Source organism: Strigops habroptila, chromosome 9 (assembly GCF_004027225.2).
Source record: "Strigops habroptila isolate Jane chromosome 9, bStrHab1.2.pri, whole genome shotgun sequence".
Classification (NCBI taxonomy): Eukaryota; Metazoa; Chordata; class Aves; order Psittaciformes; family Psittacidae; genus Strigops; species Strigops habroptila.
In genome coordinates, this window is record NC_044285.2 from 12,943,677 (window position 1) to 13,232,034 (window position 288,358).

The following is a 288,358-nucleotide window of genomic DNA, read 5'->3' on the forward strand; positions in this document are numbered from 1 at the left end:
TTTGTTCCCTGCAAGGGGAGTTCCTTGAAAACGTCCTCTTCTTATTACAGTGATTGTCCTTGATCTACGCAGAGTAACTTTGCTCAAGTTGACTCCCATTGTCTCCCTTTAGCCAGAAAATAGACAATCCAATGGCTATTGTTCAACCTGGAGATGTGCCAGAATTGGAAAGGGAAATAGGAAAATGCGTGTTTGCAGCTGTTGTTTAGACTCTGGGCACATCCTGGACATGGTGTGAGTCTTGGAGGAAGTAAAAGTCCTTTCCCATACTGGGCTTACTTAGCAGCAGTGTCACCGTTTGACCAGGATGCACAGGCAGAGCTGTTGAGCTCTTCACTGTCACTGTGGAGGCTGAATCCAGGCCTCCAAGGTCTCTCTTAGTCAATGGATTTGCAAGCAGGAGCAGGGAAATTTGTTGGAAAGTCAAATGCAGTGGATGTATTTCCAAGTCTTCTCATTGTCCACACAAACTGGTGTGACCTAATCCTGAACCAGACTGATGGCCACATAGGCAACCCTGAACTTGAAATTCTGAATCCTGAACTGAATTGATCCAGCTACATTCAGTATCACAAAAGCAAAAGTAGGCAGTACAGAGTTCACATACTGCTGGATATGGGAATGTCATTTGAAGCCCCTGAGAGTAAACAGCACATTGGAAATGCCTTCCAGCATGCTGACAGTGCCAAGGGAATAGAAATTCACTATTTTTAAAGTGATACCAAAAGAACAAAAAAAGCATCCTTTAGCAGGAAAGTGACAGGAAACTTCTAGTGTGCTATCTTCATGTCTCAAAAATTAAACCTACTTATATAAAACTCAATAATGCATCTGTGTGCTGGGGAGTAGCAGGGGAAGATTTTCAATAAGAAATTAAATTTTTGAAGGACTTCAATCTATGACAAATGCCCTATTTCTGACACCTGATAAGTGTGAAGGGGCCCAGAAGTTAAATCCAACAACAAAATAAATCCCATAGGAAATGTCTTTGTCTTGATAGGAACACATCAGCTCTGAGGAATTTGACTTAGGTAACACCTGTATGTCAGATAGTTGGCACAGTTCTAGCAGTGAAAAATGAAGATTTTCTTGCCTTACTGATGTGAACAGTCTCACTGCCTCGGGAATGCGATTAAAAAGTCTACAAAGAACAGCATGGAAGGTGAAAGTCTTTGGGAACCATACATGTTCAGACTGATACATGATATAACAGGGATAAGCTGAGCCATGAAGTGAAAGAGAAGCCTCTACTGAACAGAGCGAGCTATAGAAGTGTGTGATGTGTAATGTGTATTTCGTTGGTTTGAATTCAAAAAATGGTGTTTAACTCATCTGACTAAGCTGCTCATCTACCCATGTAGTTGTTACCTAACCATGCAAAAACCACGGTTTAGAGTCAGGCCATTTGGAAGCTTTAAATAAAATGAACCAGGGTTGGATTAATTTTGAGAATAACATAGTAGTAGGTCAACTAAAAAAGAAAAAATGGTGCCATTTAATAAACAATCAAGGTTTTTGTTTTTCCCTTTTCATAAAATCTAACCATACTGAAGGCAATACTTCTTCAATATATTAGCAATTACTTAAAAAAATTAGAAGTAGTAAATAATTTGTTAAAACAGTATTAGAATTCACTATGCTAAAGGCACATTTAATCTGAAATGGCAGTTCAGTCAGCAGCAGTGGTTAAAGTCTAGGTTCTCTTAGTCTGGTCTCTGCTTTCACATGAGTTTCAAAATGCATCAGCACAGGACAAAAGGCTGTGAAAACGTCCTGCACAGAAGGTGTGGTATGTGGAATATATGGAAAAGCAGTAACAAGTAACTGAACTCCCCTTTGTGATGTTATGATCCAGTAATTATGCATTAACAACTGGCATATAAAAATATTTGTTGCTGTGGCTTCATACTGCCCACCAGCATTCGCTAGAAAGCTGGCCACTTCCAAACCGGCTGCTGTGTCCTCAGCAGCAGTGAGCTTCCAAGTTGCCCAAAACAAGGACAACTTTTTTCTCTGGCTCTTCCCAATGGAGCAAAGGCAAACTGACTCTTGGCTTCATGTATTTTGAGGTAACCACTCTGAAAGTAGTCAGCTTTCTATAGGGCATTACTCTGTGGAGCTGCTACAGAAACATTAATCATCAAGAACTGTGGCAAACCCAGTCAGTACTGCAGTCATAAACCTACCTTCCACACATGGCAAATACACCAGATTGTAGTGATGGGGATGCATGGAAGAAAGTTGGTACTCTTCCATTAGTAAAGACATTGGGGAAAATAGAGGATGTAACAGTGTGTCACAAATTGTCACCTATCTCAAAAGTTAGGTCTTTAAAATAAGTTTTCACTCTTACTAATTCACCAGTTGATCTCTTTTTAAATTGTAGGCTAATTTACTAACACTTCTGTGAGGAGATTAAACCAGCAAACACTGATTGAGTTTCTATGGATTAGCACCAATCTCCAAAGCAAGCAAAAACTAAAGGAAAATGATCATTTAGTCTAAAAGGCAAAGAATTTAAGTAGGATGATCTCAACACCGGGAATCAGCAATTTCTAATTCTGTTACCCCTCAAGATAAGTTGGTTTTGGAGAAATTACAAAGATTGGCAGATGAAAATGCATCTGTGCATCTGCTGGACTGAAATTAGGAGTTGCACGTGCAAATCAGGACGTTGCAAAAAGAAAATATACACCACATTATGCACATGCATCCACAAACATGCACACAAGTGTGGCAAGGATATATTGTGCATTTCGATATAAGCCAAAGCATACCCAGAGGTCTGAAAAAATCCATTAAAAAAAGGATACAATTCCCCTACCCATGTGTATTTCACTGCTAGTGCAGAGAGCTCTCTGTGTTGTGAATATTTGTTTGTAAATCTTTTACAAAATAAATATGAAGCAGCAAGCTAAAGCCAGATCTACCAGAAAGCCCAAAATCCTACTGCAAGTGCTAATAGAAAGCCTAGCAGGCTGTTAGGTACTGACACAATTCTTCCTGAAGTCTCAACCTGCTTCCACCTAGCAGCTGTTCTGGTTGGAAAGAGTTTAACTTCCATTATGCGAATAATAAGGAGAAAGTTGCAGGAACTGTAAATAACAAACATCCAGTTTCCTGCAATTCTAGCATACATTTATCATGTCATGCAAAAATTTACTGGACAAATAGCTATTTCTAGGCTGTTGGCCAAGAAGGACCTGAACAAAGCAGCAATTTCAAAGTCAGGAGAAGCATGTAAACCAGGAAGGGACTGTCTTTTGTTTTGTGGTCATTGCATTTAAATTTCCTCCTAAACAATGTAACACATGAGAATGTGCTTCATCAGCCAGGGAACTGTACACACACACCACCTACAGCCATCAAATCAGTGCTCTCATCTGCCTGCAAAGCGGTGTTTGGTAAACACCGCTAGTTAAACCTTTTAGCATTCACGCAGAGATCATTTAATCTGACACTCAAATAAAACAAACTATTGGACCCTACTCAATAGTGGTAGAGACCACTTCTGGGGAGGAAACAGGAAAGGATGTCTTCTCCAACTGATAATGCACAATGGTTCAGAAAGATAAAATAAAACTATTCCAAGTTGGAGTATAATCAGGACAACAAAATTCTTAAGTTTACAAAGGAGGTTTGGAGACCAGCTCTTCAGTAGCCACATGGATTCATGACCTTAGTTTTGTATTTCATCTAAAAAACCCCACTGTGATCTCTCTAGAACAGTGCTCCCTACCAGGAGAGTAGGATATCACCTCACCAGTAATTGCTGGTGATTAAAAAGTCTCCAACATCATCCCTTCTTCATGCAGGTATTCTGGTGGGACCTACTGGTCAGATTAACAGGTTTGCTAATCTCCCCATTACCACCTTCTTCTGGCGATGCACACATATGGTGACAGAAGACGCTCCACTGCTGTGCACCCTTTTCCTACCTTATCTTCATTGTAGCCACTTCCAGCTCTCACCCAAGTATTGCACATGGCAGAGGAGACAACATGGTCTCCGTATTAAACATGGGCCATGAAGGAGTTCTGACAGCACTTCACTTGTGTCTAGGTTTTATTGAGACAGACTAGATGAACTTCATATCTGCTAATCATTAGTGAATGAAGTTCATTGCAGTGGTTTCATCTTTTTTGTTTGTTAAGTTCTGCTAAAGGTCATGGGAAACACCCAAGATCGTAGGCCAAGCAGACCTGCACACATATACCTCAGAGCAGAGTTTAGACAGGCAGGTAACATTTGCACAGCTGAGGAATGTGGTACCCTAGGGGGAAAAGCTCATGGGCATTTTACAATCAAGAATCATAAAAAGTGTCCTTGAACCCCAGGACCACCTCTATTGCAGGCTCATAGAAACACACGTCTGCAGAGCTTTTTTTCCTTGGCAGTCTGCAGGCATAGCAATGCTTATTTGCTGTCCAGAAAAATCCAACATAACAGACCATAAATACATCCAACCCCCATTTTTGTAGTCTTTCCACATTCTCGCTGATAAAATCAATAACGTACCATTTCCACACATAGCGAGCAGTAGCTGAGTTGTTCTGATTTGATGTAAACAGGCCTAAGGGGCTTCTCTTTGGAGCACTTGTCACATGGGCCAAATACATCTGCTAAAAAGGTCTGGTCCATCTTTGCGGTTTGAAAGAGCTGAAAGAGATAGAGAAGAAGGAAGGAGTGCATTCCAGTCCAGCACAAAGCTTCCCATGACTGCTCTGCTAGCTAATGCAGCCTAGACTGAATATAGACATCTGTAGGCTGGATAATCTCTCTGTGACTAATCTCTGAAGCTTGAACTGTCAGTATATGCAAGACACTAACACGCTCTGCAGATTATATTTCTATGAAGAAAAATACAAAGCAAAATATATATATTGTGTTATAATGTGTACTGATTATACATGGTTATAATGTGCACATGGATTCACTACATGCAGGAAATGACTCTTAGTTTTTAACTACTGTCAGCAGACAGTAGCCAGAAACATCTAACAGCAGCTGGATTTGTGAGAAATCTGCACTGATCAATACTGATTTTCCACTGTGTTATTAAACAGTCAATATTATTCATTATTTTTAAAGCTGAAAAAACAACCTAGGAGTCAGTCAGCAGCTACAAAAATATGAACAATGTGCTGCTTGAACAGAAATTGGTGCTTCAAGCACACTGAAAGCTGGGTCATTATGAACCCACTTTTGTTCTCAAGCCAGGCAGCTCTAGGATCAAAGCACTACCATCAACAGAGATTCAAAAACAACTTCAGAGTCAAAACCAAACAAGAATAATACTGTACTGTCATTTTTCTCTGTACATTTTTCACAGGGAAAATGGGACCTTTCACCACTTCTAAATGAAAGCTTTTAACATTATTTAGACATGTACATAAATAATGAGTTTATGTGTAACAACTAGAAGAAGCTATCGCAAGAGAGATTTAAAGGGAGCAAAAGAAATTCAATGAGCTATGCAGAATTTAAAATTTGTTTGGCTGAACATTATACAACCCAAAATGTATTCCATGCACCTCCTGCATTCTCCTGCTTATTCTTATATATATTTCAGTGGACTATTTGAACAGTGAGATGATAAACTCAGAACTCTTGCCCACACTCAAGTCGGTAAGTTTTGCTGTTGTTTCCAGGAGATGCATAACTTCATCCCAAAATGTGTGGGAAGCAGTCTACCCTGAAAGGAACTACAGCACATTAACCTGAAATTTGCTTTCAGTCAGCTACACGCAGTTGAGGAGGTTTATATTCCATTTGATGAAAAACAGCAAATATGTCCTGAAGTTTTTAATGCATTTTTTTGCAAACAATGAGCCTGAGACCACAAGCTGCCATCCTTTCAGGGAGTTTTACTATGCTAGTATTGCTCATAGCTTTAAAGTGACTCCAACACCAGGGCTCAGTTCCGTTAGATTATTTAAACTGGACATTTACAAACGAATAACCTGAATAACAGGTTATTCAGTTCGAATAAGGTCTTAGAATTAGTCATTCCCACCAAGGCCAACTCAGGTGATAAAATCACAGATTTATACACTTGGTGTGAAGCCTCAAGACACAATGCCAACTAGACTGTGGGAGGAAAACCTTCATTTCAGAAGTGTAAAATGAAGATATTACAGGGAATCTTACATGCCATCCTATTTGAATAAAATATCATTACTGCTTCTAAGGACTTTAGACAAGGACTTGTTAGGCTTGGAATTAGATGGGCAGAATTAATCTTTGATAAAGTGTGAGAATTTGCTGGAGTAACATATAGGGTGAATCTGTGAATACTGCTCAGTATTTTACCTCAGATGAGATTATGACATTACAAGATTTTGCTACAAGAGATGCCATCAAAACTTCCAAATAATTAAAAAGCAGTTTTATACCTGAGATTGATTGCAATAATGATGGATTTGTACACTATTTTATAAAGACATAAACTATTTAAACCAAAAAAAGTCTGAAAAGATTACAATTTCTTGCATTGCAGCCGGAAATTTTAAACTTACTGGTTTTTAAAGTTACAGTAGAAATGTAAAACTGATGTCACGGTGAAACATTAAGAAATATGCTACTTAGAAATTCTGTGCAATGAATCTTGTTGATAAATATCCAAAATTACCCACCTTTTCAAGCAGCAAGAACCTGGAGATTCTCAAGATGACTAAATGAGCCGTGTGCAACTGCTAACACAGAAAGGCAACCTTCCCATTAAGTCTACTTAAAGGGTATTTAAAGCTCAGCCTCTACAGTTGTAACACCTCAGGTCAGTCACATACTGATGATTATAGTTTAAAGGCTTTATTTTAACTGCCCTCTTTCAGAATAAAGAATGAAGAACATAAACTATTAGGCACACTAGATCTTACCTTACTGTTCCATACAGCAGCAATTTTTGGATGGTTTCCAAATGTTAAAGTTTAAACGTACTGGGGAGGTGATGACGACTGATTTTTCAAACTATAAAGTTGATGTTCAGACAAATAGCACTGTCAATGTTAAGTTTATCTTGTATTCTTAATGAAATTTAAAAGTCAAACAAACTGATCAGTGTCTGTGCTGGTTCTTCCTTGGATATACTTTTACTATTCACCTGTTTTAAGACAATAGATTTAAAATCAATAAGATAAAAAATTGCTGCTTTTTTGCATGCTTTGAAAATTTTCTGGGAAATTTATGCAAATATGCCAAAGATCACATCCAGTCTTGAGACTCTACTGAAGTCACTGTCATTGTGCCATTATATGTTTGCATTTGATAGGCAAGAGGATTAGAGACAAAATGAGAAAAAAGGGGAAGGAAAAAAAAAAGTCTCCAGCAAAGACTTTGGTAGAAGTAACCTGTCCTAATCTTTTTTTATTAGAATATTATGGGAACACAGGACTGAAAGGGACCCGTGTATGCCACTGAGTCCTGTGCCCAGAAACTGCAGGAGTTGCATGTCTAAACACATCCAGCGATGCCAACAGCACCTTACGCATCTTGCCATAAGGCATTTCAGTGCTTTCCCATTCAATAGGGATCATCATTCGACATCTTCCCAGTTGAATGAAATAGCCTTCTCCTTTACTATCATTCTAGGAATGTTAATCTTAGTCTAAAACTGCTCCTTATATTTAGAAGAATTACAGATAAACAGAATTTTGTACCTACACTCTGGTTGAAGGTGTCAGCAAAAGTAAGTTTCTGAGCACGTACAGTAGACACTGATCATCTTGAACTTTCTTTTAAAAATACATTTTCTTGTTTGCTTACACTGTGTTAATAGCAATCTTCACACAAACCTCCCAAAGTAACCTTGCATCAAATTGTTAGAACATTTTTCCTTGATTGACAATTTTTGTCATAATGACATACATGCCTTCTGATGCTTCTGTGTGATGTAGACGTAAGAGTGGGCTGTGGTTTTACTCATACTGTCCCCGGTAACAGACATACAGGTCCAATAACTGTAAAAAAAGGCTATATATAAATTAAAGCAACAAAACTTGCTTGCAGGAAAATATTTACAGAAATTCATGAGAAGCCAGGACAGCATAGCATTCTGACAGGAAGATACACCATTGCAAAGAAATAGATGTTTATGGTGCAATACAAAACTGACAGTATTCACTGATATTCACACAGTTACAAGTTTCAAATGATCCAATACTGAAAACATAACTATTGCATCACTCAAAACACTACAAACTGGTTTAAAAGCTACTTTATTTAACAGATAAAATTACTAGTCTACCTACGTCTGCAATATTTTTGTACAGTTTTTATTGTTATTCAACAAAACACAGATTTTTTTTCCATCATATATTTTGAATATATCTCTGTGAATATCACCATGAATATTTCACTGTACATAGTAAACACCAAGAATACTAAATAACAAGAATCATTCCTTTATATTTACAGATTGTTCTGTGAAATTAAACAAGCAGTACTAATACTGTGTAATAAAATCAATTGTTCCTTTCTGTAATATTCAAATCAACTAAATTAATTAGAATACTTCAATATTCCAAACCTTTAGTGCTCAATTTTAAAAACTATGTCTAATAGAGTAGCCAGAAATCTAGCATTATTTACTGAGGAATTCCTAAAGAGAGTCATCACTGTGTTGAGGTGAATGCTGTTTCTCCATTTGCTCTGACAGGGTCCAGTACTAAATAAAGTTACTGTTTGCTGCCTTCTGACTACAGGGAGAAGCTGGACAAAGCAAAAAGGGGACCACACTTCTGCTTCTGAGGATCCCACAATTGAAATGAAATAAAGATGAAATGGAAGGAATTAATCTTGGTTTATCAGTAACACCAGACCACAGTACCTGCATTCACTCCTACTCAGTGTCTGGACTGGAGGAGGAAAACCAGCAAAAAAGAAAAGGGAGAAAGATGATGTGCACATGTGTGCATACTGTGTATATTCTGAAATACACTGCCCTAGAGAAGGAACCAAACCAGGAGATGACTCCTGGTTTTTTAGAGAACAAGTTTGTAATTCAAACCTGGATCATAACATGAATTCCTTATCTGACTTTTCTATTATAATGACTGAAAAAATGAAAATCCAGACTTGTCACTGCCAAGAACAAAATTGAAACCTGTCTTCAAAAAGAGCACCTGAGTCCTTCCCCTGGCTGAAAAGCTGCAGTGCAAGCATTCAGTAAGCCAAGCCAGCATGCCTACAAAGAGACAATGTGCGTTTGTAATTCTCTTAGATTGGTCCGAGTTCCCCAGTTTCAATGTAGCTATTTATATTGATTTTTTTATACAATTGTGGAAGGACCTTCCCTTCCCTCCTACTACAGTCTTCTGGAAGAACTGTTAGAAAAGACTTCTTTTATGAAAGGAATAAAGGCACAAGTAGTATAGAAGGGTAAAAACTACTGTAAACCAGATCCAGTGTATCAAGGCAATGAATAGAATTACCGTGGGGAAAAAAAATCTCTTGTTACAGGAAACAAAGGCAAGGAAAATGGTAAGGTAATAACATTTATCACGTCTTCCCCTCTGACTGGTGCTGCGAGAACACCAATGGAAACTTGTCAGATAAACGCTTTTCTTGTCAGGTTTGGGCTAAGAAACTGTATGGTTAGCTTTGTGTCCAGTTGATGATATAAAGTAATCACTGTAGGACTGTAGTGCAGGGAGACAAGTAAAAAGAGAGAGAAGGAATTCACAAGCTCAAATTATTCCTGCTTTGAAGTTTTGACTCAGGAACAAGTTTTTAACAGTTTAATTCACTGCAAGCTACAATGCTATCCACCAGGCGGAACCATGGAAGTCTGCCTGTCTTCATATAGTCTCTGAGGAAATACCAATGCATTGGTTTTACTAAACCCTTGTAAGAAAGCCAAGTTTGAAGCTGCTGGGGACTTGTATCAGTTCCAAGGCATGTGGAGAGGGGGTGAAAGGAAACATCACTTGAAAGAGATATTTGGTATCGAGCATCAACTGTGGAGCATCCTCACGATTGTTTAGCATAGCCTGAAATTATAAAGAAAGGGTAAGGAAATATTGTATTTAAGAATCGAAGCATTGTTTGCTTCCCTTTGCTAATTTTGCTTTCACACAATGTTAAGGAGAGTTGTTTTAATCAGTTCCGAATGTGTAGAAGCTGAGCAGCTTAGTAATAATATGATATAAAGGTCAAGTGTAATTACATAGCATCAAAAACTGTGTATGACATATCCTGTAACTTCAATATGAGAAATAACAGTGGTAGCTCTTACCTGGACTTTACGAACAAATGATGGAGTCACTCTTTTCTCAAAATCATCTATTGGAGTGTATGAGTTGAGGATCTTAACTATCTGTTCAAAGTAAAAAACCTATTTTAGTATGTCACAAAAAATGCAAAGACAAAAAGAAGAAAGCATTAACATCTTTATTAATATTTAATTAAAGTTTCAATAAAGAGTTTTACAGTAGAAAATTTTGCCTAGTCACCAAATGAGCTGTTACATGTATGATGATTGCTATGCCTCATTTCCAGAGGCGTCAGCAGGATCAAGAAGAGGTAGAAAAAGCTGAATCGATTAAGGGAAACAACAACAAAAAAAGCCTGTGACAAAGTAAAGAAAATACATTGTGGAATAAAAACACAGGATAGAACAAAGCAGGCAAGTATTCACCAATGCTAACAATCAGGAATAAGGAGTTAAAAATTCAGTCTAACAAGTGGTGATGTGGAATGCTGAGGAATGCTGTTTATCAAATGAAAGGCCAATAACTCTTTGCAGCAAATTATTTTAGATAGCTAAGATTCTGCAACTTGTGCTGCCAGAAGAAAACAGATGGTTCATTACCTGCACAGTAGAAAGAGATGTGCAGTGTTCACATATTTCCTTGGCATCATCATCTGTGATCTTTTTGACCTGAAGGAGCCAGGCTGCCTGAGATAGAGGCTCCAAAGTTTCTTTGGCATTGCTGCTTTGAAGATTCTTGTCCTTAAGCCATTCTTCCAAGTAGCTGATATTACATCTGGTTTAAACCACAAGCAGACAACAGAAATGTCAAGTTCCCCGTAACAAGCAAGTTACATTAAAGATTTCTAAGGAAGGAATGCTCCTTTAAGGCAGTGTTCAAATTCATATATTTTAAGTTACAAACCATGTGAGTAGATCATAAAAATAATACAATAAATAGCTTGCTGATCTAAAAGTTTAATCCCTTGTATATTTCAATTATTTTTAGATTTTTATTTCTCAATAATAATAGAAAGCAAGTTACTAGTTTAGATGTTGTTTACAGAAAACCACTAGTATCTCTTGGCACTGCCTATTACACTGTAGCACTATAGCACTTTAAAATATGCATTTACAACTGAGCTTGTACAGGAAATGAGAGCAATCTTTGCACATTGCAAAGCAGGGCTGGGCTTATAATTGATGACCTAAAGGTTCAAGCAGCTTTATTCTAGTAATATTCCCAGATGGGTCAAGATTTTACCGATTTTCTTTCACCTTAGTCTTCAGACTGTCTAATGGAGAACAAATGAACTGTATCTCCTGAAAAAAAGTTAGGAGCATGTTCTCTTGATGCTCGTAACAAGACAAATGATGTCCAATCTACACCCTCAAAGGCTCTGTCTCAGCACCTTTCTTGTCATAGAGCATAAAAAAAAGGCAAGTCAGCTTTTGTCTGTCTGCCAGCCAAGGGACACTGTACTTGTTTACTATAGTAAGAATTAAAAATACTATTTATCACATCATGAGTGACCTGGCATGAAAAGAATCCTAAACATGTCTGATCGTAAACTGTAATTTTCTCTGTCTTTTCCTCCATTAGTGTTTCCATGGAAAGAACAATTTGTAATATGTTATGTTCAGAAAGATGCCAAGATCTACTTTTTCAAAACAGTAAAACCCGATCAGCTACTTCCAGCCGAATGGTTACAGTGACTTAAAGATAAAGGACGTTACATCAAAATGTTAAGAATTCATTCTCAAGCTTGTTGAAACTTTACTGGCTTTACCTTATCTGCATTCCTTTTCTACACGAGCACATGTCCTTGCGGAGGAAGAGGCTATTGAGGGTGATAGCTCCAATCAGAAAGAAAAGCTGCTTCACTGCCTGCTTTAGAAGCTCAGAGTCCAAGCCATTCTGGCACATAGTACTATAAAAATAGCTGAGCTGTTGCAGGATAGAGGTCATCGTGTAGGTATCCGTGTTGTCTATACTAGAAGAACGTTTACGGAACCCTGTAGGTTTCAAACCAGAAATTCCCTGAAGACTTTCATATTCCAGCATGCCTGGTACTGAAATATAATAGAAAATAACTGGTGAGACCAAAACTCCTAAGGTTCCTTTCAGTTACATTAACTTAATTCTTGAACAAAAGCTTTCAGGATATTTTAAAAGTTAAATGATGCAAGAAAGGAAAAGAAGATACAAAGGTTCCTGGAGCACACAAATTTTAAACAGCCTTTTATTTTTGTAGGATGTTGATCAGTGTCAAAGCATTATCCCACATCAGGAGAAAGAAGCCTGTCCCACTCTTTCCCTCCATGTATAAGCTTTATTCTTGTACTTCACAAGCTACATTGAAGCCTGTTTGAATTGCTGCTGTCTTACCAATCATGGGCTGAATGCTGTTCTCCATTACAACAATGAATTGATAATAGATACGAATGGCCAAATCACTAAGAATCTGTCTGTATTCCGAGAGATCAAAATGCTTCAAACAGTTCTCATTCTGACGTGGAGTGTTACACTTCATGAATTCCTACAAGTTGTAAATATAATTATTAGAAATCACATAACATTATAAATTGTTACTACAATGTAATGTATGTATTAGAGTAACTCATTCTATCTCTCGCTGAACAGAGTCTCAGAATGAGTCAAAGCTACAGCTGACATCAATGTATGCTTCCAGTTCTGGGCTTCCTGTACTTAATTTTCTAGTTTATGTTGGTGTTTACTCTGTTTCTTAAGCCTGCTAAAGCCAAAGGAAAGATGTGCATAGATTTCAGTGAACTTTGGCACAATTACCACGTCACTTAAACAGAAAGCAAATCCCCCTTACACCCTCCAAAAAAAAAGGCAAAATGCAGTTATTTAAACTATGTTGACAAACAAAAAAATTACGAATTACATTTTATTGCTACAAATGGATCTAATTTTTGAACTTTTCATCAGGAAAGTTCTGACTTCAAAAGTCTAGGCTGAATCTTAATTTGTTTGAAGTCTTGAATGTTCATTAGAAATATAGATTAAAAATCTACATTCTGGACTCAGACCCTTCCCTACTGTTACAATTAAATTTATAAAAGATTGTTATTAAGTTTAAATGCTTTCAGTTCTCCACTTTTCTCGATATGACCACAAGAGGGAGTGTTGTGTTTAGACAGCTATTGTGATTCCAAGGCTTTATGGTACCTCTTTGCTTTAATCCTGAAGGCTATATTCTTATGTGTTAAGACTTTATTGTTATGTGCAATTCCAGTTCAGTCTACCTAAGTTTATAAAACCTAGCAAAAAAACCCAAACATGTTAAGAGTTTTCAACTGAAAATAATTAAAAGAATTTTGAATCTTGGAATAAAACAGCTTAAAAATGTGAGTGAAACAAGGACAAAAGCAGGTGTTTTATTGTTTTGCTCCTTTCCTGAGGTTTTCTTCTGTAACCTTATTTTGGCGGCAGTAGGTGTTTGAATGGTCACAATTATAAAATAGTAAAACTGCTTTTAATATATATAAGTAGCTGGATATCTGAAGTTCAGCTCATATTAAACACATGTGGAAGAGTTCAAATTAAGTAGCAGTTTCCATGTCATGTCTTTAACCTACTGCAACACTGTAATGTTTCTTTGATTTCACTTGATCCATTAGTTTTATACTGTCTTATTACTTGTTTAAGACATACAATACCACTGCAGAGCAATGTGAATGTGTAAATACCTGGAAGGAACAGTGGTGTGCTGGTGAATCCATTATGACTATTTTTACTTCCAAATTAAAGTCTGTCAAAGGCAAAGTAATGAAATTATTTGATTAAATCAATCCTACCTCTTCCCCACTGTACTGCTTCAAACAGTTAAGAAAATAATATGTATTGGAAAGCCAGAAGGACATCATCTCAAAGTCTTCTGAATGTTCCTGAAAACAGTAAGTAAAGCAATCTTACAATGGTATTGTCTCACTAAGATAATTTAATAACTAAAGACCATTACAGAATTGATATAATAGCAGAAGGAGCATATAGTATCTATAACATGCTAGCTGGACAAAACACACTGTGATTTCAGGCTAAAATACACGTAGCAAAGATCTCTCTTTTATTTGGTAAACACTGTTTAAGTCTTCTTATATGACAGACTGGCTAAATGAATTGGCCTGAACCAAACAGTTTTACACATTTCTATGCATAGTGTGGAGGCCTTCCTGCAAAAAAAGTGTGACCACCTGTATACACAAATGAAACTGAACTACATATAAACACACTTGTGTAAGTATGTTTTATTTTTGTTAGTTAAGTAAACACAAGCTTTTCTAGTGGATAAACCCTGGTATAAATTTATTTATGAACAAACTATAGGCATTCTCTATATCACAAATTCAACTGCATAAACAACAGTCCATTCCTGCCTGTGCTACAAAGCGTGCCTGGTGTTTCATGGCATTATAAATCCATAATGAAATATTCACATTTGTTATGCAGATGAAACAGGCTAGCAATTCTTATTTATAACTTGATTTTGTCAACTGGCTGGCAACATAACTTTAATCACTTGGGTACTAATGATGCAGTACCAAATGACATGTCAACCCCCACCATTACACTAGTAGAGTAGAACAGCAGTGTAAAAGCCTCCTAAAATTCTGATACCTGCCTGCTACCAGACATACCAACCTTCATTTCTGTCCATCTGACTTCTACCAGTGCTGAAAGCACAGGTGCATTTCACCTAATTGTAAAACATAAAATACTTCAAAATGCTCCTGTCAACAAGCTCTTCAGATCAAAATAATTTATGTTAATGCATTCTGTGCATTCTATGTTCAGCACAGTAGAACCTTACCTGGAGGCTTTACACGGATACTACTACAACTTCAAAAAGAGTGCCACTTACGATTATTATTCTATTACAGGAACACTAGCAAATGAAAGTGTCAGCTTTCCCCAGGTACTGTGTATGCATCTTGTAAAGCTCACATCAAAAAATCACAAAGTACAGTACAGCCAAACATGATTCCTACCTTAACAACTTGCTTGATGCCATCAATGGTTACATTCATGAAGGATTTCAGCATGTCAGCATCATTCAGATAATCTGCATATCTCACACACATGAACAGGATGTGAGCTGGAATGCCAGGTATCATATTAACTACAACTCCACGTGGCTTTAAATCTGCATAAAGGAGAGTCATCAGGTTTTTACACAAAAATTCAATGACTCAATGTATGATTCTGAAAAAGACAAGCACTATGGGGTATCTTTCTTCAGTGACCAGTCACTTATAACCGATAAACTGATGAATTGCTCATTTCTGAAAACATCTGTTTTGTATTGTTCCTATAAGAGTATTAATTAAGTTTTCTAGAGAAGGAGAAAATTGTAGCAAATTCTAAGGTCCAGCATGGACTGTGCCAGACAGGACAACTTTAAAAAGCAATTTGCATTTAACTATGCACTGGAGGCCCCACCTAATTCTAGCATTGCTTACTGACACACCTCTGTTCACAGAGATATAAACATTCACAAAGCTGAAGTAGGTGAGAAGAAAAGGAAGATAGATGTAGTTTCCACACAGTGTTTAATAATGGCACTAATGTACATGGAAAATTTGTCAAGTCTACTATTAATTGTAAGCTAATGCAAAAAGCTGGTTTGGCAGTAAGACTGATAATGTAAAGTAACTCAGATGAAGGACAAAATTCATTTACAAAAGAAACAGTAAAGGACAGTTCCTTTCAGTGAAGGGAATGATATGGAAAGAACAGATAGGGGGGTAATCCATCACACATGGATATAAACCCAGTGACTTACAGACTTCGTAGATGACCAGGAAGAAAGTAAATTCAAGTCCCTGGTGTGCTCTTGAGATTTATAGCTTTATAGGTGAATAAATAATAAGAAAGATAATAGAGTCAGCATTATGTAGAGGCAGACACACTATTTTTACACAGATAGATAAAGCACTTCAGTACATGGAATATCTGGCAGTGGAACAAGAACAATATAGAGCCTCCAAGTTGTACTGGTAGCAAAAGAGGAAAAAGCAACTTCGAACATAAGTGAAATATGTTGTCTTGTAATTTTTGTTGTAGTGTTCTACACTGACTGTTGTTGACTACTGATAAAATTTGAAGGATTACTAAAATACCGAGGATGAGATTTTGAATGATCCTTTCTTCATCTTCTTTTTTGTACTCTATCATTCCAATGTACTCTTTGGACGAATTTGGCACATGAGCTTCAGCTGTCAAACACAAAAGCATTGTTACTTGCAGGTAAATGGCTAAGCTAATGTTCATATTAGAACAAACTATTGGAGAAAAGCAGCTTTCTTTGTAATAATGTATGGGAATGGGCCCTGTTCACAAAAATGTTCTTAACTTATGGCTCCAGGCATGAATAATATAAATGTGAATAGTTTAACTGGATTCAGTGGAATTACTTGCATTTATATGACAAATAAACAGCAACAAAACATCTCTACATTAGTCACCTCTGCAATGTTTTTCAGAGCTTTCTATAGAATTTCGTGCTACGTAAGAGCTTTGTACAAAGTAATTTCATATCAGGAACCATCTGCCATTTGAGGCTAATGGGAGGAGTTACTCATCCAACGCAAAACTAACATTCTGTTGGCTCAGAGACAGTTTGTGTGGGGGTATGTATTAACTTCTGTTGAAAGAATATTATGCTTCTGGCTTAATCTTTATGATATAGTCTAGGTCCCATATGTGCCCATTATTTAGTTGGGGAAAAAAAAAATACAGGAAAGGACTTTTATGTAATTTCTATTGATGGTTCCACTTGCACTTTTTTCTGTGGACTTAAATTTCTAATCCTGCCCCAAACCCTACCTTTCACAGCCATTGTTACAAAACAGTCAAAGCCATTGTTACAAAAAAAAAAAAAAAAATCACATAACATTATCTTACCTTTTTCAATAGTCTTGGTAAGAGTTTTGATCTGATCCTCCAATTTTTTTATTATTCTATCTTTCATATCTAGTTTTTCCTCAAGATCCTGTAATAATAAAATTCAGTGAGTTCAGAGCAACCAGAATTAAAAAATATCTTCTATTGCTACATGCTGTTGCCACAATGAAAGAACACTATGATGTGCTTTTACTTATATTTGATAGAATAAACATGAAACCTTCATAGTTTTCTTCTCCCCCAATGATTTGAGAAAACATGCTGTCCATACCATGAAATCACATTATCTCCTTTATCCTGCATTTCAGGTACAGTTTCTTAATTGTGATTTCATTTCCTCACCATGTTTTCAACAGTAAGTCGTGTTGTCTCTTGCTTTATCTTGCTTTGTACTTCATCCTGGGTTTCATCTTGCACCAAACCATTGCTCAGACCCTCAATTTCTTGGGTGTTGACTTTCAGTCTCTCTTTTTCTTTTATGCTTACTTCATTCTGGGCCTCATTACTTCTAAAAATAGATAAGAAGCTTTGGCTTTTATTCTTACTTTGCTAAAAGCATAGTCATACCATACTTGTTCATTACTTATTAACTGTACACAAGGCTGTAAGGCAAATCTTACACTGAATGTGGTACTTTAAAGAGTTTAAATGATTGTTATCAGAGCTTATAGCAATGACATTTTTTACATAAAAAAAAAATTAAAAAAAATTTACCTTCTTTGTGTTCTCTCCCCTTCTTGCTCGTAATGCAGCCGATGAGACATCTCTTTCATTTTTTCAGTAATAATTAACAACAAAACCCAAAACAAAAAAGAAAGAACAAGATCATATTTGTTTATGCAGTTAATCTCTTCTTACACTCATAATTTTGTTTCATCTAATGCAATTGAATGCCATGCCAGATAATGTATCAGAGAAACACCCAACTACTCCCCACCACACAGAAGGCTATATGGGATGAGCAATTTTGACACTACTAACTTATTGCAGTGGGCAGTAAAACTGCTTGCAAATTTTAAATCAGTTCCCCAGGAGGCTACTGCAGTTAGAGACACTCAGAATACTCAGCAAAATGTGCTTTCCTAAATTGAGAACAACTTTCAAACAAGCAAATTTATCAAGAACTTTTCCTTGTCTTCTGCTCTGAACTTTTCAGCACCCTCTGAAGTCCACCTCATAGAGTATGCCTTAAGGTCCAAACATCTTTCCTTTTCATTAGTGTTTCCAAAGGGCATAGCCCATTACACATATTCTTAGCAGAGTCCTATTGAACACACTTGTAGATCACAGAACTGAATGACCTCAAAAAGGTAAAAAAGAGAAAAAAGCAGACATACTTATATGTATTTTATTCTTTAATAACAGAGATATAAACTATACAACACATTTCTTCATTGTGTTTCTTACATTTTACAAGCAAGCAAGTAAGTAATAAGGCAATGAAGTTATCATGAAATATTGCTTCAGCTTTTAAAAATTCAAACAAATTCAAATCCATCATATTAATCTTAAACAACCAAAAGAGAAGGAACCATGCTGGTACTTTACCTTTCAACTTCACAGTCTGTTCTTGAAGACGGTTTTCAAGATCTAGTTTTTGATTTTCAAGTTCAGAAACTTGCTGTTTAAGATCTGGGATCACCTTTTAGAGAAAAGGGGAGATTTGCACATTTCAGCACCTTCTTTTCAAGTGTCTGCAATAGTTCCTATGATACCTGAAGACCTTCAACTGCAAATAGTCAAAAATGGGACAGACTGCATGGGAGTAGTGCTACCGACTTGCCTGATTTGTTTAGCTCTTCTGGAGGCATCTGCTGCTGGCCACTCTTAAAAATGAAACAGTGAGCTAATGAAATGTTTGCACTGGCCCCAGTATTACTATTCTTCTGTTTTGGTTTAAAGGAAATTACACTGTGGCTTTAATTTCCCTGGGTCAATTAAAAATAACATTATATAAAACTTTTCCTTATATTTTCAATTTTAGTAACTTTGTTTTGAAAATATTTCTTTAGTTATTTTTCACTCAGCAGAAAAATAATATGGTATATATTATGGTATATATTACCTTCTGGAATAATAGCACTTCCTCGTGTTATGTATGTCTCACACAGTACCGATAAGTAGACTCTTTAAGCCTTGACTGCAATTTGCTAGTAACTTAATATGCTTAGCTGCCCTCTGGTGGGGAGAGCCTCAGAACTGCACCGTAAACCCCACAGGATCTGTTTTTCACTATCAAATCATCAAACTTGTCAACCTGAGAGAGAGAAATAGCTTTAAAGAGGCTTCTGAGAAAAAGATGCTCATTTCTGTCCTCTGATTACAGGGAAAGAATGGAGTAACTGAATTCTGAACCTGAATGCCTCACTACAATGAAAATTGAAGGTGGTTGCTGTGGGTTGACCCTGTCTGACCAGCAGCTGAGCACCCAAGAATGCTCACTCCCCCCATACACCCACATCCCAGAACAACAGGGAAGAGACTCGGAAGAGCAGAAGCAGGGGAACATCTGGGTCAAGACAAAGTCAAGATAAAGCCGAACACCCCCTTTCTTCTTCCTCTACCTCAGTTTTTATAGCTGAGCATGACATGATATGGTGGGGGACATCCCTGCAGGTAGCCCAGGCCAGCTGTCGGGGCTGTGTGCCCTCCCAATTTCTTACTCACCCCCAGCTCAACTGGCTGAGATGGGGCAGACAGGAAAAAGAGAAGGCCTTGACACTGTGCCAGCTCTGTTCGGCAACAGCCAAAACACTGTCCTGTTATGAACACTGTTGTAGCCACAAAGGCAAAATGCAGCATCATAGAGAGCTACAAGGTTAACTCCATCCCAGACAGACCTAGAACACTGTTATAACACTGACCCACAGAAGGTTACGGTATCACAAAACAGCTTTTCATTAAGGCCGAGTACTGGAAGTGTTCCATCAGAAAAAGACAGGGTCTGACCAAGAATAGCTATTTTTTTAATTATCAAATGAGAAGTTTAAATAAGGTAGGTATTAAAAAGGCATTGTGAGCTAACTTTCTGGTCACTGCTAAACCTCTGATTAATCTTCTAGTTAAAATTCTGTGCAAACAAAAACACTAAATTAATACTTGTTTCTTCATGACTTCCAGTGTAAAGCTGCATATCTGTAGAAATCATTAGACCCCTCAAAAGTTCCTTGCATTGTAGAGAAACTGCAAAAAGCACAACCAAAATATTGTATGAGCTCAGCACTGGACAATATTTTGAAGTCCAAAACTTCTTTTATAAAATCTGACTATTCAGCCACATAAGCGTACAACAGTTCAAATGCTTTCTAAAGATTCTCAGTGTCTCCTAGCTATCAAGAACAGAAAACAAAGCCTGTGTGTGCACTACACACCAAGTTGGTTTGTAAAACGGTTGCCATTCTGTGATTAGAATAAAATCTCAATTCAGGTTTATGCAAAAGGGAAAAGCCTCTGTGAGGTTGCCCCAACAAGCTATACACCCAAGACTAAATTTGGTTGCCTCCTAACCCACTACCACAGCATGCAGGGAAAGAGCCTGTATGGGTGTGCAGTCTTCAAGAGCCATATCAGTTTGAGCCTTGAGATCTCAAGGATGTGACCGTGAGATTTTGAGGTCTTCATGCCACAAACTCATTTGGACTGTATTAGTAAGAAAAACATACTTTGCTTTACTACACCTTGATCTTACCAGGTTTTCTGAAGTAAGTCTGCTAACTTCAAGTCGAATACCATCATTTATGTCATTTTCCTCTCGAAATAACTTTTGTAGATGATTAATATCTTGGCTGAGATGTTCAACTTTAAAGTTCAAACCTTCAATCTCCTTCTCATATATTTCTTTCTGAGACTGGAAATGACTTTCCATTACTCTGTTGAAAGAGAGGGAGAAAGAACATGGCAGATGTAGTACAACCTCAATTCAATAGGTCAAATTTACCAAGTGAAAACAAAGTAAAGTACTGTTGTTAACATGCCGACATTCCATTGCATCACCTGTGCATTAAGGGAGTTGAAAGTTATGCATGATATCTCAGAGGAAACACACTTCCCCAACTGACACACAAACACATCTCACTGACTTAGTAAAAGTTTGTTAAACTGATCTTAAACTGGTCAGCCAGTCATATAATGTAGTATTTGTTCACTTCTTAACCAGATGTTCAGTATTGCACTGTCAGATTAGTTACTCATTGATCTTTCCATTTATTTTCTAGATCACAGTGTGGAGTTATGAAAACATTGGAGAACTGAACTAACCTTGTAGCTTTTTTCAAGCCCTCGTAAGCAAACCACAGTTCTCCATCCTCATTTAGGTGTTCCAAATCCTCTGTAGAGAGTCTAGAATACAAGGTGGCATCATTAGCGTGCGGGTGAAAAATATGCATTTCCTAAGCTTTTTCTAACAGACCCCAGAACAAAATTACCTGCTTCTCACATCTTCAAAATCGTAACTTTCAAGAAGCTGTTGTGTAACTTCTGACATCTTTTCTGGAAAAAAAAGTTACAGGAATAATTTTCTGTGCACATTTCAAATTAAGTTTGATTATAAAAATCAAACCAACCTATTCCTAAATCTACGAGGTTTCTTCCTGCTACTCAGTATATATATATGACTTACTACAACAATATGACGAGGGACATTGTTCTACTTGTGGAAATGTAAGGTGCACCAGATAGTTATACCACCAGTATTGTTTTTTTTCCTAAACAAACACATCAAACTTTCAATGCAAAGTTACATCTTTCTGTTCTGAATCTGGACAACTGCTAGAGTTTTATAGATGATCTGCCATCTAGTGCTGGGTTACTACATTAAACGCTGCAGATACAGGTCCGTTATATGACATTGTCAGCATTGAACAAAGTGCACAACAGTAGTGCTTAATCTTAAGTCTTTTCCCAAAGACAACCCAGTTCAGCAAGTTATTTAAGTGTATTTGACATTTGTTGGACCTAACGTGAAAGATAGGATGAACGAAAACTAGGTAACATATTGTTTCTGTGTTCTTGGATGTCTACAAACTACTTGCTAAATTCTAAGTCAGGTTTAAATTACTAGCATTGATTTTTAAACAAAAAAGAGACATGTCTGAAATCAGAGTTTCTTCAAAGGTGTACCCCAGATCACAGTATTCAGTGATCACTTTGTAAAACTCACCTGCTGGGGCTTTTTTTTTCTTTTTCTGAGTAAAGGTATGAATAGAATGAAATCACTACGGGATGGGAAAGAAAACTGGGGTTTTGTCAAAGCTAAGATGGAAGAAATCCATTTAAACTGTAGTTGGTAAGTTCTCTGAATTATCTAGTATGTAGCTTACCCCTCAATTCTCGCTTCTGTGACTGGGCCTGCTTTTCAACATCCAATTTTTGTGTCTGCAGCAGCTCAATTTCCTTTTGTAACTCAGGTATTTTCTGAATCAAGACAAAAATTATGAACTGAGACAAGGATTGAATGACAAGGGCTGAGTATCAGTTAAATCATAAAGACTTATAATTAAGAACAAGTTCATGTGGTAGAAGGCTTAAAATGTGTTGTGTTTAAAGCATCTGGTTCTCAGGCATCAGAGAGGACATTAATGTGATGTAGTGAAAACATGTGTGTTTGTGTCATGGAACTGACTCAGAAAAAAATGTGACTTTACACAAAAGTACTATTCTCAGGTTCAACTTCTAAACTACATTTATAAAAAATCCCTTGGGAAACAAATACTTTCCTGGGAAAAGGAAGAAAAAAAGACCTACACATTTAAACATACAAATATTCGGGCACAACTACTCTTCAAACCAAGCACTTCTTCCTGCAAGCAGCGTATTACTCATATTGTGAACTATATGAAACCATACAGCTTCATACAGTGGTGCATCAAATGCACCTTGTCAACTACAACTCCTTCTAAAAATGCACTGGAGATAAAAAGATTAGTGAAGATAATCTATAAATAAAACACCCATATTCTCTATTTGCTTTATCTAGCAAAGACTCCAAAATTAAGTCTTTCACCTGTGCTTGTTTTGTAAGTTGTCCTACTTCCATTTTCAAGCCATCCTGAATGACAATTTCTTGCTGAATTTGTTGCTGTAGCTGATTTTTTTCTTCTTTCAGAATCTTAATTTCTCCCTTGAGCAACTCAATCTCCTTTTCATAGTCCTGCTTCTGATTCTGGAAATTTTTCTCGAGTATCCTAAATAAGACATTGAAAAGGTGGTTTTAATTTCCTACATTCATAAGTGAAAGAGTGGGCTTTGTTTTCGTTTTGATTTGAAGAACATGTTTAATTGAACCATAATTACATGAAAATGCTATCCTACATCCTCAGAATCAATCTACAAAATGGACGACAATGGGATGAGAATGTCCCGAGACTTCCCTACATGTAATTCAGATATTGGAACTGAATTCAAGGCAAATCTAATTTATTTCCACTTAAAGGCTAATTCTCTAACTCTTCAAGAGTTAGCCTATCTGAGCAGCTTTCTGCTACATTTATGGCCACAGAACAGAAAGCCCTTTTGTTCTTCAAGAGGGACATTTTCTACTAGTCCCTGCTGGAATGGAGTGGCTTCAAACATAATATAGCTAACAGGCAAAGCAGAAAAACTAGTAAAGAAGTCCTCTTAGCATAGTCTGAAGTTATTTGCAGCTGAAATCAGACTAAGCTGAAACACCATACAGCTTCTAACCCTCAGGAAAAGTGACTGATTGCACTCTTCACACTTGAGAGAACAGCATTTATTTGGTACCTAAGGTTCTCTGTCCAGTACTGGAAAAGAGTTAACAGGAAATAAACACTGGATCTGAGAAAAGCACGCTGCAAAGCAACAACCATTTATTGCTAAATAATAGGATTTTTAGTACTGCAAATGAAATACCAAGCGGATAAAAAAAATGAAGTTTTCCCCCCATATTTTTAACCTCTACAAGTGGTTAAAATGTCCTTTACAAACACTGCTTTTCCTTCAAGCTGAATTTTTTGATTCTGTCTTTTAATATTCACTTCACAGGAATTCTGACTGGTTTGGCCATCATCTGCTCTTCCAGTCCTGACTGAATTCTGAGCATATCTCCAAAGAAACCATTATGATTGAGGTTGCTTTTCAATTCTCAGGAAGACACATGAAAAGACAGGAAACTGCAAGAGCAAGAAAAGTCTCAAGTCCACAGTGTAATTTCCTGTGTGTGACTGACCCTCAAACAAGCATGTGCTTTTCCTCAACTGTACATGAAGTACTTCAGTACCAGCATTCATGTCCAAGAACACTGACAGATTCATAATGGTGTGAGCATAATACATTTACAGCAGGAGAAAGGAAGGCAGGGAGAGAGAAAAAATGAAGGCTGTTTCAAAACAGTAAGATTCAGATTCCATACATTCGCTGATTTTCTTCTTTTTGTACATCATTGAAGAGTTGCTTCGTGAGGTCATCCATTTTCTCTGTCAAAAAATATTTCAATATTTAAAAGACCTTCATGCAATTATGGGCATTATTAAAACATGTATTAAAGTATGACCACATATTAAAGTATGACCACAATGAGAAGTTTTGCTTTAATAAGTAATCCTTAACATATTTTAAGGCTGAAATTACTCTCACAAGTGCCAAAAATTATCAATTTTACAAGTAATGCTATAGAATAAAAAGGTTCTGAAACACACTGGTGTTTCATCTATCTATAGTTTCACCTAAACTATACTTGATCTCCTGTGCTGCCTGTGTCCTTTGAAATTAGATTCTTAGAAGTTGTATATTAAAGGAAGCAAGGACAAAGTGAAACTTTGAAGGAATGCATGTGCATGAGATGGGAAACATAACAGGAGGAGAGCTTTTGCTACTAAAAGAATGAATTGAATTTAATTATTACAATAAAACTGATTACATTACACTTGCACTACATATTCTAAGCAAGAGAAGCTTAGATTTACTGTAAATTCAGCTTTTATATTGTTTTTATTAGAAAAAAACTCATTTACCGTTGCTGAAAACTTGACTTTACAACTTCTACAACCCACTATAACTCCTTTTAAACTCCCTTTAGTTACTGTACCTTTCATTTCCTCAGTTTTTTCATGGAGCTTTATTTCTAAGGTCTTTTTCTGTTCTTGTAATTCTTTATTCCAATTCTCAAGTTTTAAGATTTTCTGTACACATAAGAAGTAAGCATAATATACAAATTACAAAGGAAGATGAAATAGGTCACAGAAGGTCTTACATTTTAACAAACATATATGGACTCCCTTCCATTCCTGCTGCCCTCCCCAAATGTGAAGTTACTTAGTAACCCTTGAATCATGCATTTGATAAATCCAGTAACTGCAAAAAAATATTTCAACTAAAATAAAAGCATGCAGATGGCAATTAAAATTCACCTGTTCACTGTCCTCTTTATCTTTTTTCCCTTTCTCTTCACATGTTCTCTTCTGAGCAGTTAACTTTTGAAGATCCAATTCAAGTTTCTGAATTGTATCCATGTCATTCATATGGGTAGAAGCCAGACTGGTCAATCGCTCCAGCAAACCATGATTTTCTCTACTCTACAATGAGGTTAAAAGAAAACAGAAAAATGCATACCTGAAACTGTTTACAGAATTTTGAAGGAAGCACCTGACCTATTTCTGCTCACCATCCTATGTCATGATTATTTCAACCAAAGATTGTTTCCATCAACTAGATTAAGGCTACCATCCTAAAGATGGTTTGGCTGCTATGGCTCTCAAAAATAAGCTGCAAAATAGATATAATATGGAATTCCCCAAAGTTACAAAATACATTGCACAAGAGCAGTATCTCACACTGCTCTTGTGTGAGAGCATCCTGCTACACGGAATCCCAGAAATTGGAGTGACTATTTAAAAAATGAGACTCTTCTCATTGGCACAACTAACCCAAAAACGTAAGGAAACCCTAGATGATTCTTGCTACCTGGATGTAGGAAGAATACTATTGACATTATAAAGAACCATCTCTCTTACATATTCTCCTGTCTTGTCAAGTAAAGTATGGATATTGTAATTCACGTAAACCTCTAGTCAACATGAGAGCTCTGAATAAAACAGATATGATAAAAAATCAGTACAAATCATAAGCTGACTGATGGCCCTCACCTGCTCTTCTATCTTCTTCTGCAGTTGCTGAACTCTGTATGAAAGCTGGATATTCAATACAAACCGACGAATATTCTGAAATCTGCGCCTGGCAAGCCATGCACGGGCATACTTCTGAAGGATCACAGCCTTGTGCTCTTCAAGCATCTTTAAAATAAAATATTAACATCTGTCTGTAATTATGTATGGCTCAATCATCATCAATTATAACACTTTTGACTCTTCAGACACTGTAATATAATGACGATTCTCATGGAAGTATCAAAACAGTGAAATACCCAGACTGCAGACACATTTAAACTACTGTAATAATCACACTAAATGATCCGCAGCAGGTATAAACCAGACAGAGTTCTTGGTGGCTCAGAGATTAAATGTAAGACACTGTTTATCAGTATTATTATAGTATTTTTAACAATATAAAAACAGAGCAGAAGATATGAGAACCAGGCATGCACAAGGTAAAGTATTAGGGATCGTTGCCCTTGTCTCCATCTTTCTTATAGAGCAATAGCTTTTTCCAGTTACTGAAATAAATCTTTTGACAGGTTGTACCTTCTGATACTTTTTTCTTGCTAGAAATCCTCTTGTATAAGCTTGAATTGTTACAGCAGCCACATGGATGAGCTGGCAAAGTCTACGGACCAGGTAACCCCGACAGTATTTCTGAATAATTATAGCTGCCCATGTTTCCTTCAGAGTTCTTGCAGTTATAGCTTGCCTTGATTCAAAAGACAATAAAGTTTACTTAGGTCATATTAGATTTCTCATACTCATTCCCTTGGCCAGTCAAATCCCTCACACACACAAAAAAGAAGGTATTGAAACCAGGCATCCACTATCAAAAATACAGTTTTTTCTTCAATTAAAGTGAAAGAGAAGGAATTATCCACAATGTTTGAAATCTGTTCCATAAGCAATTGTTCTGATGGTCTCTTTCTGGTGCAGTTTCTCTGCTGCATAATTCCTTTTAGTAATTTATACACACTAATTTGTAAACCCTTGTAAATTGCTTTTCCTTTCTGCTACCTGATTTCTTCTCTGGCTCTGAGGGTCAGCAGTAAGCCCAAGCTGATAACTGGGTCACGCATCATTAGCTAAAGACTGAGCTTAAAGGTGGACAGGCCTCTCAGTAATCCAGCAGACATCTGAAACCTGCTAGAGTACTTTCTTCATATCACCTGAATAACTTGAACTTTTTCAAGTCCATCATTACAGTCAGGAGGAAGTGGAAATACAATCTGAACTGCTCATTCATAAAGATTACACTTCCAAATTAGTGCTGGGCATTAGTTAGACCTTTCCTATCCCTTCAGGCACACCCTAACAGCAAATCCATTATCATCTGAAAGTACCGTACAGTCCGCTGCCCCCGGAAATACTGCTGTATTGTAAGAGCTGCTTGTTTTATACGAAGGAATTTCTTCCGCTGCAGCCAGCCTCGAACACTCTTCTGGACCATGATGCATGCATGTCTCAGTTTGTCTGATCGCAGCTTTTCTAAGTAAGCAACCTGTCCTGCTCTGAAGAAAATTTTTGTTCTCCCAAACTGATATTGGTTATGATCCTGAAAAAGAAAACAATAGGTGTATTAAGTTTTTAGTCTATGATTGTAGACCAGACACTCTCTTCCTTTTATAAATTGTCACTTCAGGCAAGCTCTTCTGAAATGACATGATCTCGTTAAATAAGAATATCCTCTTTGCCTTCTTTGCAGATGGGAGTATATGGGGGGAAAAATCCACTTAGCTGGAAAGAACCATAGAATCACATCCAAAAAAATTGCACCCTAGTGATCTCAAACTAAAGGGAGGATCTCGACTTATCATTAGGGCCTTGAAAGGAACCTCTTCACCCCCTCCTACAAGTCTGGTTCCTCAGCCTCAACACCACCTCTTGATGTACATGTCTGGCCTTGAATGAGCAAGCTGTGTGAGCAAAAACTCAGGAGAGAAGTTGCTTTTAAGCTCAGGCTCTCAACCCTTGGCCTGCGCCAGAGCTGTGTTGCAAATATGCCTGTGTTTGGTCTTATATACCGCTGATTCTGAACTCAGTCCTGACATGCTGACTCGAATCACTGGACGAGCGGCATCACTACAGGCTTATCTAAAACCAGGAGCAATATACAGAATAGCACATTTTTAGAACAGTTCTCCAATATGCTGCATTCCACCATCAACAGCCCTCTTGTGTGTAAACTAATACTTGACAAATGTGTATCATTTACTGTTCACTGGCTTATAAATGCAGGTAGAATATCTTCCATGTTGCACATGAAGATATTAAGCATAGAGAGGTTAAATCTCACCCTGACTGCATCACAACACAAGGTTATTAACTCACAAGCCTATGTGCAACACACTCTATCAGGAAAATATAGTAATGTAAACATCTTTCCTATTTGAGGAGTGAGATATTCCTCTTGGCAAAAAAGACTGTTTATTAATAATAGACACTATAATACATGAAGTGTCAGTGCATACAAACTAACCTGGATTAGCCGCTGCAAAACAATCTTGCAAATCTGCTTCTTATCATTTATGGAAAGTTCCTGCTGTGTCATAAGGATGCTATAACGGCTGAAAAACTCAATGTAAGTCCACCTGGAAAATTAACAGAAAATTTTCCACCTGGAAAATTAACAGAAAATGCAACTCATTTCAGAGGCACCCAAGTATTTTTTGACACATGGAGGCCCACCGCTATCCCTACCTGGACGGGTAGCTCTGTGCACTAATTCGAATAGTTTCCAAAACACCACATGCTCGCAGTTGCTGAGCAACTCGTTTTGAATCAAACCTAAAAGAAAACAGAGTTATATTTTACATTTTTGCTGGGTTGCTATGATAATTAGAAGCATTCTACTAGCTGGATTTCCACCCCCTTTAGGATGCAGGGGTCCCTACTTTTTACATATAGTCATGGGGTTTTGTTTGTTAGTTTTTTAAAACATGGGATAGGGACTATCTGGGTTTCTTTTTCTTTCTCAAAACAAAAGGAAGACTGTATCTATTTCTCTCTCAGAAAATCCTCCTTCCTTTCTGTATTAATGGTGACATTTCATGTTAGCAAGCAGCAAAGAATCATGCCACTCTCAGCACATAACATACACAGAAGTAAATTCCCTCAAGTCTGTTGGGAAGAAACTCTTGGTACTCTTTAGCACACTGATTATGAATAAACCCGGATTTACTCATTAATATCTGGGTTCAAGATTATCAACACAAGGCATGGAAGGACCCTTTCCAGTTCTGGACCAGAGCACTACACTACAGTGTGAATCCAGTACTAGCTAAGAGATCCCTGTGGCTGACAGACTGTTCATTGTTCTTTCAGATGGTATACAGCTCTTTCACAAACTTAGGGTACACTCTTCTAGTCTGATTCAGACATGGTTTTATCTTATCCAAGCTATTTCCCCCCTCATGGCCATTGAACAGAATAGGTCTCACTGCAGTGATAGTGGAACAGTGCCATTTGTCACATGCTTTGCATGGACAGATTTTGTCTGGCTTCAGGAAAATGAGCTAACACACTTAAATTTAATTTAGAATCCAAGTTCGCCTCTTTCCTTCTACTCAGATATGGTAAGAGCTTTTATTTCACTTGCCATTACACTACCTTCCAGCTGAAAGCTGTGGAATTGAAACTAGAGTGCTTCCACACATGCTCACTAAACAGACCAATAGCTGCATCAAAGTTAATTCCTACTTACAAGCTAGTGCTTATCAAGGGAGTCATAGACATTTTGCAAATTATCTTACATATACGATTATTTTATAAAATTAAAATTCTACAAAATTGTTGGAAAAACCAATGCTATGTTCAACACTGCTCACACCTTTTCTGACTTCTAACGCTCTTCTAAATATTTCTGTGGACAAAAGGGAAGTTCACAAAGAAAGTGGCAGTGGCTTTTACTCCCTAAATAGAAACCAGTGCTAATCCATACTGTACAAGAGCAAACACACCTATACAAAATATCCATCAACTTAAACTAAAGGTGGACAACCTCTCCCCTGAAAATGTTATGACAATACACAAACACTAATACCCAACTTAAAAATTCTTCATTATCCTAAAATTCTTCAAGGTATCAATAACTATTATTCTAGTTTTTGTAAGACGATTTTTTTTCTCACTTCAGCAATCTTGAAAGTTAAAATACGTTCTGTATGGGAAGCTGTTCAACAATAAGAATTTAGCTTGCTGACATGTAGTTACTGTGAAATAGAGAAATACTCTATTAACTTTGAAGGTAATATAACAACTCAACACCACAAACATACTTACTCAAAAGGCAACTTCTCATCATTTGGCTTTATGCATCGTACATAATGAGGGGTGGTTGCATTGAGTGTCACCATAAGTAAAGACAAAGAATTCCGGAACTAGAAAATATCAGAACAGTTTTGCTAATGAAATATTTACAGCTAAGTAAGAAGTAGAATCTTGGGATTTTTTTAATTATTTGATAGATTTTGGCTGGACACTGGGAGATTTTCTTAGGGTTTAGATCTTAAATAAAAGAAATGTAACAAACCTGCTGTACCTAACAGTCTCCTATATATAAATTAAACTCACCTACTTATACCCAGACCTGGAGCACTATACTGTGGCTGGCTCTTGCCTCTACTGAAAACTGGACAGTCCCCCATGAACAGTAGTGGAATACAGTATCACAGTCTCAGACTGCCCAGAACACTTCCCTGAAAGCAGGAGCATCATAGGGCAGCATGTTTATGTAGTACCTTACTGCCAACTGTCATCCGGAGTTGTTTGTTAGGGGACTTGAGAACAGGTCTTGCAGATTTGATGTTTATAGTTGAACTGAAAGGTGAAATGGACACTGGACTGTCTTGAAAAAAATTTGCACACAGATGAAACTAAAAGTGTGGTGAAAGAATCACAGTTAGATGCTGTGGAACTGTAATATTTAAATAAAAATTACATTTTCTATAACATAAAATGCAAAACCCACCCACCTTAATGCTTAGGTCAGGTATTGCAGGACTTGGAACCAGATCTTTAAGCCACAAACAAACAACAATTTAAAAACAGTTCAACACTTCTGAGTCTATTGTGAAGCACTTACACATTTCACAGACAAAACTCAACTGTTAAATTGGCCTGTAAAAGCCATTTCAGTATGAGCAAACATGGACATTAATACAGAACAAATTTAAAAATAAGACCACTTTAGGTTATATTTTCACAGTATTTAACTTAGATTTAGAATATGTCTTTTGGTCAGAATAAGTTTGCTTCTTAATAGTAATCCTGAAGTCCCAAGTCTGTAGACTCAAAAGGGATTTCAAGCAGATGGGAAGTGGCAGGCACATATAAGACATCTGATGTTTTCCCTGCCCTGGCATTCTCTTAATCTCTCTTGAAGAATAAACAAAGGCAGCTGTTAATGATTCACAACCCACCAAAGCTGCATGTAATGACTATGGGAAAAAAAAATTAAGTGAATTGGTCACTTACAAGGCTTCCAAAATGCTCTTCAAGGGAGCTATTAAAAAACCCAAACAAACCAACCAATCAACCAACCAAAAACAACCAAAAAACCAAACCACCAAACAAAACTCCCCTAACATACCTAGCAAAGTAAATGCACATACATGAAAAAGGTGAATACTGTGTGCTTTCATCTTGTATGTTATTTTGATGTTAAAAATACATACTTTAGAGTATAAATAAAAATTAAGACTAAACTAATGGATTCAACTTCTTAAAAAAATCTTGTTATCAGAACAAACATTTTAAAATTAGATGTGAATGAATTCCAGTAAAATCAGGTATTTAGAAAAATCAATCATTACTGACTGTTCACAAACCTTGCTGTCTTTCAAGATTTCAATCAATACTTCGTGTACTGTATCTCTGTTTTTTTCCAGAAATCCTTCACATTTGTATTCTACCTGTGCAAACAGGTGAAATTATTAACTTTTCAGTTACACATATACAAATATATCAACAGTTAGCAAACCAGTAATTTTTACTAAGCTGTGGTGGCCAACAGATCTTTTATTATTCTTAAACATGATGGCTGAAACACTGCTCTACCCAGATTCATTATGGCAAGAATACATACATGCGTAGTGCAAATTTAGAAGCAGGACAAACTATCAGAAGCCACTATTGACTGCTATTTCCTTCTGCCTTCATTAGGAACTTCTTTCCTCTTCTCTTCACTACTCTATGATTTCAAATCTAAATACTAAACAAGGAATACTACATTTGAAATGTAAATCACTGAGACTAAGATGTGTACGGACTACAATCTGAACTATTTTATTTATACGTTACACTCTTATTCTGCCTCTATGTTGATTATTTATTTTCATATTCTCAAATTCATTACGTTAAGCACTTCTTATGTTTAAATGCCATGATACAGACAGTATTACCAATAAATAAGTAGTACTATGCATTGAAGATTGATTTTACAGAAATTCCAAGTGTGGCTGGTATTTCCTCTATTTCCTAAGTTTGTTTCTTTTCTGAACGAGCTACTTCTAGAAACAGGGTGAAATGAGACTGTATTGTTTACACTCTACCTTATCAGCAAAGTGTTGAATGATGAAAGATGTGTTTGACATCCTTGGCTTTTCAAAGAGTGCATTTTTATTGACAAAATTATTATATAGTTTTTGAAGCCAGTTTTCATCTGTTCCATGAGGCAACTGTAAAAATGACAAAGGCAACCTCTTTAACAAAACTGTGATGGACTGTTAAAACCAGAAAAACTGCTTATTATCAATAAAGAATGTTACCTGCAATCAGGGACAATCTGATCCCTAAGAATGCTAATGACCAGAACAATAGATAAAATAATGAGTTAGGGAATGTTCCCTAATTTCTCCCACATTACTACATGGTTTGGGTTCTGAGAAGTATGACTTGGCAATATCACTAAAGCATCTTTCAGAGACCAGAAAGTATCAAAGGATGGGAAACTCACTGTGCCTTTGCTTAACCTGTTCTAGTACTGCACTACTCAGTGCAGAAATCTGGGTTAGCTTCTAGGTAAGAATCTAGCTTTTGGTTCTTAATTTTGTAAGAGAAAAATAGGCTACAATTAAAATTACCAAATAGAGGGCAAACATTAATGTTTCTTTCATGAGGAAAATGCTCTACTTCCCATTTAAAAGGACAAAATATGATTACAAGCCCAACCTGTAAAACTCTATATAGTTTTTTTTATGTGCTCTAAATACAAGAATTTTTAAATTACCAAGCACTCTTCATCCAGAAGTTCCAAAATTCCCATTTTAGCTTCAATAAGGTCAATGACACGCTGGTTGTCATAGAAGTCAATTAAAGTCCATGGGATATCTTCCTTCATATATTCTTCTTGTTCAAGTTTAAAGACATGCTAGATATGTAAAAATTATGAAAATTCAAGGTTACAATTAAGGAAGAAAATAAATACAATGTGTGCATGTGTGTGACTCTATACGTAAGACAGAAACCAAATATTTATGTATTTTATAGTATACTGGATGTCTGTCTTGTAAGAAAATAAACTCAGAAATTTTCATAAATATGTGTGTATTTATGTATTCACTATTTTTATCTATTACTGGATAGCCATTATCCAGAAATACCCATTACTCAAATACAAATAGCCTTTGCAAATATCCAGTATTAATAATCTCAAAACTGAAGCAAAATAAGACAAAGAACTGTAACAAATAAAAGAACATACCAGGTTAAATTGCTGCTGCAGTTTCTCATTAGCATAATTGATGCAAAATTGTTCAAAACTATTCACATCAAATGTTTCAAAGCTAAAAAACATGTCAAATAAGAAAAAAATAATACTTTGACATTTAAATACAAACGGTAGTATTCTTGTAAGACTTTTGAGCTATCCCAGTATTTCCAAAAAATTAAATAGCCATAAGACTAATGAAGATGCTAAGGCATTTCAAAACTCCCTGGAAGTTAATGTTACCAGACATCACAGAGCTACAACAATCCAGAGTTAAATCTAGAAGTATCATGTCAAAAGTGAAATTTAAACCTCATTCACCAAAAATACTAATATTTATAGTTGCTGAACCTTTCCATTACTCTGGATGCTCAAAGAATTTACATGACTATGACCTTTTAGTAAAAGAAACCCCTCCAAATTCATTAGCGGTACAAACTGAAAAGTGTCTCTTATCAACTCCAAAGGAAAGGTATAACTTAAATTTGTTTCCAGAGACATTCTTACCCATAAATGTCCAAAACACCAATAAAAGTATGTTGTTTGCCAGGGAACTGCAAAGCTTGGTTAATTCTTTCCACAATAAAGTCAAATAGGTGGGAATAGATCTTCTTTGCCAGAGCATCCCTTGCGTTAACAGCCTGAGCTCTTGTCATTGGCTTTATTACAGTCTCTGAGGTAGTGATAATCTTTCGGTGGCACAACCATTGTGCCATTTTGTCCCAGTTTAAATCCAGCAGTTCACAGAATATATCAAGATGTTTATCCTTCAGCTTTAAAGAAGATAAATAAATAGTATTAGATTACATTTAATATGTTAGCTGTTGCCTAGACAGTGAAATCCTGGCGCCACTGATGTCAACCTATGATTTTTGGGTTTAGATAGACAAGGGTCTGTGTCCACTTCTTCTCCTGGTAAAATATCAGGAAAAGCTAAAGTAAATAATACTGGATAGAGCTCCTGACACAGGAGAAAAAAAAGACTGGATGAGCTGCTTTGGATTAAGACACTGAAAGAAAAAGTTACTTTAGTCTATGTTTAGGTGTCCTTGCTTTTTAGGCTTGCATAGTGTGCTGGGACACATTGTGAGCAGCTTTGCAAATGCTCTGTTTCCTGTATCCTGCAGATAGTTCCAAATGGCTTTTCCAGCAGATGTGGATCAATTGGATACAGGGTTCTCTTAGCCACATTTTGCCTTTTGATCACACTCTCTGAACTTGGGCAGGAAACAGGATTGACATAAACACTTGCTGTGATTCTATATAGGTGAGGATGGAGAAATCTCTCAAGTTTAGTATACCAGATTTAATGCTGCTCTGAGCCCCAGATACAAGAAAAACTATTGCTAAAGGACTTTTGGCATAGAATATAAAAGAAAATGTTAGTATCTGAATGAGCTAATTCCTTACACTGATGGCTGATCTTTCATCTCCAACAGCTGTTATTTCCACGTTGCCCAAGTGTAGGATTGCTGCCAGCATTTTAAAAACATCCATCTGAAAATCCCCCTTCAGACCTAAAAAACCCAATTCTTGATTATTTTAAATACTCAGAAACAGTACAATTAATTAAAATAAGCACAGTGATGGATTACTTGCTTTGTTGCATAGCCAAGAATTAGAATTGGATAGCATCTCTGCAGCCTACTATGCAAAGCCTTGGTTCTGCCTACTTTCTGCCTGTCTGATCCAAGGAGAGATCAGGCATAGATTCCTGTACCTCCCTAAATGCCAGCTCAAGTCTGACTTGGCTTTCACATAAGCCGTACAGGGGCAAAGAAGCTTCCAATTCCACTTCTGTCACAGCATGTTAGCTTAAGGGTCAAGAAGGCTCCAGCCCTTAGTGATTTTGACTATTAACAATGAACACCATTTGCTCTTGCAAAAAACAGACCAACAGCGTGATGTGCAAGCTATGAAAGAAATAATTTTGGTAATTACTACTAATGTTTTGGACATTTCAGAAACAATCCACCTTTGCCCAGTTGAGGAAAACAACCAAACCAACCAACCCAACAAAACCAAACCATCTTTTAAATCTATTGAAAATGTATCCCCAAAAATTTACCCAGTAAGGCAAATGTCTTCTGAGTCTCCACCATATTTGCTCTGTCATCAACTCCTTCTATTACTGTGCTGCCACCCATTCTTGTGTAGTTAAATTCTTCTGCGCTTCCTATAGATAAGAAGCAAAACTTGTAATGCTGGAAAAGTCAGGACTGGGGATAGCCACTTGGTAAAGACTCTGGTAACACCGGAAAAGTAAAGATGCTGTCAGATGACAGCTCTTCAGCGATGAGCTGGAGGTTCTCTTTTTCTGAGAGAAATCCACGCGCCTAGCTCAGTTAAGCTGACACAAACAGGTATTCATAATTCCTGGCAATCTTAATACTTGATCTAATAAACAAATAGGAATGAAGACTGAGTAAACATATACCCAAGGTCTGCTTCTCACAGGTGGCATTAAAGCTTCTCTGTAGATAAATAAATCAAGCCCCTAAACAGTCATTATGGCATCTGTCATAGAATCACAGAATCGTAGAGATTCTATGATCACCAGAGAAAGTAGTAGAATAAGATTTTCAAAGATTTTCAAAGGTAGGTACCTAATCATGCACTATTCAAGTTACTAGGGATTTACTACCAAGTTCAATGCAAGCAGGATTAATAGCTAAGTAACTTAAAAATGCAAGTCCCATTGCAAGTCTGTGAGATTTATGCTACAAAGCACTTAACATTCTAGCACTTGAAAATCCAATCTTCAAAATACTGCACTTGAAAAACAGAGAGCAAGTTATTTTCTTGAGACCTACCCAATTTGAGATGCTTATATTCAGGTTGCGTAGCAGATGCACACAACTGATAAAATATGTGGTAGTTTCTCTCATTCTCCGACTGTAAATTAAAGCAAAGAACACCATTAGAGAAAGACAGAAAAGAATAAAAAAAACCAAAACTACAAACAGAAAAACATCTGTATTCAACAGTACTGCAAAGTGATAATGATACTTGAAAGATAAATTCTGCTGTAACATAGTTTGGCAAAGAAATTGCCCAATATTAAAACGGCACATCTTAGACTTCAACAAGAGCTTTGAAAGAGATAAATTCAAGTATACTTTCTTTTCATTACTGACGTGCTAAGTTCTTTCCCCAAGGCTCTTACACTACTAAATTTCTTCAGCTTGAACAACCATCTACTAATAAGAACTGACAGATACTGCAATAAACAACTGTGTAGGAGTGCCAGCTGAAACACTGCCCTGTGGTCACTCAGAAAACTCTCAAACTATTTCCAAACCATCCTTCAGGCAGCAGATGTATAGAAGTACTTTTCATAGTACCTAAAAAGTTACAATACAAGAAGGAAACCCTGTAAAAACAGTTTTATAAAGTAAGTAAGTGCTTTCTTTAGTAGATTATCACAATTATGCTCTGACACTGTGGTGAGTCACATGCAATAAACCCTGGCCTTATAAATTTTTAACCATTTTTTAACTGAGACTCTCTCTGCCCTACATACACTGTTGATTTCCAGATACAATTGGCACGTGTTACTGTTAGGACTGAAAGCCACGGACTTCTCAAATACTTCTTACACTTATCTCAGGGAATTGTCCCTAAGATACATCCTCCACTTTTACCCACCTGAAAGACAACTCTGGATTTCTCAAGCAGGTATGTTCTCATGTTAGCGCCAATGATCTGGTAACTCTGATCAAAACTGATTTCAGTGTATTTTCCAAATCGACTGCTATTATCATTCCGTGTGGTTTTCGCATTGCCAATAGCCTACAAAAATTATAAACTTTTAGAATTTGCATTTTTCATACGAATAACTTTGTCAAAACATGACTCAACAACGAGTTCCTAAAATAAAAGGTGCTCAAGGATCAATCTCAGCATTGAGCTGTGAGACTTAAATTTTGAGGCCTGAATTTGAAGATAAGCCTCAAGCCAAAAATAGCATAACACTACATAAACTGAGAATTAGAGAAAGTTTTCCCACCATAAGGAAACTTAACCAGTTTCTATTCCAATTAATAAAGCCAAACAACTTGTTCAATATTGTTTTCTCATCATCTGATTAACAGGATGTGGTCAGATAAAACTCTGGAGGCAAACTGGAGCCTCTGAAGGGCCACTGGTAAATTAGGTAGGACCTGGGTGTTCCTGAAGCTGACTACCTCTTTCCACCAGTAACATTCAGAGGCTAAACTTCTAAATTAGGTATCTAACTCAGGCAGATAAAATGTCTCTAAAGATTTCAAATAAAGATTCCCAGCAGCTCCCAGATTTCCTTCCTTGACAAGTACAGACTTGACAGATACTCTGAAACTTACCTCAGTTATTGGATTGGATGCCAATACTTTATCCTCCACATGTGCATTGCTGCTTGACCTACTCACAGTGGCAAAGTATCTCATAGTGTATCTTGCAGACACAGTCTTTCCAGCTCCTGATTCTCCACTGACTATAATAGACTGATTTTTGTTATTTCTAAAACAAAATAATCACACAGTTTAAATTAGACTAAAATTAAATTAGTCTAAAATGTGTGCATAAATGTAAGAATTATATATATGAAACAAATGTATGAAACACAGCTGTGGTCAACCCTTCTATCAGTTTCATCTTTTATCTGTTCTTCTTTTAGTCCTCTTTGGTTGTAACCTCTAGGCTGATGTCATTGCTATTCACTCAGCTAAGACAGCATTTTGCCCCTTATCAAGAATGAAAACAGTTATAAGCTCTAGAAATTCCTCAGCTTGTTAAGGAATTATTCCTCTTCTAGTTAAGCTGTCCATTCAAAGATATTCTTAATAGCCAGTGGCAAATACACAATTAAATTAAATGACAATTAATACTGACTGCACTAGGCTTGTCATGTTATTTCTGGACATTAAACAGCATACTGAACCTTGCCATTTGCTTGTATGCTTCTTCTGCCACAGCAAATATATGTGGATCCATGTCGCCCACGTTTTGCCCACTATATGCATGGATAATAGCATCTCCATATATTGGCAACTCTTTATAGGGGTTTATTGCAACCAAAATTATTCCTACAACCAAGCGCACAAAACAAAAATAAAACACAGGTTAGTTCAATTAAATGCCAGGTTTTGGCAACAACAGTTAAACTGATGCAAAGTAGCAATATTTTCTAAACTAATTAGGAGATACTGATCAACAAACAAGTCTATACTCATACTAAAATGAGTTAAAATACACTTATCATATTGCAAACTAACCCAGGATTTCTTTTTTTAAGCCTTGTATTTTACTTTGCTTACCACTATAGGTGTAGATTAGCCTAGACTCCATAAAACGAACTTTAAGATTGTGTAGAACAGCAGGTTCATGGAGATAACTAAGTGCAGTGAGATCATTTTCACCAACAAGTATGTCAGGGTTTCGGAGGGGTGGCAAAGCAGCTGGATCAACAGGGTAGTTCAGTTCCTGTCAACAAAAATGACTTGAAACATCATAAAATGCATTAGTTTTGCCTAAACATAAATTGATCTTCTACCTTTACACGAAGTTACAAGGTTGATGGAGCCCTGTCTGATCCTGTATTTCATCAATTCCATACATCCCACTGAACTTAGGGGACTTGCAGATCACAAAAGTAAGACGGAGCTCTTTCCTATTTACCAAAGCAAAAGCTACATTCTCTTTATTCACAGGATCTTGTATTGAAATCTGCAAAAACGGGAAATGCTATAGCTCTCTAAACACATGTGTATTTCAAGTACTGATGAAAACAGCAGACCAGCTGCAACTGAATGAAAGTAAACACCTGGTCAGAACTGAAGTCAGCTCTAAAACTACCCTTACTTGCAACCCTTCATTTTTCTTTATACATTGTTTAAAACTCACTTCCATTTCTTTCAACAAATCCATTTAGTCATACGTTTAATACTTGTCTTTACAGAACAGCAATGCAGAAATACTGTTTTAGAAATATTAAATCTGGAAAGAACTCAGACACTAAAATTAACAAATCTTACATAAAGCATGAACTTTAGGGGAAAAAACCCACAACAGCTGGCTCTGTGAGAGAGCCTGCCCTGCACTTTTGATTTACTTCAACTTAAGATGAGTTTCAGGGCTTGTTTCAAAAGTGAAGTGATCTTAGAGGTATGTGTTCTATACTAATGTTATACAGAGAGTAAAATTGCGCTTTTCATAATTTTAGATAACAGCTGTTTTCTGTATAAATTTCAATGGGATAAAATTCCATGAAAGAAAATACGGACAAGTCATTTAGATCTCGTGAGTCCTATGTTTCTACATAAATATATCTCAGCAAACCCCACAATAATTAAGGTTTTCTCCTTACAGTTCCATCTTCTAACTGCACATGGAGAAAACGGTCTCCAGCTTTGTAGTTTTTTGTGATTTCTGCAGACTGCCAAACTTCTTCATTATCAGGGATCCAAACCCTATTGTACTACAACAAAAAAACAAGGTAATGATTAGCTTAGTTATTAGCATAATACCAGACTGGCACGAAAAAAATAGTTTTCAAATGTCAATGCAGCCTAAAAGCAGAACTGGATGCCAGGACTTTATGGATTATTATTAGCTCTGTACAGCAGGCTGTATTTCTGTGTTTTAGCAATTCTTCATGAAAGGAAAACAAACAAGAGAGCAGGCTCAATCTCAGACATGTTTGTTCTGTTCCTGCTTAGCGTAAGGTCTGCAGCACAGCAGTGTACAGGAGGGTGAACAAGGGCCAGACTGTTGCCAAGGTCTTCCAATCCTCTAGCGCTGGGCAAAGAGAATAAAAAACACTTGAGACAGTGCCCTAATTTCTAGGATATTTTAAATGAGCAAGTACCAGAGAAGGCATCTCATTTACCAGAATTGAGGCTTCCCTCGGTTCAAGTATAGGACACTGAATTTTGAATGCATTTTGCCATGGGCACAGATGTATACACAAGAAAGGCTCTGCACAGGTACCCTTCTTTCAATGGGACTGAAGTACAACCTCCAAACAACATCTTCCCCTCTTCTAGGGTGAACGTCAAAGGCTATTGGCAGGTTTCTTTCTTCACAATCAATCAGCTGGCTTAGCTGAGCTCAGTCCCAGTGTGGTACTTTAGTTCTGCCTCAGGAAGAAAAGGCTCTTCCTAAGAGCGCTTATTTCCAACGGAAGCAGGTGAATTGTAATTCTCTTTTAGGTATTTGAAGAATCGACACAACAGAAGTACCTCTAGCCTTCTGAAGCATGTTTGAATGCAAATAACGCTGTTGGAGACATTTAGTTCTCTTATGCTGAAGTTACAATGTTGAAGCATTAACAACATCTTTAGATGTGCTGACCTAGAAGCTACATGCTAGTACACGCCAGTACCAAGTTTCTTGTGAACCATCTCTCCTCCAACTTGTGAGCGAGTAACACCAGAGAGCACAGGACCATTCAGTCTCTACTTGCACAAGCAACCATGCCATATAATCTTCCAGCATCTTTCTGTTTTGATAGCCAGAACCCTTCATTTAATTTCCATACGTAGGGAATGTAGGTAGCTATATTCCTGGTCGGTTGAAACCAACTGTGTTTAAATAAACCCATGAGAGCTGCTGCAGATGCTTACTTGAAAAATTAGCATTAGTCAAGGATTTCACGGAATGTTGGCATACCCATGGATACCTTGAAGGCTCATATACCTTCTCGTTTTGGTGTTGCAACTGTTGGTTTTGGCACAAATGACTTTTATTCCTCTCCCACTTGGAGGAAGCCCTGGAAGCTCCAGCAGATCCTCAGAACATATGGGTCTCTGCTCCAGGAACCTCACTGAACATATCACCAGTGGTGGGTGCCTACAGAAGTCCCCACAAACTGCACTTACTTCAGCAGTGGTTTTCTCAACTCTAACCCCTGAGGATCAACCCCAAATGATTCAGGGTAAGTGGGATCTTCACAGGGACATCCTGCAGGTTGGCTTGGGTTGCTCAGTTACCCCTCCAGTTGAGTTTTCAGTATCTCTAAGGACAGAAACTGACCTTGCTAGTCAACCATACACCAACCCAGCATGAATGTGAGATGATGAACACTAATCAAAACCTCAGTCACCTTCATGATACCTCTTTGCTGCTGCCTTCAGCATAATGGCTCTTTTTCACACAACTTCCAAAATCACAAAGACCTTTCCTAAGCAACCCCAAACCATGATGATGACAATGTTTTCATCCATCCAATCAAAAGGACAAAACCCCAGCTTCACAAATGGCTATTTAGTGGGCGCACGAAAGACACGCTAAATTAAACCATTTTCACTTTCACTTTTTCCAGTTGTATCTAAGTTTAAATTGACCTTTTTTATCATTCCTACACTATGCTGATTTGCTAGCTTATATAAGAATACTGATTCACAGCTGTTAAACTGAATTCTAATTTTGCTGTTACTCTATGTGAGTCAAGAATATCACCACACAGGACGTTCCCATGCAGGAAAGTGAACCACGCTACGTCAGGGACAAGAGAGGGAGGAAAAAGCATGTGATTGAAGGGCTGGTTCTTCAGCTCCAGGAGCCTCCACTGGCAAACGCACCCGGCCTACCAAACTTCCCTTCTCCAGACCTGCCTCACAGGTAAACACAGCAGAGTTTGATCATTTTCGTATCAAGTTACACCTGTTCTGCTTCCTTCCTCTGCGTGCCTATTCCTGATCAAGGAATCAACCAACCATTTCTGCTTCCAGCTGCACCCAGGGTGGTACCGACACATGGAATGAATAAATACCACTGCAGCACAAGGCTAATAGGTGTTAATCACAGCAGCTGCTTTTGCGATAGAAGAAGTACAGGCATAAGTTAGTAACTTAGGTTATTTTAAGCTAAGCAAACAAATTATACGTCACAACACTCTGGTGACTACAGGAAAAGTGGGAAAAGTTATGCAAAAAATACAGCAGCCGCGTTAAAGAAGAAGAATCTTTGGTTTAGCGCTGACTTCTGCCAAACACCCAATATCTGCATAACGAGAAAAGCCAGTACCCCGAGATTAAGTGGTCAGGGAAGTGCTGTTAAACTTTAAAAGTGCCTAAGTGCTAGCTAGCACAGCAGAGCCCTACACACAAAGGCCAAAAGTCTCAGGAAATAGGTATTTATCTGAAAAAAACGGCCGTATTTTCCTGTGCTGCCCGGGGGCTTCACGGCCGCTCCGATGTGCTGTACCCGAGCTGCCCGGGGCTTGCGAGGGCAGGTTCCCACGTCCGACCCAGCGCGCTCCGCCAGCAACACAAGCGGCTCAGCGCTTTAACGCACCGCGGCGGGGCAGCCCGGAACGCACAAGCGCGCTGCGCCGAGCGCGGCCCCGCTCCTTCCCTTCCCCTTCCCGCTCACCTGCGTGTAGAGCTCGGCCAGCGCCATGGGGCAGAGCGGCCGCTCGGGCCGGCGGGGAACGCTGCCGCGGCCCGCCCCGAGGCGCGGGGAAGCGGATCCCGGGCAGCCCCGCCCGCAGGGCGGCTCCCGCAGGCACGGCCGGGCCGCTCTGCTCGCCCGGTGGAGCGTTCCGAGCCGTGCGGGGCGCTCTGTGCCGCAGCCTGCAGGCTAGCTCCCGGTTCTGACAGGTATACAGTGGAGATGCGGAGTAGTTCCACTTACCACGCTGGCAAAACTGGCATGCTGCATGCATCCTTAGGGATTAGGAATAATGGGTACTCTAGGTGGCAGAGATCACGAGGGGAGACCGAGCAGGGAAGTACAACAGGCACATTAATCACCTACCAGACACCATGATGGACTTTTTCTAGCAAACTTAGAACAAGATAAAAACAAACGTCTCAGAATGCAGTTAGTAAGTAAGGGCACTCACACGTATTATATTTAAATATCCTTTATGAGGAAGAAGATTTGAATAAACCTAGTACCAGGTTTTGGCAAGTGGATATATGCCAGAAGCCCAGGATCCGCCACTGAAGATGTACAAAGGCAATGTTTTAGCAAAGTACAAATCTTCATTCTTATTTCAGGAACAGTTACTATTTGGTGACAAAATATCCTAACAGAAGTGGGCTATGTGGAACAGAGTCTTTCCAAATAAGCACAGCAGTTTATGGCACACTGTTCCTGTCTGGGTGTGTATTTACACAACCCTCAGATTTTAACCAACTCCAGTGGCAGTCAACACGAACTCTGCCACAAAGGTGCAGGGAACCTATGTGCCCATCTGGGGATTGTGCCAGCACACAGCCTAAGAACAACCACACAAGCTAACACAAAAATCCAAAGCAAATCTTAGTGTTGTATTTTTATTTGGACATTTTCCAGTGATAGCTATTAGGCTACAGTTTTTATGGTGCATACATTTACTAAGTACAACATCAGACACTACAACGGATCAGAGCTCAGGTCATTCTGACAATGTTTTGGTTTTCATCTATGTACTGTGGTGGCATTGAGTGAAAACCTATGTTTAAAGGCTTTATTTATCACATAAAGTATCAGCATCTTAAAAAAACAAGTCTTTACTCATAGTTTTTGTACGGTATTTGAAATGTGTTCAGTTTAAATCACAAATTACACAGACCTTCAAATTGCAAATGCTGGTGTTTCCAAGTTGGGAACAAATGTTACTGGTTATCAATCCACTTTTCAACATTGAAGTTGGTATTTTTTTCCCCCTGTGATAGAATAGATTAATTGCATTTAATGGACTTATGCACTTTCATGTTCCATCCCAGACTGAAGTCTGAGAAGCAATTTGGATAGAAGACTGTGTCCTAAACATCAGAATAAAATGATCACTGGAATAAAAATACACCAAACTGAATGAGGTAATTATTGTGCAAATTCTCTATAATAACTGTATATAATTCTAAGGGGTCATTGACAAGTATTTTTCCAGCATCCGATAAAATCTATCATAGCAATAGATAATAAATTAAAATATAAAAGATATGTCCACATTAAAAGAGCATGACAATGATTCAAAGGGGAAAAAAAAGTTGTTAAAATAAATCTGCATTATATTCCATGGTTAAAGAGATATTAGTCCTAAGGTGAAAGATATATTATACACTGACACTAAAATTTTACTTCTGAAAAGTGCATGTAAAATACTGCCATGTAAAATGTTAGGTGAGTTACCAACTACACATCTCTTCCAACTTAAAAATATTTTCCTTTAAAACATGTCAAGCAGCATATACTTTTAATGTGATATAAAAGTAATACCAGTCAAACCACTGAGTTTAAGGATAATACCTATAAATTACTAAACACTACTTTTTTTTTTTTAAGGAAACAAGATACAATAAGGCTTTTTACAGGTAAACAAACTTAAAAATCAAACAAAAATACATTTAGGCATACATTTTAAACACTAATGCTTAAGTAGTGGATACATTTCCCGATCTATAGTATGAACATACTGCAATGCCAATTGTTTGGTTTTCAATAGGAGAAAAAATTTATAGGTCAGCATGTTCTCAGGTATTTTCTTTCCTAACCTCATTACTGGATGTGAAGGCTTTCCCATTACATTCTCACAAGTACAGTACCCCTAACAGTCTGAAAATTACATTATACCTTATCTGGAGCCACTTAACAGTAGTAGCTGTAGTTTCGGGAATCAAGTAACATTGGAAAAAAGAGTGTTTGGTATACCATGCACAGGAAAACAATCCAACTCATTTAGCAAAGATCATTCAAAACAGTTATGCAATACAGTATTAGATTCTTGGAAGTACTGGCATGATCCATCAAACATAATATGGGGCATACACATTTGAAAGTAAGATGACACGAGCATCTTAAAATGATAGTGACAAAGTTTGGGTTGTCTGTACTACCGATTTTAGCAACCTTACAAACAGCATGTTTACTTCTCAATAAAACATAACTGAAATGTTTCAGTCTGCTTAACAGCAAGGTTTTTTTCTGAGTTTGCAGGCAAACAGATTAGTACCAAATAGTCTAATAGTGTACCTCTAGATTATTTCTCAATATTTTAAAAGAAACCAATGTTAGTGCTAAGATACTAATTATTATAATACATAAAAGATATTGCACAATGCAATTAAACAAGGTGTGTGGCTTTTTTTTACGTGTATATTTGAGCCATACACCACAAACTACCTGTTTTAAAGTTCAGAACTGAAACCTTAGCAGGGCTGTTGCACATCGTGAAATGTGAATTTTATTGTGAAGACATGTGAGACAGAAGAACCTTTCCAGTAAGATGTGCAATATCCAAAATAACTCAGTTTCTCATTATTGAATGGCACTCTGGATCTCCAACCATTAAATCAGCATGAATCATAGTCAAATGACAGCATCATAGTCAAAACCTACTTAACATTATTGTCAACCTTTCAAAGAATGAGAGCCTTGGGCTACTGCAAAAATTTTCTATTAAAGTTTTTCCTCTCAAATTCCAGTATGAAGGAATACTTTTTTTTTTCCCTTTTTTTTCTTTTCTTTCTTTTTTCTTTTTTTTTTTTTTTTTTTTGAAGTGGCACCAAACCAAAAGGGATTACACTCAAAATACAAGCTGTCATCTCTGGGGTCTACAAACAGAGAACATTAGACAGACTACAAAATCTAAATAAATACTAAAATCATTATTGACTTCTGATCATTTGCTTCAAGATTGTGTATTTTTAGCTAACTACTTTTAAAAATAACTAAACATGTAATTTCCAGTGTGCTACTTGTGCTTAGTTACCATTTTCCTCTATAGGTGTTATTTGATACCATTTGCAAAAATCCAGTTAAAATAACAGACTGCATCAGACTGTAAATAAGGCTGACAATAAAAAATGAAATATCTTATTTTTAGTGCTTAGTATGATACTGTTGTACATTTAAAAGAACACAATATGCAGCAGCGATTTAGTATGCTTGGTAAACCACAGTGCTAAAAAATGAACACCTAAGTTATAGCATATAGTGAGCTATAAGACTTATCACTAGAATTCATGTCAAACTGACATAAATAAGTGGTTCAAGAAAGCATTTTCTATATTGCCAGTTTGTGTTTCTCTACTCCAGTTTTCACAAATTAAATGTAACAGGCTCCCAAGTGACTCTGTATTCTACTACAAAATGCCTTACTTTCAAGTCTTCCATGTTCAGGGCTGTCCCTGTTGATCCCTGCCTATGAGAAGATTACATATGGAGTTTAATTTACACTATTTAAATATGTTACTTAAGATCTAAAAATGTCTCTAGACAGCTGAAGACACAATTTTAGTCCAAGCCCGATTTCCATGTTCAGGAAATGCATGAATCGGTGATGTCCTCATAAATGCAATGACTGAACACAAATGCACATCTTTCTATTAGCCTCCAATCTGTTGTGCTGTTATGTAGTTTTCCGGTTACTTGTACTACAGATCTGGGCATACATATAGAATGTTCAGAAAATGTGTTTTCAGTGGCTCACTATGTTTTAATGGGTACAGATATGAGGCAACTGATTCTCCATCTAACACTGACAGTACATCCTTGAGATCAGACACGTGATATGAAGCCCAGGCCCAAGCTGGCTGGGATCTGAATGGTTTCTAATGCCAGAGAGGATGGATTAAATGGAAAAGTAACAGGGAAGATGTGTTTAGCATCCATGAGCAACTGAGGAGAGTCCTTCCTGTCTCGCAGACGCATCTGCAAAGAAAAGAAAGTGATTGTGTCAGCATTTGGCCACTTCACTGATAGTGATCATCTTGCAAAGAGGTAGTATTTCATCTGTGCTTACAGATACCCACGTGTGTACAGACACACACTCTATACTAACTTGACCCAACACATTTGCAACAATCATGCCTTTAACTGTAGTTACTTTTGCCATTTTCAGTTCTGCGTATCTTCCCCTTACAATGCAATCAGAAAATATTAAGATTCCCCAAAAAAGGAAGAATTTGCCCTCTATCTGGGCATCTTTTCAATAAGTGGAAACTTACTGAAACAAACTCCCTTATACTGCTAGTTAATTCGATTTCGAACAGACCAGAAAGATCATCTTTGTTTCTTTTACTTTGCTCTACTGGCTGCTTTTCTTTGGCGTTTTCAACACATTTCATTTTCTTCAATATATATAAACTAGAAGGGCTAAATGAAGAACTCTGGAATGAAGATAGGCCTCAGTTTTCAAAGCAATTGGAACTTCTCATGCAGACACAGGTCTGACAAAAGTAAATTTGCATATATAAATGTTACCACTTGAAAAGTTGGCATACAAGTGTGTTTACATGCACAAAGATGTATACACACAAAACCCTCTCATCTTCCAAAAATCTCATAGATACTGACAGGGAAACTAACATTTTCATGCAAGCCTGGAGGCAGTAAATTGTGATTGCTTATAATTTTAAGGCTGACATCACCAAGCCTAGTTACTTCAGATTCCTGAATGCATTTCAGGATGCAAGCTCTTTTGGCTCAGCAGAGGGTTTATTAGGAATAGTCAGATGATTATAGATGAAAAGATATAGCCATACCTGTATTGTACGTATAAACGATACCAAGACTCTCTCTTCAAACTCGTTAACTGGAGTATACAAATTCAGAACTTTTACAATCTGTAAAGAAGAACAACCATTCTTAGGTTCATTTGACTGATGAATCAACAGATGCATCCATGGTTACTAATAAGACACATGTTAAATTACCTATTTTAAAAAGAAAATTCTTTACAAGTATTTGTTATTTTTTGCTTCACTGATACATAGGGAATTCCATCACCTGCTTAATACTATGTTTTATGACTGCCTCCTCCAGAATATGTGTTCTTTGGAGGTAGAAACTCTGAATTTCTACATGTGTATGGAAAATACTAAACTATGGAAAAATCAGATGATAAGTAACTCTGTTCCTACACTCCCTGGAAACATGCTGTATTTCTCACCCTAATTTTGACCTTATAATTATGACCTTCTGTAGCTTCCATTCAGGAGTCTTATGACTGTTTTTCAAGAGAGTGAGCTATTTCTCTAAAAATGGGGTTAAAACCACCAAAGGAAGGAGCTGCATCACAACGGCTTTAAATAATAATACGGGTTAAACGTGTAAAACTTACTAAAAATTCTCTTTGTTTTTTTACACAATTCTCTTCTAAAAAAACACAACACTTTTTAACACAGTTAAAACACTTGAAACGTGGAATATTAGGTTATTATTTCAGTATAAAACTAACAGATTTTTCCAGCAGTGTGAATTACTAAATCAAAACAACTATCAATGCAACTGCTAGTGCCAACACCATTGTGGAAGAAATGGAGAAATTTCTTCCTTTTCCTGATGGGGATGTTGAGTAATCACCAAAGATGCTTGGATTCATTTATTCCTGTTAAAGAAAAGTGCAACTTTATCTGTACAAAAACTAAGCTTTCATAAAGAGAAGTCTTCAGCTGTTCACTGAGATAGATGTGTTTGGTTCAGCCTTCTGAGGCTAATGGGTCCAGTAACTTAACACTTTTGTTTGCAGATCCAGAGACAACAGCTCTATGTGAATCATCCATTAACTTAACTGGATACTAACTCTGATGGCAGAAAGATAATTTCCTAGTATCCTAGGCAGAGCTGTCTGGAGTACAGAGACATCTTTGAGGGAAGAGTTTTCTTAAAGGATTTTCACAAACTGAGATACTATGCATAGTTCTACACACTGCACAATCTATTGAGATTCCTCTCATTTGCTCCAAAACTTATCTTGAACATCAGACCTCAGAAAGGTCTGGTCCTTTTTTTTAGCTCTCCAACTTAATCTGTTTCAGTTCTACTAATGCAAAACAAAGTAAGAAATCATTGATCCATGTGCAACAGCAGTGCAGGCTGGCATAGCAAACACCAGCAGAGCAGAGAACTGCTCAAAAGTGACAGCAGAAAAGACAATGAGAGCTTGCTTACCTGGGCAGTAGTAAGTGCATTGCACATTGAACAAATGGCTTCAGCATCCTCATCCGTTTTCTTTTTTACTTGCAACAACTGTGCAGCCTGGATGAGGGGTTCCAGGGTTTCTTTAGCCCCACTATTCATCAGATTTTTATCTCGTAGCCATTCTTCTAGTTGACTCACATTGTATCTGTACAAAGAGGCAGGAGTATCAAGATATTAATGCTTGATGATGGCTAAATTGAAAGCATGTGCAATTTTTACTTCCCAGTGTTTCTTCTATGTCCTTATATGTTTTTCCTTGTAATTTCTTGTAATTTTGTCTTCATACTCTTTCCTTCTGATTAAGGCAGGAAATTTTGATTTTCCAAACAGTTAGAAACTATGGCCCAAGACTTTTACTAACTAGCTTTTCCCATCTGTTTCTGTTCCTATTAACTGCAGGAATGTTATAAGAAGAAAGACAAATAAGCTTTTGTCCATGTAAAAGTACAGTGAGGCTTTTCAATGTCACTTTAGGGGCTGGAATGCGTTGGCTAAATTTCCTGGCATATGCCAGTAGAATGTATTGGACAACTAATGTCAAATGTAGGAACAGAGTGAGATGGCATGGGACTTGCCACAAGATGCAGCAAACTACAGTGTGGATGAACACAAAAGGTACCCAATGCATCACCAGCATACAAAAAAGACAGCACATGCTTGCTACTCTAAAAGCTGAGAAACAACTACCAACATTTCACCTACAGTTTTGATTCCTACTTGATGATGAAATACTTTTGATTTGCTTCTAACACACTTCCATGAAAGCCAGGCGGGATTTGGCCTAAGTTAACCAAGCTCTTTTTAACTGAACCTCACAAAAATCAATTTAACAGCATCTGCAGCTGTTTGTGTGCAGAAAAAATAAATATTCAAAATGTATCTGCTGATATTGAACAGTGCCAAGAGTTCACTGAGGTTTTCAGCAGCATATTCAAGAAAAGTATAACATGAGCTCTCCCACCTTATCTGCATTCCTTTGCTCCACGAGCACATGTCTTTGCGCAGGAGAAGATTATTAAGCGTTATGGCCCCAATGATGTAGAACATCTGCTTGACAACCTGCTTGATCAGCTCTGGATCCATTCCATGCTGACACATCACTGAATGGAAGGAGTTCAGCTGCCGAATAATGGAGTCCAAAGTGTAGGTTCCTTCATCAGCAATGCTGGATGTTCTCTTCCGCAACCCTGTTGGTTTCACCCCTGAGACACCTTGGATCGTCTCATGCTCCAACATTCCTGAAACTGCATTCGATTGGCAACATTATTATAATGACCGAAAACTGCCAATACGCAAGCAATTGTGGAAGACAGCAAAACAGTGTTTACACAGGAAGAGCAGGCTGGGCTTTCTGCCTGCCACACTTGACCATGATTTCCAGCAATTCTGTGTCCCACTATGACCTGCAGAATCTAAACTCACAGATTCCAGCATGTGTGTTTGAAAGGGAAGTCTAACTCTAACTTAGCAAAGTATTTCTTTCCTCCCATGGTCATATGAGCAGCAGAGTCAGCAAAACAAGAGCTGTTTCGTTCTTCTAAATGTTGTGATTGGAAAGCATAATGAAAATGTGTGTGACTACTGTCTGACAAGAAAAACAAAAAGTATTTTTAATGAAAAAAAAACTCTTTGAATGTGAGCTTCATCCCTGCTATTTCATTCTAATTCCTGTCCATAATAACAACCAACCATTACTCTCCATTTTAATTATGAGTCCTCATATAATTGAAGTCTAATTTTTCCATGGGATATTTCCCAACAGACAGGGCAACAAATATCAGACTGTCCTAACAGTTTATTCCTGTAAATGCGTGATTTATGACAAGCATGAATCAGGTATATACATTTTTCTGGCACTGCTAGAAGAACCAGCCACAGTTTAGTTTTCCCTCTAATCCAACCCGTCCAGTGCAGTCCTTGTCATCTCTAAACAAAATACCACAAGAACTGGTAATGACACTGCTGGTTAGGAAGAAATACAAGATACAGTATATTACCTCCATCACAACTTTCCATTTGGTACTACAGTGTGAAGTTTAAGGAATTCAACTTTGCCTTACCAATCATGGGTTGCAGAATGTTTTCCAACACTCGGACGAGTTGTTGGTAGATCTGAATAGCCAAGTCACTCAGTACTTGTCTGTATTCAGCTAGATCGAAATTAGTGAGGCAGTGTTCATTCTGACGAGGTGTATTATGCTTCATAAATCCCTGAATTCATAAAACAACAGAAATGAATGCTCTAATGGAATACAAAAATATTACACAAACCCAGTATTTGTGTTTTTTCCATGCAACTGACAAATAATACTTTCAAAATAATAGCCACAGCCCCTCAAAACTTTAATTTGGAACTACTTCTGATTGAGGCTAACGCTAGGATTTGCTTTTCAACTGTGATTTGTACAACATCTGCTTCCTTGATTTGACACTTCAAGAGTCTGACAGAGGAACAAACTCTGCCAACTCTCTGTCACTCAAGCATAGGCATTTTCACCTGGTCATTTAAGGCCCAAAGCCCAATTAAGTTTGAAAAAGGAATTAGGCATAACAGAGCCTCCAAACCTAAACTGGTCTGCCACAGTATGGTTAGAGGGCTTAATTTGGCCTTTTTCGTAGGAAGTGCAGCGAATCATTACTAAACAATATAATGGTAGCAGCCAGATTCTTCTACTTAATCTGAGTTGGTACTTTTTGGGAGCACAATGTCATCCAGTCTCTGGGTCCCCAGCCTGCAACAAATGGAAGCTGGTTCAAATCTTATCTCCTTGTGCTTCCTACCGATGTCATCACCATCATTCCAAAAAGCATAGCCACTTTATGAGACTTTGAGATATTATAGCAATTTGTTAAAGAGTGGTGCCCACACTAGTATTGCAGAGCAAAAGAAACCAGAGCAGGAGCGCTGCTTACCTCCTCTCCGCTGTATTGCTTCAAACAGTGCAAAAATCGGCAGGTGTTAGATAGCCAGAAGGACACTGTTTCAAAGTCATCACCTCTTTTCTGAAGATAAAAACAAACACATTTTAACAAAGACTGGTAGGAGGAATAAAACAATAAAACGTTAGCTAAACAATTAAACACTTAAAATCCACTGTCTTGTAGCTGTGATAGCTTGCAAAACTTTGTGTGTTTCAGTAACATATTAAAAAAGCAAGTTTTTCGGCAAAATACCACTGAACACCTTCCCTGTTTCATGTAGTGTTTTTCGAAGGACTTTCAGAATATGATTTCCTTCACAGATATGAACTTTCTGTGTTTTACAGACCTGCCCTAACTGCTCTGTGCAGAAATCACACGGCAGTGTGAATGTATTCCCAAAATGCCCATTCTGTGGCACAGTGACTCTAGTGAAGAGCCCAACAGGGAGGATGGGAATGATGCAGAGCCAGCAGGAGGAGCAGAGAACAATTCAGTTTTGATGAATGTTGCTTACATCATAACCATTTGGCAGCCTGATAAGGAGAACAAAACAAACCAACCAACCCTCCTCACCAAAGAACACAGGAACTGGTATATGCTGATTAATTAAAATTTCTAGAGATCTACAGCATGCACTCCAGTCATTTAGAAATGTCCAGAAATTTTCTATGAATACCTAAGCTCCTGCAGGATTGTTTACTAGGCAATTTTTCACAACATGTAGTTTGATTAAATGCTTGGCTTTTGAGCACATCTGTCTCATTTAAAGACTAAAAAACTCCATAAAGCATAAGGCATATTTATGTCTTAATAATGCCTTCAAGATACCCCTGGCCTAAACTTTCCCAGCCAATTCACGGCAAAGATTTTAGGCAGTAACATATTATTGTCTGTAGGTGAAGCAAATGAGATCTGTGAACCAAAACTGCAAATGAAACAACTTAATTAAGTGTTCTGGAGAAGATTAACAAAGACTCACTCACTACACAAACTCTTGACTACGTCCAAAAGTTTATAAGCATAGCTTCAGAGGAGGAAGACTATTCGATATAAAAAGAAGGTAGTTCTTTTTCCACTAATTCAAAGCATCTACAGTATTATATGGATAAAATGCTGTTGATGTAATTTGTTGCTTCTTAAGATCACTTTTTTGTGACTTCAGTGGGCAGAGTTTACCGATCAGAAATCCAGAGCCAATTCATTGAAAGCCTTGTCCTCACTCCTCTATCATAAAATTAAAAGCAAATTTTAAATTAACATTTTTCTAAACCAAGCAGACTAACTAACCTTCAACACTTTTTTGATGCCATTGATGGTAGAAGTCAACAACGACCGCACTTTTTGGTCATCATTAAGGTAATCTGCATGGCGCACACACATGAACAAAATATATGCTGGTAGTCCTGGAATCAGGTTGACAGCTACCCCACGTGGTTTCAGCTCTTGGGAAAAACAAACACACATTGTTTTGTTAAGTGTAAATTCATTGGAAGATGCCCTATGAAGTAATCGCAACCTCCCCAGTTAATGATACATACATATCTAGATCAGGCCAGTGAAAACTAAGAGCAGCCACTTTCTTGGCAAAATATCAGAACAGAATAAAAAGAAAACCATAACTGCCTGCTAAAAAACATGCAGGCACATTAGTATGTACTATACTCATCAGGAAGAATGATTAAATTACAATAGACATTTAGAAGTTTTAGATAAACTAAACACTGTCAAAACCAAAATAAGCTATTCATTTCAAATGCAAATTCAGTGTTCTTCCAATTCATTTTTCAGGGTGTGTGGGAGGAGAGCAGGCAGCAGATGAGAAAGATGCTTACCTAAAATAAGATTCTTGACAAGCTTTTGTTCGTCCTCCTTCTTATATTCTAACATCCCTTGGAAGTCCTTTTCTTTCCGTGGAATGTTAACCGGACGAATAGGCTCGTCAATGATTTGTCCAGGGGATATGTTCTCCATCTGGCCCACTGCAGAGGGAAAATGAAAAGAAATTATGAAATATTTTCCAGTGTAACCAATGCATACCAGAGGAAATTATTTCTAAGGAAGAACTCCAGCATAGAGAAGTAAAAAATATGTTTTCTTTGGTTCAGAATAACATTAATCAACAAAACTCCCATTAAACAAAAAGATTGTTGACAAATGTATCTCGGGGTGGCATTCCTCCTTTGAAGAAGAGTGGAAATATGTGAATAACATCCACTGATACAAACTTACTGCTGATTTCCTGGATTTTATCATATAAAAGCACAAAGGCAAAGCGATAGCTGTTAATCACTTAATCCCAGATTACTACTGCAAAGGGTCACTGTTAATTGTTCTGCAAAATGTTGGTACTTTTCAAGCTTGATGTTTGTTGCCAGTTGTAGTAGATTTACCTCAACCAGCAGCCAAACACCCACACTGGCTCCAGCAGGACAGAGAAGAGAATATTAAAAGCAAAAGTGAGAAAACGTATGTATTGAGAGAAAATTGGTTTAATAAGCAAAGGAAAGGGGCAGGGGGAAGCAAAGCAAAGGCAATCACTCACAACAACCCATAGGGGGATTGATACCCAGCCAGCTTCCAAACAACAGCTATCTTGTATGCAAAAAACCTGTCTTCTGGCTCCTGACGTTAGGTGGTATGGAATATGGAATATTCCTCTAGCTAGTTTGGGTCAGCTGTCCTGATTGTGTGCCCAGGCGTCTTCCTACCTCCCTGCTTACTGAGGGAGCAGAGTGGGGAAAAAGAGACAACCTTGACACTGTGCCAGCTCTGTTCAGCAACAGCCAAAACATCAGTGTGTTACCAACACTGCTTTAGCCACAAATCCAAAACACAGCATTGTACAGGCTGCCATGAGGAAGTTAACTCCACCCCAGCCAGACCTACTATACCTTTCTATGTTAATTAGGTAACATACACAGATAAAACAATGTTTTCAGAAACATTTTCCCCACTCTGTGTTGTGTATGAATACTGCTGTGGTCTTGTCCACAGTAGTAACCAAAGAATATTGAAAGAATTTAAAAACAAACTTAGTTTGAGTAACCTTTCGAAAGGATGAAATATCCACCTTGTTGCATACAGTACCTCACACTATCACATTCAACACCCACGCTCCACGTGATTAGGTTGAACGTTTATTTTTGCAAAGCAGAACTCAGCTTCATCCCATGCAAGCTGCATCCTCTTCTCACAACTCTCCTAGCTGCATGCAGTTATGAACTGCTGGGTATGTGTGTACTGTCAAACAGGACAGAAAATGTAGAAATCCAAACTGGAGCTCAGGGAGAGATCCCACTAACTGAAGGATAATATACTCCTGTTAATCCAGGTTTAACCAGATATCACTGTTCTTTTCAAACACTGAAGACTACACAGTCACTGATTTCTATCTTAGTACTCAATAAGACAATAAGGCAGCAAGCTTGTTTCTGGAAAAAGCAGATGACCATGAAAAGCTTCTGAAAGGTTAGGACCGGGATTATTTGAAAACAAATTCATACTTCAACTTTGTAACATTATTAATTGCTTTTAGCCATTAAAATTACTTATGCAGAGACATAGAAAGCTCTCAGCCCCACAAGTCCTGAGATCCTAAGGCAACTCACACTGACGCTCATAAAAATAAAATTAGCTTAGTCCATATCTCAGCATTCTCATATTCAAGTTTGGCCAGCAGCTCTGAAAGGAAACCTCAAGCAGAGAAAGACAGTCTCAGCATTCTTGGCTCCAGTGATACAGAAATTACCATTCAAAGGAAAACTGGGTAAATTATTTCTGCCTGGTTCATATTTAGTATCGCTTTTGTCTTGACAAAACCAGGTACTGTCTTGAGTACATAGACAGCCCAGGTAACATGCCTTTATGTTCAAACAGTTTCTGCCTCCAGAGAAACATCGATCTCCTTTACTCATTGCTCCAAAATACGGTAAATCTTCTAAATGTTTATAAAGGAACACACAATGCTCTGAGCGAACCTCCTGTTTCTGGAATCAGTTAACAGAGACTAATGCTACTGCAGACTTTATTCCCTCATGAATGCTAAAATAGATGGATATGATGACAACAGGATCACAAAAAGTAAACCAAAATATTTCTTGCCAAATATAAAAGTACCTTCAAGTTCACCAATCTTCTTAGCAAATACTTTCAACTGTTTCTTTAACTTGCGAACAGTTTTGTCTTGCTTTTCAAGCTGCTCCATTAAATCCTATAAATTAAAATGAGAGAAAGATTAAGGTATGAGAGAAATCCCCTTATGTGTGACAGAGACAAAATCAGTGCTGTTAGAATTACAAGGCAGTGAGGAAAGCTGAACAGTGGTGCCATCCTCTGGCTGAGGTTTGCAAGCTGGTATGCTGCCTATAACACACGCCAAATACCACAAATATTATTAAGTTATGTGCAGCAAGACAAAGGCAAAGCTCTTAGGCAGGTATATTCTGCAGACACTCAGAACTAGGTCAGTTCTTAGGCAGAAGGTATTTTGCTGCAAACACATCTCCCCAATGCTTCCTCTCTGCTCTTCCAAATGCCTCACAGAAATAATTTTCTTTATTATTTAACAGCTGGCCTGTATTTCTGCATCATTTATTCATGCCTTCAGGACTGACTCATTATTCAGACCTATCCATTTTACAGGATAAGAGAGAGCTCTGCAGAAGGACCATAACTTGCACTTGAATTTACCAAAAATCAAACATGCAGCATCTCTTGTGATGCTCTGCCATTTCCCTATTGCTTGCTGTCATCACATTTCCTTACACTGAAAATGGTGTCTTGCATCTTTTTATTCTGCACCTGAATACCTAGCACCTAAAAGTCCTACTCTTGCAATAAACCTGTATCTTTTTTTCAAAGGAGCACTCCCCAGAAATCTATCCTTGAATAATTCTGTGACCAGTGGTAGTGCACTCATAAAATAACCATGTAACTAAAAAGGGGATGTCTATCTAAAGGAAGCAAAACCTCAAGCTCAAAAAAACCTGAGAGCCATTCCAGGTTAAGGGTAGGAAAGCAGCTTAAAGAAAAATGCTGTTTCATAAGCATGATTCTTCCTGGAACTGGTAAGAACGCAAGGGACCATGAGCTCCTTGCATCAAAAGCATCATCTGGGAAACATCACCTCCCTTAAAGTACTGAAAAATATTATTGCAGCATGGGCAACAGCTTAGAATTTAGGCAGGAATGGTTCTTAATCATGTAGCAAAGAGTTTATAACCTAATATAATATACTTGAGCAGTAAGATATTAGGCCTGTTCAAAGAACAGAATCAAGGCCATGCTTCACATTAAAAGCAGTGTCCAATTTTGCAACGGAAATCCTGCTAATAACACCATATTCTTTTGTCAGATATAACGATTTCCCCTGAAATTAGTAAAAAATATGTCTAAGTCCAACAGACTGTTTCAAATGCATCAGTGAAGGAATATGACTTCTGAACAACAAGTATGTGAGGACGAATAAAGTTCTTTCTGTGGTTCCTCTAAACAAACTGAACAGATTTCACATCTCTAAGATTTAGAATATCATGAATTATATTCTTTCAAGCTTGTGTATGGAGCTATCTTTAATATTTTATGGTGTTATCTTTAATATGATTATGGAAATACACTTTCCAATTTTATCCTACATAATTTTGCATTTTTTGAAAAGTATTTAAAGGTTATGTACTTTGATTCTGATACTTATTCACTGCAGATGTCAGCACTGTGAAGAGATTCATGAACAAATTCAGGCTATGACTGGATTGCTGGCATTATTCACTTTGGTAAGTTCCCATATGATCAGGCCCTTATTTTACTGAACTGCATTTAAATGCATCAAAGTTTTAAAGCAAGGAGTGGTTCTGAAAACTAAGCATCTTTTGCATCGTGTACATCTTTTTCAGGGCAGCATTAAGTACTATTCAGAAAGAAGCTGCTTTGCTCTAGTGCAAGACTTATATTAGTAACAAAACTGTGCATCAAAAAGAGACACAGATTACAACAAAGGACACTAAGACTAACAAAAAAAGCAGTGAGGGAAGTAATTGGCATCGTGAAGCTCTCTGCAGGGGATTTCCTTTGAAAGGGAGAAAGGGAGGCAGCCTGCTTTTCAATTAGTGCTCCAGAAACAGCAAACGAGACAACAGAGAAACAGGGTTCACGTGATCTACATACAATCATCCGTTTGTAAAGTGAAATCCGGTACAACTGATACTTCTTGGGATCATCTGCATACAACTCCTCATAAAACTGTAAAAGTAGGTACAGGATTGTTTTTTCCCCTCCCTTGAGACACTGATACTTCAGTAAGCACTATATAAATTAAATAAGATTACAACAAGATCCAGAAACTCTAATTTTCAGGTAATCTAGTCCTTAGTTGTGGTGTTCACAGAAGCTTCTCCTAGAGAGAAGCTGGTGTAGATGTGTTGCAGATGTTTTAAAAATGGGCAGTGCTAATATTGTGAAGGCTTGGAATATAACTTTTATGAGAACCCGGACAGGACATTTTCTTATGCTAATCAAGAATGGATTGCAGTGAATACTGCAATTCTAATATCTCATCTGGAAAGCCTGTAAATTATTTCCAGTCTAGGGCTGGAGTGGAAAAGAAGCATATACCTGACTTGAACTGGACTTGCAATACTCAAACATCAGAAGTGAAATACTAAGGAATGAGTCTGTATTTAACACGGAAAATTACATTCACTGTATTTGAAAATAAAGAGAACTCCTCTGCAATGTAATTACGTTACTGTGTTGTCTTGGGAACGCAGAATGTGATGAGTTGATCTCTGGAGGGAAAAAAAGGCTAAAAATCATAACATATGACTAAGCAGCGGGAGGGAGCTGTCAAAGACAGAAACATTCACCATCTACCTTTGCCAGTGAGAGACAGCTGCTGCTGAAGGCAAACTTATACTTTCAATCAGTTTTCCAACATCTCTTAGATGAACTATCTGATGCTTTCCTCAAAACCTTTGGTACTAAGACAAGAGCCCAACAATGGTAACTTCTGTAACATACATAAGCAGGAAAGACTACACTTTGGCTTGCTTAGAGGAAGCAGTGACACTCAGAGCTAGGATTTTTCTTCCTGAAGTGTCATGGTTCCTTTTACCAATACACAGTGATAAACCAATGATATTCCAACATGGGCCTCTCTGGAAAATTTCCCCATAAATGAACTAGCCTGCACATGAAGAACATACTCCTTTGCGGGGAAAGGTAAGGAGTTTCACCCCATCTTTCCTTCATACAAAAATGTTGTGCACTAAATAAGGAATACCAATTATTAGCTAAGTGACTTCTAACCAAGTTTCTTTTTCTGAAACTATTTTATCTTCAAAACATACTGAATAGTTGGAGCTCATAACACAGTGGATTATCTGTGTAGCTTCAGGAAGAGGGGAAGAAAAGTGGCATTAATGATTGAAGAACTATGTCGGAGTAAAATAAACAAAATTAACATATTTCAAAGGAAACACCACTACTTGACACTAATATTTTTTTATGACCTCCCTGGTATCAGCATTCTATTTAGTGATGATTAAACTCATCAGTTGAAAGCTGGGATCCATGAGCTTTCTCCATGCCACAAGCTTCAAGCAAATTCCCTGAAACATTACTTCATCAGCAAGTCCATTAGCTTACCTACAAAAAACTCACTGCACTCACACAATTTTTTGCAGGTTGCCATCTGATAACTGATAAGAACTTACAGGCACAGCAAGTCTGCAAGTCCCCTCTCCTGCTCCTGCAGCATCATTTCCCTTACCAAGTTCTCATTAGTCAGCCGGGTGATCTCATGTTGTAGACTGGCTTCAATGCGGGCCTCTGGAGGCAGCTGCAGATTCTGTGCTAGGAGCTGCTGCTGGCGATTGTTTTCCTCCTTCAGACTTTGGATCTCACCTCGCAGTGATTCCAGTTCGTTCTCGTGGCTCTTCTTCTGCGACTGAAGCTGAGACTCCAGCAGCCTAAAGAAGTTGAGCAACAGTTGCGTGAATGCACTTTGGAAAGTCACATCCCCAATTCTCAGAGGGAGTGTAAAGCTTTAGCTGCTGCTCAGGAACAATTAGCCATGGCTTGCAAAGGAAAATGAAAAAGGCAGGAGTACTCTTTAAACCCTTCAGTATGCCTTCTAATTAAAATAAGCTTGCATGATCAAAAAGTGGAGAGAAACTAATTGTGGCACTGCTTTGCATTTGCTCTGTGATTGAACACATACTCTATGTGGTGCCATTGAGAACATGTGGCAATAAATGCAATGCTAAGTCACTGCAGATTGTCACTGCTTTTAAAGGGGCTTTAAAGAGGTTTTACCTCTCATCAAGCAAACTATAAAATGAAGTCGACACTGTTGGCTTAAGCTAAGACCCTGCAATATTAAAGGAAAATCTTTTTAGAGTTAACTCTCTTCAGTCAGAAACCATTTAACTGCAAATTCACATAAATAATCTTTATTTTTACATTTAAACCAACATTTTGCAGAGGGTTGTCATTAGTGCATGAAAGGTTAACAACAGAACCAAACTCCGGACTGGGATCTGGGAGCTCTATTTTATCCTCACCACTGACTCACTCTTTCCCCTTGGGCACCTCACGTCTCCAATTCTCCTCATGTGAAATGAGGATAACACGTACCAGCCTCCTTCCAAGCAGTGCTGTGGGGATCTACTCTGCTTGCAAAGCACTGTCCAAGTGCTCTGACTCATTTCATACATACACACACACAGGAAACGACATTACTAGTGACTACTAGTATTCAATTAGACAACCTTTCAGGGTTTAAATATGCATAAGGCAGACACATTTATTAGTAATCAGACTGATCAAGCACGCAAGGGCAAATAGTCATTTACCTGCATTGCTATGCCATTTAATATAAAGGTTCTTGTCTCTACAGTGCTAGGACAAGAAACAAGAGGCGCAGAGCAAACACACCCTGCTCTGCAGAACACTTGCTCTAAGTTAGATCTTCACAGGCTTATGAAACAATGTTAGGTGTAGAATTTGTTAGCACAAGAAGAGGAAAGACTTTCATTAGTAGTATTCATTACCAAATACCTCCTTCTGTAGTTTCTGCTACCAAATGTGTATTACTGAAGACGATCAGCGCTGCTGATCCATTGAATGAGTTGCCAGTGCAGGACTAGGAACCATTTTGGAAGTCTGGGACACATGTATGGATACGGGCTGCACACACAGAGCCAGAACTGCATTTCCTAAGGAGGCAAATCTCACCCATTACATGACCAGATTGCAGTGAGTGCACTGAGGCTTGAACAGCCCCACAATGAACTTTTGTTTGTTGGTTATTTCGTGTCTTACATTTTGACTCTGGCATGGAGAAGAATGTTCAATTTCCTGAACCTCAGTCACAACAAGGAGAGTAAGACCCATAACTATTTGAAAGTCAAGAGTAGGCTGAAGCCAAACAATAGTTTTATGATTACTAAAATGACTGTACTTCTTTAGCCTGAAAAACTGTACAGGACATTAATTTCGATACCTGACATAAAGGCAGACAAATAATACATGGCTACAAATCTTTTCCCATTGTGGAGATTCTGGTATTTTACTGTCTATTTTTGTGCAAGTATTCTTAAGAATTATGTAATAGTTGCTGCACCATCTTAACTTTTTAAATGATAAAACTTGGCAAATAGAAAGTTTTGGGGACTAAGTTTGAGGAAACTCTTCAATTTGTATAATTCATGGTGCAGTTTTTTCTAATGTTAAAGCAATAGAAATACTGTAGCAGAAGCAAACCCATAGCAAGGGACACAGTTAGCTAGAAAGGAAGATGCAAATGAAGAAAAGAACCATTCTGAGAAGTCTGGTAACCTGTTGGCTTGTTTTAACCCTTCATAAACCAGCCAAAGTTCTCCGTCCTCATTCAGCATATGATAGTCCTGGGGAGATTGCCTTTCAAGAAAAGTGTTTAAAAAAAAAATACAAGAGAGATATGTGATGGTGACGAGATGACATGGTAAGGACATTACACACTAAATTACAGTTACTATAAAAGAGAAACAAAAAAATGCTCTGAAACAACTTAACAAATTACTTCTCTTGTTTATATGTATTTCTTCTTAATGACAAAGCTCAGTTGTCAGTGTTAGCCCAACTGGTTACTACATTTCATGCTGTCACAATAAATGTATTACAACAGACTATTGTGACCATTACTGGACAAAAGGTAACAAACCAGCATGGGGAATGGCACCCAGTCTGAGCAATGTAGCAATTAAGGACTAAGAAGACATAAATCTAGGAAGCTTGATTTTGCAGTTCCCCATTGTTTCCTAATCCTTTCAAATACTCCACACAGCAATTTTACTAATCAAATAAAATTATAACTCCAAGTGTTCTTTAAGTATGTTGACTTACATGGACGGAACTTACTGAGTATGATATGTCATACACACACACCGTGTCAGAGCAGACCCCAACTGATCATAGATTAAAGAAAGAAAATCTGTACCTGTTTGTTTCTTTCAGTCCAATATACGCCTGTGCTATTTCTCCTTTGTCTTTCATCTTTTGTACATCCTCCAAGAGGATTGTAGAATCTGTCATGGTATTCTGGAAAAAGAATGATGATTTCCAGGGTGAATTTAACAATGAAATTGTTCTTTACCCATATGGAACACTAATCCTTGAGTAGACACAGTAAAATTAGCGTGGGTACTTGAGCAGGAGATTAGTCCATGATTTCTATGTCCATTTAGCGTATCTCTTAAAAGGAACGTATGCAACATAGTCAGCTATCAGTCTAATAGGCAGGTACATGTTTTAACCTCTTCTCACTTGTTCATTGTGTAAAAGGAACAAAATAAATTTCACAAAATGATGAATGTGCATTTTATTTCACATTATCAGGAACAGCTGCTAATACTGAAACTGCAGAAACATAATTTTGCAAGCTAAATTCTATTAATATTTCTTAAACATAGCATTACATGTAGTCTTTTAAATCCCATAAATAAGGTCTATTCCTCACTTCACATATTTTAAGTACCCTGGCAAAGCAGGAAATAGTTTACAAAGGCTGGAGATTTCTTAAGTTAAATATCATCATAACACCAGTTTCAGTTCTGAATGCTTTCTATGGCACTTCTGCTTTTTCCTCAGTACACTTGGAATACTTAACAGATGTTTACAGGCACCTTGGCCAGTCTGATCTGAGTCACTGCTGTGGAATAACTGCAATGGAATCACAGGACTCTAATGAACATAAGGGATGGAATTCTGACTTTTCTTTTTGAAATTCTATTTTCCTGAGTAAAATTTTGCAAACTATTCCCAATAAGAACTTTGTAGACATAAATTTTGGAGCCTAGGTCTCTATGCCTAGTATGATTCATGTTCTCTAATATGAAAAGTCAATAAAATATGTAAGCTCCTCAAAGAATTATTCCCAACATCCCTATAAGATCTTTGTGATTTTTCTCCTATTATTACACAGTAAAACTGCTGCATCCCCCCTGCCAGTCTATCAAGCTTTAGCAGTCCGAACATATTTATTATTTTTGTGCTAATGGAAAAAATGCTGATTACTCTTATACCGTCAAGAACTACCTTATATCTACTACCTGCTGTAATTGTAATATTTGAATTAACAGCCTTAATTTAGAGTCAGTTCAGTTTCTCATTAGTTTCTCCTAAATATTATGTATTCAGCTACATCTTCTAATAAAATACTCAGCAATTCCTATCTACAGATCGCAATGTGAGTCCTCAGTGTTCACTGCATGCAAAGGATAACAAACTTTGTAAAGTAAGGTAGTTCTGCAAACCACAGACCTTTTTTTGGGGTGAAATTTATGGATTTTGCAAGTTAACAGAGATGTGATTTCTGAATTACACTGCTGCTCTTACTCCCAAGCACCCTCTGCAGGATAAATCAATTGAGCTGACTAGACCAGTTCCTGGATCTCTCTTTTCATGTTCAGGTGACCACAAACCAACAGTTCAAAATGGTTAAATTTGCTTGAAGTAACTTGTTCCCGTGCACGGAGTGGGAAGATGGGGATGCGGGGGCATAGGATAATGAGAAAGGTTTTTCAATAACAGCAAAGTGAAGTGCAAGAACAACTTCAAATACATGTAAGTTACTTATGAGAGGCAGAGAAATGACAGCTCAAGTATTGTAGAGAGTTTTTTTAGCATTTAACAGTTCTGGTTTATAACTGTAGAAGAAAATATGTACCTTATCCTCCTGGCAATCAAATTGGTAGGCAAGAAAGAAGAAAAACAAACCATTTAAAAACAAATCTGGCTGTGCTGCAGCTGTCCAACCTAACAAGCAGAAGCGATCTGCAAGCTGGCTGTTAGCCACCCCACAGGTCACCTTCATATTTCCCTCATACTCATAACTGCTGTAAAAATAACACTTGTATCCCACCACTGCTGAGAATAAGTTATTCGAGGACTTACTATTCAAGTATTTTTTTAAAATGTTCTAATATTACAGAAAAATTACTTTTGTTTTCTTTATAATGAATCATTTAAAACAAGACATACACCTTCATGCATCACAGACTTTTAATTTACTTAGGACAAATATAAACATAACTTTGCAGTAGCAAAGGAAAGATGACATCTCTGTTCATTCCTTGCTGTGGTTATGAAACACTAGATAGCTCAGATCAGTGGAAATGACTAATTCCTGGATTTACATGACACCTTTCCAGGTTGAACAACTAATTTTCAAAGCTTTTACTTCCCTAAGTATCTCATCAGAATGAGAGTTTTTTTAGAAGATATGCATTTCAGTGGTTGTAATCTACTCTTCTCAACAAAACCACGTAGCACCTTTTAGAAGAAATGGTTCCTTGTACCTCCCTACTGGACTATTAATTAAAAACAATTCCTGAGAACTACTGTAAATTTTCCAGTTGAACCACAGACTCACTAGAGAAATGATACTGCTCCAAATGAGAATTATTTCTGCAGTGTTAAAGGAATCTGGGGAGATTCTGGCGAGACTATTGGTATCTGCCAGCCTGGTGTGATCAGCATGATATCTTTACATGAATGCTGGTAGACCAATCCAAAACTGGTTTATTAATCGAATCTCCCAATTTGGACTGCCACAATCTGTGCACTAATAATAGATCAATGGATTACACTTACAAAGGCTTTCAAACCTAGACCATTTTTTTCTGCCTTTTCAAACACACTGTTAAACTAGCACAAGTGATGCAATGTAACTTTACCACACAGTGCATCTGCCAACTTATTTACCTTGGGTTGAATAGCCTCTTTCTGGCTAACAAGCTGAGACCTCAGGATGAGGACTTCTTCCTTGCGTACTTCAAGCTCTTCACTTACTGAAGTCAGCTGGTCCAGGAGGACTCTATAGGCAGGGGCACCAGGAGCAGTTACCTCTGGCGATCGTGTTTCTGTGAGGGCCTTCTGCAGCTCATTCAACTCATTCTTCAGTTTTTTATTCTCAGATTCAAGCTCTTGACGCTGCAAGAAAGGAACAATTCTGTCACCTAGCAGCATTCCAACCACAGGCACAAAACTACAGATAGAAATGGTAAAAACGATGAGTAACTGCAACAAATCAATGAATCTCTCCTGTATGCCTGGCCTCTGGTCTGAAGTGAATAGTGCCTGGGAGGACTTCACTAACAGGGCTAACCTTTTGTCTGAAGTGCAAAATCAGAACACATAACACATATATTTGAACCATACAGATTTGATAGGGAAAAAAATTACCAATCTTTATAATATAGTTCACAAGAAATAGTGCTCAGGAGGCCAAGAAGATTCTGCATCACTCAGTGATATTAGGAAATATTTTTAGTTTTAGTGGTCTAAGGTATGCAGTAATTTCAATAATGTGTAGAAAAGAGGGCCACATTTATCACTGTATTTTTGCTCAAATTACTTGCAAGCTGTGCTAAGTGCTTCAACAGAGAACTCCCCCTGTTTTAGGAGATCTTTTTGTTCTGCAGCCTCATCCACACATTCTATACCTCAGAAAGAGGTAATCCTACAATAAGATGATTACTGGGGAATCTTTGTTCTAGTTTCTCCAGCTAATATTCTGAAACAGGGAGGCTGATGTAATTTTCTATGCCAGCACATACAACTAGTGGCAATATTCTCACTAGAAAATAACAGAAACCTCCCTTTTAGAATTACCTTGAGAGATTCATACTCCAACTCTGCACCTCTCATTGGAGGCCTTTCCTCCTCCTGTGAAAGAATAAAGACAAATGAAAAGTAAAAATACAGCCACTTCTATTCTTTAATTTAGTTGAGGCAGGAAAAGGAAAGGGAGCTGAAATTATTTTCCTATAAAACTGGCAAACACTCATTCTGGTACTGCTGAGCACTTTAGTTTGAATATTGGCATCATCTCCTTTCATCTACTTATGAGTTTATGACACATAATTGGTTAATATAAATAAAATCATGTACAAATCACACTGCTGTCACCGGTAATGAAGCAGAGCAGGATGAATCCCAGGATGCTCAAGAAATTCACCAGTAGAAGAGTAATAAGAAACAATTGTCAAAACTAGTTTCATATATTTATAAGTTGTCCTGGGTTCAGCTATAGCAGTCATTTTTCTCCTTCTTAGTAGCTGGTGCAGTGCTGTGTTTTTTAACTTTCAGCCTGGGAACAACGCTGATAACACTGATGTTTTTAGTTGTTGCTAAGTAATGTTTATTCCAACCAAGGACTTTCTCAGTCTCATGCTTTGCCAGGGAGGAGGGGAAGCCGGGCGGAAGCAGAGACAGGACACCTGACCCAAACTGGCCAAAGGGGTATTCCATACCACAGCACGTCATGCCCAGTATATAAACCGGGGGGAGTTACCCGGAAGGCCCAGATCACTGCTCGGGTCGGGCTGGGTATCGGTCGGCGGGTGGTGAGCAATTGTATCCTCTCCCCTTGTTATTTCACTAATCGTTATTATCATTGGTGGTAGCAGTAGTGGTTTTGTGTTATACCTTAGTTGCGGGACTGCTCTTATCTCAACCCGTGGGAGTTACATTCTTCCCATTCTCTTCGCCATCCCTCCGGGAGCGGGGGGAGGAAGAAGTCGGGGTGGGGGGGGGGGGTGAGCGAGCGGCTGTGTGGTTCGGAGTTACCGGCTGGGCTCAAACCACGACATAAGTATTTAAGGAGACCAAATCAGAGGAGAATTTCAAATAAAATCTGCTAAACATGTCTAATCCCAGCACTTTGGCTTTGCATCCTGGTTGGAACATTTCTTACGCTGCCTAAAATGAACAATTACTCATTCTCCCCATCATTAAGTATATTTCTATATTACTATTCCTGAATAAAACAGCTTTTTTTTTTTTCTCCCTAAGTGAAGTCCCAATCACTTTTTGTTCCTGTTAATTTCCCTCAGAGCATAGCAAGGACCTTGGAAAACTAAATAACCAGTTCCTACTACTAAGCATCAGGCATAAAACATGTTGTTAAATAAAGCAAGTACTAGAGGAAGATAAGGATTTTGTAAAAGCCAGTCAGCATTCACACAGCTACTATTTCACAAGAAGGGATACTCTGGTGTCAGCATTTGATCAGCTAGGGGTCCACCTTAGCTTTAGCACGGAGAGCCTGCTCTTCCTTTCTGTCCAGTTCATCCTGCAGGGATTGCTTTTCTTGCTCCAGCTCTGTAACCCGTTTCTGCAGCTTGAGGAACAGAGACATGTCCAATGGTGCCTTTTTCTCACTTGGTTCCTGCTTTAGAAAGAACAGAAGGAAGTCAAGAACTATTCCTCTTCCACATCACAAGGAAGCAATACAGTGAGTAAAGATGGGAAACAGACTGGGGAAAGAGAAGAACACAGAAATGTTACTTGAATCTGAGACTTGACTAATGGCATCTAAAATATTTCATCAGCTGTCAAATGCTATTTTAAAAAAGGATCTACTACTATAAAACATATCTAAGCCTAAAAGCCTAGCAAAAGAAAGCACTAGAGACTACCCAGCAGATGGGAGGTCTATAATTAAGCATACCTTTTATTCTTACTTGTTTGGAGGGGGGAAAGGAGAAAAATAAAGTCTGTGGTTAGACTCACCTGGAAACAACTGTAGACAGAGGTGCATTTTTCAGTTTTAAATTATTTCTAAAGATAAATTCTAAATTGTTCAGCTACAGAGAAATATCTCTGTAGATTTACAGGTTAATTAGTGGGATGTGACAGAAAAAACAGATATCAGAAGATATATTTTATGCCTTTTTTTTTCATTTACTATGCTAGTTATACAGCCTGTTCTGAGCCTAACCATGAGCTTTTTCACTATTTTCTGGGCAAGGATCAGTGTTTGCAATCCAAAGGTCCACCAGAAATTGTCCATCAGCCATTTTGTACTTTCTGTAGCAAGAAGATCAAAGCATTTACTGTGAACTGCACCATAAAATTTTGAAGCCTAAAAAAAGGAACTAGAAAATTAATATTAATGACTGTAGCAGACAAGCAAGCACAGCCATTTCCACTTCATCTCCTTTTACTGCTGAGGGGAAGAGTCATAAACCACACCAACAGCTCAGGAAAAAGAAGACTCCGAGTTTTCTGGCTTTACTGGTTTGCATTGAGATGAACCCTATTTTTTATAGTGGTTTTGTATCATTAATCTATATTGTTAGTCTAGAGTCAAACTGGAGTTTGAAATCTTACGGGGTTAAACAAATACAGATTTAATCTTTTCAGTGCTGTATTTATTCACACTCTTGGGTGAGTTAATTTTTTTCATTTATATTCCAAAACCTCAAACTGGCTCTAGAACAGCAATTCAGTCAGTCTATTGGCCAAAGGCAAAGATGGCATTTGGCTCATATGCAAAATCCCATCACATACAGTTGCACTGTCCTTTTCCTGGTTATCCATGAAGGTAGGAGCATCCTTCTGAAGCCATTATGCAAGGTGAAAAATGTAAGTAGGAAGGCAAATCATGAAAGACTCTGCATAGAGTATGTGTCAGCATCAATGTGCCAGGGGTTTCGCATCCAGAGTAGAAAATAATTTTCTGTAGAAGCTTTCAAAACCAGTAATGACAGCCTGTATAAAGCAACTGTGGAGATAACTAGCCTAGACAGAGGGCAAATGGAGTGAGCTGCGCAATGGCTCACAGTTAAGAAGATCTCTAGAATGCACAGAAAAAGCTTTGCATCTGCAAACTGCCAAGCACAGTCAGACCACCAACCTGACAGCTCACTGCTGTGCTGGCAGTCCCAGCTCTGCAGGAGAGGCCAAAAGGAGGAGTTATCTTGGAAAATATTAAGCAATGGCTTGGAGTTGCAGCACAATTATTCATTATTATTATTCATTAACTGAATCAAGAGAGTCATCTTTCTGAAGATTTTTAAATATCCTGGGATTTGCATCACTGTATATACAAAGGGTAGTACATTCATGGAGCTATATTCATCTCTTGGCTTGCCATCTTTAATCCTTGAATATACAGACTGATCAGGAAGTCTCACTGGTTTTCTGAATTCCTACTTTGTGTTGAAAAAGTGATTGTGCTTACAAACACTGGCAAGCAAATGTTTTACAGATGCAAATGAACTGGATGGCCAAATATCTAGTCTGTGTCTACTGTAATACAGAGGAATTCAAAGCATACTTTCACAAAGTCTTTTTACATAGGACCATTAATAACTAGAGAATGAGCTGTTTTCAAAAAGGAAATGGGAAAAGTTGGATTAAACCATTAGACATCTGATTATAAGGATATGGTGTTCACACAAACATATGAGAAAAGAAGACAGTAATGAGTTTAACCATGGATCAATGAAAAGTTGTGGGTTTTTTTTTTAACATTACCTCCATCCTCACTGGTAAGTCTTCTGCTTCTGTGATCTCAGAGCTAAAAGTATATTCAGATTCATTGCTACTGTGAGTTGAATCCGTTCTTTTGTGTCCAGGCTTGGGGATGCTCTGGAGTGCAAATGAAACAAATCAATCCCGCTATATGGTTTTCCCTGTGACTATGTCTTCACAGACACAAAAGACAGCTGTTATTTCACAGCTATCAAAATTTGTAAGGAAAGATTTTCTGATTCTGGTCTCTCATTCCACCTAAAGCGTACGAGATGTAGTCCTCAATCAAATCTATGGAGACAGGTCAGATCCTACACCATCAAGTTTTGCTGCAGAAGGCAGAATCAAGCAACAATGCAGCATTTTGTGGGAAAGACAAGATCAGTTTACAGTAAGCACAGGCAGCAATTCTCTAACTGCCCAGACATTATATTCCCAGACATACTTTTTCTTCCCACCACATAAAATGTTCCTAGAATAGGTAAAATTTAACACTGGATGAATGTAACACAAACAAACCTAGCACATGTGAATAACTTCAGGGCAAAATAAGGGCAGACGGCTAATCTAATTCATTAGTATTTAAAAGCAAAAATTCTCTTTTCAGGTACAGGTCACCACCATACCGCTGACAAGAGAACCAGCGGTTCTGACTTATAGCACTAGATTCTACATAAACACATTTGTGAACAGCTTTTGATTTCTCAGATGTTTCACCACTTACCACCATTAAGTTCATTTCATCCTTAAGGTCATCGTATCGCTCCTCCAAACGGCTGAACTCATTCAGCAGGTTCTGGTACCGTAACCGCTCATCATTCAGATCTAGCTCTAGTTGTTTTGTTTCCTCCACTAGCTTCTTTTCCATTGTCTCTGCCATGGAGAATAGGAATCCAAAATGAGATCTCCTGTTCTACCTACCATGCAGTGCATCCATACTGGAGGTACAGGCACGTGTCTGCTCCAGGAACAGAGATGGTAAAGCTGCTGTTTGAAGCTGGTGTTTGGTATTTGTGCTTCTTCAGGCAAATATCAAGCCAAATATATGAAGAACCAACACATTATTGTGGTAACCATAGAAGGGTCCAATCAGCCAAGTTAGTTATTCTGCTAATACCTTGCATTAGTAATGCCAGGAAGAAGGAAGAAGGGGCTCTTGCCCAGTGCAGCATTATGTAAAAAACAAAATATGAGATGCTTTATACCTCAAGCACACTGACCCTCCTCATCACAGCTGCTTCCATCTGCTTCCTTTGCATCTGTCTACATAGTCACAGCAGCCAGAAGAGCTCCAGTAGATTAACTGTTTTAAATATTAGAGCCTCTTTTTTAAAAGTAGAACACATAACAGTCATTCTCACCAAAAAGACCCCAAACCCTCAGGACTTCATGGAAATTCAAACAGTAATTCTGATGCATGTTCTTAAGACAAAGAAATGAAACCGTTAAACTAAAAAGAAATGGAAACTATGGCAAATTAGCCAAATCTATGCAGCAGAGTGTTGCTTTACAAGGTAACATGAAGTAGAAAATCTGAGTGAAGAGAATAGAGCCAACCTGTTATTTCCCTCGCCTGGTCATGGATGCGGCGGTTCAGCTCCTCCTTTTCTGTTTTCAGTAATGTGTTCTGCTCTTTCAGCTCTGATACCAGCTACAGAGATAACAAAATATTTGACTCAAAATGCATTCTCTTTTCGTCAGTAGCTCTAACACCAACAATATCCTTATTGTAAGAGTCCAAATACTTCAACTTTTCTTCCGAGAATGAAATCAATGAACTAAGTTACGACATCTTCATTTCCGAAATTACATTACTTAAATATGTCCCACTGCAGACTCCCCTGTATGTTCTGCACTCCATTTCTAATCAGATGCCAAAACTGACTTGAACCTTCAACTCCACAGTGTCATGTTTTTCAGTAAATTCCCAAAGATGCAATTGACTCCTTGAATAGAAATTATCCTAAAATAAGAACAAATTTGGTAGTTCTGTTGTATATTCCATTGCATTAAGTAACACCATAATCTAACATCTTGCCTCCACCCAAAAGTTGTGCCACTTTAACTGTGCCCAGCTTTGCCAGTTACTCATTTGACTCTGATTATCGTTACTACGCATTCACTTTGCTTAGTCAATTAGTATTTTTCCTTATGCTCATCTAATCTTGAAATGTATTGCTGCAGCATCACATAATGATGGAATGGCTCTTCCAATATTCAAAACTTGCACCGTTATCAGCAAGTAATCTTGACAGGAAACAACCTGCTTGATATGTTCATGGTTGAAGCAAAGATAAGGGGTTAGTCAAAACCTGTGGAACTAGACTGTGCACACATACATGTGTTTAATAGGCTGATTGTTTAAATTAGGTAGGATATAAGCAGGTACCTTTGAATACTGTGTATAGGACAGATTTCTGATATCTATGTGTAATCTCTCTAGGTAGGTAAAATAATTTCTTTTTATGAATGCTCTACCTCTGACTAATTGAGGAAGCTTAAGTATTTGGATTTGCAAATACTTTCAATATCAAAATCTTAATCGATTGAATACATATATTTACTTACAACATATAGATTTGGTATATTCTTTTACCATTGATGTAATTATTTAAGTATCAAGACTGTTTAGAATTGACAGGTGTAACATTACTTGAAAATACTGTAAAAATATCAGCCACACAACTGAAGCAATTAAGCCCGGGCAAAACGTGAGTGGACACCAGGCCCCTATAAATCTTCTCATCCATCTAAGACTGCATACTTGCCTGCTCAGTCTCGTGCTTGTACTTGTCTGCCCATTCCTCAATGGTCTTCTTCTCAGACTGAGTTTGGTGCAGCTCCTTCCGGAGCTTGGCAATCTCCTCCTGAAGGCTGAGGACACGGTTGGCTGCGTTCTTAGCCTCTTCCTCACTCATCCGAAGCCTTTCCACATCACTCCTCAGCTTCTCTGTCTCTGTACTGTATGTGATCTCCAGGTTGCTCAGCTTCTCCATCAGAGATTTGTACTCTTTGTTCTTTGCAAAACACAACACAGACACAGCAGCTGTTAGGGAAGTTCTCATTTATGGGAGCCTTCTAGTTCCCTACAGAATATATCCAGACACAGGAGCAAAAGAGCAGCTTCCCCACTTGAAAAAAGTTTGAGTCTGGTTTTGCAGAATTGCTTAATGAGGTGACAGAACAGTCCAGCCTCTAAGCCTGCACATTAACATTCCAAACTAAAATCAGACAGGGAGCCCACACACACCAAACATAATCACCTCAACTTCTTCTTAAACAGAGCAACTGATGCGCTTCCAATGAAATACTGACGTTAAGGGAGCAGATGTTTTCTCTCAGTGCTGCTGACACCCACAAACAGATGCTACAGTAAGTTCTAGTTCTACTGTGGCCTCCCTTTCTCTTCTATCAATGCTCTTCAGCAGAAAAGAGAACTGATATCTTACAATGAAAATTCAGTGCATTCTTCTGTGAATGGCCACAGTGCTACTGAGAAAGGTAATACAAGATTTCTAAACATTTTTCCTGAGGTGAGGGAGCTTTTACCTGCTCATCAATTTTTCGCTGCAGCTGCATGATCTTGTTCTCCAAGCCAATGTGAAGCTTCTTGTAACGTTCTACAGACCGGGCCTCTATCTTCAGTTTCTTTAGCTCCCTCTTAGCCATCATGCGCCGGTAACAGCATTGCAAGTAAACAATTGCCTTCAAGGTCCTATGGTAGTGCACTCGAGCCAGCCAGCCTCTTACATGTTTCTGAATAATAATAGACTTGTGCTCCCGGAGCATCTGCAGTGAAGAAAAAACACCACAGGGGGTATTTGAGTTGCAAACTACACTTGCTCAGTTAAACAGACTGCATAATGAAAGGTGTGAAGATGACGTACATAGAGACACCTTAGCCTGAAAAGAGAAACCTCTGGTGAGGGGTAAAAAGAAATTATATGGAATTAATTTGAACAAAAAAGAAGAGGAAAAGAAGACAGGAATAAAGAAGATGACAGGGAATAAAATGAAAAGGAACCAGAAGGAAAAACATGGAAAGAAAGAACTGGAGGCACACTGAAGAACCAGGCATTCCTTTGTGTTGATGTCAGATCCAAGCTAATTACAAAAATATATGGTACCTGTTGGCAAGATTACAAATACAATCTTTTCTTTTTTATACTGCACATTTTATCTTGAAACATCTTAGAATCATTGACATATGCAATGTAGGATTCAACAGTTTAAAACTACCACACTTGATATGCAATGCAGCCAGTACATGCTAGAACCCAGAGTAAATTGTAGCAACTGTTAAAAACAGCAGCCATAGCCCAGCTGCCAGCTGACTGAACTACAAGTTCCAGTCAGTTCTCTCTTTTCCTTTTTTTCCTTTTTCTTTTTCTTTTTTCTTTTTTTCCCTTTTTTGACATACCTTACACTTGCCAGCAGCAAAAAATCTCCATTTATTCTACTCATAAATTTTATATTGTAATATTTCCAACTTATTTCAGGCCAGAAATGTCAACAATAGCTTTGAAATGTTAAAAACCACCAAAAAATAGTAATAAAAAAAAATATGAAAAATAGTGAAGAATGGCAGCAACCTCCATCAGTGTGTCAGCCAGAGACTTGCACTAGGAAGAGTCTACTACTTTTCTTTGGATCCTTCACCCGCTGATTCAATGAGAGATCCTCCAGATCTGAAGCACCTGAGTTCCAGCAGACCACAGCTATGCCCAGAGAGGCTGCCCAAACCCACAGAGCTTCTAGGACTTTAGAATTCACTTAACAACGCTTCTGCAAATTAAGCAGTGTACTCTAAAGAACAAAACTATTTAAGATTTCATGATACTTCTTGGATCCGATAGTCTAGAGATCATATGCAGCTCACATTCTTACACTGATTTACCACAAAGCTGGTAAGACAAACTAGTAGGCTAACAACAATTTTATTTTCTTTTATACTTCTTAGAAAATGAACTGAAATGTGTTAGAAGCACTACATTTACAGAGCAATGAATTTAAAAGGTTCACTGGCAAAGTGGCAAGATAATAAGACACATACACTTTCTCCCTTAGCCTTTATTTCTGAAGAAAAAGAGATTTGAAATACCAGCACTCAGTTAAATTGCATGCTGAGATAAGGAAATATCTCTCTCAAAAGTACAGCAAGGTCAAAAGCCAAAGTCCTTGTGACAGCATGTCATGCAGTTAGCACTCCTGCTTCCTTCTTACATGTTTCCTAGAATAGTCCTTCAGGTTACCCACGGGTGTCAGAGCAGCTCGAATACAACTAGCTTTCAACAACATTTTCACCCCAAGTTTGAAAGCAGCTAGTCCCATCAAATACCTCCATGGTGCAGGGCTGGTCCTCATCTGCCAGTGAGTTCTCACACCCATGGAATCCAGTGAGGAACCCCACCATGCCACGGTGAGAGGATCAGAAAAGTCACTTAATTTACCAGCTATTTCCCAGGAAGGCTCATGTAAAAGCTATGGAGGAACTGAACTCCTTGTTAAGCTGAGAAGCTCATCACAATGTCTTGGGCAGCTTTCCCCAGGATGTGTGAAATAGATGATTCAACCATTTCACATTCCTTGTATTAGCCACGTGACTGCAACGCATGACCTCCCTTCCAACAACAACAACAACAGGTACCTTTCACAATCCTAGCAAACAACATGTGTACCCTACATTACGTACAGAGTCACGGCTCAGCCCAAGTGTGCTGTCATACGGCAACCTTTCAGTTTCACTCGTTTGCAATCAGCATGAACTTCAGAACAACCGTGTTTACCTTCCCACGGCACGCAGAGTATGTGCTGCTCTCTCTGGCCACCCCTGTATCTCAGTTTTAATACAATTCCACCTTAGGAGGACAACATGTACACAGCACACCGCAGATGCACTTGTCAGAAGTTCACATTTTACCGCGGTGAACAACTCACTGCTCAAGGTGGATAACCCCTTGACAAGTAAGTCTGACCACCCCTTACAGGGATCCCTCCAGAAATCTACCATCTCCATTAGGAGCGAATATAACAGGTATATAAAACTCTGTGCTACAGGACAGATGGAGGAGTATCACTCACGTGACTAACTTCAGGCATACAGAATCATCTCCTATTTTCCTACAGATGGCTTTTAGTTCACATAGTGCTGTGACCCATGTCTCACTTTGTCACATCTGTCAGATCACCCTTAAAAATGTATCTTGTATAATCTCACAACATAAAAAATGGGTTGTAATAATGAAAATGCTAAGAATTCCAATAAAAAGGCAAATAGATATCTGTACAAAAGAACAGCCAAGTCTTAGTCCTTACAGATTTTTATCAGGGATCACTTGTTTTCAAACTTTTTGGTTAGTGTATGTTACAGTGTTGTAATTTAGACACATTCACAAGTGACTCAGCAGACAACTTTAATACAAATGAAAAATATACAGAAGCTTCAAATGTAAAAGAGAAACACGTGGAAACATTAGTTGGTTTTTGGTTATATTCCTTCAATATCTACTTGCTTAGGAAAAAAAGAGAACTCTTCTGGCTAATTTTTCAGTGAAATATAGGCTGCCTTTTGAGCCTTGTTAAAACAATTAGTAGACAAAAGTGCCATAAAACATATTGGCATTTTGTAGTTTAACCATTTGAATCACAATTTTGATTCCAGCCCTGTAACCACTAATTTCTCAATTGAATTTTTATTTTTTATCAAGCATAATCAGAAAAATACTATCAATATCACTAGGACAGGGTTATATCGATTTCTTTCCCAAACAAAACCACAAGATATTAAACAAACAAACAAACCTACAGCAATGCTCAAGTTTTAATCTCCTATTTTTGTGTGTATCTCTTTGCTGACATTAATCTCCTTCAGTATATTCCATCAGCTATTTCGGAATCACTGAAATTAGGGATGGAATAGGAATAGTGGTGCACCACATGTATATTGATGTGAGCAACACTGTTTTGGACTCAGAGGCACATTCACACAATGCTATTTTCAGTATTTAAGTACCTCAACATTCTGTATAACAAATGAAAAAGTGAGAAGTGCTGTAAATCCCTGCTAGATTCTCCACTCACTGCATTGAAAGTCTAGGTACATATGTATTAGATGACAATGTGAATACCTCTAAAATGACAAATTCACTGATTGCGGTACAGATCTTTCTTATTTGCAGGTGCTGCCCTTCAATCCATGCTGTGATATTTTGCCTGTGCATTATGTGAAACAGCACGCACACAAACATTTCAGATTTCCAGGGGGGCAGCACAGCGCAGCTTTGTCCTGAAGGTATGTTGAGATAAAGCTAGAGTGAAGAAGTAAAACATGATTTCTTACCATTTGGTACTTGTTCCTGGCCATGTAACCTCTCAAGAGAGCCTGAAGAGCAATAGTAGCAGCTCGCATGCATTGGTATCTTTTGTGGACCACATACATGCGCTGGAACTTCTGAATAGTGATGGCAGCCCGCGTTCTCCGTAGGAAATTGGCATAGCTAAGCAAGAAAAAAGATTATAAACAACACCTATAATTATTTCCAGTGCTTGAATACTTTTTTTTTTTTAACAACCTGTAACTTTACCCTCTTTTTCAAGAGCCACATTTTCTACTTCCATTTCTTCCTAATGCTGTCAGTGATACAGCACGTTTACTTGCTGTTCTACCATATGGCAGTACAAGAGAATAACAAATTAATAGAAATCTTGCAAGGTTTTACAGGGAAATGTTTTCACTTCCTCCAAGAACTGCACTATAGAACTGACAAGATAAACTCAGCTTAATTTCTCACCACCTTTTCTCCAGTTTTAAAGCTATTTCCGCTATGCCACTTTCCAGATCTCCTCTCCTAACCTCAACCTGCAGAAAATGTTTGCTTGTTCCTGGCCCTCTCACCAAGACAATTACAGACCATCTTGACAGAAGCCTCTTTCCGAAGGTTGATTCTTATAGTCTTCATAACCACCCTGTCTTTGAACAATACCACCTGTACTCCTACCCTTTTCTCTGACCCATCCACAGCCATTCCATAGGAGTCAATCCAAACAAAGGATGCTGACTGATGTATCTTCAGCACTGCACCCTAGATGAGGAATGGCTTCTCCAGCAGGACAGACCCAACTGAGAGGGCACATGGAAACTGGGCAATAGGGACTCAGCCAAGAGTACTGCTTTACCTCACCTGCAACAGATCTCCTAGTACTACTTGTACTCTGCTCTCGCTAACGACATACTGTTCTAAGCATCATACAGTCAGAGCGCTACTGTCCTCTCAGGAAGACCTAAAGCAGGCAGGACAGACACATTAATATTCAATTTCCTTAATTTCTCTGGAAAACTGTTTCCTCTAAGCCAGTACAGGAAGGAGAGAACAAATGTACCACATTTAAATGTCCTACATAGAGGGATCTGAATTGAGGCTAGTGTGGGTTTTCCCACGAGCATTGCTTACCATCGTGCTTGGTACCCTCTGACATATCTCTGAATGGTGATGGCAGCCTTCCTCATACGCACGTACTTCTTGCGCATCAGCCAGCCTCGGATTGTCTTTTGGATGCGGATACAGGCAGCTCTCAACTTATCTGCCCTTATTTTTTCCAGATAGGCTACTTGACCAGCCCGGAAAAATATTTTTGTCTTACCAAACTGGTACTTATCCTTGTCCTATTTTCAGAGGTAAAAAGAGGATCAGTTACAGCATAAAGTGTTAGAGCATTAAAAAAAGCATGAAGGGCTAAATGAAAGTACAGTTAGTAAAGAGGCAAAATTATCTGTGTAATATTTCAAGTAAACGTAGACTTAAATTAAGTAGAGGAGAAGAGTATTTTCTCTGTATGATTCTGTTAATAAACTAATAAAATAAGGCCACAACTATGGCCTAAAGGAGTAACTGAGATTTTTGCTCACAAAGATTGTAAGAGATGTGGAAGGCTACAGGAGGTGATGAAGGGGCCCAGAGGACGAAAGCAATACAGGCAATGCACATGTGCAATTTCCTACTTAAATAGTAGATGACACCTCTGAATGGTCCATCTTCAACCATATTACACAAACAAAATAGCTGAGGCCTATTGCACCAGGACTAAGCCAGAATAAAGCATCTTACTGCTGCTCAAACACAGCTGAAATTGCAAAACTAAACCAGAAAGAGAATAATACTCTATCACTACAGGCTGTAGTACTCCTTGGAGGGAAAAAATGAGAATACATCACAGTACATTGAAAAAAATTATTTTTGTTGATTGATTGATGTTAAAAGGAACAGCAGTCAAAGAGCTACAGCTTAGGACACACAACACTATACACTCACACTATAAATGCAGACACATGCATGTAACCAGAAGATTTTAGTGAAGTCAACCCAGTTACACAGAATTTAAACAGCTAAGTCCCAGCCTACCTGCACAGTATTTTTTTGTTTCTATAAACATCCTTACATTGGCATTGCCCTCAGGCAAAGTAAGTGCTCTTGCTTTTTTATCTTCAGAAAACTTAGTCTATTTCTCTTCCTGACTGACACTTTTGACTAAGTCTCAGTTAACCACCTTCTACTGGGAACTGGCTGGAACTCTCTTTGGAACCTGCCTGCCCTCCGCTGTTCATCAGTCCTTAAGAAATCCCAAGAAACACATCAGTTCAGGTGCAATGCCAGTGGTGTGGACGGCATAGCCTGGGAATGTAGGCCTGCAACTGGAGGTAGGAGGCAAAGCAGGAGGCTGCTGAGGTAGGAGGACAGCCATGGTGCTAAGCAGGGAGACAATGTCACGAGGATGGAAGGAGTGAAAAAGGTTGACTTCAGCACAGGAGCAGAGAGGAGCAATGTGAAAGACACAAACACCTACACAGACAGAAACACCTCCACATTAGAAAACCTCCAGATAACTACACCTTAGCTAAGGTGTGGTTAATGCATCTTGCCGTTAAGCAAGGTAAGGCTCACTCTCAACCTACTCACACTTAAAAATCACTGTCTTCCTTTCCTGTGATACACTGGGAAATTCTACAGTTCCTGTGCTAATAAAACGGTTTAGTACTGTGTAGAAGTACTAGAATAGTGTGGCTATGAAAGATGCTGTCTTTACTCCTTCAGATTCCAAATGCTGACAGCACTAAGTCTAGTACCAGAATCAGCTTCTCCAGGACATTTTTACATGTCTGCTTTCGGTCACCAAGGACATCTCTCTGCTTCATCAGAACACGGTAACGGCTGAAGAACTCTTGGTACGTCCACCTGCCCCAAAAACAGACAGGGTCAATCCCAACAATGAATAGCTCTCTTAAGAAAAACTGCAGCTAAAAGCAGCCTAAAAAGCAGCAAACGCACCTGGACGGGAAGCCAGCTGCACTGATTCGGATGGTCTCCAGGACACCACAAGCTCTCAGCTGCTGCACTGCCCGCTTTTCATCGAATCTATGTAGGAATAAGAAGAGCCTGGGCGTGTGGGACTAGTTTTGCATTACAGGGACCTCTGGCCCTGTGCACACCCAGGACAGGAGTGGCAGAGAAGGGAGCAGAGGTGGGATGTGATGGGTGGTTAACAAGTCTGGCCAGGGCTCCTGCAACTCAGCGACAACAGAGGACAGCCTGACTGCTGCAGGCTGCTCATCCTGGCCTGCTTCCCACTGGCCTACACAATAGCCATGGGAGTCTTTGCGTGCCTGGACTTTAAGCAGACTTTGGAGAAAAGCTCTAAGGAAGTTCATATAAAAAAAAAAGATAAGGAATAAGACACTGGAATCTGCAAAAGCAAATTCTGGCAAATAACTCGAGTGCAAATCGCCAGTCACATTTTAAACAGCTAGCAATAAAAATGCTGCTATTTCTTCTCATATATCACCATAAATAACAACAAAAAAGCATCAGGAAATATTTCTCCCTCAATTAATCCCAAAACATCTCCTGCTGTAAGTACACATACACATGCACAAGTTCATAACAAGAGAAAGGAGACAGATCACCCGTGAGCGAGCAAGGTTTAGCAGAATCTGGATCCTCTGAGGCCATGGGCAAGTCCCTCCCCTGCACAGGTTGCACGACCCATACATGAACCAGCTTACGTGAACGGGAACTTGAAGTCGTTGGGCTTAATACAGCGCACGTAGTGTGGAGTTGTAGCATTCAGGGTTTCCATCAGCAGGTGGAGAGAGTTTCGAAACTTTTTGAAAAAGAAAAAGGGAAAAATATCAGGAAATAGCCTCAATAAGCTCAATGTTTGAGATAACCCCAGGATACTGACCTAGGGATATTTGCTTATTTGTAATAATGCTTTCAGTAATAAGCACCAGCCTGGTTTTGTTATGGCATTAGATTTTCATTCCAGATATCATCTTTGGGTGAATTATCTTACAGTAAGACTTCTAAATGTTAGGCTTTACAGCATGTGATAAATTACCAAAACATGGGCTAGACGGAGTTATTTTCAGCTTCTGACTGTCTCTAATCTACCCTAATCTTTGCCTAATGCATCTCTTCATGACTAAACCTCATGGCGTATTACTAAATAGCATTTAACTGTAAATACATTTTAAAAAGAGTAGTAAAAAAAAAGAAGTATCAATTTCTTCAGCTCCACTGATCCCACTGTCAGTCCTACTGAAGAAAACCCTGGAAGTCCAATATCTGAGAGTTTTAGGAGCTTTACTTGTAAAGAAATAGCATGACCACAAACATTTAACATACTGCAGTATATCCTTCTAATCACAGGATACCCTATTAGATAAAGATATCCTTCTAACCACAGGATACCCTATTAGATAAAAAAAGCATAGCTTAAGATGTTTTAAACGTATTGGTATGGATTTCCTTCTTTCTGTTGAACTCATGATTCTAAGTCAACCTCTAATTTTACACAGAATATGATAAAAATCACTTTTTTATTAGTTTTCTTTAAAATTTATTAATCAATTAATGTGGTTGGTTGATAGTAGTACGAGAGCACCCCAACACTTCAACTCGTAGTTTCAGTCTGACAACAAAACTGTTAGGCATCTACCAGCTTCAAGATACTGTCTGTTTGCAAAATCAGGAACTAAAGATAACTGGGCAGGGGTTCTCTTGTATGAATTGCAGAAGACTGGAATTTGCAGCCTGTACCACAAACACATGCCAGGCAGATTGGCATTCTGTATAGTGGCATAAATAACTATTCCTATTCCATCCATAGATTGATATAGCTTGCTTGGGGAAGGTTATGGAGAAATTACAAATATCCAAATCAAACATTCTCTGAATTCCCTGATTCTCACTTAACAGTGTGACTAGCTCATGACACTGCACAGACACTGTGCTAACATCTTTGGTAGGGGATCAACAACCACCCAAGGCAGTGGACGAAGCCCAGGCATTTTTGGTGACTTTATCAGAACTCTGAGCACTTAAGAGATGTGGCTGGTTCATCTTCAAGAATTGGCAGGAGACCCTTGATACAAAGAACTTATGCTCCCTGAGAGCTAATTTGTATTCTAGGCTGTCCTATAGTAACATAATAAGAGTTATCCACACAGATCTGAAAGCCCCAGGCAAAAGAAGAATGCCACTACTCATTAGCAAAGTGCTGCAGGCTGGTAAGCAGATAAAAAATGAGTACTAAACTGTCAAAAAAGTTCCCCTTGGCTCCCATGTACAGTCCGAGGGACAATCTGTCATATATAAAGCACTGACTGGGGACATAATCATCTTGAGAAAGCATCCGTTAAATATGTTGAGTGGAAAGCACTGATCTGCATGCTTTTAATAGAATTCTGGGACATATACATAGATATTTTATTTTAGCCCATTGATAACTAGAACCAAGTTGTCTGGGGACTGAACTCCCACTTCTGATTTGAGTCAGACAATGTGGCACATGATCAAAAAGACCCAGTATAAGAATTTCAAAGCTTCTCAGCATCCAGCATGTTAAATCTATTTTGAAAAACACGAGTGTTGGTTTTGGCACCACAGTAAGAACTGAGAACCCTGACATGCAGCCCAAAATGTGTTACCAATTAGAGTTACTTGCTCCAAACTGTCAGTCATAATCAGCTGCACTTGTCACAAGGTATCCCAAGAAGCAGCAGCACACCTTGAGACGTAAGAGACAGAAGGAGGTAGAGGGAGAGATTATCGAAGAAAGCTGCATCTTCAAACTCACCTGATGTCCCACAGTTTTCTTATGCTCCTTGCTGGCTTGACCTGGCCTGGCCTTGGCTGGTTTGACAGCCGTTCGAGACAAGGGCACACGCCCTGAAGGGGTTGCTGACGTGGGACTGATGGCCTTCTCCTCATCCTGGAACAACTCTGGTAGCAGCTTAAACTGGTATAACAGCAGAAAAAATACAGAGGGTAAGAATCCAGAAAGTGATTGTACCTGTTCACGCTTAAGGTAGTTAGAATCCAGCCTGCTCTTGTAAGCACTGGGTTTTTGTTGAACTCCACATGGGGAAATATGCAAAAAAGCATCCAAGCTAGTAGTATAGTGAGTGGGCCATGATTTAACACTAAAAATTTTGTGGGTTTGATCAGTGGGTCTCCTTCTGAAGATGAAATTCTGATTTAAGTTTTTTTCCACAGAGCCAGCAATAGCTTCCATGTGAAACTGTTAGATACTGACAGCAGCTTCATAAGTACCAACTGCAATTATATACGGCTGCTTTGATCTAAGAAGGAAACAACAGGGTCCTCTTATATTTTGGTGATGCTTCAGACTCCTTTGTGTTAGAGAAATATCTAGGACACTGAATAACGCAGCAGGCAACAAAGAATACTCCTGCTTTATCACTCTAAATTGAAATAATCAACTTAAAAGAGGAACCATCAACTAAAAAAAAACCACTAGCCAAATTTATCTGACTGAAGATCTACCCTCAGGCTATTGGGAGTGGAAGAAAAACCTGAAACATCTTTCCAAATATCACACAGAGCTTCCAGTTCCCTTTCTTTAATTGCTACAAAATACACTCATATATAATAGCTGCTTTGAAGTAGCTTGTAACTAAAAATAACACCACCAGGTCCTTCTACTGAAAACGACAGCACGTCAGAAGCATTGTAAGAGTAAGAAAATCTGAACTTCTCTACCTGTCAATGAATAATCTTTTATCTAGCATCTGTGCATTTTCTCCCAAGATAGGAGCACTCAATTTTCAGAACTAGAAAGTGTTTGGGCTAAGTACAACCTAAAAAATAAAAAAATTGGTTTTGTCGTATAAAACTTGGTGAGCATGCACGATATTCCATGAAACATGCTGCGCAACAAAACGGTGCTTGTGCTCTGCGGTTGCACCAGATGGGCTAGCAGAAGGCATCAAACGTTCCTCAGTAGCATTCAGCACAGCACTCCAGCATAATAGAATGACTATGAATGCTGCAAAGGTATCCTAAATTCCTGGACTAAAAAAAAAAAAAAAAGGAGTTTCGCACCTTAGCTTTATCTCACCTGAGTGTGCCAGATTAGGAGCACGATCACCTTAGGTTACCTCTGTAGCTGGTGAAGGAATGACATTTCCAGGGGGTGATTTAGCCTGTCTCCTTCCACTGACTCAACAGAGTTCAGGATGATCAGGCCACCGCCACCTCATTGAGCTGCCCGCGGTCAGATGGAGTGAGTCAATATGCACAGGTATCTGAGCTAGAGAGCCAAGTCTTTTCATCCCATAAAGAAACTTATTTCAATGTAATATGCTTCGTTGGAAACTCCTGGTGCTCTCACATACCAGGGATGAGGTGGGAAGGGCGTCCCCAGTGTCTTGACTGCAGATGGATGAGCTCTTCTAAGCTATCAGTACCTAAGTCTCATTCCCTTTTTCCAACCCTGTCTGTAAAAATGGGCAAGGGCATTTCAAAGGCCCCATTTTCATAGACACTGCCTCTGCTGCTGTGTGCAGAAGAAAGGAGCAATGCATCGCCTTCACTTTCTGCAGCAGAGGTCAATGGGAGAGCATTGCTGAGATCTTCCAGACTGCGGGGGCATTCATGTTTTCATTTGGTTTTGGCTTTCAGTATTTTATCAATTTTCTTTTCTTTGCGAACACGGGGAGTGTCCAAAGAGAGGGAAAACACTGATCAAAGGGCAGATAATTCACATGGTACAAAACAAACCAGCAAGCGTTTTTTCCCTGTATTTTTTCCCAACAACTGAACAGACATGCTGCTAACAATCTTACAGATATTTCTTTCAATATGGAGCCACAACAGAAGATTTTAACAACATGCCAGTAGCAAGCATAGAAGCTGAGGACTGTTGTATTCCTTTCATGATACATGCATGGAAAACAAACTAGTTCAAAGAGGTCCTCTAGGTGGATTTATAAAGAAGGACAAAATAAATAGCTAAACACTACAGTGCTTGCCAAGAGCAGTGTGTGTCATGCACTTTGGAGAGGAAAGAAGCATTCGAGCTGTATGTGAGAGTGGGCATGGGCAAGATGACAGATGATGCATTCAATTTAGAATTACCTTCTGTTGAAAGTGCACCGCAAACCCAGAAAACAGCAACAACAAAAAGAAATAAAAGTCAGAAATGCAGTTCCACTAGACTTACTAATCAAGAGGGCCTGCTGAAAAATAAAAATGAAACATTCTTCTTTTGAAAACCTATTTTCTTCACAGTTCTTTTCTTTTTCCTAATGCTAGTTTTGGTAAAATTTACCATTGGGGAAAACCACGTTGTTTCTTAGTGTTTAGACTGAATTGACCCAGCCTACCGAGCCTGCCCGAGCTGTTGCCATGCCCTTGTGGCAGCTATGTCCCCATTGTGTCTTACTCACTGCCTACATGCCCGGAGCATGGAGCTGCACGGGTGGCTGGTCTCTGCCAGCATCCCAAGGATGCCACCTGCCTCCCCCACCACAGCAACTGACTGCACTCAAAACCACGACAACACTTCCCTCCATGGAAAGTCTGATGTAGTTTTTCATTATGTTTTAATCATGTAACTTCATATATCTGCTCATAATAGAAACAGAAGAGAAAAATGTTGGCTTTCCTGATAGAACAGCATAATTTTTAAAAGACTGTCCTTGATACCCAGCTTCCCAGGCCATTAGAGCTAGCAAATTCCCAACAGCCAACACAGTACAATCTCAAGTTAATTGCCTTTACATTTCAGAAGCGCACAACTAGCATTTCTGCCATTAAAAAAAGCAGACAACACTACTGAAACCCTGTTCTGAAACATTGCTTCATGCAGTATTTTTCAATTCAGATGTTATCTTCCTTTCACAGATATTAAGAAGGCAAGACTGCACAAATTCTGGTTTGTGTCCTTAGGGTCTATACGTTTCATTCCTCTCTCATTTTGCTTCTGCAACAGAACTTGTTTCTCATCCAGAAATTTTCTGCTCAATTGCTAGGCCATAAATAAGGAGCTTCTGTCTTCAGATTACAAAATTAAGGGCTTAACTGTTAAGCCTTCTTATACTATACTATTAGCCCTTGATGCCTTTAGAGAAAATATAGCAAAGTTTTGTGAAAAATAAAAACACCCTCAAAACACCAAAAAAACAACCACCAAAACCCACCCCCCCCCAAAAAAAAACCCTAAACCACCAATCTCTCCCCCCCCCCCAACAAAAACAACTCCAAACCAAACAAGAAAACCCCCTCAAACAGTGAAACCACTGGCTAAATATAGACTGATCTTCCATGGAGAAAATTAAGGTAGAGGACTTTCTAAATTCATACAGATAGCCAAGTAAAACACAAACTATGTTCAATTTCAGTTGATCTGATACCATGGGAGAAAGACTTGCTAGGTTTATAAGAAATATTATATGACCCTTAATTCAAGGATTCATAACTGCAAAAGAAGGGAAAAAAAAACTTCTTACACTAACCTTACTTGATTTTAGGACCTTAATTTGTTCTTCATAAACTGTGTCTTTATTCTTTTCCAAAAAGCCTTCACATTGATATTCCACCTGAAACGCATCATTTTACAAAACCAGTAACTATTAAAAGTATTTAATAAGAATATTTTGCATTGAATTCACCAGCTATAACATTCACATTTAAAAAAAGATAATTCCTGTGGCTGTTGTAAATATCAGCTCCCAAGTGCATCTTTGTTAAATATACATTTTCTTCAAGGAAAGCGCTTTCCAGTAAAATGTAGAACATTAAAACATATAGAGAGGAATACTGTTACTGCATTATACCAGATATATTTCACTGCTGAGATATTCTTGTGGGTAAGACAGCATGATTGAATGGTTACTGTAAAGGTGAGGAATCAAACTGTGTCTTGAGCATCTCCTTCACTGAAGTTATCAAGGCTGCAAAACTGTGTGAAATCCAGATGCAACTGAGAACAAAGTATCTCATCTCGTTAGCTGAGAGGCAGCAAGTGGATCTGCCTGCAGCTTATTATGAAAATGCCTCACTCGTACTCAGAAAGACTACTTTTACCAGAAGCAATAAAAAGCCTGAGTGTTGTGACAATAGATAACAATCCTCTATCATGAGGCCACGGAGTCTCCTGAACCAAAGAACAGCCAGAGCTTCAGATAAAAACCTGGTATTTATTTCACTGTCCTAATTCAACGCTGTACAGAAACCAAAAACTATTGTCAAAAGTCTGTATCTTAGAATTCTCTATTAATTAAGCATGCTAACCCTCATGAAGTGGCTCACACTCAGTCTTCAATCTTGTATCAGCAGAAGTACACACTATAAAATACATGAGCAGACCCTGATAGCAATTTTGTTCTTTCAGAGCAGATAGACTGACAGCATCAGCAGCCCCTCTTTTTGTACAGCTATTTATGAGTGCCCAGACAATATACCTTGAGGTGCAAAACACTTCAAACAATTCCTGGGAAGGGGAAGGCAGCAGATCTCCCAGTCTCTCCACAGCTAAATCCCACTCTGAACATTACTATTAATGTTCTTACTGCGGGAAATAATGCCACGAGAGGGCAGCAGAGTCTGCCTTCTCCCAGAGAAGACAACGTCAATGCACAGAGGATGCCAACCTGCCAGCTACAGCTTTATTGTTTCTTCAAGATGTCTGTATGCATTCACGTAAGCACACAGGAAAAGCATAAAATGTTAGCACAGACAGCGCATCAGAGCTTAGAGCTTAGTCGATACCTGCTTGGAGCTACTTCTAGCTTTCCTTGGCCCTCACTGCTCAAACTAGGCACAGGAAAGCCTTGTTTTCAAAGTTTAGCCTAATGAACAGTATATTAAACATTAATTAAATCCTTCTTGTTCTCTCATCCACCGAATAAAAGAGAACTCATGAAAACAAACAGTTACAGACATGTTCTTGCTGCTTTCATTAAGGTAACACTAGACACAACAAGAACAGGACCCCTCTCCTATGCACAAATTCCAGAACCTGGGAAAAATAAAGGGTTGGCCAATAAAGGCTTCCAAACCCCCATGTCACCACGTAGAGACCTACTGATAAGAATCCTTGAGTTTTCCAAACTTTTTTCAACAAAGCCGATAATAATCTGAGGCAGCTTCTTTATTTAACAGGACAATTAGACAGGATTTTAAATTGCATTTTAACCTGAGGAGTTGCTCAGTTTGATGATGCCCTGTGGGAGCTGTACATGCATGCACTCCACTGAGGTACCCCTTGCCTGGCTTCCTAGAAGTAGCTGTTCACCGACCAGCAGAGGTGAGGGTGGGAGCAGCACATGATGCTCCAGCGATAAGAGTGTTAGCCTCTTTCCTGTTTGCACATTAAAATGGAAGCAAAACCATATAATTCTGTTGTTCTTTAGCTAAAACTACAGTGAGATATATATAGAAATACACAAATGCTTTGTGTATTTCTATAGCGTAACTGGAATGGATGCAATTATGCTGTGAATTGCAAATACCCCAAGCTGTCATGTTTTGAAAAAGGATGGTTAGTGGTTACAGCATGTGACAGGAGTCAGGAGCTCTTGTTTGTGTCCCTGGCTCTGCACAAGCTGCCAGGTCAAGTTTCTTCTCCCGATCGGGTGTACAGGCAGGCACGCATTCTGCAAGAGGCTGAGTAGAGCCAGGGATGCCGCTGCCCAGTTGCTGCCAGCAACAGCCACCCACCCCAGCATCCCCTCCCCTGCACCACTCAGCAAGTCCTCACCTTGTCAGCAAAGTGCTTGATGATAAAAGCCTTATTTGACAAACGTGGTTTTTCGAAGAGGGCACATTTATTCAAATGAGTATTGTACAGTTTTTGGGCCCAAGTGTCATCCGAGCCTTTTGGCATCTATGGAAGAGAACACATAGCCATTTAACATGTCTTGAAAACTTTTCAGTAGCAAAAGAAACTAAGAAAATGGGGGACAACGCTTTGTGGTTTGCTTTCAAACTCATGACTCCTCGGATTTCCAGCACTGCCATAGGCAAGGAAGCCAGTAACCAGCTATATACTTGCCTTTCTAACACTTTGGACTGGATGCAGCCAGCAGTTGGTGTAGCTGCTATGTGACACACAGGACACTAAGAACGCTTCCAGTGTCACATCCCTGAAGGCAGGGATCCAAGAGGTATGTCATATTTCACTGAGCAGCATCTCAGTGGGTCAGAACTTATCCACCACCAGTAGAGATTTCTTGTGATGCTCTGTGATACGCAAGAACCCCCAGCTAGGTTTCCACTGAAGTAGACACCACGTGCCATCCCCTGTACATGGCTTAGCATAATTACAACTAAGGTAAAAGACAAGAGACACTAAGCGAGAGGCGATTTGGAGAAATCTGACAGGAACAGAGTGCACTTGCTACACTTGCAAAAGGAAGAGTTGCCAGAGTGAAAACAAAGGTCGACCAGAGGTCCAGATACAGATACATGATGGAGAGGAGGGGAAAAAAAACCCATAAGTAAAACCATGTTTTCTCCTCCTGTAATTGCAAATTCTGTTTGTTTGTTCTCCAAATCCTTTCAACAGCAGAGTGTCAAAATGATGACTGTATACAGATGACTTTTCCCTGTGAGGCCCCAGAAGCAGGACAGCTGATGACCTCTTTCTCTCTGAAAGCCCCTGTACACACACCTTGCACTCCTCATCCAACAGATCCAGAATTCCCATTTTGGCCTCTATGAGGTTGATGCAAGGCTGATTGTCGTAGAAATCAATCAAGGTCCATGGTATTTGTTCCTTCATATATTCTTCTTGTTCTAGCTTAAAGACATGCTACAGGGCGAAAAGAAAACAGTTTTCAGTGAAATAAAATGCAGAATAAATATATCGAACTCTCACTTGAATTCATCTTGACACATTAATCCAGGCTGTCAAGTGACACACTGGTTCAACTGAATAAACCCTTTAAAAAGTAAGCGTATGAAAAATAAATTAACCTTTTTTCCTGGCCTAAAAACAACAGACTAAATTAAAGCACTCATCCATGTTCTCTGCAAATAAAGTCTATTTTTTCTTATCTTTTCACTGTATTGTCCCACAATTATTATAAACTTTTATTAAAAAAAAAAATAACAAAACAGCACAAAACCCAGAAAAAGCCTTAAGTGCAGGAACAGCAACCTGTAAAGCGGGATGTGCCGTGCACTTGTGATTTCTGAAGTCATGAATACTGCTCTATTTCAAGCGAAACTTTGCTATAAATACTTCTGCATTTCCTTGTAAAAGAACAGAGCTCCATTTTCTCTTAAATGGCCAGTGATTTTTTTCTAAGATGACACATTGCACTAGGATTTACTCTTCAGCAAAACCCTGTGAGAATGACTGTAGGAGTATTAGCACAAGAAATCCTTTAAGCAAAATTTTGTGGAAGATTTATCTGGTGCAAAGATCAATAACAATGTGGTTGTATATTTATTAAAAAACATTATCACAAAAACCTGCACGGCTTTAATGAAATATGCATAGATGAATTAAAACTTCAGGAAACAGGAAGACAAGAAGATACTAAACAGGCAAACTGTGGTCTTAATAGCACAAGAACTCTTTTTAAACACAAAAAGACTGCTGACTCCAGTTATTTTAAATGACGTTTTACCTCCCATTTGAATTTTAAAGCACACTAACTGCTCTGGCAGGCAGAACAGACTCAGAGCATATCCCACCAAGCAGCAAAGAGCCGTGCTATGGGTTTGGGGGCCACCTCAAACACCAGTATTCATGGAGCTGGCCTCAGCTGCCCTGAGCTCAGCGCACAAGCCCACAAATGCCTCGCAGACAGCAGAGAACTACCCTGACAAAGCGGTTTATCCCTTTTATTTCATTAGCTTAACACCATCCTTTCCAAAGCAGTGCTCCTTAACAGCGCCCGCGGGAGCCATTCCCACCCCACCGCTTAATAGCTGCGTTACATGCCAAGTTAATTCCTGACTGGAAAGCCAATGGTAGTGTTTCGCTGGTGAATCAAACCCAACCCAAGTCCTGACAGAAAACGTAAAACCATTTCTTCACTGTAAAGGAATTAGCAATTACGTGGTGAAAAATGTCTTCAGACCCAATTTTCCTTATGACTGTGGGTGGTGAGGCAGGAGAAGGGAGGCCAGGGAGGCTGTGGAGACACTAGTGGTGGCTAGGCAGTCCCCAAGCAGCCTGTCTTCAGCTGGGCTCGGGCCACCCCAGGCAGCAGTTGAAGGTTTGCTGCCTGCCACCAGACACAAGGCTTTGATTTAAAGCAACTTCCACACCGTGTACCTGCACAGCAGCCCAATGGGTCCATGTCCACTGCTACTGGGTTTGGTAGCTTGGTGGGGCATCAACACAAAAGCCCTGTTGCCCTGTCCTTCCTGAGACACATGCAACAGCGTGAGAGGGAAGGGAACACGGGGACAATGATTTTCACTGAAGAAGCAAACCCTTACAATTCGTACAGTGACTAGATTTTTGCCATAGAGCTGAGAAAACTCCAAGATACCTTGCACTTAGCAGCTATGACATCCTGCTTAAAGAACTGAAGCCAGCCATGGCATAGCATGGAGAGGGCACACTGGGGCTGGAAAGCCCAGACCCTGCTCCAGCACCAAGCTTACTCCCCGACACACATGCCTGACACCAGGATGAACAACAGCATGAGGGAATCCAGCCCTGCGAGCACACACTGCCAAAGAAGTACACTCATAAAGACAGTTCCAAGCTACTCCGGCACTGCAGCACAGCCTAGCAACAGACCTGACATAAATAACTTGCCTCATCATTATGCAGGTAAGATATATAATTACAAACGTCACTAGGGCTGAGGAGAGAGAATGAATCGTGATCTTTCTGGAGGAGGGGAAGAGGCGCCTCTTGCACACGTCAGTCGTCAACTCGTGGCTGAAAATCCGCAAAAAATAACTCCAGGAGAGACAGCACGAATGGCAGATTTCCAGCAGCGGAGTCCTGCTCTCTGCTGCCTGTGCACCGGCTCTTGTTGGAGGTGACAGAGACACAGCTAACTCCAACTTCATCCACATGGTGCTCTCATTGACAGGCAATCTCGGGGTCTTAATTGCCAAGCACTGCTTGTGTCTTATAATTGTTAGTGTGATCGGAATTTCAAATAGTCCCAGAGCAGCAGTTAGTCATAAAATCTATTTCTAGGAGATAGTCGATCTCTCCCCATCCCCCAAAGCCAGGACAGCTGGTTAACAGACTGAAGGAATTCATTGTAACCACTAGGGACCCAATTAGCAGAATGGGCTTGGGTGAGGGGAAAGGGAAGAGGAAATGCCAGTCATTTCCTACTTACCATATTGAACTGCTGCTGCAGTTTTTCATTGGCATAGTTGATACAGAACTGTTCAAAGCTGTTGATTTCAAATGTCTCAAATCTAAAATACGCAGATACTCAAAATTACTAGTGCAGTGAAAAAGACAAATTAAATGACCACATAATTTTAAATTCCCTCCCTCTAGTCAAATTCACCGCATTATTCCAGGCACAAACTACAATCAAGCAACAAGCACACTGGGAAATGGCAAACTGCAGTACATGGGCAATTCAGTGATGCTCCCTCTTTAGGCAGGGATGAGGAATGCAGGGAAGGGACTGAGCATGCTAGTTATCTTTGTCCTCTCTAGAAGTGTCACCTGGAGGAACCAGTAGATGACTATTTCCTTGTAACCTTCCCCAGTGCAATACATAAAGGAACTACCAACAGGAAAAAAATCTGAAATCCCACTATAAATGTCAAACCTGAAAGCCAAGACAAAGATCCTCGTTAGCATGTCAAAACTAAACACCTACTTCCTTCAGCTGGAATAGGCAGCTGCTAAGGGTTTGGGGTTTTTTGTGTAATCCACGCAACACCACATGATAAAGACAAAGATGTTTTCCAGTAAGATAATTACGTAAAAGATGTCATACCACTGACAGAAAGACTCACCCATAAATGTCCAACACTCCAATGAAAGAATGCTGTTTTACAGTAGCATGAAGGGCTTTGTTCACGTGATCTACAATCCAGTTAAAGAGATTAGCATAGATATGTTTGGCAAGTGCATCTCTGGCGTTGATGGCATGAAGTTTAGAAATTGGCTTGATGTAGGTTTCGGTGGCAGTTGCAAGCTTCCTATGGCAAAGCCAGTGGGCCATCTCTTCATACTCCACACCCATGAGGTCACAGAAGATGGTGAGGGGTTCATGCTTGGGCTAACAAAAACAACTTCGTTAGGTCTTGAAGCAGTATTACCAATAACACGCATGCAATCATGCAATCAGAACTGCTTGCAGGGATCCAACAATAAGCAGCAACAGCAGCAAGCTTTCTACTCACTCACCACATTCACATCACTGCAGTAAATTAGTGAATCACAGTTTCCCCAAAGCATTTTACTATAATTGTGTTCACCAAAAAGCCCCACACAGGGAACCTGCAATCTTCGCAATCATGAACCAGCTAGTTTCACAGGGATGGCCTTCGTATTTTGAACTCTTGTAACTGTCTCAGTTTTAAGTGAAGAAACTAGAGAAACGCAGAGAACATCAGCTGTGTGCTGGGGACAGACTGGACTACAGCTCCTGAGTGGTGCTCTCATCTGCTCATATACATCCATGGCAGGGAAGGGAATGATGGGTAACAATGGTGCATGACAGCCCAAGCCAAGAGCAAAGAGGAGTAACTGTGGGAGGACTTCAGTGCTCTAGTGTCAGTATTTAACACAATATCTCCTCAGTGAATTCTGGTGACAAACATTAAGAGATTGAAGCACACAAATTATGTTCTCTAACTCTCAAATTGGACTGTACAAGTGAAAAAACTGACCTCTGTTTAACCATGCAAAATCAACTAGCAAGACAGTCCAAGGCATTTACCACTCAATGAGTTAAGATATTACACCTTGTTACTAACAGGCAAACCAATATCTAGAAATCAAGGAGGACAGACAGGCCTTTCCTTGTAAGGAACTCCCCTTGCACTACTTCCTCATCACATTCATTTTGCACCCGTGGCTCTACAGCACGCTGACAAGCAGCATCTTGATAAAGACAGATTACAGGGGACTGTTACTACATGCCTGGTAGCTTCAGGGTACATCAGCTTTATCTTTTTGTTTCCATATCCTGACTTCTCTGGGGCTTCTTCCAGTCCTTATAGCATACAGATCCCATGGCAGTGCTGTTACACCTCCAGAATCCAATTAACTGAGCATGCCTTCTTTCAGTTGAGCCACACTACTTGAACTGGCTCAGAAGACAATAATAAGGTAGTAATAATAATAATGAACACTGCACAAAAGAGTGTCGCATTAGGGTTACTCAAGCTGGCATTAGAAAGATTCATTCATACAGCACTACGTGGAGCCCTTTGCTGAGCTCCCTGAAGCACCACGCCAGCACCTCCCAGGCAGACCAGTCTGCATGGCGACAGAGCTCTGCAGTGACATGGCTATTGTCAGAGAACAGCTCGGCTCAGGTAGCAGATGCCATTGAGCAGACATTCACTGCCGCCTGCTAGATGTTTACCACCTCAGGATAGGATTGCACAGGAACTTGCAGCTTTGTACTAACTCATTCAGTGGGATTTCTGCATTGGAGATACCCATTACAACACAGGCTAGTTCATCTTGTCCTGGGGCTCATCAACTTTCTACTTGTGATCATTAAATGATGCTTTCTTTGTAGTGAAAACCTATTTAAGACACACCAAAGAGCCAGACTACTGCTGCAGTTTCACAGCAGCTATCCATTAGATCCCATGGACAGATGGTGTCAGACCAGGCACACTGATCATCTGTGGCCTGATGTCTCAGCTCCAGAAACTGCTACTGCAGACTCTTAAGAACGCAAATGATCGTAAAACGAGTTAAAAAACCCTAAAACTGTTGCTACTATTTGAGGAGAGAAAAAGATGAAGGTTGTGTAGTCCAGCAGTAGACATTCAAGGAAAGACAAAAGCAGAAACTTGTCACTTGTGAATCCAAGTAAGAGAGGAGTGACAAGCCCGATCTTTTTTGCTTCTCATCTCCAGAACATGGCCTTCAGTCAGAAGCCACTGAATGAGGAGGTTTTTTTCAGATCAGATTGTGCAGTCCTCATTGCTGACCTCTACAAAGGTAAAAAAGGAGTGGTAAACTACAATACTTAGATATACACAAATTGTACCTGTATATCCCATGCTTATGTATAGACATCTCAGAGGACTTTGTGAAACATCCTGCAAAGCATTTACTGTGGGCAGGAAATGTATTTATGTAGGAATATAAAGATCTAGACAGTTGCCCAGGACTTCAAAGCTATCCTGTCTTTTCTAGGACAGATCAATCACAGTTTTGAAACAAAATTAAGGCCACCACTGCTGTAATACAGTGAGTACTGTCTAAAGCCTCTAAACTGAGAAGAGTTGAATCCATCTGCAAAAAGAACTGTGAAAATGGTAACAAATTAGAAATAAACGCATTGCTTGTGTTTTTGTATTGTTACTCTTTCAGAAGAGGTCCCTGCAAACAAGCAGAAGGCAGAACTGCCAGAGTAGAAACTATACCCTTCAGCTCGTCTACCACTCACAGGAATAATGCAGCTGTCAGAATCCCGAGATGCAAACTCCACGTTGCCCAAGTGAAGGATGCCAGCAAGGATTTGATAAATCCCCATCTGGTAGGAATCACTAATGCCTGAAAAATGATGAATAAAATGTTTTGAATAGAGAGAGAAATAAAGAACAATGACCTGCAGTTGATGAAAGATTTTATGAAGAAGAGAAAACCAGTGACCGCTGTGCTTTTTTCAGAGGCTTCAACATTGGACAGTACTGCCTGGCTCCACTTCTATTAAAAACATTTTACAATCAGATACAACTAAAACCCCAAAACACCCTCCCTCTCTCCTTCCCCCCCCAACAAAACCTGTTTAAATGAACTATTTAATTTCCTGTTTCAAAGTGCTTTGTCAGTGACCTCCAATACTGTATATGCCACACCAAGGGAATCTAGTACTTATATTCATGTAACCTGTGCTCCTCCTACACTAGATATGTGATTCCATTGCAATTTAAATACCTTCTTAATGCAATAAAAGCACCTCTGTTCTCAAGTTTCTCAAACTCTCCTGTTTTTAAATGCAACAGATTTTAACAAAATATAACAAACAATGCAGAAAACACCTGCTAGTATGTGGGATTTGGGATATGACTGTGTTTTATAAATTACCTAGCAGAGTGCAGGCCTGCCTGGTGTTTACCATTTCCTTAGCATCATCGACACCATCAATCACAGGGCTTCCACCTTGCTTCGTATAGTGAAAGTAATTTGCATTCCCTTTAAGAGAAAAAACAAATCTTTTACACACACTGATGCAGAAATTCACAGCACATCTGTAAAGCTGTGTAATGATTGAGTTGCTCTTGGCAGAATCCATGATTTGAAATAAGTCATATTTTTGCCTTCTGGCTCACAGGACTGACTTATTCTGAAGAAGATTTTTTTTCAACATTTAACAGTGTAAATAAGTATTCTTAAGCTACCTGGTTCCTACAATAGGGCCTCAAGCATATTCTCTACTTAACCTTGGTTCAGACTTCCACACCTGTGGAGTAATCACTTTGGAAGCAATTATTCTTTAAGTCTGAGGCAACCACCCAAGTGGTAGTTGCAGAGTTGACAGCAGCACTGTGGAATTATGTGGCAAATATTATTACGCTATTTTTACATCAGGATATTTTAAAAACTATTTTGCCCATTTTCTCCTCATTTCTAATTTATGGTCTGGTTTAGTCATATGAGTATCCATGATCCATTCTGACTGAGAAGTTGTGGTTGGAGAACTGAATGCTTCATACCATTCCGGGAGAGCACTGGGCTTCACTGGGAGAGCAGTAGCTCTCCTGGTACTGTGTAAATTCCTATGGTTTCAGTGACCATGCTTCCAGCTGCAGTAACAGACTCCTTTTCTTCTGATCTGCTAAGGTTTCAAGAACGCTGAAAGAGGAGTCTGCTAAATGGCTTCTTTAGTTATAATTACATCAGTTCCTTTCTTTCCTGTGTCAACAGATGTGAATCCTAAATGTGCCAGGATGGCGCAGAAGAGCAGAGAAACACTTTAAAACCAGAACGATAATTCAGTCATTAGCACTGACAGGCTGTGCAGTTTTCCCACATGAAACTAACTTTTAAAAGTACACAAGAAGCACCAAAATTTATACTGAATTTGAAAAATTATGAGGTGATTGCCTGGCCCAAGGTCATGATCCTGCTTTTCCTTTACAAAGTACCAGTTCCTGTTAAATGAGAAATTTTTCCTTTATCAACATTTTAATTTCAAAAATGAAAAATTTCACTTATCAATTTTGTGATAATTGTTAGTAACAGCCCAAGTGAAAGAACGCAGATGCAAAATAAGCTTTTCAGGTGCTTGTAACAAAAATTTCCTAGTAGCTGGAGCCATGGAATAAGGGTTTTAAAGGACCAAGAGAAGAGAATTTCACCCTTGCCACTGGAAAGCTACTCTGTAATCCAGGACATAGCAAATCCTAGTGATTACAACTGCAGCGTATCAAACTATGCTGACTAAACAAATCTGTTACTTTCGTTTTATCTAAAACCCACAAAGTCTGAGTTTTGCCATTTTAGTTATTTTCAATATATTTTAGTATTTGAAGGTTTAAAAGTTTAGAAGTCAAAAGCCAGCAATTCTTCTTTCAGTTCTATGGTTCAAAAAGCTCAGAGATGCTGCTCTGTACCTACAATTGCACAACCCAATGAATGTGAATTTCATACCTAATCGTAGAGTTTTAAACTCAGGTAATGCTGCAGAGGCACAAAGTTGGTAAAAGATGTGATAATTTCTTTCCTCTTCTGCCTTTAAAAAGAAAGGAATTTATTATTTTCCACAACTTAACAAATGCCAGAAACATCCATGAATAGAAAAGAATTACTTATGTTTAATGCTTTCTCTAGCATTAAGTCAGTCTCTGCTCCCAGGTAGGAAGAGATGGGACAAGAGGAAACAGGCTCAAGTTGTGCCAGGGGAGGTTTAGACTGGATATTAGGAAAAATTTCTTCACTGAAAGGTTTTTCAGGCATTGGAACAGGCTGCCCAGGGAAGCAGTTGAGTCACCATCCCGGAGGTACTTAAAAGATGTGTAGATGTAGCACTTAGGGACGTGGTTTAGTGGTGGACTTAGCAGTGATGGTTAATGGTTGGACTTGCTCTTTAAGGTCTTTTCCAACCTAAATGATCTATGATTCTACGATTAGAAGTATAGAAGCCACATGGAAAAAGGAGAGATAAATCAGCACCTATCATTTCCTTCTTGATTAATCCATTTTCAACAGCGAGAGGCATGCAGACATTTTCATTTCAAAAAAATGTATGATTTCACTTTCCAGAGCCGTAGATTACTATTAAATATAGATCAGGATTCTATGGGTGGGTGAAATGATCATACTTAAAAGCTTTTCATTTTCCAAAAATAACTAATACCATTCGCCTCAGCATTTATAGTAAGCTGGTGAAGGCAGTATCTTCCTTGCCAAGGCAAAGCTGGAATTTTCAAATGGAGGACAAATGCAGCTCAGAAGGTTATGACTCATGACCAACACCATAATTCTGAACTTAAGCACTCTCAGTGTCATAATTTCAAACCCAAAAAACCCCCAAAACTCTCTTCCAGCTAAACAATGTGCAGGAAGACTCTCATTTTTTAAATTTACAACAGTATTTCATGTAACACCCCTACATAATGCAAACTGTAACTATTTAGGTTTATACCTTTAGGCAGCCAGTTAAGGCTAAGTCCATTTTTACTGAGCTCTAGACTGTAAGGTAGGCAAAGATGGAGAGAAATAATGGCAACTGAGACTCATTCATAATTACTGTGATAGCAGTGGGTTTTAACAAGAGGTTGAAAATGAGCTAAGGTGTCAACTTTACAAACCACAACAGAGAGCTCTTCTTGAGCATGAGTGGTTTCTGCTAGGTTTTGAAGCCATACTCGGTATTACTATGGTAAGCACAAACTCACACCTAGTAGTGCACTGAAAGTATTTCATGTTTAAATACATAGCCTTCTTAATACATATTTTACCACTACAAGTAAGTCCTATAATGAAGAGCTGACTCGGTTTTCCTTTTCTCCTCCCCCCCCCCACATGTGCTATATTACAAAAACACTATTATAGCCAGCTCTTAGTAGAGATAACTAATATTGCAATAGCTTTTTTTTTTTTAAGAATAGTCACACAAATACACAATAAGAAGATTGCATCAGTATTACCTGAAACACCACTCTTGATTTTTCCAACAGGTAAGTTCTCATGTTAGCACCAATGATTCGATACCTCTTATCAAAACCAATTTCAATGTATTTCCCAAAACGACTGCTGTTGTCATTCCTTGTAGTTTTAGCATTTCCAATAGACTGAAAAATGGGAATATCGTAAAGGTTAAACAGCTTTCAGAAATTATCAAATCTATTGAATCATCTACATGGCTCATAAGCAGTTAACAACATTATTTTTGTCCCAGTTTCAAAATAATCAAGAATTTACTAGAGAACAATCTCTGCCTGGTCAGCAAGTTACATCGAAATATGGTTCTTTCGCTAATACAAGATCAGGAGCTGATCTTCCTAGAAATGATTTCACTTCCACATAGCCTAATTTTCCAGCTAAAAATCCTTTATTGCTCTCTGAAGTCTTTTAAAAGAATTTAAGAGTCTAACAGAATGCTCACCTACACCCAGATTTCTTCTATGGACTTAATAAAACTACAATTAGTTCACACTGTGTATATCCATATATGTATGTGTGCAGATATACGTATAGTTCTTGCAACCTCTGTAAGTCTACCTATCATAAACCCATAGTCCAGCAAACAGCCCCTATATCCTGCCTGGCTAACAGGTTATTACTATTATTACTCTGTAACCAACCACACTTCCAAACTATTTTTGCAAACATATCATTATAAAATACTTACTTGTGTGTTTAAATACAATCTAAAAATGAACATGTACAGGCTCATGTCATTTCCCTGAAACTGAATCCCTTCCATAGCAGCTTGGGTACTGCCTCTGTAGAGACAGTCTTCAATGCTGCCCTATGTGCCTAACTTTCTTAAAGGGATTCAATACAGCTTCAAACACAATAAACTAAATTTAATATATTTCCTCTATGGCATGTGATCTTGGAATGTCCTGGGAAAATGATGACTGTGGCTCCTGAACAGTCTTGGTGCACCTCTGCCTTACCTCATCAGTGCTGGAATTCACCCCACAACAGGTACCAGCTGGATATATCAGAATTCAAGGCATGCAAATCACAACATGCTGAACTTCAAAGAAAAGCATTTTCTCTTCTCAATTATATAATGTTTTAGACATCATATAACAATTCACCTTCCAAAAACCCCCTAAAGATACCAGGCAGTGTGCTGTATTTGAATTACTCCAAATGCCATTCCTTTTGATATGCCACTGCATGTATGTTATCAAGCACCTAACTCTGAAGTGCACCCCAACTAAAGAACACAAAGTCGTAACTATGTCCTAGTTTCCTTGTTCATGTAGCCATCCATAGGAACTCTGTACTGAAATAAAACTTGAGAAAAGCAAATGAGAGCAAATAGCAATGCTGAGTAACGTTATTCCAAATCTGTGAACAAATGGCCAGTGAATCAGTAAGGGCTAGCTGGGTAGAGCGCAGGAAGCAGGGATTACACTCTCTGAACCCCCATTACAACAGCAGCACCATGCACGCCTGACTGAGCGGATGTCAAAGTGGGTACCAGATGAACAGTTGCTATAAAGGAACAACAAATTGCATCTCTGTAGTCCTAAGAAATACTGAATTCATTCAAACTGAAAATAGTCCATCTGCCTTTCTTGTGTTTTAAAATTATTGCTGCTGTGGATCTATTTTGGTGGTGGTGGCAGCAATATAATATTACAATATTTTCAGAAACCAATTATTACTTTGAAAGGTATTATAAAAACAGTTACGAAAGTCTTTGGTATTCCAAGATTGTTTAGCACAATACGTGCTAAGCTGCACAATTCACATAGCTACAAAGAATGAGAGGCAGGAAATTACATATAAAGATGTGTTTCAAGACTTGACAATCTGCAATCTACATCTTGACAATCTACATCTGCAATAGGAAAACTGTATATAGATACTGACTGTGAAACTAATTATTCAAATGTTGCTAGAAATCTACAGTGGTCACTTGATATCACAGTATTTAGTAGGCACAGATGATGTGAAATTTTGACACTAATGATGGTAGCTCTTAAAATGATGAAGTTTAGGTTGCCCTAACAGGAATTAAAAAATAAAATTACCTTCTGCTCCTAAGATCTTACAATCATCTTAACAAACGAGGAGTTTCCTGTTTCTATAATGAATTACTCGTTTTCCTCCTAATCTACATGGGTTAATTTGTGTTTCTGCTGACTTATCAACTGAAGAGTTCAAAACACTAATTTTGCTATCCTAGAATCTGTCTCAACACCTGATTTCATAACACTTTAAAGCTTATTTAGAGTTCAAGTGCTGAAGTTAAAAGGATTACTTTCATCCAATTATAGCAATGTTGAAAGTAATTGGAATTTTAGATATACCCAGGTTCATGAAATTGTTGTTATCCCTAGAAAATAAAAATAAAGCACCATCACTGGTGTTTAGGGAATAAAAAAGGTATGGATGGAAAGTTCATTTCTAGTTCTTCATTTAGATTTTCTTGCTTTGGAAATTAAATCAGACAATTAGTGGTGAGCTGATGACTACTGGCTGGGAGGTGGGGTCCAAGGAGAGAGAAGGACGTTAGATTTCGGCTTTGAGACCAAACAGAAGAAGTGGCGCAGGGAAACCTGTGAACAGTTTGTGTTTTACTAAGCAAACACGTCGCAAACTGCAGACCCATCCTGCAGAGTCTCTTATGGTAGCTGTCACTCAGCAGACAGGTGGTGAGGACACAGTGATGATGATGGTGAGGAACTATCTCCTGGTGTGCAGGGGAAGGCAGAAGGGGCATTTGGCACCCACGGACCTGTTAGCCACACACCGAATCTCAATGTGGCCAAGGACAGTGTGACACTGCAAACACTGGAGCAGTGAAAGGACTACTCTGGGATTAGCTCACACCTACAAAACTGCCATTGCTCCCCAGGGCCCAGGTGGCTCCCGCTGGGGAAGATGCAGCTCAAGACAAGGCTCAGCTCCTCTGGCTTCCTCCCGTAGCTGGACATTCAGGTCCCTCAACAGCAGAGCCCACCGCCCATCATGGCACAGCTTGACATACCCCATAAAATGGTTTCAAAACACCACACAGCACCACAAACCAGGCACAATTACCTTGTGACAGAACACACACAACTGTGATGGGGCAGCTATAGTTTGAGTGTCATGAACTCCTCATGGCAGAAGGAAAGAGGGAATAAAACGTAAATTAATTTTTAAAAATACCTGAGCAAGACAACAATGGCAGCACTTCATATTTCACTGCGTGTACTCCTTTTACTCATGTCTACTCACTAATAATTCACTCTACTGCATAGAGATGCTAAACATCACCAAGGCATCAGTTGTCCTAACGTTTTTCTTTGGTTGTTCGCAGATATGCGCATGTGTGCACCTATGGACAGTTCTACTTCTCTCAAGGAATTCCCCCAAGACTTTCTCTCTGATGAATCATTACTTAACATAGTTCCTCAACTTCAGCTACAACTTGAATATACACATGCAGGCAAAGACACAAAACACAAATCAGATGTGCATTTGGCCAGTGGTCTGGGGACTACCACTGTTACAAAGCTTAACAGATTTGAAGCAGTATTCATATAAAAACTACTTGCTATGTGAAATGCAGTAATGACACTGAAATACTACTTCCCATCTTCTCTCAATCCTTCATAAATACTACACAAAACGATGCCTAAAGCACCGCCTGGTAAATGGATTAAAAGCAAAAGTTTAAAATATATTTATTCTAGGTTCTTTGAGTCTAATATGGATTGCTCTTTCAACTGAATGCACATGTTAACCCCAGCACAATAACTGCAGCTGGAGGGTGGGGGCTAGTGCAGTAGCTCTCTTACCTCCATGATGGGGTTGGAGGCCAAGACTTTCTCCTCAACATTGGCTTCACTGGCAGATCCACTGACCGTGGCAAAGTACCTCATGGCATACTTTGCAGAGACAGTCTTTCCAGCCCCAGATTCCCCACTGACAATGATTGACTGATTTCGCTCATCTCTGAAACACAAAGACATGTTAATTACCAGCTGTTCTCTAAAGGACATACATACATTTTTTGTGTCCCCAGCTTGGCAACAACCATTCTACCATAAATGTTAGCAAGAGAGCAATAATGTAAATGCACGTGGCAGACACGAGGCTGTTAGTGACCAAGCTCCTGAACGGCTGATTGGACTGCCTGCAGGATGCTCAGTCAGGATTGATGCTGCCGTGACAGTCCAGCCAGCAAGCAGAGCTGCTCTAAAGAACCTGGCTACAGCAAAGTACCTGTTACCACTATTCACTACGTGCTTCTGCAGCTACTTCTACCCAGGCTCTGTGGCACAGTGCTCCACTAATTATCAGTGCTCATTAGTAAAGATCATTAATGCCATCTTACAGATAGAGAAATCAACAGCAGAGTCAGCCACAGAAACCTTTCGTCCTTCTGATCTAATCACCAGCTTTTCCCAGAATTGTTCTGAATCTGAAAAATTCAAGCAGGGCTGTTCAGGACACAAATAGCAGCTCTGGAGCGAAGATGATCCCTTTGCTGTGAAGTCATTTCTTTTCATCAAAAAAAATAAAAGCTCCATTTCCTAATAAAACAATTTTCTCATCTCAGAGAAGGCTCTATCCATAAAACCCAACTGTATGAATAATTAACACACTGCAAAATAACAAGGATAGAAATTAGCATTTATATAGCCTGAATCTTCTAAAGACCACACATGCTTTATACAGGATTTTTTACTTCCAAACCAGAAGTTCAAATGAATGATATTTCAAAAGACTCCTATGAGATGGGTGAGCTTAACTCTATTTTACATACTGGCAAGTAGAAAAAGAAGAAGTAAAATTTTACCCTCAAAGCTTTAACAGCAGGAACACAGAAAGTATAGCCAAGCCCCAGAGCAGGCTGCACAGTAACTGTGAATGGAATTTCAGGCACACACACTCAGGCAGCACATATGCAGCCTGCACTGCCTCCAAATGCCTGCTGAGGCCATCAGCAAATGCTATGCAGAGGAAGCAAAGAAATATGCATGGAAAAACTATTTGTGGTTTCTATAGCTTGAACATCCTCCAGAAGGTCTGGGATTCTATTTCTGGGATTCTAAGTGGTCAAATAAAAGCTGCCGATGAAATTATGAAGGTAAATTACAGATCAGGTTGCTAGTCTCAAGCCCTTACCAAGCCCCCGGGTAAGAGCACGGCTCCAGCACCTACTTCATATTGCACAAAGACGTAGCTAGAGGAGCCTCTGGTTCCATCACACACTTGGGCATTCATTTAACCAAATGAAGGCATCAGTTGAAGCAGATTTTTCACATTTTGGTAAAAGGAAATTACTTGAAATGGCTGAGTGCTGATTTAAATTTAATAGGAAAGTGTTAAGAAGATCAAAGCAACCTAATTTTATGTTCTCAACTTCCATTTAACACATGCAATAGGTGCAAATGACTACAGCACAGTTCACACATTCCTATACACCAAGCTGTCAGTCTCACTGGGAAAGTTGTGGGAAAGCATAACTAGTCAGCTTGGTACCAGGTTGTGTGTTCCAGGTTTCAAAGACTGAACTGCCAGAGATGCCAGCCTTGGACACAGGAGAGTGAAAACACCCACCAATGGGACCTCTCATTACAGTGGCCATTGATCCTGCTGCGCACACTCCTGAGGGAGCCCTGTGTGCCTGAGATGGCTTGCAGTAGTGATGAGCATTTCCAGCTGGGAAAGGAAGAAGAAACACTCTTGCTTCTTGCCCATTTCCTCTCCCAGAGTCCCCTCCCAGTGCACAAGGGACAGCCTGCCACTCTGCACATCAGGAGGTGGAGTGAGTTATATGGATGCTCATGGTCAAAAAGAGCAGCAGAAGGACGTGGGAGAAGTCCAACCAAACACATAACATCTAGGCTTAAATGAGACAAATGATAACAAACAGTTTTCCTCTCACACAAACAGTTCCTGCAGTGAGACAAAATCAGAACAATTTCTTCATAGGACTGGCATTGTTCTCTCTTTTATTCCTCCTGTGCTCTTTCCAACAGAAAAAACCCCAAACATACAATTCAAAACCAAGAAGCTTCTGGTCTGATTTCAGGAGCTGCTTAACACAGGAGATGGGCAACAACATAACAAGCCTTTCATTTGTAGATCACCAGCTCTGCTTCATGTATTAAATATTAAATATATGAAGACTTGGGAAGCTCAAGTCCTATGAAATGTATCCTCTGATGATTAAGCTGATTTTTAGCTTAGTTCCCAAAGTACGAAAGGCTTTCAGAAAACAAAGCAGTGCAACCTCAGTACCACAGGCTTCTGACAAAACTGTAAGCAAAAACCAAGCTCTGTTGCCAAGAGAGAAACACCAAAATAAAGGTGTCTCATTCTAACTGTCACACCCCTGAAGGGTTTGTGTGAGAGCATGGGAAGTGCACGGTGGTTTTGCAATCCCTAGTCCCTCCTGGGGAGCTCAGGAGGGATAGGAAACACTAGGATCTTCAAAGCACTGCAGAAGAGGGAGCTCCATGTTTTCAAAGACAGTAATGAAGAAATGAGGTTGAAATACTTTCTGCTTAAGAATACTGTTGCTAATTAGCCTAGAGTTTCCTTCCCCCATGCTGTAAGATACGAAGATGTACTCTTCTCCTTAGTGCTCATTAATGAGCCCAGGAATAAGGGATCCATTATTGTATTACTGTGTAAGCATGCACACACATATACTTTTCATAAATTTGCCCAGAGAAGATACGGCTGGCTCTGTGCGAGCTGAAAACGTTGCTGCCATCTCTTCTGCAATGAATATTTGTGTTTGCAGCAGCTACAGCAGTCACGAGAAACAAAGGGCTCACTCATTGTCTGCAGCAGAGTCCTCTCGCATTGCCCTGCCAGCGCTCCATCCACGCTCAGAGCTGCTCTTGTCTTCCAAAGTACATTACTCCATTGTTTTGCTTTAACACACTGGAGTGGCCATCCTCTAGCATATTATTCTTTCTGCTTTTTGGCAGAGAGAAAGGAAAACACAACAGAACGCCCAAGATCATACTCGACATTTGAAGAAGGAGGGAGGACGGAGTAACACAACACCCCAAACACAACAGCGGCTGTTACTGCCACAACCCCAGGGGAAGACTTGGCATGTGGACATCCTACCACAGGCAGCAAGATACTCAAATCTGTCAAGAAGAAGGGTGGGTAGTCCTGCCAGGCAGCTGCATCAGCTCTGCAGAGGGCTCTTTTAAGTCATTAAGCTTTAAAGAAACAAAATGCCACATGAAAACAAGTAAAACAGAATCAAAATACCTTGAATAGTGTATGACGTGGTGAGAATTATTTTTAATGGTTTGATATAAGCAATGGTCCATCTAAAATATAACCTCTGCTTATGCCAAACAAAATTTTCATAATCAGGCTGCATTAAAAACACAACAAAATAACAAAATAAACAAAACAAAGTAAAAAATCCTCAGAAAACACAAGTCAGAACATCCCGAGTTCTTTCTCGGGTATAAATAACACCTTTGGAGCTATTTTTAGTTAGCAGCCAACCTTTGACCTGACATTTTGAGCACTTAACATGTCACCAGTCAGAAAAAAATAAAAGCTATAATTAAAACTTTCAGCCAATGAAACAAGTAAGTAGGTCAACAACGTTATGTGTGACACCACTTTGCAGCCTGATTCCACAATCCATTATCTATGTAGTACTACTTCAGCTTCTTCGAGCTTTTTCTCTGAATAAAGTACATTATTAGAAGATTTTAAAATTAAGATTCCTTCTGAAGGGAGGGAATATTTTAATTATGCTTTTACAAAGAGAAATGAGGGAAAGCAAGCTGGGAGACAAGAGGGTGGAGGAGTCCTCTTTCACCCAAAGGTGGATAATGGTTGCATCCTAGGATACAGAACTGCATTACTTAGTAGTCTAGCCAAATTATCTTGAAAATACGTGTTTAACCCCAGCAGACTGGAACATTGAGTGGGAGCAGTTTACCATTCATGGAAACAGAAAGTATTATGTTCAGGCATTCGGCAGGTACGCATACAGCTTTTGCCATTTCTTATACAGTGCAGAAGAATAAAGGAATGAGAAAATCAAAACAAAACTTGTGTTTTAAGATGATAAGCCCTAACATTTCACAAGCTGAAATGTGAAATGAAAGGCTGAGATTGCTTGCAGTAGAAGGAGACTTGATTCAGGAAGGTTCCATATCCATTCTCTGAGGCCTATGCTTTAAGAGTTATGTGAGGGTAACAGCTCTTGTTAAATAAAAGAACAGTAACACTGTGGAATAAATAACTGGTAATTTAACATAGTATTATCTATCACAAAAATAATGCTGATGTCTAATTTTGAAAGGTAATATTCAGATGCTATATCCGAGCTGTACACAACTCCACTCCCTATGACAAGTAATGGCTATGGAATGAGCGATAAATGTCACTAATTTTTCATATAATAATTTTGGTAAAGGAAAGAAACAGATTTGTGCATAGGCTGGCACAGGCTGCTAAATTTTAAAGACAATTTCACTTTCCCTACAAAATTCTGTCAACAGGCAATATGTTCATGAGAAAATTTACTGCCAGAGTGCCAAAATAGAACAGATATAGACTTACCTAACTCCTGAAAGCTTGAGATTACAATTACATTCCAATAAGGATTTTTTATGCTTTGAAAAACCATTGCAAAATTCAACACTGAAGATTGCTTCTGCTCAAAGAAGGTTCAGCACTAGGGAAAAAGAGTGCTACAAACTAACCTGAGATAACCTTACATGCAGAAAAGGTTTTTGCAGAATATGAATGAAATGGCAATACACAAGAAACCAGAAAGGGGGTTAAAAAAAAAAAAATTGTTCATGCATATATCTTAATGCAATACTTTTAATAGTTTTGACTACTACTAACTTCAGATTCTGTATTTCATAGAAATCTAAGGGAGGTGCTTTCAGAAGGGATCAGAATGGAGGAAACGCTACTCCCAGTGAGGTCACAGCTGTTGGCTGCAGTGGAAGCAAGAGTAAGTCACTGGGCGCCTTCTATGCGTACAGTGCTGCACCAACGCTGACTAATCACTGACAGCTGTCATTAGCGAAGGCAGCTTTTAATGATTACAGCTGACCAATGGAAAAAATTAGGCAAAACAGAAAAAACTGATCAAGAAATTAAACATTAAAGTTACTAACATTAAAGGCAGAGTTGTCAATTTTCAAACAGTTTCATTTCTTAAGATCGCTACACCCACTTAAGCTGGTTCCCTCAAAAACCAAAAGCACTTACTGCATCACAGCCATTATTTCCATAGCAGACTGTCCAAACAGATCAGGATAAACAAGACATACAAACTGAAAAGGCCCTACAGATATCTTTGTTTACCTTCTTCCTCCATACCATTAGAAAATCCCCCTCTGAAGCTGGAACACTGAAACAGTTAAAAACCTATCCATCAACAAGCATTTCAGAGGAGATTAAAGAAGCTCAGAGCTATCCAATTTAATCATCAAAGCACAACATTGGTTTTTTTGCTTCCTGTGATTGCTGCATGGGATGTACCACTTGATCATGTCTTTCAGACTCATGACTCCACAGTAAATAATGTCAAATAGATGTATATAAGCACACACACCACAAAAACATCAGCCTGGGAAAATGAACAAAAGGAATACAGAACTATTGGTATCAACCTCAATATTCATATCAATCCATTCACACTCAAGCCACGAGCACCTCTACTTGCCAAAAGTGTATATTTAACTGCTGATTTTAAAAGATTCTGATATGGACTTTGAAATGCTTGCCTGTGATGAACTACTTCAAAGTTGAGTTGTCTCAATGCCGTATAACATAGATGAGATTGGCAGAAAAGATTAGACCAAGATACCCTTAATATAAAATGAAGACACCAAATAACAGGGCAATTTGATGAGAAGAACATTAGTACTTACTTTGCCTTTGATCCTAAATCATCTGCATTTGTTTACCTTAAGGACACTGCCACAGTGCTGATGTTTTTAAGGAAGCTTGTTGTCAAAGTGGTTTGAAGGACACCACCTTCGGGACGTCTTCTCCTCCCACTGCTCCACTGCTAAGAGGTTTAATTAAATCTACTGCCTTTTTGTTTTCTTTTTTGTGGAGTTGCTACTGGTTTCTTCTTTTCTTTTGAAATAACAGGTTATGGTGAAGGGCACCAAGCCCATGGCATATGTCAGTTTCATTTTTCATTTAAATCTAAGAACATTTTTCATTTAAATTTAAGAACAGCACAAACTGCTGCTAAAGGCCTGATCCTGCAGTCTTCAAACAATTCTATCTCCTACTGCTTCAACGTAAGAACAATAAATAGCTTTTATTTAATATAGCAGTGATAGTCTGGCCTGCGTTATCCCACTGCTGTTCCTCTACTGCAGTTCTGTGGTAATAAGGTAGACCTGTAAGCCTGAAATTGCTTTCCATTTTCAAAACAGTGAATTTTGAATGATCAAGAACCTGACACAAACTGCCAGGGAAGGAATCTGTGACTCAGGGAACATTTGGGATAGATCCTGTTCTTAGCATACACATAATTACCACTAACATCACTGTGTGCTGTGCCCATAAAAGACAGAAAAGCACCTTACAAATATGCCATTCTACAGCTGAATGACAGCAGCAGGAAAACCAACCCAAGAAAATAACTTAAAAACCAGTGACACTGTTGAAAGGTCTGATAGGATTCATTCTGCAATGCTGGCATGTTTGAAATCTTGCTGTACTTTCATTAGCTGCAGCTACTCTGAGAGCCATCAGATTAACCAGGGACCAACACAAATCTACTTTGAGCTACCTGACATGTTTTACACCCTGCACTATAAAGCACATTTCCAAGCTCTGCAAGGATACACGTACATACATGCAGCTGACATGATTAAGTGTCTCCAGCAATGCAAACATAACTCTGACCTAAGCAAGCATCCTATTTTTTGCAATCAATCTCTCAGCATCCCTGCTGCATATTTGTGACAACATATGATTAAAATAACCTGCAGTATCTACAGTCAGAACATTCCCACATCTTTGTATCCAAGAGCATGACTAAACAACTCTGTTTAATAGAGATCAGTTTCCCTCCCATGAGGCAGCTGTAACAAAAACAAGAGCAGAGAAAATTCTACCAAACAACTTCCTCGTTGATAAGAGGAAATCAGTTTACATAAGGCATCATTGTAATTGCTCTACCGATGTTCCCAAATAACTTAGAACTGATGTTATAGGAATAGAAAAATACATCTAGTACTTCACCCGTTCCAAACAGGTTACTCAATCTGGGAATATTACCCACAGGAAAGACTTTAAACTCCTTTCCTGTGAAATCCATTGGCTTTCATCAAGTATCAATACAAAGCTAAGAGTTCTCTCTAGTATGAATTGTTTTGTGAGCTTCACAGAAAGCAGCTTGATTAACTTATCAAGAAATGTAGGAAGGAACTTTCCAGCTGCAGGTGGCCAGTCCTAGCAGGCTAAAGGGAGCACTGCCTTCAAGGGACTGGGCATCTTCCAACGTAGGAAAGAGGATGCACGGCAGACAAATGCAGGGAAAGAATGCAGCAAGAGAAGGACAAATCTGTGGTATAAGATAAAATGAAAGGGTTTTGCACATCTCCGAAGGCTCACTGATTAGGTCTGACTTCAATTAATGTTGAAATAAATAGAGTGTTTCCTAAAAATACCAGTGATTGTAAACTTGAAATCAAAACACAACTGGTTTTGGATTTGGGTTGGGTTGGGTTTTTTCCCCCCCTAGAACACTCTTCTTTTTTCAGCATGAAATGAGTGACACAAGGATATTTTCAGAGCTCACTAGCCTGTGCTCGCCCCAGCACCTGCCCTCCCAGTCCCATGTCAGTGTAGGTCCCAGGTTCACTCTTTGGGCAATCGTGCTCCACTTCTGTGATGCTTCCAGTGTTACAATTTTTTGCTTTTCTAAAAGACCAAAATTGCTTCTCACACTTACCCTAAAATGATAGGCAGCTGTAAAGCCCACCAGCCCCGAAAGATTTAACATGAGTCAGTGCAATATATTTAGCTTCACCTTTGCCTGAGCGCAGTGCTGTGTGGCAGCAAACAAGGCTGTACATGTTTAGCAGCACTTGTTCAGTGCAAAGGCCTTTGAAATCCAGCCCAGGGTGTGCAGCATCTGTTAGGAGCCATTATAAAAACTGGCAACTCTACAAACCCAGGATTAACTTTTCAAACAGAAGTAATTTAACTGTTCAATAAACAAATAAATAAGGATTCATTCAGCAGTTTTCTAATGCTCCAATGGAGAACAGCAGCAGCCAGGTCTGGGCAGCCTTCCCAGCATCAAGTGCAGGAGACAACATCTTGCCCTTTCATCAATCTTCTGAACAAACTAGTTTAACCACAAAGTTCCTTGCAGACCTAAGTTCCATTATCCCCTGTTTCCGGATTTGGTTCTTGGCCTCATTAACATAGGAAAGCACCCCCGTTTTGTCCTCTTACTTTCCAACCGCTCCCTATAGCCCACAGAACACAAGCACATCTTCCCATTCTCTACGTGGCTGCTGAGCCCCTCTCTCTGGGAAGTCACCTTCTTCTGGAGAACAACTAGGCAGCACCAATAAATGCCACCCAGTGCTCTACCTTCACCTGTACTGCAGGAAACCCTTTTCCTTCACTTTTAAAGTTTCCTCCTCGCAGCGCTCCCTCGCACAGCGGGCACAGCCCCTCCCTCCCCACAGAGCCACATCATCCCGGCATTCCCAGTGCCGGAGCCTCCAAAATCACTTGTATCTCCAAATTCATTTGTATTGGCACATCCTAAAAGGTGTGGCCTGACACAGCTAATGTACTTTTTCCACCCTCAAAGGGCTGTTGTGGGGATTAACAAGGTAACTTTTGTAAAACGTCCAGAATGCGTGAAGTACTATGTAAGCGCTAAGGATTATTATTAGAGACTGAAATGCTTTGAACCATTCTGTGATGATATGATGGAGGGAAGAAGTAGTGAGTTACCAGTGCTGTGCCCCAGGAGCAAGCATCACTTCTTGCACAGAACAGCAGCCACTTTTCTTGGTCTGTTCCACCTGCATGCACCAGTTTGTTTTGACTGTCTGGATCTAACATGCTCTGACCTGACACATCCCGGCCTTCACAGACACCACACATTAAAACACGAGAGAACTGCTCAGCTGCACCTTGAGTCACAACAATTGCTCCCGACTAAGCAGTAAATTAATTCTTTGTAAAATCATTCATTCTTAATAGGCATGAAGCACTAGTCCAGCAAACCATGTTCTTCAACCACATTTCTACGTGTATTTTGAGTTTAAGTAGTTTTTGAAGCCTAACAGTATTTCTCACATCTTCTTCGGCTGCTGGAGGAAAGACGACGTTCTGAGCACAGGACAGGGGGCTGGAAGCTCAGCACCTGAGACCAACTTTGGGCTGATCCAGGCATGGCCACAGCACACCATCCCTGCCTTTCTTGTCTTCCACACAAGCAGAAATTGATATGCCAATGTTAGAGAAGAGGGACTTTGGCGAATGCTTGTGAAGCACCTGGAACACACGAAGCCTTCTGTGGAAGCAAATGTTACTATGCACCATGAGCTACCTGGCACAGAGATCCCTGCAGGAAATGAAGGCAAAATATAGCATGGTAATTTTTGTACACTGAAAACAAATCAGCTTTGGGAGAATGTTACCAGGAAACCCACTTAACTGCTTGTTATCAACTGCACGCTCTATTCTCACGTATTTTATTGTCAAGCTGGTCTGATCAAGTCATCAGACACTGGGTCAGGATATTCAATTCAGGGGCTCTATGCCCTGCTTTTGCCACCCTGGTGAACTCACCAAAGTTGCTCTCCTACCCCCCGTGTCTGTTTCAACTTATCAAATGGAAATAATGATACTGATTCTCTTCTGTAGAGGACTTTGAGATCTGCTCTTTCTGTTTGGAAAGTGCCAAACAAAGGGGAAATATTACTACTATACATAACCTGAATTCCCTTGAGTCTGTTCCAGTTGCAAACTCAGCCACTCCAAAACACCTTAAGTTCACAAGCATCTCTTGGTCCTCTTCAACAACAGCTTTGTAAAAACATTCTGCAATACTCTCAAAACCAGCAGATGGTCTTTTTTTTAATTAACAAATCGTACCACTTGCCATTTTAATGGTATCCAGGAAACACAGCTCTCGACTGTAAAATGGCAAAAGGTGAAAAGATAATGAATTGATGGTAACGTCTCTCGACACATACAAATGAAGAAAACTGAGGTCAGCACATGCTGCAAAATCATGACAGATTGCACTCCAGAGCACAAAGATGAGCCAGCACTATGCAACTGATTTATCTAGGGATTAGTCAGAGGTCACTCCTGCAATAGTTTAGGAAAGCTCATTGCTTAGCTACCAGCAGGACACCTCACATGAACTCTAGCTTCCAGCTACCACCATACTTAACCCTTTTGTTGCCTAAAAATAACCACTGCTCAGACAAGTAGGCCCCTGATGTTACGTTGATTACCCCATCTGCTGTCTTGTACCTGTAACATCATAAAATGTCAGACCCAAAGTATAAAAGACTAATCCAAAATCATCTGTTCTCTCCAGAAAGGACAATTTCCCTTTTCATTCTAATTTTAACAACAGAGTCCAAAAAATTACCATCTCTTTTCAAGGTATTTAATTAAAGAGTCACATGTCAAAGCCATAAGTCAAAGAAGGCTGTTGTATGTTTGTACAGTACCCACCACAGCAGGCTCTCATTTCATCACTGGATGCAGATCCGTGAAGGGTTGTTAATCATCCCCCTCCCGACTTCTGCCAGGGGAGAAGAGAGTATCCATTTATCAGACACTCAGAAGCAAAACAGCAGCTGATCAAACGTGCATTTTTGTAAGAGGACATCATGTTGGGATGCCTGGAATAACTGGAGACTGTCAGTCAAGGTGCTTTCAAAACACCTACTCAACAGCTCACCAAGCTTCCTTTTGAACAAACGGTGACAGAAAGAGAAGCCTTCCTGCAGCTGAGAGCCATCAGATACATGCCAAAAATCTGACAAAACAGAGAGGCAACCTTCTTATTAAAGGTAATCTAATGAAAAAGATACACACTAACATTGAATAACACTTTGTCCAAACAGAAAAAGCAAAACTTTGGAGATTGACGCTTTAAACGCTATTGCTTTCCATTCTGGTAATCACTGAGTTTTATAGGGATCTCATCAATATGTAATTCTGTTTGCAAATGTTACTTTCAACTTGCACTTTGCTAGACAATTTTGCTAATTAATCAGAAGAAAATCTCCAACTTAATTTATTAAACTGAAAAGCACTGAACTCTGCTGTATCTGTCATCAACAACAAGTAGGATGGAACAAACCAGACCAACAAAGTGCTGGCAGAAATATAAATTAATTACTGCAATATATATCATTACTAAGCAGGGGAAGGGATCTTGTGTAAAAGTGATTTAGAACTTCTTTCCCTAATAGTGTTAGGAAACTGATAATCATAAGTCTCATACATTAATGCAATTCTTAACAGTTTCAAGAGTATAATCATCAACATCTCCTCTTACTGCAAACCATACAGTTAAAAACGGAGGCTTCTACTGAATATTACATAGAAAATGAGCTGCACCTGCCGATAGTTGATTCCTACTGAAGTTGTAATGCTTTCCAAAAAGAATGAAGTATTTGCCAACTGCTGCTTTGCCTCAATTTGCATTGTTACCACAGAAAGAGGTAACTGAAGACTCAACTTTTTTGTTAGTAATGTAGAAATGCTGGCTTACAAAAGTCTGCATTGCAGTTCAAAGGGTTCAAACACATGCAAACACTGTTTGTGGTTTATATTTCTGAGACAAAAATAAGTTCTTTGGTAATAATCTACTTCCTTTTAAATCATTCATCTGCCTTAAACATTGCCCCAAACCTCCATATGTTCACTCAAATGAACCAAGCTATCCAACACCTATCCATGAGGAGAGACACCTCTGAGCGCAGGTCCCAGCTCTTTCCAAAAGCACAGCTTATTACAGCTATTCCTACAGAACCACAGCAGCCTCCAAACCACCCAGCATAAAAGCCCTCTGGGAGGCAGGAACCCCTCGGACAGGTCCCCATCCGACCAATCCTGCTCCTTCCCACTGGGACATGCTCACAGGTGGATCTCCTCCTGCTCGGACAAAGGAAGAGATCTGCTCTGGTCCAGATTGCACAACCCAAACCAATAAAGTTATTGGTAAGTATGAGGCGTACATAACCCTCAGTCTAAGATAACTGCAGTGATAAAACTAGTTCATTGCTTACTTTGGGCACAGCAGAGGAAAGAAACAAAACTGTCAGTCTGTGCAGAGGAGTGGTAGGAGGTGGAGAGAGAAAAAAGGCCACAAAGATACACATAAGAAGGGGGAAATAAAAAGGAAAAGCAGAGAGAAGAAGAAACAGAAGAAACAACAATCCAAGATGAGATTAGTCTTGAAAGAGCTGTGCAAACTTTCCTGTGCTGAAAACAATAACAAGCTACTGAGCAAACAGCAACCACTTATTTCATTGTCAGCCAAGGGTAAAGACGAGCCATATTCCTTTTCACTGGAAACTGGTGACAGAACTGCTGCTGAAAGAGGAATTAATGGATGCCCAAAGGGGCACACTGCAGACACAGCACACCATTTGGCTCGCTGAATGCAGAAAATTTCACAAGCAAAAGTATCCTTATGGGCTGCTTTATACTGCAATTAACCCCACACAGTTGCTGAGTATCACTTTTCATGAACAAACCAGATGTGAGCTCCATTCCTGTCATTCCAGTGGCCAACATTATTGCACTGTATCTTTTCCTGAAGACTGAATGCAAGTATTTGGAGTGCAATCACTGGCTTTCCTGATTGCTGTCATGGGGCATTTTCTCTGGCTGAAGAAGACCAGAGAGATCATTTAGTTACAACCATTCACATGGAGGGAGTTTCTCAGCCACAGCAGATGAAGTAATGAAGCTGGCAAGAACAAATTTCAAATCATTAAATTGTAAGTTAACAAGAAGACCTAAGGAGCAAATATTTAGAAGAGCTCACTGAAGCCTTATGGATAGAAGCATCATGACTAATTATTCCAGTGAACATTTAAATATGGAGTTAGGAGAGGTTAGAAACAACAGAAAACTAAATCTCACCAATTAAATACACGCATAAATACAGATTAATGCCATATGAGTAGCTACCACATGAATATTTAATGCAAAGTGTTAATGAAAGAGTCACAGACAATCTGATTTTCAGTTTTAAAAAAACAGCTGCAGAAATGTAAATCTGCACATTTTTGTCTTTATAATTCAGGAGCAAATGTGATTTATTCAGGGTGTAGAAATCACAGAAGTTAAAGGGCAGAACAACTGCTGAAGGAATTAGAAACAGCATTAGAAAAAGAAATTCAATGAGCAAACAGCAGTTATGTCCAAGTGACAGAAAAAGTTCTTAAAAACAAACAAGTAAAAAAAAAATAAGTAGCGACAAAAGGAAATAAACATCGAGAAACTAAACAATGAAATTGTTACTTCAGTGTAGAGAAATTCTTTTCATTGTCATGGTGTGCTCAGGTTTCATTTTGCAGCACCTATGAAAGTACTGTCAGTTATTCATAAAAGAATAACAAATTGTTTATAACACGTTATAGACACACAAAGGAATTAATTTATTAATGCAAAAGGGTTATTTAAGAACATTTCCATGCTTACATAATTTCTCATAATTTGTTTCAAAAAGGAACTTCTACCGCATGTTATTTGTTGTTATTCAGGACAGCAGAATTGCTGGAGGGTGCAGTGAGAGCTGAAGAGCAGGCAATTAACACAGAAAGGAAAAAACACAGCAGAAACTCTAGCCAAAATTTCAGCCCCCTGAGTCACTGTACTGTTCTGACTCTCATATGGATTCTTAAATTAACAGGTAGCTAATTTCTAAGATGAAAATTTTACCATTTTCAACCCATTCTCCCCGTGCTTCCCCCTCCTGCAGTACACTTGAGGGCCATCAAAATTAATCCAGAGATCTGCCACAGTTTTACTGGAGTAATTTGATCACGGGCTGTACTGCCAACAAGGAAAACCGTATCAGTAGCTTGCAGCTGACCAGTAGGACACGAGGGACCATCTTAACCAAAGACCACAGAGTAGCCCAAAAGATCTTTATCTTGGACATGACACATTGCCAAAGCTCCTCAGGTTGGCAGGCTCTTGGAGCAAAGGGGAAGAAGTTTCTAATAAACACTCTCCTTGGGTGACAAGTTCATTTACATGTAATGTTTAAAGAAATGTGGATTTCCTGCACAGCTGTTACAGTGCCCTCAGAGACACCATTTTAGGCACTCTGTGCAATCGTTCCCTCTGCTCCCTCTTAAATCTGGTCAACAACAGCCACAGGCAGATTACGTAGCTGGGACTTTACCAACATGACCAGGAGCCTATAATAGCACTCATAAGCCGAGTGACTTATTTTTAATGCTGTCAGTATCACATATAAATACAAACCAGCTCAGAATCTGGCACTTTCCTCTTTAAAAATCCATTGATGATCAAAAAGTATCTCCACATTTTGCTAATCAAATTAAAACATCATAATCTTATAAAGCACTGGGCTAATATTAGATCTAAATACTGAACAGATCTATGTTTATTCCTGTTACCTGTCAGCAGCCATGATCTCTGCAGCATTCATAATGCTTTACTGTTCACTAACTTGGGCAACTTATCCTCTTGTGAAATGTATTAAAACACTGCATAAAAGACAGATCTTGCAAAATACTTCATGAGCTATAAATTAAAGAGAAGGCAATTGGCCATGAATTTGTAGTCTTACTGCTCTTAGAAAAACAATTAATTCATAAGTTGTGATCTACAAACCTGGCCATCTGCTTATACGCTTCTTCAGCCACCGCAAAGATATGTGGATCCATATCCCCCATATTTTGGCCACTGTATGCATTGATGATATCTTCGCCATAGATAGGCAGTTGTTCATAAGGATTTATGGCCACTAAGACAATACCTAGAAAGGAAATGAAACAACAGGAATTATTAATAGGTGTTTGAAAATAAAACAAACCAAAAAATAGCTTTAACATCAACTATTGTTCTAACCTTTCTAAAAATATTAACTGGATAAGAATAAGAATCTGATATTACTGACTTCAACAAATATTTATTCTGACCACATCTTGCATTCAAAAAGTATCAGAAGAGTTTACTTCTACTCTGCTTTAAGAAACACATCAGGGACAACTTTTTACTTTAGCTTTTGTCTTTTCTGAAGCTAGCATGCATGGAACACCCAGATTCAGGGTGTGCTGACTTGAAATACCACCTGCTCACTGCAGTAAACCAATGAACGTGCACTGTACTTCCCTGTGTTTTACTGTGAATTACAAATGATAATGTGATTTGTGAACTACAACTACTACATGGCCTCACTGACCAACAGTATGGATACGTGAAGCATGTTAACCCTTCCGTGTTATGCTGTGACCAGTTTTTGTAAAAAGCAACAAACTAGAGTCATCGTGTAATGTGAATTCCAGGGCATCTCAGACAGGACAACCTCCTGCTCAAAAGGATCAAAAGGATCAAAAAACTCCCATGTAGACATATTTCATAGGGCTGATGCACCGTGGTACACAGTCATGCCAGGAATTTAAGTAATTATAACTCTAGAAGGCACCACAAAACACTCATGTGTGTAACTGCTTACACCTTCCATTTTCTAGTTTTTACATCCCAATTAAACATGTATCTGCCCTTTTTAATACCACTTAAGATATTTAAGTGGTATCTCCATCACTGAAGTGGCCATTTTAAAAATACAATTTCTTCTCACATATATATTTTGGTGCCTAAAAGTGCTTAATGCAGGTGCAGATGGCTGCATAGTGACTACAGCAAGCATGCTACACATGCTCCTTGGTCAAACCATCCCTGAAGAACCTGCACCAGCAGCATTTCCGTAGCACTCAACTCACTTCTAAATTTATTCAGAAATTCACACGCACACGCAGAGACTTCCTCAATGCAGATCCCAGCCCTCTGCTCTGTAGATTACAGTGTTGTGATGATCTAAGAAATTTTCCATGGAAAAGCTGGGAGCAGGGAAGTGAAAGCATCTACAGTCTGGCACTGCTGCTGGGAGCATCATCCCATTTTTAAATCCTGTCATGCACTTACAGATCAAGCACAAATCATAGCAAAAACATTAAACAACAGAGTATCTTTCACAAAGAGATCTGAGAGACCTCAATCTATTTCCTCAAATATATGGCAAGTTTTATGTCTAGACACACCCGTGTAAGTACAGTCAGTGTTTTTCCATCAGCCATGACTCCACTGAAATGACTCAGGAGCTCAAGAGAAAAGTCTCTATAAAACCATATGCCAAGTTCTAATGCTGTAGTGATGAGCCAAAACATAAGGAGGAGGTTATGGAGGGGGGGGGACCTCAGCACTAGCAGACTCGAGGAATATTTTTGGTGTCGGTTTTTAACATTTGCCCTTTGTAACTGACTAAGTACTAAAAAGTTAAGTAATGCCGCTCCAGGGAGCCGAGCCTTCCAGGCTTGCAAGTCTAATCAAAGAGACATTGAAAAAAAGCCATGCGAGGCTTCAGACTGCTGCTGAAGCCTCCTGCTTTGGGCTGCAGAATTCCCTCCTGCTTTGGGCTATGTTGGCAAAAATAAATGCTTGAATTCAACACAAGCAGCATTATAACAAGTCTCCAGCATATTAAATCACTTATCTTCAGTAGCGACCTGTAAAATCAACAAGCAACTACCATCTGGAAACATCCAAAACAAGAGAGTTAGGAATTATATGCCTTGTACGGAACTTTTAAATCAGTCTGTCTCACAGGACTGTAATAGATAAATTTATATATAACTTCTCTTTATCTCCACTAAATCATATTGCTATTTTAAGAAATATCATGGCCTGTCTCAGATCAGATTTATGTGTGTTTTCGTTCCTACAATTACACTAAATTGAACTCTGGCTACTCTTTTTGCCATTCATCTTATATAAACTCAAAATAAGTGTATTTAGTTCTTTATTTTGAACATGTTCACCCATCTGTGGACAAACAGGATATTAACATAAATAATTTATTAACTTAAAATTTGCTCTCCTGCATAGCAGGCAGTAGTTTATACATCTGAACTAACTAGCAGTATTCCCTGACTTTACATCCCAGCCATAGCAGTTTTTCCATGTAAGCATTCAGATTTTCCTTTTTAACTTTTCAATTTCCTTCATTAATTCTTCATTTCATACTGCCAACAGTAAAGCAAAGTCAAAAATCACCTCTGAATTGCTAGTAAAAGGCTGACTTGAAATTAAGAAATCAGGATGTTTTCTGTTTAAGAATCTGGATTACTTCAAAGTGAAATTTTAAATAATTTAATATCCATTTGGCACATTACACTAAGACAGCGTGGCTGAAATAGTTTCTAGGGCTGTGGACATCCACTTCTAGTTCTGCTGGTTGAGAATAATTCTCTTGGTGAATTAAAGTGTTTTTAATCTCCTTCAGGCTAAATCAACTGGGTTAGCTCAAATCACCTTCATCAGGTATTTAAACTAACCTGGCTAATGCGTGAGTCAGATTAAGGAGGCAAATGCAATTCCTTCCACAGGCAGAGCTCTAAGGCAATAACCTTTGCAAGGGGGAAGTTAACTTGTACTCAGGACAGGAAATGATAGAGCAGTTTGAAAGGTGAATGTCCATGGCCAAAGGATCAGATTTTGAAAGGCTGACACACCAACTTTATTTTCTTTAGCTTACAACGCAACGTACATATGTGTACACCTCAAGCTAGTAAATCCACAGCATACTGCATTCCTCATGTCTCTTCAGGAAGAGTTAAACCTCCTTCACTCATACTTTCACCACCAGGAACCCCACGCTACTGCATCCACACATTTCTAATAAACCCACATGTAGCTACCAGAATCATCACTTGAGTCTTGCTTGGAAGCAAAGCAGCTGACCAAGCTCCACCATCCCACGCCCTTTGGCAGACCCATCCATGAAGAGCTAACGGCCTTTCAGCCCTATGAGAAACTGTAAAACCAGCCAAACCCACAACTGAAGCCGCACTAGGGAAAACATGAAAACAACATGCTTTCCCAAACACGGCAAAACAGAACTAGCACATCCCTTTTGAGAGCCTCTTAAATGATGCTAAACACAGAGTGTGTTTGCAAGCAGCTGAAACATGAACTGGGTAGGCTGCCTTACAGGAGGGGTACAGTGGTATCAGTAGGCACAGGACCACGAAATTCAGACTGAAACCCTTACAACCTCAGGCCATGAGACTCCAGTTGTGCAAGGCCCTTTCACAAAATGTTTCCCCATCAAGAGCTTTGGGTGGGGGTACCAGGGAGTGAAACACAGACAATGCCTAAACTGGGGGAACTGAGGAGGTTTCCCAGTGCTGGGACCAGAACATGTACCCTCCAAAGGGGTTGCCCAGAAAGGCTGTGGTACCTCCATCACTGAAGATACTCAAATCTCAGATACTTTGACTGGCCCAAGACCTGAGCAACCTGATCTGGTCAGACCTGTTTTAAGTAGGGAGCTTCACTGCAGATTTCCAGAGGTCTCTTGCAATCTAAATTATTCTGTGCCTTTAGCCATGCTCTGACTGCATGATGGGATGAGACATGGGTATGAATCATCTCCCACTCCTACAGGAATGAAGGCTGGCTGCAAGCAGAGGGTGGCAAAGTCTGATTCAGTCCTCCACAGTCTGGACACTTAAAAGCAGGACTGGGAATAGATACAGTTTGCTGAGCATCCGCAGACTAGGAATAGCCAGAGTGAGCAAAACGTGGCAGGACATTAATGCCTACAGTCTGCCCATCACAGCATGTTTAATGCGGTGGTTGCCTTAGCTCTCCATACACATCACCATAGGTAGAGCAGGACAGGACAAGGCCTTCAGCTGCAAATTCCTGCTTCAGCTACCTGCAGCCATGATTAGCTGATATTCGCCAAGGGCCACCTTGCAATGACTTCCCTACTCAATAGTTTGCAAAACAAATGAAATTATAAACAGCAAGTCTAATAATACATGGTAACATCAAGAAGGCTCAGTGTACTCTGGTTTGTAATACCAAGAACTGGGACTGTCCTACAAAAGTCTGATTAGAGACAAAGTTAAATTGTATATTAAAAAAAGAAATCATGGGGCACATTTTCTCCTGGCATAAACTGGGCTACAATGGATATGAAATGATAATTTGACTACATGTACTGGAGAAATGTGTCTTTGCCTCAATCAGACAAGAAGGAAATTTTCAATATCTGGTTACTAGCAAGCACATCATTGTATTATGTTTTGTTTAACTCAATGTAAAAAATCCACTAATGATTTAAACTGTTTCTTATGCACTTGTGCAATGTCCAAAGTACAACAGATAAACTAGAGAAATATTTGAAAAATTTACAAAGTTTATGTATATTGAAAGGTAATATTAAAAGTTAGCAATGTTTTGACTAAACACCGAGATTTAAAAGAAACAGGCACACAGAGAAAAAAGTCCAGAAGCATGAAATCTAAATTTTGCGCCTAAACTATCTCACAATGCTGCTTTAAAACGGACAGCTGCAATTTTGCACTTATGATGAAATGATCATTAAAGTAACTTCTTCTTTCTGACCATCTGAAAATATCACATGCAATTACAACTTCAGGTAACCTCTTGTAGTTAAATGTTATTTTTAAAACCAACATTGTTCCTAACTGCGATCGGACAAGCACTGGCTCATGCACAGGAGTGAAATGCAAATTCACTCCTATAGTTGCACTGATTGGAAAACATGAAAAGGAAAATAAACTGGTATTGTCTATACAGAGATGGAGGAGCTCAGTGCAGAGGTAGGCAATCATAGCTGGGCAATAAACCCACCAAACAGCAAGGCTCACCTCCTGCATCTGCACCGTGTGAAGCCCTCTTCCAGCCCATGCCTATCGAAGCAAGCCTATGGGGAACACTAAGGTTCTTCTCTGAACCTTAATACTGTCAAGTCTACTTGAAGCACTTAACAACCACAAACGTAGGGAATTTATAAGAATTCCCTATGTCAGCACAACATGACCTGTCATTAAATTACTTTAACTTAAAGGCAAACATATCAATAATCAACATCCCCTTTTCCCATCTAGGGCATTCTCTGTAAAGATTATGGTATGAAAAGACTGTACTTGCCACAATAGGTATAGATTAGTTTAGAGTCTATGAATCGAACTTTGAGGTTATGTAAAACCGCAGGTTCATGGAGATAACTGAGTGCTGTGAGGTCATTTTCACCAACAAGTATGTCAGGGTTTCGCAAGGGCGGGAGTTCCTTTGTCTTCTGATCTAGGCAATATTCTAGGTCCTGAAAATCAAACAAAAACATGTATTAAAAGAGCTGGTGTTTAGGTTTCCTCATTCAGTCCCTCCAGCCATTCTTCCCAGCAAAAGATGCCCAAATTACAAAAAAACAATTCAAGATTTAAATTATCTGGTGATTTCAGTTTGCAGTTCTTTCTCCAAAAATGTTAAGATTTCCCAAAAGGGTTTTCTACAACATGCAACCATAAAGAGACATCATCTTTTTAGGCTATTACTTAAGCAAACCCCTTTCTTTTGCTGCCAATTTTTTTTTTTATTACATAAAATATATCATAAATCTAACCAGTTTTTCCATATCATTTTCCTCTTGAGAGAAACAGAGAAAGCAGATTCCCATCAGCCAGCTTCCTACACTAATACAACATGAAAGTATGGCAGAACATCATGAGGAACACACAGACTGGAAAAAATGCTACTTACAGTTTTTGCAGATACAAATCAATCTCTAATATAGCTATTTTAATTGCATCTGTCTCTAGATCTAAAATCACTTTATTTACTTGCTATTACCTTGTCCCCACATAATGCGACTTAACTGGCAAACATCCCCATTCTACTACATGTAAGCGTGCAGCATCACCACACAGCCGGAATATGTGGAGGGAAAATTCATCTCATCAGATTAAAAAGGTTGTACTCATACTGTCATATAAGAAATTTGAGTCAAAGACTGAAATTCATTCAAGTAAGATATTTTATTTAGAAGCTATTCTATATATATATATAGTCTGCTCTTTTTACATCATTGCTACGTAGGCCTCTACATGAAAGTAGGATCTAAGCTGCCCACTCGTAAGAAAAAAGAAGAAATTAGAAGTATTTCACCAACTGCAGTAGATCTTTATTTTCCATTAGAAGACCTGAGGAACCACCATCATTAAAATTAAATAACCATTTAAGTAGCATGAAAAAAATTGAACAGGCCTTTACTAAAAGGAGCTTTTCGCAGACTCATCGCCACTTCTGCACACTGTATAGAGCATCATTTTTGTAATGCCCTTAATCCTTTCCCCTCCCCTTTTTTATCTTTATTAATCTTTTGCTCAACTTACAAGTCACAGTTCTTTCTCTGCAACACTGTTCTCCTAGCAACACTGTTCTCACTGGAATATCAAACTAGGGTTATAGGTTTAACAGCGCAAGCAGAAAAAGATGATGCAACTGAACATAATGGGGAGTTGGATAAAAGCAACCATTTTTTAATTTTATTTTAAAAATATTGCAAAATGGATTTTTCCAACTAAACAGTATAATTTATCACACCAAAAATAATACCACTGGAAGTTGGTGGCTAAGAATAATTGCACATACATAAATATGAATATATTTTGACATAACGCAGCTTCCTGCATTAGATGTATCAGTGTCCGGTCAAGAACAAAACAGTCACCTTACAAACATAAACCTACCTTGCCTTCTTCAAGTCGAAGCTGGAGGACTTTATCTCCAGGTTTATAGTCTTTGAGAAGTTCTGCTGACTTCCAGACCTCCTCTGGATCAGGGATCCAAACCCTGGCATACTGCAACACAGTAACAACAGCAAAAGATCAGTGACTTCTTGTTGCAATATAGTTAAATCATCAATACACATGACACCAGAACCACGTTTTTCTTTTTTTACATGCATGTTTAACAGCCAAACCCTTGCATCTGAACATCTGAGGCAAGTTGTTCTCTTGATAAAAGGCCATACAAGCTTAATTTTATTCCCTAGCAGAAAAAGACATTTCCCATGCAGAATAATGTTACAAGATACACATTCAATGCTGAAAATCTACAAAGAAGAAAAAATATCTGTGATTTTAGAGAGATCAAATACTTGGCTATAAAAAAAAAAATTGCTTGGAGTAACTCTTCTGAGTAGGTTCTAAATGCATTTGCAGCATAACATTATCTAGCTATTTCTGCCTTTTCCCCCCCCCCCAAGAGAACACTTTGGCACATCTGTGTTAATTCAGGCAAAGCTATCCGATCTCAAGTATTAAAAGCTCTTTCCTTTGTAGCTGCAAATAGGGCAAGTTTAAAACGGATATCTCCAAAATGCCAACAGAAAAAAACTGAGAAGATTTGGTTGAAAAGGCCTCCAAATAATAGAAAAAAAACCCCAACAAACCAGCACTCCAGTTAATGCCTATTTTCACCCAAACTTTATTCATAAAAGTAAACCAGAAAACATATGGCCTGTTTCCAAAACCAGAAAGTATTTTTAAATGGGTAAAGACATAATGGTTATGTCATATTCCAGAATCAATTAAAGGCATATGGAAACCATCTAGTTACTTGTACAGTTGCATATACATGCAAATAAGTACATACGAAAGCAGCTCTTGAGTAACACAAGGAAAAGGCTATGACATTTTTAATATATTAAAGCTTCTGAACTGATGTTCTTGCAATGCCTAGAGAGCACTGAGATCATCCCACACCCATCACCTTTGCAAACAAAACAGCTTTTGGCTTTAGAGGTGCAGCCATATTGCAAAATATTCTCAATCTACTAAGTTATTTCGAAATAACTGTTAAGTATTTGACAAAGCAAACACTTGATGGCAGAGAAAACTGCATGTGGTCACACAGCTTCACCACCTAATCTTACACAACTTATCTTTGTATAGCATCTGCCTCGAAGAATGTTGAAGTGCTTTTTTCCCCCCTCTTATTAACCCAGTTTTCCCTCTGCTTAAAATGGCAAACTTCTTGTTTGTACTAGGGATCTTTTGAAAGACCAAACTTCACATTGCTGCCTTCTTGCAGCACAGGAAATGATAAAGTGTGTTCAGCAAAGACAGCGGGTTGGACAATGAGACCCGAGGAGCTCTGGCCCCCGGTCTAGGGGAGGGATACACACCCTGCCTGGCTGGAAGCTGCCAGGAAGGCTCAGCCTTCAAACTCAACAAAGCAATTTGCTTCCCATACCCAGGATGTTTCTCAAGAACAGAGCACGTGAGTAATTTACAGCAGCCTAAATCCATAGCTTTTACCCTTAACACTCTGCAGCTTAAAGCACTGCCACTACCTTTGTCTAGAAAGCTCCTAACTCCTGAAAAGCATATGACATGGATGTAAACCAATTCTCTCTACTGAGTGAAAGGAGAAAAGTAATGAAATAAAGAATTAAAAATTCACTTTCACTGTTCCCACTACAGAGTATGCTGTGCTCCCACACCTAGTCTCTCTTCATCTTCACTGCATGTTCATACCAGCCCTAAGAATCCACTGTACACAAAGACAAGAAACTGCTCTTTGTAGTAAATGTGGTTGTGTTGGGGTTTTTTTCCCTCACTGACCTTTATTATTTTCATATGTATTTGCTATTGTTTTCAGTACAAAAGTGCAGTATTCCTTTTTATTATTTACATACCCTCATCCCTCTCCCCAAAAGACAAGAATATTGATGAATTATCTGAAAAAGTAAAGATCCCCCAAACAATTCTTCTGTATGTGCTCTTTCCATTGACAGAGCACTGTATATAACAGCAATGGAGGCCAACAGAAAGACAACGGAGCAGCTGGGAAATGAGTGGCAGAAGCCATGACTTGGGCACTTGGATTATTTGTTCATTTTCAGCTCTGCTGTAGCCACAACTCACAGGCTTAAAAACCTCGTTCAGGTTAAAATGAAGGTGTGTGCTAATACATGTATGTGCCAACGCAAGTACAAACCTACAGAAACTACAGCATAATTCCAAATTAACCAGGACGTGACCATAGGGATGCACTATTAAAGCCAAGTAGTGCTGTCAGGAGCAACGTCTTCTTTCCTTTCCACTTGTTTTTTTAACAAAGGATTCCCCATAAAACTTCAAACTTACTTGTTTCCCACTCATTACAAGAATTAAGGAAAAGCAAAGTAAATGTAATCTGAGAGAGGAAAGCATTTAAATACTGTCTGGCAAAACAGGTTAGCAGGCTGGTTTCCTCTAGGCTACACAAAGGGAAGTTTCCCGATAGAAAAAAGGCAGCAGCCTTCAAAGACACAAATACTGTTAACTTCAGGCAGCAAATGCTGCGTAGCAGTTTCTAACTGCATGATCTATGCCAGCATGAAATAGGCACCTTTAATTTATTCAGCTGAAACTGTACATTTTCTGCTGTCTAGAGAAGGGAAAGAGAAAGCAGAAAACAGATCACCATAGAAACTGGGTTCTAACCCAGTTTACTACAGACAGCTGAACCTTCCACATGACATAACCCCACAGATACTGAAGTCATCCTATGAGCACTAAGCTGTAGCTTTTCATTGCCTAGCCTTAAATCCCTGCCAAAGAAAACACCTGGTAAAAAGAAGAGGTGGGAGGAAAGAGAGATGTTCCTCGTTATAAGAACTGAATCATTTCACAACATTCTCACCTCATTAATTTACCAGAATGATTTGCAACATCAGATTTTCAGTCTTTTATATAATCGGTTGATGTTAAAATCTCATTGCTGGCTAGCCTTTAGTGGGATCCAACCCTACAGCAGAAATCAAAGCACCACCACTGGTGCAAACAGGACTGAGGGCCTCTCTCCTGGGAAATAGCTTACTCTCTTCCATTCATTCCTCTTTATTTACTAGTACATAAAATCAAGTTTACGACTACATTAAAATAAGACTAAAATATGATAAACTTCTAGAGACACCGATTTACAAATCAGCCCTCTAAAAAGGCAAGGAAATTCTAACCTAGAAATGACAATAGATTCTAAAATTCTAGCACTGAAATGACTATAAAAATTTACAGCAAGAATCAAATGAACCTCAGTGAAACTGCTCCTGATTATGATCAATAAGTGTATTATTCTTTGTGATAGTACAATGCAAATTTTGAACCACCAGAATAAAACTGCTGACAGGGGATATAACAGTATGATTTACTCGAGGTAAGGCAGTGAATGATATTTTAGAATGAAAATGTAAGGCACATAAATATGCCTGAATTCAGAAGGAAAACAAATAATTAAATGCATATTGACAGGACTATTTCAAAACACAGTTTCTTGCCCTGACTCTCTTCCAGCCTCAGCAGGCTAACATAAAAAATCCCCACCACCTGCAAAATCATACAACGTATGGAATTATTCAAGGAAGATCAAGTAGGGCTGCTGAAAGGCAATGGCTTAGTGGTATCTACACTATTAGTGACTCTTTAAAAGAGTTCACCACAGAAAAAAATAGTGGGAGAAGTTTCCATTTTTTACTAGTGGGTCAGAAAGCGGGTTGTATTACTACAGTTTTACATAATAAGAAAATATAATTGGAAATTGCAGTATTCTCTCATACCTCATGATTTCTCATTTCAGATCACATGAAGAAATCAGCAGACTATAAGAATTATCTACCAAATAAGATCATATGACTCACAAAGCCTCTCTTCTGAGATATTAACCTCTTGAAGTAGTAATTGACATTGCTGACAGAACAGAATTAGCAATGCAGGCTGCTCAGCCGTTGCTTCAGCAGTCAAACAGTTTTCGACTTCCATTGCACAATCACAGATACTGCAGAAGGAGATACAGCTATCTTCCAAGCTTAGCAGCTCTCCTCATTAGAGCTGAAAGTTTATGAAATTATCTACATCCTAAAAAGAAAATTTCAACTCATGAAAAGCTGTCCCCAGTTTCTCAGCAAGATCTACCCATGCAAGTGAACTTGTATGAGTATTCACTTTAGCCGCAATCATCTACTTATTTATTTACAGACAGCCTCAAAACCTAGTGTCTTTTAGGTGTTAACCATGAAAACCTTATCAGAGACACTACCCCTCTCTCTTTCTAGAATGACCTCAGGTTTGAGCAGGAATAAGCCAGCTCGGTGATGTCTGCATCAGAGATACCATCAGTTCTGGCAGCAGCAGCTGAAGGAGTTGGTGGAACAGTAACAGCTAGTGAAAGTCAAAGCCAAATTGGACCAAGTCATTCATTGTGAGCCTGTTGCTAACTAACAACGGCCACCTGGAGAGAGCAGGATGCATTATTAGGCTGGAAAAAGAAAAGTGTCTGTGCTAGCAAGGCATAACAACAAAACAGAGCACAAAGTTGTACATGTTCACAGTGCAGAAGTGTTGAACTTATCTGTGCAAAATGCAAACTTATTAGAATAGGATTTCTGAGCTGTGTGATTGCCTTGGATGGCATTGCTCTGAAAACATAATTTGATGCTATTATAATAATTTCCTTCCAGCTTTTATCTTCTCCCCTATACTTGTTCACAGCACCACCACCATGGATGATAATACTGAGGCTAGAAACACTTGAAACAGCAAATGGGTTTTGCTTCAGGAATTTAGCTTTTATATTAACCCCATAAGCAGATGCATGGCCAGGTGAGTAACACGTCAAACACAAGTCTTAACTTGACCAACCTGGATCCCCTACAAAGAGATCCTGATCATTCACACACAAGGTGAGAGGAGGTCCCATTTCTTCCACTGCTGAAGTCACTAAAATTTCTCTCTGTCCTGTGATACACAGGCAGTCTCAAGGAAGGACTGCATTTATACCAGCAAACTGCTGCTGAGGGTGCAGTCTGTAAAGACAGACAAGACCTTACTATCCTTTCATAAAAATCCCAAGTAACCAGGGAGGATTGGACATTAGAACATGCCCAAGACAAGCAGGCTGCTGCAGAACCCATCACAATTCTTCTTAGGGCCCGAAGGAAATGGCATCATTAACTTTGCAAAATAATCAAACCAAAAATTACCAATTTTCTTAAAGGCAGTAGCATTTTTGGGGCATGGAGCATATTTTCTCTCTTGTTGCTCAGCAACAGCCATTTATATACTTCTTAACTCTTGTACAGTTTAAGGCCTGGCATTTAGAAAGTGTTAATCTAAAAAGACATTTACATCATGATATATAGTGGGGAAAATATATGTGACAATTTCTATTAATGTTTTATCTGAAAAATAATCTCACACAGCTCATTTACTTAATAGGAAGATCAAAAGCCCCGTGTTGTTCTGACCTGTGGGAATTCCCTTACCTGCCACATGCAGAGCTCCCAAACAGCATCCATGGGACAGTGGTGACTCAGGCTCTTAGCTACACCCCAAGACATCACCACCACGAGCCTGCATGCTACTGACATTGGGTTTGCAGACATGGGTCAAAGTATCCTTCCTTTTTTCTTTTAAGCATTTCTGTAAGGAACTCTTTGCATTTAGGGCCTGGTGACTCGTAAAATAAAACCAACTTGCACGTTGTTTGCCAAACTCGCCTTGATTGTACAAGGTACAATCAAAAACTGTCGGCATATCACTAAGAATCACTGCAGCAAGATTTACATCTTCAGCCACCGGGAAAACATCTGTTGACTTACATTTACCTGAAACTTCACCTTACTTCAAAGTGATACAAAAAAAGCTAAATCCCCAACACAGGATATGTATACATGCTGCTACAGGCAAATCGGACCTGCAAACAGAAATGGAGATTTTTTGAAATTTCTTTAAATATTACAATTTTAGCAACCTTTCCACTGAAATTCAGAGAAAATTACCACCCTGCAAACCTATGCACTGGATCTGGCATCAAGGCCAGAAAAGTCAGTATTTCACTTTAAACTATCAAATCTATCAAAGAAGAGTTATATTCCCAGGTTGTAGTTGATACAATTTTTGTAAGAAACATTTTTAAGGATTTAAAACACCTGAACTGTTTAAAAGTTGTGAATTATTTTCACCTTTAAAAACATAACTTTCTACATTTTATGTTGATTGTACTTGACCTTTCCGGAATGTCGTACTGAGGGAGGCACATCTGGTTTATGCTCAGTCATTATTAACCCAGACAATACTTCGCTATGAGCTTCTGCACAGGGGAACAGCATTTGTTAGCTCCTGTTGTGTTTCACAGACCCCCTTTCACAGGCTCTTCTCCACCCTCAGCCAGCAGCCGCAGTTACCATCTTGTACACCACGCTCTACTCAGCTTGTGATGATGCCAGCAGCACCTACCCCTGAAAGCCATTGGACAGTGATGGGAAGTCACATGCAACGCTGCCGGGTACACCATGAAGTTGCCCACATGATGCTTCTGACAGAGCTTAGTTAAGGCTGTACTGTCAAATACTGAAAAATAAAATGTGTATCACAAAGTGCCACACAAGGACTGTGACAGAAGCTGGCCTGGACAGTGTGTTAAAAGGGAAGTGCAGCTACATGCTTCCCTACACCCCCACCACTACAATGAGCTTATACAGGACAACACGGAGTGATGATCCCCCTGCACCACTGCCCCTGCGGCTCTCCACTTGCCCCGTATGAGTGCGGGGTTCCTCACACATCACTAGTTATCAGCAAACCTGCAGCATAATAACCTGTGTTAAAAACACAGTGCAACACCGCTACTTCTGCCTTACTTGCTGCAGTACGCTATTCCCATTCAATGCAGCGCGCTTACCAAGACATGCTCATTTAAGGTAAATAAGGCTTAAAAACAGATATTCAAACTAAAAAAATCAATGTTTAAGAAAATATTTTCCACTGTTTCAATACTGTGTTTGAAACAGTTTTGATTTCTAGACCTGTCAAAGGAATGAAAGCAAGTCTGAAAGATCTTCAGAAAGACAGCAATTACAGCTACATCAAAACCACCAATGTTTTGGTCACTACTTGAGACAAACCAGCTGAATAACCACATTAAGGTCAGGGAAAACATCAAGCAGAAGTGTGACACCTACCCCAGACTGAGCGAGAAGGAAATATTCTTACTCACATAAAACTTCCTTTGGGGTTACGTCCACACAGAGAGGCATACATTGTATTGCATTTCGATCCATAACACCAAAATGAAGGTCAGCACTGAATTATATGCTAGTCATGTCAAAAAAGTTAATTATGAGTCTGCCTTAACACCCCTAATTCATGCAGCCTGAAAAACACGTTACAAGAGTTGTAGAAGAGTGGCCAAAAGAAATTTAAGGGCAAATGAAACAACTCTAGCCATTCCCTGAATATTAAGCTAATGAGACATATTGAAGAAAGAGTATTAGGGAAAGGATGCATGATTTCATGTGTGCTTACAGTGAACATTGTGGGTATATTACAAAAATACTTCAGTTTAAGAATTTCTCAAACCATGACACCAATACTTCAGGAATACACAAAAAAATCCCCATTCAATGTGTCACGATTAACTTCATGGGTACCTGAATTTAAGATCCGAGAAAACAAATACCATGAGGGCAAATGAAAAAAGTGTTTGTAGGATTTTGTTTTAACACTAAGATGATGCAAGTCATAACACAGACTTCACAGCATCCTTACCTAAATGGTGAAATACGTATTACTTCCAGTACAAATTCCACTGGTACAAATTCAGTTAGGACCCTCATGTTTCCAAATGCTGATGTCACACAAAGAAATGTTCTTAAATGGACTTAAGATCTTACAAATTACCAAAGTTTCTAGAACCTCGCCCACAGGAGCCAGGGAAATCGATTCGTTTCCCACAACACGCAGCACAGCCCAAGTTTTGCTCAAGGACAGAAGGGGCTCATAGCACTGGCTGCAGCTGGTTCTTCAGCCTGGGCTCCTACACAGAGAGAGGAAGCACTTTCTTTTGTCTCAGTGCCCCTGCTTCAGTGTGGAGCCATCTGCATCGCTGCCATGAGATTATTTGGTGTATCTGGCACTCGCTTAGGCAGGAAAGGAAAATAAAGGGTTGTATTGATTGGGCAGATGCACTGTGCCGTGCCCTGCTGCAGCACTGGGGTTTGAAACAAGAAGTTCTTGAGGAAAAAGTTGTGGAGCCATAACCAATCACCTGGCTCACAGAGACGAAATAAAGCCAAGTTTTCTGATATCTGTAAAACATTTGGAGTATGGACCGTTGATGACTTAACTGTGAAAGCTTAAGTCAAAAGTTAAAAATGAAAGGAAAGGAATTTGGCATAAATTTTGATAGAAGAATGCGCTTTTCTGAGTATCAATCTGTAAAGTTGAGCTCAAATCCACATAGCATTCTTTAGATTTTACTTAATCCTAGCCATCCCCCCCCCAAAAAAGTCACACTGAAAGTAAAACACCTGCTTGGAGTTCTAAAAATCAAAAATAACTGATATTTATTTTTAATTTTTTTTAGAATGACAGAGAAGGCCTAGGCTGCGATGTTGTTACAGCATTAAAACAGAGCTTTTACTGACTGCACTCGAGTTATTCAGGGAAAACTAGTTTTACTCAGCTAACCCAGAACATAACTCTGTCATTATGGTCAAGTCCATACCAGACACCTTTCTGCCATGTTATAGGAGCAACCTGACATCAGTGAAGCACATCTAATGAGGTTATATTTAGTCCCCCCATTTTTTCATGGGAAATTAACAGAAAGTCCCCATGCAAGGAAACCAGAATGACCTGCTAGGAAGAGCCATAAGCTCTAACTTCAAACCAGCGAGCAGTTAAACCTCCCACAGAGCCTCCACAAGAGCCAGGGGAAGCTGTGAAAGCAGAACTAGGGGAAGGCCAGTGTTGCTACCAGGAACTCCCCAGCGAGAGTGGCTGCACTTCTTCCCCCGCGACTTTCAGCCCTGCTCTTGTACATCCCCAAGGGATGTAAATGCATGTGCAGGAGTCACAACAGGGCTGTGAGCACCAGCACCGCCAGGACTCAAGTGCTGCCTGGTCCAGCCCATTCCCTTACTGCAACTCTAACCTCGGTTAACACGAGAAATTACAGAAAACACCTCTGTCTTGGAGAGGGGAGTGAAATTAATACCTTTCACAATGGCTGGAAATTGTATACCACATTCAGCCCTAGAGAAACTATCCCACTTCTTTTCTCTACAAGCGTTTTCTATTTGATTGTTTGCAACATGTTTACATTGCCTTTGTATTTCCAGTACATAAGACTGTCACAAGGAAAAGAGCACTCTGACATCAAATTCTAAGTTCTGCAAATGCTTCTCCTCATGTAAGATTTCTCTAAGGGAGACAATGTCCTAAACAATGAAATTATTGTCTGGTATGTCTGAAAAAGTCTTCCTTATGCATTCCAGATCATAAGTCAAAACTCTACTTACTTTAAACCTTAATAAACCATTATACTAATAAACTATAATATGCTTGGCTGTACAGCCTTCACCTATGTAAAAACCAAGAAAAAACAAACATTCTACTTACTTTCACATACATACAGTCTAAACCATCTATTTCCATCCTGTATCTCTTGTAACACAGATTTTCAGCACTTTCGGAGGCAGGTGATGTTTCTTTTCCAGGCAAAATGGGCTCAATCTCCATGGAAAATATTTCCATATTTCCTATATTGGTGTATACTAATTCATAAGGCAACTTGGGAATATCTCTCTCTGGCTTCCTCAGCAAAACAACTGAGATCATCAGCTTTAAAGATACTTATGAATAACCCATGGAGTCTGCAGAGAGTAACGTGTGACAAGCCATGTTGGGGCAATGAATTCCCGCATTGTTAGAGCAACTCATAGTATTTTTACACTCTTGCTCTCCAAAGGGCAAGAGCATCCTCCTGTAAATCACAAAGTAATTGCAAAACTCTCATCTTGTAATAATCAAATGGAACAACTCAAAGACACTATTGGTAACTGCAGCGGGACTTCATGATTTTTCATATCCGTTTACAAAAAAGAGACCATATGGGTATGAAAGTCACTCAGATGAGAAGTCTCTGTTCTCCTATATTTAGGACTGTCAAGCTAGAAACGTGCAGTTTACATCTAACCACACAGCAATCTTGGGAAACTTGACACAACAGGTCACACATCGTATTATTCCCCCCCTGTGTTATCTACTACAAAGACAGAATGAGAGCTCTTCAAAGCAATGCTGCTTTAGTCTTTACATTTAATTGTAAAGCGAGGGCTCTCATCAGACCACAGTGTATTTAAGTAGCCTGGAAGAGTCTGCTTTTAACTGTCCTCACTGTCTCCTAAGAGCTAAATAAACTCAACAAGCCACTTCTCCTGCTAATTACCAGTGGCACTTTTTATCCTATATGAATTACCCTCACAGCCCTACCTACAGCCGCACCTGAAGGGAGGTTAAAAGGCAGAAATGAAGATCTGATGAGCAATGAGGGAAATACAACAGCTTTGAACATGTTCATAAAATAACCACAACTTTCCCCAAGCAGCACCAAGGTAACAGACTCAAAGACGACCCTGCAGGCACAGCTGCATTCTGCTTTCCTGACTGCTTCTCCTCCAGTGTCATCTTCATGCTGCTCCCTCAGACCGTTCCTCAGCACGGTGACTTCTCATTCATACTTGCTTATTTGATGTTAGGGTTTATACCTTCTTATGCCTTAACATTTTAAGAAGCTTTACCCCAGCCTTGAGTACCTCCATGCCATTATTATTCAGGGAAAGATCTGTGACAATTCTTGCTATTGTCCCTGATTAACAGGCCAAAGAAATTAAATCCATGCCACTAAGGAGAACAGATGGTGTAAAGACACAAGATCTCTGATTTTATAAGTAATCCATTTTTATCTTCTTCAGAATTTGCATTAAAATTCGCAAAGACATTAAAAGTTGGATCAATATATGCAATCCACATACAGTAGGAGTGAAACTTTATTAGTGGTGCCTAATGTTTCCTGTGCTTACCTTCCAGCTGCCTAATGCCCAGAATTCAGCAAGAAGGGCACTCCCCTAATGTAACCACACCAAGTACTTAGCATCCTTTTAAAAACAAGCAATCAGAAGAAACTCAAACAAACAAAAAAACAACAAACCTTTTAGGCAGCGCTGATTTCTTCTTTACATTTTATGCGTATATAAATAGACTGATATATACAAATAAAACTACTAAATACTGTGATTAACTGAGAGCAGGCAGCAAAGCAGCTGTACTGTCACAGAAAAGGTGCAGGTTATGACCCCTATGGCCAGGAACAGGAAGATCCCAAATCACCAAGATTATCAGCTTGGTATCTCTGGTGCTTTTCACATGTGTGCAGCACTGGGCAGTTCAGGTTATCCATCTCACACAGTATTTCATATCAGGCTGCTGCCTGTTGCAAACTGAGACAGTGGGCTATGCTAAAATAAGATGAGTGGAACCACTATGTCCCTGAGATTGTGGGTGTCCTGAAAGCAGAAGCTACTCCTGAAAATACACTCCTGCTATTAAATATTAAAATTGGGTTTTAAGTAACCAACCTACTGCAACACTGCATACATAGAGCTTAACACGAAGAACTCAACAAGACAACATCCCTAGGATATGTTTTAATTTGTTTTCCTGCACAAATTATTCTGAACAGGTATACAACAGCACAGTCATCCCCTGCAAGAAGAGGAAATCAAGAATAAAAGGCCCAGTCTTTCAGATTTACATGCTTGATTTCGAAGCATAAAATTAAGCAATGCAATTACTCACATGGAATAAAGATAAATTTTTGCAGTATCAGGCTTAAGCAAACCCAGGGTTAAGCAAAGCCAAGCAACACGGAGAACAGGAGGAAATGATGCAGTCCTAAGAGTGGCATAGAGCATGGACTGGCACCAACATGAAAGTGCTGTTCTCTGCCAGGAAGTCACTAAAAGCCTTGCTATTAGTGTTGGTAGACAAGGCCTTAGCAACACAATCATACAAGTCTCTGTTCTGGATGCAGCTCAAAAGTAAAGCCAACAAAAGGAAAAAGTTACTGTACAAAGAGCCTTTGAATTCAACATGGTTTGAATTTTCTCTATCTCCCAGGCCATTTAGATACCAGATTTAATTTTGTGCCTAATGCATTTCTACTTACTTAAAAGTGTTGGTACCAATTTAAACCCATCAAACTCTTAGGAGCATCATTCCCAAAACAAAAACATGCATCTGTTGTAGTGTATCATGACTGTGGTTATGGTCTATGAAAATAACTTAATCAGAAAGACATAGTTTGAGGAAAAAGTCAAAGTCACAGGCACGATGAAAATTTCCAAGAACCACAGCTTTACTCTGACCCTAACACCGTATTTTCTGCAATAAGAACCACCTATCATTAAGGGGAAATTGGGAGTTCTTCCTTGCTATTTCAGCAGCAGAGAAGACAAGCAGAAGGTGCACAAGCTGCTGCAACTCATTCGAGCAGCTTGCTGATGGAGCAGTCAGAACAATAGCCTTGCCCAAACACCGTTTCTTGGCCTTGGGCCCAACTGTACAAATACTCACTATCAGAGTCCAGCACGATACAGGCAGTAGTAAACACCGCTCCACTACAGCGAGCACAAAATTGGATCAGAGTCAACCTCTGCACCTTCGAGTATACAAAATAAAACCCAGCCAAGCAGAGTTCAGACTCTGCTCATCCCTAACTTTATACAGGCAAACCATGCCAAGCTGACTTCAATCAAAAGGCATAAACCAAACCCACTGCATCAGAGGAGCTCTTGCTGCTTTACAGCTCAAAGTGAAACTGGGTCCATCATCCACCCCCTAGCCAAGATGCGTTTCAAACCAGCAACGTCTGATGTATGCTCACATATACATGCATGCATCACAGACTCCAGTAATACGAGCAAGACCTCAAGTAGTTAAGTATTTGTTTTGTGTATGCTTTGCGTTTTCAAGTAACAAAATCCAAATTCAATGTCCCTGTAGGACACCCCAAGTGGTTGGTTCCTCTGAGGTCTGCTGCAGAGGCTGTTCTGACTTGCCAGAAATCCAGGCACCATCCCACTGGTACCCACAGGACAGCAGACTTGCCAGCTGAGCACTACTTTTCCCTCACAGCAGAAGCACCATTTACAATTAACCTATCACTTCTTGCTTTTTTTAAATCCTATTGAAAATGGACCATCCAGAAACAGTGAAACCTTGTGATACTGGACGGTTACGTGACTTCCTCCAATTCAACTGGTTCAATGAGCAAATTTCAATAACAAAAATGCTTTCTTTAGTCCTACAAAGGTTAAACAATGAGTCTCATTTAAAAGAGAGACAAATTGCTTTGTTATTAGAACAAGTGGAAAGGATTAAACTCCCCAAGGCCCCACGAGGAGACCCTAAGAGCCAGGTACATCTGCCTGACCAACCGCCTGCTCCCTTCCAACTCAACCTGGAGCTCTGTGGCTCATCAAAAAAAAACGGTGGTCATTGCACGCATTTCCTGGCACAGCAGGAGCTTGACAGCACTTTATCTCATCATTTGTTTCTCTAAAAAATAATAGTAATCCATTACCTAAGCCATCTGGTACACGCTATAAAATCACTGCAGTAGAAACAGACTGCAAATAACCGGTGGCAGCTCAGTGTATAGACACTATTATTCTGCAAGAATTGCTGATGACAGTTTGTGGGAGATTCCCACATAATCCACTAATATTATTAGGTAAATGTTTTAACATGATACCCATTAATTAATTAATTAAAAAATAAGACCACTTATTATAAATGGGACCTTCACAATTATTTTTACATATAACAAAGAATTCACACAACTTTCAAGATAAGGTCTACAGAAAAAAAAAAAAATATTTTGAAGCTATGATCTCCTGTCCTCCAAAACAGCTCCCAATGATACTACACTTCCAGTGTTTCAGTAGGCCTCCCAAAAACTATTTGTGTGCTGTGAGCAGCTTTCACAAACAGCTTGCTATCTCTCAGGCCCCACCGTCCTCCCAGGGTGGTTTCACTTCCTCCTGCAGACACACTCAGCACCCAGGGGAACAGCTCTGGTGCAGACTGGGCTCTGACTCAAACCATCGCTCCTCTCATTTCCCAAGGCTCACAGTTTCTTTTAACAAGAAGGATGGACTGCTGACACGTCACAGAGCTGCTGTTAGACAGCTAAGAGGGTTTTCAGTTTCTTGGGCTGCTCTGCTTGGCATTCAACTACTGGAAACATTTTTTTTACAAAAACATAATGAAATATCAAGGTTAGGGCAAACCAAGTATTGTTAGGCTGTTAGGTAATTATATCCCAGCACCGCCAGTTTAAAGGCAATAGGAATAAAGTTGGTGCAAAGTTGTGAGCTGTCACTGAGAGAGTTGCCATCAGGTTTGGTCTAGTGACACAGCAGGTCCCTGAAGCAGAAAAGCAACTGAAATAAATAACCCCTCTTCTGCTGCAGCATTTTTTAGGAGAGAAATAAAGTTTAAAAATACACTGTAAATGACATCTCTGTCATTTTCAGGTTAAATTATAAACATTTGACTTCTGCAACAGCCACTCTGCTCTCAACTGCACAGGTCCAACTCAGAAGCAGAGCAGGATGCCCAAGCTGTGTGTGGAGATAAGTGACTCTGGTCTCTGCATTACAGGGCAGCACGGCTCTAGAAGAACAAAGCAGCAACCTACTGAGACAACTGGTTACTGTTTAATGTTTAGGAAGAACTTATGTCACATGCAATAGTGTGAACAGCAACATACAAGACTGTATCATTAAGGCAGGGGTTTTTAACCCCAAGACAAGCCCACTAATAAGCATAGAAATTTGGCAATAGTTGTATTTGCTCTCACGCTCAGGCTGTTTTTTGCTGTATTTCCCTCCCCATGTACCATTAACATACACAAGAAGAGCCACAACCTGGTCAAAATCTGCCTTTTCCCATCTTTGCTTGTAAGGACCTGGCACAACTGAATTGGAAGACAAAGCCTCGTAACACTGCACAGCAGAAGCAGCTGCCTGCAGACAGCCCCAGGAAAGCAAGAAAGGGCTCCTTGGAACGCTGGGGAGTGCACGAGCGACATTTTGTTCTATGCAGTTCCCTCTGACACTTCCCTAACTCAGTTTACTGCTCATAAACCTCAAACTGAACCATTTCAAGGACAGAGCAGCAGGACTGAAGGTCAGCTACCCGTTCAGCTTGCCCACATCGTGCTCTCCAGTGAAACTGCTTACTGATTGCTCCGTGTTCAAAGGAATATTTCCACTCACTTTAACTGAAATTGGCTTAGGCCCTAAGTTAGGAGCGAGCTAGCTGGAGCCTGCTGCCCCAATCGCAAAGATACTGGAACAGGAGGAATATATTGGCAGCAGCAAGAATGAAAAATAAATGAATGTCTGACTGAATGGATAAATAAATAAGTGTGCTGTGCACAGCCATACAAAACTGAGACACAAACCCCAAGAGGGCAAAGCAGCATGCTCTAGGAAAGCACAGCTTGAAACAGAAACAACTCAAACCCAGGCAAAAAAGCATGGAGATAGAGGATGAAAATAAGCACATTATGTCAACTCTTCACTCTGACTTTAAAAGAGGCAACATAAACACAGTGTCTGATCTGCTTTGTTAATTTTCATGTACAGGCAATGAAAGCATGTGCTGGGGCTTGGTTTACACACCTGAAGCTCACAAAGGAGATGTCCAACACAAAACATGGCAGTTCAGCCAGTGCAGAGAAGTCAGATGAGCTCCATGTCTAGGCAAAGCGTTCTCACTTGTTCTTCATTTCCAAGGAAAGCAGATTACATTTAACAAGAGCCGACACATGGCCTAGATTGTCCCTATCAATTTTTATGGATCAGTACAAGTAGGTCAACAGTTACTGAAATGCTGATCAGCTACATCTGATCACACAACTCAGCGGGGCTATGGTGATTCAGGAAACACAGAGAGATTCTCCTAAGTTTGTTTCTAAAGTCAAAGAACCAAAGCTTTCAGAAATGATCTTACAGCAGGGTCACCAACCTGCCAGTGATGGATGTCCAACAGGACAAGTTAAATAGAGCTCACAGGCATAATATTTTAAATAGGAATGGCTGGGATATAACCCATGGAGCAGTTTTAAACTGCTGCATCCCACAATTGAAGCTAACGCCTTCAAGCAGAGTCTGTACACACAGCATCAGAGGGATACAAAGTTGGGCATGGTTCGGGCCCGTTGTTCACAACTAGTTTGTGAGTGTGCCAGAGCCAGTCCTTTAACTTAAATCCAAATTTCCAGATTAAACCATACACAACAAAGAGGCTGCCTACACAATGAGGTCACCAAGTTTAGATATACACCTGGATGAATCAAAGGAACAGGATCTTCACAGGAGTGGCACAACTTGCTCAAAAATGTGCATTGCTAGTTGCTAACAAAACAGAGTTTAGCTTGGGAAAATAAGAGTTCCTTTATGCTATTTGAAGGTGGCACATGGTTGGGACAATGGCTGCTATTTTTACACTCCCATGCAAAGGAACCAAATTTGAAGGCTTATCAGTGCACGTTAGCAAAACCGGACACACCGAAGAATACAGCAGAGCCCCACTTCCACAAACAATAGCTGGGAATACAAAGTCTGTGTCCCCTGTTCTCAGACAACATTTGAAGAGATGCTAACAACCTCCTTGTGACACTGGTTATCCAGTCATTGACGTACTTTTGCCAACTGTTTCCAAATAACTCACACGAACACAGCTACCTGAGCAACGCGGGCAAGCTGGGACATGGGTTTCCAGTTAAGAGAGCTGCCAGGCACTTTGCTCCAGGGGACACACATGCAACACAGACAGCCATCCATGATGTGCTGCAAATTCATACCCTGCCCTGCTTGCCAGCATGTTCTATGCCAACACCATACGTTAAGTGTCAGCGCTACACTGGAAGCTCTGGTGCTTTAGGCAGCTGTCCTGAATGACAATCCTGACTCTGCCTGCCAATACAGAAAAGATGTAAAGTCGCTCTTTCTGTGCCTACATATGGCTCTGAGGAGGACATGAACAGCCTGTGGTATGAAGTACAGAAGCAATCTCACTGGCCTTGGTCACCCAGTGAGGCCCTACTGGAGGATCATGCCTGCGCTTGTCTGACTTTGTGTTTGCTCTTTTTACCTCTGTGTGCTATGACCTTAAATCCATTATTTATGTTACTTAATTAAGGATGAGATACTGAACGTGATTTAAACAGCATGATGGCTTTACTTGGGAAAGAAGCCGGCAGAGACAGAAGACAGCAGAGACAATCTCTTTTGAATGCCCAGCAGCTCTCCTATCCCAGCACCCAATGCAGAGCCATGCCCTCCCTGGGAACTATAAGGGGTCCTGAGCTTTTGACTGTAAGACAGAAGATGCACATTTTTGGGGCACCTCCTGACCAAAGGATTGAATCAGTCAAGGAAGTGAATTCAAGGTCTGGCAGGGTTGGAAATTTAAAAAAAAAAATTAAGTATTTCTGATCAACTCTTTATGAGACATCTTAATTCCATAATAAGAACCTCCACAGAGAGATAAATCAAGAATACCTTTCCGAAGTAACTCCTCACATAGAGGTCTGTTGGGCGCCTGGGAACAACTCCGCAGCACTATTGCTCTCTTCACCAGAATGGTAATTTTCATCCCGTTTTGCAATGACAATTAACAGAGCTACTCCTCTGTGAGACACAAGGCACCAAGATGCCTCACATCCATTAATGCATTAGCACTCTTTGGGGGTGTAGGCGTGCACCTCACTTCTTCACGTTCAATCTCTCCTACACAAATACACTATTCAGATATGGTCAAGCCTATTGAAGGGACTCTCTGGTTTGATTTGCACTGATACACAGTCAATGTGTTGTCCACTGCATCTGAGTGGGAGGGCTCTGTAAATAAGGTGACCTATTCATGCCTAAACAAAAAGCCTGTTTCCTTTCCGTCCTCTCACAAAGAGCTAGACTGGGAATAATTTTGGAGTACTTCATGAAGTGGCTCAAGCATCTAGATGGCATGGCTTTCAATGAAGCATACTTTGACTGTGCAAGCTTTCTGAAAGAAGTATTTGGAGTTCACTGCGCTGTACTGTAGTGCTCAGTTCTGGTGACCCCAGTCAACTCTTCCACCCTTAGAAACTGTGGTCTGTCTTTTTTTCGCCAGTTTTTTGCACTAGATCAAGGCAGAGCGATGAAAACAATGCATTGCCGGTGGATAAAACAATCACTTCCACAGCCATCGATCAGCAGGCTTGGCCATCATCAAGATGCTCAGGGCAGTAACTGCTTCCAGGTAGAAGGTGATGAGATACTAACACATGAGGCTAACAAGATTAGAAAAATGACTGTTTAAAACGCACATGAGAGTCACGCACTGTACCGCTGCTGACTGTAGGGCTTCTGAACGACTGCCAAAAGAATAAATATAGTCTAAAGGTGCAGTGTCACCGAAAAGGTTAGTTTAATATCAGAGCGCCTATGCTGTGGAAGTGGTTTCTCTGCAAGGAGCGGGGCGGTGTTTCTGAAGGAGACAGCCGAACAGCGCAGAACCGCGTGGAATGGAATGGCCATTCCAACCCGTTTCAAGGAGCGGCGCATCCCTACGGAGCCGGCTGACCCGCCGCAGCCGCCCGCTCCCGGCACGTCCCCGGTGCCCAGGCCGGGGAGGGCAGCACGGCCGTTCCCCTGCGCTGCTCTGCGGGCACACACCGCCGCAGCCTCCCCCCGCCCGGCCCGGCGGGCAGAGCCTCCCCGGGAGCGGCGGGGCCCTGACTCACCGGGCCGGGCACGCACCGGCGGCGGGATGCGGCTCCATCCTGGGAAAAGGCGCCAGCTCCCGCCGGAGGCGGCTGCCGTGGCTGCGGCTGGCAGCGCCGGCCCCTGCCCGGCCCAGCGGCTCGGCTCGGCGCGGTGATGCCCGCCCGGGCCGCGCTTCCCCTCTCCCGCCCCGCGGCCCGGCCGCCCCGCGCAGCCCCCGGCCCCGCCGCCGCCCTACCTTCGTGTAGAGCTCGGAGGCTGCCATGGCGCAGGGCGCGGGCGGGCGGCCCCTCTGCGGCAGCCCGGCGGCGGGAGGCGGAGGCGGCGGCGGCGGGAGGGAGGGATGAAGGGAGGCGAGAGGGAGGATGCTCAGGCGGCGGCCCGGGCGCGGCGCGCCATGTTGCTACCTGCGGGGCGGCCGCCGCTCTGTGCATTGTGGGAGCGGCGCGGGCGGGCGGGCGGTGCCTCCCACCGGCGCGGGCCCCGGCGGTGGCCGCTCCGCTCCGCGCTGCCGGGGCACTAACAGCGGGATACCCGGCCCGCGCCTCCTCCCGCCCCGGGCAAGAGGCGGCATTCCTGCCTCCCTCTCCAGGCTGAGCAGTTACCGCTGGTTTCCTCACCAGGAGCGGTTACCGGGTTTGTCGCTTGCCACCCCGCGCTACTTGAATTGCGGTCCCCAACCCGCTCTGCAGCCCGGGCACCACCCTGTGCTCCTCTAACTCATTGGGAGAGGAGCCTCCTGTGCACCCTCCGCCTGCTGGGCTACAGCCTCCATGAGCCCCACTTGACATCCTTCCTCCACCCAGTCACATTGTGGGTTTCTGCATGTATTTCCCAAGCGCCACGTTTCCCATTTTTTTGTTTCCTCCCTCTGATTCTGATCCCATCCTTCCAATTGTTTACCATCTCTTCCAGCTTGATTGCATCTTTACACTGAAACCACTACTGAAGAGAACTGGGCCCAAAAGTTTCTTCAAAAAGCAAGTCCAGTTCTCACCAAGAAGCGACAGCACGTATCTCTGAAAAGTTTAATGTCTGTGTCAAAAGGGAACGAAAAGCATAATCCATGTTCTGGCTAGGTCTTGAGGTGGCACCTCATTGCTTTATGAATCATTGATGGGTGTTTTTTACAGCTCACAATATGACAAGACTTCTTTTGACAGCAGAACTGAAGCCATTACTACCTTTCTGTATTTTGCTTTTCCCCATGGGAATGCATCCTACCAGTCCAAGTGGTCCAAAATACAGCCAAGTTTCAAACAGCGACCTTTGCCACACTCCGCCAAACTGCTTTTGGCTTTTGCCCTCAGTCCGGCAAGGAGTCCAGACCCAGTTCCTGTGAGTTGCTGTCCAGGTCAGCGCTGAGGTTTTTGGCTAAGAAGTTTGCACAGCTGCTCTTCACATGAGCGCTATGGCAAAACAGACATCTATACTAAAGCTGCCAGTCATCTTTCATGTGTAACACGAAAGTGATTTGGGGTTCATTTAACAGTGTAATCACCCCCCTTTAGCAGGCTTCATCTAAGAATCTGGATGTATGAACCACAAATCTGTTTTGTTTTCAGAAGGGACCTGAACCACCCCTCTGTTTGCTGCTTCATATCCAATATTCAATACCCTTTTTTCAAGACATCTATTCTAAATTCAAAGACTCACTTCAGGAGTTTGCTTGGACTGTGGATTACTGTATCAGCCATTCACAGCTGGAGCTCAGGAGCCAAATGTAATTATAAGCCCCAGCAAAAAATAGGTATCCGAGTCCAAAATATGCTATGATTTGACACAATTTGCATAAACCAGGATTTCAAATCTGTCATTAAGGACAGGAATTGGGGGCACTGAAAGTTGCCAAGAAACAACCTGTTTGTAACGCATTTAGACTGACTACCTAATTATTACCTTAAGATGCATATTCTGCATCAAACATTTGCTGATAAGATTTTACAGGACCTCATCTTGTATCTTGCACAGCATCTTTTAAAAAAGACCATTTATGGCATTTGATTTTAGAGCATATATCCCAGGATATGCCAGCTGACAACGTACAGCTGATGTAGCTGACGCAGTCCACATGAAGAATTTATATTGAATTTGAAGCCAATCAAAAAAAAAAAAAGCAAACCCAAAAGATATAGAAAATAATCCTATGAATTGAGATTAGTTTATGTAATTTTTTTCAGAATTGACTACAAAGCATCTATCTTTTCCATCTATGTTCTGTTTATATCCATGATCTGTTCAACTGTGGCAGAAAAATTCCCTTCTCAATTAGGACTTCCTATTCAGGTGTCACACTGTACCACAAGTGAGCAGTGGATTCTCTGTTGGCCAAGCAAAAAATGGAATTCATTGGAGGCACGGAAATAATATGTTGTGGTAATATAAAGAACATGAGATGGACTATGTGGCATAGTGGATGGGCCTATCCACTCCTTCAGAAAAGCATCTGTATATTGAACATTGACCATCAGTGTAACTAATCACCGGAAAGACAGACAAAGCCAACTGAGGAATTTATAGGCTAAAATCCTCCACTTACCCTTTCCTGTATTCTCACACTACAAGGAACAGGTCTGTAACTTTTAGCTGCAGAAAACAAACAGGGCTGGTTTCAGCTGGCACTGACTGAACAGTTACCAGTTAAGAACTCCAAAATGTAACGCAAGAGATACAGAGGAAGAGATTAAAATCCTGTACCATGCATGTATTTTCCCAGCAATATTTGGGATTTACTTTCATTTTTTTCTGGCCTTACAGAAAAGACAAAACCTACATGATGAAATTCCCACACAGAAAGCTTGCCTCGATCTATCTATGCCTATACTAGGAAGATTTCTTTTGTCTCTAGAACACCACATACATATTTTCTTTCCAATGCATTAGCCAAATTTTTTTTCAACAGTATAAAAACCACCACCTGCAAACAGACCCAAAGGCCAGAAGAACCCACAGCTCTCTTTCTTGCATTTAAGCATCCTCGTAATTACAGCCATATAATTCAATGCCGTGCATTTAATCCAAATCCTGATGCTCCAGAGTTGTTTTTTCCTCAAAGCCATTAAGGAAACAACCCTACTATGCTAACACAGAAGTAGCAGCAGAGGTTGAATCCAGTCTCTGTGGAGATGTCAATGACAGTTATTTGACTATTCTGTAATATCGTCAAGGGAAGTTGACAGATCATCCAACCATAGTCCTCTTTTAATAGGAGCTACAACACTGTTCTGCAGTAAGGTAAAAGAAAACCTAAACCCAAATGAAATCTGTTACTAAATTTAGGCAAAGTCAGAAACAAAAAGTACTTCATCTTCCCATTTTAAACCAAAGTCAAATAAACATCCATCTGAATGGAAGGTGTCCCTGCCCACAGCAGAAAGGTTGGAATTAGATGATCTTTAAGGTCCCTTCCAACCCAAACCATTCTGATTCTGTGAAATCAGTGGAGGCTTTGTCAATATTTTCCAAAGCAGTAAGTAAACAGGCTTCTGTGCCTCCTATAAATATGGAAGATATTCATCATGCACATGTATCAAGCAGCATGCTCACTGTAACAAAGATGTACTGCCTGACACTGACAATTCAGTCACCTATCCCTAAACTAATGCTTTTTCAAATGCATCAGTTGAGCTCAAGGGTATGTCTGCCTCCGTGCTAGCACTCCAGAAACATTTTCAAGATAAATATTTTGTGGGAATGAATGCTTTGAATATGCATGGAAATTTTCGGATTTCAAGTTACTCTGGATCTAGAAATACCAGATATTGGGAAGAAAAAGCCAAACCTGTGAATCTAAAAAGAAGATGGCTCACTTGTACTACAGCAGGAATAAATAATCAAACCACATATTCAGCTCAATGCCACTTTAAATTAAAACAAACATTTATTCTGCTTGCATGCTCCCCCAGGCTGTTCTCCCCAAGTTCTCAGAAAGCCCCCTGGTCATCAAATGAACAAGTTACTGCAATCTTGCCTCCCTCCTGAAGAATGTGGTCATGTTCTGTGAGCACAGCCACTAACTGTGAAGCTTCTCTGGGCACAGCTTTGTGCAACTGCACCTGCCTCAGCTCTAATTAGAAAGAGATTTGGGCATTAAGCCTGTATTTTAACGGTTTCTCTTTGCCTGAAGATTGATGCCACTCCCCATACAGAGATTCAGGTGAATTACTTTAGGTTACTAATGCCAGTGTTCATGCAGCCTTTGCACCGCCCCAGCACAGTATCTGAATGACACTACTTCAATCAGACATTTTCCTCCTTAGTTAGTCATGCAGAGTACAGGTGGTGTTACTACGACCTTGATGACTGAGCTAATTGTGTAAATACACCACACAGATCTTCAAGATGCACAAAGATCAGCACCTGAGTCAATGTGAGTACGAAATTAGTTGGACTTTTCCCAGAATCTTGATTTCTTGAAAATGTTGCCACATTCAGGCAAATAGTCTATAGCAATAGAAGCTTCTACATGCCAAGCTAATTCCCAGATATCCCCTTCGCTCAGTGCAAGGGACCAAAACAATCATGTGTTACGGAGTTTTCAAACAATAAGCTTTTAATTGCCTTATTAGAAAAATAAGCACTGAAATATATATAAATGTGATTACATTAAAGTAATTCTGTAGTCTAACATACTAGAAACCAAAGCCTAGTCGTATTTTTAATGATACAGAGTACCAAGATTTAGGTTTCAGAAATTTTCCATAGAGAATACCAAAGTATCCCATATCTTTTAGGAAACCACAGTAAAGACAAGACAAACCTCCATGTTGCAATAAAAACTAAGTAGATCAATTTATTCTGTATACTATACAATGTGTAAGTTTGTAAAGAACAATTGACAATTTTATCACCTTAACATCTTGACTGGGTGTAAATATGTCCAACAAAATGTACTCCCGTGGCCTTTACACAAACACTGTCCTACTACATCAAGAACAATGAGAGGGAAGCCTTTGGTGTTACAGATTTGGGGACATATCTGTGAAGTTGTAATTAATCCACTTAACTATCTCAAATAAAATGTTGGTGCTATCTGCTATAATAAGCCTACATGAGTACTACTCTAATAACTAAACACTGTCTATCTTTAAAGGCAAGATATGAAAGGGACTGCCAGTCTACAGTGTGGACAGGTTTTCTTTGAAAAAGGCAATTATCAAATGGTAAAACTCATATAATACATTATGTACATAAGTTTGGATAGCTGAGTTATCTTGCTGGAGTAAGCTGAAAGTAAGCATCGATTTGCAGTCATGTTTGATTTACTGTTAAGTGATTATAGGACTTAAGTTTTATACAGTGTATAGAACCAAAATAGCTGTGCCTGCTGCTGAGGTCTGTCAGATGTGAAGGCTCATAATCAGTCGTTGACCTAGTTAGTATTACAGTACTTCAAATATACACATGGATAATATATTCATAGCTGAATTTGTAGTATTCTTAATAACTGCAAGTCACTGAGTGAACATCAGAAGAGCTTGTGCTGTCCAACCAGCAGGACAAGCTAAGTTGTAGCTAAGTGAGTGGAATGTTTAAATTTCAATGGCTATTTTTTTTTTAAACCTTCCCAAACATCAAGAAAGCTCACCTTCTGTGAGCTACAGAGTAGTGGCACCAGACAACACACAGCAAGTCACCTTAAGTTGTTCAAAATTTGTTTCGGGCCCAGTCCTATCATTAAGTTTCAATTTCATTTATACATACAAAAATAAAGAAGGATTTTCACATTAGGACAAACATCTATAAAAAGCAGTTTGCTTCAATATATCCAGTTTCCTTGTTATTGTCCCAGCCTACTTTCTTTCTTAAAGAAGTCAAGTAGGTTCATTTCTCCAACCTGTTCTGCAAAAGTCACAGATTTTTGATAATACTAGTGGAGGATAAGGAATAAGGACAAATTTGACAGAGCCCATTTATTTACTAGAAAGGGGCTATATAGACTTGAAGACAACCAGGTTAGCAATTTCAAAATTCTCTGGAATGACTTCTCTGAACTGAAGACATTATACAGACACCAATAATACTTTGCCCATGTTCTGATCAAAATAGGACCAAATTATTCATTTTCTCTTGATCATTTTCTTATGTTTGCCTTTAGAAGAGAACATTACAGAAGATATGGGCCAGTGTTCTTTTTGAACTGGCAGTCCTTTATCCTGTAAGACCTTTCTAACTATGTCAACAAAAGCACATCCTTCTGAAAACATGCATCTGTAAGAGTGTGTTCTAATACCTGCATTGGTGCTTTGTTTACAATAGGCTGTTTCAGAACTGTTGCTTTCAAGAAGGTGGTATTCAGTAAACTGATCTTTTTAAAGTTTCTAAACTCCCAAAGATCAAGGCTGTGGTTACCTATATGAAAATCAATTACATTATGGATCATACTGTGCTTTTAATATTCTGATTTCATTGAATAAACATGCTTTTAAATGCTTCAAGTTACCTTCCTTATATCAACTATGTATTTTGGCTATCTAGTACTTACGACCTGCATCATGAAGATGAACTGAAGTTCATTCCTATTTTCTGACATGAAAAGTTACCTATTTCTCAATAGGTCATTGTATAAATACCACTTCCAGTTCTTTGTTTCTCCAAAGCCAATGAGGGGCTGCTGTATAACAAAGAGAAAAGGAAATATTTTACTACCACTTCAGGAGGCCAAGAAAAAAATTATAGCCTTCTCCTTCTAGAAGTCTAAAATAGCCCAAAGACAACTGCGTATCAAACCTCAGCAAGCCTAGATTTGGTGTTTGCCACACAAAAAACTCTCTAGAACAGTACATTTATCCATCTTCCATGTCATTAGATAGAGCATTTCAGCTTTAAAAGCTTGAAGAACTCCTGAACTGAAAGGGCATTTGCCTCCAAATATAGGAACAAACTCCAGATTTAGATTTGAATGCTGGACACTGTTGCAAAATCAAAATATACAACTGCAAAAGCGTAAGGCTGAGGCAAGTGTAAATGTGTTTCCCCAATTTCAGGTATACAATTTTAACTTTCAGTAGCAAGATTCTGGGCTCTTAGTTTCAGGACAAGACTTTGAAAGATACAGAATCACTTGTGCTTTGATTGGCACATTATCTGCTTTTTAAAATGTAAAACTAATAGACGTTTGCAAAAGATTGTGCAAAACTATTGTATTTACAAAAATGGCACAAAAGTGAATTCAACAGTCTATGCACATGCACACTTCATTCACATCTTCAACAAAAGTGTGTCCTAAGCTACGGAACTGAAAAGATACCAGCTTCAACAGGCAGTTGTCAATAAGCACTAGATTCACAAGAGTTACACCAAATGGGCAAATATTGCCCAAGTAAAAACTCTATTGTTAAAGCTGAAACAGGTTTAAGGCCGTTCAAGTTCAAAAGCAGAAACAAAATTCAATCAGAGCCCTGGTCTTTGATTTAATACATGCTTTACCATCTAGTAACTTGTGGTCTAAACCTCTATTTTAGACAACAAACCCAAACACGGAAGAAAAACCCAACACAACTGGAGGTTATATTAAATACAAATATGCTGTAATTAAGATGAAATAACAAAAGCAGAAACATTAGAAGTAAAACTTGCAATGTCACTTGCTGGAACCAGTCCTACACTAGGAAATGGGCAATATGTACATTTTCAAGTAGATTACATTGCTCTAACCAAACTTGTCCTTTTTATTCAGTGCATTGTTCTCAACTAGTTCAAATACTAAACGTTTTACTCTTAACAGTACTCCCTTACAATAGCAGCACATGCTATCGCTACCTGCAAAGCTGTCAGTCTCATGACTTAGTGTAAGAAAGAAAAAGGGGGATGTGAGGGTGAGAAATAACTATTCAGGAGAAATAACAGGAATGAGAATAATCATGCAGTTCAGCTGTTCTCGTCAGCCAGCCAGCTTGCTAGCAACAAGAGATGGTTTCCGCTGTGGAAGATCCTGTGGAGTAGGAATATGGTCACCAGTGACTTCTGTCTTGTCAGGTGCTGCAGTAGGCAGTTGCTTGTTCTTCATCTTTGCTTTAGCCATGTTGTAATCACCAGAATCAAAGTATTTTTGCTGGAAGATAAAACACATACATTTAAAAGCCTGAAATCTTATTGGATGCATACCCAGAAAGTAGATTCTCTAAATTTTAAACAGTTATAAAATCCTCCTGATTTGGCACAGTTAGCTTTACATTGATTAAAAATAAAATCTTATAAGGACTATTAGGCACACATATCTGAACTCTTAACATTAGTAATGGTAAATTTACAGTTACGGTTCTACATATACACATTATTTTTGCCCTGGTTTTCCCAAGAGTTCTGGTTTCTCACTAGTGAAACTTTGCATTTGTGAATTCTGTTGCAGCAAACAAGTTCTGCTACACAGAACAACCAAACAATGCATGAACTGAAGCTGGAAAACAGAGCCTGCTCCCTCATACCAGAAGATCGAAGCAGCATGAAACTGCATGCTAACAAGAAAACCCCCTATCCACACACATTAAAACAGTGAAACTACAACCCTTAAAGTTCTCAAACCAAGCATTAGCAAAGTCAAATCTACTGTGCAGTCCTTCTGAAAAACAATATGTGAAGGAAATTCTTATCCCACACTCCAGGTTTCTTCTGAATACAAAAATGAGCACATTAAGTTTGAAGTTCTAAAGCAGTGTTCCTTAGTATTTCAGCAAATTTTTATTAGCATTACCTTTAACAATGTTTTCTGGTGTCAGATTCTCAAAATACCAAGTTACCTATGGACGTTAAAGCCAATGACTGTTATGATTTATCTGCACCATGGTAAGATGAGACATGGAACTTCATCCAAGGTCTGCATCAAGTCTTCAACTGCTCATTGACAAGTCTGGCAGGAAAAGTTTATTTTGTTTACGTCTTACTATGACATTTACTGTTAAGGTACTTGCAATGCATGATTTTGAATAGATTGTCATATAAGGCCAAAAAAATTAGATTCGGGACAGAGATTTACACTAGCACCTGCTGCTTACAATCACAATGATCTCTGAAGGGAACACTCCGTAATTAGCTTTATATAGGCTTATTCCTAGGTCAGTCGAGCAGCCAGCACTATCTGCTACATGTAAGTGCTTTCAGGCTGCATATTACTACCATAGTCTTTATTTTACATTAGAACTAACCAGCTGCAAAACGTTCAGTAGCAGCAGCTGTTAGAGAGAAGTAATTTGAACTCCTGACTTAACAGACCTTCACCTAAGGGGGGCAGGTGTGGGTGTTTATGCAAAGCCCCCTGAAGAAGGATTTAAATATTCCCTGCCACAGCCTTAAAGTTACCAAATCCGTTTTTCCCATGCAGCCAGTAGTACATCTGAACCACACACTTTTATTCATAAACCTTCCCAATTCAATCCTTTTGACGGTGTAATCCCTATTTACACCACAATGTTCTAACACTGCAATCTGCAGACTAGACACCAAGTTATACCATAACCTAATTTGGAAAAAGGCGTTCATATTTTGCCCTTCAAGACTACAGCAACCAAAAGAAACTTTTAAACGACAAGAATTGCTCCATCTTTAGCTGTGTTCCTGTTGTTAATGCTTATCTATTTCTGTCCATGCAAGAGCTCCAAACAGAATCCCTCTACACGAACTTGGTATCGCATTGTTCTCATCTACTATTATTCTGGAGAAAGTGTGATAATGATGGTGTGTGCACCCAATGCAGAACATTTCTGGGGAGCAAATATCAATGGGTAAAGCATGTCCTAGTTGCCAAATCAAAGAAAATCAGGGCTGTTTTTAAGTACATACATTGAGAAGAATATCCGAGAAAACCCATCATCTTTCATGCATTAGAGTATCAGTCCATTTCCTCCTTCAACTTAAGTGTTGTGTTTTCCTCTGATTTACTCTAGCTTCTCATAGACGGCCTGTATTTGATCATCCCTTTCAAACCGACAATGTTTGTCCCAGTATCTTCATGTCAGAAACATGATCTGAAATATACTCACTATCCTCACTCTATTATAAACTTCAGCAATCCAAGCAGCCCGAAATACACCAGGCATCTATAGCAAGTAAAAATGCTTCCTCATTTATTTCATCAAGATGAGGATATTGTAACAGATCGTTATTGTTGGTGAGTTTTTCTCACATTTACACTGAGTGCAAGCACCCATAATTCCTTTATGGTCATCAATCCTTAGGCAGTGGATGCTGGTCTGTTTTCCTGTATTATTACTGCAATACATACTAACCTTCTCCATTCTGTGTCTACACGTGCACTGAACCCACTGAAGTCTAATTTAGGCTGCCTTTGACCACGTTAGCAGCCTAACTCACAAAAGGAGTCACCTAATATACTTGCCCATGCCCAGCAGCCATTAACTATGCTGCATATGCTCCAACTTATGAGAGAAAGCTTCTCCAAAAAACCTGCCAACATTCACAATTCCCAGGAGATGTTACCAGATAGTACAGAATTAGATCAGCACCGAACTCCAACAGCTGGTTTGCGAAGGGTTTATACTTGGAGTCATGCGTGCACTCAAAGGGCCTAGACAATAGTGAAAATAAAAAAAAGGAGGAAAAAAGAGGAAAAAAGAAAAAGAAAACAGCATGACAGCAGTAAAAGCACCATCAGAAGTAGTGATATTCTAGGATTATTCCAAGACCAGAGTTCTAGCATGCCTGAAAGGCGTTACATAACACCTTTATGAATAATTAAACTAAAAATAAAACCAGCCAAACAAGCAGCTGAATAACTAAGAAAATAAGAGACACTGGTTAAGTGTGGAACAAAATTGAAATACGAACTCACTCTTCATTCCTCTATCACTGTTTTTTTGTTATGGTATATATTCAGAATCATACCACCATTCCCAAGCTGCTGATGTCAGATGGTGCGTGGTAGACACTCAGTGTCTGCTCAGCAGACACTAAGCTTTCATGTGCTAAAACATGGATAACAAAAGCGGTCATTTTGGGGACTTAAGAATGGGCAAGATAAGACCAGTATGAACAGGGACGAGGCTCTGACCCTTAGTGTTTACTATGAAATCTTTTACGAAGTGTCTCAGAGCAGCTCTGAGCCAGATTTTAAGTTCAATTTTTTCCTATAAAATGCAGTGCAGTTGAGCCATTGCTGCTGCAGAACAGCTATCCTGCCAACCTGGCATTTGTTTTGTGGAAAAAAATTTCTCTTTCTTGTGCTTTCACAGACAAAGTTTAAATTTCTTAGCACTCTTTTACTCACAAAGGCCCGTGGGGCAGGGGAAAAAAAGAAACAAAAACCAAACACTAAACACACAGATACAGGGATTCTGGAATTTCTTGTCCATACTCTGTGGACAATGAATAACTTACTCCTTTTTGAAGCCTCTTCCTCAAGAAGTCTGAGCCTCCTGGCTTCTGGCCCAGGTGAGGATATCTTGCTTTCAATTTTGCTTCTTCAGCTTTCTCTGGGCTGATCACCTTATCCTCCATTTCCTGAAACACAATTAGCAATACTGTAAATGAAATATACAATAATGAACTATGTATGCAGAATCCCTTCACAGGTAATTCAACAGCAGCCAACTGCTGCTACCAAGTGAACATAATTATTTGATTAGACCTTTTCATACATTCTCTCCTGAATACTGACAGCAACTGTAGGAGTTCAGCCTCCCATCTTAGATACCCTTCCTGGAAACATGTTGAAATCTAATCAATGCATTTCTCTTGCACATAAAAATAGTTTATACCAAAATTAAATTATTCAATTCTGAAGGAAAAAAAAAAAGAAAAAAAGTCCCCCTAAACAAATTTTATTTTTTTTCTTTGTGAACACAAGGGTTCCACTAAAAACAAACAAATGTTGAGAGCTGGCAAGAGCCACAGGAATTTTTTCAACTCCCCCTGTTTGATCACGAAGTTGCACAGACAGACTAGCACTTGCATTGCCACAATCTAGTTTGTATAACCGCTCTAACTGTAATGTGTTGATATTCACTGTGAAACAGTGTTAAAGCAGCTCAGCCTCAAAAACATGCCTGCTATCATATTAGTAGCAACAATACTGTATTTCTCTATATATGTCTATAATTATCCTAAAATTATGAGGATGAAGACAGCTGGATAGTGCATCTAGGTAAAATAAAATGCCTATTTTATGAGTATACTGTAAAATGTGGATGTTCAAAGTAATAATTTGAAGATACTCATTTGGGAAAAATTGCAATTTGTTCATCCAGTCTTTCAACACTGACCTCTACTCCAGTCCATGTAGCAATTTGATGTATGAAGTGTAATTTCATCTATTAGATCATTTCTAAAGTATCTTCCATTCAAAATTCTTGTTTTGCTACTTTCCAGTATTTGGCTGAGGCTTTTGTCTTGTTTTGCATGCAAACCATTGCTACTTCAGGAAAAATATATATTGATTCGCACTGACTGCTGTAGTGCTGAATTGTTATTACCATTCAAAGTCACAGAAAGACTTTTAGACAGGAAATAAGAATTATCACTGACATTAGGAGGGCTTCACCTTCATCTGTAACTAAGGGTTCATACGCACTTAGAGCTGCTTAGGCAGCCCCTTCACACTCTTTCCATCCGTGCCACCATCCTTTGCACCATTCCGCATGATTGTGTGTACTCCACATGAATGGGTTACAGAAAATAATTCAACAGAAAACCAACCATCTTGCCCCCCGCTGGGCTCTGTTTCATTTGGATCAGTTTCCACAGTCTGTTTCAACAAGCGGCTGCACAAACAGGTATGTTAGCAGAGAAGCAGGGAGGACACAGGAGCACAAGCAGCTGAGAGCTTCTTAAGCCAGAGATGCCAAAGAACTAGAGCCACCACACTAGCCTACCCCCGTACTTTCCTTTATAAAAGCTCAAAGGTCTATATAATATTCAACATATTTCTGGTAAGAAGCCTCAAAAGCAAAGGTTATAGCAACAGACTTAGAACATAACATTGGCTAGCTGCTCCACTAGACCAAGACATATGAAAGAGAGCTTTGCACAATACAGCGGGAATCTGAATTAACAGTTCTACCAAGGAAATTCTCATAACAGTTAAAGAGAAACCTCTGTGAAGACAGGAACCAATGCTTTTTATTAGATGAAAACACAGCTAGGCAGTACAATGCAAAACACAAAAATACATATAAAGGGCTAAGTTTCCCTGACACTACTGAACACGGAACTATTCCATGCTATATAATCATACTAGCCAAGACCACAGTTTTCACATGTTTTTAAGACCATTCTTCAGCTGCTGTCCTTCCTATTGTGCTTTATTACCATGCCGACACTGACAGGATTTTCTCAAAAGCAATCCTTTTGGCTAAATACTTTCAACACCTAATGCTGAATCACTGGGTACTCACTGGTAAGCCAACAGACAAAGCATTTCAGGGAGCATGTTTTGCCAATACTAACCAAGAGGAGATTTTTTTTAAGGACGGCAGGCCAACAATAAATAGCTTACATAAATATGTATTCATGGTGCATCAAAGGAGACATTTATGCAGACTCACAGGGCTCACAAATCATCACACAGCAGGCAATCAAAACACAAAATACTGTGTTATGCATCAATGCAGCTGAAAAGGATACAGACTATGGTCACTTACCCTTGATGACCAAGAACAACTAAGACTCAAAAAGACTACGCAAGAATGAAAGAATTTCAACACAAAGACTTGATGGCAGGTTCGAAAAATAGTTAAGACAACAGTTCTTCATATAAAATTCAGTTAATCTGCAGAATCCATGCCAAAGGATACAGGGGGTGCCAAGAAATTAGATGAATTCAGAAAACAACTGGGTATGTTCATTCGCAGCTCAAAAGGCTTTTAAACCACAGACTGCCAAGACCCGGCATAGTTTTCTGGAGAAGATCACTGCATGCATGTCCTGACCTTATATCCTTCTGCGGACTAGATTGTCTTCAGCACTCCTGGAGATGTGTTGTTGAGCCACGACAGCTTTAACTCAAGCCAGCAAGGCTTGATCTTACATTTATAACATTCTCTGTCGAGTTACAGAAGCAATAAAAAGTGACTAACACATGACTGGGGGGGAGGAAGTCAAGATATACCACGCTCCTCTTCCTAGCAACAACCACACAAAAGCTATAATTTTAGATCTCTACAGGAATTTGACACAGCTAATGAAGTCTGCTTACTTCATTAAAAGGATCTACCAGGAAGGCAGTAGTTACCTAACTCATTTAAATATAGCTTTTGCTTTTAATCTTTAACAGAGGTAACAGCAGCATAAAGTTCCGTATTTGCTGGACAACTGAACTGCACGGGTAAAGAAAGAGCCATTGGCCTTTTAGAACTCTGGTATTAAGCGCTCATCCTCTTCAGCAGAAGATATTAAAAAAAATGGTAAAGCAGACAATAGGAAAACAGGACAAGATCACAACTCTACAGCAAACTTCTGTGGCAAAGACCAGCCCAGAAACGAAATGCATCACTTCCAACAGCTTCCTGAGAAAATATGGCTTTTAAGGCAAAAAAAGTCAGTCACCCAAGCATATGTTCTCCAACGTCTAACGTTTCTTTGTTGTTGAACTTCCCCCTGCCACTACCCTGAGTTTTCACACTGAGAACAGGAAATGCTGGTCTTTGGCAAGTTTTCAATGTGTATCACTCTCTTGTTTAACACTTTTCTCACTTAACACATGCACACGCCTCAGAAAGCATGTTAGGGAAGTATGGAAAAGAGGTCTGGTCATGAAAATGTTGTCTCAAAGTTCATTTAGAGGCTTCATCTTTTTTAAGCATATATATGAATAAGTACTGCAAAATGGGTTATTTATGTAAGTATTTCAGAGCTAAGCATTAACTGAGTCAGTGTTGAATTTTGCCTACGCAGACAAACAGTGCCCTAATAGCACTGATATCACAGGATCTTAACAGGACATAAACTCACAGCAATCCAAATTCTTTTTATTGATGTTATTAATTTGCCTTAAACACTTCATCAGATTAAAACTAAATCAGCACAAGTATGGGACTCCTGCCTCCCAGATAAAGGGTAGTTTTTCAAGCCCATGCATAAGCACTGCATTTCAAGACTTCAGTCTGAAACTTAGTGAGCAAAATCAGTGCCAGTCACCTGACTTCAACAGAACACACTAGAAGGCATCACAATAAACTTGCTACCACATGTTTTACTATGCTCTTATTAAAGAGCTATTCTAGGAGCACTACATAGGCCAGGGACTTATTTTTATAGGCTTTGAACAGGAACAGTATCCCTTCAGCAGTCCACCTAAGATGAACGTTAGGTCAAGCTGCACAACACGCATTTAAGAGCGGATTACAGACCTGCCATAGAAGCTGGTGCTGATTACTGCACCTATTGAGATGGCATCCTTCCATATTAACCCTCGAAGCTCTACCTGTACAGCTAACTCATATTACAAATTGTGAATTATTAAGCAAACAATTGATAGCTAAGGTAGATGAATCTACCTTTTTCTTTTAGCGCCCTCCAAAGCAGTATTTGTTTCATAACTTCTCCCTACCAGAAATAGCTGTGGAGATTGCAGCTGAGTCCCCACAGCAATGACGAGACTAAAAACCAAACGACTTCTTAAAGTCACAGCCCACAGACGGAAACTGCTAACACTACAGTCACCTGTGAAGCCAAATCCCACTTAGGAAACTGTAAAATTACTAGCTCCAGAGATGACGTAATAGCTCCATCACAAGACAACCCAGCCAGTTGTTCCTTCTAAAAGCCTGCACTAGAACGGGTCACAGCCATTGTGCTTGGGGTATGTGTCCTCCGAAACAGCTTACATCCAAACCCGAAATGCTTCTAAAAGCAGAATGAGCGTTTAGCCACCGGATCATCGCTGTCTCCCGCCGCGGCTGGGAGCTGAGGCTCGCCAGCGGGACGCGCTGGCAGGCAGGGCCCGGGGAAGCGCCATGAGCGCGCCCAGGCCAGCGCACGCCTGCGATCCACTGGAGAACAGCGATCCCCGAACGCAGAAGCCAACATGGTGGCGCCGCTCCTCCGCCTCCAGCCCCGGCCCGCCGCTCCCGCCACAGGCCTCGGGCCCCATCCCGCCCGAACCGGCGGCGGAGGGCGGCTGCAGAGAGCCGCCGGCTCCCCCTGCGCGGCGGCGCAAGGGCCGCTTCTCTGAGGGGGCTCCGTGCGCGGCCAGCACCGGGAGACGCTGCCTGGAGGGCCGCGGCGGCCCGCGAGGCTCCCCGGGCTCAGGGAGCGGGGGGGTGGGGGGAGGCCGGGAAACCCGGCCGCGGCGCCCCCGCTCCAGCGCGGATGGAGGCGGTAGAAGCGCCGCGGGCCGCCTCCCGCTCCTCGGCGGGGCTGCGCGGGAGGTGCCGGACACCCACCTTCTGCTCCTCGGCCGAGGCGGGCTCGGGGCTCTCGGCAGACATAGCGCCGCGGCAGCAGGACGGCGGGGAGAGGGCGGGAGAGGGAGGCGCGACCGCCGCTCCTCCGCGCACCGCAGCGCCACCACCGCCCCCCGCACAAGATGGCGGCCGCCCGCAGGACGGAGCGCCGCCGGGACCACACTTCCTCCGCGCGCGCCCGGGAGACGCTTCCCGTCTCCGCCCCCTGAGTTCACGTCCGCTGCCGGGCACACCGCGGCCCCGCGGGCCTGGGCCCAGCTCGGTGCTCAGCACGGCCCCGCCGCGCCCTGCTCCCGCGGGCCGGCCCCACACCGCGTATAGGCAAGGAAAGTCCTTGCTGCTTGGCTGACATGAGCTCTCGGGCCCTCGGGAGCTTTGACTCCCAGCCACCAGCTCACAGGACAGGAGGTCTCAGCGCGTTGAAACTTGTTAGCAGCATGGTTTTGAAACTTGTTAACATCGCGGTTTCAAGTATATGAAGTATTTTATTCCATCTCTTTCTACTTCTCAGTGTCTGGTTCCCGGCAGAACAATAACCTCCCTGGGACTCCCAGACTTTCAGAACATAGAGGAGGGGTTTAAATAGTTCACTGTCAATCCTTACTGGTCCCCAAATATGGGGATTCATTGAACGACAAGGTATAGATTTTACTTAATACTCAGTTAAATGAACGTATGCTCCCACTTCACCTATACAGAACATACTTTCCTGCACCATGTGGTGCTGTCCTGCGGTTCTGACCTCCAGCCTTTTCACTGCAGGTCTGTGTGCCCTGAGAGCCGGCACACACTCTCCATCGGCACTGCAGACCCTGCACACGTGTGTGCTGAACCAGCTGGAGCACAGCCCAGGAGGGATGGGCACAGGCAGGCTTCGTGTGGTTAAGGTCCAGAAGACAAACCTAGAACTCTACAACTTCTGTTTTAAGTCAGTGATTTTGCCATAGCTGAATTTTAATAACAGCTCCCCAAACCAGTAATTGGAAGAGTCATTTTGAGCAGCTGGTTTCGTCCAGAGATCAGGATTGTGTAGCAGCAGGGAACTCAAGGAATGTGCATATGCCTTAATCCAAAGGGATACAGCAGGGCAGATTGCACAGGAAAATCATAGAACACAGTAGTATTTTTTTTTTTTCTAATGATAAAGAAAGCAATGATAACAGTGAGTGTGCCCCATTTCCTTCTAGCAAAACCAGGCAGAAATGGTCGGGAGGTGTAAAAAACAGAGCAACGGGTAGAAGAAATGATCATGAAAAGGATGAAGACCATAGATTTTGAAAGGGAGCAGAACAACAAAGCAGTGACAGCAGACAAGGATGCAAACTTCAAGAATTTAAATCTCTTAGGAAGTTAATGTGAGGGAAAACACAGTTTTGAGGATTCAGCAGTTCCTTAACAAAATTATTTCTTGAAAAGAACAAATGTAAACTATACTGCACAGAGGAAGGTTGGGAAGTAAATTGAGAACCTCAGGAAAAGCACAAGTTCTTCAATAGCCTCAAATACAAGAAAGCGTCATATAGAAACCAGGTCAATTTTTGAGAGATGTGCATCTAAAGCAGATCATGAAGACAAAGGGGCACAGAATCATTACTGAAAATTACTGAACAAACCTTGTTAAGGCCAAAGGGCTTAATGCTTGTTTTGTTCAATCTGGCATGATCAAGCTAGCTAGTGTAACAGAGTATAACCTCAAGCTGGAATAACAAAAGATCAGTTTATAGGATACTCGAATCAGTTATTGTTTTCCTTATCTGGTGAATATGTTCAACTTGGATGAAAAATTAACCGTGAGGGTTTAGAGAACTGACTGAAGCAATCTCCAATTAACAGTGGTCATCTATATAGGAATGTGTAGAAAATTAATGTGTTTCTAGGAGACTGATAGCTTGGCCATATTTCTGAATTTAAATAGGAGGAAGGGGAGGACAGAATACAGGCTATATAATTAAGCTGTCTAATCAATAATTACCAGAGAAATCATCTAAAATAAGCACTCAAAAAAGAAACTGTGGAGCTAGACATGAATTCACAATTAAGAACAAGGGTTTCATGCAATGCTATTTCCTTTAATGAAACAGACCATGCAGACAAGTGGGTGAAGGTGGCTGAAGTTCCAGATGCCTTCTGGCATTAATAAGGCTTCTGACACTTCTGCATGCAAATTAGGGAAACTAAACTAGATGAAACTTTAATACAGTGGATGCAAGTTTTGTTGGAAATGGCTATCAATTGTTCAGACAGCAATGCTGTGTTTAGTAGGGTTTCACAAAGGGCTTCCCAGGGCCAATACTGCTCATACGTTTCAATAGTAACAAATTACGTTCAGTAAGAGAAGCTACAAGAACACTAGAAAATAATTGCAATTCAGATTCAAACACAAGATCAGATACGAGATTTTGGGTACTGAGAGAGTGAAGTTCACTAATGACACATCCAGGAAGGCTACATATTGTGAACAAGCAGGTAGGACACCTGTTATGTTGGATAGCAAGATGAATGTAAGTTGACATCTTCTGATACGAAAAAAGCATGTATAATAGGATATATGAAGAGGACTTTAATCCATAAGACTTATCAACCAGTCCTTCCAGTCTAATTGGCATAGAGGCCCTGTTTGGGATGCTGTGTCCACTTGAGGCATTTCAAGACAGTTTCAGGCCAAAAGAAGAAAGCAAAGAGCCAGAATGATGAGGTGTGCAGAATGTACAAGGTGATGCTTACTGAAGAGTCTGGGGTTGTCTTAGAAAAAAAACAGACTGAGAAGGGAGATACAAGAACTAAATTGTTTTCTTTGCACATAGTGAAAAGGCCAAGTAGTATTTGACTTCAACTGCAGCAAGGCTTAGTTGGACATTATAAATAGCTTTCTTGTACAGTTTAACACTGGAAGAGATTACCTGAGTGTCATCTATGGAGGCCCTCATAAACCACTCAAACATTTATCAAGAATAATTCTATATGGTTGAGCCTATTGAGAAGTAAAGAGAAGCAGCAAATGCCCTCTCTAAAATTAGCCTGTAGTCTAATTTCTTAACCTATCCATAGAAGGTCATGCGGAATTCAGTTCATATTTTATTCATTCAGCGTTTCTCCAGGTGTGTCCCTAATAGGAAGTGTTAACTCAGATCAAGCTATAAATGGAGAATGGCTTCGTTAAATCAAAGTTGAGCATGGATAATCTAAGGTCACTTACATTCTGAATCCATACGGAAACTAAATGTACTTTGACTGTTTAAGTCAATACAAATTTATTTCCTAGGCATGATTTGCAGTGACCACATCTTCAAAATCTACACTCCTTCACTGCTCAAAATGAATCAATATATTACTCTGAAGGGAGAAAAGGATGGCTTGAAGAAGTCCTTTAAAGTTATCAAGATGACACAAACATACAAACATTGCGTATTATCAGTGCAAAATAAAAAGTTCATCTATTACAGGTGAGCTGTGACTTTTCATTAAAAGTGTGTCCTTTTCTCATCCTTTTTTTTTGCCAAGTGTGCAAGCAGATGTGCACTGTGACACAAAAAGTACTTTGAGGATACATGCTGTTTGCTTATGACTCAATACTAGCTACAAAGAAACTAGGACACATTCTCATTACACTAGTCTAGTCCTGTATAAAATATAACTGCTGTTGTGTTTGACTCTTCTGCTACCAAAAGAAGCCTCTTCCCAGTTTCACAGGTAACACAAATGACTAGAAAATGCAAACAATCTCTTCATGTACAGTTATTCCCAACTGTCTATAAAATAAATGCTAACTAAACTTTGAAAACTTAGCATATCAGAGGGGAAAATACTGCCGAACTGGGGAACAGATGCAGTAATATCTGAGCTTTCCCCTTTTAGAGCAACAGGGATTTAAATATACAAGGTAGTCGATAAGTATCATCTGGAAAGTCTGGTCTCCCTTACTTTCCCTGGCAGACTTCCTGGAGATTTCACGATACACTGACTTCCCTCATATAAGGGCACTGCTGAATATACAAGGCGCACATTCATTCTTTCTCCAGAGTCTTCATCAGATAAGTGTGTTATATTCCCAGATATGAAGGTCACCTTTCATACTACACGCTGAAAACCTACAGCCATGTAAAGAAAAACGTGTAAGTCAAGGTAAGACAGTTGAGATCCTCAGCAAACATTGCAAAGCTTCGTTATTAAATATATACCTCAAATATAATAAAATGCTTCTAGCTTTATTTCTCTCAGTTACACAGTTTAACACTTAGCATAAACTGTTTCTCTGACTGTGTTTTGGTTTAGGAGTACACATACATACTGGAAAATATTTATATGCCCAATGCAGCATTTCTAGTAAAACTTCCTATGGCCACCTAGTGGCCTAAATAGAATTGACCTATTAAAAATATTTCGGATTACACGAAGATCCTCATTATCTAAAAATAAAACAAAAGGTACAAGTTCCATAGCTTTTGCATATATTTAAGATATAAATACTAATTTGTTTGCACGGTACATCCTTTAACACAATCTGAGAAATCAAATGGGAGAGAGCAGGAAATTTGTGTGAGAAAAACTAATAACAGAAAGCAAAATTAAAGTGGCCCTTAGGCAAAAGAAGAAATTGAGGGAGTAAAATATGAATCAAACCAATGATCGGAATGCATGAGTAAGTAAAGAAACAGTCTGCACTATGGTCACAAGTGTTACTAAATCTGTATGTGAGGAAAAAAGAGGGTACCATCAAAGAGAAAAAAAGAAGAAAGCTAAATGCTTGCATAGTGTGAAATGTTATGGAAATTCACCTGTTGTCCCCATTTGCAATAACTTAAATGAATATCACTTAAAACATCACACAGATTAAAGACATCTGTATATATTTCAGATTTCAATATTAATGCCAAAAATACATAGTATGATTTTACATAGGATTTATGCTACATTAGAACACTAAAGACAAACATCACTTGAGTATTAAATGAAACATTAAATATTAAATAACTGAAAAATAAAATAAAAAGTGTAAACACTAAACTAACTTGGGAATTTGCTATTGCAACACATCCAATGAAGTGGTTTTAAAACAGTACAAAAAGATTAGATTGAAGTATATTTCCAGTCTACTTGGAATACACAAAGCTCATTCCAGAAACCTTTTAAAAACTGGTCCAGGATCACATAAGAACCTTCTCTCTCTTGAGCGCTATTTTAATTCCTTTACAGACTTAACTTTATACTGTCACCTCTACCAATCTTCGCTCATAAGGAGTAATCAACAGTAAAATGAATACTTTAGTTTGCCATTGTTTGCTAGCATCTTGGTGAAAACTGAGGATTTGTTGGAGATTCAGTGTAAGATTTGAGTTCATATGCAGCGCCGCTATCAACTTCCATGGATTTCCGAGAGAATAGGAGCCTTACATCTCTGTGGAGGTAGATCTTTCCAGATTTAGAACTCTGGAACCTGAAAAGATACAAATATCTGTATTATCTAAACCAAAAGATTCATCTTTAAATATGATTGACTAAAAGGCATTCCTTTAAGAGATTAAGGCCAAAAAACCCCAACATTTGAACACACAAAATAAGTCAGTTAAAATGAAGGAACAAAGAATAACCTAACATTTTTGATCTACTTTGTTTCCTTCAGCCTTGACAGGTTCTGTTCCTAATCACCAATGTGGTGGTGCACAGCTCTGAAAGTGGCATGGAATATTTGAAGTTCCCACTGCAATTTTGTATGTTGAAGATTAAAGTTCTCAGCAATCTAGAAAGGCAAAAAGTGCTCTTCAGTGAGCACTCCTAAAAATGTCCAGAGGGTGGCCTAAGCACATACAAAAGGGAAAGTTCAGCTATCAACAAAGACATATATACATATTAAATATGTATCTCACTGTTAACTATTATACAGACTTCATTGCTCTCTTTATGAATATACCAGCAAGACGTTTACTACTGCTTTACACCACACGCCAAACTGAAGTCCAACTCAAGAAGCAGTAGGTAGAGGGGTCTTTGCAGGCAGACAGAAAAGTTTTTTGCACCGAATATGGAGCTATGTCAAAGAGACTACAGCTCACTGGCCTAATCACCAAAGTAAACAGCAGCCAATTCCTGCACCCATTTATCTTTTATGCTGTGATTAAACAGCCTAATTCAGGTCCTCCAAACCTGCCAGGAATGCGCCAGTTCCACTTTCCCTGAGATTTAACAACTATATAGAGAGAGGAGAAATCTGCATTTCAGAGAACTGTATTCTATAGTCTATATCTGGCAGAACTCCGTGATTGCCTTCCCTCAACCAGGAAAGACAGGAGAGCCTAAAGACCATTTCTTATGGCAGCTGATGTTAATGCCATAATCACCATGCCTGTCCTGGGTTCAGCTAAGGGAAAAAAAGCTATTGCTATTGTAACAGAAATAGAAAAGCTACTGCTATTCTAATGACAAAATGCCATTACAAATGCTGAGGCAGTACACACTGTATTGTCCCCATGTATTACAATTTGCACAGATCTTTAATAAGCATTTACTCATTGACCACACTGAAGCAAAAGTAGTATCTCTAGATTGAACCTAGCCATAACCAGGCTGAAATTCTGAGAGGTAGGAAAGAGACAGCTACAGAAGATCTGTCAAGGTTTCATCGTCTGGGGCAGGCAGGTTGTAGAAATGGATTCTGTGCCTCCATTTCATTCAGGCAAGTGATGTAAAATAGCCTGTAGTCATCCCCACAGCCAGACAAAGGAAAATCCTGCTCTCCTAGATACAGCTGTCAAGGGCATTAAATGTGGTGGGGTCCAGCAGAATGCTCCTACTGGCTCCCACAGAGCTCCCATCCATCACTATTTATTTGCTTGATGCTGTCAGTGTGAAAGCCCTTTACCTGATAGGCAAAGGAGAGAAGATTTTATCTTAAGACAAGACTCTGGAGGACAGCACAAAAAGGAGGACTGAAAGAGGCGAGGGACAAACTGAACACATTAATTCAGTTAATTCAGCATGTAGCTCTTAAGACATTTTAAAATTAAAAAAAAAAAAAAAATTGAAATATTTTTTGCAGCAAAAGTATGATTGAAATTAATTAATACAGAATAGATAGATCTAGTTATCAAAGCACCATCATAAAATAGAGCTCAATTCCCATTTTACACATGGATCTATTGGAAAATAATTAGCAAGGTCTATTTTTAAACTTCTCAAGCTTACTATTTTCTATTACTGCAAATTCTGCAAGACTCCCTTTGCCCAGAAAATAACACTGTAACATGGCTTTTCTGAGCATGGCATTTCACATAGATTGAGGATAAGTGGAGGCAGAATTCAGAGGATTCTTCTCATCTCTGCTTCCATCGCCTAACTTTTTGCTTTGAGAAATGTTTGTCATAGTAATTGGGATTTAGAAATAGTGCTTTTCATACATGCAAATACATTGGAATAATCAAGAGACAGCCATTACACGCACCACCCTTGGGGGGTGGTGATGGACTGACCAGGATGGGATTGGCTCCATCCAGAGCTGCGGCAGCTCCAGTAGTGTTGTGTAAAGGAATCAAGAAAAACACAACAAAGGTCTCTGACAGATGATGTCCTAGGAACAGTTACAATAAACAAATACAGGAAGGCTTAAACACACAAATATCAGTTGAGCTAGAAAGTCTGTCAGAGGAAAGAAAGTGATAAACATTACTGAAGAAATTACAAATACAAGCACAAAACCCTTACAATATATTTTATAGGCCATCAAAATTCACAAAGAACAGAGTAAGCCACAGAAACAGGATATAGCAGGATGATCACAAATACATAGGTAGCAAGACATGTTTTGCAAGTGGAAAAGGCTATACAACACAATCTGTAAAATATGTAAGTGAAACGATTAGGACAAGGATACAAATTTGTAGATCAAGAAAAAAAGCTGAAAGATCAGAAAGATAAAAGCCCAACTAGTACATCAGTAATAGCAGGTACCTTCAGCTTCCACCAGTAAATTTATCATATGCCACATTAGGAATTTATTTTTTTTCTTTTTTAAAGTTTCTTAACATCTTGAGGAATCACTACTTTTAACAACCAGTTTCAAGCTTACCCTCCACCTAGCCTTCAGTAACAACCCCTGTTTAGCTGTTAAGCAACAACAATTATGTTCCATGCAATTAAAAGAGGCAATGTCAGTAACTAAAGCTGTTGACCAAGCTTTAAAAACTTGAAAAATGTTGAGCTCTGGGCAGGTTAACTGTTTAATTGTCTTTTATAGGGATGCCAGAACATGACCTAGAAACCTAGATGGTCATCGCCTTCACAACACTGGGCAGAAATGAGGCATGAGCAGAGCTGGACTCACAGCTCTTACACTCATGTAGGTTTAATTATAATGCAAAAATCATTGCTTCACATGCAACAAAAAATTGATCCCAAAAACATCTCCAAGAAGCGACTTAAACTGCAGATGCCACTCTTGATTTTCTTACAGGGAATGAAGCTCAGCTGTCTGTGCAGGCTGCATTTTATATCTCAATACTGTAGCTGTGGGTACAAATACAGTCTAATGGCATATTGAACAGTATCTCAGACATAGAAAACTGCATGCAGAAGCTGCGTATACAATAAATCTGACATTTTAAATAGTGTTATAGAAAATCTGGCCACCAATGTTAAGTTCCAGACCTGTGCAAGCACTTTTGCTGCATTACCACTTGAAAAGAAGCTTTCATAATGTGAGTGCTGACAACTGTGATTAAGGCCTCTCAAGCAGATGCGACCACAATGCAGCTTACTGGTGGTGACTTCATTTGGTTTTTTGAGCAAAATTTCAACATGTAAGCTTACAAGATGCTTGTTTTCAACAACTGCTGCAACTAAAACTGAAAGGCTGTTCTAAGCCAACTTGAGTAATAGAAAAAAATCTGAATAGTTTAAATTTTTTAGGTTTGTATAGAAGTTTTCAGTAAAACGGGTTTGAGGAAACATTGCTGCTTTTAAAAAGGAAATTTGAAAACTAGCTTAAAAAAAAATTAATATACTAAGACTTTTTAAGCTCTCCTAATTAAAACCCATCTTTAGTAAAGAAGGCTACTAGATCGACAACTGAGACTTGTAAAATCTGAAGTACTCTATAATAAACCACAAGATAGATCAACATAAACTCCCATAATATTTCAAGGAGTTTTGTAGTTCTTCAATTGTGAGAAAGGACCCACTGTTTGGGTTCATCTCTGAAGCAAAAAAACTTCTGGCACACTCTGCAGGTGCTTATACTTTCCAAAGTAAGCAGCTAAGCATCATTTTTTTCAGCCAGAAATGGATGCATTTCAAATTACATATTATATATCCATGAGTTGATCCCTACTAGATGTCTGAAAGCTGAGCTAAATTGTACAGGTATTTCAAAACTGGAAGAATCAAAATAGCATTTCTGTTTCTCAGTAGGTATCAGAAATAGGAAGCTCACGAAAGAAGATTTCTAGCTATAAAAGCCAACAGAGAGGAAACCAGGTTTGCCTTCAAATAGAAATAATTATCAGGCCAGTCTACAACAAATTTACAAACTACATTAAAGCAGAAATTGAAAGGGGACACAAGTCTACTACTCTCCATGCCTGTATGCCAGATGTGGTTGGCCACAGATTTTTGCCCACCTCTGCAGCTGATGCCTGTCCCCAGTTCCTCTGCATCAGTTAGCTTAACATTAGAAGTGAATGGAGCTTTTTATTTGGCCTACACACTCTTTTCCAGAATTTAGCCCAGAACCACATTCTTAAGTTAGACATGGCAAGTCAGTGTGGCCTGAAAGGGTGAATTTCAATCCAGGCTAAAATTCAGAATGAAAACACAGTTCAGCAGCCTCATCAGGATGCTATTTTCAAACTCCAGTAAACCAACACACATTTTTTTATGACTGTCGTCTTTCATTTAATAGGAAAGCTTGGCCTGGAATCACTGCCCTAAACAGTTGTGTTTCAGAAGTCTGCTGGGCAGAAATCAGCACCACTAAATAGGGAAAATAGTATGTACCAGAAATAATTCTACAACAAGTTAAAGAGAAAGGTGTCAGAGATTTGATTTTGTTTGGCTTGCTCGCTCCAGAATATCAGCTGCCATTGTTTTTTTCCAAGTGCTGCAATGAAAGCACTAGGTCTGCACTTTACTGTGGTTTCTTTACTACAATAATGCAGGCAAAAGTCTGCAAACTGAAGGACAGAGTATATCCACCATTCCTCCTTTGTTTCAAACTACAGTCTCCAGAATATCCCGAGAGCAGCAACACAGTATCTGGTTTCAGGCAGTGCTTTGTAAATCATTTAAGGAAGATTGTGTGAATATTTTATAAAGTGAAAGGCATTATCAGCAGTATTGCATCATGGAACAGGTATTTACATCTTTTACCACTAAACTCTGTATTTTTAGGAGTAACTCAGAATGCTTTTCATGTTACAAGCTATTCTGGTCAAGAGGCATGTGTGTGGGACACTGGGCACCTTCTCTACATTGATCCTTAGTTTTGGCTTTTACCCATGTAACATCCACACTCACTATTTCCTGTAACCTCAAAAAAAATACATTGATCCAGCCACATCTAAACCTCTCTTACTAAGAAATAAAATTTACAAGGCTATACATAATACTTCAATGCCAAAAAAGAGCTTTATATTTTAACTTTGTTTCTCCCAGAGTCCAAATTATTTATTAGCTCTTATTCCTCTACTGTCTAGCTTCAAGACCAAAGTTAAAGGCATTCTTTTTGTAAATAAATCTGTATTCAGAAATGTTGGCAGGGAAAGAAATCATGAGATAAATTTTGTAAGGTATTTGGTTTTTTGTGGTTTTGTTTGTTTGGGTTGTTTTGATTTTGGGGGCTTTTTTTATTAACTCTGAGGAGCTTACCTCAGATGTATGAGGTAGCGTAGTAGCCTTTCTTCAGTCTGTTGACTGTTTTCTTTATTGACAGTTCTCTTGACTTCTCGTCTCACAGGAACAGAAAAAGTTCTTTGCCGTAGGAATGTTTGATGATTAGCTGGCATTTCTCTCAAGTCATAGATCACCACAAACATCTTCACCACAGTTTTGTTAGGGTTAAATAAGGTCTGAAAAGACAAACAGTTCAATGCTATACTCTTTAGAGATGGCAAACTAGTAAAAAGCAAATGAACAAACAACAAAACCCAAACAAACTCCACCTGCCAAAATAGTCACCATCCTCTATGCACTTTGCTCTGGTGCCATACAGAAACATTTATGTAAAAACATTGTGCAGTTTTTCTGGCTTTCAACACTTCAGCTACTAGCAATTCCCACTTTTAAATATAATACTAAATACACCTAATCTGAATGAAAGACTAGTATATGAATACTATTTTGCTAATCTGCATCCCTCCCCATTTTGGCTTATTTTTCTAGTCAGCTTTTTGTCTACGCTATTTTCTAGAGACAATATGCTCACAGGTGGTGGGCTCTGCTTTCAAATCTGAAATGTGTTACCCTGGACTGGGTTCTTATAAGAAAGAGGCAGATCTTTGGTTTTAAGCAATGACTGTGATTTACTTTCCAATCTTATTACAAAAAAATAGGTGGTGTTATAATGTTACAAAATTTAGATACAACTGAGTATTTGAACTTAATCCCTTTAGAAGGATTTCAGAATTTGGACTGTGGCCTAATTACTTCTCCGTTACTTGTTCAAAGCCATGGTGTCCCCAACTATTCTTAATCTTCAGTAACTGATTTTAAGTCTCTTCACAGCACAGATGGGTTCAAAGGTTGGGAGTCTTTTTATTTCTGCTTTCAATAACTGCAGTACCTACAGAGATGTACCATTTCCACTGCTAGCTTTGTGCTCATCTCCAATAAGCCCACCTCCTTTGCATGACTTTCTTGATATTAGTGGTTTCAAGGCACCCTTATCTGCTGAGTACATACCACTTGTATTGTTCCTGAAGGCGGTACCCGATAACCCCTTTTACCAAGGGACTCTAAAGTAATTACACCCTAGGGAAAAAAAAAAAAAATAAAGGACACACATTTAATTCACAGGGAGAAATACAAACAAATCAAAACGTTCTATTCATGTAATTGCATTAATTAAAAACAAAACCAAACCAAAACCAAAAACTAATAATGTATAAAAGCTAAAATCTAGAGAAGGCAATACATTTAAGATGCAGCTAAAAATCAACAGTAGGGGCCTTACAGATACTTTGGCAGATCATTAGAAGCTGTGCAAAAAGTGGTATATTCTCATCTTGAAAAGATCCAGGTTGCTGCATCTCCAAACTAGCAGTCAGGGAGCTATGACAAAATAGAGCTTTCTTTAAAAAATGGCTTCTAAGGTAAAATGGAAGCTTTGTCTCCTCCTTTCCATTTTTACATCACTTACAGTCACACCAATATACTCCACATCTCAAAGAACTGATTTCTGCTCTTCGAAGCAGCAGCAGATGCACTTAATCTTCCATTCTAATCCAAACTTTAGCAATGATGACATCTGCTTTTGTACCAGCTGTGATCTACAGAGCATCCGAGTGCGCTGGAACACTGCTGAGGCCACCCTTAGGGTACTGCCCTAGAGCACACGTTTGACTGACCTGCAGTGCACAGCTGTTGTCCCTCACCGCACTGAACTTAAATCCCCAAAACCCCCAAACAAACAACAACAACAAAGACCCCAGGGCAGAGAAACTAGCTATACAAACAGGAACAATGTTTCTGATGATGGAGGCACTATACAAATGTGTATTAATCCTAGGAGACTTAGCCATAACAGCATGTTTAGAGCGTGTAGAAAAGCCTGAAACAATGAAACTCAGCTAGGAAAATAAGCAATGCTACTTTAACCATCTGAGGAACATCAGAATCCCTTCACCTCCTGGAAAATCACATGAAATAATCTAGAAAAATGAAAGCAAAACAACAGATACTTCTTTGCAGTGGTTAAGAGAAGATATATACAAGTTTAGACTCCATTATTCAAACTTAACTTGTAAAGCCATTTCATTTTCTGAAGGTTGTTTTCATTGTTCTGACCTTCTGTCAGAAACAGAAGGTGAGAAATATGTTAAGTACCATTAATCTACAAGCTAAATATTGGGATAATCAGATGTTCAATGCTTTACTTACATGTTTAAATGGACTATTTACCATGTTTTAGACAGACATACACATCTGAAAACCTCTAAAAATTAGTCACCCAGGTAACACTGAGGTTCCTTAACAGGCATTCAGAACAAATCTGATTCAATGCTATCGTATAAGACATCCTTTGCTTCTTACAAGGAAGCATGCTTTTTACAAGCAAGCACTTTCAGACATCTAAAACCCATGCTATCATTGCAGAAATGTGGAACAGAATTAGCACACAAATACTGAGAACGCAAGTACTGTGTGGTGTTAACATCAGCAAACCGTACAGCTTGTGAGAGTGCCACGTGTCACACTAGCTCAGACAGTATTTGCTTTAAAAGAAAGGGCTGAATAACTTCTGTGCCTAAAGTCTCCATCAGCAAATATACCTTGGCCTGCACCTAACCCACTCTGGGAGTGGTTAGTTACCCAGGGCAGCTGCTTGTTGGGACAACAAAATGTATCCCATTAAGTCCAGATATGCATCACTGCCTATTTTAAGTTAGGTGGATAAAACGAGATGGTGGGGGTTGATCACTCCAGTGTGGAGGGAGACAAGTATGTCCAATATTTCAAGGTGAGAGCAGTTGGATGGTGCGGCAGAGCAATGGGAGGAAAAGCACCAGTCAGGGAAAGGAAAAAGGGACAGAACTGCATCATAAGCAGCTGAAAATAACCCAGATCCCTTCAAACCCACTTGCTAAACATCTTTTCACTGAGCTCTTGTTCTTCACCTCCACCTATCAGAATATATGTAAAATAAATCCAACCACACGCTTACCATGTAAGGAGAGGGCGCATTATCATCTGAAACACTGTAGAATGACACTTCAACTGGCAGAGTCATGTGTGTGGGACAAAAGACTCCACTTGCTCCTACTTCTGCTGTGAAACCCTCCACGACGCCGAGTGGGTCTAGGCGAAAATTCAGGACAGATTCCTGAAAAACAGAACACATACAGCTTAGGTTGGAAACACCTCAGAACATAGCAGCAGACAAGGGAACAAGTTTATATAAGAACTTGGGTCTGTTCTAAGGTGACCTGCCAAAAATCAACACTGAGCCAAGAATTATGATAAACAGCAGAACATTCAGCATGATGAGATGGGTTTAAGAGAAAGCATCATCTACATCCAGTCTTCATCCTACTGAAACTGGTGCAAAAGCCCAGAGAATTTTATTGCAGCAGGATCTAGGCATGCTTTTCCTTGGCATATAGTACCTGGAAAAAAAAAAAAGTAAATCTAGAATGTGTAACTTTCCTCAACATACTCACTCTGTAGTTCACAAATACAGAGTACGATACAACCTGTCAATGCACTTGCTATCAGTTGCTGGTATTTGATACACTACACAAAGTGAAAAGCTGGAGGCTACACTTCAAATACATTCTGTTTACTACACTGATTCAACACAGCTTTTGTGATCAAGTAGTTTTTAAGAGTGAAAATGAAAATCCTTTTTTCTAGGTATACACATGAACAATTACAGATTATTAAATCTTATTTAAGTCAACAGAACACCTCCTCACTTGACCATAGTGGGAAATAAAAGTTAAGCAATGCGTTGTATCTGAATCTCTGAAATACAAGATGCCTGGGGCATGAAATATGTGCCCTTACAGCTGCAAATTAAAACAAATTCTATTCAATTTAATTATAAACTTTTACATTGTAATCAGGCTGGAATTATTCACAGTGAAGTACTTTTAAAAGCAGTTCAGAAGAATAATAAAAATACCACAAGAATTCTAGAGAATATGCAATACCTCAAAGTTTCCCAGAAGGCTAAGACTTGTTACTGGTGGAGCACTAGAACTTAGAAATGGTTTCCCATGGCTCTCTGGATCCCTGTCTCTGTTTATACATTGTTGTGGGCTATTAATAAAAAAAAAAAAAAAAAAAAGACAAAATAAATATAAAGGATAAAAGCATTTGCTTTTGTCTTCTGGGTACAAAGAGCTCTAGAAAGAATCATTTACTTACTGTATTACAAAATGTTGTCCTAAAGAAGTTACAGTTGAACATTGCCTGGTAATACTTTAGCAAAATATTTTCAAGTTGACTGAAAAAATACTTTCACAAGTTTTACATTACAGGGGATAAAGACAATAAAAATGTAGGCTGTTCATTAACTCCATGAAATAGGACCCAAAGTATCAGATTATTCTCTCTTGTATGCAGGTATTTTTGTCTCATATCCTGATGTTTCTAATAGCAAAATACCATACTAAAAGCTGTTTATGTTAATGTATTAATGTATAAAAGGCCATGGTCAGTTCCTCTTATAAGGCAAAATGTTTAACCCATTCAACACCAAGAACAAAATATAACACAAAAATAACACTGACTTGAAGAAGAATCAACAATTACTGTATTTTCTATTTGAAAACTCGAGTGTATCTGACAGCATACCTACCCCAGGCCAGAGTTCGTCCTGGCAGCAGCTCTCATACCATGGTTATGTCCCAGAGCTGTGCTAACCTGGAACCCCCCTGGGACAACTCAGCTGCCAAGCCTTATTTCAAAATATGGATGCTTTTTGAGAGGCCCCCATTTTCTGTCTTTGCTAACATGCTTTGTGGTTGCATATGGATATGTCTCCCCAAAAAATCTTAATGTTGCTTGTAAATAAAACACACCTTCTTGCAGACAGACATTTCAACTGCAGCAGTGATGAATCCAGATCAAAGCACCCAGATTGTGTTTTCCTTTGAGGAACCTCAAAAGGGAAAGAACATGCTAATTTGAAAACTGTACCGCTAGCAAGGGCAATTTTGCCAAGTAAGCACAAGTTTGCCAATAATTTTCATGACATTAAAAAACTATAAACACAGAGCAGAAGAAAGTAATTCCTATACGTTCTAAACCTAGTGAGGAAAATTCTAAAATTATTAATGACAAGACTGTAAATTCTGAGTAACAGGAAGTACTTAAATAAAGACTCATTCAAGAGGCTGATGTCTCTTTAGAATGGTACAGAACATTACTAATAAACAGGCTCATCCAAGTTCCCTGAAAATACGACAGCCTTCACAAGCACTGGAGAATAAAACATATCGTGTTGATTACAAAACATCACTACTTCAGTAGTTTTAATTGAGACTCCCTTTTTCTTTAAAGACTCCCAACAACCTACCAAGAGCTGTAACACTTCCCCAATGTCCTCCTGTCTTATCACAGCAGCTTTGTATCACTGAGTCATTCAATGACATCTCTGATTGCTGAAGAATATACAGTACAAACTGTTCACAGAAACAAAAGCTTTGGAACAACAGGCAATCAGGTATTAATAACTCACACAAAAACTCTTAAATGACAAAATATGTTAGCTTACAGTAATTTTCAAAATGCCTTCTTCTGTGCTCTAAAATAATACCAAAGCTTTTTTTTTTTTTTGCTATAGAATTTTCTAATGTCACCTTTTGTTAATCTTGATAGGATCTCAACAACTACCTCCTTAATATTCTCTTTTCCAGAATTATTGTTCAACTTCATGTGAGTGTTAACTCTCAAATTTCCACTTGCAAGAGTATTCATTCTGACACTGAAAGTAAACACACACACTTCACCTAGGTAATCTGTCCATTTTTCTACCATACACAGATATTAAAAGAACAAAATACTTCCTTTCTCAGCTACAGCTGTTGTAACTTCAACAATAACTTACAGGACTTGAAAGCAGAGGCAATCCAGTTCTGGGATGAAAAGCCTTGGTTGAAGTTCCATCCAAGGATCGAAAATTATGTTTCCGCCATGTATTTGTGTGTTTTAGAGATGGTGCTTTCTGTCAGCAAAACAAATTTACTCAAGATCAATGGGATATTTCAATGGCCTATCATGATAAGACTTTCCTTGCTGTAATGGAGAGGACTTCTGAACCAGGTGGATCTGCATCACCCTAGCATATTATGAAATACTCAGTATAAATACGTCTTGACTCAATCTACAATCACAGAGACTGGTCACTAAAGATCACATACTGTATTGAGACACTGGTGTACTTATAAAATGACAGGATGCCTAACTGCCTAACTGTTGTTCATAATGCTATCACCATAAGTAGAATAAGATAATGTTCTTCTCAATGTTAAACTTATAATTAAGAAGGTACAGGGAAGGCACTACCGGCCAAACATTACTTCAGACCAAAACAACAACGACATATTGCTTCCTATGAAGTCAGACTTAAATCCGTGTTCTTATTGGTCCTTAGCAGATATTGGGTACAAGCTATGTGACTAAGAGCAGCTACAGGAATTGGTTTTTTCCTCTGTATTTACCTGTACATCTGGGTTCTTCAGCCGCTCACACTTAACTACACTGTCTTCTGTAGGTTTCTTCTGAGAAGTGCTTTGTAAATCAATGCCTACTGGGTCTTCATTCTCATCATGTGCAGTCTTTGTTTTATCTTGTTTGGTTTTGTTTTTGAAACTGTCATGGTCTTTATTTAAATAATTCTCAATACTAATAAGCTGAGTGCTTTGCTCATAAATAATTGGTTTTTTTGAGTCTTTATCTAAACACTTGAGCTCATTTCTGTGCAAAGAGTCAGAAACCAGCATCACAGTTGCCTTTTTTGTACCTTCAAGTATTCTGCATTTATCTGTCTGTAAATTGTTAAAAAAACTGTCCGTGCTGTTGTTCTCATTAATAACTGTTTTTTCTTTAAGTTTATTTGTGCAAATCTGTTCATCAATGTTGCTGAAATTTGAACACTGTTTAATTCTGTTGGTTATCTGGTCTTTCTGTGCACAACCAGAATGTTTCATTTCCAATTTATCTGGCAATTCAGATTTATTTTCTTTAATACATGGTGATGATGTGTGAATGTTAGTAAATGCATGAGAAGTTTTATTTGAAGTCTGATGAAATGCATTGCGGACAGCTTCACTGGGTTTTGCTAAAACTAATTTTCTTCTTGCTTGGAGTTTCAGAGAAGGCTTCGATTCTCCATCAAACCTAGAAGGGCTGATAGGAGTATCAGGTGTCTTAGTCCGTGATTTACTGCTGTCTTCTAACAAATTAAAATCGGATTTAGCAAAAGAAACAGAAGACGGTTCCTTGCCTTTCTTCAGCAAATTTTCATCTTCATATGTACTTCGGAAAATCTTTGAAGTAACTGGGCTAGTCTCATGGCCTTTGAAGGGATGTCCAGTAACATGAGAAGTAGCCGGATCACAATGAATCAAATGTTGGGCAATCCTTGCTATCACCTCCTGCCGCTCCTGGAGCAGAGAATCGATCAGGGGATTACCCTCTCCTGCCAACTGATGGCCACAATGGTTCACTGGAACACGGGAATCCAGCAGTGTGATCTCTGGTATTGCTCTAGTTTTGCCTTCGCCACCATCCTCTTGTATTGCATTGTCTAAGTTGGCAACAGAAACAGGGAAGGTCTCCTTGCCTTTCCTTGGCAAGTTTTCATCTTCGTAAGTACTCCGAAAAGCTTTCGGTGTAGCCAAGCTGTTTTCATGTATGTTGAATGGACGTCCAGTAACAACTGGTGAAGTAGCTGGATCACAGTGAATCAAGTGCTGAGCAATCCGTGCAATGACTTCTTGTCGCTCTTGAAGTAAAGAGCCTATCAAAGGATTGGCTTCTCCTGTGGGCTGATGAGAGCAATGACTATTCGAAACACGAGAATCAACTAGGGAAAAGGATTTAAAAGTTCTGACAGGTGCTTCATGAGATTGTGTCTTACTGTCTGCTGTAGCATTATAGCACTGAACTTTAGACTGTGATGCCCCAAAGTCAGATCCAAGTCCAGTAGATGGATAAAGTTTTAAATTTCTGATGGATGTGGTAAATTCAGGTGTCTTTTTTCCATTAAGTTGGCTTTCAGGTGTCACTGTCCAGGTCTGTTTCCCACAGAAGCGCTGTGGACTGGAGTTGCTGCATTGCTGTGCCGCAATGGAATCACTGTGCTGATGTAACTTACGCTCTTGCATTCTCTTTTCATAAAAGTTAAGGTTGGTGTGAATACTACAGGTCAAAACTGGGTAGTTTGATTGTCTGGGCAAGGACTGAACGCTGACTCTCAAGGCCACATTGTGAGAAACGTTTGGAACAGGAAAGACATGCTCAGTTGGTGTCTGGGAAAACTTCCATTGCAAGTCCACATCTGCAGCGCTCACCCTGAAACAATACAGAAAGGCATTTACAGAATTATCTAAATGAAGAGTCTTTAATTATCTACTTCATAACGCAAATGTCTAAGTAAAAGCACTAGAGACACCAGCAACTGCTGTACTTTGCTAAGTATATGAATCCTATACAACCACCAAAGAACTCGGCCAACAACGTGGCACCTTCTGAAAGCAAACAGGAAAGCTAGAGGGAAGGATGGTTTTAAGACAAGTTGCAACAACCTGCAAACAGCAAACGAGGTTTTTTTCCATCCCAGACATACCTGTACAGAATGTTTCGGGGAACAGCACCATGTGAAACACTCAGCCACGCACTTAGCTGAGAGAAGAACACAAAAGAGCGAACAGCCAATAAAAGGGTCTTCTCTTCAATAAATCGATCTCCACTCCTAAAACATATTAAGAGAAACACATGGATATTAGCAAGATTATACACTGTTAGAACTAGAACATTTTCAAATCTTCATTCTGAAAATAAAACGCAGCTGAATCAAGCAAAACAATGAAACATTGAAGATTACAGAGCCTGATTTGGTTTTATCCACATAGGAATTTATACAATTTAACATAACAAGTCATGTATAAAAATTTTCAACTAGGAGCATTTCATACTCTGCGTTGCACAGTGTGCACTGCAGAACATATGAGTACAGGAAGACTATGATTCAAAGATGCTTAGATTTCATTGGTAAATAGTGGTTTTCTGAGATCAGTTCTCATGGCTAAGGGCCAGTTCAAAACTGCTAACTGATTTAAGGACTTTAATATGCCAAGATTCTTGCAACTATCAGCTAATCCTCATATCCAACTTACTGTCGAGGAACTGGCTCCAAAATCCACCTTTCTAACAGCAATGCATCTTGTTTGATTGCAGGATCATTTAAATCATTCCCCTCAGTGGTGGGCCCTTCATCGCTATAGCAACAGTCTGGAAGTAGCATCACTTCTACCATGATTGGAATATTGTTCTTCCACAGGAGCATAACCTCAGATCTGGTTCGCCTGGCTTGACGACACTGAGGGAAAGAAGAAATGTCAACATATGCAAGCCATAAAAATACTAGCTAGATTTAAGTCTACTTTATAAACATGTTCCAAAGTACTGGAAAAGGCTAAGGGTCAAATTCTGTAAACCAGGTTTCACTAAATCAGAGATAAGATTCCAGAGCTATTAGATGAAAAATAATTAACAAATCCTTTATGGTTGCCGTTTGAGCAACTTCTGTAGAAAGTTGAATTAAAAGGAGCACATAAAACAACATTTCCACAATCACTACACTTTGCTACGTTGCACTTCTCTCTCTACAAGTCATCCTCTTGGATGGACACACTTAAGCAGTATCTTTATAAATTCTGTGTCTTGGAGTGGGCTAACTTCTACATGATTAATAACTTAAATTCACACAGTACTTAGGAACTTTTACTTGAAATGGGATGCTCCAACCTTACTCCCAAACAGAGTGGCTGGATTTGCTGTGTTTATGTTTTTTGGATCACTAACTTTTCAATAATACCTGAAAAAGCAAGAAGTTAGGCAAGTCAGCCGACATTTTCTCAAAAAAAACCCCAAACCAAACCAAAAAAACACCCAAACCAAACAGACCAAGAACGCTAAGAATAGCACTCACCATTTGCATAATAAAGACTCAAAAATGTACTGCATTGAAGTAGTCGTGCAGAATTTCATGTTCAAGGATAAAAGGCTTAATGATCTCTCATTTTAAGGACAGCTCTATTATTAGTACGATACTGAATTACATAGTCATTTAAATGCGGGACTGATAGAAAGCAATTGTTATTCATGCTAAACTGTGACTCTACCATGGGGGGTTCTCAGCTGACTCTAATCAGGGTAGCAAGGATGCCCACCATGACAGTTAAAATGAAATGGGTACCATCATACCTGAGCCAGTTTGTCGCTGCATTCATGCTTAGTTCTTGGCAGCTGACCTGATTGTGCCGGCGGGCAATGAAAGCCCTCTGTTCTGCCCTTGATTGAGTACTCAGGCGTTCGACCTTCAGTGATCAGCAAGGCCAAGGAGACCAGGAACTCCTCAGCTTCATACTCAAAGTATTCATCCAAAGTATCTGTCAGTTCAAAAAGATAAAAAAATAATGACATCTGCTGTATGATAAGCGTTCAATTGTTGGCTCACCCCGCAGTTTGTTTCAATTTACATTTAAAATGAGAGCTATGGGAAACGGATCTTTGTATCAGACTGGCTGCACTCCGCATAAGTTACTGTACCACCACAAAACAACTTTCCTCATCCCATAACATTGTCGCTACAAGCAGACAAGATTAGAAATACTCTGAAGAAAGATTCATATAGTAACTGGTCAATGCACCAGATGTCAGCAGAGAAACAATGGTTTGTGTTGTGAACCACAGCTGAATCACAGCTTCCCTAGAAGAAAAGTTTCCTGGGTTCTGGTAGGAGAAATCTGATGGCAGTATGACTTGGCATTGTTAGATCACGTGACAGAAAGAAATCACAATACATCATAAAATACATTAAAGATTGAATAAGGGAAAAAAAAATTACTTCTATTAGAAAAAGTGGGACACAAAGTTCTTGAAGTTTTTTATTCTGAGTCCCTCCTGCTGAGAGCAAGGCTTACTTGAGAGGTCCATTTTTAGTTACCATTAACGCATAGGAAAGGTTCCCAAGAAACATACAGAGTATTCATTGTTTTGTACCACGGTCAGTCTAAACTTGTGCAAAGAATTAAAACACAACAAGTCGCCACAGACAAAGCAGCAGCTGGCACTGCTCTCCATGAATTACCCTGGCACACTCTATTCCCACAGAGGTAGGATGTCCCCTGATTTTATGGTGTTCTATAGAGCACCCTTCTCCTCCTTCTCCCTCATCATGAGGATGTTATACATCATTCAAACAGATTCAAGCACAACCAGATCGTGTCATTCCCTTCTCTGCTTAGAAACACTAAAGTTTCAATATCATTTAGTTACTGAAGAGGTTACAGGAAAATCTCTTTTCTGAAAAAACTTCTACTTCAAAGTCCATTTCAAAAGCAGCAAAGAAAAGCAGGTGGAGGCAAGGCTGCCAGCAGTTCTTCACCTTTATTTTTATGCTTTAGGGGAACAAAAGCACATGACATCTTTACAATTTTAGCTTAAATGTCCTAAGTCATCCAACAAAACTGCCACAAGAACAGAGTTAATTTTTATTCATGTTTTGATTACCATGCATAAAATACCTTTCCACTTGGAAAAAAAAGAAAGTCTCTTTTGTCTTCATTCCCTAATAGCAGAGCATTTGGCAGACATTGCAAGACAGACTTGAGAGATCCATACAAGAAGGGATGCATGAAACAAAAGCTCCAATTAAATGTGCAATTACCTGCATATGCAAATTGTAAAGTGTGTAAAACTAGCTTTTGCATGTACATATTTGCCTAGCCCAGGCTTGTACAGACCCCAGGGCTTATAGCCTTTTTGATGGATATACATAAAGTAAATAAGAGAAGCCAGCCCACTGCCAGGAAACTCAATTCATTACATAGTCATCCTCATCTTTACTGACTCTTTTCCCCCTCCCTTTTAAAGGAATGCACTTACACAGTTGCTTTCAGTGGCAGGGATGGGCTATAACTGGGCCCCTTTTTGCACTGCGTGGCCATATGCAGCCAGTGGTGCAGCACTCCTGACCCATACCATACACGCCACACCTTCATGCACACACCTAGGAGGAGGTGCCAGCCACTGGACTGCCACAGCCAGCACAGGTCCTGTGGCTCCATCCTCCAGGTGGGAGCAGGGAAGGGGCTCTTCTGACACAGCTGCCTGCCCCCCACCTTGGGGAGCACCCTGACCAGGAAGGCACCGTGGGCGCTGGAAGAACAGGGTGCTGCCAGGACAATTCATCTGACCACTGCCTGCCCTGAAGAAGGCAGAAGAAAAGCCAGAGAACAGATGAATTACCCTGGAAGACCCCAGATGGCACGTGAACAATACATTAAATCATCTGACACAAGTTAAAATGGTCATTCATCTGATGGATGGCAGAAAATGACTAATAAAGGGTGCATGAAAGGAATAGTAAATAACAGAGGACAAGACACTTTGGTGGTTATATGAGTCACCTACAAAATTAGGCACCTGCATTTTTTTTTCCCCTTCTCTCTTTTTTCAGCTGAAAATCTGGTGAGCAATAGGCAAATCATTCTTGGGGATAGGGAAATGGGATTTGCAAGGACTCTGAGAAGGATTTGGTATTACAGCTGACCAAAAACATAAGGGCAGCATTATCTGCCTAGAACAGGGTGCCCAGGGAAGCCGTGGGTGCCTCATCCCTGGCAGTGTTCAAGGCCAGGCTGGATGGAGCTTGGAGCAACCTGGTCTAGTGGAAGGTGTCTCTGCCCACGGCAGGGAGTTGGAACTGGATGATTTTTAAGGTCATTTCCAACCCAAACCATTCTATGATTCTATGATCTTTCTGCTAACACAAGCATCATGCTCATCTTTGTATGCCCAAGGCCATGGTAATGTTAAGGAAGCCACATCAGGAAAGGTCACTACTGGAGTACTTTTCCTACTCTGACATAGAATTTCCAAAAATCTAGAAATTGTTCAGCAGGAGTAATACTAATTTAAAACAGAATTGCTTCATGCTTAGCAGACTAAACAGAAGGGGAATTCATCCTTGAGAACATGTGTAAGGGGAATTCCTCCTTGAGAAAATGTGTAAGAGGAATTCTGTTCAGTTAAAATAACTAAAAACATCTATGGTTTAACAGAAAAAATAAAGAGCTTGATCAAGATCTGCACATGCTTTTGCAGACAGATCCCATCTCAAACACCTCCTTACTGTAACAGAAACATGCACAGTAAGACGTGATATCTGAATATTTACCCAAGATAATTTTAAATGGCAAGGAACAGTAAAATTGACATGCCCTTTAATTAACATTAGCAGCTTACTATGTGAAGCTGTAGACCTTGGTTTACTTGGCTCTCCTTTTGTAGAAAAAAAGATAAAATCCATATTTGATCAAAAGCTTCTGGACTTGACAGAAATTAGTAGATAACTCCTATGGCCTGAGTGCTTCTGCTGAGCTGGTTAGATTCAGGTAAAAAGCCCACCCCCTTTTTGCATTAAAAAAATCTGATATCAAAGCTTATATTGTATACTTAAAACACTCAATGTCTTTACAGACATGTATCACAAATTGACATAACAAGCCACAGACGGTTTAAGCATGTCCAAGATCCAGTGAATGTAGTAAATAAGCAAGATCTAGTGAATAAATCAAGGTAAATAAATCTGAAATAAGTAATGATTATTTCAGAATACATACACAATATTACTTTATGTAAACAGATAAAGCTTACTTCTAAGTTCAATTTGCAAACACTGCCTCTGTTCCTGTATCGGACCTATTATTTCAGAAGCAACCAGTTTCTTGCCTTAAGGATGGAAGAGTAGACCCAACTCACTAGAGATTCAAATCTGTATTGGCTGCAGTTACAAAAACATGATCTTGTTTCAAAATAAAAACTTCATCTTGCTAAAGGATGATAAACAGCACGTATTGAACTAGGAAATGCTACTGTTTTCATAACAGCATTATAAAGACAGGGGCAACACTTTATGTCAGCAATGTAACAAACAAGGTATTTGACCTGGACAAAAAAAAAGCACAAGTAGCAAGGGGTATTGAGGGTTTTTCTACAAAGTTCATGGGCGTACTGATGTTTTTTAGCTCCATTAGATTTATCTATCATTTAGCCCCTTTTCATAAAGGAAAAACCCCTATAAATATGGAAAAGCCTGGTAAATTGTTCCTATACAAAAGACACAGATGATGCAAGTTGATGTAATTGAGGACAAGGGTGGAAAGACATTTATAGAAACAGCAAACTCAGTGTTTAGTTATAAAAAGTCTTACAGTGTGTATGCTGTAACTGTTTTCTTTTGTGTATGAATCAGCCCCATTTAAGAGACACATCATATATTGTGCAGAGTGTCCTATAATCTGACTATACAAAAATGAGTATTTTTCTGCTTCATCTCTAGCAATGGGACATGCAAGTACATGATATAAAATATGCATCCCAGCAGTGTCCGGGTTTTATTTCCCTTAAAATAGCAAAGAAAACCCAGTTAGTTGACCGAGTAGGTAGAAATTAAAGTAACAAGACACTACAGCCCTTTAACAGATACATTGGAACTGAAGTTTATTGACCAGGTGGTCACAAGAGATAGCAGCAGATGTCAGATTACTCTAGGAGGGAAAAAGGCAAACACAAATTTAGACTGAAGCTACTACACATAAACCAAAACATGCAGTACTGGAGAACTGGAACCTGGCAGCACATCGTCGTTTCTTCCTTTGTCTCCTGCACATAACAACCTTAACTAAGGCTGATTTTCTACACCTTCTGGACAAGCAGAAAAGCCCATTTAACCAGAGCTGTCATAAAGAGGGTCTTCAAATCCTTGTCCTCCCCCATTCACTACACACATGTGCACATCACTGGAGCACTGGAATAGAGAATAACTCCCTCCCCCCCACCCCCGAAAAAAAGTTAAATTGGCTGACATTTTAAAACATCTATGGAAGTTAGGTACCAGTACTAGGATGTGGTACTAGTGAGTCACAAATCCACTTAACTGTCACCACAGGATTTTCCCAAAACTTCAGTTAATCCACTTGTGCCCAGCTGACTCCTTTCCCAAGTAGGTCACACTTGTGTGGACCAACTCCCTTCCCTTTCCTATCACAGCATTTTCTGTAGTCATTACCGAAAATGTTTTCCTGAAATATGTGCATTAGAAGAGCATTTAATCTATTTCCTAGGCTTAGACAGGAAACAAAGACATTTGGTACCATGTAACCCATTGTGCTCCAGGGGCCACCAAAAATACAGCTGCAATCCTATGCCCTGTCCTGCCTGGGGACAGCGAAGAGGTAAACAGCACTGTGCCTTCCTCCTGTCACAACCAGGCAGTGCCACTGTAATCTCCCTTAGTCCATGCTCATTTTATTGACCTTAGCACCTTTCCTACTGCACTGCACACCACAAATATCTACCAAGCTTGTCCTCAGAAGAGTTCGTTTTCCTAAAGTGCTTTTCTTCAAAGACAAATTTATTCAGCTTGAAGTATCTGTTAGTCCTGACCTCTGCTGGTTTGGAGGGCTGTTTTCTTAGAGGGTTCACAAAACAACTAATAATTGACTTCAAATATGCTCTGTAACAGCCTAGACCTTCCCTGGAAAATCTTTCGGCATCCATAATGGATTTTGAAGGCCAAAGATTTAAATTAATCAGATTTCTATCTCACTTCTTAGAAACCTTGTAAGCAAAGCAGTAAACAAAACATGAGTGCATGGTATGTTCTGGGATTCCCAGCTGACACAAGCCCTGCTCCTGCCCTACCCCAGCTGTCCAGCAGGCACCATGGCACAGTTGCTACCTTGGCTCTGTGCTTCCTTCACATGTTACAATTTTCTTTGAAAGACTAAATATATTCCTTAAGTACTTGGATCTTACTTTTTGTGCTTTTAGTACAGGCTGTCTGTAAGGAGATGCTTCAGTCTCAGAGCCCCGTGACATGACAGTCAGGCTGCACTGTCAGCATTCAGAATCCATCACCTTCTAGCAAAGGCATTGCTCTGCATTTACAAATTTACAGCAAAAGCTCTCTGGCCCTTCCCCCAAAACAGTCAACTGAGTAAGTTTCATTAACTCACTATTCGAAGAAGTAGGGTAAAGGTAGTTCCATATTTTAAGAATAAAGCAGGGATTCGAGAAACTACTGTAAAGGAAATGAAACACAATGTAAACATTTGACTAACAGCTTCTCTTCTGGAATTAGAAACACCTATGGGTGCTTCGGTTAACTAATTCCATGTTGTGCTTCACTTCAAAAGAAAGTTGCCCTTGAACCCCCCCAAATTCATGATGAGCAGTCATATTGTGTCTGCATATTATAAACCTGTAATTATATCTGAAGTCACACGCTTCAAAAGCCATGCAATATTGAGCTCAAGTATAATTTAAACTATCAAGAGGTAAAAGTCATGAGATGGTCTACTTGCTTCAAAAAACAAGGTATTGGTTAAGTTTACTTAAATTGAGGCATATGCAAGGAACTGGTTACCTTATCTTAAAATACTCCTACACAGACATTTTTTTCCCCCACATTAACTCCTGTATTAGATTCTTAGGGCCCAAGATCTTCAACGTCAGGGACAGTCATTATGAAAACATGAGGATTACAGCACAGTACCTCATCTTACTCTTTCTGTCTCCTTACTTTTTCCAGGGTAATAAATTGAACTGCTACCTGATTATGAAAGCAGTTCAGCTGCAAGCAGGAAATGGCAGCATAGGAATTTCACATTAGGATTGATGCATACCAGCTACTCAAAGAAAATAGAGTATAAGCTATAAAAAATTGCTGAATCTACTTAGTTTTGTATAGCAGAAGAGGAAGAAATTCACCTGCTTTTGTGGTGTTGTGCCAGTTTATAATTAGAAAACCAAAACCATGCACACCACTAAGAGGGGATTTTTAAAAGCCAAGACACAGCTACATGGCAGATGATGAAGTTAGCTCGGAGCTCTGGAGTAATAAAAATCAATCAGTACCAATCAGTGCCATCAGCTTCACTCCAGACTGCAGTGCTGCAGTAACTCCCTAGTACGTGTGTATCACTGCCTACCTACCACAGACTTCTGCTGGATGCCTCTCACAGCATCCAAAGCTAAACTCCAGGCAGCTTTACCATAAATAAAGTTGCCAAAAAGAGACTGGTCTTAAAATTGGGCTGGCTTAAAAAAAACCCAACCAAAAACATACAATTCACATTTAGTAAAACTTACTCAGGTTCGAACAGCTTAGTAAGTACAAAAGTAAAATCCAGTTAAATTTATTTAAAGCTTAGATTTCCTGCAGTAATCTCAGAAACTACCACTCTTTGAGAGTGTAAAATGCAGACTGTTAAACTGATCTGGGTGTTCCCATCTTGCTTCCTGCGTTTTGGCTGACATCCTATTTTGCCATCACCATACTGCTTACTGAGTCACTTCTCTTCTTCCAACTGTAGCTTTCTATTTTTATCTGAGCAACAACATTTTAACCTGCCTTTTTTTGATTTTTTTTTTTGGCATTAAACCAAATTCTAGATCCAATATTTGCATTTGGATCAGGAAAACTGGTTTTATTTTCTCTTAATTGGACAAAGAAAAGGAATACTTAAGAACAAATGATTTAAGCTGAATTATTTCTTGCTCCACAAGGAAATCACAAATTGTGAAGTAGGTCATTATGATTTCATCGTCTGTATTTCATAGATGGAAAGCAATACCTGAAAATGTGAAGTTTAAGGCTCATTTCAAACCTAAGTTCAACAAAAGTTGAAAAAGAACTCATATATTCTAAAATACAACTCTATTCTGACATGGGTAAAGAAGTGCAGAACTGTCAGTATAAAGCTGTAAGATTATCAGTGCTGCAATGTTTAGCATTTTATATATAAGCAAGTTGGAGGAACAGAACATACACTTTTTTGCTGATCCCTAAACTTCCTAGTCTACAGAACGGGTTACAAAAGATGCTACTTGTACTGACATGCTATAACCGGACAGGTACTGAAAGCAAAGAGGACTTGTCTCAGCCAATGCCCTTACTTAAGCACATATCAATTTATATTTTCCTTTATATTATGGTTTCCTAGATTGTGATTTTATTAAGTGTCACTACACAAAAAACTCTCAAGTTATATCATAATGAAACAAACACGCCTATCAGGAGCAGAGTTTTCCATTCATTCTTCTCTAGCTTTCCACATTTTTCCCTTGATTTAACTGATGCTCTGCCTAAATTAGCTTATGTTAGAACAAACTGCATGACTCAATAAACCTAAACCTACCTAAACAAAAAAAAACATAACAAAACAAAACAAACCTTAAAAACCTGGCAAAGCAATAGGATTTCTAATTCTGCAAATCAAAACTATTTTTTTCAGGTACTTCTGTTAGTTCATATAAGAAAACAATTAGGAGAAAACATCTCTTTTACAATAAGTATGTAGCTGTGGCACGAAGTATAGAATAGACGCTCAGCTGTAATCAGAAGGGAATAAAAGGTTTATATCTAGTCTTCACTCTCACCATCGATACAGTGATCGATACAGATTTACCACCCTCATAAATATGCTGATATAAATTTTGCAGAATTAAACTGAAAACAAATTACTGTAATGCTCCTGTTTTAATCCCACCCTAGTTCATAGGAGGAAGGGCAATGTGGAGATCAGACCTACGCTAGCTTCACAGTCACTGCCACCATAATGTGAAACTGCGTCCAACATGCTTGGTTTGGGGAGCTGAAGGAGCCGTGTGTCACCCTAGAACAGAAAACAGAGTGCACTTAAGCTTACAGAACATGTGAAAATTTCTTCCTAAGGTGTTTTCTGGAAAAACAAAGTACTTTTGTATTAAAATACAGATTTTCCAAGATAAGAATTCTAGATATAGTCAATCTTTTTTTTTTTTTTACCACACTTCCTTCACTGATGTTGATGATGACCATTTCATCTTTCATCAAGGCTTCTCCAGCCAAGGGAACTTTGTTTGGAGATGAGGATGATGATGGATGATGATGATCTTCACTACTGTTACTCACTAATTCAAGACTTAGCCGCAACTACATGGCTGAAGACATACAAACTGAAGGCTTTCATCAACTTACTCAGCCTTATGATAGCTGTAAATACCATACTGCAGTGACTCCACAGCTGTTGCTTTCTTCTCAAAGGAAGCCCGACATGAATTAACTATGAAAAAGCACATGTATTTGGCTAAGCCTCATCTCCTTCTGAAGGCCTATCTGCCATACAACAGTTGCAGCAATTGAGGACTGGGAAGTCCAATTCCATTTGGAAGCCAAGACATCCCTCCCATTAAACAGGTTGACAGCAGCTCTACATTGAATTCCAGCTGTGATCGCATTTTTATAATACATAAATAAAAATGCATGCCAGAAATTTTATTTGAGGCCTTAAACACAATACAACTCATGACGACAAACATAAGTTTCCTTTCTAATTTGTTTAACAATCTAACTTGACAAAGATTCAACTATTTGCAGACTTCTGCAATATTTTATACAGAGATTGGCTTGAAGATGGAAAGCAGTAATTTGTAATAATAAATCACTCTCAGATGTTACTGAAAAACAGCATGAGACTGTTTAAAAATACTACAGTAGGTATTTCAATGCTTATGAGAGCTGTCAGAGAGAGCAGCCCTCGATTTAAAATGCGACAAGTTTGCATCTTGTGCTGATCAGATGTTTGCTGAAGTGTTATTCAGTTTATTCCTCTGTAGTTTATCATCTTCATGATATATTCAAGTATCTTTGGGAACAGCATTCACAGTGATGTAGGGTTACACTTGCCAAAAAACAATAGGTTTTGAAATTTCCCCACTAACACTAAGAATTAATCTCTTTGGGGTATTTCATGCTTTATCTCATCTCCTTAAGTATTTACCGTGCTTAGAAACTTTGACGATACACTTTCAATTGTTCTTGTACTTATTTTCCTGTCAACACCGATAAAATAACACTTCTATGCTGAGGAGGAATGTAAAGTAGTCTTCAGATCAGAAAGACTTTGAGTGAATGATTTGGAAGAGGCATTAAGGGTCTGAGAAAATCTGTAATGGGAGCACACAAAACTCCTGCTGGGGAAAGCCAGCTATGCTGTGTGAACATAGGTTCCGCTGTGGTTTATGATCACGAGGCACAAACTGGTATTCTTCTTCCCTAAGATCATTTCAAGGAAAAAACCAGTTACATCATGTGGTTTGCTTCAGACCCGCAGTCAGACTTCTTGAATATAAACCAGAGTGAATTTGAAAGGTGCAGTGTGAAAGCACTGACTCATTTTTGGGTGGAATCAGCAGGGATGCTACAGCCACAGGAGTCAGGGAAACCCCCTGGAAAAAGTACCATGTTGATTTACGGGATTGCATGTTATGGAAACCCTTCACTAAGCACTCAGCCTCCAACACAGTACCATTGTCCAAGCAGGTGAAGTTTTGTAAGTACTGAAGCACTCAGCCTTCCACAAAGTCTGAAAACCTTCAAAAACCAGTAGCCAAACATTTTCATCTTCACACTACAGTCAGGTGCCAACAGGCCAAATAAATGGGATTTTTAATAGCCATGATCTTTAGACTCTGATGTCAGGAACCACTGACATTAACAAACTAATTTAAATTTTCTTAAATCAGACATCCCTGGCAATTCTTCCCTCCTTTTAATCTCTTGGAAAGGATCTTTTTTCAATATACAGAAAGATACAATATGGCTGTTTGTAAATACCAAGAAGCTCTTGTATGTTGAAAATCTCCTTAAAGCTACCTATCAGTATCTAGTTTTAATAGATACTGCAATTTCTCAGTTCTACTGTGGTAACAAAATCCCAAACCAACAGTAAGCCAGAGAAGGCTGTGGGATGGGGGTGGGCAGAAGTCTAGAAGTATGGGAAAAAACCCATCTATGACCTTGTCTACTTTTCGGTGAAAGTAGTCTACTCTATTAAAAGACTATTAAAGAAATTAAAAAAGCAACTGAGGCCTCCCACGTGCACGATCAGTATGTCATTTCTTCAGGGGCATCATCTAGCTGTGTCACGCTTCCAGAAGGTTTTGGTTTCATTACCAGCATTACAAATTTGGTATGAGTGCAACAGAGGTGCTATCAGCAACTCACCAGCACAGCGATAAGCCCTGCACTCACCCAAAAAAATCAATCCCTCTCCCTCAAGGGCACACAACACTCAATTTCAAATGTTCTCTTGTCTTAGAGGAACCTATAAAAATTATAATGTTATGAATGGAAGTCCTGCGAATGCCAGCAATGTTACCCAGGTCAGCTGATATCCCTGTTTCAGTTCAGCCAAGATCCACATAGGTGAAGGTTAACTTGCTTTATTTGTAAATCCTAGAGAAGAAGTCTACATGACTTCTGCAGTTTTCCACAAGGCTGAAAAGACCTCATGGGACAGGAATTAAAAATCTGCAACTGCCTGCATAGTAATGAACTTTTATTCCAATCCAAGCCATCACAATAGTCATTTTACGTGTCTAGACCTATTTCACCCATGCAAGTGCTGAATAACTTGATGGATGCAGGTTTTGTTCATCCCTGTTTTCACGCAATTTGAAGGATCACTGAGATTTAGCTGAGTAACATTTATCTTGTTACAGTTCAGATTTACTTTAAATGTAAAAAACAAAATAATAATAAAATGTTAAGAATCAGGCTAATGAAACTCTAGAGCACTCAGACCTTGTTATGTTTTCCCTCCACACACACACATATCTTGGAAAGTACCTTTTTAAAACCTGGTCCCACTTGAACACTGAAATTTCAAACAACATACTTGTTTGCTTACAAAATGTGTCTGCTTTCCCTCTCCCCTTCATTCAGCCATCCTGCTAGGGCTGCATTGCAGCTTTGAAGGCTACCAGAAACATCCAGCACCTCATGGAACAAAAGTTTATGACAATCCTAGGTGCGAGACACTCAAAGTGCCAAAATTAACACTACTACAGCAAGAATAATAGTGGTGTACTCATAACATATCTGTTCAAAACAATTCTCCCTTCAAGGGAAAAAGTGAGTTCACGGATGATTGCGCCGTTGCTGGCACAGAGCAAAGACAGGCACAGTGAGGGCCAGCAGGCAAAAGCCTCCCTGCACAGCACTGACCTCGAGTCACCCACCATCCCTGGCCTCTGCTCCAAGTTTATTGGTTGCACGTGTGTTTTGTAACACCCTGTACTGTGTATTCTTAGAACATACTTTCCAGAGAACCAAAGGGACAGGGCTCACCCCTCCATGGCCACTTCCAAACCAATCTCACCAGCAGCAGCAGCATCCTGCTCCTCAAGATAAACTAGCAGTTTATAGAATAGTAAAGGATCCAACCTCTGCGTTTGCATGCTCTAAAATCAGGTGACCCGTGAGTCAAGATACAGAGCAATAAATTATTAGGAAAAACAAAACACTACTCTAAAAATAGCATACATGAGCAGCATATGAAGAACAACAGTTTTTATCCAGGCAAAGCTCAAGGCCCTCCACAGCCTCTGTTGTATTTTGTGCAAAAACAACTGACATAAGCAAAGACGGATAAACAAATAAACCCCAACTTTAGCTCCTCCTTGATAACTTCCAAAAATACATTTAAACAAAATACACGGGGTGGGGGTGGAATAAAAAAGCTGAATTTGGGACCAACAGAAAAGGTATTAATGTCCAAAGTAAATATTCAATGAAACTTACATCAGAAGATGTCAAAATGACTGTCTTTTAGGGAAAATTTCCCCCAGCTGCCTTCAGTTCAGAAATGCCAAAAAGGCACTATCTGCTACATATCAGCTACTGGCAGAGTTTAGGCCACATTTGGGATTTGCCCACTTGTCAAGTTTGATAGATTTAATGAATTATTGTGAATGCTCAAGTTGAGCATTAGGGAAAAAAACCCCAAAAAACACAAAAACAACCAGCCTCCCTCCCCCAACCATTACAGAATCCAAGTGCCTGACAGACACACTTGTTTCGTCAACCCTCTCAGTTACCAAAAAGATCGTCCAGAGATTTTCTGTTAAAATCAGTATAACAAATTTCATTACTACCAAGTGACATCAACACATAATTCTGTTGGGGGAAGAGGATCTTTTCCTAAGAGATTACAAAGACTAAGTGTTGAAGAACATAGTCAAAAAGATTTCAAGTTTATATTTAGGAATACATAACTACATTGGCTATTACTATAAACAGCTGGTATTTGCAATCACTTATCTTCAAGAACTAATAAAAAACATATCCGAGAGATTTTTAGCACAGAACATTTTATTCTTACCATCTGAATTAGTGGCTGATCTTGAAAGGACCAGAATCTGGCATGGGAATCCAGACAACAAGCAACCTGCCCTCTTTATCCCCAGAAAAACGTGCAAATTGGGTTCACTACAGCCTTAACACTGGGTTGGATCCCTAGGAAATAGCACTTAGAGAATTGTTTTCAGCATGACTTGTTTTTCCTCAACTGTGGAAAAACACTGTCTGGAATTCTACAATTTTCCTCAGAGATAAATTCTTCACAGTCCGAGCTGTGATAAAGCTGGAAACGGGTCCTGCCAGTGGGGACCTTGGGCTGGGCGCAGCCCATGTGAATGTCACTAGGGCTCCGGCAGGCAGATGGCAGCGCCTTATCTGCCTGCTGGGGAAGTGCCAGCAGTGCCCGCAGGATTTCACATGGAATTCATCACTGAAAATAAGCGTGAAAGAGACAAAGCAAAGATGATGCCTCACCAGCATCCAGTTTTGTGAGGAAGATACGTCTGGTCAGTGTCTAACAGGAAACCATATTTTCCTGTTTGGTTTTTTTTTCCTCTCAAAATACCATCTTTCATAACAATAACTTAAATACAAAACCCAAACCCCCAGCTTTCAGGATCTTCTGCAGCTCACCAGCATTCCTGTTTTCTGCCACTCACTATTGCAGTAAACTTCCAATTAGCCTCTGATTACTTTAATCACTTGCACTTCCTCCCCTCTGTGTTGTCCTATAGTCAGGAAGAACACACTTGATGCAATTGACTCTGCTTTCCAGCTTCTCCGTTACATTGATAAAGGCTTGTTAGCCTGTATGCTGGGAGCACAGTTTATCTGTCTCATCAGTATTATTCCTTTGTTTCCTTACAGGCCTCTGTTGGAAGTCATTGATTTCATGTTTGATACTTGCAGAAGGTCTGAGGTGAGGATGGCCTTTTGTTACATGCTTGTATAATACCCGGCAAACCATGATACCTGAATGTGCCTCTTAATTTGTATCACAGATAACGGATTATAATCTTCAGGCAAGAACTCCAGGAATTTGCTTCCCTTCTCTTTAAAAGTAGTATTATGACTGAGTTATACACCTGGAGGCTGAAGAATTCCTTGATCCACGTAGACAATCAAACACAGCAATATAATACACCCTGGAAATACAGTTTGAGAATATAGTGGCTTGCTACAGATCTACATGAAGGACTTCATTCTGTAAAGAAGCCACTGTTGTAGTGTTAAGACCCATGAGCATAGATGTCCCTTACAGAAACAGCAAGAGCTGAAAAAACTATGTGTTATAACAGCATTGATGAAACAGGCTTACAACGGGTTGTTTGTGCTTTATGAGAAGCAACCTGCATTCAGAAATATACACAGGTCTTGTTCAAGGCTTTCCCGGGGGACCAGATCAAAACCTGTCTCAGAAGCACTTCCCTCCAGCAGTTTCAGTGCTATGAAGTTTACTTTATACCAACACTTCTTCAGCTGTCCTATCCTAAAAAGACATACTGAACCTTCTGTTTTGAATTTAACTATAGTAGGTACAAGAACTGTAGAGTAACTTTATTATAAAAATAAGCAAGATAGCATTCAGGGTCCTTCCAGCATCCTGCTCACAGCAGCCAAAGGCAAGCACCTTAGCAAAAAGAGCACAGACAGTGTAGGGCTGTGCTGGTATTTCTCCAGAATACTCTCTCAGTCTTCAACAATTGAACCAAAGGGGCAGAGAAGTTTGCCCTGTCCAGGGGCAAACAGCTTCAACCCCTTCTGTGGCCCCTGCTACAGACCTCCACTGTCCTACAGCAACATTCCCCTTCTCCCACCAAGGAGGACAAATGCCTGGCTGCAAGTGCAAGTCAGATGAAAGGCCACATCCACACCACAAGCTACAGGATCTTCCTTATTCCTCTGTACCATGCCCAGGCCAAATACATGGAGCTTCCTACCTCCTCCTCACTTTCCCCCTTGCTATGCTATTCGAGTTGCAGTAAGCAATTTTTACCTTAAGTTAAATGAAAAGGATTCAGAGAGATCTGCTCAGATTATAAACTTTCATATTTAAAGTAATGATTTAGCAGCCAGGCATTTTAAAGTATACAGTACTTCAGGCATCTTTTAGAAAGATCTTATAGGAACTAAAATATGCTAGGCCTCTTGGAATTCACATCCACATTCTCTTAGTTTACGTTTTCTGCTCCTCCAGCTGGTCTGCTTTGCCTTTTAAAATTTATTTTAAAGTCATAAAACCAACAAGTTATCTTCAGTTTCATAAACTTTGCTAAAACTGGAGAGGAAAAAAAAAGTGTTAGTTGCCATGGCAGCAGTGAGGAGTCACTGGGTCAGGATGCAGAGAACTTCTCTTGTTCTGTCTGATCATTTGCATCAGAAGTTCAGCCATCTGTTATTAACTATTTAACGACAGTCTTGCTTGTTAGTGCTGGTGCTTGCTATTTAAGTTCACAGAATCTATCTCCCCACCTTCAGCCCTTTTGTAAATATCCTAATTAATGTGGAAATTCATCTGAGGGCTCAGCTGTCTTTCAGGTAGGATGACCACCATTACTTAAACTTGGTCAATATTCTCCTTTCTCACCAAGGAAAAGCATACACTTATGCAGACACCAGCTCCTGGAAGCAGCAGCTTTATTGTTAGAGACATCAATTTGAAAAGAATTTCAGGCAGTAGATGATGTGGCTGAACTCCAAGACAGACTACATGCCTTCCATTTAAACATACTTCACTGTATGCTATATTCCCAAGTTCTGAAGTATCCCTTCATCTTCTACATCCCATCTTCTCCACATTGCAGAAGAAAACAGTTTTGTAATTTTATTTCAGAGTATGAATAGCATAGACTCAACTGTGTGTTACTAGCAAGGAAATACTACCTTTTATCCTCCAAGAGAATCTGAAATAGATTCATCTACTAGCTGTATACATTAAGAAAACAAAAACCTACTTCTCACATTTCCAAGCTTAGAATTTTGGAGTTAAAAATCATCACTATCTGCATTCAAATCTCTATGACCTAAAGCAAAATACTGACTCTTTCTGAATCCAGTCCTAGGAAAGCAAGCCAGTCTTGTTGCTTCTCACCCATCGTGCTCTCAGAAGAAAGTGGGAGGCTGTTCAATGACAAAAGGGGAACAACATGACTGTTTCTTTTACTGTTCCTAAAATTACTTCACAAAAAAAAAATCATTGCTATTAGGAGCAAGTAAGAGGCCTTCAGCAGGAAGTCCTTGTTTCAGTCATTAAACGCAGTATCTCATAAGCTAAGACCACTCTGCTCACATGTCAACCAGTAAAGCTCAGATCCTCTGAACTTTAAAAGTGGACGAAAAATTTGAAAAGCATTTATGTGGGAAGAGAGAGTTGCAGAGCATCGGAAGACTAATTCACTCATCCAAATAACAAGACAGTATTTTCCAGGCTAGTCTTTCATTCAGATGACAAGACCACCAACAGCCTGGCAAACACGCTAGCATTCTCAGTGCGGCAAGACCCAGTGCACAGACAGCACTGGCTAAGATGCATTCTCAGATTCTATGAAGATGAGAGATTTGGTAGATACAACCACACATGTATAGGATAGAATGATGCAACTGAACAGTCTGAAGTGTCTGAAAAGGTTTTTCTTCCAGTATGTTCAGAAAAAGTCTCCATTTCAGATATCCAGCTTTACATGTGAATTACATCCAGGGCAGCTTTCTGACTATCACACCATGTCAATTCCAGAGACGTGGTTCAACTCCAAGAAGCTCTGTGAACACTGATGGCATACCTAAGCCCAAGATAAATAGTCACACTGAGGAAGAACTGTAACTACTGACGCTGCTGAGCTGCCCTTTTTCTTATTTTCCCAGAATAACTGAAAAACAAGGAAATGAGAAACAAACCAAACAATGCAAATGCACTGTTAGTAACAGAGCTTTTAAAGAATATGCACGAGGAGAAGAGAGAAACACTCAAGAATTCAAGAATTTTATTTTAATGGACAGCACATTAAACATTAGATATATAATATGCAGGTTAAGCAGGAGCTGATACTCTCGTATCTTTATTAGAACATCATGTCAGTTAGAAATCACACCTACAAGCTGAAAACTTCTCCAGTACTGCTGCTAGAACAGAACTAGCTATTAGGGTATTTAAAAAAAGCACACAGTGTCCTCAGGTGAGGAATGTAGATTAATAATCCCATTATTTTATCTGAAATAAAGAAAAAGACAAATCAAAAAGCCCAGAGCAACCTATTTTCATGACATCTGACCTCTTCTACTGCAGTTTCTTTCTGTATTCATCTTCTGCTTTCCTACTTCATCTCTCGAAACTTTAATGTTACAACCTGTTCATTGTCATCTGAGTGGTGGGTAATTTATCTTGCGGAACTTTGTCAGAACATGTTTGACCACCCAAAATCCTCCTCCTAGCTAGCAAGGCTACCTCCAGCTTCAGCGGGTTTGTTTCCATATCTGCAGTCCAGATTATTTAGAGGGTGAGGTAGAGGGAAAGGAATAAAGCTAGCAGACCAAAGGCAGAGGCTGTGCTTCTTCCTCAGAAATGCAAGGAGCTCTGAAAGAACCGAGACGACAGTGATGATGGTGGAGCAGCATGAAGCTCCTCAGGTAATTTTTCCAATGCTATTAACCTTCACCTACAAGGCCTGCCCTTAAGTGGTTAAACAGTAACCTGCAAAAGTAAAAAAGTTACAAAAGAGACAATATATGCTTCTCATTTAAAAAATTTCTGGGAGAACGGCCAGGCGCATAAAATTGTATTTAAACTTTATTTGGGAGGACAAATGAGGACATTACAACTCTCAAGCTGTGTAAAAGGCTGCTCAATTTAAAATGGACACCAGAGCCTACTATAGAATTTTGAATGCATAAAACAAAGGAACATTTTGGATAATTTTAGAATTTAACTGTGTCACACAGCACAATTCAGCTATTTACAAGTTTCCACATTGTACGTCATGTTATTAAGCTTTAATAGTCTTCTGGTACTCAAAAGAATAAAATGTTACAGAGGGTCAAAACTGGAAGGCTTAACAGAATTTCAGCCAAGAATCTAGTTTGCCTCCCTCTCTCCTAATATATGGTAATTTTCTACATAGCAAAATGGCAGACATTAAATTAAACACATTTAAAATTCAATTTATGCAATTATGAAATTTCACGTTGTCCTCTCAAAAATTCCTTACTACTTTATAAAGCAATGCTTCACTGAGTCAAAACTAATATTCCCACACAAACCACAAAAGCACACTAGTGGAATTGTTCTTCCTCCCATATCGGGACGTGAACGTCTAATGTCAGGCAGCTCACTGAAGCTAGAGCTCTGGTACCTTTGGGAGGAATACCAGCAAGCTCCCAACCCTGGATGAAAATATATGCAAGTACTTGCCTGGAACAACATTTGCATTTTTAGAGAACAGGTTGGCATAAAAAGGAATGGATAATCCTCAATTCAGCATTGAGTTCAGTATGCTATTTAATTAGCTTTAAACACAGCCTACAGTTAAGCAACCAGCAAGCTGCTAATTAAAAATACATATTTTTAGTTGCCCCCAAAGCTGATATACTTGCATCAGCTTCATTTGCCCCAAGACAAACATGTAGTAGCAAAGGGCTGATACTGCTTTCATGCATTGTTTCCAGCAGAAATCAAAATACTGTAATAGTTTCCTCCTGCTGGAGGAAAGGGGAAAAAAAGAGAGAGAGAAACTTGACCTACATAACAAGGCACAGAAGAAACTCAGTTATGCTTCAGGGTGGTTTTGGGAGGGGGCAGAAGTTTTTTCTCCTCTGTAACAATGAAGAGTCAAGTAGTTACATATGGCTACACCAACTACAACTGTTAGCAGATTTGACATTTAACTATATGTCTCACTTCTAAGGCTTAAACATACCCTCTTCCTGTTCCAGGCCACTTAATACTCTTGCCCTAACAACGTAATGAATTAACAGAGTTAATTTTTAGGTTGTCCATTACTTTCCTTTACAGGGGGTTGTTAAAAAAGAGACCTCACAAACCCCAGCCTTTCCTAGGCTCAGTAATCGGAACGAAAGGGAGAACATATGGTGAAACTGTTTGTTTTTCTAAAGGAACTATGTACAGCCCAAGCACAGCGCACTCCCGCACTGTGCCGGAGGGGCAAACTTCAGCATAGGCGGATTTTAAATCACCTCCCACAGCAAAACACCGACATACGCCGCCGATCGCTCTCACGGTTTCACAGCCCGCGCTGGTTTCAAGCCCGGGACGCCTGTCCGGCCCCCCCCGCCCCGCGCTTCGCCGCCCCTCCCGGCACCCGCGTCCCGCCGCCCCTCGCCCCCGAACCGCCCGGTTCAACCCCGTCCTCCACCACCGGATCCGAGGACACCCCAAGTCCAGGCGAGCGGACGCCGCGGCCAGCCCCAGGCCAAGCGCGGATGCGGCGGGCCCGGTTCCCCGCCGGTACACACCTTCTCCGCGCAGCCCGGTGCTCCCGCAGCGAGCCCCGCCGGCGCGCCGCGGGTGGGTGCCCACGGCATTTCCACAAAGGAGGCAGAGTAGGGCCGCGCATAGCAACAGGGCCCGCGCCCATTGGCCCCGTCGGGAGAGCGGCCGCCCCCCGGGCGGGGCGGGACGGCCGGGCCCCGCCCCACCGGCTGCACCGCCCCACCGGCAGGTGAACGGGGGGACGGAACCGGGCACCGACCCACGGCAGCAGGAGCCACCGACACCGGCGCTGTCCACAGGGAGCTGCCGACACCCGCGGGACGGCAAACACCGGCTCCCCACGGAGGGCTTCGAAGGCCGCCGAAAGCCCGGCCCCGCGCTGGCCCTACGCGCCGAGCGCTCACGCAGAGCAGCGCTTTCCGAGAGCCAGCCCCGAGCAGCGGGGGATGGACACCCGCGGCTGCAGGGGCCCGTCCTGCCGCCAGCCCCAAGAGCCGCTTCCACAGCGGCTCTGACACGGCTCAGCCCCATCCCTCCGTCCCCACGCAGCCGGGGAAACTGTCACTGGCTCTCCCTGCATCACCGCAGGTCTTCACCCACCCGATGAGCTCCTTACTTCAGCGGTCTTTACAACTCCTTCCTCGATCTTTCAAGGGGCACTTCTGGGGACTAATCTATGAAGTTGTTTCAAGAGAATAGTCCCAAAACTGCAGGTATTATCCAAGGCGCGGTCTAAACAACGTATTGTCCGCATTAATTTCGTCCAGTTTCTCCCTATTTACAAGAACTTAAGTCAGATGACACGCACCATATTAACACGATCAGCACAAAAAAAAGTATTGTCAGCCTAACCGTGTTACAAAATAGGACCAGAACTCCTGTTCTGTAATGAGATGCCATGAAACTGTAAGTCCAGATCAAACTACACTTCACAACCACATTCAACATCCAGTAGCACTCACTAACCCACCGAAGAGCATGGAGAATATGCTACTTCACAGAACAACGCCTTTTCCCCACTCACAGTTTAGAGAGCAGTATCATTTAGCTGCGGTTTTGCAAAGCCATGGCCTGTACAAGATCTTTAAGCAGACATTTTCTCCGAGGAAGGCTGGATACCTTTTAGTAGCTGGCCCATTTAAAGATTGTAGATACAGATAGTGCCTTACAGAAAGTTATACATGAAACATACCATTTCATTAGTCACTGACATTCAAGCTTCCTGTATATTTTATCCCAGTTTGCTTTCCAAGTATTTTTCTTTCATGGAACATTTACTTCTTCAAAAACACCAAAGTTTACTCAGTTGTCTGAAAAAGCAATTTCAAGTTTTCTCAATCAATCAACCACACAGCCTTTGAAAAAAGTACTCAGATGATTTTCTGTGAAACAGTTATTCAGAATCTATGGGAGGGGTAAGAGGAATATTTATCATGTTGGTAAACACATTATGTTTAAAAGTTTTTCTAACAAGAGGCAGAAGCAACAACCCCAAGTCAATTCCCACAGGGGCCAACACAAATGGCATTCAGGAGCCACCAGCTGTTTTTACAGGCCAACTGACCATGTTTTAGTGATGAGCAGCTGCCTCCAGATGACAGGCATACCTACCCACCACAGTGCTCCCAAACAGTCTCCCCACATTGGGCTACTGGGGTGCAACCACAAAGATCCTTTTCACATCTGACAGTCTTCAAGTACAGCAAAAGCAGGACAGCATGTTGACACCCCAGCTGTTAAGCTTACAGTCCTAAGCCATCTGTAGGTATGCAGAGCTGAGCTCTGTGCCTGTTTGTAGAACACCCCAGAAATGAATGCATCTGGCCTAATAGAATACTAAACTTACAAACTACAATGTTAGAAATTCCGCCAAAAAAACCCAGCTTGAAACATGCTATTCATTTATCAGTCTGATCTCGTGCTCTTCCACAAACTCTACCAGAGGCTCAAGATACATATAACTGGACAGTGGTAGCGTGACTGAACATGAGATGTACAGTATGTACAGCAGCACAGAGATATACATAGGACATTTTCCAAAGCTGCATATTCCATCATCATAAAGTAGCTGCACTTAAAATACTACTATTACCCTTGCAGTTTTAACACTATTACCCTTGCAGTTTTAACACTGCAAAATGATGAGTAATAAGCAAGACTGAATTTAACAGACTATTTCAACCCACCTTCTACCACAAACAGGGTAACATTTATTAAAATAAAAAAACAAAAGATGAGGTCTTGATAAGAATGGATTTTATCCCAACACAAACTTTAGGAATAAGCAGTCCTACACATTTCACAAAGCAGGAAATCACAGCCAAGTGTGGTTCATCTCAGTATCAAGTCAGCTGTGCATCAATTCAGAGGCACTTGCCAGTAGACATAATTGGCATCACCCCTATGTTACAAAAAAAGCCCAGCTCCAGCCTTTGGAGGGCCATGCCAAAGCACAGCATGTCTAGTAACGAGCTAGTTCAGAAAAACACTCTAGTTCAGATTCCAGCCCTGCCTTGAGTGGGAAAAGCAAGGTGTGCACATAACCCCTAAGGAGCGAAGCATAAGTAACTTCATGGCACCTTATATTTACACAGCCTAGTTGCAGAGACAAGCTAAAAACAAAATCACACTTCTACCAATGCATCCCTTGCTCAAAACAATCATTTTGGACTGAGTTATTAATCTGAAAAATATAAACCCACTATGCACTCGCATGTAGACAGCCCTATTCCCCTTCTCCCTCCTCAGATGCTCAATTCCTCAGAACAAAGCAAAGGTCAGCTCTCGAAGCTTGCAGTGCATGTCAAGGAGCTCTTAAGATATTCCATTCACAGCCCTTTATGTTTAAACTCAGATTTCGAGTGAGAAAGACTACATATCGGCTACAGCACATCTAGAAAAGTAGCTACAGATGCTAACAGTTCCACTACCATTTTAAAACAAAACCAAATCAGTGCATATCATAAAGCTGCTTAAAATTTCATACTAGAAGCTTAACTAAGGATGAATACAGCCAGCTTATAAAAAGCGTCCTAAAACATCTAGGAAAGGCCATTACATAATCTCAAAATGAAGATGGAATGAAAGAACACACAATGGATATCAAGCATCATCCCTTAAGCTTTTTCTCTAGTGGATCCAAAATACTTTCTCACAGAAACTTGTTCCTTCTACACCTTGCTTGCGTTAGCATGGTTTAAGCAGCTACACTGTGAGTAGTGCTATTAGTGTGGTTATGGTAGCAATCCTTATCCAGCCCACTCCTCCAGTTCTAGTCCTTCAGATACTTTGTTTCTTGTTGCTTCTCCACAGTAAACAAAATTTCTCTAGCTATTCAAATAGCATGTGCTTCAAAAGGAAGAAGCTGTTTCCCCCTCAAAATAAAGCAAAACAAAGCCACTTTTTTCATTAAAAGGCATCTGAAGTGGGAAACCTTGCATAGGAAATATGCCTGAAGATTCATTTTTAAACAATTATACAGCAGAGAAAAAAGGATTTACCTTTGAGCAGCATGAGTGCTGATACCAACTCCTTTGACTTAACAATGCATTCCTAGTGCGTAGTGATCTTGACAATTTTGTCCCTGCTCAGTCCCTACTGGCAAGAAACTCTTTTACTCCACATCAGTGGAATATTTACTGAAGCTCTTCTTGATGCACCTGTCCTCTTCCCCCTTTCTCCCAAGTCCAACTTTATCAAAATTAAAAGCCCAATTGAAAACTGTAACAAAAATGAACGAGTAAATAGGATGTCTTCCTGGGACTATGCTGCAAACAAATACCCAGATCTGACACGCAAACAAAACATGCATTGATACTTGTGTCTTTACAGAAAACCGCACAGAACAGCATCAACCCAACATATCAAAATTCACTTTCTGCTAACACAGAATTTATGCCTTCAGCAAGTAGCCATCACAGACATTTATCAGATACTACTCTTAACCACCCCTCTGCCCCTCCAAGTCTGCAGACAAAGCCTTCTAGCAAACTTGCTGACCTGCCTGAAAGAGTGAGCTTGAGCCAAGGTTTGTTTCACTTACATTGTTGAGCTAGTGCCCTGGCAGGGAACCGAGGAGAACAATACCTGGCAGGCAGGGGAGAAGGGCTTCCCACCACTCTGCAAAAAGTGCTGACCAAAGCAGCTCTTCCTGCACCTCTCCTCCTTCCGCTGACCCTCAGAGGAAACCACCACCCTACCACTTCCCACCATGGTACCAACTAATACCATCCTCAGCTCTCTCTCTGCCCTTCCCTCCCCCATTACACCCAACAACAAGTTGATACTTGCACAGCACCCTGAGAAAGAAACTTAATTTATTCCAGCAGAGAGAAAAGTGTGAAACATGCCCTAGAAATCCTGAAGGCTCAGTGGGAAAAAGGAATCCCTGCATGCACAGCACCATAAAAGGCTAAACTAGCATAAGCAGTCACCTGCTTGTAGTCACACTAAAGTTCTCAGTCCAAAATGAACTGACTTACCAACCTGGATCTCAGGGATCTTAACGGAAAAAACCTCAGTAACTTCACAGGATACATAATGTAAAACAGATGACACGGCTCATGTGCACCAGAGATTCCTTATTTTAGATAAGTTTTTTTTGTTGGGTTTTTTTGTTTGTTTGTTTGCTTTGGGTTTTTTGGGGGGGGTTTATTTTACTTCAGAAAACAATTCAACTTCCCCCCCCCCGGAACACAAAAAAGTCATACTTGGCAATAGGTCTGGGAAATACATTGATCGCTGCTAAGAGAAAAGTCTATGTGCCCCATACTACACACTTGGACAGAGCCTTCCCACTAACTGAAAAGTGGTGAAATCAAAAGAAATGTGTATGGTGGGAGCTGAAGAACTCCCCTTACTGCTTTTAAAGCAATTAAGTTGTCCAGAAGACTTCTCAGTAACACTATTTTGTTTACCTTTATTCATCACAAGGTTTCTTACATTCAGAACAGACATGAAAGCGTCTTTAGTACTTCACATGTGGAGTGCTTCCTTCCTTCTGTGTTCATCTGCCTCCACTGATTCATGCACAGCTCTCCTCTTCAAATTATCCCTGAGAACATTCTCATACTATTCTATTACATCTTTGCATTTTGAGTAAACATAATATACTAATACCATCCAGATAGAAACTCTAAATAGTTCTGGTCCCAAAGCTAACATTAAAAGCTAATTCGACAGTCACTAGCCAAAAGAACTAGTCAGGCTCATTTAAACATGGAAGAAAATGTATTAATGCAAGCGAGTTTGATTTGATTTGGTCAAAACCCCACTGAATTGTTAAGAACAGATGAAGAATTTTCATGACTGTTTTACAATTCAGTTTTGTTGCTTACAAGTAGCCCTTATATACATAAAAAAATCTCTTCCAATCTTGGTACAGTTGTGCATGGAGATCAAAAATAACTGCACATGGCTTTGGCTGTGTGCTTACAGCTATAGTCATCCCACCCTGCACAGCATCAGCAGGAAAAGGAACATGTAATGCATGCAAAGTCTTCCAAAGTCCAACTACCTACCCAAGTCCAAGAGGCACTCTTCTGTACTTGCATTCACCCGGGTTTATAGCCATCCTTAATTGCCTACTTCTACATGAAGTTTTTGTACTTGGGAGTACAAAGGTAACCATGCAATTGTGCAGGCACTTCTAAAACAATTTAAACTTAAAAACTGGCTTCTGTCTAAACATTAAATACAGGTGACCTGCAAAGACGGAATAATTTATTACCACCCTGAAAGACAATGTGAGACACCTTCAAAAATCTAAAAAGTAGAATTTACTAAGTATCAATTTAGAATGGAGAAGTTATTATAGCTATAATTACAGTTAAACTGCAAGAACCTTATTGACTGAAAGAACAGCTAGTAACTGCCAGACTGTTATCCTAAACCTGTGCATGATAGGATGAAAAGCTATGGCTATTTCACCACCATTTAACAGTTGCTATTAGTAGACATTTGTTAAAATAACAAAGAAACATTTTATAAACAGTGAAGCAGAGCAAGTTCTTTTCACAAATGTCATAGAGCTGGTTTGTTCCCATCAGTTACTCTGTTTTCACAGAAGATTTCTAATTTTAATAAGCAGAATTTCATTTGGCAACAAACTCACATCTCATGAGAATCTATATTTACAAATGTTAGCCTATTTTTAAAAACATTTAGAAGCTGGCAGACCTCGGATCCAGTAATAGTTTCAACACTGCCCTTAACAACAAAGTCCAGTGTAATATGCCTCTGCCCAGGGATCTGATCTGGCGTGCCAAAGTTTCTCACTTCAGCAAGTAAAGAATACGGTCAGAAGAGTCAGTTGTATAGCCCAAGCCTATGGGCTTGGCATATCCACAAGCCCCAAAATATCCACTTACATGCCACTCCAGCAGCATCCATTTTAGCAACAAGAGCCCCTCTAAACACAGCTAGTGTAGGCACTACTAAATAAACAAAAAGAAAATGGCAAAGTTGTTAGAAAATGGCAAAGTTGTTAGGTTTGTTCTCTCTGAGGAACAGGCACACAGTGAAGAACTCTCCCTGTTCAACACAGATATAAGCGCTCTTCCAACCCAAGGAGCTATTTCTACAACAGGACAACTCACCTCGTTGTCAACATCTAGGCATAAGTTGCAGAACAGTAAAAAAATTTTAACATAAGCAAACACACCTAAAATTTAAGATTTTCCAATTCTACAAATTAATATCCTTAGATATTTTTTCTTTTTTTTTTTTTGGGGGGGGGGGGAGTTAAGCTCCTAAAAGGTAAGAATTCTTCTAAGTTAAATTTCTGTAGTAGAAAATAAGAGAATATATATTCCAATTTCTTGGAGGTAAGGACAAAGCTGTATTGAAAGAATCCAGACTCTGACCTCAATTAAAAAAAAAAGGCTTATACTCCTGTTCACTCATCCTCTGCATCTACATATGATTTGTTATCAGGCCAAATCTGCTCTCCCCGAAGATTAGAGCTAGATGGCTTCATGCCTTATAAATGGAATCTGAGTGTAATATCCTGACCACCTGTCAGTTTGGTTGGGTTCTTTATCCTGAAGAGTTTTAGGTTTTCCTTCTCTTAAAGAATGATCTGGTTTTATTTGGAAGCAATCTACTCTACCCGGGAGCAGCAGACACCCCACGCCCTGCTGCCCATCAGAGCCGGCCTCCCTCGCCACACGCACCTTCTCGCACGTGCCCTGCGCAGCAGAGCGTGTTCACCAGCACGGCTTCCTCCCTGGCCGGGGAGCAGCGTCACCTCCACCTCATTATCACCCAACCTGCACTTACCTGTGGCAACCAAGCCCCAAGCATTGCCCAAACACTTTTGGAGTGACAGCTCCACTAAGCAGGAAGCACCTAATTTCCAGTTTACTACTTTGTTTACTGGCTACATCGTTCCACCACGGAAAAGTTTAAGTGCTTCGTGACATTTCACTGAGAAGATACTATAAAAATAAAGCGTCTGCATCACAGTGCAATATGGGACGCTAAAATACCACTCATTCTTTGTGAAAAGATATTTTCACTTCCTGATCTGCATACTCTGTAGCACACCATCTTTGCTAAAATGTTTCCAAAAAATCTTTCACAGAATGTATATAGGGCACAAAAGTAAGTCTTGTTTTTTAAAAACAAGGTCCTTATCCAGAACTCCTAACTTAACAGTTAACTCCACAACGCTTAAACACGCTGGTTCAGCTCATTTCCTCCCAACCCAATGTCTCCTCATCCTTCCTCCCAAGAATTTGAAGGAAAGCATTCAATCAGCAGTTCATCTTCATTAATGTCTCCTCCAGCTTCCTCACAGATACACTGAGAAATCCTTCAGCTATGTTTCCAACAGGAGGTAGTAAACAGACTTTTGCTGAGCCCAAAGAGTTAGCTCCTTCCATACCAAACCACCAAATAAGGTGGAAGAAACCTTCTTAACCCAGTTACTACGAGCAGACCTAAAGGCACATATCAGTTTGACTTGCAAAGAAGGAAGGAGAAGAGAAAAAGACTGATTGTTCCTCTCTTGAGGACAGAAAGCCATTTCGTTAAATTAGGATAATCTCAAGGAGGGAATTAATGCTTCGGAAAGTAAGAGAGAACTGCTTTTTGCTTAATCTGTAAGTGAAAACAGAACAGTCTACACAGAGAACACAGCAGAAGAATAAACAAAGCAAGGTAATAAAAAAGTAAGAAAAGACTAGAATAAGGTGATAAAAACCAGCCAGCATGCATTTAGAGACAAACAAGCCAGTCTTCCTCCTTTAACTGATCACTCATGCAGTGAGGGGGAGGGAGGAGGAAGGAGCAATAACTCTGAGCTACTTAGACTATACTAAGACTTTTGATGTCTTGTAACATTCCCACAATAAAATATGACTATACCGTAGATTCATGTAAACCACAAGATTTTTTCCAGTTGTGCACCAAGTGTACTCTAAGAGTACATAACAATCCTTCTGAGTTTGGCATTAAGCTATCACCCTGACGTTATGCAATGTTTTCATTAACTCCGATGGTGAAACAGTGTGTTTATACAGTTTATGAACAAAGCTGAGCTGGAAAAGCTTGCAAACACTCTGCTACAAAGCCTAGTTCTGTCTTCCAAACTCAATAAACTGGCGAAGTAATCAGAAGTCATTAGAACGAAGTTCAGTAGAAGCAAGAGCAAAGCTCTGTACTTGAGAAAGGAAACAGTGGTCCAAACATGCAACACGGAGCAGCTGACTAGGCAGCTGTACTGCAGAAACTAAATGGTGATGGTATTATGGATGAAAGGTAGGTAAGCTGATACATCGCTAGTGCAGGAAGACAAAAAAAACCCAAACCAAAAAGAACAAAACTCAAACATCACTCCAAAAACATTGTATGCAAGAAAGGGAGACATCATTCTTTGCACTGATGAAGCCTCAGCTGAACCAACGCGATCACTGTATTTTAGGATGCTTCAGTTAAAGCCAAGCAGCATCCACCAGTATTGTAGTTACTGCATTCCCTAAACCAGGTATACAGTTGTTTATGTGACTGTGCTTCGAGCAGCCACTGCCCTTCCACACTGACACCCCACCTGATGGGCAAGTCCTGAGTGATGCTCATGAGGCACATCCTGTGAATGTCTATGCCTTTGCATGGCAAAGAAGCAAGACCACATTTTTATCTGCACTTTCAAACCCCTCTTCCTCACTTGCAAGATTGCTCCATGGGTTTGCTATGCAACACTCCACATTCCATCTCCTCCATACTGCTCTCATATACTGCATGTTTAGAGCTGTAATTTTCAAACTTTCCGTAATATAAAGGGAGGTAAGTACCTTAGGGCAGGATTTCCCTTTTTTCTTCATTTCCACTCATCCCTCTCACCTCCTTCAAGTATTCTGTAACATTTCCCACTGTTAAAATGGTTGCACATTTAGATCTCCCCTTTCTTCTCCTGCACCACCCTTTATTGCTGGTGATAACAAGAATCTTACTGCTAGTATGACAAAGGCTAAACCATACCTTTCCCCAACATGCCTGGGGCCATTACAATCTTATTAACTATAGTTTTATGCTTAATTCTATCTACAAAAGCTACATCTCTGCTCTAATTGGATTCTGATACAATTATTTGCAAGAATGAAAAAAACCTCAAACATTTCAAGTCTTTTAAAGTCTGTTTCTTTGTTTTACTTGCTGCAAGCATTTGCAGTCCTCTCAGGATTGTAAAGGTCTGTAGAAAAGTGCAGATTGTGGCAAGTAGAGTGCGCTTCTCCCCTGTCCTATGCTATTAGTTTGGGACGATTGGAAGCAGGTGACTGCACACTTGGCTGCTTGTATCCTGTGGTACAGCTGCTACGCAGAAAGCAGCACTTGTAAACATGTGCATGATTCCTGCCTCCTAAGAGGCTCTATGGGCTGCATGTGGCATTTAGGGCAGCACTTTCACAACCCCCTTTGCGCAGGGTATTGCTTTATTACATTAGTACACAGCTAAGCTAGAGGTATCTACTTAAATGGCTGGAGATACTCCCTCATGTCTGGAGATTTATTTCGAGATTTTTGTTAATTATCTTAACAAAATTCCAAGACATTACTTCTGAAGGGTTTCACCCAGTTAATGGGAGACATTTACATCTAACTTTTTCTGCCTAAAAATTAAATAAGCAAAGGTCATATAGAGGTTCTGAACAGCTACAGAAGAACATCTTAAAGCTGCAAATATTGACTTGGGTTTTACCTGGCTATTTTGAAGTTTTATTTCACCTTGACTGTAAACACCTTTCTGTCTCCAGTGTTTGGCATTAAAATGTAAAGAGATTCTAAAAACAACGTGCCTTGCTGCAATTGATCAGGTGAAGGTTTAAGCAATTAAGAAACAAGGAGGAAAGCAAAGAGAAAAGCCCATTTCAAAACCCTAGTACTTAAACCCCATTAATTTATGTCTATGTTTGTAATCATTTCTGTACTGTCTGTGCTACTGTCATACCATATAATCCTTACAGCATATACATACAAGAAATCCACCTAAAAGCGGTCATTTATGCGGTGTCACTATTAGCAAACATGTCATTAACAACCCTAATTAAGCTATGTATGTCATGTAAGTGTTAGCATTTAACACACGGATATCTAAGCTATATTAAAGTGTTTCTCAAAACACCAAAGTGATTATAACACAAAAAGAATGTGTTTTTAAAACTGAAAGCAACCAGGTGAACAATAGAATCACTAAAACTTTAAGAAACCCAAATATCCAAGCAATAATTCTAAGCAATATTTTTTTTAATTAGCACTCAGTTCTACGATGAGCACTCATAAGATTTGTTTAAAAAAATAATCGTGCTTTAAGTAACAGGAATCAATAATCACTGCTCGTGTAGATCAAAATAGAAGTCATGACATATTTTCAACTCTAGGGGCATCAGCAGCTGTTGCTATACTGCAAAAGAGCTGAAGTGTTATAAACACATACGTAGACAGTCGACTTTATTTTCCTGTAAATCCAGATGTCAGTAATCCAGATAAGATGTAATCAAATTATGGCGAAAAATTAATATTTCAGCATGCTCGTTATGATACATCTTCTTTACAACCGGAACAAACCCCGCTGCCAGATTACAAAACATCACAGATGGAAGTTACGGTTCTTTTGAGGGTGGTTTTCAGCTACATTTTGTCATTTTTGCCAACCTGCTGGCATTGTCTGTCGATGCCCGATTTGCCTTCGACGGACTCCCGCCCCAGCACTGCAGTCCCGGCTAACAAGCCGGCTGTAGCTGACACACCAACTGCAGCATTCCCGGAGAAAAAGCAGTTCGCTACGGTGTTTGTCTCCCCTCCGTCCAACCCAGACAATGGGAAGCCGAAGGACAGGCAGGACATGGGGCTGTTGGACACATTCCCGGGGTACCCTTCCAGTCTCCCAACTCGGAAAATGCTAATGGAACTGAACCCGAGCACCTGGATTCTCTCCCATCCCCCAAAATGACAAGGGAGGAGATAAGGAAATAAACCGATAACACCGAAACAAAATACCAGGCTACTTCTAATCCCAGAGACAAAACAAAACACAAAGAAATATCCTGATAAACCGTTTACCTCGTTCCGGCTTCATTTTCTCCGCGTCCTCAGGCAGGAGCCCCCGTGCCCCGCTGCTCCCCCCGCGAAGGCTGGCTGCCGCTGCCTCCAGCTACCAAGGGCGATTGTTTTCCGTACGCCCAGCAAGCGGACCCGGCCCCGGGCTGGCAGCGGGGCCCGCCGGCAGGCAGCAGGTCGGGGAGGGCTGAGCGGCGGCGGCGGCCTCTCCCCGCGCCCGGCCAGGGTGTCCTTCCGTGACACGGCGCCGAGCGGGGCTATTTATAACCTGCCGAGGAAAAAATCCCACAAGAACAGACCTCGGCTCAACCCCGGCTCTGAGTCACCGCGGCCCCGGGCGACGGCGGCCCCGGCCGGAGTCCCCTCCCTCCCGCCCCGAGGAGGGCAACGAGCGGCACCCCCCTCCCTCCCCTCCGCCCCGCAGCCCGCGGGCCCTGCCCCGTCACCGGCCGGCGGCTGGCGGCGGGGGGCTGCTCGGCACCTTCATCCCCGGCCCCGCCGCTGCCGCCCGGGCTGCCGGGCCGTGCCCCCCGCGCTTCGCCCCGGTCACACAGCCCGCCCCTCCCGCCGCCGCGGAGCGCTGCTCTCCATGGCTCTGCCTCCCGCCCTTCCTCCTCCTCCTCCTCCTCCTCCTCCTCCTCCTCCTCGCCGCTGACTAACTCCCCTCCTCTCCGCCGGGAACTCCCCGCCTCCCGCCGAGCGGGGCACACACATCACAGCCCGGCGGCGGGCACGTCCGCTCGGCAGCGGGGGACCCGCCGGGACGGGACAACGGACCGGACCGGGACGGAACAGGGACGGGACGCGGCGGCGGCCGGGACCGCGGGACCCCGCGCCGCGCTCATCCCGCCCCCAGCCCGGACCCAACCGCCCCGCCCCTCGCCCGCCTCACGTGCTCCGCGGCAGCCAATCGCGTGCACTCACTTCCTGCCTGGCTGCCCGCCCGACGAGCAACTCGGTTGTCATGGCAACAGAGCGCCGGCCCGGCCAGGGCCTGCTGGCGGGCACGGCCCGGCCCGTGGCGGGGAGCGGCGCCGCCGCGGTTTATCGGTTTACCGGTTCACCGGTACCCTTCCCTCTTATCCCCCCCGCCCCAAAAGTATGTTGGCAGGCAGGGAGGCCGCCGCCCCGCGCAGGAGAGCGGCCCCTCACTCACCCACGGCGGAGGCTGCCCAGCGCCGCGAAGGGCCCGTCCCGCACTGCCGTTGGCCGCTCGCCGGCTCTCGCTCTTCGGCCTGTGCGGCCACAGAGACGTTCCCGCGCTGGCACCCCGCGTCTGCACTCATCGCCGTAGGCACCAATATATATATGTGCGTATACAGGCGCCCTCTGAGCAGCGATTGAAAGTGCGAACGGCCCGAGCCGCGGGAGGCTGTGCCCCCGCCCGCTCACACCGCCCGGCCAAAGGAGCTGCGAAGGACGGGAGGAGGCCGCCTTTGTGCCCCTGGCGCCGGGGGAGGCCGCCGCGCCGATGCCTGCCCCTCACATGCCCGCTGCCTGCCCTGCCCCGCAGCACTGTGCTCGACGCTCACTTCACACCGATAAGAGTTTGTGTGCAGAGACAATGGAGCCAGCAGGGCTGTGGTTACAGCCGCCTCGATCCAGCAGAAAGGCAAGCGTACCCGAAAGGGACGGCCTGCGCAGCTGTATGTGAACCTTCCGTGCCCGGAGCCTGCTCTGTTGGGGTGCAGGCACACTGCTAATGCCTCCACTGAAAATGGGGAACAAGCCGCGGCGGTGACAGGGCTCCCTCCTTCACCAGGGATCCAGATCCATTCGGGCTGTAGTGGTTGTGGTTTCATGGCCTCCCAACAGTAGAGACCTCACCAGGAGACTGTATCAGGGCCAGGGAAAGCCCCACAGACAGCAATACTGCTCCGTGTTGGACTCAGAAAAGACAGGTGAGATGATACCGACCTCTCTTGCTTTAATGTGGTCCTATATTTGGGATATACACATACATTGCTGCATCCAGTCATTACACTGGCAAATCCCTGCCACTGTGATTATTGTTTACAAACGCTTCCATCTTACAGACCGAGCACTACTGGGGGCACTCACTCTCTACAAGATGATTTATAAATACATGTCTTCTGCCCTTTCTATAGAGAGAAAATACACATGGGTCAGTCAACTCCCCATCCCTTCTGGTGTGCCAGGGCCACCACAGATACATATACACCTAGGATCTGCCTAGCCCCGCTCTTCTCACAGCTAGTCAAGCAGCCACTGAAGGTACTGCAGAGAATGTAAAATTCCCGAACAACTCAATTCTACGCTGTTTGGCTCATAGGAACTGCACCTATTTCCCTCTCTCCTTTGTCAGTTGTACATCATTATACTCAGAGGGTGCTTCACAGAACAAGCTGTCCAGTAAACATCTCTCATTTCAGTCATACCCCAAAATACATAGGCAAGTAGGAGGGTATCACATGCAGTGCTTTGATATTACACTCATAAGTACACGAGTGTCACTTCTGTTGCTGTGTGACTGCTGTAGACGTGTTTGGTAATTACAGATCTCAGAGCTCTCTGCCGGATGCAATATAATTGCAAATGTGGCAATCCAGAATTATAAAAAGAGGAATTTGACTGAGCAATAAATGCTGCAGATGTATGTATATGTGAAGTTCAGCATGACTACACGGGGCATGATTCAGCCACCTGTCAGATCCTCCTACCGGAGATAGTCATCCTAATGAAAAGTTGCATCCTTTAGGCCACTAATTGTTGCTGTAAGACATTGCAAATTAGTTTGTACCTTGTTCTAATATTGGTTTTATAGTCAAAATCAAATCTGCCTTTCTACTGTTTAACTACAATTGTAGCTATTTAACTGTTATGCTTCACGTAGTATTTTTTAATAGTTTTTAAAGTTTTAATCTCACTTTGGCACGTTTTTAAACATCTCACCAGACATACATAGGCCCAACTTCCAAGAAAATGCTCTCTCAAAGCACTTAATTAATGAGCCAAATAGTAAGTGCTCAATTTTCCATTACTTCATAGTTCTTAGGAGTTCAAGAAAATGGCAAATATATCCTGAAAACCATTTACCATTTAAAAAAAAGAAAATTCTAAGGGATATGACTAGAGTAAGCCAGGTCTGCTGTGCAGTCCTACTCAGTGTGACTGTGGAGGAGATTTCAGGGTCAGCTTCCCCTCCAGTCAGACACTTTCTGGACCCAGAGAGCAATGGGTATATCTGAGATAGATCCTTCAGGTCCTGCTTCAATTCAGGTAAAGGACGGTTTCCCTTTTGACCACATAGACATGTAACAGATCTGAAAAAAAGCAGAACAGAAAACGAAGAATTATTAGAGAGATCTAATTATACAATATTTTATGTATAATATTAAAAGCAAAGTCACGATAAGCATCCCAAACAAATTCATGGACTTAGTTTGTCTAAAATGGCTAAAAATGGCCTTGAACTCATAACTTTCCTCCCAGTCACCGACCAAACAATGAGCACTGCATGAATACCCAGAGAAGATATGGCATTAGGGGCTTCCACCATGGGAATTTGCTTACACATACTTGGGCATTTTTTGAGAACAATGACACTACTGAAATGCATTTCTGACCTCAGAAGCTGAACATCAGGTTAAAACGTCTGAAAAGTGTATATGGCTGCGTTACACATCACACAAAAGCAGGATTAGCTTAGAAACACTAACAACTTTAACTGCCCTCCCACTGCCAAGTGTAGACCAACATGTGCTTCCAGGAGCACCAACAGGGACAAAACCAGGATTCTTATCAGTTTGTGTCTCATGGTTGATTAACTTCGGTGTCCAGGCAGGTGAGAGCTTTGGCTGCAACACCCATGCAGTCAAAGCAGCTCTTGTACATACAGTGCCCAGTGTTGAAAGCCATGAGTTTCAGTGGCAGGCTCTTTCCCAGTGGAAACCTTAATAGGGCTACTCTACCTCCTTTTCCTGAAATGTGTCAAACCTTTCTTCTCTTTCAAACCTTACTCATGTGTGAGGTTTGACTCAAACCGGCCACTAGATTTAAGATAATCCCTGCTCAGGGCAGCATGACAGCGCTGTCACATAAGCCTTGCTCATGTAGAAATGAAGTTTTTAAAAAAAATTAAGATAAATGTATGACTCTGTTTTCTTTCAGAACTTCAGCCCCTTAGGCTTTTGGCACAGTCCCTGTAACCTGGGACAGAATGTATTTTGGTCATATCCCCAACTGTCTTTTCAGCTTTAGCTGTCAAAGAAGTAATGTCTAATGCAGCAGATCAGGATTCCTGTGATTCCTGGAGACAATTACCGCCTGTGAAGTGACGTGGCACAACTGCTTTTGACATGGCTGCCATCTCTGTGGTATAAAGCCACCACACTTGGGAGAAAATTACAGCCAAAGGATGAGGACAATGGGAAATTGACTAAAAAATACAGTCTGCAATGAAACAAATTTGATATGTGTTAAAAAAGAAAGTCTGTGAAGAATCATCTGTAATGCAGTTGTCTCCAGTAATAATCACTTTGGAAAGAATGTTAAAATAGAAACAAATACCACAAGAACTAATAAATTCCTACAAGCTGTCACTGAAACTGAGAGAATAAACCAATATAATTAAAATACCAGCATGTTGTAAAAGTTTAGTTGTAGGGGTTATAACCATTTTGAGTTTGGTTTTTAATATGTCAGTATATGCAGAGAATTCATCATAATCCTTTCTTAAGATACCTGTAACCACAACAGCAAGCATAGCTGAGTAAAGTTTCTTCTGCATGCGTGCCTGTCTTTGTGTTACCACCATTGACTTCAGCCTCTGAGTATGTGTCTTCATTCATCTTTATTTAACAGCTAGATTTAAGTATTTTAGTACTATCAACCCAAACAGATTCAAAAATACATTAAAAACACCCCAACTACATGCCCCAGCCTTACAATTTCCAGGTAACAGAGCTCATCATATCACGCAGAGATGTCTGAGCAGCATTAAGGCAGTGCTTCCAGAGTTCCACTGCTTGCTTTGTTTCATGCTGATCTGAGGGGCAGGAAGACCTTGGTGGTGGGAGTCGCAGAGGAGGTTTTGTTCTGTATTCATCTCCAGTTCCCCCACAGAGCTTCTCACCAGCATAATTCTGAACAGCCTTTAGGCCTCTCAGTTACATTTGGGACTTGCCTCAGGATCGAAGACAGGAAAGTAAATTAATCTCATCTTTTTGTTTTGAGTCCCCAAGCACAGACTGTCATATCAAAGTCTGGCAAGACTGGAAAATCAGAGCAGAAACAGCAGGATTTTAGTTTTCTTTCTTAGAAATACACAAATCATGGTCCTGGAGCTAAATATTTTGAAGAGAGTAAATAAACATAATGTAAATCAACAGGTGTTACACTCTGGTGTTTGCTAGCTTAGAGGGATTTATCTTTTCATACAGTTCCTACCAAAACCCTCTATTGCTTAATTTCGCTACTAATTGGCCTTTCAAAGTAAAAACTGTATCACTATTGTCATGTTCTTCCTTTCTAAATCCACTTTTTGAAATTAGTAAAATGACATCTGTTGGTCCATCCCTTCCACGTGTGCTCTCAAGTTGCTTTATGTTCCAAGTAGCGCTTTCTCATTGGAGATACAGCCAAGACTAAGTTGAGAGGGAACTATGAGAACAACGGAAAGTTTATCTTCCTCACCAGAAATAATTTCCTGGATTCGACACTTTGCTACTAAACCTTGTTTACATACAGGAGATTCCTTTAGCTGGAAGCAACCCAGCCCCTGTCCTGTGCTGCTGCTCAAGTTCCCCAGATCACATGAGATGCCTTGTGCCTTCTTCACTATTCTGGCAGCAGCAACAGGAGCTTAGCACCTCTCAGAATGGAATCTCTTCTCCTGCCACTCTTCCAGAGACTGAGGTGTAGCAGTCATGCCTTCTCACCAACAGAAATTAAGCCCATCCTACATTTCCACAATTTGCTTTGGAAAAAATAACTTGTATAATCTCTTCTCTGTTTGGAGCAACTCCTAAAATGATGTTTCATAAACCTTGCATACTTCTTTAGTAACTGATCTGTGACATGTAATTAGATGCCAGCTCCAAAAGAGAACAGTGCTGTCTCATCTGAAGTGGTGGCTGGTGATAATTAATATAGAATTATGAAGATAAAGACACATAAAGGTTCTGCTTTACAAGAAGACTAACCACCCGTTCTCTATAAATGCCAGTCTAAGCAGATACCTACTCAGTAAGATCGCAACTGTTAAGTTTCATTGCATCAACACCTGACTAATCAGGCAGTAATGCACTGAAAAGTAAACTATCTACTTGTGAATAGATCATTAATTTCTGAAAGAGAGAGAAATTATTCTTTTACATAGAAAATCTTTTCTGTGGCTGTAATATTCATTCCAGGCTGGAAGCAGTTTTGGTTGGGGTTTTGAGGGATTTTTTTTTCTCAGTATTTTTTCAAGGAGATTGTGCAGGCTCACTGAATAATGCTAACATTACACAATGTTTACCCAGGACTAGGCCTGATGGAAACATTAATCAGAAAATGTATAGGTTTACAGATTAAAATGGAAGTTTTCATAGCAACAGCAAGCCCTGACATTCCCTGAACAGAAGCTAGAGATGTATGTTTGCCAAGAGAAACAGCAAGATGTGGCCAACAGTAGGTTTTGGGAAAATGGAAGCACAAGAACTGTTTCCAGTCTAGGTCATCTCTATCCTCTCAGCACTCTCAGTTTACTTTTGAGCAGGTATATCCAGAAACTATACGCCAGTTACTCATTGCAGTGATCCGACAGGAATCCAAACACCCCTTTTATATTATTTCTGTTAATTTCAGTGGAAAGTGAGCACGTAACACTTGGAAAGATGTATTTGGAGTTTTGCAATGCTGTTTTGCTTTTGCCAGTGGCTTGATCTATCTTGCAATTATTTCCAGTGCAGTTCTGCACAACTAATTGCACTGAATTAATTGCTGGTTCAACTCCATCTGGTAGAAGTTCATGAAGTTCAACTTCTGATGCCTCCACCAGCCCTGTTTTCTTTCCCTCTTCTATCACAGCAGCTGGGTCATGGCTTAGCACTGTGCCAACAAGTTGGTGGCACATCCCAGCCAGCTCTTTCCAGCTTGGGCAGCTCTCATTTAATGCAGGACTCAACATCCACAGCCTTTGCCCACACGTACCTCGACTTCTACTGGCTGTTCATCTAGAGTTTATACCACAACCACCTTTTGCCCAATTTTTCTACATGGCTGTCTGCAGACTTGCCATTCTCTTCAGCCTCTGTCAGGCAGGCCTTTGGGCTTCGAGTTTCAGGCAGTGCTCATCCTCTGTCACATTAGTACCCATTTCACAGAAGAGTCCAGCGTGTCTTTTCATGCAGTTCATACAGTCTGCCACTTCCACAGGTGAAGCAGAGCCAGCACCCCTCCAAAGGGCCATCTTGTTGTAAGTCTCACCCTGCAAGCATAGCTGTTGCACCTCAGAGAACTGACACAGTGAGCACGTTCGCAACACGTTAAGAGAATTACTACAGCCACACTGCCGTGTGTATTGAAATTACACACAACTTTCCACGGGCACTGTAAATGAAAAGGATAATTCATTTATGTAGAGAAGCGATTACCTTGCTGGAGCAACAAGTCCTGCCTATAGTTCCACCCAGGCTAAAGTAATAGCACAGCTCCTACTACACTTGTGAGGGAGTAGGGCAGGAAAGTAGCACGTTAAGTACAGGGCAATGTTTAATGTAACCGCATGCATGGTTTACAAGAGAAGTTGCATATCATTTACTAAAGTAGTCAGTGAGTTGGGGCTTATTAGGTAGATGCCAGAGCTATTGCAAAACTGCCATGGCCTCATTCTAAACATTTTAGTTGCATAGTTATTAGCCAAAGCCATTCTAATATATTGATGGCCATTTAGTGGCATATACTACTTGTTAACAGTAAAGACGATGGAAATGGCACTGAACAGAATGGGTTGCACGTCATCACGACTGATTTTTCAATACAGAAATATGAAAATTACCCAGATTCAGGTTTCATTGGTGCCCAACTTTAGTTCTTTTTTAAATTTTTCAGATTAAAAAGTATTCTCTAAAATTCCACTCATTAGCTGCTGTCCTGTAATTGTATAGTCCATAGTGAAGAATGCCGTGGCTTACCTCACTTGTTGGCAGGGTCACTAATAGCAGTCCTGGACCCAGCTCCGCTCTCTTCATACACCAAAATTCCCCAGATAAAGACCGAGCCTACGTGTCTCACCCCAAGCATAGTGTTTGTAAGCTTTGCCACACATAAACCAAAACAATTTATCGTTTCAGGACCTTGCCATCTTCTGAAAGTGAGAGCATAATAGCAACTATAGCAAAAAAAATAGAGCATTAAAAGCTGAACAGTGAACGGCCTGATTGTACTTCACTGTGTCAAAAAATAAATTAAAAAATATCCATGCCTGGCAAATGCCATCAATGGTGAAATCCTTGGCCCATATACAAAGGTCAACTTCCCTTCATACAGAGGGAGGTAAGATTTCAACTCGGGCTATATTGGGTAGTGCTTTCTTCGCTACTTTCACACTAGATCAATTATAATTGTAATCCTATGGTTGATTTATTCTCATGTTGTACAACATTTGAAGAGGAAGGGAAGCTGACATTTGTTCAAAGGTCTCAAACAAAGGTAATACAGTATGTACACTAAAAAAAATTGCAGTAAGTTATGAAACTGCTTATCTTTGGATGTCAATTAAAACTTGAAAATTAGAGATCACTGCACATATTTATAGCAAAGTCAATCTTTACTTAATTAGGCTAGGTATTTTTTTTTAAACTAGTGATACAGTTAGAACATTGTAGCTGTATCTGTGCTTATATTGCTCTTGGCTCCTTCTGGGTTTCTTGGTTAATTTATTTTCCCTTTAAGTTGTTTAACTGAGTTCTTTTCTTTGCACAAAACATGAGCAGCTTCACTGCCTGGAAAACACAGAGCCCGATTGTTCTCCTGCTTACACCAGTGTAAATCAGCAATGGTCCCACCAGTCTATAGAATTACATCAATGTAAAGCTGACATCATAGAGATAGCAATCAAAGCCCTTGTTTCAAAGTTAATTGTTTTTGCTTAAAAAAAAAAAAAAAAGATGAGTACAGAACACATTTGTTCTCCTTCTCAACTGAAATGTCAAAGAAGCGCTGCAGTTTTGGCATCCAATCTGTGTGGGATTTGCACACATGGATCACATTTCAAAAACAGGGCCCTAGTCACAACCCATCATGCTAAGAGTCCATTTCCTTGATCCGATTTTAAGAAAGGGGAAGGTTTTGCCCCTGTTTATTTGCTGCCATTGAGATGACTTTTTCCACTGTCCAGAGCCAGTAGCAAACTGTCATCAGCTGTCAGCAGTAAAGCTCCAGCAAGAAATACATGGCCCATTTAAAGCCATTCCTCACCTTTGCTTCACCAAGACAATCGCTTTGCACGTTTAATGCTTTCAGATTTTTCCTTGGCAAATGAAACATCCATCATACCAAGGCTTGCAATCCTTTCCCCCCCCCCCCCCCCCCCTTCTTTAAATAAATAAATTGCTTGTGAAGGGACTGGGTGGGGAGCAGGGAAGAAGATACGTTCACAGAGCTCCTGGGCTCTGCACTGCCTTAGGAGGCTGCCATAGACTACAGCATCCTTAGGGTTACTCTAACGTATGGCAGATACCTTCCTGCCATAAACTGCGTGAAGTCATTTTCTCTGCTTCCTCCATGGCTCTGGTCACTGTAGCACTGGATCTTTATCCCTGCTGTGTTATCAGCCTTCTGCATTCACCTCCCTTATGTTTGAAAAACTGGAAGCCAGCTCCTAATTGCAATGGGAACTTGTCCTGGTGACAGCCATCCATTGCCAAAGCGCAGTCAGTCGTTCACAGCAGAGGTGAGCCAGGCTTGCATGGACACAGTGGCAGCTCAGCACTGAAGTTGCTGCCAGAGCACCTGCGAACCCTACCACCACCACCACCGCTCACGTTATGCCACGTGCTCACTGGCTGCTTCCTGGCTACTCCTGTCCCCGTTTCCCCCCGCAGGTTTCAAGCACTGTTCTTTGTTTGCACTGCAGAACTTCCCCTTCTGATAACAGTCTCTTCCAGCTGAACAATAGGCACCCAAAAGCTTTACCTGGCAGCAGTTCCAGGTGGTTGTATAACATCAGAGCAACAATACTTGTACAGCATTAGCAGGAATTAAACTTGTACTCCTTACACGAGCCAGAGCCACACGATCTAATTGACATAACCTGCCTCTCAACTTTCATCAGAAAGTTCAAATGCAGTGATTTAGAAATCACATCCAAATTGAGGTGTTGGCCTTTTTTGCATCATTACTCAAGAACCAAAAGCACCATGGGTGCTGATCAGTTCTTGACATACATACTATCTAGCAAAGCAGTACCCTGAAATTTATTTCTAAAATAAAGCACTTGAGCTGCCACAGCATGCAGGGAACATACAGCTTAGGTTGAAGAGAAAATCCGAAGATTCCCTCATGCTTCTCCGGGGTGAGTGAGTATGTATTTTCAGTAGTATAGTTACAAAGAGCAAAATGGGCATGCCATGGGAAACAAGGGGAAAACACATGAAGTTATAGATGACAGAACCGCAGAATGGTTTGGATTGGAAAGGACCTTAAAGCTCATCCAGTTCCAACCCCCTGCTATGGGCAGGGACACCTTCCACTAGACCAGGTTGCTCCAGGCCCCATCCAGCCTGGCCTTGAACACTTCCAGGGACATCCACAACTGTCTGGGAAACCTATGCCAGCACCTCACCACCCTCATAGTAAAGAATTCCTTCCTAATATCTAGTGTAAACCTACCCTCTGTCAGTTTAAAGCCATTACCCCTTGATCCTCAAACCCAAGGTCCTCACTGGCCCCCCACATTCTGTTCTTACCCACAGCTGCTAGGAACAGCTGGGGCAGCACTGACCTCACAACTGTGGAGTTGGAGAATCCTGGGTACACAGGTCTGCATTTCTTCTCTCTTTCGATGGAAGCTAAACAGCATTTCCTCGTTCTAGAGTATTTGTGTGAAACTCCCAGGCCATGTACCATGTCAGCTATCATAAAACCAAACTTATTTGAACTAAAGTAAAAACATGGGGGGGAGTAGAAACTGAACACCTGCCTAGCACATATAGAAGCTATAAGCTCTACAAGGGTCCATGAGGATGATGAACATGTAGTTTGGTTATAAACTTCCTCCACCAGCAGCCAGAGCAGGTGGTGGGGATTCGTACCCCAACTGACACCTTCCCCTTCGCCCCAGGACAGTCCTGGCGGGTGACAAACAGCATTGTCAGCACATTAAGGTTTCATGCCAGAGGTCTTCAAGGTGACTGAAGCCCCAGAGGAGATCACTGCCAGACGTGGAACACTGGCTGCTTTATGCACAGGAGTGAGAAAAGCAGTATTTACCTACTGAAATAGTTGGAGTTTAATTATTTATTTTTCATGGCACTTAGAGCCTCTGTTGAATAATGAGGATCCATTACGTGCCACTTTCAGCAGGCATAGAAGAGGAAACATTTCCATAAAGAGATTGTATCCTGGAAAGGCAGGGCAGAAACATATACAGAGAGGGGAGTTGCCAATGTTCGTACTTAAAAAAATAATTAGAAGAAAAACCCTCAAAACTCATTATTCACTATTTGTCATGTACTCAAGAAATTTGTTAAAACTCATTTTCATCCTAATTAATATTGCAAATGAAATACACAGTAAACATTAAAAATGCCAAAGGAGCAGCTATGATTCTTGATGTGTACTCTGTGGTAGTTAAAGTTTCATTTGTCATTGAAAGAAGACAAAAATAGGAAAAAATATTAAGGTCAGTCAGAATACAGAGTGCAGAAATATAGGCAGGAAATGAGGATTCACAGTAACCACCGGTGAGGAGCTTCATATTTTTAGTCATTTGGTTATTTTAATCTGGTGAGATGGTTTGCAGCAACACTCTTTCACTCACTTGCGGCAAAGGAGCAGGCATTACAGTACGCTTGTATTTCAATGCATGAAAAGACAGTGTTAAAAATGTCTAAAACGCCAGTGAGCCTTAGGGGAAATGTGTGGTGCTTGGGATGCTCTGTCCTTAACAGTATTTTCACCATGGATAAATGCAGAATCACAATTAGAGGGTTGTTCTAAATCATATTCAGAATTAAAAAAACAACCAAACCCAAACCAAAAACAAAACACAAAATACAAGAAATCCAACCAAAAAACCCCCCAAAACCCAAACCAAATCAAAACTAACAACCCTGCCCGAACCTCTCCCATGTTGGCTGCACTCACAGGCCTCTCCTTGGCAGCAGTTCCTTTGACTTCACTTAACTCTGGCTGCCTCCAAGGTCGGTTCCAGATTCATTTCGATCCAATCACGAAAATTTGAAATACAAGTGTGAGAGTACAGTTTGCTAACTTATAAAAGACCAGAAAACATGAAAAATTAATAGCAAAAGCTATAAAAAAGAATGAGGAATAAAAAATACATTACTGGAGGAACAGCCTTTTTCCCATTGCTGCTCTGAATTCAAACACATGCACATTTTTGCATTAAAACCCATTAAACCCACTGCCTTTTCCATCTTTTCAGATTTGGATTTGTCATCAGGTGTTTGCAGATTACTTGGAGCACAAGCCTTTTAAACAGCCTCTTTTGGTTTATATATATTAACTGCTCCTGCTGTCAGCCAGAGGGAGATGTATCACCAGCAGGATAATATATAAAGCTAAGTGCTGTCTTGCCAGGGAGTGTAGAATAATATTCTGATTTTTATAGCACCTTTTCTCTGAGGCCCACAAGGCACTTTACAAGTAAGATTGAATTAAGCTTGTCAGCACTCTGTATGGGAAGTAAATATTTCTTTCTCTATGTTGGAGAAGGGAAACTGAGGCATTAATATTAAGTCCTGAATAAAGCATTTAGCTGCGTGCTTTCAAGCTCTTTAAACTTCTCACATGATTTAATTAAGCACATACTCAAGTGTTTTGCTGGAATAGTGCCTAAGAAAGATGCTGTAGCCACGCTGCCAATTTAGGCTGCAGCTGGGAAAACACCCCAGGTTCCCCATCACTCACACTTTAACAACAAGGACTGTTTTTAATCTGCTGTTTTCCTTAAAAATAAGGTCACATTTTCAAGTCTCACCTGTGCGGTGTGTTATCACCTGAGCTTGGGTGAGCTGTGGAAGGTGATGTGGCAGCAGGAAACCTGGTCCGCAGGGCCATGCAGGACACTGACTCCTGCGACCCTGCTGCCTGTCAGCGTGCTGCAATGGGGAAGTGTGGTTTACTGTTGGACAGTTTGGTGTTCAGAGTGCCAGACTGCACTGTTTTGATTAAGCACATTGATATGAGATTCTTCAACACGTCAGCATACAGTGGTATTTCTGGTCGGTGAACATTTTTGATGATTCAGGTTTCTGTCTCTGGTTAAAACCCCGTGCAGCAGGACGCTGAACACAGCTCAGCTCTGTTTAGATCTAATCACAGCGCTGCCCCGACATCCTGCCACAGCTCAGAGGCAGCCATCATGTCTCAAACCTGCTCTTTGTCTTTCTTCAATCCTGTTTTTCCCAGGTCTGCCTAGCTTACCTCTCATCACACAGACGTGCCTTTCCATCTTCAGTTTGGCTGTTGAAGGTTCAAATGGGATCTTGGGGTTTAGTTAGGGTTGGTACTCTGAGCTGGAGGGCTCATGGCAGCTGTCCAAGGAGTGACATACCTGCTCCATACCTAACCACACAGCACTTCTGGGCTGAAATCCTTACAAAACTGGCAGTAAACTTAAATCCAAGTACCACGTATGTCCTCTTTGCTCCCTCTTTTCTAGGCGTAGTCTTCCAGCATAACATTTCTTCCCTAGAAATACCTAGAAACCTCTGCCCAAGCTGGACCTTTATTCTGCTGGCGCTCGTGGGGCTGTCCCAGCCTCAAAGTATCACCCGTCTGTGATGCACCTCCTGCAGGACCTGCACTCCCCCAGTGGTACCTGGATCAGAGACAGTATTTTTCTTGCAAGGCATGGTGAAGCTACAGCAAACAACATGAGAGGAACCCCTGGGCTCCCAAATGAATGCTGAGCTTGAGAAAAGGGGACTGAATGCTAATGTGATTCCAGCAGAGGAATACATGAGCACATGTTCCTGAACTAAGGGAGCTTATCCCTAGATGAAAGCTGAGGGTCCCCTCAGCAATTCAGATGCTGTCATTCTCTTTCTCATCACACCAATGACCATAGTAACAGCCAAATAAACTTGTTTGTCCCTTATTGCATGTGACTTCTTGCAATTTAGTGTTTGCCAAGTAAGGTGCAATGTAAAAGAAAAAAAGTGAAACGTTAAAGAGGAGCAACCTAGAGCACTTCCAATGTCTAGTGCAATGAAAAAGTAGGGCTGTATAACTCCTCAGGGATTTTAAATCTTTTTTTAATGGATATCCTCATACTGATGACCCTACATAAGCAAGCCTGACATCAAAACAACTCTTTTAAATTAATATATAGATACTATGTCGTTACTAACATTGTATATACTCTAATTAAAAAGATAAGGAACATATAATTTGTTAGTTGTGAATGACACTTCTCCTGATCTAATTGCCCTAGGTAGGCCTCCTTTAGAAGTGAGTGGAGCTGAAAGAGCCACCAACACCCAGCTGATACAAAGCCCACTGAAATTAGTTAAAATTGAGCCTGATTAGTGGCAGTCAACGTTGCCACTAATTTCCCCTGCAGAAGTGCAGGCAAACCTCCACCAGCTTGAGAAAACTAGAACTAATCCCAAGTATTAACACCAGAAAGTAAATCCTCAAACCTCACAGCGTTAATTTTCAATGAAGAAGAATTACAGGTGATAGGATTTGACATGTCTTATGTGCCTGCTGGTTCTGGAGTTTCTAGGGATTACTTAAAAATCATGAGGTTTTTTTCTTATTTTCATGTTTTGAAGCATTTTCAGTTTGAAGCATCATCCCAAGTGAAAGTACAGTTCCACTTGTGTGCTTCTAGTGGTGAGGCTTTAGGGAAAAGGCTCGTTTTTGTGAGACTTCTGGTAAAACAGGGAGCAGGCACTTATGTAAATCTGAAGCCAAGCTGTTCCCATGAGCATCTGAAGAGGACTTCCATGGAGCAGGACAGGCCTGGAAACAGACCAGGGGCTGGGGTGAGCCCAGCACCTCATCGGGTTGCTCTCCAGCCAGGCGTGTACTTTGTAGTCTTTAAAAAAAAACCTATAAATAAAATATATGCTCATTGTTAGGGATGTAAACTCATTGCAGAGGTTCCATATCTGAATCAGGAGTTTGGATCATATCAGGTATACTAAGAGAAGCCTGCAAAAACATCTGATCCACATCCAACCCCTTTTCCGAGCTTGCTGGCAGAGCTGGGGCTGTGGCTACAGCCCATCCCTTGCATCTTACGCTTGTGAATCAGTGCCTATTCGAGCCGCTCATACAGGGATGCTGCCCTAGCTCTGCTCCCGGCCCCACACAGCCACCTCCTCCACACAGCCATTTGCCTTCCCAGGAGGAGCTGGTGGCAGGTTGGGAAGCAGGGCTGGTAGATGGACCTGCTCACTGAGCAGGGGTCAGCTTCACCCTCCAGGGCAGCTGTTGGACTGTCATCACCTTTTGCATCCCCAAATGTAGAAGCCTTTCCTGTTTGAAAAGTATCTCACTTCTCAATACTCTTAATGTTTGTGCTTCCCCAGGCACCTCTGCTGTTTCTATCTCCACCATTACCTGCACCTCATCTGCATGTTCCTATCCAAAACAAACATGCAATGTCTCCCAGCACCTTTGCAAAGCACAGGAGCCAAGTCTGCACAAAAGGGGAAGACGATGGCTGTTCCTTCTTGTGTAAGGGAACACTTTTAAGCACATTTTTTCTTTGGGCTTTCATCCAGAATATTTCCCAAGAAGATTACTTATCTTGTTTATTCACTCTGGGACTCCAGTGATCCAGACAAGTTGGATAGCAGAAGAAATCAGTCTTGCTGGTAACTCCACACTCCCTTACCATGGTGTGTAATCCTCCAAGGACAAAAGGAAACCACTTGTACGTCAGACAGCTGAAGCTTGGCTCTCAGGGGAGGTTCTGAGGAGGCCCCCAGGTTGTGATGCCCTGAAGATGAACCATGGATTTGGGGTGGTGAATCCATATACTTTTCAGCATGACCCTAGCCTCCACATGCATTACTTGGGGCCACGCTCTTCTGCAAAAATCCAGATACTTTTACTTTGTATATCCTTATATACTCCATGGATCAGGAGTGTGCTGGGCAGGGCAGCACACACAGGTCTGTGAAGGGTTGACCCAAAGCACCTTGAGCCATGTGCACCCCAGGGTTCCTGCCCATTCCTGGCATGGTTGGGCTGTGCCAGGGGCTCACCCTTTCCAGGCCACTGAGCTGGGCAGTGGAAAGGGCTGGTGTTTTCCAATGTGAATCACAACGGCTCATTTGCTATTTTCAGTGACTGCTAAGAATATGACAAATTTTCTCTTATTCTGGTGAATCCAGCAACCACATGGTCTTTCACTACCATAAACAGTAAAGAAATGTCCAATCCATGATTTAAATTAGATCCAGGAAACCTCTGCTGGCTTTTCTTGTATAAAAGAGGTTTTTTAAAATAAAAAGCAGTTTGAATGTGGCTTTACAGTCCCAAACTGCAGCCCTGGGTCTGTCATTAGGAGAAGTGTCAAATATCACAGATGTTTGTTTAAAAGGAAATTACTAAAGCAACTTTTATTTTAGAAATACACTTACATGTTTTATAAAGAGTCAGAGGTCAAAACACAGATAAACGGAGATCTTCATGGAGCCAGAATTTGTCCCAGTGGGCTGAAGCTAAAGGGCTGTGGCGAGGCAGAAGAGGGGTCCCCCTGGGCTGCAGGCAGAGTTCTGCCCCTGCTCACCTTGGCTGCCACCAAAGGAAACAGCAGAGGATTGAGAAAAGAAGGGTTGGGGGTTTGGTAATACAGGGGGGAAGTTTTGCCACTGGTGGAGGCTCACACTCACTCATTTGGTTTGAGCCCTTCACTTCACATACCTTGGGGAGCCTTCCCTCAGTGGATTTTGATCTTTGCAATAAGGCTGGGAGGTGCGATGCCTGCTGGGGCACTCTGGCAGTATTGACCCCAGTCTCAAGGCTGGAGGTCTTGGTCTTTTTCTGCCCTTTCCCCTGACACCCTGGGATGTTGCCCAGTGTGTGACACACTGGGATGGCATTGCTGTTCATTCCCTCTGGCAAATTTAAGACTGCACTGAGCTGCTGAGGTGGCTAAACTCTGAATGAGCATAGAAAAGCTCCCCAAATCCACATGGACAATGTCTCCAGAAGGCTGAAGGAGAGGAGGACTGAGCAGGTAACCTGTGACAAACCAAAGGTCTTTGATAACCAATAGAGATGCCTCCCTCCCTCCTACCTGTTAGGGGCAGGACTGCTCCCAGAGGCTGAGCCCACATCCTCCTCTGTAGCTGCAGGGCAGGCAGGCAAGGTTGAAAGGAGCAGGCAAGGTAACATGGAGGGCATCCTGGCTGCAGAGGGCATGGAAGAGCATGAAGAGATCACACAGCAGAAATGGCCCTGGACGCATCGGAGTTGGAGGGAATAAAACGTGCTTGGGGTAAGCCCCCTGGATTTGCCCAGAGAATGCAGCAGCAAAGCTGCAGCTGCTGCCAGTCAGTGTTAAAAACCCAGAGCTAGGAGCAGAGCAGTTGTGGCACTTAGACACAGTAGGATGTCTACGTGTAAGTATGCCCTAACCTGTAAATCTTCATATATGTAAATCCCTGATCACACATGGGAAGAAGTCCATCTGGGGGAAAAGGTTAAGAAACTGCTACTATTGATATATTAGATGTCAGAGTGCACTTGATGGTATTTGGGAAAAGGATTGACATTAGTACGTAGCAGTGGTGAGCAGGAGTGGATGCACATGGAGCATACAGCAAGAGCTCCTTCTGCAATGCTGTCACACCAGCACTCAAAAAAAATATCATGTGGTTTTCTCCCAACCTTAGTAAGGGAAAGATTGTGAAAATAGCCCACAGAGTGCCAGCAGCGAGTGCGGCTGCAGCCAGCCCGGGAAAGAAAGCATAGGCAATGAGATCCTGACCTTACTGCTTCACCAAGACCTATTCAGGACTGTAATAGGAACTAACACAGGAGCAAGATACAGTATGGCCCAGGCAGGGAGAACTGACCTCGGAGGCTGCATGAAGTGAAAACCACTTTTGGGGACAGTCTTATCTGGCATCTGATCTTGTCCACCCGGGTAGGAGACAGCCGTGGGGCAACAGGTCAGTTCTGGTGGATGGCTGCTACTGCTTCATCTTCCTTTTAATACTTAATTTCTTTCTGTTGGTGATGCATGAACATTTTTCTCAGACGAAAACTACGAGGTGGTCAGTGAGCTGGGGAAACTTCAGGACTTCGCCTTCCCACTACACTGACAAGGTCCCTCACAGTTCACTTGGCACAAAATCTCCTTTGCCTAAATAGATGTTGCCTTACCCCTTGCTTGAAAAACTGGGGACTTGTGCACATTTCCGCTTGCTAAACCTGAGCCTGAAATAACACTGCAGCTTGTTTTGGCTGCTTTCATGTTCCTGCAAATGATTTAATATTTTCCCAATGCAGTAAATCAGAAAACCTTCATCTGAACCAGTGCTCACCTGGCAGCAGCACTTGTTCTCATTCTTAGACATTTGCAAACCAATGATTGGCTTGTAACATTTTTCCAATACACTCTTGGATATTTTAATTACTTTATTTGATACTAAAACTGTTTTACCAGTGATTGGGAAAGAAGAATTGAGCAACAGTACCTAAAAATCTATATTAAAATAGCAAACTACCTTGTAGTCTCTAAAGCACTTGGAAACAATCTAGGATTTTTGGAGCCTGTGTAGCAGCATGTGCTAGTTCCTGTGTGGAATTTCCATAGTTCCTCAATCAATTACCTGGAAAAAGCAGCCATTTTAATCAAAACCCTAAGGGTAGATGAAATCATGAGAAAACACGAGCTTTATTGCAGTGGATATTGACTGTAACTCATTAAGATGTTAAGGTATTGACATCCCATTTGATGAGAAAAATGTCTGATAGCGAGTGTACATAACTGTGTTACGGAGAATGCTGGTATCAACACATCATAATGAGTAACTAATGATGTCTGTGGCCTAACGAGGTGATTAAAGCAGTATCTTTTCATCTATGTCACTGGCTTGATTTAATGCCATGCTGAGATTGAATCTCTGCGCACCACTGGGGAGATTCAAGTAATTTGAGTAATTCACTGGCCTTGTCCCCATGTCGCTGGGGGTGTCTGCGATGAACGCAGTTGCTTCTGTAGCCAAGGCACCCCAGGCAGCACACGCTGCCAGGGGAGAGGCGGCTGCTCCCTGCCTGCTGGCAGCCTCTTGCAGGAGTCACTGCTGCAGACCAGGGGGCTCACAGAGCCTTCTGCCATGGCCATGAGCCTTCCTTTTGCCTCGCAGTCCCTGCTCCTTACAGCCCAACGCCACTGCCAAATTTGGGAAGCATCCTCTGCTGAGAGAGGCTCATAGGAAGATGCTTTACTACCTTTCACCCAACCTCTTTGTGCCAGGAACAGCAGGGGAGAGGCACTACTTTGAGCCATGGGGCTTTTTGCCTGGCACACGTTCAAGTTACCATCCTTCTCCAGCAGAAAAAAAGCTTTAAGTGCAGTTCTATGGGACAGCAAGAATAGCACCAGGAACCCAGACCTGCAGGTGACACCAGAGATGTAAAAGCTTTGCCCCCAGTCACAAAGTGGTGTAGCCTGGCTACTCACTGCCAGCTTAGATCCTACTTCTACTTTCAAACATCCAAAAACCTTTCGAACCTTACCAGGGAAGGAGTCATTAACCCTTTCATACACATCTCAGCAGCTCTTTCAAGCCGCCTTGCCTACCTGTGCAGACAGAGCTTGGCTAAGCAGTGTTGCTCTGGGGACACAGTTGCTAAGTTTTGGGTTGTGCTTTGTTCATAAGGATACCAGAACAAAAGAGTGGCCACCACTGGTCAGATCAAAGGTCCTTCTCTGTGACCAGAAGAACAAGTGGGTGCCCAGGGCAAAACACACAGCAATAGCACCCTTCCACACTCTTCCCACTGCCAGGCCTTTTGATTTGATATCCCGAGCTTTGTGTGGTTTATGTGTCAGTAGCCTGTGGGGATTTCAGTCACATGAGATATTTAGATTTTGCATTGCAGTAGTTCTTCCTAATGAAGCTGATAATGAGGGTTAATTTTCCCTCCCAGTCATCTTTAACCTAAAGTGATGATTAGTACCAAAAGCATAACTGAGAAACAAACTCCGGGCACCTCCGTTGGGCAGGAGATTATTTTGCTTGATGAACAGACAGGTTTTTACAAAAGGCTTTTTTCGGTACATCAGTAACATGGATGTGATACTGCTGTCCCCATCCCAGCAGCGACTGCCATGCAGGGAGAACAACAGCCCAGCTGCCTGCACAGGCACTGGGTGCTCTGCAGCTCCTCTCTCCCCAGCAGTGCTCCTGGTGCCGCAGTGGGGCGAAAGCCATTCAAGCCTTGTCCCGGGGCAGGGGTGGCCTTTAGACAGCCCTAGCACAACCACTCCTGTCCTGGTACATGCCAGGGACCTCCCTCCCCACAGGGGTGATCCCTGCTGTGGGTCCCATTCCCACAGGCAGCACATCCCTCTACCCCCTCCCCTGCCTCATCGGCCCTCCGCCTGCTTTAGGCTTGTGGCACTTACTGTTAATTCATAACGTTGAGAGCAGCACTGCCCCATCCACACAGGGCACCTGAGCCACTGCCCCGCACATCCAAACACAAAGCCCTGAAGAGCTTAACTCTGAGCAGAAAGCACAAGCTCCAAACATGCCAGGCCCTCTTGCTGAGGGAGCATAGTCCATCCTTGGCAGCTTTATTGGCCTGGGTTAATCACCTGCAAATGGGCTGCAGCTGATGCATCACCCTTTGCTGCCACCACAATGGGCCTCATGCCACATAGGGTGGGTGAAGGCAGCACCCAGTCACTGCTGCTTTGTCCTTCACTCACATGAGAGGGAAATATGGGATGAGAGGCAAAGAGAGAGGTCACAGTGAGGGGACCTGCTGCAGCTGCCTCAGGCTTGGAGAATGGTCCCGCAGCTGCCCAATAGGCTTCAACCCCTGTGGCATCTCTAGATCATTTTTTCCAGAAAAAAGCATTTTGCTGTATCCCTGGAGGTGTTTTTCTTTCCTGGGTGAGGGTGCTGCCCACAGCGGGGTATGCTGGAGCACTCAATTTGCACTGTGGCCCTGGCCAGCACTGTCCCACAGAGCTACTGACATGACTGAGCACCAGATTCTCCCAGGCTTGACCTGAACGATGCTGCAGAGAGCAAGTCCCACAGGCCCTCCTGTGGACAAAGGGCATTCCCGGCTTCCCATCTCCCCTTTGCCTTTGTTCTTGCACTGGAAGTGGGTTGCTGGTGATGCTTTGGTTTCTGGCGTGGTCTTGGGATACCAAGCCCAAGGGGAGCCCTCCGAAAGGATGCACTCAGTGCCTCCCTCAGCTTAGCAGTAAAAAGAAATTGCACATCAGGGCAGAAGCTGCAGGCACTTCCAGAGATAAAATATTGTCAGTAGAGTCCAGACTATCCATCAGAATAAATGTAGCTGATGCCATGATTTATGGGAAAAAGATGAAGGTTTAATCCTCCTCTCAGCAGCGCAACCTGATTTGCCACAAAACCCTGTTAAATTTTGTGGCACACGCTCCATCACTTCATTAGGAGATAGAGAGAAAGCGGTTCAATGCATTCCTGAATCTTTTTCGGCTGGGGACCCTCCTCCCACCACTCCTGAGTGATGGGTAATCTCTCTGATCAGATCCCCGGGAAAAGACCCCGTGGGATTACAGAGCGCGGAGGCATTAACAACAGTGACAGGAAAGGAATACAATATCCCTTTAAACAATTAAATATTGATCCTGTGGGCCTGAGGTGGACTCCATCACACAAAAGGAAACACCTCGGTGAATTAGTTTGGCGACATCCACACCCTAGGACGGTACAAAGGAAACCGACATTATTTGCTTCACTTATTTTCTTAATGTTTTTTCCCTCAATTAGAGAAATGCATCTGGTGTGAACTGCACTCCCCTTTCCGCACGCAGCATGCGCTTCCCTGGAGCGTGGTGGGAGCTGGGATGGGGGCTGAGGGCTCAGCATGGATGGAGGGAGGGAAGAAGACACAGCACTGTGAAGCCGGGGTGCTGGTTTGTGTCCCCCCTCCCGTGACCCCCCCAGGAGAGCTGTACATGGAGAAACAAAAGAAGGCAAGAAATGTCTAAATTTAAAGTGCTGGAAAATCCAACCTTTTATTTACTACATTTTTGTGACTACATAAACGCTGAAACATTGTAACGCTGAAACATTGTAACACTGAAAAGCATGATGACATCATCACTTGCTTTTTTCTTTTTTTTTTAATCTTTTTCCTTTTTTTTTTTTCCTTTTTTTGTTGTTTTTTCTCTCTTTTTTTTTGCTTAGCAAACACAGCAGATGATATTGCACGGCATAAAGTGAGAACAGTAGCAAAGCTTAAAAAAAGTAACTGAAGGAAATCTTAACGCAGTACAGGAGATACTCATAACCAAACCAGAATAATGCCTAGCGCATTACACTTGCCATCGCTACACACAAAAATACAGAAGAAGAAGCGCTTGACTAAGAGAGAGAGATTGAGGAAATATTAGCAATCAACCGTAATTAGGTACAATAATCACTTAGTCTGAAATGCAGATGCAACGCATAAACTACTACTGCTTCCTAATGGGCAAACTAAAAATGACAGCAACGTTGTCGTTTATCAAAATCTTCGCTTGGTTTCTTTTTTTTTTTTTTTTTAATTTTCTTTTTTTTTATTTTTTTTTTTTTTTTTTTTTTTTTCTCTTTTGGTTTTGTTTCATTGCTCTGGAAGAACAACTCCCTCTTGCTCTTGGAAGAATTCCTACCTCTACGGATCTGGGACCTGTGATTGTCTCTGGCGCCCTCTTTGCGCGGCAGCGGATGGAGCTAACAGGGAGGCGGGGGGGGCAGCGGAGGAACAAGGGGGACCCAGGCTCCGGCTCAGCTGGGACTGGACTGTGGGCAGGGGGTTACGAAGACAACTACCAAAGCAAGTAAAAGACAATGTTTTAACGTTTATTTTCATTTAATACTGTTGTTCGGTTCAGGCTGCAAAACTAACTCGGTTCCATGGGGAGGATGCGATAAATGCAGAACAGGTCGTGAAAAATCAAAGTACCGGAACGGGAAAAGAAACCATGTCTTCCTAAGTACGGTTCTGTCCAGTGCTCGACGGCTCATGCTGGATTCGTAGACTAATACTTTGCCTCCCCCCTTCATGTGAAGCGTAACTCATTGCACGGCATTAGTTTAGGTATTAGAAACAGACATTTAGCCAATGCTTACCAACAGACCATTTAATGATCCTGCATTTCAGAACGTCTTTATTGCCCCATTTCAATACTTGAAGTATAAAAATGTACCTAGAAAGTGTAACTTCTGACCAAAAGCTCAAACCCTGCCCTTGTCCTTCCCTCCCTCAACCCCTCTGCTATCTCCCCAAAAGAAACCAAGGTACACCTGGAGCTCAGCTACCATGTGGGGAAAGGAAATATTTACAGCCATCACAAACCATGTCAGTACACAACATTTAGTTGAAACAGAACTTATTCTTTACACAAAATAAAATACAGGTGAGTGGCATCCTATTTCTGTGCCATGATGCCATCATCAGCTTTGCAGAATTATCATTGTCATTACTCCTTTTTCTTGCTTTTCAACTCAAAACTGTTTTTTCCTCCCTCGAGCTGCGGGCGCACAGGGCAGACCAGCACTGATCCACTCGGAGGGATGCTGTGCCGGTCCCCTCAGAGGGATGCTGCACAGGTCCCTCCCTGCTTGCCCGCAGCCAGGTCACCGGGGTTCTCCCGTGGTCCCTGAGCCTGGATGCGGCCTCAGCTCCTGGGGGACTCGGCTGCACCCACGGACCCCGACCCGTCCCTAACTGGGCCCTGGCTGGAGAGCAGGGGCACTGTGGCAGCCCAAGCCCTCGAGCACTCTCCGAGCCGGGGTGGCTGGCACAGTCCCATCGCCCACTGCCCATTGGACATCCCTCGTGCATCCCAGGGAGGAAAGCCCTGGGTGCTGAGGGGCTGGCGAAGGCCTTTCCGTGAGCAAGGCTTCCAAATTCAAGTTAGCTTTTCTCCCAAGGCGTATGCCCGCTACTTGCGCTACCCGTGCGAATGGCGAAGGAAAACAAAAACTCAGCAAAGTCTCTCACAAATGCCAGTGCTTTTAAACATTAAATGACTTTTAAATTCTTTGGATGTGTGGGTCTCACCCACAAAGCAACCTTTCTAGAAAAAGACAAATAAATTAAAGGAAAAACACACTAATAATGCCTTTCTGCTTTCTAAGTGACAAAAGTACTACCTTGAAAACACTCATTTTGGCATGTACAAGTTGGGGAGAAGGGAGGCCCGGGGGGATAACCTGGCAGTGTTTGTAACACGGGTGGAAGTGCATGCCAAGACAAGGCTGAAGATACACCCTGCAGTCAAGAGAAGCACTCTCCTTCAGTTCATCTCGGCATCAATAATGAAAAGATTGTAACATAAAGCTTTGGCCATTTTTGAATCTACTATATACAATTTTTTTTCTTTTTTTTTAAACTACATAGTCATAAATTAAAGCAGTGATTAAATAAGCGTATACAAAATGTAATTAAATTAAAGTCACAGCACATTGTAGAGAAAAAATAGGAACCATTTATCACAGCAGAGAATATCTTTTTTTTACCCTGTGAAAAGAACATCGACTAGCAAACACAAAGCATCCTAGTTGAAACAAAAGAAATCGAAGCCACGTTTCCCTTTCTTGCATTCATTGCAAACAGCGATCTTTACCCACTTTGAAACATTCCCAGGAATAAGATCTTCCTTGAGTATAACAGAGAAGTTCTGCCAAAAAAAAAAAAAAGGAAAAAAGAAGAAACCCAAACCAAACGATATAAAAGGAACATACAAACAAAACAACCCCTACAAAATAAATAAGAATTATAAAGCTTTTTTTAAGTAACCTTAACAATTATCAAACTAGTAAGTTCTGCCTTATCACATAGACTCTCTATACAACATAACCCTAAAGATTTATTACTATGAGGTATTTGGAGGAATTGGTAAAAGCGATGCACGGCCTGTCTGGGCTGAGGGACTCAAGCTGCTTTAGGGGAAAGAAGAGGGAACCTTTGGTTTGTCAGCAAGAAAGTGGAAAAAAACATTTTCCTTTGGTATCAAAGAAAGTTTCATTGCATGGTTGCACGGCAAAAAGCACCACGGTGAAGAATTATTCCTTTTTTCATTAGTGGCCTTTCTAACAGGCTGAGGTATTCAAAGAGTATAAGGTGAGAGATAAAGAGGTCAACAGCGGTTTAACACTTTGGTTCAAGCAAGGCACTCGTCCTATGAGTTTACAAAGTTTGCAACATGTTTGCCTAGAGCTTTATTATTATTATTATCCTTACCATCATCAGTAGTAGCAGTTGTAGCAAGAGAAGTATTCGTAAGGTTATTAGCATTACCATTAAGAATGAAGACAAGGTTACACACTGAGTGAAGGTGAGGAGGGGGGTCGGGGGTAAGAAGGAGGATGAGTTCCCTTTCCAGACTGAGGCCGTGCATGAAAAATCTTTGGTATTCTTTGGTATCATCAATGTGATTAAAATCACCAATGGAAATCGAGTGAGGTAGCGTCTTTGGTTCACACTATAAATAGTAGATCTTTACACACTTTTTTTTCTTTTTTTTTCTTTTTTTTTTTTTTTTAACACGTGGAAGTAGCTATTCCTTACCTTTTGCTTCTTTGTCTTTAGCAAATAGTTACCAAATGTATTGTAAAGCTAACCACACCACAATAATAAACCAGGAGGCTAAGCAAAGTCTCAAAATTAGCCCCTGGGCCTTTGAATGCACCCAAACGCAGCAAGATAGAAAAGGGTAAGTGCTTTCTCTTTGTTTGCTAAATGCATAGTTTTCATCCTTATGTACAAAGGAGAAGGAAGAGGAGGAGGATAGGAGGAAGAGTAGTAGAAAGAAGGACCGTTTCTCAGGGTAAAAATGTCTTGTTTACAACTCAGGTGAGGAGAGGTGTCCTAAGACTCTTTGGTATAAGCTCAGCAGTGTTCCCTCCAGGCAGCACCCGCCACCACCACGGCCTTATCCTGAAATCCCTCTCAGGAGAAGAGCGGTGCCCGCGGCAGCCCTGGACCTGGTCCCATGATGGGGCACCCCCAGCCACTTCGGCTGCTTGGGAATTCGCTTCTGGCATCGGTGGGAGCAGAAGCAAATTCTCAAGCGAAAGCCCTGTTTCTGACTGGCTGGCTCTTGTTGGGTTTGCTTTACCTGAGTAAGGAAAGGAGGCTGAGGCCCCTGAAAGCAGTGCGGGTATCGCAGTGGAACGGGTCGCTCTGAAGGGGGGTTATTTTTTTTTTTTAATTTTTTTTTTCCTGGAAAGCTAATAATGCCATTTACAATGGGGATGGATGTGGACAGTTCACCTCTCGGCCAGCCTCCCCTTGTGGGTCACTGTGGTCAGGTTTAGATGCAGGCTATGAGCCGAATGCACGTTCCTAATGCCCTCTCGCCCATGGAGTCACCTTTGACTGAAGCCCCATCTCCCGATGCTCCCAAGTGGTTTCACGTTCTGCTCCCTCTCCTAACCCTTCCTGGCAGATTTTTAGGTCCTTTTGTTGAATTTGAAACTAATTTCTATTTTGTCAGGAATGAAGTGAACCAAAAGACTAACATTGATACGACAGAGACAGGCTTTCCTGTGTAACATTAAGCACAGCATCAGAAAGCAGCTCCCCGTTAAGGATGCCCTGTGGAGGAATGGCAATGGTCCAAGCCAGGGAGCACCAGGTAACCTGTCCGTGCTTCAGACGGTGCGGCCGGGCAGTCTGCTCAGAGGTAAAACAGCTTTACAGGTAGAATGAGCAGTTCCATAGTTATTTGCTTCATGTTTTGAAAAGAATTAAAGAAAAGTGTGTTCTTTGCCTATTCAGAGTATGAGGCGCATATTGCTCATGGGAAGAGTGGTTTTGTTCCTAATGGCTTATAAAAAACCAAAATGTTTCTATATACTTAAACAGACATGTAAAAAAACCCAAACCACTTAAAATCTATAACTTGTGCATCGGTTTTTGTGTGTGTGGATAAATGTGTGCACATGTATACATACAGACACTCCATAAAAATGTGTGTGCGTGTATATATACACAGACCTATTGAGGAACTTGCATGTGTGTGTATCGGAGATCCTGAAATTGCATATTGGGTGCAAATTTAATGCTGGTATGAAAGTTCTCTTTGGTTTCAGCAAGTAGTCTCTAAAGACAATACAATGGAAATACTAAAAAATGCGGCAATGTACTTTGAATTTCCCTGCATTTTTAAATTCTCAAGTTTTAAATAAATAAGGCTTTCTTTTCTAAACTATAGGTACGTTACAAAGCAGTGTTTTGCTGGAAAGAAACCTAAAAAGTTAGTTATCACTGTCCTTTATTAACCTTACACTAGTGAGACTGCATTCATAAGATACTTTGTATGTCAGCTTATTAATGTTTCCATGTCAATTATGTCTCTGTGGGGATGGAACACTTTAAAAGAAAGCTGCTAAAATTTAAGGTAAGCTAGAGACTCAAAAAACTCACAGATTAGATTACGTTTTCATGGGCAATTGCTTTGTCAGTCTTAAAGTGGGTTTAACACACGGAAATGGGGAGAAATATTCAGTGCCAAAAAGTTTGGGTTTATTTCACTTTATTTTAATATAGAGATATTTCAGCTGTATTCTAAGCACTTACTGGAAATTAACTGTATACCCTGAACCTTGACTAGACCCTGTCCTCTTTGGGAAATAACTGGTGCTACAAAATTGCTTAACTTTGGTGTTGCTATTATTTCGAGTGGGCTTCATCCCAAAACCCAGTATCTGATTTTGTTGACGGTGGCTGGATTCTAGTTTACCTTGAATTTTCCTTTCTCTCTCTTTTTTTTTTTTAATTTTTTTTTTTTTTCCCCTAAGGGTGTAAGTAAGATTACCTATTTCTAATCCTTGCATTGGGCTTAAACGTGCATGTTTGGTTACTCTGGAATTTAATATACCTAGCAGAATTACCTCAGTAATTTGAAACACCGGTTAGAAATCTAACAGGCACATGTATGTTTTTTTAAGTCTATTTTTTCCTTACACTAAAATTTAATACGCAGATGTTCCACGCTCTTTTTAATTTTATCAGAGTAGGAATGGGATGATTTCTCTTCTATGGGTCTGTTAGCAACAGAGCATTTAAAGCTTTTCAGCTACAAACTTTAAACTATTTCATGCATTATCCTGATTAATAGATGAGCAAGAAAGAATGCACAGGACAAAAGCTCAGCCTGCTACACACAGATACGAAGCCACAAAACATCAGGCTGCATCTCTGTGTCATGGGAATTTTGCTATTGACTTCAGAGGCACCACAATTCGGCCTTCTGAAACCACTACTGGAGCTCCTGTTGGAGCTCTTCTCACCAGCATTAACTGATGTCGTACCACTGTTTTCAATAAGAAAAGACCACGAGCCTTCAAAGCTATTGCTATTCCTTTGCCTAGTAAAGTCAATAGGTAAAAAAAGCTCACTAATGTCAACGAGTATTGATCAGATGCTGAGCCCTGTGGTTTTACATTTCGTAATTCATTTCATTTTTGCATACAAAATGCCTCAGGTCTCCTGTTTGCAGGCTAGATGGCAGAGCTGAGCTGCATTTATATACAGCGCATGGTTTGCAAAGAGCGCTGTTCAACGGGCTTCCAGCAATGTCAGCCTGGGAGACTGTAATAAGGGGATGCAGGCACGGTAGCTGCCACGCTGCCTTACACGTGGCTGTAATGGCCCTTCTTTTGCTCCCAGTGCAGTCAGTGGCAGAAGGGCTCACTGACTTCAGTGGAAGCATCATCCAGTTTCCAGTACCTGTGTTCTAACAGGGGCTGCGATCTCCTCAGATGACATTCTTTCTTGCCAATCATGGAATTAGTGGTTTTACTAATTGCAAATAACAGTCTTGATTACAAGTTTTATGTGTTATACAGTTAGATTAGTTTATACCTATAACTCTACATAGTATTTTGTGTAAAAATAGCTTTGGAATATTAAAATCATTGCAATAAAATACCTGCAATATAATTATTAAATGTGTTCTTTGGTAGCTAGTCGATTTTTTTTTTTTATGGATGGAATAGTTTTCCTTTTTTAAATCTGAACATTCCTTAACAAACAAAGAGAATGCACTGGTTTAGGTACCATTCAAAATTTCTTTGCCTAGTTTGAACTTGCTTCCAGGCATTGCACCGGTTAAGTTCAAACCATGAAACAGCAAAAATCACACTACCGTTCAAATGAATTCAGACGACTCCACGCTTTGTCGGTCGTGCCACGGCACAACCCTTTCTGAAGACCAGCCCTGACTAAGTCCCTAACCACTGGCGTGTACACTATACACCTTCATGGCAATTGCTGTGGAAATGAAGAGCCATATCTGAAGAGATGTCCGTTCAATGACAAGAAATCACTATGCTCCAAACCACTAAACAGCCAAGTACGGTGAAGATGATAATGGGCAAAGATGTAAAACCAGTGGTCTGTTTCTCTTCTCTTTGCATTCCGTTTCATTCCCTCCATTTCACTTCCTTCTTCCTCTCTATTTTTTGCAAGTCGTCGTCCTACTAAAGTGTGTGTCTTAGAACAAAGTCATAATGCAGGTGAAATAAGTCTTTGGTTTCTTTGGACTTATAAATAACATTTTTTTCAAATAGTTCTAAGTATAAACCTGCTATCTTGAGGTCCTGGTCTGTCTTTATTTATTTATTTATTTATTTTTAAAGCTTTTCCACCGAGGTTTAGTTCGTGGTTATTCCTTCATGCTTTGGTACAAGTGCTTGATGAAGAAGATGAGTTGCCTGAATTGGAGCTGCCCTCGTCTTGCCACTTATCCAGACTCCTCCTCCGTGCATTCATGAAAAAGTTGCTGACGGTGCTCAGCTCCAACCCAAGCTGCTGGGAAATGGTGATTTGTAATTCTTTGGACGGACGCTTATTTTCCTTGAATATTGCATGTAGAGTTCGACGCTGGACATCCGTGAAGACCAACCGAGGCTTTTTGGGTGTATTCCCTCTATCCTTCCCGTGCTCTTGTTCTTTCCTCTTGCACGCTGCAAGAAAGGGGAGGATGGTTAGAGAGGGCTGGCAGAGGAGCGCACCGGCACACAAAACAGGACAAATGGGATAAAGGACCGCTCACATCAGCTTCTGAATATGGAGACGATGTGTGACACGTTTAAACTTACTATAAACTATAAAAAAGATAAGGAATAGAAGTTAGAAAATACTTCTGTTGTTGCCTGATAAAACTCAGCAAATGCTATTACATTTTAGTAATACTCATTACTGGGAATTTAACTATGTAATATCCCTGTGAGGTAGAGTGGAAATTCACTGAGCTCGAAAGTCAACCTTGCCCACCTTTTCAATCTTCATAATTTGTTGTCAATCCATTTCTGTAGCTTTTTATTAGCTAAGAAATAAGGAACTGGGAGAAACCAGGATGCTACTACAGTCTTACATGCCAGATGATTATGTATTCTGAACTAAATAAACCATGTTTCGACATGAAGAACAATGGTATAGTAAATGTTCCTTATAGAATTTCACCTTACTTCATCTATCATCCTCTTTTTACCATTCAGAACGCTAGTTTGCTCTACATTATTAAAGGGCACTCATGATCTGAAATCTGCCTTACAGATCGTCTGCCAGGGAGGATCCGACAGGATGGGAGGGTGACTCCAGATCCCCACCACCAGCCTTTGACTGCCTGCCAGTCCATCTTGTTAGCATTTCGCTAGGATAAAGGTTTCCTTGGGAGGGCAGATTGCTCTGTCTCACTTTCAAAAGAGTCTGAAGTTGTTCGTTTCCCCCTTTTTTCTCTAACAATGTCCTTTAATGCTGATTTAGAGATGTATTTCTGAAGGTGATACGGATGTTTTGTCTCTGTGCCTGCCTAGTCCTGATTTCTGTGGAGATCAGTGCCGATTATATGAAGAAGGATTTTGTGCACCTATTCCACAGTTATTGGAACGAAAACAGCAAATTACTTTACAAAGGTCCTTCCTACATCTTTTATTGCTACCAAGAGCCAGCCTTGGCATGAGGGTTTAATTGCTTGAGGGAAGTATAAAAATAGTCATTCACCTTTTCTACTTAGAGAAATAGCAACTGCACAGATCAGATTGCGAGATTCAAGAGATGCAAAGGCGCCTTCTGCCGGCCCAGCAGGCAGGGACCAAGACACCGGCGTCTCAGCCCCCTCTGAGGAGAAGCTTTTGAAGAGCTCCCTAACAATATATATTCCAGCTACACATTCTTGCATAAGCAATGACACATCAATCAAATGGACTGGGATACCAAACTCATCTCTTCTACAGTTATTTTTATCCGAAACCCTTTGAAGAGTGCTTTGAAGTTACATCCTGACCTCTAAAACTCTGTGGAGCTTCTGGGCTGAAACCCAGGTTTCCTCATGGAAGTGAGCCCCCATTGAAGTCAAGCTGCTGAATTCACTGTGGGGATCAGTGCCTCCTGAAGTAATTTTGCATCCCCAGTGAAAGTTAACATTGATAACTCAAGGATTAAAAATACTTTTGAGAGAATAGTCTGTTATTTACTGACATATATTAGGAATGACGAGCAAAGAAGGTATCAACAGCATCTCAATCTTTTTTTAAAAGTCTATCCATTTTCCAACCACGAGTTCCCGTGAAAGCACCCGCCGAAGCTTGGCTCTGTAGCAGCACCAGCCTCCAGCTCTGACTCTGCCCTGCTGACGGGCTCATGCAGGAAAGGAGACAAACCAAACTCAGGTCATGTTTGCTGTGCCTGATGATTTCTGCTCATGCTGCTTTGCACCTTCCTTTTTCGAAGACTACACAAATTCCAGCTTTTGCCCAGATACTCTGTCCAGAGTTCATCACAAAATCTTAACTACACAAATTGTGTGATGTGAGTCAGCTCCGCACAGTGCTTCAGTGGGAATTGTCACATCACAAATGACGGTCACAGCAGTAGATACAAAGCTAGTTCAATTAGCAGCATAAACCTCTGGGGTTTCCACCACAAACTAGTACCTGAGTTCTCCAAAATCACTGAGGATAACAAAAAAACCAACAATCCATTGTGAAACTAACTTGCTGAATACATTGTCTTCCTGAACTTGTGCTCACCTCCTGAAATGTAATATTCCTGAATAATTATTTTTAGTCCCAAGAGTTACAACTTATCTTGTTGTATCAGAGACCTTATAATTACTGCTAGTAACATCACAGAGGTAAGAAAAAAGTGCTCATTGCTAGAGAGAAAAAAATAAATCCTATCCAGTCTATGATACAAACAAGCCGACTCTAGCATTTTGCAAATCAAACTTCATTTCAGTCGAACCATTGGAAAGCAAGCATTGAGGTTCCCATGGTGCTCCCTGGAGAAGCTGGGAGCCATCCCTTGCTCCTGCAAACCAGTGTGGACTTGATTTTTTAACAATCATGCAGGATTGCTGGTTTCCTAAGGCTTGGTCCACACCCAGTGGGAGCAGTTAAAGATACGCTCTGGTTTTGCATATGAAATGGGACAGTTCTTATCCTCACATCCATGTTGGAACTCTTCTTTCTTCTGCTTTGAATTAGGGACCAATGATGTACTGGTTCAGAGGGAGAGAGATATTGACTCAGTTGCAATTTGGGACCTTATCTAGGACACAAAGACCCACACGCGCAGGTTCAGCTCTCACTGGACACAGCACAGCCCCAGGAGGTGGAACTGAGGCAGGCATTGCTGCCCAGAGCAGCCCGGCTGAGCCAACCTGGGATGAGCAGCACACCATAGATCCTTTCTCCACCTCAGGGAGATGGGGCACACCTTCCAAACCTGGATCATTTCCAGCCAAAGCTAAAGTTGTTTTCTTTTGAGCTCTACCCCTGTTAGCATTCGCCAGAGGTGCATTGAGGGCAAAGACTTTCCAATATGCTTAATTGTTTAAAGAGCCCTTGCAGACAGTGCTGCAAGGCCCCAGATTGTGAGCAGCAAGGGTGGATACCACCTTTCATCTTCTGCCTTGTCCAGACTCAGAAATATTAATAGCACTTAAAAATAAATAATGGTGATAATGAAAAACCGTAATAGGGTTTCCTTACGATCGTTTTCCCTGCACTGGAGCCAATCAATTTTAATAATAAATTGTAGCTTCCAGCTTGCCAGAGAACAAATGTACACCATGGGATAAAATCCGCTCCAACGTGAGAGTCTATCCAGAACAGGCACAGAGACCAGCCAGCTCACATGGCAAGGGCTGACAAATAGGGACCATCCAGCCCAGTGACAGCAGCCTAAGCCAGCTCAGACAAAGCAGCTATGCCTGCCTGGGCCAGGTCCTCCTCCAGCACCAGCAACAGTATCCACTGCAGTCAGAGGCTCCGGAAACACTGACTGAAACCCTTTTTTTTTGTGGAAAAACACCAGAGCCTGTCTTCAAAACTGTTTATCACACACCCTCATCCGGATGTTAGCAGAACAAAAGCAATTTGCACTGTTGTGCCCCTACCCATGAGCACTGGGAGCAGACCCTGTCCCACAGCACAGAAGCTGAATTCAGGTGCTCTGTGGGGTGCTGTGCTCCCCAAAGGCTTGCACTTCTGCCATGCATACCTGCTCGCACACTGCCCTGGCTCCCCATGGCAGACAGCCGTGCTCTTTGTCTCTGGGCTGCCCCAGCTGAGCGATGCTCCTTGTGATGCCTTTTGAAAAAGCCCTAAGAAAGTCTAGTTACGAAAAAAGCAAAGCAGAAGATAAAGAAAGAGTCACTCTGACTCTGGCAACACATGTGCAGATATGACAATGTAATATTATCAGTGCCAGAAGGAGCCTTATAAATCCACTGCTGAACTCTGGCCTCTTCCAGTCACTTCCATCTTCCTCTGCCCTGAGCAACAGATATTTTTGACACTTGCAATTCCCCTGATGCAGTCCATCAATCTATTTTTGTCTCCCTTTGTTCCTTCCAAGTCGCCCGAGAGATTCGGACGAGTTAACTTGCCAAACCTCGTAAGGTCTGTACATCTCACTGAGGCCTGGTTGCCTGTGCATGGTACAGAACCAAGTCTCACTGCTGCAGCTCCACCATCTACCGCTGCTCTCCTGCAGTGCCCGCTGGCCTGGTTCTGTGCAGCACAGTGGGATCAGTCCTGCTCTGCTGGAGGTGTGGCAGGATTGTGTCCCCTCTGAAAAGGCACTAATTGCATCTTTAGGTTGAGATAGTGAAGAAGATGTTTTGCCCACCTGTGATGTGAACTACACTGTTCTGTCAGTCTAAAAGTCAAGATTACAGTAAGCTCAGGTGTTAACCCTGACGCTTGATCTAGTCTTTCATCCCTAGAGGGTGGATTTCTCTTTTAAATCTAAGGAAAAAACCCTGATTACCACAAATCAATTTTCAGGAGCAATTGCTGCATACACGTGTGCCTAGCTGTATCTGCCAAACACAAATTTTCCTTTCTAAGAACCAGAAGCAGAGAATGAAACCACTAATACTCTCAATAAACCCACTGGTTTGTTTTGGGCACATAATAAATCATAGAATCACAGATTGGTTTGGATTGGAAGGGACCTTAAAGCTCACCTAGTTCCAAACCCTGACATGGGCAGGAACACCTTCCATTAGAGCAGGTTGCTCCAAGCCCCGTCCAACCTGGCCTTGAACACTGCCAGGGATGGAGCATAAAATACCACCACAAGTTCTGCTGGCTGTTTTTGTTAAAATTGGCACTGGAATAGGGGGAAGGACAATGGAAAACCCTACTTGGGCAAACCCCAGCCCAAACCCTGTGGCTAGTTGTGGAGGCAGAGGACCACTCTCACTGCCAGAGGCACTGCTCTGCTCTTGGCCAACCATGTCACCATCACTGAGCATGTGTTCTCAGACACAGGGTGGAAAGGTAGCAGATGCGGAGGAAGAAGGTGGATTTAGGGAGTTCAGACCTGGCACTGAGAAAGCCAAGCCATTCCATGCACACCAACAGGCCACGTGCTCCGAAGGTCACACTGCTCACCAGCTGCCAGCAGCCGTTCCCATTGCTCCAGGACAGGCACATGCAATGGCCACAATTGTTTTTTTAACTGTACAAAGTGGCTGGAAAGGGAGAAGAGAAACAGAGCAGCAGGAAGGGAGCACTCCTGCCCCAGTGCACCACAACAGCCCAGCATTACAGCTCCTCCTGGAAGGGAAGTGTATGGTCCCAACAGTGCCTTGGCATGAGCCTTCTCACCCCATGGAGGAGGGAGCCAAAGCACGCAGTGTGTCTCTGCTTACATGGAGCCGTTTTTCCTCTGTTTGTACCCAGAGCAGGTCCAGACCAGCAATGGGGACACACACACAGAGCAATGTCTCCAGTTATGCTGAATTCAGAGCCTGGTTGGCATGAGAGGAGACCATATCCACCGGTGATGGGATACAGGGCCTTTCACCCTGAGGTGACAGGTCACATTTCCAGCTCTGGCCCAGGTCATTGCTGACCACAAGCCATTATTGCTTGATGGCCATCGAGTGCCCTGTACGAAAGAGGCAGTGGTCTTGGTTCAGCTCCCTGTGAGCAGGTTCACACCACACTAATTTCCATCACAGTTGACAAATCATTTGACACCAACTAGAGCTGTGGCTGGAAGATTAAGCCAGGCACTACGGACAGAAGAAGTCTGTAGGAACTCATTTGTAGCTGATGTTCATTTTGGGGAGCAAAGAGGATTGGGGATCTCTGATGACTGTGGGTTCAGCTGTGCCTTGCCTGAGGAGGTGCTTTCTGGTTGCTTCACATCAGAAGGTGAAGACAGCACTGAGCTCTGGGATCTTCACCAGTACCCTCACTGGACTGGTTCAGTTTTGGGGACCGTCTCACCCTTACTATTCATGGGCATTATATTTGCTTCAGACAGGTAGGAATAAAAACCAACTACTTTATGCTTCTCTCAGACTCCAGTGTGAGATTCCCCAAAAGCAATGGGGAGTTTACAAGCCAACAGCTTCATTACTGTGGGTTCAGATCAGTCACCCTTCCCATGAGTGGGAAAACCCCAAGAAACGATGCAGCCTAGCTCAAAGAAGTGCCAACAAAAGCCCTGCATTTCTGCAGGGACCATAGGAGAGACAAGGAGACATATTTCAGGCTGACTTGATAGAACTCTCACAAGTCTTGCGATTATCATGTTTCCCCCTCCTCTTGCAAAGTCTTTTAGCTATCCCAACCTCATGTGTACAGGACGTGTCTTAGAGACATAAAAAACCCATTTAGAATTCTCCCCTTACACGTATTTTCTGATCTCTGTTGTGCCAGGTCTATGAAGGCAGGGACCTGCCTCAGCTACAGTCTGAGATGTGCCCAATAAAACCCTGGGAATCTTTCTAGAGCATCTGCTTCTAGTTTTGAAACATCACATATTATCCAATAACACTTTTAGAGAGTGAAAACTCTTCACTGGTACAAGCTAGAGAATATCCTCCTTCTGAAGGAGGCTCTACGTTTGGATTGAAAAGGCAGCAGGATTTCCATCAGAGGTTGAAACAACTTAAGGACTTTGGCCATCAGAGATAGTCCTAATCACACTGGCTACAACAGCTCATTGGGAGCAAGCAGCCAAAAGTTTACGGTAAATTCATGGTAATGATAATATATAATAAAGTGTGATAAGCTCCATCCTTATCATGCAAGTAACACCTCTGGAGCGTGCAGAGAGACAGACAGATGACAGATCTTTTCAAATTATCAAAAACTTCACATTTGGGGCAATATGAGAATAAGATAAGGTGCCTACAAGACACATGCTACCTGGGGGCAGACTTCACCACACCAGCTAAAAGCAAGCAAATCTGTTTGGCCTGTATGAGTAACCACAGCTGCTGTGTGCCATTCACTCTGGTACGTAACCATTTGGTGGTCCCCTTGTCACTGCCCTAGGGCCTTCGCAGGCACCTTGGGGATGGGATCCCTCCAGAGAGATGCAGCTGAGACAGAGCCTCTGCACATCAAGGCAGGTCGTGGCCACATGCTCCTGCTGTAGCAAGCAATGGGCAGCACTGGCGCTGCAAAGAGCATCCCCAAAAAGCTCCAACCCACCATAGGACAAGGACGTTCACATGTCAGTGGTGAAAGCCTGTGTGGGTGATGCAGTTCATTGGTTGCTCCCCAAAACTTTCCCCTTTCAACTGAAGAGAGCACTACTCTGAAACGTCTGAAGCCGCACTGAAGTATTTCCTGGCATTACTACTCCTGGCACCCTTCAGCATTTTGCACTTGTCACTGTAATGATTTGTATTTACATTTATTTAGAGTGCTGGTTCATACATCTACTCAGAGGTCATTTGACCTGTATCTTATTTCTCTGCCATTGAGCCCAGGCAGTACGCCCCTTTTGTTGTTTCATAACACGAAAAGAGATAAAAAATACATTCCTATACGCTCACAGAATGACATCAACCTACCAACATACAGATCCCAGCTGAGACTGGGTTGTAAACATCTCCCCCTGTGCACTGTATTAAAACGAGTGACCTTAATTTGCTGGCCCTGGAATAATAAAGTCAATCTGACTAAGGAGCGCTGACTCAACACTTTGGGATTCTGGGGTTTACACAAACTTACGGTGTTGATGGATCTGTAACCACTGGAGTGAGCTGACATCACTGTTACAGAATATGTTGCTAAGTGGATCAATCAGGGGAAAGCACCCGATTTTCCTGCGATATCATTTAAAGTAAACGTTAAATTTCTTTAGCTGGGTCTTTAGTTAACCATATTACTGTGACAAATATTTCTTTGTCCAGCATAAGTAATTAGAATTTAATCACTTAAACTGCATCTTAATTACCCCAAATGAATTGAAAGGACATTTAATAGCAAAGATTAAATTGCCTTAATGAACGATTTTTGCGACTACATCAATATTTTAATCGTGTTAGCCCTCCGCGGCAGCCCCCCCCCCGACCCCGCCGCACGGCGCAGGCAGTCCCCGGCCCCTGGGTGGCGCCCGCTCCCCGCGCTGCCGCGGCCGCTGCCCAGCGCGGGGCCCGCGCCGCTCCGCACCACATTGCTCCGCACCGCACCACACTGCTCCGCACCGCATTGCCCAGCCAGGAGCACCGGCCACGCAGCCAGGAAACGCCGCCAGCTTTGCTCCGCACCTCACCGCGCCCGACCGGGCAGCGCCGCCCGCTCCGCACCCGTCCGCTCCTCTCCACGCCGCTCCTCAGCCCACTCCGTGCCGCTTAACACCGCTCCGCTCCGCTCCGCTCCGCACCGCCCGACACTCCCCGCACGGTGTGCGGGACACACCCCGCTGCGGAGCCACGTCGGTCCGGCCCCTGCTCGCTGCCGCTTGTTTTGACTAGCGCAGCGGGAACGGATCCTCCCGGGATACGAGGCGCTCCGGTAAAGGGCTAGGCTCTGGCCCAGGTTATTCCCCCCCTTTCTGCTGCCCCAGCCGCCGAAAATGGGGTTTCTGAGCGGTGGAAGCGACGCAATCCGTTGCCAAACCTCCGCTGGAACATCAAGGGTCGCCAAATTTACTTAAAACCCGGCCAGCTTCTCGCGCTCCTTTCCTAAGGACCTACCTGCCCGTTCCTGCTTCCCCTGCTCCAGGTTTTAAGCCCTCGGTTAATTCCGACAATGTATTAAAAAACGAGATATGTCTCAAACGGACGAGAAATGCGGCCGCGGTGTCACGAGGAAGGTCCCCGCTTTGGGGCCGTTACGGCAGCACTGCGGCCGCCGGTCTCTGCCGGGTGAGGGAGCTGCGAGGATGGCCCGCACTGACGGCACCGCGTGCGTGTGTGTGGAGACTCCTTACCCGCACCCCCAGGCTGCAGTAAACGCGTGCGGCACCGCTGCACCTCAGAGACACCCGGACCTTGGGGCGGGCTCACGGCAGCAGCTGCTGCACCGAACTCGCTAAGGAAGAGCACCCCCGCGCCACCCGACAGAACGCTTTTGGCTGTTCGGAGTAGCAGCGTTTCTAATGCCCCAGCAGAAGGTACTTGCGCAGCTCAGTCCGCAGCAGCTTGCGCTGCTGCTTGTACACCCATGAAACGGCAACCCCCGCGTCTGAATTGCCATCAACATAAAATGTTACCGCTGAGACTTCCTATCTCCCTAAAACGGGAAAAATCAAAACTAATGTTGAGCTAATAAATTGTTCCTATAAATTGCTCTTTCAGCATCATAAACCTGACTTCCTCTTAAGCAAAATGGCTCAAGCAAGCTGCATTTCCGAAGAAAGCCAGTAAGCATCGGTCGCTTCTCTGTCAGTGTATGGTTAATCCAGATAGATTTATGTTTGAAACGCGAATCAGCATTTATCGATTTGATCATGGAAGAACCCGACGTGGTGCCATGCTAGGTCTCTGCTCGGTCCTCAGGAAATCCCTCCTCGACGCCTGCAGTCTTCAGGTTAAAGCCACCAGTACTTCAGCAATAACTCCTGTGCTTAACAGTCACCTTAGGTCTCCCTCGAAACGAAATTGTCCCTTGTGCGGAGGTTATGGGGATCCTTTTGCTACACTGAGGACGGGAACAGGCTGCCTGAGGCAAAGCACGGCTTTAGTTTAGTGCCGGAACATGCAAACACAGGCACCGATGCGTTCCCGGCCTGTGAATTTCCAGGGAATCTTGCCTCACTCCAACCAGCACGTTCCTTCCCGGCGGTGTAGGGGGCAGGTGGCATCCCTGGCAGTGCCCGGGCTCCCACCCGTGGCATTTGCGGCGGGCGCCACGCTCCATTCCTTCTCCCCTCTCCCTGTCCTTCTCCTCCTGAGGCACCCCGACCCCTCCAGCCCGGGGCCCCAGGCAGGGTCACGCACAGTTGCAGTGCTGGGGGAGCTCCCTTCCCCTTTGCTCACGCGCCCCTACGAAGACACCCATCTACAAAGCAGCCCCTCTCGGAGCTCACTGCCTGGTCTGGAGCCGCTGCGCTCCCGCAGGCATCCCGGCCCTGGAGCCGGGGGGGGGTGATGACACGCAGGGCTCTGCCCCCCGCGGCCGCGCAGCCCTCACTGCCGGCTGCGTTCCGCCTAACCGGGGCGGCTCCGCCAACCCCTGCTCCACAGAGGGACTGCCCAGGAGCAGGACCGCGCCGCGGCCGCTGTCCACGGTGCTGAAGCCGGGCCGCTCTCGCCCTGAGGCCGCGGGGCGATACCAGCGGCGGAGGCAGCCCGGGCACCGGCACAGGGCACCCCGCGGAGCGCACCCGGCCCGCAGCGCTCGCCGGAGCCGCTGCCTCCCGGCCCGGTGCCCGGTGCGGGTGAGGTGCTCGGGCCGGCGGGGCCGGCTCCCGCCCGCCAGCGGTCAGCAGATGGCGCAGAGCCCCCGGGAAGCGAGGGCCGACGTGCGAGGGTGGCCCTGGCCGGTGAGGACGGGCAGACGCGGCGGGCCAGGCCGGCATCGCGCCCTCAGGCCGGCATCGCGCCCTCAGGCCGGCATCGAGCCCTCAGGCCGGCATCGCGCCCTCAGGCCGGCAGGGCGGCCCCCGGAGCGGCCCCGGCGGTGCCCGCGGTCGGGAGCAGCCCCGCTGTGAGGCTGCTTTAAACAAATGGGAGCGAGGGTGGGAGCGGGGCACGGCCCCCGGTGCCGCCCCGCCACGCGGTGGGTAATTAAAACAAACAAACAAGCGAACAAACAAGCACGAACCGAGCCGTGCTGTGGGGCGGGGGTTCCGCGGGGCAGGCCCGGCCCGGAGCGGAGGAACGCGGCTGGCCGCCGCCCGGCCCCGCTCCTCCTCCTCCTCCTCCCGCCGGGCAAACATTAACGAAGGGCAAACGCAGCTATGCGCGAGCGGCTGTAAATCAATCCCGCCGCAAGGACACGGCCGGCAAACAACCGCGGCCCCAGCGCCCGCCCGGCTGCGCACCGGGCGCTGCAACGGGGCACGACCGCACCGGCGGCGGGCTGCGCTCCCATCCTCCGATCCCACCCTGCCAGGGCACCGTGCCTCGGGCCCAGCACCGCGCCGGCAGCCGCGCAGCGGTCGCGGTCACCGCCCAAGGTGCGCGGACCCAGGCCCGCACGCGTCCCCGCGAAGTCCGGGCGGCCCCCATGGCCGAGAGGGGCAGGGCCTGTGCCCCAGGCCCGCGCCGCGCTCGGACTGTCATCGGCCAACCCTCCGGTCGATGCCCTCCGCCTCCCTGATGCAAATGCGTTTATGCAAAGTCCCCGCCGGGTAAATATTAATCAGGCCCTAATGAGGCAATCAGGGCCGGGGCGGCATCGACCTTCCCCGGCGCAGGCCGGGCGGCCGGCGGGGCGAGGGGGGCAAGCGGCGCTCATTAGATTTCATATTTAATGTGGAAAACGCTCTGATTACTGTATCGATTTCTTTACAGTTAATTTGGCGAGAATTTCTCGCCGGTTTCCCAAGGCTTCAGCTTAGCCGACATTCACACTGGGAGGGGGAAAGAAAAAGAGGACGGAAGAAGACCTGCGACTATGGAAAATAGCAGCCTGGCCACAGGCAAATACCGAGTAGCACCGGAGGGACAGAACGGGCCCTGCGCTCCTCGCCCGGCTCCCGCTGCCCCGGGATGTGCTCAGGACACCGGAGCGGGAAGTCGCCGCGGAGGGTGCACCTCGGCAAGGCGGCCCCTCCTGCAGCAGATCCAGAGGGGCCTCTGTGTTCTCTTGGACCTCCTCGCCCACTCCTGAAACGTTTCTCGGCCCCGAGCAGATTGGATTTTCCTGAACAAGAAGAGTCGGATTTTGTCTTCTTTATCCCCTCCTATTTCCCTCCTTATACGAAAATATCCTGGAATAAATTCCCCTTAAATCCCATCAGGCTGCATTCTCTTTGAACTGTATTATTGTTTTCGGTATCCCTTCACTGACCTTCCAAATGCCAGTGAGGGCAAGGGAACGGAGGGAAGACTATCTAAGGGAGAAATGGCTGAACAGATAAATATTCAGTGATCGAGGGGGTGAGAGAGTGGGACAAAGGACAAGAGAAAAGAGAGGAGAAGGAAGATGGGATGAATAAGATGGAGGCTGGAAGAGGTCAGCTTTGCAATTAGCGGTTCTGCTTACATTTCAAGAGACAGCCCAGGAAGTGTCAAGACCTCAATCCTGCTTCCATGTAACTACCAATTTTTCCACTGTTTGTCGGAGCTTCTGTAATCTGGGAGGTAGGGATCCCCCAGGGATGGCTGGAAGGGGCAAATACTCAAGATAAAGTGCCGTGCAAGACCGTGAGGCCTAAAATAAGCAGGCTCCATCCCCCTCACCACCTCCTGGCCACTGCCTGCAGGAAATCAGGAAGGGAAGAAATGCAGGCAGCGAGGGCTCTGCTCTGGGTATTTATCTACCTGATAATTCTCTGAAAGCCCGGGAGCGAGTTATAATTTGGACATGAAATTTAATTTGCGTCGGCTGGAGTAATTTATAGTATTTTGAATTGATGTTCATACATCAATATCAGCCGGGTCAGATTTTTACCACTTAGTAAGATCACCACACATTTATACCGTGTACAACCCGGGATCGATACTTGCTGCATGTGCAGCGCGGTGCCGGCAGCGCGGAGGGGCGCGCAGCTTGCGCTGGGCGGGGCAGGGCGCTCCGCGGGCCGCCCCCATTGGCTGGGACGCCTCGTTATGCAAATGACCACGTGCTGCGGGGCTGCCGGCGCGCGGGTGGGGCAGCGCCGCGCGAGGCCGCGGAGCCCCCGCGGGTGCGGGAAGGGGGAGCGGGGCCCGGCCCGGCCGCGCCTCTAAGGTGGAAGCGTTCGGGTGTCGTCGGGAAGGCGGAATAATGAGGCTTTGTCTGTCTAACGGGATTACCGGGATCCGTTTAGGCGAGGGCAGCGCTGGGGTGGCGGGAGGAAGGGGCGGTCCAGGGGCAGAAGCGAACAATAGGTCCCCTCCGGACATGGCAGCGGGACAGAGAGCGGGGAACTGCCACCACCCTCCTGCTCGGCCCGAGCCGCGGAGCCTCCGCTGGCAGCGCCAGCGAAGGGAGGCCGGCGGACTCCAGAGTGAGGGGTTGTTTCCAGTATCGATCTATGCAAATGAGCGGAGATTCAGGTCGACCGAATTGTCGTAAAAATATGCTCCAAATCGAAGAAAGTTCGCCTTAGCGATCGTTACGGGGATAATGCAAACACAAAGTCCATCGTCCTCCTGCGGGTAGCACCAACAAGACGAGGGTTTTCTCCTGGTGGGGTGGTTGTCGAGGAAGGAAAGGCGGAAAGGGTATTTTCTGAGAGCTCAGACCTTTGAAACTGACTCGGCAGGAATGGAAGTCAAAGAAAACAACGTCCTCCCACCGGCGTGCACCGCAGGGCCGGCACGGCGGGAGGGAGACCCTTCCCCGGGCCCTTCCCCGTACCGCTTCAGGCTTCAGAAACACGAAGGGAGCTGAAAACGGGCAAGGAGCGCAGTGTGGCCCAGCCGGGTCCCCGCAGACTCCCAGTTCCCACCGTCACAGTAGTCGAACGCGCAGGAGCCTTTGTGCGTTTGCAAGGAGAAAGATTCAACCCTTCCCTTATTTTTGTCTGTGAAACGGATCAGTGACCCCGGCTCCAACTCAGATCGACTGCCTCGCGTTCTCCAGGGACAAATTAATGGAGACCTATCACTTAATTAACAAACCCTCACTCACGGCATATTAAACCCGGGCTCCGCGCTGGGAGCACAGGCGGGCAGGGGGCGGCGGGCAGGCACCGAGCGGGACGGGGCGACGGCTCCAGGCGGGCAACACGGAGCCGCACTCGGGAGCGCACGGAGGCCGCGAACGCCGTGGGGGGGGGGGTCTCCGAAGCAGCGCGGAGACATGACACGGACTGCGAGTCTCAGCAGGGGCATCCACGCGCAACTTAAACTCCACGGCCTAATGATAATTACAACCAATTAAAAATAAGTAAATCCACCGATTCCAGCCATCAGCCTCTCTCCGACCGCACTCACCCGCCGGGAACGTATTGCTTGCGGGGAAACCCCATGCCAGCACACCGAACCCAGCCCGAGCGGGACGCGGTGCTGGAGCTGGCCAGAACCCCGCCGAACGCCACCGGCACAAAGCGGACGCACCGGCTCCTCTCGGCGGCGCGTTACCGGGGCTCTCCCGCACCCCGTCCGCGGGCCGTACAGGGCAGTGCCGGGCACGATCGCTCAGAGAATCGCCGATCAGAGCATTTCCGCCTCGCCCTGCCCGCTGCAGGCAGCGCTGCCGGCGGCCCGTGCAGGTGTCGGCGGCGCCCCGTTACCGGGCACACTGGGCGCCGTCCCGCCGGCGGCGGGGAGCCTGGCGGGTGCGCCCCGCCCGAGCTAACGGGGAGAGCCGAGACGCCGCAGTGCGCAGCCCGGGCCCCGGCTCTGCTCTGTCTGGCAGCGGGGAGCGCGGCGCGGGGAGCCGGACGGTGCCGGTGCGCGGAGCGAAACGGAGCGGCGGAACGGGGCCGGGGCCGCTCCGCGGGGACAGGCAGGGACCGGGGCGGCCTGCCCAGGCCCGGTGTCCCAGCCCCGTCGCCACCGTGCCCCCCCCGCCCCGCAGCGGGCTCACCTGCCAGCCGCAGAGCAGACATTCGCTGAAACTCCGGCTCCTGGAGCCACTTCCACATTCTGCGGAAGGTCTCCCGGCCGGATTTGAGCTTGCTCCAGGGCTTGGGGTTCCTCAGCAGGTCTGAGAGGGTCCCTTGGGAGCGGCACAGCACCCTCTGGGCGAAGATAGCCTGGGGGATGCTGTACCGCTTGAGCTCGGTGGTGATCCTCTGAGCTACTTCTTTGGTATTGATTTCTTCCATTTGCCCTGAATTACTTCCACTGTTGACCTGCGAACCAGTTACAGAAGGGTTTTGCTCCCTGGCAGAGCCCAGGATCTGCCCGTGGCTCTGGGCGTTCAAGTGGGCATGGGGGTGGTGTGGGATCCCGTTGATAGGCACCATGCCAGCGGAGGTGGGGGTGAGGTGTTGGTCGCCATGCCTGGCCAACATGGCAGGGTGGTGGGCTTCAAATCCGTTTGGGGTGAGCATTTTCTCGGCGGGCATGGTGGCACTGGGGTGAGCGTAGTGGGGCAGCCCTTGCTGGGAGTTGTGGATGCTCCCCAGGCCCGATCCAGACAACGGAGAGAGGCTCTGCCCCATGCCGGTAACATCCTTATGGTAGGGGGTGTAGAGATTGTTCATAGACGCCAGACCCCTCTCGTCCCGCATGAGCGTGAAGCTGCCGCTCACGTTGCCCGGTATCCGCTGGTGGGGGTGGTGGTGATGGTGATGGTGGTGGTGGTGATGAGGGAACTTGTCCGAGACCGTCGAGATGGGAGGTAGAGGCTGCAGCGGGGTGAGCGTGGTGTAGGTGCTGCTCATGCTCATGCCGGGGGGGGTCTCGCAGGCCATGGTCATGGTGGGGTGCAGGGGGCCCGTCAGCGCGTGGTCGGGCGGCCGGTGGTGGTGGTGGTAGTCGCCGCCGTCGAGGATGGACGCCATGCCCATGGAGCGCGGGTGGGCGGGCAGGTGGCTGCCGCGGTGGGCCACGGCGCTCCGGTGGTGGGGGCTGCCGCTCATCAGGTCGGCGGCGGCGGGCACCGGCTCATGGCTCACCCCGTGCAGGTCGCCGATGTTCTCCATCGCCAGCTGCGCGTTCATTGTCGGCCGAGCGGGCGGCCGGACCGCACATCTATCTGGTGGGCAGCGGGGCGTCCCGGGGCTCTTCGCGGCGGCCGCGGGCCGGTTCCTCCCGCGGGCCGGCGGCGGCGAGCGGGCGCTGCGGGCTGGCGGCGGTGCTGCTGCTGCCGCCGGGCTGCTGGCTCTTCCTTTTTTTTTTTTCCCTTTTTTCCCTTTTTTCCTCTGTTTTTCGGCTATGTCTTTACTCGTTGCTTTCCCCGCTGCCGGGTGACGCCGCCGGGCCGGTGCTCGGGCCCCGCTCGGTCAGGCCGGGCCCCGCCGCCGCGGCGGGAGCCTGCCGCGCCGCTCGCCCTCCCGAGCCATGGCTCTCTCTGCGCTCCGCCGCCCGGGCAGCGGCTCGGCTGCTGCAGCGCCGCGGCCGCCGCAAAGGCGCATGCGCACGGCGCCCCCCGCCCCGCCCCTCCCGCGCCGGACACGCCCCCCGTGACGTCACCGCCTCTATTAAGGAGGCGAGCCCCGCGCGGCGGCGCCCAGAGCCGGTGCCGTCCTGCGCCGCCGCCCCGGGCCCTAGCGCCCCCCTCCGCCTCGCTCCCGGGCACAAAGGCCCGATCCCCCCCTGCTCCCCCCGCACCCCGCCTCCGCCGGGCGGGCGGCTCCCGGGTATTAGGGCCGCCCGCCCCGCTCCGCCCCTTCGGTGACTCCGCGTTTTCCGTGAGCGCGGAGCCTCCTCACCTCACCGTGAGCTTCCGGGGGGTGAGACGCCCTGCTCCTGGCGCCCGCGGGCCGTGCCCGCCCCGTGGCCCCTCTATGTTCCCCCGTCAATGTCCCCCCCTCAGTGTCCCGCAGCCACCGGCTCCCGCACGCACGCCGGCCCAGGGACCGCTCCTCTGCGCTGTCCTACCGGGAAACTTCCCGCTACCCGGCCTGGGGACGAGCGCTGGGAACCCCACGGCGCTGCGTCCCGGGTCCAGCTGGGGTTTTCCCCTCGCTTCGGCTCCCGCTTGCCCTTCCTAAGCTCGTCCCGTGTGTTCCCCTCCGAGATCCCGCTGGGCCCAGCTAGTCAATGCCATGCGGGGGACCTCCCCCTCCAGCCCCCGCCGGGGACCCCGATGGCCCGGGGGCCGTGCCCGGCGGCACAAGGCGAGCATATGCCCCGAGGCGCCCGGCAGCCGGACATGCCGCTGGTTTTCTTTTCTTTTTTCCCCCAAAAGAAAGAAAAGGAGGAGGAGGAGAATGAAAAAGAGAGCCCACCCGCCAGCCCCCCTCGTTAGCTAAGGTGCCTTTATGCTGGAAGAAAGGGCAGATGTGCCTATTGTTCGCCCATTAACAATAACGAACCACGCCGGGCAGAGTGCCGCGCGTCCGCGGCGCCGAGCGGCGGGAGGGACGGGGCGCGCCGCGGGAGAGCCGCGGGGCCGCAGCCGGGAGGCACCGGGCCGGCCGCGCACAAAGGCAGCCCCTGCCGCCGCCGATTCCCCCGCTCCGCTGTCGGGGCCCGCGGGATCTCCTGGGCACCCCGCGGAGACGCGAGGGCCCCTCGGCCTGGGGCGAGGCCCGGGGACAGCGAGTAGGTCCCCGCCGCGGTGGGGCTCACCCCGGGGACCGGGTGTCTTTTCTATGGAGGGCAGGACAGGGCTGGAGCACCTGCCCCGGCAAAGCCCTGCCGGCGGGATGCCAAGCGAAAGCACGCCTTCCTGCTCCGCCGCTGCCCGGTGTGAGCCCTGCCGGGGTCTGTAACGAGGGGCTGCCACCGGCAAAAAGCGCCTAGGCCCCTTCCCTGATGAGAGCCCGGAGTCCGCTGCCAGCGGGGCACCAGCCCCGCGGGGGATGCAGACCACAGGAGCAGGGAGTGGAGCCTGTCCTCGGGAAGGAGTCACCCCTGGAGCGAGCCTAAATTGAACACTGGGGTTGCTTCCCTCAGAGCTGTTGCCCCAGCTCTACAGCCAAGACCCCTGGAGGTTTCCCTGGGGGCGAGGGCACCGCACTGCTCCGAGCCCCTGGGCACTCGCTCCCGCACCGGCTCCTCCAGGCTCCGAGACCCTTCGCTCCACGCTTTAAGCCCGAAACACCGCAACAGCTGCCGAAGCGGGGGCCGCGGAGGGGCCTCGGCCAGGAGCCCCGCCGGCGGAGCCAGGCCTGGCCCCGCTCCAGCCCCGGCCGCCCCCGACAAGCATGGGGGACGAGGTGACCCCGCGGGGTGCGGGCACGGGGACCGGCCTCCCCGCACCGAGCACCCGCCGCCCCCCGCTCGCCCAGGCACCACGGAACGTTGCGGTCCCCCGTGGAGTGCTCAGGGGACCGTGTCCTGTGTGTCTGGCGCGGGGGCTGCTGCTCGGGACCGGCCGTGTGAGTGTCTACAAGTGCAGTCTGTGACTGTGTGTGTGCGGTCGGTGAGCTAAAACCAGCCCTGGACGCTGGGCAGGCTCGCAGGAAACTTTTAGGATCACGACAAGTGTCTGCTAAGCCTGTATCATGAGCTTTTTTCCCCTATAAATTCAGAATTTCCACAGCATGTTGATTTATTTCCTACAATTCACACACACAGACGAATTTGTAAGAATTCAGCGCCATTGACCCACGGGTCCGAGAGACATCCGTTACCTCCGCTCATTTTCCCTGGGTGCACGAAGATCCTCTGTATTTTATTTTGCGCTAAAACCCACACGTACAGATCTCGCTCAGTTCCTGTCTCCCCAGTACTCCCCGTCCCTAAACGCTTCCACATCTCTCTGAATTTTTGTTATGTTACTGTTAACAGACTCTCCATTTCTTACAGCGAGGGACAGGTGAGGAGAGGTGTAACTGCGAAAGAAATAAAAATAGACCTGAAACCTAGTCAATGATCTCAGGAAACGTTTAGGATAAAATAAAACAAAATTATCGAGAGCGTTTCGAGACCGAAGTGAACGGCTGCGATTGTTTCCCAGGCCAACGTGAGGTGATGTCACGGATCTAATCGAAACGTTGCCAGCTTCTTCTTCATCAATATCTGTATACAATTCACAGGTTAATTTAAAATATTTCATCTCCACGCGTTTAGCGATAAGTTACCAAAGTAAACACCATAGCGGATGAAAGTTACTCTCTCGAGTTTTAGGAAATTACAGCATCAAATTTTTCTTCAAGCGGTGAGCACAGACCCGTCCGCAATTTGGCGGGTCCCGAGACACGCCGGCCTCTGCCGGGGTCTGGTTCCTAACCCCAGACCCGCACCCGCCTCCCCGCTCCCACATGCCTCTGTGCTTTCAAAACTATTTCACCTCGTTACTCTTCAGGGGGATCCCCACGACGAAGCGGCCCTGGTGCACAACAGCCGCGGCGCGGAGGGCAGCGCATGGGCACGGTCCCTCCGGTGCCGCGTTCCCCGACGGTGCCCCCGGCCCTTCTCGGCCGCGGGGAGCCCCGAGTCCCCCCCGTGGGCTTGCCGGGGCCCGGGCCTGGGGAGGCGAGGCCGGAGCAGCGTCCCGGCTCCGGCCGTCGGGGTGTCCGGCCGCCGGGGTGTCCGGCCGCGGGCTCCCCTCGGCGCGGACCCGTCCGGTTCCTCCGCGGAGCCCCCGGCCCCGCTGGCGGAGGGGGGAGCGCCGGTGAGAGATCATTTCGGTGCGGTAATCAATTACTGCTTGTGCAGTCAAGTACCATATATTTAACAGAATAATCGTTACCGCCCTTAAGTCTTTATTTGATCAGCAGATACTCGGAGCGGACTTAAAACGCAACTTTGCTTGTTTGAATTGCGTTGCGTGTGTGTGCTTTTTAAATCCGAGATAATGACACCATGAAACGGCCGTAATCTCCCGCCTGACGCCAGCGAATACCGCCGGGCACCGGGGTCCGCCCGGACGGGGCGGCCCAGCCCGGGGCAGCGGCAGCGGTGTGGACCGGACAGGGTGTTGGGTTCTTTTATTATCGTTAATTTTTCCCTTTTTCTCCCCCAATTTTTCATTATTTGTTTTGATTGCGCTGCCCCCGCCCGGCTCTCCGCGCCTCCTGCGCGGTGACAGCTTGCGGCACCGGGTCCCCCCGCACGGGGAGCGTGTCAAAGGTGACGCTCGAAGGCTCCCGAAGCCAACAGCTGCCGGGGGGGATTAACTTTTCCAGACTTTCCCCTGTCGAGCTTCTTGGAAACTTGCATGGCGACAAAAACACACACATCTGTCGGGGGCAGGCACAGAAAGGGGCCGCACGGCCGGGGCCGGCGGGGCAGGACCGGCCTTTCAGGGCAGCCTGCGGCGCGGCGGGGGGCACGGCGGGTGCCCGCCCGGGGGTGGGGAGGTTCCGGCTCCCCCCGCAGCCCTCGGGCCCAGGGCTCCCCCCGCTTCCCGTCCGGACGCCCGCCGGCTGAGCCGCCGCGGTCCTTCTTGCAGCCGCGCTCTCCCGCACCCCCCGGAGCAAACCGCAGCGCTTGTTAATGAAGGAACTTAGGGAAGATTGCAAAACACCGTAAATAATTTAGTATTGTATTTCAGGAAAAAAAAAATAGCTTTCTTAAATCATCTCCTCAATATAACTTGCAGACTTACAGTATGGCCCTGGTAAGTCTAAATTTTTAAAGTAGCAATATTCAAAGAGACAGAGATGTCTGTATTAATTATTTATCCGCTGGTGCCTTCCTTCGTTTCTAACTTATTATTAATTAGGCGCCTCCAGTCTTTCGCAGAGAGCTCCGCAGAGCCAGTTGCAGCTTTAAATATGAATTAAAAGCAAATCCACGCTACTGTAATGCGAAAATTATTCCGTGTCTTCTATGGCAGAGATGAATAGCTGCGCAGATCAATACTGTGAAGCTATGCTCCAAACGACAGGGTTATTGATAGCTTATATTAATGATGTTAATGATGGAAAAAGGAAAACAAGAACCCGACCAACTTATAAACTTTTTATCTGCTGAAACCCCGCAATCAAGCGGACGGGAGCATGAATTACGGGGGCTGGAGATAATGAGGACGTTATTTATGAAACCGGGTAAATGACTTCTGAGAGTTTGATGCGTTTGAACTCTGCGCCGCCGCCTGCTCGGAGGCAGGTCGGGACCGGACCGGCGCTGCCCCCCGGCCCCCGGGGTGCGTGTGATCCACGCGTGACCCACGCGATCCGTGCCCCGGTGCTTCGGGTCCTGCGAGGATGCCCCAGGAAACCCGCAGGGCCCCGCCTCGGGGGGCGTAGGGCCCGCTTCCGGGAGCCCCCCGCCAGCCCCCGGCACGGGCACCGTTACGGGTGGACGGGGCAGAGGACGGGGCCTGCAGCGGCCGCTCACGGCGTGCCCCGGTCACGCGAGGCCGGGCCGGGCCTTCCCGCCCGCGGCGCGTGTGCCGTGGGACAGGACCAGCCGTTGGGGCCCGGGGCCCGTCCCGCTGCCCCCACGGACACGCCTGGAACCCCCGACACCAGCCCAGCGCCGAGCAGTGAGGGGCCAGCCGAGCGCGGAACCCCCGGCGGGGCCAGCAGCGCCTCGGCCAGCGCTCGCCGTGAGCTCTGCCCTTCAGGAGCGGTGCGGCCGAGCCCCGCGGGCTCGGGGTGAGGCTCTGCCAGGAAGGCAGGCTGCGGGCAGTGTGTGCCCCGCGGTATCAATTCAGGCCGGAGCACGGTCCGGTCAGGCAGGGCTGCTCGCTGCGCTGAGGTCTCTATTAGTTACATGTACGAGCGAATACAGTCGCTCACCTTTTTCTTTCCCCCTTCCCCCGCCGAGGGCTCCGTCAGCGGCTCCCTCCGCAATTCATTCGCAATAGACACTTCCCGTACAACGCTCTCCCGTGCCCGTCGTAACTCGTTTTGTAAAACTCTTTGTCTAGATCCCGTCTCAGATACTCATCAAGCTCATAGAAATTTTTTTTTCCTAATGCTTTAAAAAGCTGCTGCCTTTAAGCACTCTATTTAAAAAATATTCTTGTAATTATTATTTCTAAAAACAGCTTCTGCCAGGAGAAAGTCGCACTTGTTTCCAAAAACAATTCACAGCAGATCACTTAATTCCTACAGAAATCAATGTGAAAATCAGATTTATTGGCTACTTACATTGTTAAAAATGACAAAGTGCTGCCTTTTATTTTCATAAAACCACAGAAGACCGAAAATCATTTAATAAAAAATCCACCTAGTTTAATTTCACCATAGGTTTCTTGCATCGAAACCAATTCTTCGAGCCTCTCCCTCATAAACTTGCCTTCCCTCCTAGTATTAAAGGAAACAATAATATTCTCAAAGAGAGTTAAAATAGAAGCATTTGTTTGCTGGCTGAAAAACCTTTCACGCCATTAGTTAACTGAAAGGGAACGTGTAAATGAAACGGGACCTGCTGTTTCCAATCGCCCGGTATCCCCGATTAACCCACAGCTTTGTGGATTTCTGTTTGTATTTTTTTTTTTTTTTAAGCAAGACGCCTCTTTAGAAAACACCTTATTTATGTAGCATGTTTAATAAAGGGGTGGCGGGGGAAGCGGGCGAGAGGACAGCCTGGCTTTGCGGTGTTCCCGGGGCGGCCGTTGCGGGACCGGCTGCGCGGCCGTTTCTCCTTCCACTACTTGTTGGCTTTCTATGCCAGGAACGGGACCTACGGGCAGGGACGCGCAGGGGCGGCGCCTTCCGTCCCCGGACACCCCAAGGCCCGGCCCTGTGCGCCCCGTCGGGCCCGGTGCAAGCGGGGCGTGCGCAGCCCCCACCCCCGGGAGTTCCTCCCCGGTTTTCGGCGGGGGATGCGCTGGGGGAGTTGGTCCCGGCCCCACGGAGGGCCCGGGCCTGAGGGGCCCGGGCAGCGCCCGCCCCGCTGCGCAGCCGCGCAGCTCCGCTCTTCTCCGCTCCCAGCGCCGCCAGGATTTAGGATTCGCGCCTCGACCGGGGAGAGCGTCGATAAAACTCTCCGTATCAAATGAGCAATCATTTGTTGTGGTTACGTGTTGGGTAATGAAAGATGTTAGCAGGATCAATAAAAATGAAAACACTTTTACTTACATCTTGAATTACTGTTTTAAGGGGCGAGCTGTGGTGATGCAACAAACCAGAGAAAGATCTACAACCACCAAATGTCTTCAAATGAAACCAAACTGAACGCGTGTGACCGGGGCTCAGCCCGGTGCCCGTCCGGGGCTCCCGCAGCCCCGTATCCAGGTGAGGGCCAGGCCCCCCCTTCCACGGGCCGCTTTATTGCTGCTTCGAAAGGAAAACTCCGCTATCTTCGGGGGTGTCTAAAGGTCAAAGAACGGGTCGCGGCCCGGGGGAAATGGGAATTTTAGAGAGGCGAGGAGCCAGCTCCACAGCAACCTGAAAGCTTTCCCTTAGCCGTGGCTAAATAACAAAATACCCACATATCCCCGTCATTTGTTACTGCGCACAGCGACACTGCGGACACACGCTCAGGCATCCGTGCGCCTGGCCTCCACCGCGCACGAACATGCGGAGAAACCGGCCCGCAATCGATCCCCGGTCCGCAACGGCCACAGCACCGCTCCGCGCCCCAACGGGAACAAAAGCGGGGCCCTTGTTAGCAGAAAATTATCGGGATCGATTCCAGGGACGTTGGCGGTGAATTTCGCAAGGAGCAGCCCCAAACATGGAGGCTGGCGGAGCTCGGGGGCCGCTCTCGCCTCGGCCGCGCCGGCGGGCAGCGGCCGCAGCCTGCGCGGGGCTCCGCGGCGGCGGAGCGGGCGCGGATGGTGGCAAGAGGCTGAAGGTGCGCACGGCAAATGAGCCGGCCCGGCGCCTGGCCCCGCACCGGGCAGCTACCGCGGCTCCGCGGGCGCGGAGGGCACCGGACGGGGCTTCCCCCCCACCTCCCTCCTGCGCGCACCCCGCTCCGCGGGCGTGGGGCAGGCTGCGGGCGCCGCGCGGCACCCGGGGGTCCCCGCTCCGCCGCCCCCCGCCGCTGGTGCGCGCCCGCGGCCGCTGCGCCCCGCCCCGCCCCGCCCGCCCCGTGCACCGCCGGGCACGCTTACCCCGCCGTCCACCGCACGCCGCCGGGACGGGTATCCGATGCGGGGTCGCCTCTAGGTTTGCCCCCTGGGAGGAGAAAAATCAAAATAACAAACAAACAAAAAAATTCTACCTGCGTCAATTCAAGTGAGAACGAGAAGAAGAAAAAGAAGAAGAAAAAAATGTAACCGCCGCGGCTGCCACGCCAGTCCCGTTAAAAAATAAAGCACCGAACCCTCACAAGGTGTGGGAGAGATCTTTTATTGCACCAACTTAAACGCAAGAATTTACAGCCAGAATTACCCGTTCTTCATCAGCCCAACATGCACCAGAGGCAGAAGCAGCAGTTTGTGTATTCCCTGGGTCTGCAGGAGCAGAGATGGTTTTGGTGGAGGAAGGGGGTGGGAGAGGGGACAAACCCTCTTTCTCCCCCCAAAAGCCTCAGTTTGTGGCTTAGGCAAAAATAAAAATAGGAAAAAAGGGAAAAAGAAAAAAAAAAAAAGCTCAACGAAAAATCTCTCCAGCGCCCCATTTTGCTCCATCTTTAAGTCCAGTCCAGGATCAGTTCTCTCCCTTACATCCCCAGCCATAAACAAACAGCTTCCAGCTACATCTTTTAAAGGTTAAAAAGGAACAAAAATAGAAATAATAATCAAGGGGTTTTTTCTTCTCCTCCTGCTTGTTGGACAGCGCATTTTGGTCAGCCTAGCCTTACATTTAGGGATGCTACTTGCATTTGAATAGCTGCCTGCCTGGTTATGGATCGGGAGGCTATGAGAGGAATCAGTATGCAAATTGTTTCAGTTACAATCGAAGGGTTCGATCTGGAGAAGGTGCCTGAGCGGAAGTCGCTGTCAGCCAGCGGTGCATTAGGCTGCCATTGCCTCCGCCGTCTGGGCCTGCTCTCCCTTTCCCTCACCCTTTTTTATGCTTGTGTACAGGTTTCTGCGGCGGTAATTAAAACATACACACAAATCAGGGGCTGCTGCATATCACGTTGGTGCCTTTTGCAGGCTGCGGGCACGGGGAAAGGGGGAGTGGAGAGAATATATCGCCATGCTGCTGGGGTTATTATTATGCAGCAAGGGTGAGGCGATCAGTGAAATAAAACATTTATAAATGGTTTCGTGCTTACAGTAGGAGAGGTGGGCCGGGGGGGCCGCCCGGGCGCTGATCACACAGTGCAGGCTGCAAATCGATAATCCTTTCCTTGTAATCCCAGTAATTGTGGGAATCACGGCTCTCTGTTAAAGGGACAGCGGGCTGCAGCGGGGGCACGGGGGCTGTGCTCGGCAGCCGGGCAGCACAGCCCCTACCCCTGAAGGGCCCACCCCGGCCCCCAGCTCTGTCTGGATGGAAGCCGGAGGAGCTGTGGGCAGGAGGCAGGGGCAGACTCTTGCCCCACCAAAAGCCCTTTCCTCAGTCCCCTTTGCGGTTGCAGTAAGGCCCCTCCTGTCACCTGTGGCATCCTCCACCCAAGGGCAGGATACGGCTGGAGCCCCCGCTTGAGGCATGTGGGAGAGAGCAGCCCCTGGGGCGCAAGCAGGGGAAGGGGCTGCCCACAGCGCTGCCACCCCTGCCCAGGCTCCCTGCAGTGCCCCATGTCCCCATGGAGGCTCAGCAGCTCAGCCCAGCTCTTTGCCTTCCCCAGCTCTGGCATTGCCAGGAGCAGCAGGAGCCCTTGGCCACTCCGTACCCATCAGGTATCCATGAATCCATCGATGTTTTGTGGCACGGCACAGGGATGAATAACGACTAGAGAGGTGCTGGGGTCGGGCTGGCCCCAGGGTGCCCCCAGTGCAGCACCCACCCCAGCCCTGTGCTGCCCCAGCTCCTCGCGGTGTGCGGCTGTGGGGCGCAGTGCCGGGCAGCCTGGGGGTGTGCGGGCAGGAGAGCCGGGGGCTGGGGCCCTGCTCCTGCCCTCTCGCTGCCGCTGACCATCTGTCATTCAATTAGGGCTGGGAGGCAGCTGAGGGGCTGTGGGGAGCGGGGCTGGGGGTCAGCGACCCCGTGCACAACGGCCTGCTGCCTCGCAGACGAGAAGAAGTTCAAATGTTAAATGCTCTCCGGCCCCGGCTCATCCAGGGCACTCGCCTTTGGAGGCAGCGGAGGGGTGAAGGGCATCAGTCATTAGCACTTAGATTTCAGCTCGGAGGCTGACCCTGCCTTCTGTTGGGGATTTTGGCCTGAAAAGCCTTAACCCTTCCATGGGCAACCTTCCCCAGCCCATGCCCTGGCCAGGCTGCACCCCACAGCATCCCGGGCGGCCTGGGGCTGCCCCCTGGGCAGGTGGGTCTAGGGGAGAGAAGGGATCCCCGCAGCCCTGCCCCACAGCTGGCCTCTCCCCCCCACCCTGACCAAGGGGTAAACCAGGGCAACAAGTCTCATTGCTAGTGGGAGCCAGGATGGGGGCTGGTGATGGAGGCAGCCCGCATGCCCTGCCCACCCACCGCTGCATCTCCTGCGGGTGCCTGACACCCCCTCCCCTTCTTACAAACAGACCAGAACAAATTGATGAATTGAGCTTTCACTATGCTAATTTGGACATTATAAATATTTAACTATCAACCCTAGCAGCCAGCCAGAGAGGGCTCCTCTCTCTGCTTTACATGCCACTTAATCTAAAGTAAACGTTTGCCCCAGAAGTGGTTGGGGCAATCTCAGCATACCATTCCCTGCCTCTTCCTGCCTCAGGGGAGCTGAGTGGATCCAAAAGGGGGGTCTTGTCATGTCTGACTCATTTCTGAGGCCTCCCTGGTGGCCGCCTCCATTTGAATGTGCTAGGAAGCTAAGCTGAGGTGGAGATGCAGCTCTGCTCTGGCTAGGAGGATGCTAACACCGTGCCCCAGCTCAGAGAGGGTCTCTGGCCACATCACCCAACACTGGGGCTGCTCTGCCGTGGAGCAGGTTTCAATAGTCAGAAAGGAAGAGATTCCTGATTTGGGATTGAGCCCACAAAGAATGAGCTTCCACTCTCTTTCAATGGGAACTGGCTCCTCTGCCACATGCAATCCCACAGCATTTATCATTCCTGTGGGATGGTACCTGGCAAGAGAAACCCATGGCCTTCATTTTGACAACAGATTATATACCTCTCATTACATCAACATTTAATAGATTTTCTTGTTTGATATACTTACTGTTTGCTGCTGAAGGGGAGTAGTTTTCTCTTTCAATGTGGTAGCACGTCACTAGTATTTGTTAATGACTGCAGAGCTTTGGTTTTTCTGCAGGGCTTGAGCAGCTGTTTGATACCTTTGGCTGTAACAGTTTTACAAGTTATTCACCTTAGAGGCTATAGAAGCAAAAGAAAATGTCACTCAGAGTGGTACAGGGGCCTGGGGGCTTCCAACAGCTCACCTGGGGCTTGGTCTGGCAGTTTTAAAGCATTTGTGTGGCAGCTGTGCCACTTACCTGAAGCAGCGGATCTTGGGAAGCTGCCTCTCTGGTTGTGAGCTCTGTCAATTTGTTAATAAGAGACTTGTGGTACCTGTTACTTATCCTGACTCTGGCTCTCACCTGCTAGCAAAAAGTGAAGTTCTCTAAGAAAGAGTGCCCTGGTGTTTTGGTACCTGGCTCGGGTGGGCGTCATGTGCCACCTCACAGGCAGGGCTCACAGCTCACGTTGTGCTAGGTGTGTCAAGAAAGAATGGGAATAACTGTGAGTTGTCTTTACCTGAGCACACACAAGGACCTGACATCAATCCCTACATTAAAATACTCACAAGAACAGGAAATGATATCTTGGAATGATCCTGCAAATCTGGGAGGCTTCCCTCCCACCCTCATTCCCCAGTTGTTTAGAAGCACAGCGGATGTTGGTGTACTTCCGTGCTCACTGACTCTCCCTTGCCCGGGACGAGCTGGCAGCAGCCTGGTAAGGTCCCAGGGGAAGGGAGGATCCTGAGCTCAGGCTGCAAAAGGGGGGTGGGTGCTGCACCAGAGAGATGAAGCACTAGTTACTTTGCTATAGGGCCAGATATTGGATTATCAGCAAAAGTTAATCCCAGTCACAGGATAGATCTTACATTTGCTGTCATAAAATCTATCATTATTTAATAGGCATGGAAATCAAATTCTTCTGTGGACTATGAAGCAGGGATCTTTTAAAAATGTCTGTTTACCACGACAGACAACATATCGATCATTAGTTTTGAGACCTCACAGGCAATTCGGAAATGTGTGTGAATACAAGCTGGCAGCCATAGCTTTGCCTTATTCACTGTCCAAAACCAAGCCCCACCAAATGGCTGCGCACCCAGCTTTCCAAGCAGGTAGGGTTTAATTTCTTTACTTTAAAGACTACTCTTTTGTTAAAGACAAAGAACAAGGAATTTATACGTCATTGACCTGTCTTTTGTGATGCTGCTGTTTGCAGTGATGCTCCCAGGAATACACAGTGAGGAGATACACTCCTGCCTTTTGCCACAGAAGAAAAGCTGCTTTCTCTAGTATTTACCACTGCAAACACCCTCATTTATTCTGGCAGCATGAAGGGGCTGATCTCATCCCAACTTGAGTCAATGCAAATTGTTTCCCTGGTATTAGGGGCACTTGGCTGGGTAGAAGTTGGACCAGGTTGCTTTTTTGCTTTGCAGAGCCTACAAATACTGTTTCCATTCCTCAGTCTCCCTATTTCTGCTGCAGAATCCCTGGATGGGAGTTGTGGGATGAAACTGAAAGGAAAACTTGCCATTCTGATGCGGGGCATGTAGGAGCTCCAGCGGGTTACAGCACTGTCCCAGCATCCAGTCTCCACCAGCAGATGACAGAGGGGTGCCCACCCTTCCTCTGTGCCATGGAGAGGTAGCTCAAGTCATGAGAAGGAGCTCTCCTGGGTGAGGACTATTAACTGCAGTTGACTTGTGATTTGCACCGCTAAGCTATCTCACACTGATTGCAACAAAGCATTTATAAAGGAGTGTTCTTCCCAGTCCCTGTTCGTGGACACCTGGGGCACTCCACGAGCTGTCGCAGCTCCAGGGTCCCCAAGCTGCTCCTGCCCTTGCCCCTGCCTGCCAGCGGTACTGCTGTGACACCCTGGCACTGAGCAGAGTGGAGCGGATCTCCCTCCAGCTTTAGAATTAGCACGGTCTTTACTATGCACATATTTGAAAGTGTGGGGATCCCATAAATCCTTCCACATCTGGGATCACTTGTAATGGCCAGTATCAGGAGTGTGCAGAGGAGCTTTCCTAAGATCTAGTGCCCAGAATCAATAGCAGCTGCAATCCCAGGCAGGGGGATAGGCTGAATCCTGATTTGATTCTCAGGTGTTTTCAATTGTATTGCCAGCAAAAAAATATTGTTGTTAAGCGATTCTGCTGGTCTGCTTGTGCCTTTTGAAGTTGCCTTAATTTCTTTGAGCTCAGATTCCTTGAGATCCTCTTACTGCACCGTCCCCAAACCCGCATGTATCTAATAAACCTGACAGCTTCCCAGCAGATGTCTCCATCTTCTCCATTCTCTCCTTTATTGAGGAGACAGACTTCACTACAGAGTGCACCTTAGTGTGTGAGGTCAACGCAGGCTCTTCAGAGAGCTCCCAGAGGCCCATCTCATCTGCTCCAGCCATGGAGCAGCAAGTTAGAATTGCCTGGCAAGGCAGGTTTGAAGCACCCAGCAGCTCACAGTCCCTTTACTTTCTGTTTTCCTGCTTACTGTTGCACAGTGCACATGGCAACATCAGCTCCCATTTGCCTGGAAGCCTGCATGTTGCTCTTGGGTGAATTTCTGGAGGTTTCAGCCACCCCACTTGTCTACAGGGACCGCCCCTCATCAATAACATCGCTCCCAGTGCTGCCAGGGAGCACTCTGCAAATGAAGCCTGGAGAAAAGGGCTCTGTCGTTCAGCAGCCTTTCGCCTGGGTCACAGTGTGCTGCCTGGAATCTGCCCTCTCCACAAGGCCTTCCTCTGTGCTAAACCACAGGCAAGCCGGGGCAAGACACCCTTGGCCATTCCAGTTTGCTCTGAAGTGGCTACATCTGAATTCCTTGTGAGTGGAAGAAAAGAACATGGAGGTGATGGGCAGCATCTGTAATAGGAAATTGCTGTCTGCAGATGTGTGTGTGAAGGAAAGCCTGTGTCAGACAATGGTATCAAGGGATAAATTCCACAAGTGAGTGAATCCATCTGAGTGTAAGACACAGGTTGTGCATTTTCCTCAAGAAGGAGCTAAACAGCTTCAAGGACATCAATCCACTTTATGAATGACATGGTTTCCCTAGCGTTGCCCATGCTTACTCAATAGGAGAGAAGACAACAGGAAAATAAACAGATGTTTGGCTCATCTTGGAGCAGCTTTTGAATCCTCACTCCCTTTGCACTTAGGTGGAGCTATGCTGGGAGTTTTGCTTAAATAAGGAGCTTGATTACATTCCTCTTTCAAAGGAACAATGTGCTAATGTCCAAGCTGAAACATCTTCTGGAAAATGCAGCCTTCTCTCCTGGCTTGCTCTGCAGGTGGGTGGTATGCAGTGGGAGATGCTCCAGCTCTTTTAGAGCAAGGTTTTGCCCACTGAATACAATGGAAAGCAGCTTGTTAACACCTTTAAGTATAGAAATTTTTCCTGCCTTTGCTCTGAACAAATAGACATCTGATTGCTCCTTCTAATCTTTTCCTGTACACCTAGTGTTGCAGGGACCAGAGACAACCTGGCCCTGATAAAGACTTCAAGAGTGGACCTATTATCTATATCCCAGAAACACTCTGATCATGTGGGAATAGTTAAAGGTAAGAAAATATATAACAGGTCATCTGTCTTTCAGCTATAGGCAGCTCAGAGGTGGAAACAGATTGACACAGCTGGGTGCAGCCATCACGCTGGAGCCTGCAAATGCTGGCTAGCAGAGCTGCAGCAGGCACAGGGCACAGCCTGCACGTTTCCCTTGGAAGCGGTTTGGCTGCGGGGGTTTGGCCACCAGCTCAGGACAGCCCAGCCAGAGCACTGAAGTTGCTTTCTGCTCAGCCTGCTCTGATGAGTTAGTGAGATCTAAGACCAAGTTTGATTCTGTCCTGTAGGCATGTGGAGTGACATGACCTTTTCTACATCCAGCAGCCCCTGCAGCCCCTGGCACTGTGCTGGGTGCAGGGAGCAGCAGGGAGCTGGCTGGTGCCTGCGAGCAAGGGCTCTTGGGCATATCAGGCAATGCAAACCCTCCCTGCCATCCAGCCCTGATGCTGCGGAAAGCATCGTGCCGAGGAAGCAGCTGGATGCCCGAGAGGTGCGAGCCTTCAGCTGTACACTGCTCTCTGGGTATTTGCTCATACATGAGATTGTTGTGGGCAGGGTGTAACCTGCCTCCAGTGCAGACAGTTGCATGAAAACAATTAGTCTTTCAGAGAGCAGTGAATGGAAACATTAGTTTTTCGACCCCTAACACAGGTGAGCATCACTGCCTGATGCAAAGGCTTGTATGCACAGAGACCTTTTGCTGACTGCTAGCTTCTGGAGGCTTGTGGGGCTGTAAGGAAAGGCAAAGGCGGCTGGAGAAATAGATATATGGAAGCAGAGAAGCATCGCATTCATCATAGGCAAGCAGTGGGGCAGGAGCCCCAAGGAAAGCCAGGGAGTCCTGCTGGGTGCAGGCCGGCTGAGGGGCTGGGAGAGGCAGGCAGCAAACACCCTTCACTCTGATTCCTGCTGCAGAAAAGGTATGACATGGCTGTTTCCTCCTGGCAGATAACCTGGAAGCCATCTAACAAATACCCCAGCTTCACCTATTTCTTATCCTGGGGGAATCAACCATCTGTAGTTTGCTAGCTATGCTGGACAGGAAGGGATAGTTCATTAGCAATTTATACATTTGGTTTGCCTTCTAAAATGGATCCTTCCAGCAGCAGGGATGTGTCACTTCCCTGCTGAGATGCTCCTGCTTTCACAGGAGTGAGTCCCAAGCCAATCACTCTCAGTGTGAGCTGGAGTTACCAGCGTATGTAAATGACGTAAATAAGCTGCAGGAGCGGGGTCACATAACCGTTTTGTTAGGTTCTGCCCTGTCGGTCCTATTTCATGGATTCTGATGGAATATTAACATGTTTGCATATGTAAATGTGTTAAAGAGAGCATCAGCTGAGGGAATACATTAAACTCCGTTGTCCTTCCAAGCTGATTTAATCTGACAGCACCTCCATTAAAAAAATAAAAAGCATCAGTTTTCCCTTTGTGACTTGATGTACAGTAATTAGCTTGTTAGAGCAGGAAACACCTCCTTTCATAATTGATTTTGCACCCCTTTTACTTGGATATCTCTGACAAGCTGTTTCTAGTTCCCCAAGGACACCATCAGTACTTCCCATGTGTTTGGAATTTCATGAATGTGAATAATGAATATGATTTATCCCTCCCGCACTCCCATGCACAGATAATATATGTAGCCAATTTGTGAACTGGACCTTACGTCACAAAGATCGGTGTCAAAGTATTAATAGAGAGGTGCCAACCGTGCACAGGAATTAGGGCACAGCTAAGCAGTGATTTTCTGGGCATCATCGAGATGGGAACAGGTTGCACCATGTGTTTGTCCACCAGGGAGTTAAAAAATGGAGGAAGATTTTCTGAATGGTCCTGTGTATCTAAGTTAGCATGCCAAATTGGTTGCTTATTACAGCTGGCACAGTGCCTTAGTGGGCTAATGTGTTAATAATGTGTAATGTTTCTCTTAGGCAATGGCACCACTCTTCATTAGTGCTTCTCAAGCCCTGTCACTGTTGCTTAGCTTGACATTTTGTTTCTGATGTTCAAGTCAGGGTATTTGAAATCAGGATTTCAGATCTGCTAATACATGTCACACACTCTTTAAAAATGGATTTTAAAAGGGCCTCGATAATTTTATGGCTACTAATAACATTTGTAGCTATGTGAGCTAAGCTAATGATAAGAGTAATCAAATTTCATGTTTCACGGCATAAAATGAGCAACTGTAGGGGTCAGGAAGGTATTCACTCCCTGCCCTCCTCCCCTGGGAACCACCGTCTTTTCCGGTTGGTTCAGAGATGAGCAGTGTTTGGGATGTAAAATAGCACAGTGCTGCAGGAAAGTTGAGGGTCTCACACTGAACAGAGCAAGGATCTTATTTATAAGAACAGGAACTCTGGTTTCTGTTGGCAAATGGAGTGAAACATTTGAACAGTGCATTTGTTTCACTCCGATTATCTCCCACCTCGGCAGCAAATATATGGGGCTGATTCTCCCCGGTTTTCTGTGTGTTTGCTCAAGCCCCCTGAACTCGGATGTATAAGCCTCCTGTTTCTGAGCAGCCCAAGCACGGCCGTGTAACTCTCATCCTAATTTTTCAATCATTGAAGGTGCTTGCTTAGACTTTCCTCACCTTTCTGTGTTCTCACTCACCGTATTAGCAAGCCTGTTTTGAGCACTTCTTTAACACTGAGACTGACTGCGAGTAGTGGCTGGAGCCACCAGCAAACACCTTCCTCAGCAGCTGTCACTGCAGTGTCCACCCAGTGCTGAATGGCAGGGTCAGAGCCAAGAGGCTGGCATTTGGCAAGGCAACAACCTGTTTAATGGATGCCCAGTTTTGATAAAGACTTTCAGTCCTGTGTTCTGCCATATAGTGCCTAGAGCATTTTCTAGCACCCATACTTTTAGTGCGATGTGTTTTCCAAAGCCTTTTAGTGCATTGTACCAGTGATGTACTGATGAGTCTAAAAGGACTCGCTTAACACAATGTGCAATAAACAAGAAAGGAGATGTGCTGAGTTAAAAAATCTAGCAGAGACAGTTAAAAAGTTCCCTCTATGTTTTAAAGAGGCAAGTACCTTTTATTTCTTAAAAAAGATCTTTTCCAGAAATATCTCCTTTTTTTTTCCTAAATGTAGATATTCACTTAAATGAGTAAATAATTTGGGAAGTTTTTTTGTTCAACTACGTTTAACCTGAGATCTTTTGATTCAAGTGTAGTTTTCAGGGGTTTGGTACTGTTTTACAAAAATGCAAAAAAAGTTAAAAAGCATCTAAAATAGTTTCCGTTTCAAAAACGTGTTTTGTAGAAGTGCTCTCAGTGAGCTGTGTCTAACCTGATGTAATTTGCCTTTGGGCCGTGTTCCCAGGCAGAGGTCCAGTGGCCAGGAGGGTGGTGGGGGAGCCTGTGCACAGCCAGGGAGCATCTCAGGGCAGATGCTACCCCAGAGAACGGCAGGGTGGGCTCTGCAGGGATGCCCAGGGCATCTGGCTTGCTCATATTACCAAGGAGCATACAAACCCACAGACAAAAAGAGAATGTTTATAGAGGCAGCCTTGGAGATAATCAAATTAAAGGCAGAGATCAGAAGAGTGCTCTAGAAAACAGTTTTGCTTAGCATGGTTAGAGCTGAGCACAAGATAACGTGAGACTAATAAGGATCTAGCACAGCAAAGTCAGTCCTGCTCAGTTCAGGCTTCCCAAGTGCTGCTCCCGTGCCCTAGCTGGGGTGGTGCTGGGGATTCCCTCTGACTGGGGCCAGGCTGTGTCTCTTCCAGGGGGCAAAATCCCCCCATGCCAGCAAGTGTTGCCTGGTCTCATCCTACAGGCACATGGCCCTTTTGGGCAAGAAACACAGCATTAAAAATCTGTGATTATGGGTTGAAATGGCACCACAGAAACTCCCAGTTTTGTTTCTCTTCACCTGGTCACTCTCCGTTGGGTTTTCTTGGAGGCTGATGAGAAGCTGCCCCCTCCCGCCCTTGCCCCTGCTCACGCTCAGGCACAACGGACGTGCCTGCAGCAGCCCATGTGTTGTTACACCCCTGCTGCTGCTGCTGCCCCTGCCCCTCTAGGATTTTGTGCCAGCCCAAGGGCTGCTGGGCTTTGGGGGCCTGCAGGACATGTGGGGTGTTGCGGGATGCTGAGGTGCCCGCTCCTCTCTCTGCTGCCTGGGTGGCTCATTCAGAGCTGGGGCAGGGAAGCGGGCTGCTGAGGGAGGGATAAAGCTTGGCTGAACAGCATCAGGCACTGCCAAGAGCATCTTTTGAGGCTCAGAGTAGGCTGCTGTGAGGAGGGGGCTCCCTGGTAAGCCAGGGAACATAATGGGAAAGGCTGGAGTTAAAGACCCTGTAATTGAGGCCTTCAGAATGGCAAGTACAACACTGCACGGCTCTGTTTAGGGGATTTTGCGTATCTCTACCATCAAGGCTACATTTGTCTATAGGATTAATCACTTTTTGATCCAGAGGGTTTAAGACAGACAGCTTACTAGGAATGTGCTGCATGGCTCTCCCAGGCTGGCAATTAGCTTTGTTTCCTCATATTGTCTTGTTTATTATGCCCTTCTCCACCTCCTTTTATCTGACTAGCATGTTAATACACTAATTCATTTTTAATCCATTTGTAACTGTGATTTTATGAGTCTTTTTAACAGAGGATTTTTAGTAAAAGCTCTATGTCAAATACAGAAAATGAAAACCTCCTGCTGTAGAGCAGAGAACAGATTTGTATATAGATGGCACTGTAAAGAAATTATTGGAGAAACTCAAAGACATTATTTTGCTCCATTTTAGTGCTGTATCTCTAGACTTGCTGAGGTTCTTCTACTTGCCAGAAGGTCATCAAGAACCTAAATTATACCCATTGCCGTTTAACTTGAATGCAAACAGGTTTCTTTTTACATTATTTGTATTCCACATGAAAGAAAAAAAGTGTTCTGGGAACTGCATGTGTGCACATTCACTGAGTTCCCTTCAGATGCTAAGAAGCTATCTCCTGCTTCTGACAGGCTGTTTTCTCCTGCGTGTCACTGTCTCTGAACAGCAGAGAAAGCTCATGCCCCTATATCCCATCATGCAGCCTTTCCTCCCATACTCCTAATCCTTTACTGGCTGCCACAGAAGTTGGGCAATGTCTTTACCTCCTTGTCATGTGTACTGTTTGAATGGAGGGGGCAAGCAGCAAACTCTCCTTGAGCTCTAGACCAAAAATGTCCCCCAAGGCTACGTTGGGAGGTATCCATGTGCAGCTTTCATACGGGATTGCACATGTATGGGACCTGTGAGTAGCAAGCAAATAACATGGCACTTGGCAAAGCCCCTCCAGACCTGGTAGCTTGCTTTGTGGCTGGAACCAACCCAAACACACTTGAACACTACATAAAGTCTCAGAGTTTTCCTGTTTGCAGACATGGCTTTGCCCTGAATCTTCTGGGTGACCTTGGTCAAGCAAATTCACTGTTCTGCACCCATTTCTAGTTTGGTAACCTGCAGGAATGATGCTGACCACCTTTATACAGCATTTTTCTATGCCCTGAGGACAAACACAATGTAAGGACGGAATATTACGGTGTAGAACAGCACATGGTTGATGTAACTACTTTGTACCAAGCCAAAGCTTATTGAAATACATGGGAGCTTTTCATTGACTTTGGTCAGGTTTGGATCAGATGCTAAAAGCTGTAAAATTGCTTTGGCCTTCTGACATCTCCAGTGTGAAGTTACTAGCACGGTCAGAGCTGGATGCAGCAAAAGCAACGCTTTTCTGTCACAGGCAGTTTGTCTTCCTTTTTCTTGCCTCCTCTTTTAATAAATGTAACCTTTTCTCCTATGGCTCAGGCATTGTGTTGAACCACCCCGACAAATGTTCTCAGGTTTTTAAAATATTCGGTATTAAAGAGATCAGGCCAGATGTGTTCTGCTGCCTTCATCACTCTAGGTTGTGTACTCTGTGTTGAAATGATTATTGTCATCACCCAGTGAAAGGCAGCTGATGAAAGATTCTCTCTCCCTCTGATGAGCTATCCATCCGCCCATGCCCCGTGCAGAGTGCACAGGTTTTGTTTTTGAATGATATATTGCTGTGTCAAAGTGGCTTATGTGCTGCTTAAACTTAGGCTGGTGAATGATAGAGAGTATGTATTAAACAATCTCATTGCAAGGGGAGCTGTATTTTCTCATCTCCAGCTTTGGGAGCACCGCAGCAACCCACCTCGCTGTGAGCCCAGCAGGGCCTCCTGGAGCAGGGCGTCTGGGTACCTCTGCCTTCACACTGGGCAGTTTTAAAGAAATGCAAGTGGATACCAACCCTTCTAAGTCTTTCTAGAAGACACAACTGTTCTTTCTGCCCACGCTATTCTGTTGATGAAGGAAACCATTTTACATAACACATTTTGAAATGTTTTGGGTTTGGATGTATTTCCCCTAAAACCTTTTCTGTTCTCAAGTAATGTAGCTTTCATTTTCTCACTTGTGCCCGCCTTTACTCCACTTTATTCCCTTTCTTCACTCCTTTGGAAAGCTCGGCAACAATAGCTAAGAAGGGATAGAAGAAGGGGAAGCTGTAATGTTTCCATTTTGGGTCTATTGCCAGTCTCCCAAACCATCTCCCAAATGAAAGGAAGAGTTGATGAACAACACATATTAAAAATACCACTTTGCCTTGAAAAATGCTTTGAATGGAAAATTCAGTTCTCAAAGCCTTCCACACTTCCACAGCCCTCCAATGCATCTGGTAAATTCCAGCATCATTGAGCAGAGCCCTTAACATTAATAAGACCTTTCCAAACAACTAAGGATAATTACAAAACCCAAGACACAGACATTTTCTCCATGTAGCGACACAATCAAGTACTTAACCAAAAATAATGTAATGAAAAGTCTAGGTCACAAAATAGAGTGCTGCAGCCTGGTAAAATAGTTTTCTGACCTTCTGGATTTCCTCTATTAGAGGACTACTGTGCAGTGAGCAAACCCTATTTCTTACAACAAAGAAATTTAGCAATCTGTGAGGCTATGTCACCTTGCTGGCAGAAACACTGAGCAGCAATAGCGCTGAAAGTCAACACTAATAGCTGACACCAAATTAAACTGCCAGAGTTTGTGTGATGTAGTTCTGTCACCCTTTGACACATTTGATGTGAATTCAGAGGCTTCTGCTGTACACTCATCAGCAGAGCTCATGACGCATCATCTTTACATATCTGTCCATCCACATTTGTCAGCAGCCCCTGCGCCTCAAATGACTCCAGCAATTGGGATATAGATTGCTTTACCTTCACGTATAGTAAATAGAGTGTTTTAACACTTGTGATACCCTCAGCTCCAGCTTTTAACTGACAAAGTCTTGTTAGCTGCACTTCAGCCTTTCTGCATCCATGCTGAACGCGGTGATTGATGAGGGCTGATTATGGCAGTGGGGTGGCCCATTCCTTCTTAACCTGTGGCTCAAATCATCTCCAGTTTGCCCATGCAGAAGAGCAGCAGGCACACTCCTAAGTGTCTTCATGAAGTGCCTGATTGAAAGGCCACAGCCAATTAGGCTGAGCTGAAATGGACACTTGCAGGATGTCTTTGCCTCTCAATTCCCCATGCGGTGCCTGCAGAGAGCAGGCACTAAACAAGCACAGATAGCCCTCACATCTGCTTGCATGCACCCAGCAGCTCTCAAACCCGGGCTGGTGTTTCAGCCTGGGAAACACAGCAAGGTGGCTGTGCCCTAGTGTCACAGACCCGGCCTAGGAACGGCCCCAGCAAGCGCTAGAGGTCAGATCCTGATGCAGCAAATAGTGCTCACAAGTGAAGTCACTCTGCTGAGGCAGTCATTCACCAGTGACAAATATATAATGTCCCCCCCCAAATAACACGGCATTTCAAAACACAAACAGCTGCCACCACCTTTTCTGCCTGGGCAATCTGAAAGGGATTTCTAATATTTGTTTTTTCTCTAAACCAGTTAGTGTAATTGTAGTTTCAGACTGATGCCTTTTGGTTATCAGGTCCTAATTTTCCTGGTAATTTTGGAGTTACTGAAATAACAAAAGCAGGCGTCCCCAGATGACAGCAAATCCCTGCTGGGGTGCATGTGAGTGCTGGAGTTGATGTGATGCTCTGAGCAATGCTGAAGAGAAACTCCACATATCCATGTCACACTTGTGTCTACCCTATGGACCAGAAAGGAGAAGGGCCTGCAGTTTCTGTTTATGTCTCCATGACACTTAACATACTTCCTAGCTTCAATAGCATCTTATTTGCTACATATTGACCTAGAGTATTTTGAGTCTTTTTCTTTCACTGACTATCTTTGCTATCAGTGTAAATTACTATGGAGAGAAAGCTGTATTCGGACTCACAGGAGGAACAAACAGAGCAAGAACAAGAAATCAGGTATTTTTTTATAAGTCTACTTTAACATATGACTTAAAATACTACCCTCATAAGATAGTATACATCAAATCATATTTAGTTAAGTGTGAGCTATAACAGAATGGAAATAGAAACACAATGTCCTATGAGAAAACCCAGTCTTCTCCTTATATAATACACTGCTTATATAATAATAATATACTTCTCCTTATATAATACACAAAACCACTGCTTAGTGTCCCATGTTCCAATAACCCTTTGCACCACTAGAATTATCTCCAAAAAATGATAATGGATGATTTCCACCTTTGGAAGAAGACGGTGAATCTTGTGCCAGGTCAGGGGGTGGGGGAGAGCAGTTCAGTCTGAACCAGGCAACATCTCTTTCCTATGAAGTATTAATGTGGTCAATAATAAAACTTTCTGACAAAAAGCAGGGGAAAAAGTGTGCAGATTTTTTTTTCTTACATTTGCTCTTACAAATCCTAAGCTGGAAAACTTTGTAAAAATTGGGAAAAGAAGTAAAAGCTTTAAAAATATTTCCCAGCAACTTCCATTGCTGCTTTGTGTCCCACTCTGTTTGGAAACTGTGCACAGTGCCACTCGGCTTGTGTGAAGGAAGCAGTTTGAGCTTGCAGACCCAACACCTGAGATTTAATTTGACATCCTAAACATTATACTCCTGTCCTCTAGAAAAGCCTTTCCTTGCTATGATTCGTTTCAATGTCTGCAAGAGCTGAGTACATCATTAAAACACAACTGGGAACAGCTAATTCCCTCCCTGCCCAGCGCAGGTGCATTAGGAACACTGGGGCGGCCAGGGAGAACCCCGGGCAGTGAACTGATGCAGCTCAGAGACACACACCCGCAGTCTGCACGCAGCCTCCAGCCCACCGCGTCTTGAGGCATCAGAGGCTCACTCCATGCACAGAGGGGATTGTAATGGAAATGCTGACAGCTCTTAATAATTATGACGCTTCTAGACATCTCGGTAATTACTATACAGGGGATTCTGGCATGCAAACAGTATTAGGGCACATCTTGCTCCTGACTTGTTTTATCTATCTGTGTGGCAAAGCTCCTGAGGACAGGAAGCCATAGCTTCTCCTTGCACTTTTAAAAACACTAGTTGCTCTCTCAGCAGTTTGCAGTTACTAATAGCAGTAGCAACTGGGCTAATTCGGTGCTTATTTTGAAATCCAGAATTCCTGTTAATAGACTGTAGAGTCAAGATGCCCAGTGTAAGATGCTCAACAGAACAGAACTTCTTCTGCAGTGTCCCAGGGAGGAGAAAATATGAAGCCTGTACCTACAGAAACTGCTTATACTGACTTTGGCCTTTGTGTCATGTCATCGTTGGGATCGGGGCTGTTTGTCCTTTCCTGCACTCTCCTGGTTGGCAGCAGAAAAAGGTAATTCCCCATCTACAAAGGGGCTTGTCGCACCCTTCTGTATTTGGCATTTTCTGAAGTAATGAACAATGTAAATCATACGAGCACATTTTATGGCACTCCTGGGCAGGTGAAAGTTTAAATTAGGAAAGTTAAAATGGATGAGATGCAAAGCTGCCACCTCTGATTTTACCTGGACTATGGCCAGTACACCACAGCATCCCTGCTACTGCACTGCTTGTATGAGGAGTGATTACCTGGAGATAACACTACATGACAAGCAAAAATCGAGCAACAAAGCAATGGTCCCCTAAATCTCTCCTCCAAGTGATGAAACCATGGGTGCAGTAAAGGGCACAACTCATGTAAAGCAGGCTGTGGTGCTAAGGGAAGCGATGATGCCCAGGGAGGTGCTTTCCACATAGGCCCCAGCTCTCAGAGTAGTCTCTTTATCTGGCATTTTCTTCTCCTTGGACACAGTCTCCAACCCAAACTGCATTAGCCCAGTAATGTGTCACACCAACCCCTGACGTAACTGAATTTAGACTGGTGCCCAGTTGGGAGCAGTTGTGGGTTGGGTTGTGTGCACGACAGATGGAGGGCTTCATACAAATATTCAAAGAGTTATTTAAATAAGTTCTCTGATAATTAGATATCGTAGCACCCTCTTCTGGCTTCCTGCACTCCTTGGGCTGTGACCACCTCTCCCCTTCAAGACCATTCGGCTCACAAAGGTTTGATGGTTATGGTTTTGGAACCATGTCGGTCCTGATCTTCTCCCACTTTCCGTAACCTCATGGCTTCCTAGGAGAACCACTCCTCAAACTCGTATTTCCCACACTGAGTCCCTTCACAATTAACCTTTTTGTGCAACCTTTTTAGAGCAAAATCCCCTTTCTTATTTTTTTAGTTGGTGATAATGAAAAAAACCCTGACTTTGAACATTTTATACGGTTCTGACTGTACCTCTACAGAGAGGGTTACCACGAAACCATGAAATCAGAGGGAGGGATCCATGAAATCAGAGGGAGGGATCCTGCACCAGAAGCAGGAACTGCTGCAGCTTGTGGTGGTTCGAGGGACATAGTGGCCTCTGGCAGCAGCAGAATGGGGAGGGTCCCCATTACCCTCACTGCTGCTGCTAAGGCCTTCACAGAGGTTTTGGGGGGTGCTGCTTCCCCTTGGGTGTCCTCACTGTGAACCCAGAAACAGGTAATTGTAACTCATAATGTGGGAGTGCAAAATTCCCTTTAAGAGCTAATTAACTGTGAGGACTAATGTTTCTGGTTTAGGGTCCACAAATGTCATTATACCATTATAAAATAAACTCCTGAAAAATAATTCACTTTTAAAATAAAACATTGCTTTCCTTTTATCCAGTAGGTTAAAGTACTTTGTTCCTTGGTACCAGCTTTAAATTTTTCATGTCAGGGTGAAAAGCAATTTTTTAATTATAATTTTAATGCATCTGACCATATTTCGTAATGATACATTTTGAACCCAACTTGTAAAGGTGTCAGAAGAAAATATGACTATTCCATAGAAATATCTGAACCATAAGAACACAGTTGAAATAACATAGTGCTTTTAAAAGTGCCAATTATTTAACTGTGATATTACATCTGTCATTAGCACCTTGTGAAATATTTGATGTGCTATTAGGACAGTTTCAAATTCACCAGTTTCAATGCTCACAGAATTTGCAGGAACATGAGGTACCAGGTTATGGCTCCTCTGAAGCAGGTCTGGTGGCAAAAATCAGCCTTAACTCCATTAACTCGTTTCCCTTGCCTTCCTTCTTCAGGTGACAAAGCCATCCCCCCCTGCCCTGCACCGCCCCACATCCTTTGCTTTATTCCCCTGGGGCACCGGGCAGGTCAAACACTGTGTAAGCGGGAAGGGGATTATCTTTGCTTTGCAGGTTTAGCAGATGAAAAGCTGGAATCGTCACCACATCCTGCCAGCAGCCAGTCAGGAGAGGGGCTAGGAGGTGCAGGAGGAGGGTGCTCTCAGCCCCCAGGGCAGCAGTGGCACTGGCTGAGGGGTCCCCATTGCATGAGTGCATTGTTGCCTCCCCAGGACCTGCAAAGCAGTGGTTTCCCTGGGCGCTGCTGCTGTGTGTTGGTGCTCTGAGCCCAATGGATCTCCTCCCCGGGCCTTGGGCTCACGGACCAAGTGCCAATTATTAATGCCAAGATTGTGTGTGGGCAGGAAACATACCAACAGGCTTGGCCATGGCTGAGGACTCCTTTTTCAAAGACCACAAAGGTGCCTGGCTGACCTGCAGCATCACCCCTGCCAGCACACACCTCGCAAAATCTGATTGTGGGCTGCAGCTCAGGTTGCCTGCCTGGAGCTGGGAACACTTGGCAAATTCTATCTCTACCAAACCCTGCTGATTCTTTGAGGTGACAGCCTCCTTTTGTCTGTCTCAGCCATGGGTTCCATAGCGTAACCCATGTCTCTTCTCATTCTCTCCTTACAAAGACAGCAAAACTGTTGGAGCTAGTTTTTTACAATTCAGCTGCCTGGCTTAAGCTATGGGGGTTTAAAACACCCCCTTATATCACATACCCATAGATCAGTGATAGGAGTGCCGCTGCTCTGACAGCAACAGGAGATCACAGTGGGTGTACCAAGGGGACACTCATGCAGCACCCAAGATAAAGGTATTCCTACCAGGGGGATGCCCCAAACCTGTGAATGCAAACACAGCTTCATCACTTTCCTGAGAACAGTCAGTGGGAAAAACTACTTACATGTTTAGCAGTCAAACAGGAAAATGAGTGCCTCTTGGAGAGCACAAGAGGAGAAGATCAGGATGGAGTGTAGTGATGTTTTGGTCGGCACAAACAAAACATAATCAGCAGCTTATTCAGCTTTGGGCTGGGGGTGGGGGGGAAAAGGATTGCAGAGGGTATTACAGATTTAGATATTCCTTTATTACTCCTACCCTGAAACCTGGACCTGCCTCAACCCCAAGCTCAATCAGAAGTCTCTGGTACTTTGTATTTCTTTAACACTTTCTGTGCCCAGCTCCTCAAGGCTCCTAAAAACATGTCTTTGTAGTAGGACTCAGAAGTAGCACTTAGACCTTTGGCTCAGTACCAACGCTCACTCAGCACAAATCACTCATTAGCCCTGTTTGGTGACTGCTTTTTGGCATCTCATGTTGATTACTCAGAATAGCTTATACACCTAACAAGCCTAATCAGGGTGCTCTTCCCACCTGTCTCAAGAGGGTTTGGTGCAGACCTATTTTGGTCTCCCTGCCTCAGATTGTCCCTTCCACCCTTAATACCATTCGGTATACCTCCTTGTTGGGTGTGTGAGCCCCATAGGGCAGCGCTGGAGGAGCACAGCTCCAGGAGGTTGCCGTGTTAGTAAAAGCAGCAGCAGCCTCCAGAAGCATGATACTTTCTCCCTTTCAGACAAGCATCTCTTTCCCCATTTATGATGGACCAAAGGTCGAAGATAGCTGCTCTACCACTTCCACAGCTTTGCTGAAATTTTATGCCCTGGAATTGCTGTCAAGTTTAATGTTCTTATTTTATACAAAGAAATAGCAATTGTTCCAGCTCTGCAGCCTGAAGGAATTCACACTGAAAGAGATGGAAAATTTCAGGTGAAATTTCACAAACTGCTCAGACCTTCAGCCAGTTGCCTTACATTGGATTAAAAGCAGACATAACCAGTATTTACTTGGAAAACTGAACACCAGACATACCTGGAGAATTCTTTCTGAACCTAATATCAATGCATTTGAGAGGAAACCATCAGAATATTTACCCTTTTGTACAGCTTCATTGACCTTTTCTTACAACTTCTTGTTAGCTTTTCCCTTTACAGGTTTTTGGTATAGATCCTTAGTTATAAGTCCACGGATCTCTGACATGTTATTGCTCTGCAGAAAGGAAGGTCTTTTTGTTTTACACTTTTAAAATACAAAATCTCAAAACAATTCCCTCTTCAGTAGTATTTTTGCATAAGCAGAGCACCATCAACAAAACTCCCATAGACTTTGATGGCTATAAAAAACATGGTTGAAATTTAAGGATAAAACATTATTCTGCCTTAAAGATGACAGTGTGATGTTCGCAGTACCTTCAAATCTGGTAGAGCTGGTGGTTTACCTAAATGCCAAACATGACCCCCACCATAACAAGTCACAACTTAGGGCTGCCTGGAAGCCCCTCTGAAACACCTGAGCACAATTTCCAGCACTTACAAAGCAAATGGAGAGCTGCTGAGTTACTCCAGAGGTTTTTCACATGGTTCATTTTATAATTGCTGTGAACAATCCCAGAGGACCCCTGCTCTTCACCCCGGTGGGGGAAGCAGCAATCTAAGGTCTAGCTACATCTGCAGATCTTGACATTTTTCTTCATTCCCCTCCTGGCAAGTGGAAGCTGAGCTAAGTCTGAAGGCACAAGGTGTAGCTGTGATGCTGAAGCAGAGCCGATGAGCAGAAAACGCAGAGCCCCATAGTTACCTTTGGTCCCTGTGAATTTACTTGCATGTCCACAGCAGTGCTAGGGGTCACAGGTTCACTGCCACTGCACCAAACCCACTGCAGAGCTGTGCCTAAGCCTGTCCCTCGGGTGTCAAAATAGCTTATTCTGCGCTAGGAAGAGAAGAAGAAAAATGTCTCCGTGACTAGTAAGTCTAAAATCTGTATTATTGTCAAAGAAACAATAGCAGCATCAGCTGCTGCTGCTGTCAGGAGCGGAGCAGCGTCATTAGCGGTGCAGGGCAGGGTACCTCCGGGGAAGCAGTGCTGCCTCCGGCACCGTGTCCCTTCTCCGCAGCCTTGGGAGGCAGT

General features: G+C 42.2%; 5 protein-coding genes and 1 long non-coding RNA gene across 17 annotated transcripts; 1 reads left to right on the top strand and 5 right to left on the bottom strand.

The window, feature by feature from the left end:
* Nucleotides 1-7,971: 7,971 nt before the first annotated feature.
* Nucleotides 7,972-43,375, bottom strand: MYO5C (myosin VC). The gene is made up of 41 exons (XM_030498733.1): nt 43,296-43,375; nt 40,288-40,398; nt 39,239-39,404; nt 38,863-39,007; nt 38,285-38,441; nt 37,590-37,733; nt 36,755-36,836; nt 36,010-36,117; nt 35,352-35,458; nt 34,449-34,714; nt 33,936-34,017; nt 33,462-33,602; nt 32,785-32,910; nt 32,062-32,145; nt 30,973-31,107; nt 30,515-30,612; nt 28,934-29,020; nt 28,713-28,824; nt 27,577-27,788; nt 26,777-26,942; nt 26,222-26,368; nt 25,487-25,651; nt 25,165-25,258; nt 24,490-24,553; nt 23,122-23,302; nt 22,439-22,532; nt 21,545-21,608; nt 21,378-21,458; nt 20,809-20,989; nt 18,669-18,762; nt 17,835-17,886; nt 17,463-17,628; nt 17,121-17,208; nt 16,337-16,432; nt 15,206-15,360; nt 14,015-14,104; nt 12,579-12,729; nt 11,980-12,262; nt 10,811-10,985; nt 10,235-10,315; nt 7,972-9,989 (listed from the first exon to the last, which is right to left on the bottom strand). The coding sequence occupies exons 1-41, from the start codon at nt 43,320-43,322 to the stop codon at nt 9,837-9,839; spliced, it is 5,211 nt and encodes a 1,736-aa protein (XP_030354593.1). The 5' UTR covers nt 43,323-43,375; the 3' UTR covers nt 7,972-9,836.
* Nucleotides 43,376-44,187: 812 nt separating this feature from the next.
* On the bottom strand, nt 44,188-145,308 carry MYO5A (myosin VA). 7 transcript variants are annotated; one of them, XM_030497454.2, is made up of 41 exons: nt 145,112-145,307; nt 125,960-126,070; nt 124,362-124,533; nt 119,010-119,154; nt 103,958-104,114; nt 100,136-100,279; nt 98,637-98,718; nt 97,071-97,178; nt 96,430-96,536; nt 93,809-94,074; nt 93,172-93,253; nt 90,522-90,662; nt 89,610-89,735; nt 87,364-87,447; nt 85,985-85,987; nt 83,682-83,843; nt 81,607-81,704; nt 80,873-80,959; nt 80,671-80,779; nt 79,001-79,212; nt 77,890-78,046; nt 74,100-74,339; nt 73,319-73,567; nt 72,108-72,201; nt 71,275-71,423; nt 70,554-70,667; nt 68,317-68,463; nt 66,903-66,956; nt 65,994-66,221; nt 64,957-64,965; nt 63,229-63,329; nt 60,520-60,718; nt 56,871-56,964; nt 54,587-54,733; nt 54,042-54,196; nt 52,746-52,835; nt 51,893-52,043; nt 50,794-51,076; nt 49,803-49,977; nt 48,395-48,475; nt 44,188-47,561 (listed from the first exon to the last, which is right to left on the bottom strand). In XM_030497454.2, the coding sequence occupies exons 1-41, from the start codon at nt 145,136-145,138 to the stop codon at nt 47,409-47,411; spliced, it is 5,493 nt and encodes a 1,830-aa protein (XP_030353314.1). In that variant the 5' UTR covers nt 145,139-145,307; the 3' UTR covers nt 44,188-47,408. The 7 variants fall into 7 exon arrangements, with proteins under 7 accessions (XP_030353314.1, XP_030353315.1, XP_030353317.1 ...); XM_030497455.2 differs by having other exon boundaries at nt 46,170-47,561; nt 68,317-68,460; XM_030497457.1 differs by lacking the exon at nt 85,985-85,987 and having other exon boundaries at nt 46,170-47,561; nt 68,317-68,460; nt 145,112-145,308.
* A 4,327-nt stretch (nt 145,309-149,635) lies between these two features.
* Nucleotides 149,636-161,422, bottom strand: ARPP19 (cAMP regulated phosphoprotein 19). Its single transcript, XM_030498521.1, has 3 exons — nt 161,208-161,422; nt 156,205-156,327; nt 149,636-152,926 (listed from the first exon to the last, which is right to left on the bottom strand). The coding sequence occupies exons 1-3, from the start codon at nt 161,250-161,252 to the stop codon at nt 152,756-152,758; spliced, it is 339 nt and encodes a 112-aa protein (XP_030354381.1). The 5' UTR covers nt 161,253-161,422; the 3' UTR covers nt 149,636-152,755.
* Nucleotides 161,423-165,412: 3,990 nt separating this feature from the next.
* FAM214A (family with sequence similarity 214 member A) lies at nt 165,413-214,186 on the bottom strand. 4 transcript variants are annotated; one of them, XM_030498520.1, is made up of 13 exons: nt 214,065-214,186; nt 213,356-213,620; nt 182,367-182,551; nt 181,277-181,479; nt 180,727-180,852; nt 178,598-180,452; nt 177,985-178,101; nt 176,957-177,036; nt 176,084-176,192; nt 175,096-175,254; nt 173,115-173,183; nt 172,083-172,282; nt 165,413-166,662 (listed from the first exon to the last, which is right to left on the bottom strand). In XM_030498520.1, the coding sequence occupies exons 2-13, from the start codon at nt 213,369-213,371 to the stop codon at nt 166,509-166,511; spliced, it is 3,273 nt and encodes a 1,090-aa protein (XP_030354380.1). In that variant the 5' UTR covers nt 213,372-213,620; nt 214,065-214,186; the 3' UTR covers nt 165,413-166,508. The 4 variants fall into 4 exon arrangements, with proteins under 4 accessions (XP_030354380.1, XP_030354378.1, XP_030354377.1 ...); XM_030498518.1 differs by lacking the exon at nt 214,065-214,186 and adding an exon at nt 190,759-190,846 and having other exon boundaries at nt 213,356-213,713; XM_030498517.1 differs by lacking the exons at nt 213,356-213,620; nt 214,065-214,186 and adding exons at nt 190,759-190,846; nt 201,820-201,903.
* Nucleotides 214,187-214,332: 146 nt separating this feature from the next.
* LOC115613268 lies at nt 214,333-218,101 on the top strand. The gene is made up of 2 exons (XR_003993328.1): nt 214,333-215,253; nt 217,484-218,101. It is a non-coding gene; the product is annotated as an uncharacterized LOC115613268 (long non-coding RNA).
* Nucleotides 218,102-236,559: 18,458 nt separating this feature from the next.
* Nucleotides 236,560-259,306, bottom strand: ONECUT1 (one cut homeobox 1). 3 transcript variants are annotated; one of them, XM_030498522.1, is made up of 2 exons: nt 258,118-259,306; nt 236,560-243,696 (listed from the first exon to the last, which is right to left on the bottom strand). In XM_030498522.1, exons 1-2 carry the CDS (start codon nt 259,196-259,198, stop codon nt 243,404-243,406), a joined length of 1,374 nt encoding a protein of 457 aa, XP_030354382.1. In that variant the 5' UTR covers nt 259,199-259,306; the 3' UTR covers nt 236,560-243,403. The 3 variants fall into 3 exon arrangements, with proteins under 3 accessions (XP_030354382.1, XP_030354383.1, XP_030354384.1); XM_030498523.1 differs by lacking the exon at nt 236,560-243,696 and adding an exon at nt 251,861-253,155; XM_030498524.1 differs by lacking the exon at nt 236,560-243,696 and adding an exon at nt 255,471-257,462.
* Between the last annotated feature and the right edge of the window lie 29,052 nt (nt 259,307-288,358).

Coding starts and splice junctions, on each gene's coding strand:
- ONECUT1 (XM_030498522.1), bottom strand. CDS start 259,198: ATGAACGCGCAGCTGGCGATGGAGAACATCGGCGACCTGCACGGGGTG. Junction 243,697..258,117: donor GTCTGCTCTGCGGCTGGCAG/GTGAGCCCGCTG, acceptor CCTTTCTTGCAG/CGTGCAAGAGGAAAGAACAA.
- MYO5A (XM_030497454.2), bottom strand. CDS start 145,138: ATGGCAGCCTCCGAGCTCTACACGAAG. Junction 89,736..90,521: donor TGTTGGATGAGGAGTGCAAG/GTGTGTGTACAG, acceptor TCTCTTCCATAG/ATGCCAAAAGGCTCGGATGA. Junction 79,213..80,670: donor TCCTGGAGAAGCTGATTCTG/GTACTAGACTTA, acceptor CTCTGAAAATAG/GACAAGGATAAGTACCAGTT.
- FAM214A (XM_030498517.1), bottom strand. CDS start 201,888: ATGCCGTGGGCACCCACCCGCGGCGCGCCGGCGGGGCTCGCTGCGGGA. Junction 180,853..181,276: donor TTGGAGCCAGTTCCTCGACA/GTAAGTTGGATA, acceptor AATATGTTTTAG/GAGTGGAGATCGATTTATTG. Junction 176,193..176,956: donor AAATGTCTGTCTGCAAGAAG/GTGTGTTTTATT, acceptor TTTTATTAATAG/CCCACAACAATGTATAAACA.
- MYO5C (XM_030498733.1), bottom strand. CDS start 43,322: ATGGCGCTGGCCGAGCTCTACACGCAG. Junction 40,399..43,295: donor TGGCCGAGCTCTACACGCAG/GTGAGCGGGAAG, acceptor TTTTTGTTGTAG/TACAATAGGGTTTGGATCCC. Junction 16,433..17,120: donor TACCAAGACTATTGAAAAAG/GTAAGATAATGT, acceptor TGTGTTTGACAG/CTGAAGCTCATGTGCCAAAT.
- ARPP19 (XM_030498521.1), bottom strand. CDS start 161,252: ATGTCTGCCGAGAGCCCCGAGCCCGCCTCGGCCGAGGAGCAGAAG. Junction 156,328..161,207: donor CCTCGGCCGAGGAGCAGAAG/GTGGGTGTCCGG, acceptor ATTGTGTTTCAG/GAAATGGAGGATAAGGTGAT. Junction 152,927..156,204: donor GGAAGAGGCTTCAAAAAGGA/GTAAGTTATTCA, acceptor TTTATCTTCCAG/CAAAAATACTTTGATTCTGG.